Source organism: Mobula hypostoma, chromosome 7, assembly GCF_963921235.1.
Source record: "Mobula hypostoma chromosome 7, sMobHyp1.1, whole genome shotgun sequence".
Taxonomy (NCBI): domain Eukaryota; kingdom Metazoa; phylum Chordata; class Chondrichthyes; order Myliobatiformes; family Myliobatidae; genus Mobula; species Mobula hypostoma.
Genome location: NC_086103.1, coordinates 115,814,042 through 116,102,399, shown reverse-complemented (window position 1 = coordinate 116,102,399; position 288,358 = coordinate 115,814,042). Strand labels below are relative to the sequence as shown.

The following is a 288,358-nucleotide window of genomic DNA, read 5'->3' as shown; positions in this document are numbered from 1 at the left end:
GACCAATATCCTTGCAAGGAAATTTGTTAGTGCTTTTGGGGAGGGTTTAAACTAGATTTGCAAGGGGAAGGGAACCAGAGTGCCAGAGCAGATAGTGGAGCAGGGGTGAAAATAAATGATGTTAACAGTTCATGCAAAGTCACAAATAGAAGGGTTGTGTGTTGTGGTAATAATCTTCTGAGGTGTGTCTATTTCAATGCGAGGAGTATTACGGGGAAGGCTGACGAGCTGAGGGCGTGGATTGACACGTGGAATTACGACAGTATAGCTATTAGTGAAACTTGCCTACAGGAGGGGCAGGACTGGCAGCTTAATGTTCCAGAGTTCCAATGTTTCAGACGTGATAGAGGCAGAGGAATGAAGGGTGGGGTGGGGTGGGGTGGCATTTCTAGTCAGGGAAAATGTTACAGCAGTGCTCAGGCAGGACAGATTAGAGAGCTTGTCTACCGAGGTCATATGAGTGGAGCTGAGAAACAGGAAAGGTATGACCACATTAATGGGGTTGTATTATAGACCACCCAATAGTCAGCGAGAATTGGAGGAGCAAATCTGCAGAGAGATAGCAGACAATTGCTGTAAACAAAGTTGTGATAGTAGGGGATTTTAATTTTCCACATATTGATTGGGAATCCCATACTGTTAAAGGTCTAGAAGGGTTAGAATTTGTAAAATGTGTTCAGGAAGGTTTTCTAAATCAATATATAGAGGTACCAACTAGAGAGGATGCAATATTAGCTCTCCTATTAGGAAACGAGATAGGACAGGTGACGGAAGTGTGTGTAGGGGAACAGTTTGGTTCCAGTGATCATAACACCATTAGTTTCAACTTGATCATGGATAAAAATAGATCTGGTCCTAGGGTTGAGGTTCTAAACTGGAAAAAGGCCAAATTTAAAGAAATGAGAAAGGATCTCAAACGTATGGATTGGGACAGATTGTTCTCTAGCAAGGATGTGATCAGTAGGTGGGAGGCCTTCAAAGAAGAAATTTTGAGGGTGCAGAGTTTGTATGTTCCTGTCAGGATTAAAGGCAAAGTGAATAAGAATAAGGAACCTTGGTTCTCAAGGGATATTGGAACTCTGATAAAGAAGAAGAGAGAGATGTATGACATGTATAGGAAACAGGGAGTAAATAAGGTGCTTGAGGAGTATAAAAAGTGCAAAAAAAATACGTAAGAAAGAAATCAGGAGTGCTAAAAGAAGACTTGAAGTTGCTTTGGCAGTCAAGGTGAAGGATAATCTAAAGAGCTTTTCAGGTATATTAAGAGCAAAAGGATAGTAAGGGATAAAACTGGTCCTCTTGAAGATCAGAGTGGTCGGCTATGTATGGAACCAAAAGAAATGGGGGAGATCATAAACAGGTTTTTTGCGTCTGCATTTATTAAGGAAACTGGCATGGAGTCAATGGAAATAAAGCAAACAAGTAGTGAAGTCATGGAACCTACTACAGATTGAAGAGGAGGAGGTGCTTGCTATCTTGAGGCAAATCGGAGTAGATAAATCCCCAGGACCTGACAGGGTATTCCCTTGGACCTTGAAGGAGACTAGTGTTGAAATTGCAGGGGCCCTGGCAGATATATTTAAAATGTCAGTATCTACGGGTGAGGTGCCGATGGATTGGAGGATAGCTCATATTGTTCCATTGTTTAAAAAAGGCTCTAAAAGTAATCCTGGAAATTATAGGTTGGTAAGTTTGACGTTGGTAGTAGGTAAATTATTGGAAGGAGTACTAAGAGATAGAATCTACAAGTACTTGGATAGACATGGACTTATTAGGGAGAGTCAACATGGATTTGTGCATGGTAGGTCATGTTTAACCAATCTATTAGAGTTTTTCAAGAAGGTTACCAGGAAAGTGGATGAAGGGAAGGCAGTGGATGTTGTTTACATGGACTTCAGTAAAGCCTTTGACAAGGTCCCGCATGGGAGGTTAGTTAGGAAGTTTCAGTCGCTAGGTATACATGGAGAGGGAGTAAATTGGATTAGACATTGGCTTAATGGAAGAAACCAGAGAGTGGTAGTGGAGGATTGCTTCTCTGAGTGGAGGGCTGTGATTAGTGGTGTGCCAGAGGGATCAGTGCTGGGTCCATTGTTATTTGTCATCTATATCAATGATCTGGATGATAATGTGGTAAATTGGATCAGCAAATTTGCTGACGATACAAAGATTGGAGGTGTAGTGGACAGTGAGGAAGGTTTTCAAAGCTTGCAGAGGGATTTGGACCAGCTGGAAAAATGGGCTGAAAAATGGCAGATGGAGTTTAATACAGAGAAGTGTGAGGTATTGCACTTTGGAAGGACAACCCAAGGTAGAACATACAAGGTAAATGGTAGGGCACTGAGGTGTGCAATAGAACAGAGGGATCTGGGAATACAGATACAAAATTCCCTAAAAGTGGCATCACAGGTAGATAGGGTCATAAAGAGAGCTTTTGGTACTTTATAAATCAAAGTATTGAGTATAAGCGTTGGAATGTTATGGTGAAATTGTATAAGGCATTGGTGAGGCAGAATTTGGAGTATTGTGTTCAGTTTTGATTACCAAATTACAGGAAAGATATTGATAAGGTTGAAAGAATGCAGAGAAGGTTTACAAGGACGTTGCTGGGACTTTAGAAACTGAGTTAAGGGTCTCGGCCTGAAACGTCGATTGCACCTCTTCCTAGAGATGCTGCATGGCCTGCTGCGTTCACCAGCAACTTTTATGTGTGTTGCTTGAATTTCCAGCATCTGCAGAATTCCTGTTGTTTACAGAGAAATCTTGAACGGGTTCGGACTTTATTCCCTGGAGCAAAGAAGAATGAGGGGAGATTTGATAGAGGTATATAAAATTATGATGGGTATAGATAGAGTGAATGTAAGCAGGCTTTTTCCACTGAGGCTAGGGGGGAGAAAAGCCAGAGGACATGGGTTTAGGGTGAGGGGGGAAAACTTTAAAGGGAACATTGGGGGGGGGGCTTCTTCACACAGAGAGTGGTGGCAGTGTGGAATGAGCTGCCAGATGAAGTGGTAAATGCAGGCTCACTTTTAACATTTAAGAAAAACTTCGACAGATACATGGATGGGAGGTGTATGGAAGGATATGGTCCAGGTGCAGGTCAGTGGGACTAGGCAGAAAAGTGGTTCAACACAGTCAAGAAGGGCCAAAAGGCCTGTTTCTGTGCTGTAATATTCTATGGTTCTATGGTTCTAACAATCAATCATTCTCCAGTCAAAATCACTTAGGCCACATTTCTTGCCCATTCTGATGTTTGGTCTGAACAACAACTGAACCTCTTGGCCACGTCTGCGTGCTTTTATGTGTTGCTGCGAGATAATTCATTAGATATTTGCATTGATGAGCAGGTGTACAGGTGAACCAAATAAAATAGGCACTGCATTTATATTGAAATCCAATTGTATTTGCAATTGAATGACGGTGTTTTTTTGGGGTAATTTTAAAGATAAAACTCTGCACTTACAATCCTTGATAATGATTAATATTGACATTAACCAAGATGCACTTACAAAAGGGACGCATATTGGAATTGTGGCAAGCGTCAATGGCACAGTAACGAAGTAGATAGTTTAGTTTTATTTTAATAATTTCCAACTTTTTAGATAAATTTTTATAGAACTTTTAGAATACCAGCTATCAAAGAATGTTTTCCAAGATTTTTTGGAGCTTTCTTTGTTGGGACCTAGCTAATCTATTGTTGGTCTTCTACTGAGATTACATTTCACATTGTTGAGGGATCAGGGCTTGATAACCTAGAAATTTCTCCGTCCTTATCCTCTCAGAAGCTTGATGCATTTTCTGGAATTGGTATCCTGAAAAGAAAAAAGGACCTAGTGACCTGTGATCAGGAAATAAATAAGGTCCACTGTTGGAATCCAGCTTAAGCCGTAGCCTGGATCCTCAAAAAGGTAAGAATTTGATTTTTTTATTGTTCACATTAGTTCAGTTTTGAAGAAGCCAGGAATCATATGCAATCTTCTCTTTGGAAGGGGAAGAGCCTAAGTGAATCTGACAAGCTATGCCCTTATGCTTCAAGCAGATTGCAGCAAAGCTTCTCAAATACAGGTAATATATTTCTAATAATATGTGGTGCAGATTGTTGTGTAGCTTCTTCCCACAACTGGTTGGGGAGGAGAGGAAAAAATCCATCTCTGCACATATACAAGGCAAAACTGTGCCTCCCCTACAGCTGTAGGCCTCCTTGATGTAGCTGGAGCTACAATGTAAAAATAGCTCTATTTTGCCAATTTATGACTGTTCATCTGATGGTAGATTGGAATAGCAGTTGATGTCTTTCTGTAACTCCTGTGCACATTATACACATGAGAGAGGAAATTCATTCTCAGTGTGAGCCGCTTATAACTCCACCAAAAATATTTTCAGTTGGTTGCTCTTTGGCACTGAAAACTATTTTCCATTTCATTTTATGTGGCACAACTAAACTGATGCATTGTTCAAGCATTCAAAAGAGATTTAAAAATAATTTTTTGGATCAGTCTTACAATTTATCCATGTGATAATCAAAATACTTAAATGGATGGATTTCTCCAGAGATGGTTTTCTTGCTGTGTCTTCTAGCCTTCTAGAGTGGAAGTGGCTGATCACTTGAAAGTTTGCATGAAAGTTACTGATTTCCACTCTCTTTTATCTTGCTTAATCTGTTTAGGAATAAGCGTGTTTACAATGCTGCAATAAGAAGGTTAACTGGATGAGTGGGCCCAACGTTTAGGAGCTCAACTCCAGCCTTACAAATTGATGAAACTGAACTGGCAAGATCCAGTCATCTGTAGATTACAGCAAGTACCAGGTATGTTATGTCAGACTAGATGTTAACATCCCTTATTTGCACTCCTGAGACATGCTGCCTAGACTCTGTGGGGTGGCCAATTGAGTGGTGGCATCTTCTGGGTTAACAAGTGGGCGCCCTCTTTCCTCAGTGTTTCACTGATAGGCCCACGACACCTCCGGAGGGTTCAGCAGTGAATCCCGGCGTCCTGGGCTCACCCCCTAGATGCCTTTCACTCACTTGGGGGCCCAGATGGAATTCTTTCTCTTCATCCAGAGCCACTGACTACCCTTTTCAGCAGCTCTGGAGAGGTCTTTGACAGCTTGCCGGTGTGTCTTCCCTCGCACTCCCAACTCCCGGAGTAGCCTTGATGTCGATGTGGCTACAAATCCTCTGCAGCCTCCTTCGACCAGTCAGACCCTTTCTTTCCAGCCACGTTGTTGCGCATTGACTGCAAGCTCAGTGTACCTCAGCTTCTTGCTCCTGTGTAGGTCTGTAGTCTGGTGCAGTTTTTATGTTGTTTTACCTAGTCTAGTGTAGCCTTGTGCTGGCTCACATAGTCTAGTGTAGGTTTGTGTTGTTTCATGTAGCACCATGGTCCTGGAGGAACGTTGTTGCATTTTTACTGTGTCCTGTACCAGCAGCTTATGGTCGAAATGACAATAAACTTGACTTGACTTGACTTGCGCTCATAGGGCCTCCTCCACCGCACCCTCCCAGGGCACTGGAAGCTCGATGATGTAAACAAGATGGAGTGAGGTCGACCATAGCACAAGTTTTGGTCTGAGGTTGGAATTTAACAATGGGAATTTCTGGATGGTTGTAAACATAAGAAAAAATCAGCAAGGGAAACTTCCACTGTTGTCCTATATATTATTCATGATTTTTAATCATGAAATGGCATGGTTCAACACAGCAACCTTTCTCTCAGTGTCAAAAAAACAAAGAAATTAAATATTCCGTGGCCAATCCTGCATGATACATATAAAAAAAGTATTCAGGAAGTTTCTTCCCTTTGTGTTGTCCCTCACTTTCGGTAAATAATCTATAAAATAATATCTGATTGCTGCCAGGAGTCATACTTTTAATGAGGGCATTAAACGGTGCTTGGGAATCCAACTGTGGTGGATGCCTCCATTCCGGAGACGTGACAAAACAGAGGCCCTACTGCAATGGATATTGGTTTATAATTGTCACATGTGAAAAGCTTTTGTCTTCATGCTATCCAGACAGATCATGCCGTGCGTAGTGATACGGAGATAGCAAAAAAGAAAAGGGAATGCAATGTATGGTGATATGGTGACATGGGGACTTGAAGCTCCTGACCATGTCCACCTCAACACCATTGATACAGGCATCAGTATGTGCTCCATCCCACTTCCTGAGGTCAATGATCAGCTCCTTTGATTTGCCAACATTAAGGGAAAGGTTGTCTTGATACCATGCCCTGCTCCAGCTGCAGTGATACCTGGTTTTGTATCTTCTGTAAAACTTCATTTCTGAATGCAGTTTGCTTACTTTTATTATTTGCATGTGTTTTTCTGTCTCTGTCTGCACATTGGGTGTTTGACATTTTTTTTAAATGGGTTCTTTTGGGGTTTCTTTGTTTTGTGGCTGCCCGAATCTCAAAGTCGTACAATGTATACGTACTTCGATAATAAATGTACTTTGAACTCTGACATTCAGGTTCTCCAGTTCTTACTGTCTTTGATAGTTTATTACCATGAAAACTGTATTCACTGTTTTTAAATGCCTTTGTTATTCAAAAAATTTAAAAATAATGTATGGATTAAATAATCTAAAACATTCATTGTAAGCATAATTTAAACATTTTGAAAGGTTAAAATATGGCATATTACTGTTAATTAACTAGAAAACGGTGAAACAATGCACAATGAATAAGAGAACTGTACTGAAGCAGCATGAAATATATTTCAATGTATAGACCACATCCAAATGACTGCAGTAGGTGATGATACACCAGCCATAGCTTGGTGTAAATCTAAGGAGATGGATGTGCAGTGAAAAGCCGAGGCAAAACTAGATTAAGCTGTACTCTCTACTTCGTCATTTAGCTGGCTCCCTTGACAGTGCTTGACACTGATACTGAATTTCCAAACAATGTACAGCAGGGACACTTTGTACTGAATAAGGTATTCTATTCACCAGATTGAATAGCTCTTGACTTTAATCATAATGCAAATACAAACTGGCTGTTAACAATATATTTGCTCTTGTCAAACGCTCTTATTCAATGAAAAATGTAATTTCATGGCTCACATGATATTTTGTAGCTGCTTTACCTAAATGGTTGGAAAGGAATCATGATCTGCTGGGCTCTGTTGTGCTTTATCGTGATGGTGTAGGGGATGGGCAACAAATGATACAGCTAGACTATGAAGTGCCTCAAATATTCGACAGCTTCAAGGTAGTTAACTTAGATTATGGGTAAGGTTCAAATTCTTTCTTGAAAGAAGCCTCAAAGCGGCTTCTTAACTTGAAAAATGGACTCATTGGCTCTTACATAACATAGGTGTCAATAAAATATTTATAAATTCAGCACCTTGCATTGAAACCTTCCTTTCTCAAACTGAAGCAATGTGAAGCTACATCTGGACATTCCGGCAGAATGCCTCAATGCCATATCTCACCAACAGGCACCAAGACCTTGCCTGGCTGGTAGTGAGAGTGGCCCTCCCAGTCAGATCCTTCCCTGTATGACCGGCTCATCACTCCCACCACACGCTCCCCGCAGGATGAGTGTAGAGGATCGGCTGCTCGACGGAGGACTCTGATCTTCGCACACACGCACGGAGACAGCCATCAAGTGCTGCTGGCAGATTATCACCTCGGTGAAGGACGTCCTTTGGCCTGCCCAAAACTTGTTCATCTGCCAACACGCCGAGATGTCCGTGGGGGAACACTGCTGACTGGCACATTCCAGTCAGTCACATTGCAGGAGTACGTGCTCAGGGACGCACTGGAGCTTGGTGCATTATCCAAAAGGGCTTAGTGGGGAGGACCATAGCATAGGGTTCATCTGCTACTGGACAGGAAGAGCCACACTGAGCAAGGAAGCCCTTCAATTATTGCAATAGTGTACAGCCCCAAGGGAACAGCCCTGTTTGTTTTAATGAATGGAATAGAACACTACGTACTGAATCGACTATGAATGTAAGAATGAAAGACATTGCATTTTGTAAACATTTTTTATTATGAGTAAAGTTTATTTTGATGTATAATAAAATTATGATTGCAGTTTAAAATCTAGAATTTCCAGCTATTTACATCACTGTTTAACAGTTCTTCAATATTAACCTGCCTCAGCTGATGGCACCTCCACACAACGTGAGCCATTCTGTCACTCAGCTACCTGCCATTTCTTTAGAAGTTCTCTGACACAAGTTAGCACGGATTATGAGGATGACCTCAGCTATAATTCTACTTGGATAACTTTTAATTAATTCATCCTTTTATAAAGACATTATTTTAGCACCCAAGAAACTGTTATAAAGAAAACCTGGAAAATATTAACAGTATTAAACAAGGTCTGTATGGATTTCAAAAGGGAAATGACATTTGACAAACCTGCCCATAATTGACCTGTAAGCTGAATTACTAAATGGAATGATTTATTATTTTAGAGCTGTTTTTATGAGCTCATAATTTTTTGGTAATTATTTTATGATCAACTTTCGTCTGAACAGCAACTGAACCTCTTGACCATGCCTGCATACTGTTAGGCATTGAGTTGCTGATCGACGACCCCACCTCGCTCCTCCTGGGTTTCACTGCGGCTACCAGAACAAAAAACTGGTCAGCCGCAAATAGACTCAGAAGTCGACATGCCAAGACAACGCAAACAACATACCAATGGGGCGCCCGACGAACCCCAGGTTGCCCCTACCCAGGACGTTCTCCGCCTGGTCCAAACGTGCCCTCTTTGCCGTGGTCCATCGATGCGGCCGTGAGCTGGAGGCGTGGCTTGACAAAATCCGACTGGAAGTGTGAGGAGCAAAACAGCTGCCATACGACACAACAAAAGCAGAGCACTGCCCTTTAAAAGAAGCACCATTTCTCATCTATCACAGTATATAGAATTTTGGCAGTTCTATACATTACATTTTATACATTTTTTATTTTATTTTGCAGCACAGTACCAGGCCCTTCTGTCCCAATTACACCCATGTGACCAATTAACCTGCTAAGTGGTATGGCTTTGTAATGTGGAGGAAACCAGAGCACCGGCTGAAACCCACGCAGTCACGAAGAGGACATACAAACAGCTTACAGACAGCGTCAGGAACTGAAGTCAGGTCGCTGGTGCTCTAATAGGGTTAAGCTAATGGGATCTAAAGAATGGAATAAAGCTAGCCACCAGCTAACTCTCTGAATTGTTTCTAGTGTTACACCTTTTTAACATTAATTCCTTTTCTCTTTCAACTAATTGTTCCCATGGTTTATCAAAAACAAGCAGCATTTTTCTTTTCATTTGGAGAATAGTGAGTCATTGGAATGTTTTGCCTTGAGGACTGTGGAGACTCAGTTATTGTTTGTATTAAAATTGAGTTTGATAGATTCAGAAAATAGGGCCGTAAATTAGTAAAGATAGAAAACCAGTCATTCTGAATTGTGAAACAGGCTAGATGGGCCAAATGGCCCACACTTTATACAAAACGCCACAATGGGAAAGACTTTCATTGGATTTAGTCTTTTTCTTATGAAAACCTTAGTAAGCCTGATTAAAACAGAAAACTTCCAGATCCAATACTAAAGCCGATTGGATTTTAGTTTTGTAGTTTATGTCATGTAATCTAAAGATTTTTCTTTGTGGTGTCTTTTGAAATTTCCTTACCTAAAATTATTCGCTTTAAAAAGTGCCATTCCTCTTTAGTTTCACGAGAAATAGGTTCTTGAGATTGGTCTGGCATGTGAGGCATATTATAATAAGTTTTCTTCAAAGCTTGAATGCAATGTCCTGTCCGTGTCTTCAGAAAAGTCTTATCAGCTGATTAGGCACTCTGGTCACTTTATTAGGTACAGGAGGGTATTTCTCTATCTTTGTGGTCTTCTGCTGCTGTAGCTCATCCACTTCAGGGTTTGAGGTGTTGTGCATTCAGAGATGCTCTTCTGCGCACCACTGTTGTAATGCATGGTTATTTGAGTTACTGTTGCCTTCCTGTCAGCTTGAACCAGTCTGATCATTCTCCTCTGACCTCTCTCATTAACAAGGTGTTTTCAGCTACAGAACTGCACTCATTGTATGTTTTTTTTGTTTTTCACTGTAAACTTTCGAAACTTTTGTACATGAAAATCCCAGGAGATCAGCAGCTTCTGAAATACTCAAACCACCCTGTCTGGCACTAACTATCAATCCATGGTCAAAGTCACTTAGATCACATTTCACTTCTTTCCCATTTCGATGTTCGGTCTGAATAACAAATGAACCTCTTGACCATGCCGGCATGCTTTTATGCATTGAGTTGTTCCACTAGATTGGCTGATCAGATATTTGCATCGCTGAGCAGGTGTACAGATGTACCAAATAAAGTGGTGACTGAGTGTATTTTGAGCATCATAATTAAAGTTTTTTAAAGCAGTGTATGGTTTTACATGAAGAAGTCCATCACTACATTCAACTTATTTCTCACTAAAATTCATATTATTGACATCATTTCTGCCATTGCTGGATCACTTGGGAGCTACATAGATGGTTATTAACACTGACTCATTGTAGAGCAGGGCTTCCTGCTCTGGGGTCCATGGACCTCTTGCTGAATGGTTTTGGTCCATGACATTGAAAAGGTTGGGAATCCCTGTTACAGGAGTTTTCTTGTTTTGCTTTAAAATGGCTGTCACTCCTTCTTCAGCTTCCACTATAGTTGTTTTGCCTTTTTGCAGGATGTAACACATATTCTGGCTCCATGTCAATGCACGTGCAAACTTTCAGGTTTGGTGGCTCAGGATTTCACAGAGCGCTTGACTCACCTGGCTGATTAACTTGTCATCCTCTGAAACTTTACCATCCTGCAAGCAGCTGGTCAAATTTCTTCCTATTTCTCAAAAACTAGAACTCCACGTGTGCTAGTTGATTTTGAAAGCCGCAATAGTCCGTGCTTTGGTGACGTTAACTATTTTAGCAAATTTTCTTTTTGTTCTCATGAGTCATTTGCATATAAATGAAGAAGTGCTTGATTATTTTTATTGATCTTTTGTATAACATATCCAAAACAGGAAAGTCCTATATTGTACCTTTAAAACCGATGATGATAAGCCTTAACCATTACATAAAAGATGGCAAGCTATCTGCAAAGAAAAACACATTCTGTATTTTCTAATTCAGAGCACACAAGAAAGTATTGATTTATCTTGCTTTTTCTTTATTTAAGTCAACATTTTTCTGTATTTGGTTTGCATCTCTCTTGAAAGCAAATGAACACAGCTAATGTCTGTGTTGCTTTTGGATATCTTAATTTGAATTATAATAATCTTTTATAATGTAATCCACAAATTACTTGCCTAAAGTTTATGAGGCTACAGGACTCTCAGTCAATATTTTAAAGCATTTGATAGAGTACTAATCTGCTACTACATAAGGTCTTGTTAATTCCTTTACTTTCTACATTGTTCGTTTACTTGATATTGATATCTTTTACATTTTTGCATATTATGCTATTATGTATTTTGTTTCCAAATCACAGCAATTTAAAGCTATGATATTCACATTTTTGGTCATTAAACATTTACTTCAATAGTATAAGCATTTATTAATAAGGAGTCACTTATTTCATAAACTAAGTATCCTCTATTGATTTGGAGTTACGTTGGAAGAATCACCATATTTCTTGACGCAAGATCCCTGTACCACAAAAGGCTTCTGAATAAGTAAGACTCAAGGGGTCAAAGCATCTTCGCAGATAGACTGTGGTGAAAAAAGCATTTAGCTCACCAGCTTGCATCAGTGAGGGGATTGAGTACGGGAGCTGAGACTCTATGATGCTGTTGGATGAGTCATTGGTCTGGCTCCACTGAGAGTACTGTGTACTGTTTTGGTCACCCTGTTATAGGAAGGATGTGAATAAAGTGGAAAGATTTACCAAGCCACAACTAGGGCCCGAGTCATAAGGAGTGGTTGGCTAGGCTAAATCTTTAATCCTTGGAATGTGTGAGAATGAGGGGCAGCCCTATAAAAGTGTTTCAAATCATGAGAGGCACAGATAATGTGGAAGTTAACAGTCTTTTCCCAGGGATGGGTGAGTCCAAAACTAGGGGGCATAGATTTAGGATAAAAAAGGGGAAAATTTTAAATGCATTTGAGAGACATCGTTCTCACACAGAGTGTGGTGAGTATGGAACGAGCTGCTGGAGGAAGTGGTTCCGATGAAGAAGTGTGTGTAGCTACGCTCAAGCAAGTATAATAGTACCATTGAAGAAGCAAGGTCCTGGAGGGATATGGGCCAAACCCAGGAAATTGGGACTACCTGGGTGAACAGCATGGTCAGCATGGACTCGTTGGGCTGAATGGCCTGTATCCATACTGTATTGTTCAATGACTCCATGAGTATTTCACCTAGCAACACCCCACCAGCGGTGATGCATCATCCTGCACAGTCTGGCCCACAGTGCCCCAAATGTCTTAGGGCATAACATTTTAACTGGAATAGGGGTACATCTGCAGAACCTGTATCAGACTCCCAGACACAATCACATACCAGACCTCAGCACCGACATGCAGAAGCCCTGAGTAAGGGCAGTTGTGATAGAACGCACTGCTTACTCAGAACGAAGAGTGTTATGCTTACTCGACCCAACGAGTCCATGCTGACCATGTTGTGCACCCAGATAGACCCAGTTTCCTGGGTTTGGCCCATATCCCTCCAGGACCTTGCTTCTTAAATGATACTATTGTACTCGCTTGAGGGTAGCTATACCCACTTCTTCATTCAACCACTTCCTCCAGCAGCTCGTTCCTTACTCACCACGCTCTGTCTGAGAAGGATGTCTCCCAGATCCATTAAAAATTTCCCCCCTTTTCATCCTAAACTTACGCCCCCTAGTGGTAGTGAGTATTTGGAGAACATACTGCATTTACTGATCAAATATCAGAGATTTCCTTTTGACTTAGATCTAGCAGGTTATTCGAAAACCCGCAGAAGATTTCATGATCATTATCAACATTCATCACAAATAAAAGCTAAAAATTCATCAGTTGTAAAACAGGCAAAGCAATTGAAAATAGTTAACAACAGGAATTCTGCAGATGCTGGAAATTCAAGCAACACACATCAAAGTTGCTGGTGAACGCAGCAGGCCAGGCAGCATCTCTAGGAAGAGGTGTAGTCGACGTTTCAGGCTGAAACCCTTCGTCAGCACTAACTGAAGGAAGAGTGAGTAAGGGATTTGAAAGTTGGAGGGAGAGGGGGAGATCCAAAATGATAGGAGAAGACAGGAGGGGGAGGGATGGAGCCAAGAGCTGGACAGGTGATAGGGAAAAGGAATACAAGAGGATTATGGGATAGGAGGTCCGGGAAGAAAGACAAGGGGGGTGGGACCCAGAGGATGGGCAAGGGGTATATTCAGAGGGACAGAGGGAGAAAAAGGAGAGTGAGAGAAAGAATGTGTGTATAAAAATAAGTAACAGATGAGGTACGAGGGGGAGGTGGGGCATTAGCAGAAGTTAGAGAAGTCGATGTTCAGGCCATCAGGTTGGAGGCTACCCAGACGGAATATAAGGTGTTGTTCCTCCAACCTGAGTGTGGTTTCATCTTTACAGTAGAGGAGGCCGTGGATAGACATGTCAGAATGGGAATGGGATGTGGAATTAAAATGTGTGGCTACTGGGAGATCCTGCTTTCTCTGGCAGACAGAGCGTAGGTGTTCAGCAAAGCGGTCTCCCAGTCTGCGTCGGGTCTCGCCAATATATAAAAGGCCACAGCGGGAGCACCGGACGCAGTATATCACCCCAGCTGACTCACAGGTGAAGTGTTGCCTCACCTGGAAGGACTGTTTGGGGCCCTGAATGGTGGTAAGAGAGGAAGTGTAAGGGCATGTGTAGCACTTGTTCCGCTTACACGGATAAGTGCCAGGAGGGAGATCAGTGGGGAGGGATGGGGGGGACGAATGGACAAGGGAGTCGCGTAGGGAGCGATCCCTGCGAATGCAGAGAGAGGGGGGGAGGGAAAGATGTGCTTAGTGGTGGGATCCCGTTGGAGGTGGCGGAAGTTACGAAGAATAATATGTTGGACCCGGAGGCTGGTGGGGTGGTAGGTGAGGACCAGGAGAACCCTATTCCTAGTGGGGTGGCGGGAGGATGGAATGAGAGCAGATGTACGTGAAATGGGGGAGATACGTTTAAGAGCAGAGTTGATAGTGGAGGAAGGGAAGCCCCTTTCTTTAAAAAAGGAACACATCTCCCTCGTCCTAGAATGAAAAGCCTCATCCTGAGAGCAGATGCGGCGGAGACGGAGGAATTGTGAGAAGGGGATGACGTTTTTGCAAGAGACAGGGTGAGAAGAGGAATAGTCCAGATAACTGTGTTGTTCAATCCCTTCCTACCTATGTTCGTGACACTTCTCACGCTCTTGAACTTTTCGATGATTTAAAGTTCCCTGGCCCCCACCACTTTATTTTCACCATGGATGTCCAGTCCCTATATACTTCCATCCCCCATCAGGAAGGTCTCAAAGCTCTACGCTTCTTTTTGGATTCCAGACCTAATCAGTTCCCCTCTACCACCACTCTGCTCCATCTAGCGGAATTAGTCCTGTGACGAGAATACACATAAAATTAAGATGTTTGCTGGCCTGGGTTAGCATCAGTGACATCAGCAAGTGGTCTGCCACCTGCCCTCAGGGGAAGGAGAGATAAGGAACAATGGAGCAGCGTCTGGAGATGTGTAATGAAGGGATGTGGGAGAGAGAGCTGTCTGGAGCGGCTCCCCCCTTTGAACCTTGAACTGTTTGAAGTGATGGACAGGCGATACCCCAGCAGGGGGATAAAAAGGGACCGGTTCGCTAAGACACACACACGCCACCCGAGGTAACGAGACCCTGGAAGCGGTACGCCTCTCACGAGTGGTGAGAAGTATCGGACAACGGCCAGGGTGGAAAGGTACGATCAGCGGGAACCCGGTGTGTGTCCGCCCTTGCCTGGGTGCCGGGTTCACTGCAGAGGATCGACCGCATCTGGAGGAGGGGTCACAGTCGGTGACCTCAGGTGACATCACCAAGGACCCGCCCAAAAGCTGCTTGTGAGCAATCTCGCTGGTCTGTGAGTGAAGCCGTTCTGAATGATCAGTTGTTCCTGTTCTATCTCTCTCTTCCCCCACGTTGTCCATCACCATGGCAACGATTACTGTGAACTGAACTTTGAGTCACGTTAAATTTGGTCATTTACCCCTAGACAACGATAGAGCTTGATTGATGCTGTTATCTTAATTCTGTGCACATGTGTGGTTATCATTGCTGAACTGTTGCATTTATTATCCTTTCGATTACTGTGTTGCTTGTTTCTTTAATAAAACTTTCTTAGTTCTAGTACTCCAGACTCCAACTGAGTGATCCATTTCTGCTGGTTTGGCAACCCAGTTACGGGGTACGTAACAGTCCTTACTCTTAATAATTTCTCCTTTGGCTCCTCCCACTTCCTCCAAACTAAAGGTGTAGCTATGGGCACCCGTATGGGTCCTAGATATGCCTGCCTTTTTGTTGGCTTTGTGGAACAATCTATGTTCCGTGCCTATTCTGGTATCTGTCCCCCACTTTTCCTTCGCTACATCGATGACTGCATAGGCGCTGCTTCCTGCACACATGCAGAACTCGTTGACTTTATTAACTTTGCCTCCAACTTTCACCCTGCCCTCAAGTTTACCTGGTCCATTTCCGACACCTCCCTCCCCTTTCTAGATCTTTCTGTCTCTGTCTCTGGAGACAGCTTATCCACTGATGTCTACTATAAACCTACTGACTCTCACAGCTATCTGGACTATTCCTCTTCTCACCCTATCTCTTGCAAAAACGCCATCCCCTTCTCGCAATTCCTCCGTCTCCGCCGCATCTGCTCTCAGGATGAGGCTTTTCATTCTAGGACGAAGGAGATGTGTTCCTTTTTTAAAGAAAGGGGCTTCCCTTCCTCCACTATCAACTCTGCTCTTAAATGTATCTCCCCCATTTCACGTACATCTGCTCTCACTCCATCCTCCCACCACCCCACTAGGAATAGGGTTCCCCTGGTCCTCACCTACCACCCCACCAGCCTCCGGGTCCAACATATTATTCTCCGTAACTTCCGCCGCCTCCAACGGGATCCCACCACTAAGCACATCTTTCCCTCCCCCCCCTCTGCATTTACAGGGATCGCTCCCTACATGACTCCCTTGTCCATTCGTCCCCCGCATCCATCCCCACTGATCTCCCTCCTGGCACTTATCCGTGTAAGCGGAACAAGTGCTACACATGCCCTTACACTTCCTCCCTTACCACCATTCAGGGCCCCAAACAGTCCTTCCAGGTGAGGCAACACTTCACCTGTGAGTCGGCTGGGGTGATATACTGTGTCCGGTGCTCCCACTGTGGCCTTTTATATATTGGCGAGACCCGACGCAGCCTGGGAGTCCACTTTGCTGAACACCTACGCTCTGTCCGCCAGAGAAAGCAGGATCTCCCAGTGGTCACACATTTTAATTCCACATCCCATTCCCATTCTGACATGTCTATCCACGGCCTCCTCTACTGTAAAGATGAAGCCACACTCAGGTTGGAGGAACAACACCTTATATTCCGTCTGGGTAGCCTCCAACCTGATGGCTGAACATCGACTTCTCTAACTTCTGCTAATGCCCCACCTCCCCCTCGTACCCCATCTGTTACTTATTTTTATACACACATTCTTTCTCTCACTCTCCTTTTTCTCCTTCTGTCCCTCTGAATATACCCCTTGCCCATCCTCTGGGTCCCCCCCCCTTGTCTTTCTTCCCGGACCTCCCGTCCCATGATCCTCTCGTATCCCTTTTGCCAATCACCTGTCCAGTTCTTGGCTCCATCCCTCTCCTTCCTGTCTTCTCCTATCATTTTGGATCTCCCCCTCTCCCTCCAACTTTCAAATCCCTTACTCACTCTTCCTTCAGTTAGTGCTGACGAAGGGTCTCGGCCTGAAACGTCGACTGTACCTCTTCCTAGAGATGCTGCCTGGCCTGCTGCGTTCACCAGCAACTTTTATGTGTTTTGCTTGAAAATAGTTAATAAGTTGGCATCAAATTTATCAGCACTCTTGTGGAGCCATGTTTTAAAATGTAGTCTTGGTTCTAAGAAAGGAAAATTCATTACACTGGGAAGGTATATGATTACACCAGCTGGAGGTATGGGTATAATTGCAATTTCTTTCCACTGAACTCACCACATAAAACCTTCAGCATTGCTTTTAAAGTTTCTCATCTAATTTATTTTTGTCCAGAACTGATAGGCACTCAGAATTGAAAATACACTTGGACTAAGATGTTAACTGTCCTGCGCTATTACCAGTGGGATCATCAGTTGATCTCCCACCTGTCTTCAGGAGATTTGGCCCGCTTATGATCAAGACTCCCTCGAGGTGGTGGGCCAGCAGTGCTAAAGCACCACCTCCCACTGGTGAGTTTAAAAACTTGGCATCTGCCTCTATCAGAGTTGTTGGTCGCTTCCATCCAACAGACAGATTACTTGTCAGGTGTCTATGTAACTACTGAAGGGTTTGCAAGCTATGTATACACTGTTTGACTATCTGCCCCTCTGGACATACTTGGTCCACACCCATGCTGATCCTGTCTCTGCTGCCTCAGCTGCAGCCCTGCTGGTTGACTTGATCTCCCTTCTAGTGAAGCCAAGGTCACACAGCCACTTCTGGAGAGTGATCGCAATAAACCCACGGCAACCTACTTCGAATGGATAGCATGAGACCTTCCACCCTCTGTCTCTGCACTCTGATCTTATCTCTGCATATTTGGTTAACTTGCACTCGTGGGCTTCATCGATGTTGTCTTCCCGGGGGACTGTGAGTTTACAAATAATCTACTGGTGTCAGACCATACAATTATATCTGGATGCAATGTGCTGAAAGCTGTTTAATCCAGGAAACTGCCTTTCCCGTCCAGGTCGGCCTTGACACACCAGTCGTTGGCTGAAGAAAGTATGCTTGATCGTGAGCCTGTGCTGTACACCCTTGACTTGGAGCCTTCTTTCACAAATGATATGCGATGTTCTGTGCAGCATGGGGCATGAGATAAGTTGAGCTGCAGTCCTCTCTGCTCGGCTGCTTTTGTTACAACTTTGAAAACATTGTGATGTCTCCAAGTGTACATGCCGCTGGAAAGACTGACTCTGCATGCACTCAAGATATGTTGAAGTGTTCCCTTCTCGCCACAAGCAGCACACCTGTCTGTCTTATCTTCATACCAGGTGCTGAGGTTGGCAGGTGTTGGGAGCAGGTCGTACGCTGCTCTGCATAGAAAAGAAATGCGGAGCAGTTCCACCTGCCACAGAACATTCCAAGATAACTGTGCTCCTTTGGCACCTGTATGAATGTCGACTTGCACCAAGTTGAACACCCTAGCTCCTCTTCCTATAATTTTTTAAAATAACTTTTTCTGTAATCCTTATGAACCTGCAGAATAAGAATGAATATTAGGTAGTTTTCCCTTTCCAAAGGAAGAGTGAATGTGAATATTGACCTTTCAGGTATCCTGGCCCATAACATCAACTGTTTATTCCCCTCCATTGACACTGCCTGACCTGCTGAGTTCCCCTAGCAATTTAGTGTGTTACTCCGGATTTCCAGCATCTGCAGAACCTCTTGTGCTTATGTCACTCTGACGCATTTTCCTCTCTCTTGTGGAAAGTGCCACACAACTAGAGTGAGCAGGGATGGCCCAGAGAGGGAAGGGCACTTTAGTACATTCCAAGTTCCAAGAGGAGGAGGGTGCTGGCGTTGTGGGAAGGGCCTGCACGAGACTGTCAACTCTGACTGTGTGAAGTCATTGAAGGTGACTGTATCCTCATTCCTAATCCCCCTCATTTTTCATTCCCTCATCTCAAATTCTCTTTCAATTTTAAAGATTCGCTTACCTTCTGCTGTGTGCAAACCCCTGGTTTATTAAAACCCTTGATATTACCAGACACTCACACAGACTTTTGTAACTGTGAGCAAACATAGAATTGCAGTAACAGCCACGATGAGGAATCAACAAAGAACCTTCCAGCAAGTATTTAGGAGGCCAAAAGATTTGTTGGCCTTCACAGCAGGAAGATGTGTGTGGCAGTAAAAATGTCTGGCTGAAATTATACAAGGTCTCTAAGCGAGACCACGCTTGGTGTAACATGGACCATTTTGTTTTCCATACCTAAAACAGATTTAGTCACCATTGAAGCAGTGAGATGCATGTTTACCGGACTAATTTCCGGAATGGTGGGTCAGCCGTATGAGGGAAAATCAAGTGGATTGGGCTTGTATTTCCTGGAATTCAGAAGCATGAGAGAAGATAAAATTCTGACAGGCCAGGCAGAATGAATACAGAAGAATATGCAGACATCCCACCTGTCCCGGAAGTTCTGGGAGTCTCCCGCATATGAATAGTGGCTCCCTGATGCCCACAAATTATATACAATATCACGGAAACAAATTTTTTTGAGAGCAAGCGAGCGAGTGAGAGAAAGCAAGAGAGAGCACAAGAGCGACCACGAGAGAGAGAGCGCGCGTGCGAGAGAGAAAACAAGTGACAGCGCACGAGCGAGAGAGAGAGAGTGCGAGAGCAAGCAAGCAAGAGAGCGCGCGAGCGACCACGAGAGAGAGTGAGAGTGAGAGCACGCCATGGCAGAGTGTTCCAAAAAATATGTAAAACCTACGTCACCCCAGACTACACTAAAGTGTATCCCTGCCTAATAGGGGTCAAAATAATGACAGTGTTGCTCGCTGCACTGTTTGCAACAGTGACTTTTCTATTGCCCATGGTGGGTTAGGACTGTAAAAGACATGTTGAGGTGAGTTTAACAGGTGTCATTTGTTCATTAGCATAGCTAACGTTATTTAAACTAGCTGGCCAGCTGCTAAGGAGCTACTCTATTGCAGACATCCCACCTTTCCCGGAAGTTCCGGGAGTTTCCCGCAAATTGATGGTGCTACCTCCCTGATTGAGTTTTTGCAGAGTGGGATGTCTGAATATGTCCCCTTCCTGGGATCACAAAAGTAAGGTGTCTCAGGTTACATGGCAGCAGATTAAGGACAGAAATTAGAAGAATGTTCTTTTCACTCAGAGGATACTTTGAAATTGGGTGAAATTTCCAATTTGCTGTCACTAAGGGCAAGTCACTGAATATATTTAAGAACAAGATAGATGCATTTTTAGATACAAAATGCATGAAGGGGTATAGGAGAATGCAGGAAATGTAGTATTGAGGTAGGTAAGCAGCCAAAAATGGAGTAGGTTGAAAGGCTTAATGATCTACTGTGTTTCAATGTTTGTAAATGTGTAATTGACGAACTTTACTGTTAGCCCATTGTGCTGCTGACACCGCCACCCAGTGGCTAAAGCCTGAAAGTGCATATAAATTCACAGTGGTTTGATTTATCAGTTAAACATCTCTTTGGGAAATAAGAGAGGGTCAAATTTCTTCTACTATAAAGCTAATAAAAAGGTGAGGAAATGATTGTGATGGCAAAGAGCATAGAATCTCTTAGTTCCAACATACAAGGATGCATCAGAAACAAGAGAAAATCTGCAGATGCTGGAAATCTAAGCAATGCACACACAAAATGTTGGAGGAACTCAGTAAGTCAGGCAGCATCTATGGAAACGAGTAAACAGTTGACATTTCAGGCTGAGATCCTTCGTCAAATACAAGGATGCATTTTGCTGGTATTTACAGATCCAGTAAAGGTGAATTTTATCATTTGAGAGTACCATATTTGGAAAAGATGCATTTCTGACACAATTTTGCCAGCTGCAGGCAGAATTCATACAGAGACAAATGAGATCCAACTCTGCTTTCAAATGAGATCTCAATTCCATCTCTTATTAACTTGTTTTTAAACTGCAAGAATCAAAGTGGGAACATATTCTATTCCTTTTGACCGGCATCTTGTCATCTCGATTTGAGTAGTTTGCATCTGCACCATCCATACCCTCAGTAATAACCCACCAACAATGGTTGGCATCCGTCGGTCTCAAAGGACGATGGGTGATGCTGATCATCATCACAAGCCTGTGCGGAAGGTATGGAGATCCTGAGATGCCCAGTCGTCAAGATCCCCCTCTTGGCCTCACCAGTGTAGTCCAAAGGAAAGCTTATGAAAGCAATATGTTTGGCCCAGCTTGGCTGCAGAAGCTGCCAGAAGGATGTTCAATGACGTTCAGCCGTCTTGGGGGCTCCACTCTGGGTTTACTCCCGTAGCCTTCATCTCTCACAAGGCAGTGCGGCTATTCATCCACATCTAGGGATCCGGTTCATGAGAAACAAGGCATCTCCACATGCCAGTGAGCTTGTGTGTTAGTTGTGCAGGGCCAGACCTCCTTCCGTTCTCTGTAGTTCAGCCGAAAGTTTTCAGTCCGAAAGGAGCTCGGTTTCCTTCTGTTGACAGCGAGGAGGCATTCTGTGAGGCTTGCTGTTGGAGAGGCTATGTACTGGCAGGGAGCGACTTACACATGCAGCTCCCCTTTTCACAAGACTGCCAGCCAGCGGTGGAAGCTGAAAGCGAGAGCAACAAGCACTACCCACTACACTACCACACTAGATGCGTCACAACAACCATTCTGGCACCATCAACAATAACATGCATTTATATGAAACCTCCCTGGTTTCCTTGGCTGCGTAAGTCTAGCGAATACACACTCCGGTCCTGGCAAACCCACGAGACTGGGATGGCTCTCCCATCCCAAATCCCGGTTTGTGTGGATGCTGTGTAATTTGCAACCCTGTTACAACTCAGTGCCAAGAAATAACAGGCAGCACACTGCATATGATTAAAGGAATTATATTTATGAATCTTAACTAAAGGGTTAGTAAAGAAAAGAAAGAAAAAACAGTCAAATGTGTACAAGTTGGAAACATAGAAAACCTACAGTACAATACAGGCCCTTCGGCCCACAAAACTGTGCCGAACATATACTTACTTCAGAAATTACCTACGGTTACCCATAGCCCTCTATTTTTCTAAAATCCATGTACCCATCCAGGAGTCTCTTAAAAAACCCTAATGTATCCGCCTCCACCACCGTCACTGGCAGCCCATTCCACGCACTCACCACTCTCTGTGTAAAAAATTTACCCCTGACATCTCCTCTGTACCTACTTCCAAGCACCTTAAAAATGTGCCCTCTCATGTTAGCTATTCCAGCCCTGGGAAAAAACCTGACTATCCACACGATCAATGCTTCTCATCATCTTACACACCTCTATCAGGTCACCTCTCATCCTTCGTCGCTCCAAGGAGAAAAGGCCGAGTTCACTCAACCTATTCTCATAAGGCATGCTCCCCAATCCAGGCAACATCCTTGTAAGTCTCCTTTGCACCCTTTCTATGGTTTCCACATCCTTTCTGTAGTGAGGCAACCAGAACTGAGCACAGTACTCCAGGTGGGGTCTGACCAGGGTCCCATATAGCTGCAACATTACCTCTCGGCTCTTAAACTCAATCCCACTGTCGATGAATGCAAATGCACCGTATGCCTTCTTAACCATCGAGTTGACCTGTGCAGCAGCTTTGAGTGTCCTATGGACTCGGACCCCAAGATCCCTCTGATCCTCCACACTGCCAAGAGTCTACCATTAATACTATATTCTGCCATCATATTTGACATCAAAATGAACCACTTCACACTTATCTAGGTTGAACACTTCTCAGCCCAGTTTTGCATCCTATCGATGTCCCGCTGTAACCCCTGACAGCCCTCCACACTATCCACAACACCCCCCAACCTTTGTGTCATCAGCAGATTTACTAACCCATCCCTCCACTTCCTCATCCAGGTTATTTATAAAAATCACAGAGAGAAGGGTTTCCAGAACAGATCCCTGAGGCACACCACTGGTGACTGACCTCCGTGCAGAATATGACCTATCTACAGCTACTCTTTGCCTTCTGTGGACAAGCCAATTCTGGATCCACAGAGCAATGTCCCCGTGGATCCCATGCCTCCTTACTTTCTCAATAAGCCTTGTATGAGGTACCTTATCAAATGCCTTGCTGAAATCCATATACACTACATCTACGGCTCTACCTTCATCAATGTGTTTAGTCACATCCTCAAAAAATTCAATCAGGCTCATAAGGCACGACCTGCCTTTGATAAAGCCATGCTGACTATTCCTACTTGTATTACGCCTTTCCAAATGTTCATAAATCCTGTCTCTCGGGATCTTTTCCATCAACTTACCAACCACTGAAGCAAGACTCACTGGTCTATAATCTCCTGGGCTATCTCTACTCCCTTTCTTGAATAAGAGAACAATATCCGCAACCCTTTAATCCTCCAGAACCTCTCCCATCCCCATTAATGATGCAAACATCATCGTCAGAGGCTCAGCAATCTCCTCCCTTGCCTCCCACAGTAGCCTGGGGTACATCTCATCCAGTCCCGGTGACTTATCCAACTTGATGCTTTCCAAAAGCTCCAGCACATCCTCTTTCTTAATGTCTATATGCTCAAACTTTTCTGTCCACTGTAAGTCATCCATAAAATCGCCAAGATCCTTTTCTGTAATGAATACTGAAGCAAAGTATTCATTAAGTACCTCTGCTATCTCCTCTGGTCCCATACACACTTTTCCACTGTCACACTTGATTGGTCCTATTCTCTCAGGCCTTAACTTCTTGCTCTTCACATACTTGTAGAACACCTTGGGGTTTTCCTTAACCCTGTCCGCCAAGGCCTTCTCATGGCCCCTTCAGGTTCTCCTCATTTCATTCTTAAGCTCCATCCTGCTAGGCTTATAATCTTCTAGACCTCTATTATTACCTAGTTTCTTGAACCTTTCATAAGCTTTTCTTTTCTTCTTGACTAGACTTACAGCAGCCTTTGTACACCATGGTTCCTGTACCCTACCATCTTGTCTCTGTCTCATTGGAACGTACCTATGCAGAACTCCACGCAAATATTACCTGAATATCTGACACATTTCTTCCGTACATTTTCCTGAGAACATCTGTTCCCAATTTATGCTTCCAAGTTCCTGCCTCATATTTCCCCTCACTCCAGTTAAACACCTTCCTAACTTGTCTGTTCCTATCCCTATCCAATGCTATGGTAAAGGAGATAGAATTGTGAGCACTATCTCCAAAATATTCTCCCACTGAGAGATCTGATACCTGACCAGGTTCATGTCCCAGATCAAATACAGCCTCTCCTCTTGTAGGCTTATCTACATATTGTGTCTAGAAACCTTCTTGAACACACTTAACAAACTCCATCCCATCTGAACCCCTTGATCTAGGGAGATGCCAATCAATATTCAGGAAATTAAAGTCTCCCAACATGACAACCTGTTACTATTACACCTTTCCAGAATCTGTCTCCCTATCTGCTCCTCAATGTCCCTGTTACTATTGGGTCTTCTATAAAAAAACACCCAGTAGAGTTATTGACCCCTTCCTGCTCCTAACTTCCACCCAGAGAGACTCAGCAGACAATCCCTCCATGACTTCCTCCTTCTCTGCAGCCGTGACACTATCTCTGATCAGCAGTGCCACGCCCCCACCTCTTTTGCCTCCCTCCCTGTCCTTTCTGAAACATCTAAAGCCTGGCACTCTAAGTAACCATTCCTGACCCTGAACTATCCAAGTCTCTGTAATGGCCACAACATCATAGCTCCAAGTACTGATCCACACTGTAAGCTCACTCACTTTGTTCTTAATACTCCTTGTATTAAAATAGACACATCTTAAACCAGCGGTCTGAGCACATCCCTTCTCTATCATGTGTCTATCCTCCCTATTGCACTGTCTACAAGCTTTCTCTATTTGTGAGCCAACCGCCTCTTCCCCAGTCTCTTCAGTTCAGTTCCCCCCCCCCCCAACAATTTATATGCTCCCCAATAGCCTTAGCAAACCTCCCTGCCAGGATATTGGTCCCCCTCAGATTCAAGTGCAACCCATCCTTTTTGTACAGGTCACTCCTGCCCCAAAAGAGGTCCCAATGATCCAGAAATCTGAATCCCTGCTCCCTGTCCCCTGCTCCAATCCCTCAGCCACACACTTATCCTCCACCTCATTGTATTCCTGTACTCACTGTCATGTGGCACAGGCAGTAATCCCGAGATTACTACTCTTGTGGTCCTGCTTTTCAACTTCCTTCCTAACTTCCTGTGGTCTGTTTTCAGGACCTCCTCCCTTTTCCTGCCTATGTCGTTGGTATCAATATGTACCACAACCTCCGGCTGTTCTCCTTCCCACTTCAGGATATGGTGGACGTGGTCAGAAACATCCCGGACCCTGGCACCTGGGAGGGAAACTACCATCCGCATTTCTTTCCTGCATCAACAGAATCGCCAGTCTGACCCCCTAACCATAGGGTCCCCTATCTCTGCTGCCATTCTCTTCCTTTCCCTACCCTTCTGAACCACAGGGCCAGACTCTATGCCAGAGGCAAGGCCACTGTTACTTCCCCCAGGTAAGTCATCCCCCCCCCAACGGTACTCAAACAGGAGTACTTATTGTTAAGGGGGACAGCCACAGGGGTACTCTCTGGTATCTGACTCTTGCCCTTCCCTCTCCTGACTGTTACCCACTTACCTGTCTCCCAAGGCTCTGGAGTGACTACCTGCCTATAACTCCTCTCTATCACCTCCTCACTCTCCCTGACCAGACGAAGGTCATCGAGCTGCATCTCCAGTTCCCTAACACGGTCCCTAAAGAAATGCAACTTGACACACCTGGCGCAGATGTGACCGTCCGGGAGGCCGGGAGTCTCCCAGACATCCCACCTCTGATACCCAGTACAGTACACCAGCCTCATAAACATACTTCCTAATCCTATTTTTCACAAGTAACTTAACTCAGCTCTACCCGTTATCACCAAAGCCCTGTTGAACCAAAGCCCTCCTACTCTGACTCCCTCTACCCCAAAGCCCGCCCTATAAAGCTGTCTTCTTTTTAAACGCTTCGCACTGGTCTAACTTGCTGACATCCACGTGCCAGTTATGCCTTGATTGAACCACTAAATAAAAAACTGTCTCCTTTCAAACTCTTCTCGCTGTTCTAATTGGCTGGAGCTCAACTCTTCCCAAAATTCATATTCACCGATCCTCAGTCGATCTTGGCTCCTGGCTCCATCAAATCACAGTCCCCCACCAGGTCGAGTCCTACAACTGGTTCTCTCTCCATCTCCCGCTGAATAAATGACCCAGCTCACATTCGAAAGCACCCGTTATCTCTAACCATAACCCAAATACTGCTTCTACAGAAAGACCATTACGTTAGCAGTGAAACTTTTCCCAGGGTATTACATATATGATTCCCTTAATTTAGTGAAACAGTCCAAAATTTTGAAAGAGCTCAAATTTTCAGAGGTTGGGAGATGGAAGGCCTGAACCTTTCGAACAGCCACACTAGAGGGAAGAAAAGGATGCTTGATATCATTAGCCACAGATGAACCCTGTGAGGATGGAGGACACTGCTCCAGAGGAGGTGACCTAGGTGACAGAGGATAAATAGTTTGAAACTTCAGTTCTGGGTCAAATAGGATTCCTCCCACTTTTAAATCTCTTACTAACTCTTCCTTCAGTTAGTCCTGATGAAGGGTCTCGGCCTGAAACGTCGACTGTACCTCTTCCTAGAGATGCTGCCTGGCCTGCTGCGTTCACCAGCAACTTTGATGTGTGTTGCTTGAATTTCCAGCATCTGCAGAATTCCTGTTGTGTTCGAATTTATTGTCACTGACTTAGGTGATGGGAATTTTGTTGCTTTGCGGTAGCAGTACAGTGGAAGAACAGAAAAATCTGCAAATTACTAAATGCTCATGGGTTCATGGACTGTTCATAAATCTAACAGCGGATAGGAAGAAACTGTTCTTAAAAAGTTGGGTATGGATCTTCAGATTCTGTACCTCCTCCCCAGCAGTACTAACATGATGTGAGCATGTCCCAGATGATATTTAGCCTCCAATGCACAGGATTGCAAGAGGCCGCAGAGGGCTGTAGACTTAGACACACCCATCATGGGCAAAACCCTCCCGCTATTGTGAGCACCTTCAAGAGGTGGTATGGCCACGTCTATTATTAAGGACCCTCACCATCCAGGACATGCCCTCTTCTCCTTACTACTATTAGGGAGGAACCTGAAGACCCACACACAATTTCTTCCTCTCCCCATCATCAGATTTCTGAACAGTGCAGGAACCCATGAACATCTCTTGTTACTCCATTTTACACATTATTTATTTATTTAAGTGATTTACAGTCACTTTATATCTTTGCTGCAAAACAAAAAGAAATCACATCTTACAGTAAGACAGTGGTAATAAATCTGATTCTGATTCTAAATGCTGAGCAGTAATCAAAAGATAGTAACCTAATGCAAACACCTCATGCATTTTCTAGCTGCACCAAAGCTGGACGGAGAGAGCCTGTAAGAACGTGTCTGTTGTAGACCTGTTGTGGCAGTAGGAGAATCGCAGTGGCTCCAGGTCCTTGCTCAGTAGGAGTTATTTCTAGCCCCGACAACCTCTCAACACACTTCATTACAGTGTATAGGTGATGGTTATTGAGGCAGCCTGTAGGTTTTTGTAAATAAAATAGCAGAGGTGTTAATTTAAGAAGCTTAAGAGAAACCGTAGCAACTCCTTTTTTTTCAACCAAACACAGAACATAAAAGCACAGTTAAAAAAACTTCACATCATTACATCATCACATCAGACCAGCCTCTTAAAGTGAACCCCAACTCAATGGCGGTGGTTGTGAATTATGCATGCCTCATCCCTTACAGTAAACTACACAGGATCCCACAGAATTACCAAAACCGGCATTGAGAGCCTGTCCAGAGCTTGAATGAGCTGCCTGGCTCAGGTCCTATTGCCCATGGGTGGAGCAATAGCAGGTGCCCCTGGCTCACCCAGAGGTGTGATGACACACTCCTGGTCATGCGGTGATGCCGCGCGGCGTGGCAGTGGAATCCACCAAATCTTGGTGGGCCAGTTTAAGGTGACCTACCAAAATATGTTCAGGTTTACCTCTCCTCTCTACAATAACCAAAATGTAGAACAGGCCATCGTAAGGGGGACTAAAGGGATGTTGGAGTGCATCATGGCTAGGTGCAGAGGAACTGAGTTTACTGAGGGAGGGCGGAATGCTGCTGAGAGGCCGACCAGGCGTACGTGGCATAAGGAATAAAATCACCTGGCATTCGTAATGGCTGTCCATATATCAACAATCGCAGATGACTGCAGAACCCCCTTTGGAGCCATTATGAGCCCCAGCAGGACCCACGGGAGATGATCATGCCAACATTCATCTGTTAGGGAAGCCCTCAGAGGAGTAGTGAAACCACTCACATAGGCCATTGGATTGCGGGTGATATGCTGTGGTGAAAAGAAGCCTAATCTTGAGGTTCTGGGCCATCGCAGCCCAGAGGTCTGATGTGAATTGAGGACTGTTGTCAGAGGAAATATCAGATGGGGTGCCAAACCGAGCAACCCAGGTGCCGATGAATGCTGGAGCCATGTCTGTGACCATCATCGATGCTACAGGGACAACCTCTGGCCACCTGGTGGTACGGTCCACCATGGTAAAAGGTGCGTAGAACTGCAGGAGGATGGAAGAGGACCAACCAGGTCTACATTGACATGGTCAAACCGTTGCTCAGGGATCTCAAAAGGTGCCAGCGGTGTCTGAACATGATGGTTAATTTTTGCCCGCTGGCACTCCACACAAGCTGCAGTCCAATCACACAGGTTCTTTCTGAGGCTGTGCCACTCAAACGTTAGTGCAGCCAGTTTCTGTGAGGCCTTCCAGCCCAGATACGAGAGGCCATGTATAGAGTCGGAAACAGTCCATCGCTAGTTTGCAGGCACTATGGGGGCGAGGATGACTGGTTGAGACATCACACAGGACAGGGACTCTAGCTTACCTGAACTTAATGTCGGCCATCCGCAGGCCCATGACTGCTGTTTGGTAAGCCTGGAACTCTGGGTCAGTAACTTGTCAGCTGCCATGCCGGTATAGTCAACCCCTATGTGTTTGACCTCAATAGCTGGCCGTGAGAGGCAATCGGCCATGGTGTTGTTTTTCTCCTTGATATCTTGTATATCTGTTGTGAACTCGGATATGTAGGCCAGGTGGTGTTGCGGCCGTGAAGACCAAGGGTCTGATATTCTGGCCATCGTGTGCACGATGTCAACGATCGCTGTGAAATGGCAACCCTCTAGAAGAAAACAAAAATGGCCGACAGCTGGATGGAGACTGAGATGCTTGCGGTCAAACTTGCTGTACTTCGGGGGGAGGGAGGGGGGTTGAAGCTGCTGACTGAAGAAGGTGATTGGCTGCCACACGCCTCCAACCAACTGTTCGTGCACAGCACCCACAGTGTCGGTAGTAATGGCTATAGGTGCGTTGGGGAATAAGTGTGCCAGTAGGGTCACACTGGAAAGATCTCGTTTGGTGTCATCAAATAGTCTGGTCATGTCCACGGACCAGTCTAGCATGCGATTGGGGCATTACATTTAAGGGCACTATACAAGGGGAGCACAAGTTCAGCAGCCCACAGAATGCAGTGGTGACAGAAATTCACCATGACTAGAAATCTGTCGTTTTTCAGTTATGTGGGGCAGTGGGAAATTTATAATAGCAGTAGCTTTGATGGGAGGGATTTTGAGCATGCTGCAATGAGCATTGAGCGATGGCCAAGAAAGTCAATGATTGTCAACCCAAACTGGCATTTAGCAGGATTAATAATCAACCCGTGTTGTTTTTTTTTAAAGGCATCCATTAGTCTTGCAAGACCATGGATCTGCGCCTGGAAAGTTTTCACTCTCCAGGGTGCAGGCCTGGGCAAGGTTGTATGGAAGACCAGCAGTTGCCCATGCTGCAAGTCTCCCCTCTCCACAACACCAATGTTGTCCAAGGGAAGGGCATTAGGACCCATACAGTTTGGCACCAGTGTTGTCGCAGAGCAACGTGGGATTAAGTGCCTTGCTCAAGGACACAATACGTTGCCTCGGCTAGGGCTCGAACTCACGACCTTCAGGTTGCTAGTCCAATGCCTTAACCACTTGGCCACGTGTTGTTTTAAGCACTCAAAAAAAAAGTGTGTGGAGATGAGACATGTGTTCGGGTTTGGGTCCATTGGTGACAAGTATGTCATCCAGGTAAATAAAACGAAAATCTAAGTCTTTTAATACAAAGTCCATCAGCCATTGGAAAGTCTGTGCTGCATTTTTCAGCCCTAACAGCATGCGCAGAAACTCAAAGAGGGTTTATCACAGCCATTTTGGGAACGTCTTCCAAGCACGCAGGCAGTTGATGCTCACTAAGTCAACTAAGAAAAAATTAACTTTCCGGCTAAATGTGTCAAAAAGTCTTAGATGTGTGGAACCGGGTAATGATCAAGGGCGGTGACCTTGTTAGGGCGTTGGTGATCACCACATGGGCAACCACTTCTGGGCTTGACCTGTGTACAATGCCAAGCCCCTTCACATTAGCAAACTCAGTCTTTTCTGGGTCCAGTCCTACGCGTGCAGGCACGGACCAGCAGGCCAGCTGTGGGATGTGGTGCTCAACTCAAAGTTTTGAGACCGTAGTGGAGAATGTGGGCTTGGTGAGGTTTGGGAACTCGCCCAGACGCGGAGTAAACTCACATGCGGTGGTGCATGTGCTTGACAGAAATGTTGTGGGGAACTTACTTGCAGAGCAGGGTAACGAGCCAAAGTCCTTGACACCCACAAACCGGCAGTACTTAAGATCAATTAATAGTCCATGAGCACACCGGAAATCTGCACCAAACAGAGGTCTAGTCACTTTAGCCAGGATGAAGTCCCATGTGTAACGTTGCCCACTGAAACAGAGTGTCACCCGTCGTGTCCCGTAAGTCTGGATCCTCCAGCGAGGTTTCGCTGCTCTTTGGCTTCTGATCAATAGGTGACGCTGGCAGCACACTCACTTGAACACCCATGTCACCCCGGAAACGTCAGCCTGAATGGGTGTCTGTGGTGGACAGGAGACCACCCTGGCAGCTGGAAGCCCCGGTGCTCACAGACCTCTGATGTCCCGGTGTGCTGGTACTGTTGAAGCCGGAAGGTGGTCGGCACTTCCTGGGTCCATGCCAAAGCGAGCATGGTAAAAGCACAGACCCAGTGTAGTCTGCCTCGCAGCATGGGCGTGCATATGTTGGAGACTTATCGGGACAGGGAAAGGAGAAGGACCTATGCACCTCTGCCTGATTGAGTGCATTTTAGCCATTTTAGCAAGCTCCCTACAGTCATTCACAAGTGTATTACCAAGGGCTATGTGAACTGGCTAAAGTATTTGCTGCATGAGAAGTTCTTTAAAAATAAAACAATGATGGTGATTTCCCAGGAGAGACAGCACGTGGTCCATTAGCTCTGAAGGCCTAGATTCCCCAGACCTAGCTCCTAGCTGGGGGTGGGATCTGTTTGGTGCGCTCAAACTCCGATAGTCCAAAACTCAGTAATAGATAAATATTCAGCATGTCATATTTATTGTGTTCGAGCAGACTCACCACTCTCACTGCCATGGAACTACGAAGCAAAGCTACTATCTGGTAATATCTGGTGTTGTCCACAGAGTTCTCTTGCAGCACAAACCAAGCGATGGCATTTTGCACCCAAAGCTCTGGCAGTTTCAAAGCGACTGCATTGGCTGCTGTGTTGAATAACTCTGGAATCATCCTGGAGCATCGGGGTTTTCATAAATAAAACGGCAGAGTCGTTTTAAGTTTAAAGGAAAACGTAACAACTACTTTGTCATCCACCGAACATCATGTCAGACCAGCCTCTTAAAGTGAGCCGGCGCTCAATATCGGTGGTTGTGAATTATGTAATAGGTTTCAACTTCTTGTTACCCTACAAGCTCCCCCTGCTCTCCCTGGGAACCACAACAATTCTGCCCCTTCAAAACAGGTGGGAACCTTAGACTGCATCAGTGAGAGTTTGAGGATGTCCTTGACCACTACAGCCAGTGGTCACCACAGATTTTGTACGCTGCCAAGTACACCATTGGAGCCAAATGCTTTCCGAGGGTTCATCCTCCTGAAGGATATTCGGGTGTCAGCCTCTGAGACAGAGATCATATGGTTGCCAGATACTGTGGGGACTCACACAGGTGAAGTTTTAATGTCTCATTTGAAAGCAGGCATAAAAGGCACTCAGGTAATCTGTGAGTGAAGTACCTTCGCCACTTGTGCTGTCAGGGTTCACCTTATAGGAAGTAATTGCTTGCAAATCCTGCTACAGCTGTCTCACATCTGTCTGTGTCACTAACCTCCCATAGAAATGCCTTTTCACTCTCACAATGGCCTTCCACACGTCATATCTGGACTTCCTGTAGGGTTTTGGATCGCCAGCCTTGAACATCACAGATCTAGCCATCAGCGGACTGCAAATCCCCTGATTCATTCAGAGCTTCTGTTTTGGGAAGACGTGGTATGTTATTGAAGAGACACGGTCATTCACAGTCTTGGTGAAGTCAATGATGGCTGAGGCGCTCTTGTTCAGATCTGAAGGCGGATCCCCAAACATGGTCCAGTCCACTGATTCAAAACAGTCTTGGAAGAGTCCTCTGCCTCCCTTCACCACCCTCACCACTGGAGCTGTGGTCCTCAATCTCTGCCCATATGCTGGGAAGACAAGTACAGCCAGGTGATCAGTCTTGCCCAAGAGTGGACATGGGATGGGATGGCAAGGTAAGCATGACGATGGTATAAGAGTGATAGAGTGTGTGGGCTCCTCTAGTTCTGCAGGTGATTTTAGAGGTAGCTGGTCAGAGACTTCTTCAAGCTGGCCTGGTTGAAGTTCTCCATGATGATTAGGAAGACATCAGCATGCACCGTCTGATGGTTGTTCAGCTCCTCTTGACATCTGCCAGGGATGGAGCACACTCTGCAACAGGATGTCGGCGGAGAGCTCCCCTGGCAGGTAGAATGGATGACACTGGACCACCAGGTTGGGGAAACGTGACTGAGACAGAATTGTAACGTCTATTTAAAGATATGCCAATATGTTACAAGCATAGATGTGTCAAGGGTGAGATTTGAAGTGGAGGTTCAGGATGGTAGATGTAAAATGGAGAGGGACAATGCCAATATTAAGGAAGGCCAGCTAACATGGAGACAATGAAGGGAACTCAGGGAGTCAGGAAATTACTGTGGAACTAAGGGAAGAATGATGGAGCTCATGTAAAAATAAGCTCAATAAGAGCATGATGGGGAGGTAGGAGAGAATGAACCTCAGGTATAGGTGTTTGACTTTACATTATGAGGACACTCAGTCCTCAGTTATTGTCATTTAGAAAAGCATGCATGCATTAAGAAATGATACAATGTTCCTCCAAAGTGATATCGTAGAAAAACAGGACAAACCAAAGACTAACATTGACAGAACCACATAATTATAACATATAGTTACGGCATTGCAAGGCAATACCATAATTTGATAAAGAGCAGACCATGGGCATGGTTAAAAAAGTCTCAAAGTCTCAATCGACTCCTGATAGTCCCCGATAGCAGGCGGCAAAAGGAAGAAACTCCCTGCCATAAACTTCCAGGCACCAACAACTGCCGATGCATTGGAAGCACCTGACCACAGCCAACACTGAGGCTGTCTGTCCGAAAACTTTGAGCCTCCAACCAGCCCCTCCGATACAGTCTCCCAAGCGTCTTCGACCTCGCCCCAGCTGACAAAACAAGCAAAGCCGAGGAGTCAGGGCCTTCTCCTCCGGAGACTCCGGACCACACAGTAACAGCGGCAGCGAAGCGGGCATTTCATAAGTTTCTCCAGATGTTCCTCTGTACTCACATGTCTGTCTTCATCAAATCAGAATTGTGCACGGTATCCTACTTGACACATAACAGATATCATTCACCAGAGAGGCTGCGCGCGCTGCGTTGCGCGGCCATCTTCTCCTCCTCCATTATCACAATAAAAGAAGATGTTTAATTGAAATATCACAATGAAAGAAGATGTTTAATTGAAAGATCACAATGAAAAAAGATGTTTAATTCCCATGATTAATACATCTACTCATTGGATTTGTTAGAAGGGTGAGGGAAGGAAATAGATGTGAGGACTTGAAACTATTTGAATCATGAAAAGAGAAGCCAGGTGTTTTCTTTACATTGACCTTCAAGTTCCCTAATATTGATAAAAAGAGGATTAGATGGGGCAGAATGTGTTAGGTATGTCCATGAAGTATTCCTGGCCAACTAGAGGAGAGGCTATACCAGATCTAGTACTGGCAATGAACCTGGTCAGGTGACAGATCTCTCAGTGGGTGAGCATTTTGGAGACAGTGACACTACTCGCTAAAGTTTAGCATGCCCTTGGATAAGGACAGGAGCAGATGTTATAGGAAAGAATCCAAATGGGAAAGGGCTAATTATGATACTACTAGGCAGGAACTTGGGAAGTGTAAATGGGGAACAGATGTTCTCAGAGAAATGTACAATGGAAATGAGACAGCTGTTTAGGGAGCACTTACATGGGGATCTGGATATATTTGCCTCATTGAGACAGGGAAACGATGATTGGGTGAAGGAACCACGGTTGACAGGAGAGGTGGAACACTTAGTCAAGAGATAGAAAGAAGCATACTTAAGGTTTAGGTAGCAAAGATCAGACAGGGCTCTTGAGTTATAAGGCAGCCAGGAAAGAGCTTAGGAGAGTTAGAAAGGGACATGAGAAGACCTCAGCAAGTAGGATTAAGGAAAATCCAAAGGCATTCATACCGTCCCAACCGTTCAACAGACGACGCCATTGCCATCACCCTCAATCTGGCCCTAACCCACCTGGACAAAAAAGACACTATGCTGTTCATAGACTTCAGTTCAGCATTCAACACAATCATTCCTCAGAAACTGATTGGAAAGCTGAGCCTACTGGGCCTGAACACCTCCCTCTGCAACTGGATCCTGGACTTCCTGACTGGGAGACCTCAATCAGTCCGGATTGGAAGCAGTACCTCCATCACCATTGCACTGAGCACGGGGCCCCCCAGGGCTGTGTGCTCATTCCACTGCTGTTCACTCTGCTGACCTATGACTGTGCTGCAACACACAGCTCGAACCACATCATCAAGTTCGCCAATGACACGACTATGGTGGGTCTCATCAGCAAGAACGATGAGTCAGTATACAGAGAGGAGGTGCAGTGGCTAACGGACTGGTGCAGAGCCAACAACCTGTCTCTGAATGTGAACAAAACAAAAGAGATGGTTGTTGACTTTAGGAGGACACGGAACGACCACTCTCCGCTGAACATCGATGACTCCTCCGTAGAGATCGTTAAGAGCACCAAATTTCTTGGTGTTCACCCGGCAGAGAATCTCACCTGGTCCCTCAACACCAGCTCCATAGCCAAGAAAGCCCAGCAGCGTCTCTACTTTCTACGAAGGCTGAGAAAAGTCCATCTCCCACCCCCCATCCTCACCACATTCTACAGAGGTTGTATTGAGAGCATCCTGAACAGCTGCATCACTGCCTGGTTGGGAAATTGCACCATCTCGGATCGCAAGACCCTGCAGCGGATAGTGAAGTCAGCTGAGAAGATCATCGGGGTCTCTCTTCCCGCCATTACAGACATTTACACTAGATGCTGCATCCGTAAAGCAAACAGCATTGTGAAGGACCCCACGCACCCCTCACACAAACTCTTCTCCCACCTGCCATCTAGCAAAAGGCACCGAAGCATTTGGGCTTTCACAACCAGACTATATAACAGTTTCTTCCCTCAAGTCATCAGACTCCTCAATACCCAGATCCTGGACTGACACCAACCTACAGCCCTCTACTGTGCCTATTGTCTTGTTTATTATTTACTGTAATGCCTGCACTGTTTTGTGCACTTTATGCAGTCCTGGGTAGGTCTGAGTCTAGTGTAGTTTTGTGTTTTTTACGTAGTTCGGTGTAGTTTTTGTATTGTTCATGTAGAACCATGGTCCTGAAAAACATTGTCTCATTTTTACTGTGTACCGTACCAGCAGTTATCGTCGAAATGTGACTTGGTATGTGAAGAACAGGAGGATGATGAGAGTGAGTGTTGGACTGATCAGGAGTAAAAGAGGAAATGTTCCTGGAGTTGGAAGAGTAGGGGAGGTCCTTAATGAATACTTTGCTTCAGTATTCACCAGTGAGAGGGATCTTAACGAATATGAGGTCAGCATAGAACAGACTAATGTGCAGGAGCATGTCTTGATTAAGAAAGAGGATGTGTTGGAACTTTTGAAAAACATTAGTTTAGATGTCCCTAGGACTGGGTGTGATATATTGTCACAGCTTACTACAGTAAGTGTGGGAAGAGATTGTTGCACCATTGGCAGTGATCTTTGCAAATTTCATGATGTGAGTTAGTGATAATAAACCTGCGAATTATAGACCAGTGAGTCTTACATCAATGGTGGGCACAGATTCTTAGAGACAGAATTAGTGAGCACTTGGACAGCACAATCTAAATAGAGATACTTAGCATGGTTTTGTGAGGGGCAGGTCATGTCCCATGAACCTGATTGACTTTTTCCTGAAGTGACAAAAGTAATTGAGGAAAGCAGCGTGATGGATGTGGATTTTAGAAAGACATTCAAAAAAGTTCCCCATGGTAGACTCATTCAGAAAGTAATATGGATTTTAGAAAGTAGTGTGGTGGATGTGGATTTTAGCAAGGCATTTGAGAAAGTTTCCCATGGTAGGGTCATTCAGAAAGCAAGGAGGCATGGGACCCAGGGAAACTTTGCAGCATGGATTCAGGATTGACTTGCCCACAGAAAGCAGAGGGTGGTAGTAGATGGAGCATATTTGACCCGGGGATCCAAAACTAATCGTGTTCTGCAGGGATCTGTTCTCCGTCCCCTGCTCTTTGTGATTTTCATAAATGACTCAGATGAGGAAGTGGAAGGGTGGTGGTGTGTGGATGGTGTAGAATGTTGTCACAGGTGATTACAGGACATTGGTTGGATGCTGAGCTGGGCTGAGAAATGGCAGCTGGAGTTCAATTCAGAATTGTGTGAAGTGATACACTTTGGAAATCAAACTTAAAGATAGCATGCAGTGTTAATGGAAAGGTTCTTAGCAGAGTGGAGGAACAGAGCGATCTCGGGGTCCACATCCATAGATGCTTCAAAGTTGCCGTGCAAGTTGAGAGAGTGGTTAAGAAGGCGTATGCTGCACTGGCCTTCATTACTCGGAGGTTTGAGTTCAATTGCCATGAGGCAATGTTACAGCTCTACAAAACTCTGGTTAGACTACACTTGAAGCAGTGTGTTCAGCTCTGGTCAGCTCATTATAGGAAGAATGTTGATGCTTTACAGAGGGTGCGATGGAGATTAACCAGAATGCTGCCTGGATTACAGGGGAAGTCTTATGTGGGAAGCTAAGCAGGCTGGGACTTTTTCCTTTGGATTTTTTTTACAGAGAGAATAGTAAGTGCACGGAATGCACTGCCAGTGGTGGTGGTAGAGGCAGATACATTAGAGACATTTAAAAGACTCCTAGATAGGCACATGGATGAAAGAAAAATAGAGGGAAATATGGGAGAGAAGGGTTAGATTGATCTTGGAGGAGGTTAAGAGATTGACACAACATTGCAGGCCAAAGGGCCTGTATTGTTCTGTAATGTTCTATGATCTAGGAATGTGATTTCTCTTTTTTTAGCTGTCCAGGATTATCTTTGAATGTAAATAATAAATACTGTAGGACATTATGAGCGGTCCAGCTAGGGTTTACAATAAATGGCCAATATAAACATCCAGCATAAACACTCAAGTGAGGAGCAGGAAGGCAAAGGCAACATCAGAGCAAATGGCAACGGTGGTGTTGTGCTGCAGAAAGGAGGTAGAGATGTTGGAATAAAAGGTTAGCGCTTGAAGAAATAATGGCTGACTCATGTTACCTCTGGTCGACCATTTAAGTGGCGTTGTCTTCCTCAAAAACTAGCCCAGCGGCTGAGCACAAATGTAATCAGCAGAGAAGTCAGATACCCTCCACAGAGCTGGCATAAGGATTGAATCAACTGATACCGCAAATGGATTGTATATTTTTGTTTGGTATCAGAATCAGGTTTATTATCACTGGCATGTGTTGTGAGTTGTTAACTTAGCAGCAGCAGTTCAATGCAATACATGATCTAGAAGAAGAAGTAAATCAATTACAGTATATGCATATTGAATATATTAAAAATCATGCAAAAACAGAAATAATATATTAAAAAAGTGAGGTAGTGTTCATGGGTTCAATGTCCGTTTAGGAATTGGATGGCAGAGGGGAAGAAGCTGTTCCTGAATCGCTGAGTGTGTGCCTTCAGGCTTCTGTACCTCCTACCTGATGTTAACAGTGAGAAAAAGGCATGTCCTGGGTGCTGGAGGTCCTTAATAATGGACGCTGCCTTTCTGAGACACTGCTCCTTGAGGATATCCTGGGTACTTTGTAGGCTAATACCCAAGAAGATGGAACTTTATTTTATATCCTCAGTGTTTATAATGACCTTCATGAAATTAAAGATGTTTCTTGGTACATTTGTTAATTATTAACAACTTTAGTATTTACAGTGGTATGCAAAAGTTTGGGCACCCCTGGTCAAAATTTCTGTTACTGTGAATAGCTAAGCGAGTAAAGGATGAACTGATTTCCAAAAGGCATAAAGTTAAGGATGACACATTTCTTTAATATCTTAAGCAAGAAAACTTTTTTATTTCCATCTTTTACAGTTTCAAAATAACAAAAGGAAAAAGACCCGAAGCAAAAGTTTGGGCACCCTGCATGGTTAGTACTTAGTAACACCCACCTTGGCAAGTATCACAGCTTGTAAACGCTTTCTGTAGCCAGCTAAGAGTCTTTCAATTCTTGTTTGGGGGATTTTTGCCCATTCTTCCTTGCAAAAGACTTCTAGTTCTGTCAGATTCTTGGGCCGTCTTGCATGCACTGCTCTTTTGACGTCTATCCACATATTCTCGATGATGTTTAGGTCAGGGGACTGTGAGGACCATGGCAAAACCTTCAGCTTGCACCTCTTAAGGTAGTCTATTGTAGATTTTGAGGTGTGCTTAGGTTCATTATCCTGTTCTGGAAGCCATCTTCTTTTCATCTTCGGCTTCTTATACCGACGGTGTGATGTTTGCTTCCAGAATTTGCTGGTATTTAATTGAATTCATTCTACAACAGGATGATGAACTGTGAAAGATGGAAATAAAAAAGTTTTCTCACTTAAAATATTAAATAAATGTGTCATCTTTAACTGTATGCCTTTTGGAAATCAGTTCATCTTTTACTCGCTTAGCTATTCACAGTAACAGAAATTTTGACCGGGGTGCCCAAACTCTTGCATGCCACTATATATCTGTTTGAATTGTTTAAAGTTATTTGATTTTTTAATAAAATATTTGCAATCAACTTAAGTGTCTTTGACAACAAGCTATCAAAATGTCATCAGGACATTTGTGGGAGTTAGGGCCTCAGGATATGCTGCCCATATCCCAGTCACTGGCTGCTGACTGCTTTGCTTAAGGATTGCCATGGTAACAAGGCCTTATTTAAATGGTGCCACATAAAGTAAATGTAGCTGTAGGAAAAGAGTGGGAGGCAGTTGGATCAAAAGTGATTTGGTCCCCTGTGTTGAATGGAAGGCCAAAGACTGGACACTTGGGAATTTGAAAGTACAATCATAAGTGGCCTACTGAGAGATTTTCCTCCAGATAATGTGCAGAAGGACATGAGATTGTAAAGGGAAAGAATACTTACTGGGGGAAGGTCCCCAGGGTATATCAGACGTAACCTTGGCTGAAAACAAGATGACAATCAAGGATTTAGAAAAATGACTAACAGGACTAATTCATCTCTGAAGTCTCCCGTCATGGACAATCCCACAGGTTTGACAAAGTCTTGTTACCCTTCTCGAGCTCCATGGATTGCACGATATCTGTGTGAAGGCTTTTAGGATGCAGATGGACATTGCATACCATCTACCACCAAGGGTAAGATCTTAGCCCAATGGTGGACAGATGCAAAGTAACTGTAGAGCAGGTTCTGATGTGCAGGCTCAGCCCTCACCTACAAAACATACAGTACATACACTCTGACCACATATACACACATGCAGAGCAACTGGCTTTCAACTGCCTCAGCTAACAGCTGCAGTGTAATGTCTTACCAGTGAATTAAAATGGAAGCACAATATTGAACTTTGACTGAAAATGAACAAAAAAACAGATATCCCAAGGGATAATCCATTTTCATCTAATAAGCCTGGTAACCACACATATAAAATGATCAAAATAGTTTTCCTTCGCTGATCTTCGCAGGAATCCATAAACAACTGCTGAAATGCCGACAAGAGGTATTTTCTGACTCACACATTCTTGACAGTACTAGATTTACTGGTCTTGACACAGCTTGTGCAGTGATGCACAGTTAATTTCACAGGATTCTCTGCTTTATCCCTAACCCTCCACTTCAAACATACAGGTAACAAGAGCTTTTTAAATATATTAAACCTCCATATCAAATAGCAGCCTCAAGGACCACACAAAGCCACATGAAATGTCAGAACAATGAAGTTTTGTGAAACATCGTAACCAAATATTATAACTGTAATTATCTTCACGTGGAGAACGACATATCCCGAGAAGACGTTGTGGTGCTACATATAAATCTTTTTCTTCAGTTTTGAAATATTAATCTGTTGAAAACTTGATGGAAGCCTGCTCGCCAGGAATGCATCCCTATTGGCATTGCCTTTCCCTGAACAGTGGTGATATGAAAATTTGCATCGCAGACTCGAGATCTGCTGCTTGGAACGCCTTTTACTCTGGAGCACTGGGAGCACTGCTCCAGAAGGTTATCTATTGCCACTCTGTCAAGGGGAATAATTAACTAATGGTTCAGATGTGCAAATCCCATGGAACTAGCACGCCACCAATCACCAGCATTAAACCCGCAATACGGGTTGTACATAGAGCATCAGACTTGAGAATCACGCGGTAGGTTCTGGAAATCTAAATGGGAAACAAGACGAGAAGCCATAGGAAAATGAGTAGTCACATTAACTGCACTCCTCTTCCTGTTCCCCATTCAGTCACAGCCTGCCATAGATCTAGTTTGACATACTTGTCATTGACGACTTGGTGGTTCAGTCAATAGTGGTGCTTTTGGATCACTCTTGATCATCACCCAGAGTATATTCAGCACGGTTGATACCTTCAGTTTATAAGACCATAAGAACATAAGATATTGGAGCAGAAGTGGGTCATTTGGCCCATCAAGTCTGTTCCGCCATTCAATCATGGCTGATCCAATTCTTCCAGACATCCCCACTCCCCTGCCTCCCCATTCCCTTTGATGACCTGGCTAATCAAGAATCTATCTATCTCTGCCTTAAATTCACCCAATGATTTGGCCTCCACAGCCACTCGTGGCAACAGATTCCACAGATTGACCACCCTCTGACTAAAGTAATTTCTCCACATCTCTGTTCTAAATGGACATCCTTCAATGCTGAAGTCATACCTTCTTGTCCTAGACTCCCCTACCATGGGAAATAAGCTTATCTTCTTTAACACAGAGGTGCATTGATTCATCGGGTGGGAGGTGATCAACACCAGGTAGCCTTGTTCCTGATGGACCTGAGGCTAGGTTTAGACTGGATGTTGGGGATTCCCTTTGCCATTCTTTACTACCTGAGCCAGTTTCTTTTACTGCCAAATATGGGTGTTTTGCCCTTCTGGAGGAAGAGGACATACAGGAACAGGATTGTAGTGGAGTGGACAAAGGAGAGAAAGTGGATGTCATTTACTTGGATTTTCAGAAGGCATTTGATAAGGTGCCACACATGAGGCTGCTTAACAAGATAAAATCCTATGCTGTTACAGGAAAGATGCTGGCATGGATAGAGGAGTGGCTGACAGGCAGGCAGCAGCGAGTGGGAACAAAGGGGGCCTTTTCTGGATGGCTGCCAGTGACTACTGGTGTTCCTCAGGGGTCAGTATTGGGACCGCTACTTTTCACATTGCCTGTCAGTATTTGGATCATGAAATTGATGGCTTTGTGACAAAGTTTGTGGATGATACAAAGATAAGTGGAGGGGTAGGTAGTGTTGAGGAAGCAATGCAATTGCAGCAGGACTTAGACAAATTGGAAGATGGGCAAAAAAGTGGTAGATGGAATACAGTGCTGGAAAATGTATGATAATGCTTTTTGGTAAGAGGAACAATAATGCGGACTATTATCTAAATGGGGAGAAGGTTCAAACTTGTACAAGACTCCCAGAAGGTTAATTTATAGGTTGAGTCTGTGGTAAAGAAGGCAAATGAAATGTTGGCATTTATTTCAAGGGGAGTAGAATGTAAAAAGAGATAATGCTGAGCCTTCATAAGACACTGGTCAGGCCACACTTGGAGTATTGTCAACGGTTTTGGGCCCCATATCTCAGAAAGGATGTGTTGTCATTGAAGAGAGTCCAGAAGAGGTTCATGAGAACTACTCCAGGATTGAAGGGGTTAACATATGAGGAGTGTTCGGCAGCTTTGGATCTGTACTCACTGGAATTTAGAAGAATGTGGGGGATATCATTGAAACCAACCAAATGTTGTAAGGACTAGGTAGGGTGGACGTGGAGAGGATGTTTCCTGTGGTGGGGGTATCCAGAACTAGAGGATACAGCCTCAAAATTGAGGGGTGAGCTTTAAGAACAGAGGTCAGAAGGATTTTTTTTAGTCGGAGAGCAGTTAACCTGTGGAATGCTCTGCCACAGACTGCGGTGGAGGCCAAGTCCGTGGGTATGTTTAAGGTGGAGGTTGATCATTTCCTGATTGGTCAGGGCTTCAAAGGATATGGCAAAAAGGCAGGTGTATGTGGTTGAGTGGGATCCGGGATCTGCCATGATGGAATGGCAGAGCAGACTCGAAGGTCTGAATGGCCTAATTCTGCTCCTATGTCTTATGATCTTTTGGTCTAAGACTAGCATATTGACTGCGACATTACATTCTGTAAGGATGACTCTGACTAGTCTGTTGGACAGCAATCAGATGTGGCAAACACTTCACACTTAATTCAAAATATGAAAAAAAATCAGCATTTTCTACTGACGAGCTAGAACAATAATGCCATGGAGTAGTTACAACTCTTAAGGGAAAATTCAGAAGCCCTTTGAGACAGAAGAAAGTACTATCCTAACAATGGGTTAGCCAGAAATGCCACAAGTGCTGATATGATTCCACAATAAATGACCTCACTTTTCTTTATCTTGTGAGCAAATTGACAGAAAAGTAATCTTTTTATTTATCTTTTCTGTTACATCCCAAAGACATGCAGGTAGGTTAAATGACACGAAGCTGGGCCGCAGTGTTAGCTGTGAGGAGGATGCTAAGAGAACGCAGGGTGCCTTGGATAGGTTAAGTGAGTGGGCAAATTCATGGCAGATGCAATTTAATGTGGATAAATGTGAGGTTATCCACTTTGGTGGCAAAAACAGGAAAACAGATTATTATCTGAATGGTGGCCGATTAGGAAAAGGGGAGGTGCAACGAGACCTGTCATTGTACACCAGTCATTGAAAGTGGGCATGCAGGTACAGCAGGCGGTGAAAAAGGCGAATGGTATGCTGGCATTCATAGCAAGAGGATTCGAGTACAGGAGCAGGGAGGTACTACTGCAGTTGTACAAGGCCTTGGTGAGATCACCCCTGGAGTATTGTGCGCAGTTTTGGTCCCCTAATCTGAGGAAAGACATTCTTGCCATAGAGGGAGTACAAAGAAGGTTCACCAGATTGATTCCTGGGATGGCAGGACTTTCATATAATGAAAGATTGGATCGACTAGGCTTATACTCTCTGGAATTTAGAAGATTGAGGGGGTGATCTTATTGAAACATATAAAATTCTAAAGGGATTGGACAGGCTAGATGCAGGAAGATTGTTCCCGATGTTGGGGAAGTCCACAACGAGGGGTCACAGTTTAAGGATAAAAGGGAAGCCTTTTAGGACCGAGATGAGGAAAAACTTCTTCACACGGAGGGTGGTGAATCCGTGGAATTCTCTGCCACAGGAAACAGTTGAGGCCAGTTCATTGGCTATATTTAAGAGGGAGTTAGATGTGGTCCTTGTGGCTAAAGGGATCAGGGGGTATGGAGAGAAGGCAGGTACAGGGTTCTGAGTTGGATGATCAGCCATGATCATACTGAATGGCGGTGCCAGCTCGAAGGGCTGAATGGCCTACTCCTGCACCTATTTTCTATGTTTCTAAATGGCTACTGTATATTACTCATTAGTGTAAGAGAGTGACAGAAGACTGAAAGGGCACATGATGAGCATGTGGGAGAGAATAGGTTATAAACTGCAAAAAAATAACTGGGGGTGGAACTGCTGGGATTGCCTTACTCTGGGTTGATGGGCTGAATGTTTTCCTTCAGTGTCATAGTAAATAAGTAGTTAAGAGTGTGGGCCAATTTGAGTAAACTCTCTGCAGACCTACATACATCTTCACTGCTCACAGTGTAGGCTCCTGTTTACTGGGGAAAGTTTGCTGATCTCTTTGCTAAATATTTGCATCCTGTCTGTGAGAGAGATTCTGACCTTCCTGCAACCCGTTGGTTCAACTCCCCCTCACATTCCTACTTTGACATTTCTGTCTTTGACTTCCCACACTGGTCAAACCAAACTCTGTTCTAATTTTAGGAGCTGTATTTCATGTTTCTCGCTGACATTCTGCAACTCTTGTGCTTCCGAATGTTGATGAAACCTTTGCTCTTCCTTTTGCTTTCATGTTTCTCCAATTTGTTTCAATCATTTGGATCTTAGAGGTTATTTAAGTTGCTTCCCATGCCTTTTTGCAGGCTTTGTTATTTTTTATAGATAGTTAATGTTTGAATTGAAATGAAGCTTGATTCTCAAAGACTAATAATTGCCTCTGTCCCAATTTTAAAGCAGCAGCTTAGAAATTATTAACCCAGAATTGATTATAGTTGGACTCAACATGTTTGACCCATGGCTTTTACCAGCTTTTCCTCCCATTCACCCACTCCCTATTGCATTCAATCTAATGTCTCAATTTCTTTCTGATTTTTAAGAGCACCAAATTATATATAATGGAAGACAATACATACAAAGCATAATTTAGCAAACAGCGGCTTAAAATGTGTTACTGCTCCTCTTGTCATCTTTAAAGGTCCCTCTGCTGGACAGTCAGTAAGTCATTTTCACATGAAACAATCGGGATCCTGTGACAAGCGTAGAATCTTCAGCATAATTTTTACAATGGCTTAAGCAGGCAGTGTAAGAGAAGGAATGCCACACGAGTTGACTGCTCCCTTAGGTTTTACAGATATAATAATGGATTCTCCCTCCAAAACAGGAATGTGTTCTGCCCTGTTCAATCCATTGCCCCATTCATGCTTTCCTGTTGGACTACCAGTTGGCCATTTTTTTTAAACTGGTAAGCTTTAGAGGAGACATCTGTCCATAGCTGAAGTTTACTAGAGGGGTGGAATGCCATGCAGCCCCCATAGAGGGCTGTGCTTCCCACGGGCAAAATCAGACAGACAGCACCAGGAGTGGTGTAATGGTGTTCTCCCATACCTACAGGGACCTGGGTTCAGTCCTGACTGGTACAGAGTTTTCACCATCTTTCTGTGACCATATCTGTTTTCTTCCAGCTAATCTGATTTCCGTCCACATTCTGAAATATGTTGGGAAGTAAATTGGCTACTATAGATTAACCCTATGTGAATAAGTACAGCTCCAGCACCATATACAAGTTTGCTGATGACACCACTGTTGTGGGCTATGTCAAAGGAACTGATCAATCAGTTTACAGCAGGGTGATTGAACATTTGGCTGAGTGATGTCATAACAACACCCTCTCACTCAATGTCAATAAGACCAAGGGACTGATTGTAGACTTCAGGAGAAGGAAAGCAAAGGCCCATGAGCCAGCAATTAATGAAGGATCAGAGGTGGACAGGGTCAGTAACTTTAAATTGCTGGGGGCCACCGTCTCAGGGCCGCTACTTCCTCAGGAGTATGCAGAGATTTGACATGTTATCAAAAACCATGGCAAACTTCTCTGGATGTGTGGTGGAAAGTGTGATGACTGGCTGCATTATGGCTTGATACGGGAACACCAAAGCCTTTGAGTGGAAAATCCTACAAAAGGTAATGGATACGGCCCAGTACATCACGGGTAAAGCCCTCCCAACCATTGAGCACATCTACATGAAACATTGCTGTAGAAAAGCAGCATCCATCATCAAAGATCCTCACCACTTGGGACATGCTCTTTTCTCGCTGCTAGCATCAAGTAGAAGGTACAAGAACCTCAGGACTTGCACCACCAGGTTCAACAACAGTTCCAGCATGCTGGAGGAACTCAGCAGGTCAGGCAGCATCCATGGAAAAGATCAGACAATGTTTTAGGCCGGAACCCTTCGTCAAGACAGAAGGGTTCCGGCCCGAAACGTTGTCTGATCTTTTCCATGGATGCTGCCCAACCTGCTGAGTTCCTCCAGCGTGTTGTGACTGTTGCTTTGACCCCAGCATTCGCAGGGTATTTTGTGTTCAACAACAGTTCCTAACCCTCAACCATCAGGCTCTTGAACAAAAGGGGATAACTACACTCATTCTATTTCTGGTGTTCCCACAACTGATGGTCTCACTTTAAGGACTTTTTATCTTGTTATTTCATACTCAATATTTATTGCTATTTATTTATATTTGCATATGCACAGTTTTGTGTTCAAAGATCCTGTTTACAGTTACTATTCTATGGATTTGCTGAGTATGCCTGCAGGATAAAGAATCTTAAGTTTGTAAGTGGTGATATGTATGTACCCTGATAATAAAATTTACTTTGAATTTTTGAACATCTGAACTTTGAAATAAAGATGGATTTGATAGATATGTAGGACAGAACAGATGGCAGAAATTTATGGGAAGGGGTGCAGGAGAACTTCATGGGACTCATAATGGACTTGATAAGTCTTTTGCTTCATTATAAGCAGAAGTTCAGAATCAGATTTAATATCTCTGGCATATGTTGAAGGTATCCTTGATGCAGCAGAGGCTAGTGCCCATGATGGAGCCAGCTGAGTTTACAACTTTCTGCACCATACCAGATGGCGATGCAATAAGTTAGAATGTTCTCCAAAGTACATCTGTAGAAATTTGTGAGTGTCTTTGGTAACATACTAAGCCTCCTCTAACCCTGAATGAAATATAGCTGTTGTCAGACTGTCTTTGTAACTGCATCAATATGTTAGGCCCAGGATAACTCTTCAGAGATATTGACACCTCGACACTTGAAACTGCTCACACTTTCCACTGCTGATCCCTTGATGAGGACTAGTGGGTGTTCCCTCAACTTCCCCTTCCTGAAGTCCGCAATCAATTCCTTGGTCTTACTCATGTTGAATACAAGGTTGTTGTTCCAACACCACTCAACCAGCTGATCTAATAGTGAGATATGCCAACTAGTGGAGTGGTGCTGCAGCAACAACCTGGCACTCAATGTCAGTAAGACGAAAGAGCTGATTGTGGACTTCAGGAAGGGTAAGATGAAGGAACACATACCAATCCTCATAGAGAGATCAGAAGTGGAGAGAGTGAGCAGCTTCAAGTTCTTCGGTGTCAAGATCTCTGAGGGTCTAACCTGGTCCCAACATATCGATGTAGTTATAAAGACGGCAAGACAGCAGCTATACTTTATTAGGAGTTTGAAGAGATTTGGCATGTCAACAAGTACATTCAAAAACTTCTATAGTTGTACCGTGGAGAGCATTCTGACAGACAGCATCACTGTCAGGTAAGGAGGGGCTACTGCACTGGACCGTAAGAAGCTGCAGAAGGTTGTAAATCTAGTCAGCTCCATCTTGGGTACTAGCCTACAAAGTATTCAGGACATCTTCAAGGAGTGGTGTCTCAGAAAGGCAGCGTCCATTATTAAGGACTTCCAGCACGCAGGGCATGCCCTTTTCTCACTGTAACTATCAGGTAGGAGATACAAAAGCCTGAAGGCACACACTCAGTGATTCAGGAACAGCTTCTTCCCCTCTGCCATCCGATTCCTAAAGGGATATTGAATATTGATATTGTACACTACCTCACTCTTTTAAAAAATACAGTATTTCTATTTTTGCATTTTTTAAAAATCTTTTCAATATATGTGATTGATTTACTTGTTTATATATTATTATTTTTATTTTATTTATTATTTTTTTCCTCTGCTAGATTATGTATTGCATTGAACTGTTGCTGCTAAGTTAACAAATTTCACGTCACATGCCGGTGATAATAAACTAGATTCTGATTCTTCTGTACGCATTCTTATCATCTCCGGAAATTCTGCCAACCGTTGTTGTGTCATCAGCAAATTTATAGTTGAGGTTTGAGGTGTGCCTAGCCACACAGTTAGATTAGAGAAATGTACTAAGCATGCATCCTTGAAGTTTGCCAGTGTTGATTGTCAACGGGGAGATGTTATTTCTGATCTGCACTGACTATGGTCTTCCGGTAAGGAAATCAAGGATCCAGTTGCAGAGAGAGGTATAGAGGCTAGGTTTTGGAGCTTGTTGATTAGAATTGAGGGTATGATTGTGTTGAATGCTGAGCTATAATCAATAAACAGCAGCCTGGTGTGAGTGTTGCTGTTGTCCAGATGATCCAAGGCCGAGTGGGAGAGCCAGTGGATTGCATCTGCTGCAGACTATTGTGGTAATAGGCAAACTGCAGCAAGTCCAGGTCCTTGCTTAGGCAGGAGTTGATACTGGCCATGACCAACCTCTCAAAGCACTTCATTGCGGTAAATGTGAGTGCAACTAGGCCATAGTCATTAAGCCAGTTCACCAGCTCTTCCTGGGCATTTTTATAATGATCACCCTTTTCAAGCAGGTGAGAACCTCCGACTGCAGCAGTGTGAGATTGAAAATGTCCTTCTACACTCCCACCAGTTGGCTGGCACAGGTTTTCAGAGCCCTACCAGCTATACCATCAGGGGTTGACATCTTGTGAGGGTTCACGCTCTTGAAAGATATTCTGACGTTGGCCTCTGAGACAGAGATCACAGGGTTATCAGATACTGCAGGGACTTGCACAGGTGTAGTTTTCTCCCTTTCAAAGCACATGTAAAAGGTGTTGAGCTCATCTGGGAGTGAAGCATCACAGCCTTTCATGATGCTATGTTTTGCTTTGCAGAAAGTATTGGCCTGTAAACCCTGCTGGAGTTGACGTGCATCTGGTTCTGTCTTTAACTTCAACTGGAACTGTTTTTTCTTGTTCTTAAGATAGCACTCTGGAGATCGTAGCTGGTCTTGAATGCTCCAGAACTAGCCCTCAGCAGACCACAAAACTCCTGCTTCATCCATAACTTTTGGTTTGGATATGTCTGGTATGTTCTTGAAGGTCTTGATGAAGTCGGTGACAACTCTGATGCATTCATTCTGATTTCAAAGATGAATCCCTGAATATTGTCCAGTCCACTTACTCAAAACAGTCCTGTAAACACTCCTCTGCCTCCCTTGACCATACCTCCTTGGTCCTCACCATTGGTGCTGTGGTCTTTAGTCTCTGCCTATATGCTGGGAGTAGAAGTACAGCCAGATGATTGGGCTTTCCAAAGTGTGGGTGTGGGATGATATGGTAAGTATTCTTGATGGTGGGATAACAGTCTCAAGTGTGCTGGCTCCTCAAGTTCCAAAGGTGATATGTTGGATTACTTTTAAGTTATCCAGCATGATGTAGGAAAAGGAAAACTGTTTCCCTTTCAACCATAACTTACTTTTTCCCAACTTATTTCCGCTATCGAAGCAACCATTGAACTTACATTATTTTCATGGGCTTTCATAAAATAACTGTACAGGTTTCCCCCGCCATCCGAAGGTACAGCATTCCTATGAAACGGTTCGTAAGCCGAAATGTCGTAAAGCGAAGAAGCAACTACCATTTATTTATATGGGAAAATTTTATGAGCGTTCGCAGATCCAAAAATAACCTACCAAATCATGCCAAATAACACATATAACCTAAAACAACAGTAACATATAGTAAAAGCAGGAATGATATGATAAATACACAGCCTATATGAAGTAGAAATACTTTTCCACAATCATTACTGCACTGTTCTCCGTAGCAAAATTCTCACGCAAGCACTGTTGGCAAAAATACGGCACAAGCGCTCTCCAGTAACCTTTAAGCTATGAAGCTGCCAAATGATACCGAATAACACATAACAATACACAGACTATATAAAGTAGAAATAATGTATGTTCAGTGTAGTATCGCTTACGGGAATTGGGACAGCGCCGAGCACACTGATGATGATGTGTTAGACTGAGTCGTCGCAGGTTGGGGTGGTGCAGTGGCCCCCACCCTTCGGGCCACCAACCGATACCGATCCGCGAAGCATGCAGGGGTGAAGCGGTAGCCGGGAGACACACAGCACATCTTTAAGAAAAAAGCTGAAACAAACATGCTAATTAATTAGGTGCCACCTGGCACATAATTGTCGGCCCAGATCAGTGCCGATTTCCAATTGAATTCCATTGATTCGATTCGATTCAGATCTCTGATCTAGGCCGACAATTACGTGTCGGGCAGCACCTAATTAATTAGCATGCTTATTTCAGCTTTTTTCTTAAAGATGTGCTGCGTGCCTCCTGGCTACCGCTGCATTCTCCGCGAATCAGTATCTGTCCGTGGCCTGGGGGTTGGGGTGGTGGGACACTGGGGTGTCATCTCGTCATCATCTGTTTCCATTAGGGCAGGCAGGTCATCTTCTATCTCTGCCCACCTCGATGTCAAAGGTCAAGGTTCGTCGTCTGCTGTGGCTGATGTGGAAGGCTTGCTTGACTGCTGAGCCTCGCGCATTTTTCTATCACACAGTTCTTTGTAAGCACTCAAACCATCCTGCAAATATCCCCTAAACCGACGTACCCTTTCAAAATTAAAGTCGTACTTTATCATTGCAGTGAAAATCTCACGCAGTTGCTTCACGTTCAGTTCCTAGACGACTTCACTTTCGGTCCGCTCGCTACTGCATTCGGTTCTGATTGTTATCCTTTCCTCTTCCAATTGCATCCGCTGTTCATCTATCAGTTCTTGGTCATGGGATGCCAAAACCTCTTCAACATCATCTTCGTCAACTTCCACAAGCCAAACTCACTTTGTCCTTGCTTCATTCACCACGATCGAAATGCTTAATTATGTCTAGTTTTATGCTAAGTGTAACACCCTTACGAGCACTTTTAGGTTTTCCGGATACTATAGAACTCATCTTGCAAATGACTGCTCACAGGCACATGTTTAAACAATGCCGGCGAGAATGCCATTCCGAATCCGGGGGAGAACGGCTGCTTGGGGCGTGCCCTGCCTTTTATCGTGCGCTGATTTTTTAGCGCGCTGCTTTTTTTTCGTAACAGTGAAAACACCTTCTGAAAGCGAAAACAGGGTACTAATGTAGGTCTTTCGTAACAGTGAGGTTTCGTAAAGTGAACGTTCAAAAATTGGGGGACACCTGTACTAGAATATGAATAGAACCAGAGATAATAGAACTCACTGACACTGACACAGTGGAGCCATCTTTGCAGGTTTCTGCAGAAGCTGCCATTCTGCAGTCTTTCTGTAACATTTGGCTCTATTTAACAATGAAGAATCATAAATGTTTATCAATGCACTACCTGGAGTCCTGTGAAACACTGACAACTGTCTCAAAGTTCTTACAGTTACTGACTTCATGTACCATGACATAGGTCCAAAGGTAAAACTGAAAGTCTATGTGTAATTACCATCATGAAGCCTGTGTAATGTTAATACCCAAACCTCTTGCTCCGTTTGAGTGAAGAATCATGATGTCATGGTTTGTTTCTTCTGATTTTAGTCCTGTCTCAGGCATGGTGACACATGTATCCTGTAGCGAGCTAATCTGACAGTGAGCAACTGTCGGTGAGTGGAATTCCTGTGTGACTTACATATATGTAAAGTGTGCACTGGAAGGGAATGCAAGAGGGAATGACGAGAGAGTCAAGTGTTGGGTCGTAAGGAAAGAAATGCATTGGTATGCGATGTGAGGATAACCAAGGAAGTTGTGAATGTGCTTGCAATAAAAGTGAGAGACTCCCCTGTAATTGGTGATTTAGGTTGTGATGAAGGCAATTGTGTAAGTGAAAAAAGATGAAAAGTGTTCCAGATGATACTAAAATAGATGAAATGCTGTACTCATCTGTACTGTTTTGGGGTCAATTGTTGGTGAGGTTCCTGCATCTCCTCAGACCTGCTGGATTTGGCCCTGGGCATCGATGTTAGATTATTAGATTAGATTATGAGGATACGCAGTCCTCTTTTATTGTCATTTAGTAATGCATGCATTAAGAAATGATACAATGTTTCTCCAGAATGACATCACAGAAACACATGACAAACCGACTGAAAAACTGACAAAAATCACATAATTATAACATATAGTTACAACAGTGCAAAGCAATGCCGTAATTTGATAAAGAACAGACCATGGGCACGGTAAAAAGTCTCAGAGTCTCTCAAAAGTCCCATCATCTCACGCAGACGGTGAACCTCCAGTGCTGCAAACTTGTTGATGCAGCATCCTGGAAGCATTCAACCACAGTCCGACTCCGAGTCCGTCCGAAAACTCCGAGCCTCCGACCAGCTCTCCGACACCGAGCACCGAGCGCTTCGACCCCAGCCCCAGCAACAGACAACAGACAAAGCTGAGGATCTGGGGCCTTCCCCTCTGGAGATTCTCGATCGCACAGTAGCAGCGGCAGCAGCAGCGAAGCTGGCATTTCAGAAGTTTCTCCAGGTGTTCCTCCGTGCTTCTCACAGCTGTCCCGATCAAATCAGGATTGTGCACGGCATCCTAGTTAACACATACGATATCATTCAGAACGGCCGCGTGTGCTGCGTCGCGCTGCCATCTTCTCCTCTCTTCCCTCCAAAAATGTGTGCATTTTTGGAAGGAATATTCCCCTCTTTGGATTGTCCTTCCTCAACATTGCTCAGGGAGCTGCAAAAAATCCAGGAGCAGCCCACAGACTCATTCTGCTAATGATGTTCTTCCAACGGTCCAACAGATGTTGGAGGAGGAGTGGAATGAGAAATAGAAGTAATCTAGAACTGGAAGCTGACTTCCCCCTTGTGAACTGAACTGCATGCACTCCAAAGTAACCACAAAATTTGCATAGGAAGGCAATTTAAAAGCTTCATTATAATATTTATACATTATTCTTGTTGAGTGCCAGTGTCTGATAAGGAACAGTTAGATGGTGAGAACATAGACAAAAGAATGTAGAAGTTGCTAAGTGCAGAGCAGGAGGATGTTCCTGGAAGGTCAGGCTGGGGGTAGTAGGAATCAGATTATTTTAAGTTGTAAAATTTATTATAATGTCCAGAAGGTTACAGCATGCCCAAGCAGGAGATGAGGTGCTGTTCCATAAGATTTTGTTTGGACTCCTAGTAACAAACAAGGTCAGCCCAGAGAATGCAGTGCATCTGGATGCCCCCCTGACTCAGGAGGAGCTGTCCACTGCCCTTCAGCAACTCCGGAGGGGCAAGTCCCCTGGTCTGGATGGACTGAGTGTTGAGTTTTATCCGGCTTTTTGGAATGTCCTGGGGGATGATTGCAGCCTTGTCCTAGGGGAGAGCCTAGCCACCGGAGGAGTGCCCCTCTCATGGCGAAGAGCTGTTGTGGTCCTACTGCCCAAGAAGGGAGACCTCCGCCTACTAAAGAACTGGCGGCCGGTCTCCCTCTTGTGCGCGAACTACAAGATCTTCGCCCGGGCAATGGCCAACCGTCTGGGTTCGGTAATTGGACAGGTGGTCCATCCTGACCAATCTTACACAGTCCCGGGCCGCTCCATCCAGGACAATGTCCACCTAGTATGGGACCTGATCCACCTACTCCAGGAGACTGGGACCCTGGCAGCGTTTCTTTCTCTTGACCAGGAGAAGGCGTTTGACCGGGTGGACCACAGTTTCCTGCTGGGCACCCTGCAGGCTTTTGGGCTCGGACCACACTTTGTGGCCCGAGTTCGGCTCCTGTACTCTGCCGCAGAGTGCCTAGTTAAGATTAACGGATCATTGACAGGACCTATCCACTTCCGAAGAGGAGTGCGTCAAGGGTGCCCCATGTCCGGTCAACTGTATGTGATCTGTGTCGAGCCATTCCTCAGCCTTCTTCGGCGAAGGCTGACAGGTCTGGTTCTGCGCAAACCGGACATGGGGGTCGTCCTCTCGGCCTACGCCGATGACGTACTCCTCATGATGACAGACCCCTGTGACCTGCGGAGGATGCGCGAGTGCCAAGATGTTTTCTCGGCGGCATCCTCCGCCAGGATCAACTGGGAGAAATGTTCCGGACTCTTAGTAGGCCAGTGGCAGATGGACTCCCTGCCGGAGGAGATGAGAGCTTTTGAGTGGAGCACCAGACGTCTTCTCTATCTGGGAGTCTACCTGAGTCCTTCTGGGGAGACCTGGCTGGCGAACTGGCAGGACCTGGAGACAAAGGTCATGGCCCGGCTAGGGCGCTGGTTAGGCCTTCTCAGGGTGCTTTCCTATCGAGGCAGGGTGGTGGTCATAAACCAGCTGGTGGCCTCCATGTTGTGGTACCGGATGGTCACCTTGGCCCCCCCCGCCCCTTTTGTTGCGAGAATGCAGAGGAAGCTAGTGGACTTCTTCTGGGGAAACAGGAAACACTGGGTCTCTGCAGTGGTTCTGAGTCTCCCAGTAGGAGAGGGCGGACAGTCGCTGGTGTGTGTACGCACACGACTGGCGGCTCTCCACCTCAGGACTCTGCAGAGATTCCTGTACGCCGAGCACCCTCCCAGGTGGCACGTGTTGGCGACTTTCTTCCTCCGGAGGGGCTGCTGTCTTGCCGAAGATATGCAGCTACCACCGGCGGGTGTCAGCCGTGCTGCTTTGCAGAGGCTGCCAGGCTTCTATCAGGACCTACTGAGAGTCTGGAACATGGTTGCCTCAGGCCGGGAATCCCCTCCTCTGGCAGAGGGCGGGGTCCTGGCCAACCCTTGCTCTGCCTCAGCGGATGTCGGTGCGGCTCAGGTGTGTGGATCGACTCAAGCTGAGCTGCTCGTCGGGCCCAGGCCCCGCAGCCATACCCGAGAGACGTATCCACACAACTTGAGCCGTCTCTCATCGACACCCACAATCCCATTCAGGGATGCAGGCAGGAGGTACCTTTATGGGCTGTTACTCCACACCCTCCACTTCCTAGCCCTTGTCCACCGTCCCGACACGCCATGGCGGTCGGGCTTCCCACCTGGAGGTGAGGGGGGTCCCCAGTGGAAGTCCCTTTACAAGGGAGTCCTCCCCATGCACCTTGGGGATCTCGGCTGGAGGGTGCTGCACAAAGCGGTGCCCTGCAATAAGTTCTTTAGTCTGTACACGGATCTCCCAGCCACGTGTCACTTCTGCGGGCTGGAGGAGACCGTGTACCATATGTACGTGGAGTGTGTGAGGCTGCAGCCCCTTTTCGCGTATTTGCGTGGGCTGCTTCTCGCCTTCTGGTTGCATTTCAGTCCCACCCTATTCATATATGGTCATCCAGTAAGGAGGGGGGCACAGAGGGATGAGGATGTCCTTGTCAACTTGCTCCTGGGGCTGGCGAAAATTGCCATCCGTGGCTCCTGGAAAAGGGTGGCAGGAGGTTCTCCCCGGGCGGACTGTCTGGCTATGTTTAGGGGGTATGTTCGTGCCCGGGTGAACATTGAAAAGGAATACGCACAGTCCACGGCGACCGTAGAGATGTTCCGGGACCGTTGGGCTCCGTGGGGTGTAAATGCCATCATTGATGAGGATGGCAATATATTGGTTTAACATGTATTGTCTGTTTGTAGTGTAGTAAATATGTTAGTCACTGGTTTTGTAAATATTGTATAGCACCGACATTTGTAATAAAGAATTTTGTAAAAGAAGAAGTAACAAACATGCTGGAGACACCTTCCCACTCTGATTTTACAACCCCTGATATCCCCTGTCTATGTTCTCACCTTCCAACTGTTTCAATTCACTTTGTTTACAACCTATCCCCACGATCTCCCCAGTTTTACTCTGTCAGAAACATCTCTACTCCCCCATTCTCTCTGCAGTTTAAGGAGATTCCTTTCTCTCCTTCCCAGTTGAACCTGAAACACGAACTCTTCCTCTTCCCACAGGCCTGGCCTGGTGACTATTCCCTGGTTTTACTTTAAATAACCTTTGGTGTTTTATTTAAAGCATTTGGCCTGTGGAGAGTTTATCAGAGTTATTATCCCACTTGAACATTTGTAGAGCGCAATTGGCTTAATGTGCCTGTGCTGACCACCCAGCTAGTTCCAACTTCCTGCATTCGATCCTTATCCCTCCAAGCTCCACCTCTCCATGTAGCTATCCAAATGCTTCTTAAATGACACCACTATACCACCATAAGGCAGTGGATGTTGTCTACATGGACTTCAGCAAGACATTTAACAAAGTCCTGCATGGGAGGTTGGTCAATAAGGTTCATTTGCTCAGCATTCAAGATGAGGTAGTAAATCGGATTAGACATTGGTCTAATGGCAGTAGATGGTTGGCTCTGACTGGACAAGTGTGATGAATGGAGTGCTGCAGGGATCAGGCTGGGTCCGTTGTTGTTTGCCATCTATATCAATGATCTGGATGATGATGTGGTTAACTGGATCAGCAAATTTGCAGATGACTCCAGGATTGGGGGTGTATTGGACAGCGAGGAAGACTATCAGATTTTGCAGCAGGATTTGAACTAGCTAGTAAAATGAGCTAAAAAATAGTAGATGGAATTTAATGCAGACAGGTGTGGGGTGTTGCACTTCATTAGGACCAACTAAGATACATCTTATACAGTGAACGGAAGGGTATTGAGGAGTGTGTTAGAACAAAGGGATCTGGGAATACATGTCCATAATTAAATGAAAGTGGTGGCATAGGTAGATAGGGTCATAAGGAAAGCATTTGGCACATTGGCCTTCATTAATCAGAGTACTGAGTACAGGAGATGGAATGTAATGCTGAAGATGTATAAAATTTTGGTGAGGCCTAATTTAGAGTATTGTGTGCAGGTTTGGTCACCTACCAACAGGAAAGATGTAAATAAGGTTGAAAGAGTGCAGGGAAAATTTACTAGGACATTGCTGGGACTGGAGGACCTGAGTTATAAGGAAAGATTGTATAAATATCAAATCACAAGGGTCCCAACATTGATCCCCTAGGGCACACCACTAGTCATTGGCTCCCATTCCAAGAAACATCTTCAACCACCGCTCTCTGCTTCATACCTCTGAGCCAATTTTGAATATATCTAACTGGCTCTTCCTGGATTCCATGGGACCTAACCTTCCTGACCAGCCTACCATGTTGAAGGCCTTGCTAAAGTCCAAATAGACAACATTTATCACAAAGCCATGCTGGCTCCTCCTAATCAGACTTTGCCTATCCAAACGCTGGTAGATCCTGCCCCTTTGAATTCTCTCCAATAACTTCCCCAAAAATGATGTTAGGCTGACTGGTTTGTTGTGATTCTTTGGCTTGTTCTTGCTACCTTTTTTTTAATATTTCAATATATAGCATGGAATAGGCCTTTCTGGCCCTTCAAGTCACGTTGCCCAGCAACGCCCAACAACCTAATCACAGGGCAATTTACAATGACCAATTAACCTACTCGATAAGTCTTTGGGCTATGGAAAGAAACTGGAGCACCGAGAGAAAACCCACACATTCCACAAGGAGCACATACAGAGACTCCTTACAGAGGATGCTGGGATTGAACCCTGAACTTCCAACACCCCAAGCTGTAAAAGTGTTGGTCTAACTACTATGTTACCGTGGCACACTAACAACAGAACATTAACCACCTTCCAGTCTTCGAGAGTTTCACCAGTGGCTAATCCTGAAGTAAATATCCTTGCAAGGGCCTCTACAATTTCTTCTCTCGCCTCCCACAAAGTCAAAGGATGCACTGAGTCAAGCTCTGGGAATTTATCTACTGTAATGCAATTGAAGGTTTTAAATATCTGCTCCCTGGTAATATGAATGATCTCCTCATTTCCCTTATATCTTCAGCAACTATAATTTTCATGACAGTAAACATAGAAATGTTCATTACTGTTCTAACTTATGGAGACACAGATGGCCCTGCACATTAAAGGGATTTCCTCTCTTCCTAGTCTCCCTTTTACTCTTAATATAGCTATAGTTTAAATGGTACATGAATAAATAGCATAGAGGGCAATGGACTACACAGGCAAATGGGACAGCTCAGGTAGACATCTTAGTTGGCATGAGTGAGGCATGGGCAAAGACCTTATTTCCATGATCACAACTCTAAGATTCCATTACCTATAACCAGAATTGCATAAAATTAGAACTGAAACAAGTTCCAGGCACAATGGTTGTGTAGTGGCTAGCATAGCACTACTACAGTGCTAGTGACCCTGGTTCAATTCCCACACTCCATCTGCGTTCCAAAGATGTTACAAGTGTCCATTAAGACGTGAATTGCTGTTCCTTTAGCTTTGTTGTGAAGTGTGTACAGTGGTAGGGAGCAAAGGTAAAATGACAGGCATCTGAAACTCAGGACTACTCTCATGGACTGAATGAAAGTGCGCTGCAAAGAAGCCACCCAATCCAAGCATTATAGGGACCATATTGTGAACACCAAATACAGTAAACTAACTGGAGCAGGTACAAGTAAATTGCTGTTTCACTTGAATGGGTGTTTGGGTCCCTGCACAATGAAAAAAGAGGTGGCCAAAAAAAGCAAATGTTGCATCTATAACATAGAGAACATAGAAAAGTACAATGCAGGAAATGGCCCTTTGTCCCGTGATATTGTGCTGAGCTAACAAAATTAGTAATCATTTACCCAGCTAAACCTATCCCTACTGCCTATACAATGTCCATTTCCTTTCAGTACCTGCACATTAATGTGATTATCTAAGCCTTTTGACACCTCTTTTATATTTATCTCCACCTTCACCCCAGGCAGCTCATTCAGGGCACCTACAACTCTGTGTAAAAACCTTGCCTTGTACATCTTCCTCGGAATTTATCTCCTCTCACCTATAATGCATGTACTCTGGTATGAAACACTTCAATGCCCAGGGAAAAGATAATGGCTGTCTATCTATGCCTCTTGAAATCTTATAAACCTCAATCAGATTTCCATTCAGCCTTTGCTGCTTCAAAGGTAGACAAACCCAAGTTTGTCCACCCTCTCCTTATAGTGCATGTTATCTAACAAGGCTACATCCTACTGTCGCCAAAGCCTCCACATCTTCCTATAATGGGATGACCAGAATTGAAAGCAATACTCCAGATGTGGTCTAAATAGAGTTTTATAAAGCTGCAAGATCCATTTCTTTGACATATTTAGAATTAAAATGTGATCCGTCTTACCCATTCATTAAGTAGTTGCCTACTTTACATTCTTATGTCTATTTTGCCAGAACTTCCTTTAATTATTGTTGTTTTCCCCTGACATTGAAATCATAGTTTACAGTAGGTGCAGATGGTCATCCTGTGGCAGAGTCCTCCATGACCCAAATTTTTGTCACAAAACTCAAGCTTAGCCCAACCTAGCCTTTGGAATGGAAAAATTCATTCTTTAATATTGGTGCTTTTGTTGCAATGAGATGGGTAATAGATTACTCATTCCAGTGATTATTTTTCTCCTTGTGGCTTTGCATAAATATTAGTACAATCAAAATATTTTGACAGTTTGAAAGTGAGCAGGCAAACATAACCGGACAACCACAGCTGCACATTTAGACTTAAAAGAAGTTCTAAATGAATTTAGAATTTGTGGGTCGATCTGGCATGTCCACATCATGCCTTTTATCAGCATTTGGCCTTCAGAAGATAGAAGGGAGTTACTCTCTTAAACCACTGTAGTCCAAATAGTGACGTTCATATGTCCCAAAAGCATAAAAAATCCTTTTCTCAACTAATATATAATTTATCTGGCAAATGGAACAGAACACAAGGTTCAAGGTTTGATATTAAGGCAAGTGGCACGCTCTTAGTAGAATACCATTTTACTTCCAATGATTCTATTCCTAATGATGACACTTCTGACTCTATCCATAGGCAATCTCAAAAATATAAAGAATCTATTTGATTGATGCATCTGTGTCATTACCTTGATAGAGCAATCCAAAATTAACTCTGATACCTGAATTCACTCCTCCGGTCATTCTCTACTGTGGTACTGATCTATTTTTTTGCTTGAAAAATAATGAATGATTTTGGCTTAATAGCACTTTGTGAGGAAACTTCTCCTCTTGATATTAATATTAAGTTGCTGATCTTTCATTAATGATTCCCCTATCTCCTCCCCTAAGTGCACAAGCTCCATAAACTTATGATAAACAAAGCAGAGGTGAGAATCTGAGTGGCTACTTGTTTATGTCCGGTCTTCCCATTCGTAAATCCATTTGTAAAATGTCTTAAACTTAAAGAGGACATATGCCATGCCTACGATAGCACTCTAAACTATACAAAGCAAAGAAATTAGAGGTAATTTACATAGCTATTGTTAATGAATGCCCAGCTGGTCCAGCTGGAAGTGTGTCTACTGAAAACAATAGCCTGTTGCAAACAGCTGGCTGGAAGTACTCTGGAAATCATAGAACTTGAGCCTTTTTCTATGGCCCATTATTTGTATAGTACTTCCTGCAAACTCAGACTTTCTATATACTCACTCTATTGTCCAGCTACAACTCCTCCCACAACCTGCTATTGCTTGTGTTCCAGTCCCCAATGGCAGTCACCCTAATGTTTCATCTGTTCTCCAAAAATGGACAAAAATGTCTCTTATCAAAGGCTCACTCACAATGTGCTGGAGGAACTCAGCAGGTCAGTCAGCATGAATTGAAAAGATTAGTTGACGTTTCGGGCCGAAACACTTCGTCAGGACTGAAGGAAGAACTTTGGGGAGGGTTTGAAGAATGCTGGTAGTTGAAAAAAACAGTAGTTCGAAAGAGAAAGGGGTGGGGGAGGGGAAGCGGGGAGGTGATTGGCAGGAGAACAATGCGCAGTAGTAGAAGGAGGCGGAACTATGAGGGAGGTGATGTGAAATAGGGCTAGAGGAAGGGAGGGGGAGGGAATTACCGGAAGTTGGAGAATTCTATGTTCATACCAAGGGGCTGGAGACTACCTAGACGGTATATGAGGTGTTGCTCCTCCAACCTGAGTTTAGCCTCATCATGGCAGTAGAAGAGGCCATGTATGGACATATCTGAATGGGAATGGGAAGCAGAGTTGAAGTGGGTGGCTACCGGGAGATCCTGTCTGTTGTGGCAGACGGAGTGGAGGTGCTGGACAAAGCGGTCCCCCAGTCTGCGTCGGGTTTCACCGATGTAGAGGAGGCCGCACTGGGAGCACCGGATGCAATAGGTGACCACAACAGATTCGCAAGTGAAGTGTTGCCTCACCTGGAAGGACTGTTTGGGGCCCTGAATGGTGGCAAGAGAGGAGGAATAGGGATGGGTGTAGCACTTACGCTTACAGGGATAAGTGCTGGGTGGGAGATCCGTGGGGATGGACGTGCGGATAAGTGAGTCGCGGAGGGATCGATCCCCGCGGAAAGCGGAGTGGGGTGGAGAGGGAGAGATGTGCTTAGTGGTGGGGTCCTGTTGAAGGTGGCGGAAGTTGCAGAGGATAATGTGCTGGATCCGGAGGGTGGTGGGGTGGCAGGTGAGGACAAAGGGAACTCTGTCCCTGTTGTAGTGGCGGGAAGATGGGGTGAGGGTCGAAGTGCAGGAAATGGAGGAGATGCGGGTGAGGGCATCGTTGATCACCGTAGAAGGGAAACCACAATCCTTAAAGAAAGAGGACATTTGAGATGTCCTGGAATGGAAAGCCTCGTCCTGGGAGCAGATGCGGCGGAGACAGAGGAACTGGGAATAGGGAATGGCATTTTTGCATTTGGCGGGGTGGGAAGGGGTATAGTCGAGGTAGTTATGAGAGTCAGTGGGCTTGTAGAAGATGTCAGTGGACAGTCTGTCTCCAGAGATGGAGATCGAGTCATCGAGAAAGGGGAGAGAAGTGTTCGAGATAGACCAAGTGAATTTCAGGGCTGGGTGGAAGTTTGAAGTAAAGCCGATGAAATTGAGGAGCTCAGCATGGGTGCAGGAAGCAGCACCAATGTAGTCGTCAATGTACCGAAGGAAAAGTTGGGGAGCAGTACCAGAATAGGTTTGCAGCACAGACTGTTCCACATAACCAACGAAGAGGCAGGCATAGCTGGGTCCCATGCGAGTTCCCATAGCTACGCCCTTAGTCTGAAGAAAGTGGGAAGAGCCAAAAGAGAAGTTATTAAGTGTGAGAACCAGTTCCGCCAACCGGAGGAGGGTAGTGGTGGTGGGGAACTGGTGAGGTCTATTATCCAGGAAGTAGCAGAGGGTTTTGAGGCCTTCTTGATGGGGAATGGAGGTGTATAAGGATTGGACAACCATAGTAAAAATGAAGCGGCCAGGACCGAGGAACTGGAAGTTATTGAAGAGGTGGAGGGCATGGGATGTATCGCGGATGTAGGTGGGGAGGGATGGAACTATGGGTGACAAAATGGAGTCCAGGTAGGCAGATACAAGTTCGGTGGGACAGGAACAGGCAGAAACTGTGGGTCTACCGGGACAGTCAGGCTTGTGTATCTTTGGGAGGAGGTAAAACCGAGCGGTACAGGGTGTGGGAATTCTGAGTTTAGTGGCTGAGGATGGAAGGTCTCCGGAGTTGATACGGGCGGTGATGGTACAGGAGACAATGGTTTGATGTTTTTTGGTGGGGTCCTGTTCCAGGGGTAAGAAAGAGGTGGTGTCAGAGAGCTGCTGTTTGGCCTCAGTGAGGTAGAGGTCCATCGGCCAGACTACTACAGCACCACCTTTGTCAGCGAGTTTGATGGTGAGTTTGGGATTAGTGCGGAGAGAGTGGAGGGCAGTGCGTTCAGAGGGAGTGAGGTTGGAACAGGAGAGAGGAGTGGTGAAGTTGAGACGGTTGATGTCTCTGCGACAGTTCGAGATAAAAAGATCGAGTGCAGGTAGAAGGCCCGGGCGGGGTGTCCAGGTGGAGGATGAGGGTTGAAGACAGGAGAAGGGGTCATCAGTAGGGGGAGGGGAATCCTTGCCAAAGAAGTAGGCTCAGAGATGTAGGCGACAAAAGGAGAGTTCAGCGTCATGGCGGGCACGGAACTCACTGAGGTGTGGACGGAGGGGGACAAAAGTGAGGCCCTTGCTAAGAACAGAACGTTCTGCCTCAGAGAGGGGAAGGTCAGAGGGGATAGTGAAGACATGGCAATGGTTGGGGGGTGGGAATCAAATTAAAGAGACTAGGAGAGAAGAGGTTAGTTCACAAAAGGGGGAGGGGGGTACAGAGAGACAGACGGATGTAAAATAAGGGTAGAAGCAAAAAGTAGTAAGGTGAAAAGTAAAAGTGGCAGGCCGGCAAATTCAGGGCAAAAATCAAAAAGGGCCACTTTTCAACATAATTGTATAAGGGCTAAGAGTGTTGTAAAAGCGAGCCTGAAGGTTTTGTGTGTCAATGCAAGGAGCATTCGTAACAAGGTGGATGAATTAAAAATGCAGATTGTTATTAATGAATATGATATAGTTGGGATCACAGAGACATGGTTCCAGGGTGACCAAGGATGGGAGCTCAACATTCAGGGATATTCAATATTCAGGAGGGATAGACATGAAAGGAAAGGAGGCGGGGTAGTATTGCTGGTTAGAGAGGAGATTAACGCAATAGAAAGGAAGGACATTAGCCGTGAGGATGTGGAATCGATATGGGTAGAGCTGCATAACACTAAGGGGCAGAAAACGCTGGTGGGAGTTGTGTACAGGTCACCTAACAGTATTAGTGAGGTTTGGGATGGTATTAAACAGGAAATTAGAAATGTGTGCAATAAAGGAACAGCAGTTGTAATGGGTGACTTCAATCTACGTATAGATTGGGTAAACCGAATTGGTAAGGGTGCTGAGGAAGAGGATTTCTTGGAATGTATGCGGGATGGTTTTTTGAACCAACATGTCTAGGAACCAACTAGAGAGCAGACTATTCTAGACTGAGTATTGAGCAATGAGGAAGGGTTAATTAGCAATCTTGTTGTGAGGGGCCCCTTGGGTAAGAGTGACCATAATATGGTGGAATTCTTCATTAAGATGGAGAGTGACATAGTTAATTCAGAAACAAAGGTTCTGAACTTAAAGAAGGGTAACTTTGAAGGTATGAGACGTGAATTAGCTAAGATAGACTGGCAAATGGCGGGTACAGGAGGCGGTGAAAAAGGCGAATGGTATGCTGGCATTCATAGCAAGAGGATTCGAGTACAGGAGCAGGGAGGTACTACTGCAGTTGTACAAGGCCTTGTGAGACCACACCTGGAGTATTGTGTGCAGTTTTGGTCCCCTAATCTGAGGAAAGACATTCTTGCCATAGAGGGAGTACAAAGAAGGTTCACCAGATTGATTCCTGGGATGGCAGGAACCCAAACCTCCAAACTAGTTCGAAAGGAATACCAGTGCCATTTTCTTCTAGCTTGTTGTGACAATGTTATCTGATTGAAAAGTTGTATAATTGATGGGAAATAAACTTCAGTGGAAGCTGATAAAGAGATTTAAAGATCTTTATGTATGCTACAGATCCACAAGATATTAAAAGGAAGTTCTGAAAGTATCTTCCAATGACCATTCAAATATTCTTTGCCACAGGCAGCCGTGGAGGCCGTCTTCATATATATATCTCTGTGGTGAGGAAGTAAAATGTGATGTTTGCATTCATTTCAAGAGGACTAGAACATAAAAGCAAGGATGTAATGTTGAGACTCTATAAAGCACTGGTGAGGCCTCACTTGGGAGTATTGTGAGCAGGTTTGGGCCCCCGATCTTAGAAAGGATGTGCTGAAACCAGAGAAGGTTCTATGGAGGTTCACAAAAATGATTCCAGGATTGAATGGCTTGTCATATGAAGAACATCTGATGACTCTGGGCCTGTATTCACTGGAATTCAGAAGAATGAGGGGTGACTTCATTGAAACCTATCAAATGCTGAAAGGCCTCGATAGTGTGGATGTGGAGAGGATGTTTCCTATGGTGGGAGGGTCTAAGACCAGAGGACACAGCCTCAGGATAGAGAGGGGTCCTTTAGAAAGGAGATGCAGGGAAATTTCTTTAGCCAGAAAGAATACTTTGCACAGGCAGCTGTGGAGGCCAAAACTTTATGTATATTTAAGGCAGCGATTGATAGATTCTTGATTGGTCAGGGCACGAAGGGATATAGCGAGAAGGCAGGAGACTGGAGCTGAGAGGTAAATTGGACCAGCCATGATGAAATGGTGCAGCGGACTCGTTGGGCCAAATGCCCAAACTCTGCTCTTGTATCTTAGGATCTTATATGTTAAAGGTCAAAATTGCAATCATATAGTAGCTAATACATTACTTAATTATAATTACAAATGTATGACTGTAATTTTTATGATAATAATGTACTGCATTCGACAAGGGATGAATGGAGATGTCCAGGGAGAGGTAACTCCTCTCGTAAAGAGGCTTGTCGTGTCCATTATGGGGCACTTCACTCACCTTTGGTCTTGACTGGACACTTAGCTCTCACTTGTGGCTCCAAGTAGCTGTTTGTATGTAGTACTGACCATATCCCCGTACACTGCTTCAACAGGCAGGCTGAGCCAGGTGAGGGTAGCTGGCTAGTCTCATGCCCCGTGAGAGAGGGACATGCCTGTCCCCGCATGCTAATTCAGGCCCTGTAGACTGGGCAATTGAGATCCAACAGCCAGAAAGGCAATTCAGCAACACTTCACAAAGAATGAAGGGCATGACAAAGCACGGAAGTCATGGTCATCCACTGCGACCAGGGAAGATCCCAGGTGTGCCATCTGCTCGTACCACTGGACCCGGACTTCTGAGGTCAAGAGAATAGAATTGCCCCAGTGCAATGGCTTTTCCATTTTAAAAAAAAGGTTTCTTCATGCAATTCACATGATCTAAGCACAACAGAAGAACTGCACAAATCTAACTGTAATCGCAGATACGATGGACAACTAAATAAAATTCAATCAGTAGCCAATGTAAATAAGCTATTGGTTGATGCTCCAGTGTGAACCAGCCGTGCTATCAGAAGCACACAACATGTTGAGACACATGCATGTGAAGCGAGCTGTAGGTCCTGCAACAGTTTAACATAATTTTAATTTTGCTGTCAGTCTTTCATTAACATTCTTTGCTTATGATGCATTATTAAAATAACAAGGTTACATCAAATAACTGAAAACTTTCATGTTTTGGAGAAGACCAAAGCACAGATTTTTCTTGAAGACTGTTTTCAAAGTAAGTCTCATGCATCATACAATCCATTCATCACTTGAAAGAATATGTTTAGTGTAAGCGTGTTGTAAAGTTTCCAGCTAAAAGCAAGTTCAACCAACACACCTGATGCATACAAGCCCAGACATGGCTGCATTCCTCTCTCAGAAGGAACTAGTATTAGTTGACTCAATCTGTTCTACGAGCTGGGAGTTCAGTATTTTTAAATGATGTGGATTGCAAAGAAAACCCTGTAAAACTTCAGCACCCAAGGCTTTATATTTCTTTCTAACAAGGTAAGAAACTGAAAAGGGTATTTATTCCAAACAATACTGGGATGTTTGATAATGGTTGAGTTCTTGCTGTTCCATGAATCGAGAACAAAGAAAAGACTGAGTGTGTGAACTGTGGCCTCTGATTGTAAAAAAAACCTTTGTCTTTATTCTTGAGAGAAATTTATTGATTCTGATTCAAATAAAGGGAAGTCAAGTATATCCCTTAATAAGGTTGGATTTTTAAAATTATTTCCATTGGAATGTGGTTTTACTAAGCACAAGCTGCATGGGATCTGGTTCAGAAATTTTAAAATGCAGTCTGTAAATGCTTAATACTGTGTTGCAATGAATATTTGGATTTTTTAAAACATGGCTGTTCCTGTACAGAATGTTACAATTGCATGTTCTAATCATTTTTCACAATAATTTAACACTGCTTTGATTTTATTTTCATGTAAACTTAGAATTCAAGCTAAGTTTATAGCTTATACGAAGCATTCAATTATCTAAAATGCAATATTCTGAAAACATTCTATTAACCTTACTACATGAATTATCCTTACAAACTTGCTGTTTAATAACCACAGCTTTCTTTCTTTGTTGTGGGAATTTTGTTGCTCGTATTTTGGTTTAACAGTCTAACATGGCTTTAAAAACGTAGCATTGTAACTCAGTTACCTCTCTGGTGGCTAATCCCTTTCATAAGTGTGCCTGCAATAGTTTGATTTTTTTGATTTCTACTAATAAGTGATCAGCCAATTGTTACAAGAATTTAGCAACTGTGACTGTTAGCTGGTGAGACCTGTATGTGATTTACTCAATATTACGGTGAGCTAAATAGCTTTTTTACCTGTTTAGTTTACAAACCCTATAACATGAATCAATTGGGAGGAAAGAAATCCACTGGTATTCATTTCCTCTGCTATTTGGTGTCCTTGCAGTAAGCTACATCTCCATGAGATCTCAGATGATGCTCATAGAACCAACTGGGTAGAACGCAGTCTCTTGATTGATACATAAAGGCAGATTATGCTCAAGAAAGAGCAGAAGGCTGCTCAAGCCAGCATTGAAAATCCCTGTTCTTTCATTTCTATGCACCAACAATACCTGACCTGAAATCACACCTATCATTAGCACTGACCTTCACGAAGTAAGATTCAGTGGAAGAAGAATGAATAAATAGTAGTGATACCAGCAAAAATGCAACAAAATATGTATTTCATTGATTGTTATGGCTTTATAGCCAAGCTCCTTTAATTCCAGATAAAACTACTCAAAGTTAGCCTGCTATTGCTGAGCAAATTTGAGGGCCTAAAGTTAGACAAGTCCCCTAGTCCTAATGGAATGCATCCCAGGGTACTGAAAGAAATGGCAGAGGTTATAGTTGAGGCTTTGGTGATAGCTTAGTCAAAATTCTCTGGACTCTGGGCAGGTCCTGGCGGATTGGAAGAAGGAGAATGTCATGCCACTGTTCGAAAAAGGATGTAGGTAAAAGGCAGGTAATTATAGGCCAGTCAGATTAACATCTGTAGTAGGCAAAATACTTGAGCTATTATTAAAGAAGAAATAGCGAGGTATCTGGAAAGAAAGGAATCCATCAGATAGTCATAACATGGATTCAGAAAAGACAGGTCCTGTTTGACAAACTTACTGGAGTTCTTCTGAGGATATAACAAGTGCAGTGGATAGAGATGGGCATTGCTTATTTGGATTTCCAGAAGGCATTCAGAAAAGGTGCCACATAAAAGACTTATCCATAAGATAAGGATGCATAGAGTTGAGGGGTGATATATTAGCACGGATAGAGGATTGGTTAACTAATAGAAAGCAGAGAGTTGGGATATATGGGGGTTTCTCTGGTTGGCAACCAGTGGTGAGCGGTGTGCTGTAGGGGTCAGTGCTAGGCCCACACTGTTCACAATATACATTAACGACTTGGAAGAGGGGGCCGAGTGTAGTGTATCTAAGTTTGCTAATGGCACTAAATTGAGTGGAAAAGCAAATTGTGTAGAGGATATAGAGTCTGCAGAGAGATATAGGTAGGTTAAGAGAGTGGGCAGGGGTCTGGCAGATGGAGTACAATGTTGGTAAATGTGAGGACATCCACTTTGGAAGGAAAAATGGAAGATCAGGCTATTTCTTAAATGATAAAGATTGCAGCATGCTTCTGTGCAGAGGGACTTGGGAGTGCTTGCGCATGAAACGTAAAAGGTTGGTTTGCAGGTGCAGCAGCCTATCAAGCAGGCAAATGGAATGTTGGCCTTCATTGCTAGAGGGATTGAACTTAAGAGCAAACATATTAGAGCTCAAAAATAATTATGAAACAAAGTGAAATTATGCTCAATGCCTTATAAGTGTGGAAGGAAATACGGCTATAGATTTTCGTTACATTAATGCATAAAAAACAACAAAATTCTGGTCTTGATCACAAGGCGAGGAACGTGAAGGCAAATACATAGCAATGAAGATTAAACTGTAAAGGAAATCAGGGTACCGAGTGTTGCATTGGGGTGAGTATCAGGATTTGGAAGCTTTAGAGCCATAGAACACTACAGTACAGAAAGAGGACCTTCAGCCCTTCCAAGCCATGATGAACTATTTCTTCTATCTAGTTCCATTAACCTGCACCTGGACCATAGCCCCGATACCCCTTCCATCCATGTACCTGTCCAAATTTCTCTTAAATGTTGAAATCAAACCAGCATCCACCACGTGTGCTGGCAGCTCATTCCACACTCCCACCACCCTCTGAGAGAAGAAGTTCCTCCTTGTGTTCCCCTTAAATATTTCACCTTTCACCCTTAACCCATGACCTCTAATTGTAGTCTTATATAAGCTCAGTGGAAAAAAGCCTGTTTGCATTTACCCTATATATACCTCCCATAATTTCATATCGCACTATTAAGCATTTAGGCTCTATGGAGTTAAGTCCTAAACTTTTCAACCTTTCCAATAACTCAGTTCCTCAGGTCCTGGCAACATCCTTGGAAATTTTCACTGCACATTTTCCATCTTATTGACATTTTACCTGTAGGTCGGTGACCAGAACTGCACACAATACTCCAAATTAGACCTCACCAACATCTTATACAACTTCAATGTAACATCCCTATCCCTGTAATAAACACTCTAATTTGTGAGTCCAATGTGCCAAAAGCTCTCTTTATGATTCTATCCAACTGTGATGCCACTTTCAATGAATTGTGGATCTGTATTTCCAGATCCCTCTGATTTACCACACTCCTCAGTGCCCAACCACTCACCATGCAAGTCCTACCGTGGTTTGTCCTCCCAAATTGCAATATCTCACACTTGTCTGCATCAAATTACATCTGCCATTTTTCAGCTCATTCTTCCAGCTGGTCCATATCCACTGCAAGCTTCGATAGCCTTCCTTGCTGTGCATTACATACCCAGATTCACTGATTACCACATTATAATCCAGGGCATTGATATAAATAACAAAGAACAGACCCAGCACCAATTCCTGCAACACACCATTAGTCACAGGCCTGCAGGCGGAGAGGCAGGTTCTAATAGCACTGTCTGGCTTCTCCCACAAATTCTAGACCATAAAACATAGGAGCAGAATTAGGCCATTCAGCCACCTAGTCTGCTCAGCCAATCCATCATGGCTGATCCCGGATCCCACTCAACCACATACACCTGGCTTCTCACCATCTCCTCATAGAGGCCCACAGCTACCAAACACTCCTCATATGGTAACCCTTTCATTCCCAGAATCATCCTTGTGAACCTCCTCTGGACCCTCTCTAATAACAACACATCCTTTACTGAGCTAAGGGGCCAGAAACTGTTGACAATACTCCAAGTGCAGCCTGACTAGAGTCTTATAAAGACTCAGCATTATCTCCTTGCTTTTATATTCTACTCCCCTTGAAATAAATGTCAACATTGCATTTGCCTTCTTTACCACAGACACAACCTGTAAATTAACCTTCTGGGAGTTTGCACAAGGACTCCAAAGTCCCTCTACACCTCTGATGTTTGAATCTTCTCTCTATTTAGATAATAGTCTGCACTATTGTTCCTTTTACCAAATACATTATCATACATTTCCCAAGACTGTATTCCATCTGCCACTTTCTTGCCCATTCTTCCAATTTGTCTAAGTCCTGCTACAATCGCATTGCTTCCTCAGCACTACCTACCCCTTCATCTATCTTCATCCACAAACTTTGCCACAAAGTCATCAATACCATTATCCAAATCACTGGCAACCAACCAGAAAAAGGTCCCTTTTATTCTCACTCACTGCCTCCTGCCTGTCAGCCATTCCTCTATCCATGCCAGTTTTTGTCCTGTGACGCCATAGGCTTTTACCTTGTTAAGCAGCCTTCTTTATGGTACCTTATCAAATGCCTTCTGAAAATACAAGTAAATTGCATCCACTGCCTCTTCCTTGTCCACCCTGCTTGCTACTTCCTCAAAGAATTCTTAACAGATTTGTCAGGCAAGAGTTCCCTTTACAGATACCATGCTGACTTTGACTTACTTTATCATTAGCCTCCAAGTACCCCAAAACCTCATTCTTAGTAACAGATTCCATGACTACCCGGACTGGGTAGATGCCATGACTTCCACTTGGAAAGGCACAATGTTTTGGAAATGCACAACGTTTGGGTAACTTTGCCAATGACACCATATATCAAAAAAGGAATTTAAAAATTGACCCACTGTTGGAATGAAGCACTTGTAAAATATCTGTGATGGCCTAGACCCAAATCTTAGTTGCAATGTACGAACAAGATAATTGGATGGAAATCCAGAAAATGCAGGAAGCAATTCTGAAAAAAATGGTAGGACCGATCTTCACCAGAATGGTCCTTCTCCCTACTGATGTTACTTAATCTGTTGAGTGTTTCTATTTCCGTTTCAGATTTGATGATTGGCAATTGGTTTATTGCTGTCACATGCATTGAGGTACAATTAAAAAAAAATGTTGCTTTGCATGTCCAGGCTTTTTGCTTCAATTAGATAAAGCAGTGCTCAAAATAGATTCAAAAATTGATCGTGTGGATAGTCAGAGGCTTTTCCCCAGGGCTGAAATGACTAGCACGAGAGGGCATAGTTTTAAGGTGCTTGGAAGTAGGTACAGAGGAGATGTCAGGGGTAAGTTTTTTTTAGAAGGCAGAGAGTGGTGAGTGTGTGGAATGGGCTGCCGGTGGTGGTGGTGGCCTGTATTGTGCTGTATGTTTTCTATGTTCTATGTTCTATAAATTAGCAGCATTAAAATCCAAACAAGTGTTTCATTCCATTAGATACAACAATGCAAAAATAATCACATTTTCAGAATTGTGATAAATTGAAACAAACAAATAAATTCCAGTTACAATCAATGTACTTAAATCCTAGAGAATAATTTGTTTTAATTGAAACCTAATGTGAGGCTGTACTCTTTTGTATTAAAGAATAAGATTTAAATTACATTGTAATCAGAAGTCAAAATCAGGCAGGTTACTTACTGATCTAGTAATCCAAGTAGCTTGAATTCAACTTGATGCCGTTAGGAGTCTTTTTTATTGCTATGTTGCGACTAAATTGGCAACTACTTGCTCAGCACAGTTAATGTGTTAAACAGGAGTGTTATGGCAGCAGAATGTGAGAATGAATTCCCATTCAAATATTCTCACTTGCTTCCTGTCTCTTTAATCTGTGTTTCAATTTGATTAATTCAACTGCACCAAAGACAATAATATTAGAGCAGTTATTCGAGGAGGCAACATAGCTTTCTTAACGAGAAGAAAATACATAGATATAGTTTACAGCTCTGCAATTGAAAATAAGTCAGAGGAAGACTAGTAGTAATTAGCGAAATTGTAACTAATGGCAAAAATAAATGGGTTTTCTTTGGATAGAATGTAAAGTTGTAAAAATTCTCAAATCTGACCCCAGCCTTACTTGCACTAACCCTTTTCTGGGCTTAACAGAGAACAGGAACAATGTACCCAAAACAGGAAGCTGATCCCCACTTTGAGGTGGTGGCCATCACATTTTATACCTTCATCAGTTTTAACATTAACCCGTAGGGTTTCCTGGACCTTAGGAATGCGAGCAGCAAAAGGGAAGCATGAGCTGCTCTATGGAATGCCCCAGTGTTATTCAGTAGTGCTTGTGGGCCAGAAGGAGTAATTAAGTCTACCATCTCATAAACAATGATATCACGAGCTGACTGACATCCTCACAATGACACTTCCTCTCCCCAATTAAAGATCTCCCCCAATCACTAACACCTCAGCAATTACTGACCATCCCCACAAATATCTGTGCACCCTAACAATGACAGAGAACCTCAGTGACACTGACATCCTCTTACTGTGAATCTCCTGTGATCACTGATCCTGCCTGCACACATTGGTATCCTATTGATCACTGATCCTTCTCCCAGCAACACTGACACGTTCTGTAATTATCGGATAGACCACACAAAAAAAATGTCTGCTGTCAAGATCAGTGACCCTCTACGTTTTCTCTGACTTCACCCACCCCCTGTGAACATTGGCCTGTCTCACATTCATCGATTCGCCTGTGATTACTAATCCCCAACAAGCACTGGCAGTCCCTATACTGTATCATTGGCAATATCAACCATCCCTCCCTCATCAATATCACTCTGGAAACAATAACACCCCCTCCCACAATTATTAACCCTTAATCCCCATCGATTCGCTGATCTCACTTAGCCCCTACACAATGCCCCATGTTTCTTAAAACTATATATCATGTACTCCTTTCCCCACCACATCTCAAATTATCGAATCAAATCAGTAGAAAATCCAACTGCTTCTTGAATTGCTGAATGGAAATCAGATGGACTGAGAAAAAGATTCAAGGATGCACTCAAAGATTCCTTAAAAAGTTTAATATCCCCAGTAACTCCTGGGGACCTCTGACCTATGGCCACTCAGTGTGGAGATGGAGATGGGATGATATAGAGGACCTTGAGACCATTCAACAGGAGTACAAAAAGACCTCTAAGTGCAAAGAGTGGATCACCTCACAATCTAGTCACCTCCCACCCTGTCAACAACCTTCTGCTCTCCATCTCTCTGGTTACCACATTACCCTCATTGGCTACTTCAGAACCCACTGAACTGTAGGAGAAGCAAGTCATCCTCGATCAAGTGTGACTGCCAAGGAAGAAGAGAATGAAGAAAAAGAAACACTTGTGGCATATATATTTCTAGTACCTTCCAATTGGAACTTCCTTCGAAACAGTGAAGGTTTATACCATATCTACTTTGTAATTTGATTTTCAGAGAAAGTGAGAACACATTTATAATTTGTACCAATTCATGTCACTGCAGGTAGTACAACTATCTCACAGTGTTAGGTTTGACCTCATAGTTGTATTGTGCAGTTCACACATTTTCTCTGTAACAGTATTGGGTTCACCCAGGTGTTCTGGCTTCCACTAAGATCTAAAAGTGCTGTAGATTCATTGACTTTTGTAACTTAAGTAGGAGAATCCGGAGAGTTTTGTGGTTAATGATCATGTGAGAGTGAATAAGGAAACTTAAAGTAAGTGGGTGAATGGGAGTGTTAAGGATTGGCATAGACTCAACGAGTCAAGTTACAAGGAATTATGAGAAATGCTTCACTATCCCGATCCAAAAACTATTGGCCCTTGGCCTGAGAGCATCTTCTCTGATAATCACAAAAGAAGGAATCAAGATACATGCTTGATCATCAGCCATTTTCTCTGTAATGCACTGCATAGAATCCATTAGTTAATAACCAAATTATATATATATATTTTTTGAACCATAGAGAAAAGAGCCTTTGTTTTCACCCTGGGCTTGTCTAATGTTGCTGCTGCTTGTTAGGAATGAATGGAGTTTTTAAACATTAAATATTGCTGGTCATTGTACAAATATATCATAATGAATGCAGAATGGCAACTCCAGATATGCTGCCTTCCCCTACACAGTATTTTATATTTAATCTAATGAGAGGCCAGTAGTGGACAAAGGTAAAGGATATTAGCAATAGAGACGAGTTTCCAAATTGTATTTGCATTTGGAAAACTGTGGCCTAATTAGGGAGAGCCAGCATGGCTTTGTGCAGGGCAAATTATGTCTTACTAAATTGATTGAGTTTTTTTTTGGATGAGGTGATGAAGGTGGAGCTGTGGATGCTGTCCATATGGATTTTAGTAAGGCATTGAGAAGGATCGTCAGAGGAGGCTCATCCAGGAGATTAAGATGCATGGATCAATGGGGAATTAGCCATTTGGATTAAGAACTGGCTTGCTCATAGAAGATGATGGGTAGAGCTGCGTAACACTAAGGGGCAGAAAACGCTGGTGGGAGTTGTGTACAGGTCACCTAACAGTAGTAGTGCGGTCGGAGATGGTATTAAACAGGAAATTAGAAATGTGTGCAATAAAGGAACAGCAGTTATAATAGAAACATAGAAAATAGGTGCAGGAGTAGGCCATTCGGCCCTTCGAGCCTGCACCGCCATTTATTATGATCATGGCTGATCATCCAACTCAGAACCCCGCCCCAGCCTTCCCTCCATACCCCCTGACCCCCGTAGCCACAAGGGCCATATCTAACTCCCTCTTAAATATAGCCAATGAACTGGCCTCAACTGTTTCCTGTGGCAGAGAATTCCACAGATTCACCACTCTCTGTGTGAAGAAGTTTTTCCTAATCTCGGTCCTAAAAGGCTTCCCCTCTATCCTCAAACTGTGGCCCCTCGTTCTGGACTTCCCCAACATCGGGAACAATCTTCCTGCATCTAGCCTGTCCAATCCCTTTAGGATTTTATACGTTTCAATCAGATTCCCCCTCAATCTTCTAAATTCCAACGAGTACAAGCCCAGTTCATCCAGTCTTTCTTCATATGAAAGTCCTGCCATCCCAGGAATCAATCTGGTGAACCTTCTTTGTACTCCCTCTATGGCAAGGATGTCTTTCCTCAGATTAGGGGACCAAAACTGCACACAATACTCCAGGTGTGGTCTCACCAAGGCCTTGTACAACTGCAGTAGTACCTCCCTGCTCCTTTACTCGAATCCTCTTGCTATAAATTCCAGCATACCATTCGCCTTTTTCACCGCCTGCTGTACCTGCATGCCCACTTTCCCGATGTTGGGGAAGTCCAGAACGAGGGGTCACAGTTTGAGGATAAAGGGGAAGCCTTTTAGGACCGAGATTAGGAAAAACTTCTTCACGCAGAGAGTGGTGAATCTGTGGAATTCTCTGCCACAGGAAACAGTTGAGGCCAGTTCATTGGCTATATTTAAGAGGGAGTTAGATATGGCCCTTGTGGCTACGGGGATCAGGGGGTATGGAGGGAAGGCTGGGGCAGGGTTCTGAGTTGGATGATCAGCCATGATCATAATAAATGGCGGTGCAGGCTCGAAGGGCCGAATGGCCTACTCCTGCACCTATTTTCTATGTTTCTATGATGGTCGAAGGGGCTTATTCTAGCTGGAGGTCTGTGATTCGTGGTGTTCTGCAGGGATCAGTACTGGGATGCCTGCCGTTTGTGATGTATGTAAATGATCTGGATGAAAATTAAATAAGTAGTTCAGTAAGTTTGCAGATGCTATGAAGATTGGTGGTGTTGTGAATAGTGTAGATGACTGGCAAAGAATACAGCAGGATATACAATGCCTATAAAAAGTATTTCCCCCCCCCCGCCCCGAAAGTTTTCATGTTTTATTGTTTTACAACATTGAATCACAGTGGATTTCATTTGGCTTTTTTGACATTCAACAGAAAAAGACGCTTTCATGTCAAAGTGAAAACAAATCTCTACAAAGTGATCTAAATTAGTTACAAATATAAAACACAAAATAACTGATTGCGCAAGTATTCGCCCCCCTTTAATATGACACACCAAATCATCACTGGTGCAGACAACTGGTTTTAGAAGTCACATAATTAATTAAATAGAGATTTGCTTTCAGAGACCTGTGTGCAGTCAAGGTGTTTCGATTGATACAGGTGTAGGAAAAATACACCTGTATTTGGAAGGTCCACCTGTTGGTAAGTCAGTATCCTGGCAAAAACTAAACCATGAAGACAAAAGAACACACGAAGCAACTTCGTGAAAAGGTTATTGAAAAGCACAAGTCAGGAGATGGATACAAGAAGATTTCCAAGTCATTAAGTATCTTTTGGAGTGCAGTTAAGTCAATCAAGAAATGGAAAGAATATGGCACAGCTCAAAATCTGCCTGGAGCAGGTCATCCTCAAAAACTGAGTGAGCACACAAGGGAACTAGTGAGGGAGGCCACCAAGAGAGCTATGACAACTCTGGAGAAGTTACAAGCTTCAGTGACTGAGGCAGGAGAGACTGCACATACAACAACTGTTGCCTGGGTGCTTCACCAGTCACAGCTTTATGGGAGAATATAGAATTTTGGCTATCAGACTAAATGCTATGTTTGGCATAAGCCAGACACCACACATCATCGAAAACGCACCATCCCTACCGTGAAGCATGGTGGTGGCTGCATCATGCTGAGGGAATGTTTCACTGCAGCAGGCCCTGGAAGCCTAGTGAAGGTAGAGGGTAAACTAAATGCAGCAAAATACAGGGAAATCCTAGACGAAAACCTGATGCAGTCTGCGAGAGAAGATTTGTTTTCCAGCAAGACAATGAGCCCAAGTGTAAAGTCAAAGCTACACAGGAACGGCTTAAAAACAACAAAGCTATTGTCCTGGAGCAGTTCAGTCAGAGTCCAGACCTTGATCCAATTGAGAATTCATGGCTGGACTTGAAAAGGGCTGTTCATTCATGATCCCCATGCACTCTGACTGAGCTTGAGCAGTTTTGTAAAGATAAATGGGAAAAATTGAAGTGTCCAGATGTGCAAAGCTGAAAGAGACCTATCCACAGAGACTAAAGGCTGTAATTGCTGCCAAAGGTGCATCTACTAAATACTGGCTTGGAGGAGGTGAATACTTACGCAATCAATTATTTTGTGTTTTATATTTGTAATTAATTTAGATTACTTTGTAGAGATCTGTTTTAAGTTTGATACAAAAGAGTCTTTTTCTGTTGATCCGTGTCAAAAAGGGCAAATTAAATCCATTGTGGTTCAGTGTTGTAAAACAATAAAACAGAAAAATTTCCAAGGGGGAGGAATACTTTTTATAGATACTGTAGATCTGTTGCAGTTATGGGCAGAGAAATGCCAGATGAGTTTAGCCCAGCCAAGTGTGAAGTATTTTACCTTGGTAGGTCAAATATAAAGAGAAAGTAAACTGTTAAGGGCAAATCACTTCCAAGCATTTCAACAGGAACCAGGGCCCTGGCAGATGGGACCTCCACCAATGGCTCCTCCATGAGGAACAGTGGGGATTGGTAGCCATGAAGTACTCCAAAGGGTGACATAGCCGTGGCAGAGCGATGTATAGATTATAGGACATTTCAGTCCAGAGCATATAATTCTTCCATGTGGGAGGGTTAGAGGCAGTGAAGCATTACAGAAACTTCTCCATTTGCTGATTGTCTATTTCTTACTTCTGCCTTTCCCTGTCTCCTATGCCAGTGGTCCCCAACCATCAGGCCGCAAAGCATGTGCTACCGGGCCACGAGGAAATGACATGATTTGACGATATGAGCTGCACCTTTCCTCATTCCCTGTCACGCACTGTTGAACTTGAACATAGGGTTGCCAACTGTCCCATATTAGCCGGGACATCCCACATATTTGGCTAAATTGGTTTGTCCCATACGGGACTGCCCTTGTCCCGTATTTCCCACGTTAAGGTAGAGCGTTCCTATGAAACCGTTCGTAAGCCGAAATGGCGTAAAGCGAAGAAGCAATTACCATCAATTTATATGGGAAAAATTTTTGAGTGTTCCCAGACCCAAAAAAATAACCTACTAAATCATACCAAATAACACGTAAAACCTAAAATAATACTAACATATAGTAAAAGCAGGAATGATATGATAAATACACAGCCTATATAAAATAGAAATAATGTATGTACAGTGTAGTTTCACTTAACAGAATCGGGAAGATTAAGCCAAAACCGATTTGTAGAAAAAAATCGATACGTACACGCAGGTGCACACAGGTGCCCGTGCAAGGCTTCATGGTCATGGTAGTCTTTCTCGGGGTAAACACAAGTGTCCCGTGTTTGACTGCTACTTTTGTCCCTTATTTGGGAGTGAGAAAGTTGGCAACCCTACTTGAACACCCCCACCCCCAACCCGTCGGCCAGTCCGCAAGAATATTGTCAATATTAAACCGGCCCGCGGTGCAAAAAAGGTTGGGGTCCCCTGTCCTATGCCACAATGGTGCTGCGTGGAGTTGAACGTGTGCAAGAGTTCTCTGTCTGGTCCTCGCTGGGAAAGGATGGCCCTGACATCCACATCAAATGCATCCACCTGTACCACAGAAGTTCCGGAGGGACTCGGATGGTGGAGAATTGTAGTGGTAGTGAAATACCTCCAGATCCTTGAAAACAGGGTCCACAGCAGACCAGGTTATCCGTTAGGTAGATGTGAGGAGTGGTGATTTGGCTATAGTTTCTGACGAAACAGCAGTGGAAGTTGGAGAAGCCCAGAAAGCACTGTAGCTGTTTGATGGAGCAGGGTTGGGGGCATTCAACACACTTTCCCTGGATCTATGGTTATGTCCTGGGGTGAACCCAAGAAGGAAATAACTGTTGTGTGGACTGGCAGTTATCTAACCTGCAGTACAGTTTGTTTTTGAGGAGATGCTAAAGGACTGAAGGGTTGTGACAAACGTGGTCTTGGGTGTTCTTGAAGAAGATGAGGATGTTGTCGAGGTAGATGAATGCATACACTTCATAAATCCATGGAGATGGAGGTAACTCCTAACCTCACAAAACCCCCACACGCATGTCTCAGAGGATTTTGCTAATGAAGGCTTAGAAAATGGCTGGACTGTTGGAGAGCCCAAAAGGCATCACCAGTGGTTACTGTGAACACTGTTTTCTGCTCATCCCCCGGCAGGTGTGGATCCACAAGTCCAGTTTGGTGAAGATCTGGGTCCCTGGTAGTGTTTTGGATGTGCTATCCATCAATGGACATGGATAGCTGTTCATAATGGTGATTTTGTTGAGTCCACAATAGTCAATGCAGGAACGAAGACCCCAATCTTTCTGTTAGACCAGGAAGAATCCTGCACTGGCTGGGGAATGGGATGGTCAAATGAAGCCGTGGTGTAGCACTTTGGAAATGTAGTCATTCAGTAATTGGGCATCAGGAAGGGAGAGGGAAAACAGTCAAACTCAGGAAAGGGTGGTTTCTGGGAGGAAGTTAGCCACGCAGCTGTGTGGTCTGTGAGGTGGCTGGATGCTGACTTCCTTTTTAACTGAAGGCAATAGCTAAGTCATGATAGTCCTGTGTGGAATTTTGAGAGACTGGGTGTTTCCTTCCTCTCCATGGATTTACGTGGTGAAGTCAACTGAGGTCACAGGCAGGTGGCCTGGCAGGTGGATCTCCAACTCAGCAGTGCACCTTTTGACCAAGCGAACTGAGGGTCGTGAGTGGAGAGCCGGGAGTAACCCAGGATGAGAGGAGTGTTGGATGAGTCAGTCAGATGGAACTGAATGGACTTGCAGTGTTCTCCAACACTCGTGCACAGGCTGTGCGCGCACTCTGGCTGTCCCAGACTCCAAGGGATGTCCATCAATGACCATGATGTTGAAGGCATGCGAGATAGGTTTGGTAGAGAGTCCAAGCTGCATACACAGAGTCCGATCCAGAAAGTTGCCTGCTATGCCGGAATCCACCAGAGCCTCCTGTGCACGTAGAGCTGTCAGAATATGGAGGAGGACAGAGGGATATGGTACTGGAACAAAGGGCCAGCAGAGCTTACCAGGTTAGAGGGTCCTTTGTCTCTATCTGGTGGTGCTATTTTCCCGGATGCAGTGGGCATTTGATACATTGGGTGTTCAGCTGATCCACAATAGGTGCACATCTGGTTTTTCCACTGACTCTCGCATTCTTGGGCTGCTAAGGAAGGTCTCCTGAACTGCCTGGGTTCTGGAGATGTTGGTGATGAGGGTCCTGCAACCTGGGAGTCTGGATGATGATCTGGAGGATCATCCAATGAGGTGCTTGTCAATACAGAGAGCCAGAGTGATGATGTTTTTGAGGTCAGTGAGCATCTCCCAGATAGGCAGCTCATCTTTCAAAGCACTCCAGGAGACCATTATGATAATGGACAAGGTGCACTTCCACACTCCAGTGTAGGGGTCATAAATCGCACAGCGTATTCTAGCATGGAGCATAATCCTTCGTGCTGGACCAGTATCAGATTCATTACCTCCCTTCCACTTCCTGAATGGTGGAAAACCTGGCACACCTCAGCAGTGAAATCCTCCCATCTGTTGCAAATGTTGGCTTTATTGTCCCAGCTAGTGGTGGCTCAGGTCAGAACTCATCCCATCAAGAGAGAAACCCAGAGGTTATCTTGGTCTGGTTCATAGAATACAACATCAGCTGGAGCTCAAAGTGTACGCACTGGGACAGGACAGGACAGGAAGTTGTGGCATCGTGTTGAAGACCCATCGAAGCATTTGGACATGCGAATCCAGGGCTCAGAAGGAGGAGGTTGACTGATGTGGGGGAGGAATCAATCCATGGTTCACTCATCCAGAGGAGGCTTGCCCAAAAGGAAAGCAGAGGAGATGATTTACTAGTCAACTATAAAATAACAAATCATGAGGGGCCACGAAACAAGAGTGAACACAAACTAAATACAAAGCCAACAAGGTAAACGCTAGGCAGAGATGAAGAAGGCTAGGAGCAACTAGTTGAGGCCAGCTGGTTCAATGCGGCTGAGTGCTGGGTTTAAATAGGCTGCAGGTGATGAGTTGGAAACGAGTGGCAGGTGGCTCCTTTTGGCTGGGTGGAGACTGAGAGGTGCCTACCTGTGCAAGCCTGACAATTATGAGGGGCATAGATCAAGTAGACAGCCAGTATCTTTTTCCCCAAGGTTGAAATGTCTAATACCGGAGGATATGCATTTAAATTGAGAAGTGATGATTTTAAAGGAGGTGTGAGAGGCGATTTGTTTTTTTTTTAAAAAAACAGAGTGGTGGGTACCTGGAATGCATTGCCTGGGATGGTGGTAGAGGCAGATACATTAGGTGCTTTTAAGAGATGTTTAAATAGGCACATGAATGTGAGGAAAATGGACTGATATGAACATTGTGTAGGCAGAAGAGATTATTTTAGTTGGCCATTTGATTACTAATTTATTTGGTCTGGCACAACATTGTAGGCTGAAGTGCCTGTTCTTGTTCTGTACTCTTCTATGTTCTCTGAGTCAGAGCTTTGCAAGTCAGGGTCATACTTGCGTTTGGCACGGTGGTGATATGGGATGGGTTTGAACACGGAAGACTAAACACCAAGGTGGCAGTCTACAGATTATGTACAGGATTCATATATATCAGCATGACATCTTTTTTGCTTTAACTTCCATGGCTAAGTACTTCAAGTAAAGTTTTTTTTTTAAGCTGAACATGCAATAGCAGGGGACTCTTAAGCAATAGACTACACCAAGTTTCAAAGCATCACTCTGCTGGTAATGCTGAACATTGGAAGGTGCCAGTCTGAAAGATCGGTATGTTTCAGGCAGAGAAAGACAATATCTTTAATTGAATATTAATTTAATTAAGAAGGCATACAGTGTATTGGGCCTTCATCAATCATGGAATTGAATTTAGGAGCCGAGAGGTAATGTTGCAGCTATATAGGACCCTGGTCAGACCCCACTTGGAGTACTGTGCTCAGTTCTGTTCGCCTCACTATAGGAAGGATGTGGAAACCATAGAAAGGGTGCAGAAGAGATTTACAAGGATGTTTCCTGGATTGGGGAGCATGCCTTATGAAAACAGGTTGAGTGAACTCAGCCTTTGCTCCTTCTAGTGACAGAGGACGAGAGGTGACCTGATAGAGGTGTGTAAGATGATGAGAGGAATTGATCATGTGGATAGTGAGAGGCTTTTTCCCAGGGCTGAGATGGCTGCCACAAGAGGGTACAGGTTTAAGATGCTTGGGAGTAGATACAGAGGAGATGTCAGGGGTAAGTTTTTTTCTTCCACGCAGAGAGGTGGTGAGTGCATGGAATGGGCTGCCAGCAACGGTGGTGGAGGCGGATATGATAGGGTTTTTTAAGAGACTTTTGGATAGGTACGTGGAGCTTAGGAAAATAGAGGGCTATGGGTAACCCTAGTAATTTCTAAGGTAGGGACATGTTCGGCACAACTTTCTGGGCCGAAGGGCCTGTATTGTGCTGTAGGTTTTCTATGTTTCTATGAATTAACCACCTTTCAACAGCAGTTTATGTTTGAGACTGAATAGACTGTGGATGCTGGAAACTGGAACAATGAAACAAACAGCTGAAGGAACTCAGTGGGTCAGGTAGGACTTGTGGAGGGAAAAGGGATAACTAAGGTTTTGGGTTGAGACCTTGTATCAGGACTTAGAGTGCAAAAGAGAGATGGTCAGTCTGGAGGTAAGGGGAGGGATAGGGAAAGAGGTGATGAGCAAAATCTAATCCAGGTGATTGAGGATGATGGGCAGACGGAACTAGGTGAGGGAGGGGAGATGATAAATGGCACACAGCAGATGGGAGTCTGGAGAAGGACTTGGACAGATTAGGAGAATGGACAAAGAAATGGCAGATGAAATACAGTGTTGGGAAGTGTACAGTTATGCACTTTGGTGGAAGAAATAAAATCATAGACTGTTTTCTAAATGGGAAGAAAATTCAAAAATCCAAGATGCATTGAGACTTGGGGGTCCTTGTACGTGATTACTTAAATGTTAATTTGCATGTTGAGTTGGTAGTGAGGAAGGCAAACACAATGTTAACACTCATTTCAAGAGGACTAGAATATAAAAGCTAGGATGTAATGCTGAGGCTTTATAAGCCACTGCTGAGGCCTCACTTGGAGTATTGTGAACATTTTGGGCCCCTATCTAAGAAAGGATGTGCTAACATTAGAGAAGGTTCAGAAGAGGTTCAAGAGAATAATTCCTGGAATGCAAGGTTTATCATACGAGGAGCAATTGATGGCTCAGGGTCATTACTCAATGCAATTTAGAAGAATGAGGGGGGACCTCATTAAAACCTATTGAATGTTGGAAGGCCTAGATAGAGTGAAGGTGGATAGGATGTTTCTTATGGTGGGGGAGTCTAGGACCAGTTCACTCACTTTCAGAATAGAGGAATGTCCATTTAAAATGGAGATGAGGAGGAATTTCGTCAGTCAGAAGGTGGTGAACCTGTGGAATTCATTGCTACAGGTGGCTATGAAGGCCAGGTCATTAGGTGTATTTAAGGCAGAGGTTAAGAGGTTCTTGATTAGTCAGGGCATGAAAGGGTACAGGGGGAAGGCAGAAGAATGGGGTTGAGAGTGAAATGGATTATCACTGATAAAATGGCAGAGAGAACTCGATGGGCTGAATGGCCTAATTCTGCTCCTATGTGTTATGGTCTTATGTGGCGTACGTGAAATTACAGAATCCAATGTTTATGCCATTGGTGTATAACATAACCGGGTGGAATACGAGATGCTGATCTAGTTTATATTTGGACTCACCCTGGCAGTATATAAACCCAAGGACAGACAATTCTTGTTTACCACTTTGCTATTATAACATTTGTAGGATCTATCATCATTTGAGAACTTTGTTGAGCATCATGTATTTGTGAAATAACGTGCCTGCATATTATGCATAAGAGGTGACACTGCAATGTTTCTGCATCCAATAAAGCAAATGTGACATGGTTCCGGAGTAAAGGCATGGAAATAGAACCACCTTGGATTCTGATTCATCATTCGAATGAATTATAGTTGATTCATATCTCAGATCCATTTACTTGCCTTTGCTCCCCATCTCTCATCACCTTTATCTGACATAAAGGCATAATCTTGAGCTTCAAAAATTAATTGTATTTGTGCAAGCATCCAGTCTACTGGGAAGAAGTATCCCAAGTATTTATTATTCTTTATGTCACTCCTTGCTGGCCTACTCTTAATTTTACATAATTTTTTAAAAATTTGGGATCTCCCATTTAAACAAATAGTTTCTCAATATGTACTCTATTGTATCATTCTTATGATCTTCATGACCTTAGCCTCCACACCTCCCCGCCTCAATTCAACACACTAGATGTTTGCAAACCATCCTCATGAGTAAATTCTTTAATATACTTATTGTTCTGCTATTCAAAACTCTTTTGAAATTTGAAGTAAAGCAGAAATTGCAAGAATAAGGCAGGTTGGGTAGTATATGTGGAGAGAGAAATGGCTTCTGATGATCGATCTGAACTGTTAACTCTTTTTCTCCACACATGCAGTCTAATCAGCTGAGAATTTTTAGCAAGTTCTGTTTTACAGCATTCTAGAGAATCCTTATTATACTAACTCCTAGGACCATATATCCTTAAAAATATATGCAATGCAGGTTTCCCCCGCCATCCGAAGGTAGAGCGTGCCTATGAAATGGTTCATAAACCAGAATGTCATAAAGCGAAGAAGCAATTACCATTTATTTATATGGGAAAAATTTGTGAGCATTCGCAGACCCAAAAATAACCTACCAAATCATGCCGAATAACACATAAAACCTAAAATAACAGTAACATATAGTAAAAGCAGGAATGGTATGATGAATACATAGCCTATATAAAATAGAAATACTTTTCCACAATAATTGCCTGCACTGTTCTCCGTAGCGAAAATCTCACGCAAGTGCTGTCGGCAAAAACACGGCGCAAGCGCTCTCCAGTAACCTTTAAGCTATGAAACTGCCAAATCATACCAAATAACACGTAAAAATACACAGCCGATATAAAGTAGAAATAATGTATGTACAGTGTAGTATCACTTACCGGAATTGGGACAGCGTCGAGCACACTGATAATGGTGTGTTAGGCTGAGTCATTGGAGGTTGGAGTGGTGCAGTGGCCCCCACCCTCCGGGCCGCCGACCGATACCGATCCGTGAAGCATGCAGCAGTACAGCGGTAGCCAGACGCACCCAGCACATCTTTAAGAAAAAAGCCGAAACAAACAAGCTAATTAATTAGGTGCCACCCGGCACATAAACGTCATCCCAGATCAGAGGCGACGCAATCTGAAATCGTCTCTGATCTGGGCCGACATTTACGTGGCGGGCGGCACCTAATTAATTAGCTTGTTTGTTTTGGCTTTTTTCTTAAAGATGTGTTGGGTGCCTCCTGGCTACCGCTGCATTCTCCGCGGATCGGTATCTGTCCGCGGCCCGGGGTTTGGGGTGTCGGGAAACTGGGGTGTCATCTCGTCGTCTGTTTCCATAAGGATAGGCAGGTCATCTTCTTCTATGTCTGCCTGCTTCGATGTCGAAGGTCGAGGTTCGTCGTCTGCTGTGGCTGATGTGGAAGGCTTGCTTGACTGCTTAGCCTCACGCATTTTTAGACCATACAGTTCTTTGTAAGCACTCAAACCATCCTGCAAATATGCCCTAAACTGACGTACCCTTTCAAAATTAAAGTTGTACTTTATCATTGCAGTGAAAATCTCATGTAGTTGCCTCACGTTCAGTTTCTGAATGACTTCACTTTCGGTCCGTTCGCTACTGCATTCGGTTTTGATTGTTATCCTTTCCTCTTGCAATTGCATCAGCTCTTCATCTATCAGTTCTTGGTCATGAGATGCCAAAACCTCTTCAACATCATCTTCGTCAACTTCTGCAAGCCAAACTCACTTTGTCCTTACTTCGTTCACCTGATCGAAACGCTTAATTATGTCTAGTTTTACGCTAAGTGTAACACCCTTACGAGCTCTTTCAGGCTTTTCCGATACCTTAGAACTCATCTTGCAAATGGCTGCTCACAGGGACATGTTTAAACAATGCCAGCTAGAATGCAGTTCCGAATCCGGGGAGAGTGGCTGCTCGGGGCGCGTGCTGCCTTTTTTTCATAGCAGTGAAAACACCTCCTGAAAGCGAAAACAGGTAACTAATGTAGGTCTTTCGTAATAGTGAGGTTTCGTAAAGTGAACGTTCGAAAAGCAGGGGACCCCTGTTGTCATAAGGGCACGCCTGCGAACGGACCCAAGTGCCAGACACACCAAGTGCCAGACACAGACACTGAAGTACTAGGGACAGGACTAGGATACAAGGCGATGGCAAGGACATGGACAGGAAAACCGGAACCTGGAACAGGACTGGACAAAAGAGCTAGGAGCCTGGGCTTGGACTCCGAGCCAGAGACTGGACAAGGGCCCAGTACCTGGGTCTTGCCTCTGGCTCGGGCCCTAGAATTAGGCCAGGACGAGGCTTGGCAGGCAGGCAGGACGAGGCAGACATCTACAGGCTTGAAGCTTGAGGCTTGAGGCTAGAGACTAGAGCCTTGGCTTGGTAAGAGGCTAGAGGCTAGAGACTAGAGACTTGGTTTGGCTAGAGGCTAGAGACTAGAGACTAGAGACTAGAGACTTGGCTTGGCAAGAGGCTAGAGGCTAGAGACTAGAGACTAGAGACTTGGTTTGGCTAGAGGCTAGAGACTAGAGACTTGGCTTGGCAAGAGGCTAGAGGCTGGAGGCTGGAGGCTGGAGGCTCGAAGCTAGGCAAGAGACGAGGCGAGGCTTGGCTGGAGGCTGGAGACTCGAGGCGAGGCGAGGCTGGAGGCTGGAGACTTGAGGCGAGGCGAGGCTGGAGGCTGGAGGCTGGAGACTTGAGGTGAGGCGAGGCTGGAGGCTGGAGACTTGAGGCGAGGCGAGGCTTGGCTGGAGACTTGAGGCGAGGCGAGGCTGGAGGCAGGAGACTTGAGGCAAGGCGAGGCTGGAGGCAGGAGACTCGAGGCGAGGCTTGGCAGGCTCCTCCTGGGCAGGGCGCGGATCACCACCCGACAGAGGCAAGGGACAGGAAGGGACAGAACCAACCCCAGGTAACGGCAAGATGGCCTGGCTTACCTGGGCGGAGGCAAGGCTCAGGAAGGGACAGAACCAACCCCAGGTAACGGCAAGACGGCCTGGCTTACCTGGGCGGAGGCAAGGGACAGGAAGGAACAGAACCAACCCCAGGTAATGGCAACACGGCCTGGCTTACCTGGGCGGAGGCAAGGGACAGGAAGGGACAGAATCAACCCCAGGTAACGGCAAGATGGCCTGGCTTACCTGGGTGGAGGCAAGGGACAGGAAGCGAGCTAAGTACAGGGTGGCTCCAGGACCAGACAGCAAGACAAGGCAAGGCTACAGACAAGGCAAGGCAAGACAAGAACTTCAGGCGAGGCGAGAGTTACCGGCAAGACAGGGTAGGGCTTCTGGTAAAGCAAGGCGAGACAGAACTTCAGGCGAGACGAGAGTTACCGGCTAGACAAGGCAGGGCAGGGCAGGGCTTCAGGCGAGGAAACAGAAGGCAGAGGAAGGGATCCAAGGAGTAAGGACAAGAACAATCCAGCAACCGCACCCTGGTCTCTGAAGGTATTTATGCAGCCAGCTTCAATTAGCATCAGCTGCCTCGATTAGCTCAACAAGGACAGAAACAGGTAGAAAGGAAAACTTGCAGCAAGGGTTGATGGACCGGACCGTGAACCGGAATATGGACTTCACGGACCGGACTATGACACCTGTATTCCCAAATACTCAAATGCGAATACTGGATCTGACTGAGGCTCAGGACAACTAAAACAATTTTCTTACCTTTCAATTCTATTTCCTGAGTTAAAGGACAAGATTCTTTTGGCTGAGAAGTGGCAGATGGAGTTCAACCCAGATAAGTGTGATATGAGTCATTTTGGTAGGTCAAATATGATGGCAGAATATAGTATTAATGGAAGGTCTCTTGGCAGTGTGGAGGATCAGAGGGATCTTGGGGTCCGAATCCATAGGACACTCAAAGCTGCTGCGCAGGTTGACTCTGTGGTTAAGAAGGCAAACGGTGCATTGGCCTTCATCAATTGTGGGATTGAGTTTAGGAGCCGAGAGGTAATGTTACAGCTATATAGGACCACGGTCAGACCCCACTTGGAGCACTGTGCTCAGTTCTGGTTGCCTCACTATAGGAAGTATGTGGAAACTATAAAAAGGGTGCAGGGGAGATTTACAAGGATGTTGTCTGGATTGGGGAGCATGCCTTATGAGAATAGGTTGTGTGAACTCAGCCTTTTTTCCTTGGAATGACAGAGGATGAGAGGTGACCTAACAGAGTTATATAACATCATGAGAGGCATTGATCGTGTGGATAGTCAGAAGCTTTTTCCCAGGGCTGAAATGGCTAGCACGAGGGGGCTTGGAAGTAAGTATAGAGGAGATGTCAGGGGTAAGTTTTTTTTTATACACAGAGAGTGGTGAGTGCGTGGAATGGGCTGCCAGCGACGGTGGTGGAGGTGGATACGATAGGGTCTTTTAAGAGACTCCTGGATAGGTACATGGAGCTCAGAAAAGTAGAGGGATGTGGGTAATCCTAGGTGATTTCTAAAGTAAGGACATGTTCGGCACAGCTTTGTGGGCCGAAGGGCCTGTAATGTGCTGTAGGTTTTCTGTGTTACCTTGAAAATGGAGAGTCAAGCCTCATTACATTGCCAAAGTTCCTTGTATCTTATTATTTATAAAATGTACCAATTTATCTTCTTTACTGGTTCAATCTAGATAATCTGATACACTAACTAAATTATACGTACGTGCTATGACCATTCACTTAATATATCTGCATCCTTCACAGACTCCTGCTATTACATAAACTATGCTATAGAGTTCTCTGATCCTTCATCCAAGACAATAAAATACATGATGAAAAGCTGAAGCCCACCTTAGTTCCCTGGAGAGTGCAATTTGTCTCCTCTCACCAATCAGAAAATCACAAAATGACCCACACATACATCTGCATTTATTTTTGTTTATATTCTTAAGCAACACCTTAATACCACTAGGAATTCCAACTCTTAAGTTCATTGTTTTATTGACCCTCTAGATTTGCCCCAACTCTTTCACATACCAGTTCATTTTTATCAACTCTGTTGTGCTGAAGTACTCAGTCATTTTGGCCCTATTAGTAGACTTCAGTAATCTCCCCACAACCAATGCCAATATCACAAGTGCTGTAACTTCCATTCCTACTGTTGAATGATGTTAGAACAGTGTTGTGCATCACCTTAATACAGCTTTCAAAAGGACCACGTAGGCTGCAACATTCAATTGTGATATTCCAAGAAGATTGGTGTGGAATTCCTTGTCCAGCACCATACTGTGTCAACTACAGTAGCGCTATTCTATTGATCTATTGCCAGACCTTGCAGCTGCAACCTCAGAAGGCAGCCCTTAAAGTGACATACACACAACAGCAGCCACATTCCTGCAACTACTGGAGAATCTATAGAATGGAATGATGCAGTGATGGGAGAGAGGAACCGGGCAGTCTGGTGGAGAACAGTATTCACAGGCAGCGCACTCTGAGAACAGATGGTCATGGAAATTCTCTAGGGCTACAGGCAGGATTGCAGTTTATGAATGCCTGTACTTTTGGGAAGCTTTCAGTGCAGCAAAATCCCCACGCCCACACTGCCTGCTTCTGTAGGCTAAAGGAAAAAGTGGACAAAGTTTCTCCTTCTGTATGGAATCTGAGTAAACTGCAACAAGCTCAGAGAAGTAAGGTAGATGATGGCAGTGTCTGGAAAGATCCGGAAGGTGGGAAATTAAACTGATAACATTAACCTCGTCAGCCAAAGCAGTCCAGGCAAGTGCATAAGCCCGTATTCAGGGTAACACCAGTGCCAGGGTCTCAGAGAGGGTTACTTTCGTGAATTCAAGCCTATACAGTATATTGCTCCAGTGAAGTCTTCATCTACATGAGCGCGTAACATAGTAAGTTTGGGATAGTTAAATTGATGAGTCCTACTATGCCTCATTTGGTAAACAGAACGCAGTGTTGGGAAGTGCATGCTCACGCACTTTGGCAGAAAGAACAAAATTATATACTGATTTCTAAATGGGGAGAAAATACAAAAATTCACGGTGCAGAGGGATGTGACAGTTCTCGTGCAGGAGTCTAGGACGAGAGAGCACAGCCTCAGAACAGAGGGATGTCCATTTAGAACAGAGGTGAGGAGGAATTTCTTTAGCCAGACGATGGTGAATATGTAGAATTCATTGCTATAGGTGGCTGTGGAGGACAGGTCATTGGGTGTATTTAAGGCTGAGGCTGATAGGTTCTTGACTGGTTAAGGTATAGTTACAGAGAGAAGGCAGGCGAATGGGGTCAAGAGGGAAATGGATCAGCCATGATGAAATAGTGGAGAAGACTCGATGGGCTGATTGACCTGATTCTGCTCCTAGGTCTTATTGTGTTATGGTATTATTTGCGTGGCTCTCTGGAATATTTTTGATGTCCAGGGTCTATCTCCAGACAATCGAATAAGAAAAGTGTTAGGTATGAACAATTCACGTTGGAATTCATTTTGTAAGTGAGTGGAGTAAGCAACAAACCTACAGGAGACCAAAGACCATAAAACATGGGAGCAGAATTAGGCCATTCTTCTCATCAAGTCTGCTGCACCATTCTATCAAGGCTGATTTATTATCCCTCTCAATCCCATCCTCCCGCCTACTGGCTAAAGAAATTCCTCCTCCTCCCCATTCTAAATGGATGTCCCTCTATTCTGAGACTGTGCCCTCTGGTCCTAGACCCATCTACTATAGGAAGCACTCTTTCCACATCCACACTGATTCAATATTCAACAGGTTTCAATGAGATTCCCCGACATTCTTTTAAACTCCAACGAGTACAGGCCCAGAGCCAAAGGCTCCTCATACATTAACCCTTTCATTCCTTGGGATCATTCTTGTGAACCTCCTCTGGATCTTCTCCAATGCCAGCACATTCTTTCTTTATAAAGGAGTCCAAAACTGCTCACAATACTCCAAGTGCGGTCTGACTTACAAAGCTTCAGCATTGTATCCTTGCATTTAAATTCTAGGCCTCTCAAGATGAATGCTAACATTGCATTTACTTTCCTTACCACTGACTCAACCTGCAAATGAACCTTTAAGGAATCCTGCACAAGGATTCCTCTGCATCTCTGATTTTTGATGTTGCTCTGTTTAGAAAATAGTCTCTGCCTTTATTCCTTCTACCAAAGTGCATCACCATACACTTTCCAACACTGTATTCTATCTGCCACTTCTTTGCCCATTCTCCTAATCTGTCTAAGTCCTTCTGGAGTCTTCTGTTTCCTCAACACCTCCTGCCTCTCACTTATCTTTGCATCATCCATAAACTGGGCTACAAAGCCATCAATTCCGTCATCTAAACCATTGTGGGGTGGCGCTGGATATTTAACTAGCACTGCTTCAAGGGAAACAGATCCAGTAAAAGGTAGTTTTCTGGGCATCAACAACAGACGCTCTTTTGCAGAATAGTGGAGTTGAGTATTATTTTGCAGATACTGTAAATACGGGCCACTGCACTATTGTTGACATAATTTGATTGAATTTGTGCCATAACAATGTTCCTATGATGAAAATCCCTAGGCATATGTCAGGATGAAATTTTCTAGATGCACAGACCTTTGCCTGGAAGTGCATTATTCTTTGTGAAGTTTGTTTACAATTTGCAACACCATATTTTCAGTGTTGTGAAAAGGAATTTCAGCCTTCATTCTCTGCCTCCCCCCCCCCCCATTCTAAAGATAATTTTCTAAAACATTGACATAGTTCCTACATCTTTGGAAAGTTATAATTGTTTCTGCATTTTCTTTACTGAGACTCTTTAATAATCCAGGATTAAAATCATCCTGTTAAGGTAGATATATTTGCCACAAGTCTTATTTATTACTCTATTGCCATTTCTTAATATATTAAGCTTATGTTTTTCTGTTTGCTTTATTTTCTACTGAATCATGTGTTAACCAACTCTCTCTCGATTGTGAAAACAGATACAAACAACTTACTTCATTAGCCAATCATATTTCTGTCATCCTTTTGGATTATGCTTGTATACATTTTTAATAGTCTCAAATTTACCTCCAACAGTGGTATCATCAGTGACTTAGATGATATTGCCATCCCAATCCAAGAATCTAGAGGTTCGAACTCAACTCCAGTGTTTGAGAGTAATTAGAATAACTCTCCAGTGGATCAGTGGGGAAATGCTACACTGCCAGAAGTGCAAGATTTCATGTCAGTAATTATAACAAGGACCTGCCCATCCCCTTGAGGCACACATATTTAATTCCATGGAGGAGTGATATTCCCCAAGCCCTTCAATCACCATTACTAACGCAGATTAACCAGTCATTAACATATTACAATTTTGCCATCTTGTTGTGTACAACTTGGCTTTTGTGCTTCTCACTTTGCATCTGAAAAACTTCATTGGGATAAAATATTTGTGACATCCAGACAGGGATACATCTCTCTTTCTTCCTTTACAGATCGCCAAAGGTAAAAATAATATTTAATAAGATACAAAATAAAGACTAGCATACTAGCTATAATTTAAACTGTTACTCTATTCCCATTTTTGTTGACTTCATTAAAGAAGTGCATTGGATTGAGTGTTTTGGCTTGTTTTGAATTTTATTTTCTTCATATATTATTTTTAAGAATTCATTTATCTTTGAGGTTCCTTGTATTCTTTTTCTGTTCCATTTTTGGTCATCTTATAATTTCCTTTGTATCACTTTATAGTTAGTATTAGTTGGGTGTTATCACTTTTCCCTGATGTTGTAAGAGACTTTGTACTAATATTACTTAGATTAGATTATGAGAATACTCAGTCCTCTTTTATTGTCATTTAGAAATGCATACATGCATTAAGAAATGATACAATGTTCCTCCAGAGTGATATCACAGAAAACAGGACAAACCAAAGACTAACACTGACAGAACTGCATAATCATAACATATAGGTACAGCAGTGCCAAAACAATACCATAATTTGATAAAGAACAGACCACGGGCACGGTAAAAAAAAAAGTCTCAAGTCCCGATCGACTCCCGAGTCCCCAATAGCAGGTGGCAAAAGGGAGAAACTCCCTGCCATAAACCTCCAAGGCACCGACAACTGCTGATGCCTTGGAAGCAGCCGACCATAGCCGACACCGAGTCCGTCCATCCGAAAACTTCGAGCCTCCGACCAGCCCCTCCGATACAGACTTCCGAGCGCCATCCTCTGCTGAGCACCTTTGACTTCTCCCCGGCCACTGAAACATGCAAAGCCGAGGATTCGGGGCCTTCTGCTCCGGAGATTCCAGTTACCACCCAGTAGCAGCAGCAGCGAAGCGGGCATTTCAGAAGTTTCTCTGGATGTTCCTCCATACTCTTGTGTCTGTCTCCATCAAATCTGAATTGTGCACAGTCCCCTACTTGACAGATTACAGATATCATTCACCGGAGAGGCCGTGTGCCATCTTCTCCTCCTCCTCTATTTTAGTTTGATGAACCAAAATAGTCTTTGTCTTTTAGTCCTATGCACTGGATCAAAATGCATTGAATACTTCAGTCTGCTTGCCTGTAGTTTTACCCCTTAGTACTTTGTAGGTTTAATTTAACTTTTGAATGTTTGCTATACTTAAATGTAAAATCCTGACTCTACCTTTATCCCTGTCAAATTTCAATCACACAAAGTTTATGTAGAAAACTTTCCCTTACTAATTTCAATCCACAATTCATTACTAATCCTATTAATGTCTGTTTCCTAGTTGGACTTAGATCCTAGTGGGTGCATTTTTAAAACTCCAAAACACAATCTTGTTTTTGCTACGTGCAGTTGTCTATTATGTTAACTGAAATGTCCTGTGGTATCTTTCTCCCTTCTGTTACCCCGATTATTCAATTATCCTCTTCTGAATGTAGCAGAGCACATAAATTTTCCAAGCCAATCTAGCTGGTTGAATTACTCTTGCATTCTACAGCTTGCAGCTTTTGGCTCCTTAGTAAGTACACTGAAAGACACACTACAGGATGATATGTACCTGTTGCTGTTCCTGTAATGCCTCTCTACACTCATCATTTGATCAGGATTAGTTTCTGACATGATAGAGATGGAATGGTGAGCAATATGTTGTACTGTGAGATAGCTAGCTGTGGTTTAGAATTCTGCATTTACTGCTAATGACATACTGCCCAGGTTTTAGCTGCTAGATCTGTACCTATTCTATCCCACCAAGAACGTGAGTGTCATGTTACCCACTAGAGGTTGTCCTCATGGCACAGCTGTTAGCATTTTTGGCTGGAGTCACTTATCTTGCAAAAAAAATCTAGTTATCTTCCTTCAAAAAATGTCAGTGCACGATGTGCTTATATAAAAGTCCACAGCTGCCAGTGTCCTGATGATCCAAAATATTAAATATTATTTTAGCCCACATATACTTCTGGACCCACTGAATTCTCTTGGCAGATTATTGCTCTAGTTTCAAGTATCTGCAATCACTTTTGTCTTCACATCTTTCACTTGTTTTTCTAGGCACTGACAAATTAATTTATTATATTGATTTTTACAACTGAAAATGGTTGAGCTTTAACCCCCAATGGTTGTTAGCCCTGTACTGTTTCCATCACAATGATATCCCTGAAGTTCTACACTCTTGAAAGTGCTCTTCAGTAAATAGCAGCATTGATATTCAAGGTTTCTCATGAGAAGCAGTAAACTTTCCTCATCATAAATTTGGCAAGTCAGGTCATTTTGTAAAGTAAGTAAACAAATCTTCAATGAATCATCAATTGGGGTACTTCTGTAAGAAGTCTCTATATTTGAACATTACATTGATTATAATTTTAACTGAGATGAATGCCTCATTGTTTCTTAAATATGGTGAAAGGCATTGAAAGTATGAGGCCACATTATTGTAGAGAGCTGATATACATAAATTACATCTGTCTTAAATATGTTTATTGACCTGCTAGAATTATTTCCCAGATATGGATAGTTCCGGGGTGACACTTCAGCCAGTGTGAAGTAGTAATTTTTGCTTCTGCAGAATAGATCATATATACTATAAATCAGTAGTTATCTCTGCCACCAGGCAGTAAAGAATACCTGACCTGATGATCTCCATCTCACCATTCAAGTTGTCGTGTCTTCAAGAATAGCATCTTTTGTTTGCAGAATAACAACTTGTGTTAACCATGTTGAGCCTAATAGTTTTGTGGATGTTTGAACCGGATATTCCTGAAGTTTACAAAATATTCTGAGTGACTGAAGTTAACCAGAGATTCTATATGCATACATCATTTAAAAAAATCCAACAAAAGTGTTGGATATTATTTTTGAAAGAAAAATATACATAAAATAAATTAATTGATAAAGGAATACGGCAAGATCACTTAATCAGAGGATTAATGACAGTTTGTATTTAATATTGATTATTGTGTTGCAGTTTGGCTTTAAAACTTTAATTGCATGGATACCTGTGAAAACTGGGCTTCTGCAGCTTTGTCCAACTGGTTAACTCACATTGGAATCCATCACATTGCTGACATGCTGAAAAGTGAAGGTAAATAAAAACTTAAATAAGCTACAAAAGTTTAAGATATACATATAATATTTAAGACTTTAAGATGTACATTATTTGTTAATGATTATTTCAGTGCAGTGTTAATATAATACAAGCTAAAATTAAGCTACAATCATTGTTAATGATTCAATATATATTGAAACTGTTCTTGGGTCATTTGTTTTTTATAAAATTGTGCATAAATAGATAAACCCTATGATTTTACCATTTATATTCTTATGCAATAAATTACTCAATGCCAATCCCAAACTAGTTACCTTTCCTAATCCTTGTACTGGCACTAGGCAACTATACTCTGAGTTGTTCAATTGAAATGTGATCTATTATGTGCAGATTGAACCATACAGACCAAAAAGGCTCCTTGGTTCAACCAAGAATTTACGTTTTGGGTGAGAGTAGATACTTGCCTCTCAACTTCTACTCAAATAAGGAAAAGACCAACAATGATATGCACATATTCCAATAGTTGAAAGTCATCAGTTATAACACTGCACTAAAAAAAATTCAGACGTTAACTATTTTTCTGTCAAGTGACTGAAGACTAACAGTCTAGTTCTGAATTATTGTGCCTCTTTATAGCAATCTCCTACTTCTGCCACTGAAACCAATGCCTACGTCTTTGTTACCTGATTCAAATGTTCCAATGGACTCTAGGCTGAACTAAAGGGAAACTACATAACAGCCAATTTGCAGTGGTTAATTGATCTACAAACCCCCATATCTTTGGGACGTGGGAGAAAACTGGGGCCCCGGGAGAAAACCCACACGTTCACAGTGAGAACATGCAAACTCGACACAGACACCTTTGGAAGTCAGGAATTGAACCTAGTTTGCTGGAACCGTCAAGCATCTGTATGCTATATAACTGGCTACAGAAGCTTTGTGACTAATATTGAAATCTAACCATACTACCCTTTGGTCTTAACAGTCACATAATTACAGATAGTGATTACAACATTTCAACAGTAATCCTGAAAATCTTCCTCAGACGCAAGTTAGTCAAATGACAAGTCCCCCTAGAGACATCTCCATATATACCCTCTCGTGTGAGCAGGGCATGGGTGAGGCTTAATGCTTGATTCTGATTGGCTGGATCTGAATTGCCTATTCTTGATTGGTTAGTTTGAATTGGCCTTGTTCTGATTGGTCGATTTTTTTAGGCCAAACCCTTTTTTGGAATGCGTGTTCCCAGACTGAAGCTATCTCTACACTCTTAGATCCTACATTTACGTCTCCCACATACTCCATCTCTGGTGATTCCTTGATCTTTCTCTTGTAGGCATTCTCTTCCTTGCCAAGGATGTTGGCCTCATCAAACCTTGGTCTCATGAGCATGATAGGCAGTGTTCAGCAATCCCACTTCATTCTGCTCTCAAGTTTTTTAAGGCACTCTGATGTTCTGCTATCCTGGTCTTCCATGGTCTTCCAGTCTCACCAATATGTTCTTCTTGGCATAGTGATAGAGGTCTGGAGTACACAACTCCCTGACACAGTTCCTTAGGTCTTCTAGGTACCACTTTACTTGGCCTGTCTCTAATTATGTCCTCACTTTTTGCTTTCAACTGGACACCATATATTTGGCAAATTCGTCTCAGCTTTTCAATGAAGCTGCCACTGAATGGCACAATAATCATTATATCTGGAGGTTGTCTATGTTGTGATGTAGTGTTGCACTCCATTCCTTTCTCAATTATGACAATACTTCTGTATTATCAGAAGTAGGTAGTAGAACATTACTGCAATAAAGCTATGTGGTCCATGAACTTTAAGAATTGGCCAGATGAAGCATAAGCCATCTACCTTCCATTTTATCTACACAGAGGCGAGGATCAAGTTGACAGGGATGTGTGAGTTTAGAGTGAGAGGTGCTGAAAGGGAAGCAAAGCTGATTGTTCCAGATCAAGAATCTTAATTCATGGCCTGGAAGGTAGAACACTGGATAGGGAGAAATCAAGAGCTTAAGGAAACCATCTGAATTTGACTAACTTGATTGAATTAAAGATTTACTTAAAATGACAGCCACAAATGTTTCCAGCCTCTTTGAAGCAAAATATTCAACTCTATACAACTCAGATAATCAGAAAGCAAGATGGAAGTGAACAAAGAAACAAGAATCTGCATTCTAAAAGTCATCTGCAGAATTAGCAAAGGTGACTTTCCAGCCACATCAAAGTAAAGCCCAACAGTTAAATATAATCAGTCTTATTGCTTAATGTATGATTGTAGCCCAGGCTCAAACAAGGAATCACGGCAATGATGATGGCAAAGGACCATGTAACTCATTGGGTCTAAGCTGGCACTCTCTCCCCTGCAAGACCTATCTACTCTTGGCCCTTTTTGCCCCCTTTTTAACCATATTTATTTTTTTTAAATGTTTTTCCTCATGTTTATCCAATTCTCTAAAATATTAACAGATGTAAGGATAGACTGGATACTGGTGAACAGTTGATTTGGAAACACAAAATAACCTGCAGATGCTGGGTTCAAAGCAACACTCACAACACGCTGGAGGAACTCAGCGTGTCGGGCAGCATCTGTGGAAAAGATCAGTCGACGTTTCGGGCCGCAACCCTTCGTCAGTTGATTTGGAAAGTTCTTCTCACAGATCAGAAATTGCAAAAAAATAAGGAATAGAAATTATAGAAGGATGAACATTAATTCACAGATGACTTACTGTAAGATTAAGCACACCTCTGACTCCTTGTGTGGAATTGCAGAAGTTATGACAGGAATCCTTTCCCTTCCTGCTGCCAATGGCAACATATTTTGTTTATACGTGTTAGTATGGAGCCATGGAGTCCATCGTTCATTCCTCAGTGTTGAATCAAGCAGTGTTTAGGACCAAAAATACCAAGAATTTCTGTGCAACACACACGAAATGCTGGAGGAACTCAGCAGACCAGGCAGCATCTATGGAAAAGAGTACAGTCGACGTTTCAGGCCAAGACCCTTCAGCAGAACAAGAAACTCTGTGACAGGGTAGAGTCAAAAATTTCAATCACATGGCACAGGATTTTAAACACAACTGGACTTACTGTATTGTGCTGTAAATAGATCACCAAACATGATTGGTGCCTTACAACACATATAGCTCAGGTGGCAGCTTTGTGAGTGGACTCTGTGTGAGTGGCATTTACCTAAAGCAAAGCAGGAATCTGTTGTCCTGCAAACATGATTGACACTGTTGCTGGTATGTTGGTCCATGTCCATCAGGACTATGCAAAGGAGCATAGAAGTAACCCTCTCATGAAATTCTAAAAGGGACACACCATTATTTATTACTTATGATGGGTTCTGTTACTAAAGACTGACTGAATCAACTGAACTGCCAATATAAAATAGATTTGTTATCCCCGTCTAATTTGTGTGGACCCAAGTGAACTGAATCTCCACCCCCCGTATTTTAAAGTTATCACTGAAGAGGGGTGCTTATCTTATGATACAGGTATCATTTAATTATAACTACTAGAAGAGTTCAATCACAATTTCAAGTTGTGCACATTTATTCACTCCCTAAGCTATGTATGGTTGATATGTGAACTCATTGGAAGGATTATGAATTGCATTGGTTACTCGTAGGAAGGATTGCATGATGTGCCACGACAAAACACTGAGAACAAGCTGGCATGAGTGACCTATGCGGTACACTTTCGCATGGGTTTTCAAGTGTTTACATTCTTAAGTTTAGATTGAATCCATTTTTCATCTAAACTAAACAGTACATTGTCGAAAGATTCACCAAATTTGGACTCCCTGTATAAATCTTTAAGTGCAACCGGATAGGCTTGACTGTTATTTCTGATATTTCAGATGGCTGTGGCCTGAATCATTTTAACAAACCTCTGCATTTCTTCTGTGAATGGAATACCTTTGACTTTCTGTGCGTGTACTAGATTAGCAAGCGTGCAGTAATGTTCTGCAGCCTACTTCCAACAATGCAGCATTACAGATGCTTGACAGTCCCGGCAAGTCAGGTTTGAGTCCTGATCGCCAAAGGTGTCTGTGCAGAGCTTACATGTTCTCCCTGTCGACACGTGGGCTTTCTCCAGGTGTCCCAGTTTCCTCGCGCATCCCAAAGACATGCAAGTTCATTGATTAATCAACCACTGCAAACTGGCTGCTTTGCAGGTGAGGGGTAGAATTGTAGAAAATGTGGGGAGAACAGATTACAGGGGAAAATTATTGGGGGATGGGATTTCTCTGTGAGCTAGCATAAATTCAATAGGCTGAATGGTCTCCTACATCATAATGAAATATGGGCTGGGCTGAGCTGCAGTCTCAGAATAAAGGAATTGACTATTTAGGACTGTAATATGGAGAGATTTCTTCATTCATAGGGTGTTGAAACTGGAATTCTCCATCACAAAGGGCTGTAGAAGGCCAGTCACTGAATTTCTTCATATAGAGATGATTAAAAGATATCTGAATATTAAAGTAGTATAAGGATGCTCCAGGAAACTGGCACAGAGATCTGCCATGATCTTGAAAATGAGAGGAGGCTCAAAGAGCTAGATGCATTATTTCTTATATAATTAAGAGTGTCAGGTATCCTCCTTTAAAATATTCTTCAGAAGATAATATAGTGATATAAATTAAATGTTCACAATTTCATAAGATCTCATAACACTCAAAGATAAAGCGCACCACATTAGTGGAGCAGTTAACATGATGCTATTACAGCTCAGGGCATCAGATTTCAGAGTTCAATTCCCGCGTCCTCTGTAAGAAAGTTTGTAAGAAAGTTTGCATGTTCTTTCCCGTATGCGTGTGGGTTTTCTCTGGGTGCTCCAGTTTCATCCCACAGTCCAAACAGGTACTGGTTAGTAGGTTAATAAGTCATTTTAAATTGTCCTGTGATTAGGTTATGTTTAAATAGCTGGGTTGCTGGGGGTTGTGGCTCAATAGGCTGGACAGGCCTGTTCCTCACTGTATCTCTAAATAATGTTTTTGAATGTTGAGCTAATATTGGCAAAATCTCTTAAATCTATTTTCAAAGCATTATCAAATAACATGCTAAATGTCCACTAGCCACCTCCTTCCTCTGTCTAGAAGAGTCTCCAGTTCCCATTATGGCCTCATTAGCTGCCAGAATAAGTGAGTGGAAGCAAATTATCTTTGATCCTGAGAAAAAGAAAATCAGAATACAGCTGTTTATGGGGAAATGTTTATCTCAGATGGAATATAGTTTTTTGTTGTCTTGTCAGGTTAATGCAACATTTTAGGAAGAAAACTTATGAAATATTTCTGTCACACAGAAACTGCCCCAACAGAACTAATTCCTCCTCCAATGGATAGCAATCAAACAGGTAAGATGTTATCCAATCAGATTACATCACAAGTGCTAATGCTAGTAATCTGTTTCGATGTATGAATTCTCAGTCATGGACGTTCTAACTCAATCCTTAGTGACTGTTGCTTTGGGAATTAAATGAACTGCTAAACAATTAAAAATCAGTAATAATGTGCTTATTTACCTGAAAGAATATGAATGAAAGAATTTCATTTTATTGACACATAGTGAGGAATGGGCCCTTCCGGCCTTTCGAGCCACGCCACCCAATAAACCCAATTTTAATCCTAGCCTAATCACGGGACAATCTACAATGACCAATTAACCTATCAACTGGTACTTTCTTGGACTGTGGGAGGAAACCAGAGCACCCGAAGGAAACCCATGCGGTCATGGAGAGAACATACAAACTCCTTGCAGGCAGCTGCGGGAATTGAACCGAGGTCACTGGAACTGTAAAGCATTGTGCTAATCACTATGCTACCATGCTGCCCCAAGGTTTATGGAGGGTTTTTTTTGCATTTGACACACTCGAGATAGTAACATCAGAATTTTTTTATACGTACAAGTTTCTTACATTATAAACAAGAAACAACCAAAGGAAATGAAAAGCTGAGATGAAGAAAGTTGGGAGCAAAGGGTAAAGATAGCAATAGTGATGGAGTGGACGGGGAGAGCCAAAAGGAAAAGGAGGAGGGGACAGGGTTCAATGAGTTAGAGCTGTAATTGCAAAGCCAAATGCTGAATATTGGCGGGGGGGGGGAGTTATGCACATATTCTAAAATGAAAAGGTAATGCATCAGAATCAAAATACAGTACAGGTAAATGAATCTGTCATTGGGGTTGAACCATGATGAGACTTAGGCACAGGGGCCTATTGGAACCAAAGCTAAAGCCAATGAAGCACACTACGAGAAGCCCAGCAAATAAATGACCCTAAAGTTAGTGAGATTAGAATTTTTCAAACCAAATTAACAAAACAAATGATAAAAATTTAATATCTGTTATAGTAATCAGTGAGTTCAACACGACAGCTCTACAAAATGTTGCCACCCTTACCTGAAGAATTTTACAAATGATCATTGACAATACCGTGACAGCCAAGGCAAAGAAGCTGACGCAGAGTGCATGGCCTTCATACTATCTGTAGCACTTTAGCTCCTCCTAGTTTTAGAATTATCCGCATTGTCCTGCATCTCATTCTGGATAGTTTTGCATCACCTGCCTATCATTTGTGGTTTCAATTTTTACTCAAACACCGGTAGGTTAAGCAGCAATAAGAGCAGCCAGAAATGTAAGATCACAGATGAGAGAAAGCATTGTGAGGATCTGTCAACAAAAAATTGCCCAGTAAATCTACCATGGACAGGGATAATAGCTAATGAATTTATCATTTTCAAAATATCTTTATTAGATGCTATAACATGCTTGTAGAAACTGCTTTACCAACAATTTTATTGAATTATTTATCCTGGCTATAACATCTTTATCTATTGAACTTATGATCATCGCTAGGGTCTTCTGTTACATTCAATTGTTAAACTATAAAAGCAATTTGTTATTCATTGTATTTAAATATGTTCTTTCATTTAAATGCTGGCATTTGCCCTGCCAACAAAGACCTTGGTATTACTTACAAATATATGCAACTTAAACATTTTCATAAATTTTATAAACATCTTCATAAATATTGGCTTTATCAACTTACTTCAATTTTAAAATATTAAAATGACCCAACACATTGAAAGCATTCAGCCATTGAGAGAGCAAGTAAAAACTTAAAAAGGGTAGATATCTGCTAATAAACACTTATAATGATAATGAACACAGATAATGACACTGAATTGATATATGCCTTTCGATCTTGTGTTTTATATTCTGTGCTTTTGCTCCTTCTTGTTGCTGTTTGCATGATTGTTTTGTGTTTGTGGTTGGGGGTGTTTGATGTTTGATATTTTTCTTTGAATGGGTTGGTTTCATGGCCTTTTGTTTATTGGCTGACGGTGGGGAAGACGAATTTCAGGGTTGCATACTTTGATAATAAAAGTGCTTTGAATCTTTGTATAGGAAGTGACTACAGAATGTTTTGATTTGTCACGGAAACGCAGGCAAATTCAAGTTTTCAATGGAATGCTTGACCATGGCTTGTTACTATGACAGCCAAGGTTGCTGCCAAGATGGACACTACAGGCAGAGAACTACAACACAGCAACCCTGTTGAAAAGTTGTTCTGCTCCTCCCACTCCTCAGGAAGTAAAAGTAAAATTTTCACAGCCTCTGAGCATTTCCGCTACCTGCTACAGAGCTTAGATCAATCAAAAACATGCTTTAAACTCTGCATCCATAAATATCAGACAGTGCTGAGGCGTGATCATTTTCCTCTTTTCCACTTCACCTAGCTGGCTTCCAAGGCTGGGATTTACTGAATCTTTACTATATCCAATGCTCCCTCTTCTACGTCAGTGAGGCCCAACGTAGATTGGGGAGCACTTTGTCGAGCACTTTTACTCTGCATCAAGTAGGACAGGGAACCATTCCTAGTGGCCAACCATTTTAAGTCTCATTCCCATTCCGACATATCAGTCCATGGCCTTCTCTACTGCCAAGAGGAGGCCACTCTCAGGTTGGAGTAGTCTCATCTCATATCCCAGCTGGGTAGCCTCCAACCTGACGGCATGAACATCGATTTCTCTACCTTCTGGTAATTTCTTCCCACTCTCCCTTCTCTTATCTTTCACTTGTCATTCTGGCTGCCTCTCTCTTCATCTCTTCTTACCTGCTTATCACCTCCTTTGGTGTTCCTCCTCCTTCCCTTTCTCCCGTGATCCACTTTCCTCTCCTATCAGATTACTTTTGCCCTTTACCCTTTCCACCAGTCGCCTTCCAGCTTCTCACTTCAACCCCCTCCCCCATCCACCTACCTTCCCCCTCACATGGCTTCATCTATCACCTTCTAGCAATGGTTCCCAAAGTGTTTTGGGTTATGGCCCCCTGGGCTCCCAGAGCCTCCCTCTCCCTTTCTGGCCATTACATAAAAAATGTAAAGAATATTGATTTACAATGCACAGTGAAAGAAAATAGGAACTGCAAATTCAAATAATTGCAAAAATTATTCAAATCTATTTAAAGCTACAAATAAAATGTTATTCACTTTTTTCAGTTCTTTCATCTCCGCTGCATCTGTTCTCAGGATCCAGCTTTCCTTTCCAGGATGTTGGAGAGGTCCTCCTTCTTCAAAGAATGAGGTTTCCCTTCCTCCACTGTGGATGCTGCCCTCACCTAAATCTCCTCCATTGCCTGAACATCTGCGCTCACCTCATCGTCCCACCACCTTAACAGTGATAGAGTTTCTCTTGTCCTTACCTACCACCCATGAGCCTCTGCGTCTAACATATCATTCTGTGTAACTTGCACCAACTTCAACAGGACCCTACCACTAAACATATCTTTACCTCCCCCCCCCCCCACCGCAGGGATTGCTCCCTCCAAGAGTCTCTTGTCCATTCGTCTCTCCCCACGACTCTCCCTCCCAGCACTTTTCCCTGCAAGCAGCCAAACTGCTCCACCTGCCTGTTCACCTCCTCCCTCACCTCCATTCAGTGCCCCAAACAGTCCTCCTGGGTGAGACAACACTTCACCTGCAAATCTACCAGTGTCATCTATCATGTCCGGTGCTCCCGATACGGCCTCCTCTACACTGGTGAGACCCACTGTAAATTGGAGACAGCTTTGTAGAGCACCTCTGCTCCATCCACCAAAAGCAGAACTTCCCGGTGGCCAAACATTTTAACTCTGGTATGTCTGTACATGGCCTCCTCTTGTGCCACGATGAGGCCACCCTCGGGCGGTGGGGGGGGGGGTGGTGGGGAGAAGCTGCACCTTATATTCTGCCTGGGTAGCTTCCAACCCTCAATTCAAGTCATGTCGCGTCGCTTTTTATTGTCATTTGCTGGTACAGCACACAGTAAAAACGAAATAACATTCCTCCAGGACCATGGTGCTACATGAAACAACACAAAACTGCACTAGACTAAGTGAGACAACACAGGGCTACACTAGACTACATAAGACAACACTAAAACTACACTAGACTAAAGACCTACACATGACTACATAAAGTGCACAAAACAGTGCAGAGCAGTACAATAAATAATAAACAAGACAATAAGCACAGTAGAGGACAAATTACAATATGATAATAAATGATGTAGATGTCAGTCTAGTCTTTGGGCATTAAGGAGTCTGATGGCTTGGGGGAAGAAACTGTTGCACAGTCTGGTTGTGAGAGCCCGAATACTTCGGTGCCTTTTGCTACATGGCAGGGGGGAGAAGAGTTTGTGTGAGGGGGGCATGGGGTCCTTCACAATGCTGTTGGCTTTACGGGTGCAGCGTGTAGTGTAAATATCTGTAATGGCAGGAAGAGAGACCAAGATGATCTTCTCAGCTGACCTCACTATCCGCTGCAGGGTCTTGCGATCCGAGATGGTGCAATTTCCAAACCAGGCAGTGATGCAGCTGCTCAGGATGCTCTCAATACAACCTCTGTAGAATGTGGTGAGGATGAGGGGTGGGAGATGGACTTTTCTCAGCCTTTGCAGAAAGTAGAGACACTGCTGTGCATCCTTGGCTATGGAGCTGGTGTTGAGGGACCAGGTGAGATTCTCTGCCAGGTGAACACCAGGAAATTTGGTGCTCTTAATGATCTCTATGGAGGAGTCATCGATGTTCAGCGGAGAGTGGTCGTTCCATGCTCCCCTGAAGTCAACAACCATCTCTTTTGTTTTGTTCACATTCAGAGACAGGTTGTTGGCTCTGCACCAGTCTGTTAGCCGTTGCACCTCCTCTCTGTATGCAGACTCATCGTTCTTGCTGAAGAGACCCACCATGGTCGTGTCATCGGCAAACTTGATGATGTGATTCGAGCTGAGTGTTACAGTACAGTCGTGGGTCAGCAGAGTGAACAGCAGTGGACTGAGCACACAGCCCTGGGGGGCCCCCGTGCTCAGTGTGATGGTGTTGGAGATGCTGCTTCCAATCCGGACTGACTGAGGTCTCCCAGTCAGGAAGTCCAGGATCCAGTTGCAGAGGGAGGCGTTCAGGCCCAGCAATTTCAGCTTTCCAGTCAGGTGCTGAGGAATGATTGTGTTGAATGCTGAACTGAAGTCTATAAACAGCATTCGAATGTACGTGGCTTTTTTGTCCAGGTGAGTGAGGGCCAAGTGGAGGGTGCTGGTGATGGCATCATCTGTTGGGTGGTTGGGACGATACACGAACTGCAGGGGGTCCAGTGAGGGGGACAGCAGGGTCTTGATGTGCCTCATGATGAGCCTCTTGAAACACTTCATGATGATGGATGTGAGTGCAACGGGACAGTAGTCGTTGAGGCAGGACACCGAAGACTTCTTCGGCATGGGGACGATTGTGGCAGCCTTGAAGCACATTGGAATGACGGCGCTACTCGGGGAGGTGTTGAAAATGTCAGTGAGAACATCTGCGAGCTGGTCTGCACATCCTCTGAGCACTCTGCCAGGAATATTGTCTGGTCCAGCAGCCTTCCGTGGGTTGACCGGCTGGCATGAACATCGATCTCTCTTTCCAGCAAACATATCTCCCTCTAATCTCTTCTTCTATTCCCCACTCTGGCCTCTTACCCTTTTCACCTGCCAAACACCTCCCCTGGATACCCTCCTTCTTCCTTTTCTCCTATAGTCCACTCTTCTCTCCTATCAGATTCTTTTCTCTACAGCCCTTTGCTCTTCCTGCCCACTAGGCTTCACCTATCACCTTTTAGCTATCCTCCTTCCCATCCCCCTCCCTTTTTATTCTGGTGTCTTCCCCACTTCCTTTTCAGCCCTGAAGAAGGGTCCCAGCCTGAACTGTCACCTGTTTATTCATTTCCATAGATGCTGCTTGACTTGCTGAGTTCTTCCAGTAATTCACGTCTGTTGCTTTGCAGAATTTCTCATGTTTAAAATATTTCTTTACTTAATTACAGTAAAATCAATTTTCAACAATAATTTAGAGTGTACGTTAGTAGTCCAACTGTTCACTAATTCATTGCTTTTTCACCTTTCAATGGGTTTGGTGCAGTGATATCAGCTTCCCAACATCAGGCTGAATGTGTCTATGGAGTCTTAGTACCCCATGTTCAGTAATTTGCAGTCTGTTTCGTTGTTTTGAAAGAAGTTGGGCAACTGCACTGAAACGACACTCCACTAAATATATTTGGAAAAGCAATAAAGAAGATCCTGACCTTGTCCCACAGTGCATGATAGCGTTCAGAGAGTTCTTTCTGCTGCCAAAAGTCGTGATATAATTTTTTGAACCTCGGCTTCAGCTCAAAGTCATTTTTTAGCAAAATTAGTTCTTCCTCCATCCTTCCTGTTAATTCCTCATTACAAGCATTCAGGAATGGGTTTACTACCCAATCTGGAATTTAGATCAAGAGAAGCCCTGAGATCTCTCTGACATGTCACTCAGTATACTTGAAAATCATCATCTGGTATTCTTTCTTTCTCTTCCAACTCAGAGAGGGCCAGGAATTGGAAAAGGTCACAATGGCCAATGTTGCTCGTAAATAGGGTTAACGTGGAGATGACTGATTTAAACTTAATAACATTCACATCATTTTGATGTAATTGAAGATTAATTTCATTAAATTTTGCAAATAATTCTGACTAATAAGCGATGTCATGCCTAATATTCTTGAATTGATTACTAAATGAAGCCTTCGTGTCTTCAAAGAATTTTATTAAAGTTTCAAAATGTGCATAAAAGCATCTTAGACAGTTTCCTTTTGAGAGCCATCTGACTTCTGTGTGCAACAGCAAGTGTTCAAACTGTTCATAATTCTCAATACAAAGCTCTCAGAATAGTCGAGAATTGAGATCATGGGACTTGATTTTATTTACCCCTGGGATAAAAGTATTTAATGACTCGTGCAGTCAATCACAAGATGATGTATGTGAATTACATAGTGAACGGTAATTATGTTAGATACAGCTTTTTTTCCAAGAAAGTAATAACCCTACAATGACGTCCTGTTGTTGATGGTGCCCCATCTGTTGTACAAGCAAGAATGTTGGTGAGCAGAATACCATCTCTTTGAAAAATTGCTCAAGAACCTGAAATATTGACTTCCACTTCATATCTGTTTCTAGTCTCCTTGCCAACAACTCTTGAACCATAACTTCACCTTTTATGAAGGGAACATAACCAAGAAGCAAAGAGTCATGGCCTGGCAAAGTTGACTCATCCAACTACAGAGAAATTTCTATTGTCCTAAGTATGTTGCACAATGTGTCTTCCACCCTTTTAGACATTTCACCTATTTGTCTTTGAACAGCATTGTTGCTGAGCAGAATTACTTTAATTATTTGGTCTGGTGACTTAAGCAAAATTGTACTCAGAATCTCCCTTGCTGCTAGCAGAATCATTTCTTGTACAGTTTGTGGAGCTTCCTAGATTTACCAGTGAACAATGAAATGTTGTATGAAGCATGCAAACTATCACTGTTTCACTGTGAGGTGCTGGCAAACCTGTTTTGAAGTGTTTTCCGTTTCTGAAAGTTTTCACAAGGTGACTGAAAATAAACCAAGTTCTTGATTGCTTGATCAGAATGTGTTCTCTTCAAATGTTCAGGGAACACGGACAGTTTCATTGCTTCTGCCATTTTCATTATGGATTAATGGCCTAGTGTTTAAATCCAACCTCAAATGCTGCGATCAATAAAGGGGAAAGTTATGATATCATCATAGCTCAGGAAAAACTTGACTCTCTGCCTGAAGGTGCATAGAGTCAGTCAGCGATATCTTGGTTGGGCCATGAGCTGGAGAAATGTGGTCAAGGCCATTGGAGAGGGCAGATTCTGAGCTTTACCCAACTGAATGCCATACTCTAATTCACAGGAAATGCATCACTGTGTGACTGGAGTATGGGAATCGTACTAAATAACATAGTATTACATTAGTGATTGGCAACAATGCACAGGCCAGGCCTGGAAATAACACAATTTCTTCAATCCAGATTTCTCATGGTACAGGATGCCAAATACAGAAGTGTCACATTGTTTTTCAACAACTATAACACACTTTGAGCAAAGTATAAGAAAACAGTGGATTAGCAAGAGATGAGGCGATTACGTGATCATTGTAATCAATTATGAGGCACTGGGTGTCAAATGCTTATAATAAGTAATTCTGTTCCTAACTTAAGCCTGTAACCCCTAAACAGACCCGTTTGCCACCGAGGGCCTCCACCACCCCCTTTATCTATATTGCCCCCTTAGAACCTCCCACCATCCTTTCTTTCCAGTACTGATGAAGGGTGTTGCCCCTTAACATTGACTCTTCATTCCTTTCCATAGATGCTGCCTGATGTGCTGAGTTCCTCCAGCATTTTAAGTATGTTGCCCTGGATTTCCAGTATCTGTATTAAGGATGGGCTTTAACCAGTGTCTGCTTTACTTCAGAAGAATAGCTGAAGGAACTCTGGAAAATCAATTGCAGTTGTACATGTGGCTCTGCAATTGTACATAGCCGCTGTCTTGCCTTCTTTATAACTGCATGTTCCTCTTGTTCCAGAATACTGTAGATTTTGAATGACTACTAAATACAGGAGGGGAGGGAACGTTGACTCAGACCATGAGAGGCCTGTGTCGGGCATTTGCATGCCTTACTATGAGCAGATTGGAAGTCTGTGTGGGGTGCCACTCCTTGCACAGACACCAGAGCAATGTGTGGTTAAGTGCCTTGCTCAAGGACACAAACACTCTGCCACAGCTGAGGCTTGAACTAGCAACCTTCAGATCACTAGACGAATGCCTTAACCACTTGGCTACGTGCCCAACACCACTACTAAATACAACTATTCTTGAATACCCTTCTATGCTGATTTATCTGAATAAAATACATCATATTTAATAGACAATTACCTTACCCGTTTCAAACTTTTGTGATCAAATATGGATAAACCTTACTTACCTGGCCCTTAAGTCCAAAGTGGAGCATCGGCCATCGATGACCTCCAGTCTCCATCATCCTCTGGAGTCGATGGTATGGTTGGAGTTCATCAGCATTTCTGCAATCCATTGCATTCACTGTACAGGGGATTGGCCTGTACAGCTTCACTGGAGCCCTGCAGGCTGGCCTTACCCATTTCCTCCTCTCATGATGGGAACATAGGGTTGGACTTTGAGAGGCATGGATAGATGTACTGACACTTATTTTTCATTGTGCCTGTCATGGTAAATGAGGGGCACAGGTTTTCAACATTGGGTAAAGGGAGGTGTTCAGAAGCAACCTAAACTTCCTGAAAAAATAATTACAGTAATATTGTAAATGAAAATATGGAAATCACAGATCTGTCTAATAATTATTTGTCATTAGTATTTACTGTGAATGAAGAAGATAACATGCCAGACAGTCTAAGGAAAGTAACTGAATCAGGGATCATCTTACTGAAATTAATAGAAACATTATCACAGTAATAAACTCAACAAATACTGTGGGCCGGGGTTTTAAAGGAACTTGGCAGGAAACTTGCAGTTGCCCTCACCCTAATCCCTTTATTTTAGGAATCATTCCTTTACACTGCAAAACGCACATGCCATATTGTACTTTGGAAAATGTCAGAGGAGGGAAACAGGAAATTATAAACCACTGAACTATCATCCGTGATTGGAAAATTAGTGAGATCTGCAAACTAAGGTAGATTGACAGGACGCATTGACGACATAAGAGATCCAGCATGAATTTCTAAAGGGTGGGCAATGGCTGAAATGGCTAAAGGGTAGGTAACTGGATCAAATATTTTTAAGATGCAATTATTATTGAAGAGACCTAATAATAATAATAATAATAATAATAATAAAGGTCTTTTGGAAGATAATGCTAGTTAAGGTGGAAGATTGTGGAATTAAAAGTAAATTATTGACTTGGAAATTTGCTGAGCATCGAATAATAATAAGAGAACGAATAATAGATTTTATGCTCCAGCTCAGAGAATGTAATGAAAAATATTCTATCATTTTTTATAATAGATGAGAGGATACAGAGACAAATATCTGTGTGGGATAACACAAAAATTCGTAGCATTATAAAGGGTGAAGGTTTACATATGGAAGTATCAAATTACAAAGAGATTGAACAAGCAGGCACAACTGTGGCAAATGGATTTCTGTATTGGAAAGTTTGAGGTCATCTGATATAGAATGCAGCAAAGAGCTAGCAAATTCTGTACTCCAAGGACTAATTTCTGAGGAGTGATTTACACCAACTTATTCTGTATTCACTGGAATTTAGGTTAGGGGTAACTTCAAAGTTTTCAAGATATTAAGTAGAGCTGATAGGGTAGAACTTTACTATTTCTGTTGTTCCTGGATTCCAGGACAAAGAGATACAGGCTAAAATTTGGAACTTTTTCTGGCTGACTCTATGAATAAAGGGTTGTAGACGTTTGGACCCTTCTTCCACAAATAGCAGATCCCATGTTCATGGTTAATTAAACAGAATCTCCTTTTTAAAAAAAAGTTTTTACATCTTCCAAACAAATAATTTCCGAACACATTTTCATCAGAGAGCCAGATGTAAAATATAATTAAACAAGAATGTCAATAAAAGTGTATTTATTTAAAGAAAAGCACCTTTCAATGACTGATATTAGAGGGAATAAAACAAATCCCTTACAGATTGATAAACCTGCAGCAGTCAACTATATCTACAGTACTTGATCAAATTATGAACAACTAGATAGTGGGGATTCTAACCTTTTCATTCATTACTTCTTGCTTCTCAGTCATGACCCTGGCATTTTTTAATGATCATTTAAATCACCCTACTACATCCACAATATACTCTGGAGTGCCAGCCACAGACCACACAGAGAGCCCATTTCCAGACTTCCAGTTGTGCCTGTTGGGTGCATCTTTCATCAATCCTATTATAGTTACTGGATTTACTGAGAATGCCCACAAGGGAATGAATCTCAGGATTGTATATGGTGACATTTATGTACATTGGCAATAAATTTACTTTGAACTTTATATGTAATTTGACATACTGTTTTATGCATCTGAGATCTAGGTGAGAGCTGCCTCTGTCACCAATTCCTCTTCCTGTCTTTATCACTCCCCTTTCCTCTGAGCACCTTCCCTGCACACGTAACAAATTGCTTTACTTCATGGCTGACATGAAGGCGGCAGCAAAGTTATTTGGTAGTCCAGCTGAAAGTGCAGTACAATCTCTGGTGATCAAAGGTAGTTCTTTTCACGCTGGTTTTGTAGCCAACATGGGAATCAAAGACTCTTCCAAAAGGGTGTGCTCTGCAAATCTTGTGAGGTAATGCACTCCTCCTTTTAACCAAAAATATACTGTATTCATATAATTTACAATCAGGGCCTGCCTTTCTCTACATTCATTGCACTAGCAATCCAATATGTTCTCCCAAGCTACTATATGTCAACACCATCAATATTTCTTCCTATAATATTACATTGATGAAGTATCTCACATGCCTTGACACAGGCACCAACCCCTCAGTGTCTCGAAGTGACAGAACATTAGACTATGGTCGTTCCTCACAAAGCCCTTGTGGTGGCTTTACTAAGGTTTATTTCATCCCTCAGGGCATAGTCCAGCCCCCTGGAGTATGCCAACCAGCCACATTTGCTCATGAGCATCCTCTTATTGGAAGATAGAACAGTTTTCAGGCCAACTGAAATCCATCTTTCACCAAGCTGATCATCTCACTGCAGCAGATGATATTCGTCTAATCCCTGGATGTCTTTAATGCAGGGATTCTGTGTGCAACTGATGCATGAATTCAAGATTCTCAATACCATCCTGAGATCCCAATGGATGGGCAAGTGAGTTTAGTTATGCAAACAACAGGAATTCTGCAGATGCTGGAAATTCAAGCAACACACATCAATGTTGCTGGTGAACACAGCAGGCCAGGCAGCATCTCTAGGAAGAGGTACAGTTGACGTTTCAGGCCGAGACCCTTCGTCAGGACTAACTGAAGGAAGAGTTAGTAAGAGATTTGAAAGTGAGAGGGGGAGGGGGAGATGCAAATGATAGGAGAAGACAGGAGGGGGAGGGATGGAGCCAAGAGCTGGACAGGTGATTGGCAAAAGGGATATGAGAGGATCATGGGACAGGAGGTCCAGGGAGAAAGAAAAGGAGGGTGACCCAGAGGATGGGCAAGGGGTATAGTCAGAGGGACAGAGGGAGAAAAAGGAGAGTGAGAGAAAGAATGTGTGTATAAAAATAAATAACAGATGGGGTACAAGGGAGAGGTGGGGCATTAGCGGAAGTTAGAGAAGTCGATGTTCATTTATCCCCTTTTGTTCAAGAGCCTGATAGTTGCCAGGTAGTAACTGTTCTTGAACCTGGGTGTATGAGTCCTGAGGCTCAGAACTTAGACGCAGGACACAAACTGAGTAAAGAAGGCATCCTCACCTCTAGCCAACCAATACACAAGCCACTGTTGTACATCCACTGTGTCCATAGATGGAGCAGACTCCTTCTGCCACAGTGAGCACTAGCAACAACTCAAGCCAGTTGTGGAGAAGTGGCAGACTCCCATGTAGAGATGAAAACAAGAGGATGAAAACAAGAGGTTATACATAGGAATACCAACAGAGCGTCAATGGCACTCCACAAGATAAATCATTCTCCACACAAGGGCTCCATGAAGAGTACTTCTTCTTCCTTGAGTTTTTACGGCAGTTGGCATCCACACTGTTGCATTACTGCCATCTTCTGGATTTATTGTCCCTCATTGTCCATTCGCTTTAAAGCCCTCTTTCCAGTCCCGTCGCCCTTGAAAAACTAAACAACCATTTCCTCCCCGATCATTCTCCCCACATTCTAATAAACCTTTAAGACTGTTCTCTACCAGTCCTATTTTGCGTAATTGTTGTAACATTTGTTGTCTTTCCTGTGCAAATTTCCTGCATGAAATAAGGATATGCTCTACTGTTTCAGTCTCCTGACATAGATCACAAAAACCTGTTGGATGTTTATTTATGATGGCCGGAGTACCATTAAGGTTGCTGTGCCCAATTCTCAGTCTACTTATAATTACTTGCTTCTTCCACTTAACTCCCTACTTATTCCCATATCTACTCTGTTCTGAATTGAATGTGAATGTCTTCCTTTTATTGCTCTATCCCAATGCTGCTGCCACTGTTGATTTATCCTTCTCCACAACATACTCTTCCCCTCTGATTTTGATAGTTTAATATTGACCTCTTATAGATCCTTTTTTGACTGCTGCTTTTGCCAGCTTATCTACTGTTTCATTTCCCATAATGAATGTGCTGGAACCCACATGAATGCGATATTTTTGCCTTGTCTAGCCAGTCTTGAATTTGCAAACAGGATTTCATAAAGCAGATCCTGGTGACCTCTAGCTGTACCCATCTTAATGCTTGCAAGGGCCGATACAGAATTGCTACATATCACAATATTATTACAATCGACCTGCTCACTCCATTCTAGTGCTAACAATATGGCAAACATTTCAACCGCAGATACGCTCAAGCAATCAGGTCGCAAAGAGTACTAAACGAGAGTGTACTTTAAATAATCACAGGATGCAGAAAACCCGTGCCAGTCACAATTATCTTCACAAGATTAAACTGAAAGCACAAGGGCTTTACGACTCCAGTTAAGACAACAATTAGTAAATACAGGTACTCGAGAAACCTAGATGCCCAATGCTCTCTGGCTGGCCGCAAAGGCCCGCAGGGCTCATGACACTTCCCACTGCTGGTCTGATCCATGTTTATTTTATCCTGTTCTTTGCTTCTCTTCCTGTTATCATGCTAACTTCCGATCTCCGTTTCTGTACTGTAGCACCTAGAAACTGCCTTTGTTGATGAACTGCAGCATCTGGTGACCCTAAGATCTCGGTCTCGGAGGCCAACATCAGAACATCTGTCAAGAGGGTGAACCTTCACGAGGCGTCAGCCCCTGATGGTGTACCTGGTAGGGCACTGAAAATCTCTGCCAACTAACTGGCGGGAGTGTTCAAAGACATCTTTAGTTCCTTACTGCTGCAGTCAGAGGTTTCCACCTGCTTCAAAAGTGTGACAATCATACCAGTGCCATGAAGAGCTGGGTCAACTGCCTCAATGACTATTACCCAGTTGCACTCACATTTACAGTAATGAAATGCTTTGAGAGGTTGGTCATGGCCAGAATCAATTCCTGCCTAAGCAAGGACTTGGACCTGCTGCAATTTGCCCATCGCCACAATAGGTCTTCAGCAGATGCAATCTCACTGGCTCTCCACCTGGCCTTGGATCACCTGGATAATAGTAATATCTATGTCAGGCTGGTGTTTATTGATTACAGATTAGTGTTCAACAGAACCATACCCTCAGTTTTTATCAACAAACTCCAAAACCTGGGTCTCTTCAACTGGAGCCTTGACTTCCTAACTGGGAGACTAAAGTCAGTGCGGATCATAAATAACCTCTACTCCCCGCTGACAACCAACACAGGCACACCTCAAGGATGCGTATTTCCACATTGCTCTGCTCTCTCTAAACCCATGACTGTGTGGCTGAGCACTGCCCAAACGGCATCTATAAATTTGCCAAAGGCACAACTATCATTGGCAGAATTTCTGATGTGACGAGGACGAGGACGGGTACGGGGTGAGATAGATCAGCTAGACGGATGGCGTTGCAACAACAACCTTGTCAGTAGGACCAGGGAATTGATTGTGGACTTCAGGAAAGGGAAGTTGAGGGAATGCACATCAGTCCTCATCCAGGGCTCAGCAGTGAGCAGTTTCAAGTTCCTTAATATCAACATCTCTGAAGATCTATTCTGGGCCTAACATATTGATGCAATTACAGAGAAGGCACGAAAGCAGCTATATTTCATTAGGAGCTTGAGGAGATTTGGTTTGTCATCAAAGACTCTCGCAAATTTGTACAGATGTACCATGCAGAGCATTCTAACTAGTTGCATCACTGTCTAGTATAGTGTGGCCACTGCACAGATTGGAAAAAGCTGCAAAAAGTTGTAAACTCAGCCAGCTCCATCATGGGCACCAGCCTTCCCAAAATCAAGGACAGCTTCAAATGGTGATAACTCAATAAGGCAGCATTCACCATTAAGGACCCCCATCACCCAGGACATGCCCTCTTCTCATTGCCACCATCAAGGAGCCTGAAGACACACACTGAACTGTACCCCTCCGGTTCAGCTAGCGGCTTAATCTGGGGGAGGACAGCCCCCGGCCCGGCCAAACTTGAGAACTCTTGTTTGGGTGGATGCTGCGTGAAGTGCTCCCCCGTTACAAATCAGTACCACAGGATAACAAACAGCATACAATATGCAATTAAACTATTATAATTCTTAATTTGACTATAGGTTAGTAAAGAAACAAAAAAAGAAAAAGGGCCCATTCACATGAAACAGTCTAATGCACACGTTGGAGCTCACATTTCTGTCCATTTGTTCCCCATTGACCTCCTCCGAGCATCACGGACCCTCGCTCCAAGTCCACTCCATCCAGCAGTCTACCAGCTCTCTCCACTCGCGTCTTCCCTCTTCATCTCTCCCCAACAAAAGACTGTGAAATCCCTGCTCCCAGACCCACAAGAAAGAACAATATGCCTCTCATTGGATGGCGCACATTCCAAAGCCCCCGTTATCTCCAGTCATAACCCAAACGCTGCTGCTACAGAGAAACCATTACATTAGCGGTGAATCCTTACAACATTACACAACATTTCAGGAACAGCTTCTACCCCTCTGCCATCAGATCTCTGAATGGACAATGAGCCCATGAACACTACCTTACTGTTTTTCTTTTTGCACTATTTACTTAATTCATGCATTGCAATGTACTGCTACTGCAAAATAACAAATTTCATGACATGTGACAGTGGTATTAAACCAGATTCCTATTCTAAAACTGATCTAATCTAATCTAGTCCTTAGAATCTCACAGAAGATAAATATGACCCCTCGGCCCAACATGGCCATGCTGAGCAAGATGCCTGTCTATACAAATACCATTTGCCTGCACTTTGCCCATTTCTCTCTAAATCTTTCCTATCCATGTACCTGTTCAATGTCTTTTAAATATTGCAACTGTTCCTTCCACTATCACCTCCTCCAGCAGTTCATGCCATATATATACCCAATCTCTCAGTGTGGACGGGTTTGCCCCTCTGATCCCCTTTAAACCTTTCACCTCTCAACTTAAACCTAGAGTTAAGAAATAGAGTTTGTGCCAGTTGTTAAAGATAACGACTTCCCTGTGTTTAAACATTTGACTTTTGCAATCCTGTTTGTTGGACAAATACAACAACGCAGTGATACGATTGAGAGAGGTAACATTGAGGTAAACTTTGGGGTTTCTAGGCCAATAGAGCAACCCGTTCATATCACAATGCAAATCTAGACCAAACTTGGATCCATTATCCACAAAGAAATGATCAAAGATCATTGCTGGAACTCTCAAATGACAAAGTAGATGAGATATCAGATGGCAACCTATATTTTTGCAATTGTACATCAATACTGATAAATATCTGGGGCATGTAGTTTAAAATAAAAATGCTGAGTCAGTTATCTATTATTGAAACTACAACTTGTATAGAATTTCTTCTTAATGACAGCCAAGAATTTGGAACTTCTCCACTGTGCTGCCAAAATGTTAACAGAACCCTGAAGGGATTCTGTTTACATATGTCAGGTGTACAGAGATTTGGATCAGGTTGCAATCTCCTGTCATTTTACTGTCTTGTGGGGAAAGTGCTCCATAACGACAAACAGGACTAAACCTTTCACCCAGCTCACAGGAGCACATCTACTTCAAATACAGAGGGGTCCAAGCCACTCTTCCCCTTAGATGTTGTTTTATGCTTCGACCTTGGTTTTCTTTGCCTCTTCTGTTTTCCCATACCCAATATCTCCTTTCTTACCCCATTTACAGCCTTTAGAAAGTGTAACAAATGTTTAGAAACAATTTCAATCACATGAAGTTTGAAATAAGTTTCACCCACCCTATGGTTACTTAAATGGTCAGATTGTTTTTAGACATCTAATGCACCCTACTAGATAGGTTGCCTAGAACTCTCAGTGTTGTTCCCGCCAACACAAGTGTGTGGATTCATCTAAAGTCTCTGAACATTTCTAACACCTGAAATACACGTTTAAATAGTGATCAGGGTCCTATCAATCCACAAAGAAAGAGTATGCATGTTTCAAACTATCCTGATTTCAAAATATGTTTCTGGACCTTGATCACTTCTGGGTGTAAATCCTGGAACTTCCCACCTAACAGAATTACGGATGTACCTTCACCAGCAGAATAGCAGCCATTCAATAAGATGGCTCTTATAGGATATTAGACATTCTTATGGGATATTATAGGACATCCCTCTTCTTACGGGATATTAGAAATGCGCAATAAATGCAAATGACATATAGATTCCAGAAAAGGAATAAATAAAAGGGTAGTTCAGACCCAGTGCTCATTTACTAAGAACTACTCTACAAAATTTAATCCTATGGATTTACAGTCTATTACTGTGACCCAACAATTATTTGTCTGAAATAATATCAACATCAGATACTACCTGAGCTGTGGGAGGAATGATCGGGGTGGTATTTGTCCCATTCAAATTGTCAGTCTGTTTAACTATACCTGTATATGTAAATTAATCGAAATCAGATATTAGCAAGATTAACACTATTATTTTAATCAATATGCACATCAAGAATAAACAAGACAGCGAGAAAAATATTGCTAGACTCATAAATAATAGGAATCTGAAAATAACAAAGCAAGGACTGCAGGACTTTCATTCTTTCAGTGGTAGGAAATCTCCAGAAATCAAAGGAATTAGGGAATATGAAAGTTACAGCTGGGACTTTCTCTTGCAATTTCCATTATTTTGATGCTTTAATTGTTAAAGACCGACTAAATGTATACCTACAAAAATATGGATTTTATGCATGATATATTAAATCAAGAGAATTAAATTCCAAAACAATCTTTTCACCTTTCTTCACCATAAACCATCGTAATATATAAGCAATAGGGTTGAATTTGCTAATGCAGCACATCACATTTTTTATTGATTACTAAAAAAATGATATCAAACATGCCCCATAAAGAGAGGGCATGGATTACTGAGAATGAAAATTTACCCCAGGAGGGATGGTCTGGCCATCACCAGACTGTAACCAAGTCCCACTAGAATGCTGACCTTTACTACTTGAGAATCTTGAAGAATCATTTCTTTTCATGCCTTAGGTTTAAGAACACTTAAATTATATTGAAATGAAACAAAAATTACTACTCAGCTGAACTTTTACTTTAACATTGTGAAGGATTTCAGTGGTACTTCTGATGATTGAGGTCTGAATACTAATGTGATTACATCCACATATTCATATGGGTCAGACAATAGACCATAAGATAATAAGAGCAATTAGGCCATTCAGCCCATTGAGTTTGCTCCACCATTCAATCACGGCTGACTTTTCAACCCCATTCTCCTGCCTTCTCCCTATAATCCTCAACCCACTTACTAATCAAGAATCCATCAATCATTGCGGCAAGTACGCCCAGTCGTTTGTCCTCCACAGTCCTCTGTGACAACAAATTCACCACCAACTGGCTGAATAAGTTTCTCCTCATCTCAGTTCTAAAAGGACATCCCTGTATTCCGAGGCTGTCCCCTTACTTTCTAGAGTCTGGTGAGCAAAGAGGAAGATAGAAATGTAGTGATGTGCTCAAACTGGGTTAGCAATTTACAGTATGATTACAAAAGTTACTTCACTATTGCTAAGATCCAAAATTTCATCTGATTTGATAACGAATAAATTCCTCCTAGTAACATTGGATTTTCTCTTGGGCTATAATGTTAATGTGCCTGGTTCAAGAAATAATACATTTTATAACAGTAATGCTGATCTGTAAACAGACTGTCTAGAATACATTTCTACTCCACAGCAGGTATCCTGTGGAAACCAGTGTTATGGCAGGTGAAATCTTGCAGCCTTCGGGTACTGTACTTGGCGGTTGCACAGTGACGCTAGGACCCAGAGGGCCGGCGCTCTGCTGCATTAGGTGAAGCTATGTCATTCCTCTCATTCCGTTGTGAATGGGGCTGATTGTTGTTGGCTGGCGCTGCTCTCAAGCTGAAGCCTTTTCCCCTTCCATCAGCCCCTCGGCTCAATTCGGTTCGTTGGTCTTTCTCTCTCGGTTGGGAATGGGGGTTTGATACCCGCATCGATAGTTCCTGCAAACTTTTGAGAAGCTTGATTTTGGCCGAGGCAGCAGGGACACATCTGCAGACCGAACAAGAAGGTTTGAGGATTGCGCCGAAAGTTTCCATCGATTGCCGGTACCGCTGCTGTCTACGCCAACTTGTGCTGTGGAGGGAGGGAGGGTTGGCGGGGGCATGGAAGTCGAGGGAAGCTTTGCCCGTGTTCAGTTCCAGCCTGCCCGAGAGAGGGGACGCCCCGGGGGCGGCTGGGCGTTGCTCCGCTGGCGGCCGATGAATGGGAAGTGGGGAATGGGCTCGGCTCACCTGCCGACATATTGACTGTTGGCTTCTCATTCGCGGCTGAAGTTGTCTCCTGTCACTGGTTTCCCCCTCGGGGCGCGAGTGGTTAACGGGAGAGGTTACGCCCGAGGTGTGTGGAAAGTTTGGGGGTGGGGGTATTAATTTGTATTCACTTAACTTCATCGGCAGACTACAGAGTGGGCCCACAGTCAAGGTATAGTTTAACATTTAAAGTCGAGCTAGGCTTCAAATTGTGCGAGCCTCTCCGTGGCTGTTGCCCCAAGTACACTATATGTTTTATGGTAAATACTGTAGATTTAATCGGAGTAACTTGTCCATAAATGCCTGCTTTTTGTCCGACTGGTGAAAGTTTTGCAAAGCAATTCTCATTCATGACTGGCACATTAATGATGGGGTCAGTCCCTATCTCACCGCCGGCCAGTTTGGGCAGCTAAGGCCAGCTGTAGTCCGACTCTTCGCGCCCGCTCACCCACAACGGGTTCGACTTTCGGTGTGTGGACGTCGATCCTGGCAGCCAGAAACTGGCGGGAGCTTGTGCAAGGCAAATTCTCGACCGAACAGCCGCCTCCTTCCGCCCCTTAAACCGAAGGCAGTTTGTCGGCAGCATCCGTTTGGAGCTAAGTTAGAGGGACCCAGGTAGAATCGCCTGGAACATTTGCTAAATTTTATTTCGATTGTACCTCATTTTTTCTTTGAACCAAACTGGTTCACAAACTCAACATCAGTTGGCTTTTCTTCCCACCTTCTCACAAAAAAAAACAGATTTATCTGGTCTCTAACATCGCTGCCAATGGACTGGACAAAATCCCTCTTCGCACCCAACTATTCCAGTGGTCTTCTGGCCCACTTACGAAAGATTTGAACAATCAAAACTCACAGTAGGCTCCATACCATATACTGTACATGGCTGCAAATCGTCATTACAAAGTAGTTGAAATTCTCATACTTTCATCGGAACACGGGCTTGTCATGCTGTAGTTCAAATCTACATATCTGTAGGAAATCTGTTTTTCTCAGATTCTGGTCTTCTGCTTTTAACCTCAGCAACTAGATCCCAAACACTAGATCCCCTCCCAAAATCGGTTATAAAGCCCTTCCTCATACCCCCAAGATCCTTCTTAAATTCAGTCTCCAACATTCTTTAATCATCCAAATTTGAACATATACCAATTTTTGTCTGAATATACTTCTGTGAAGTGCCTTGAGGTATTTTTCTACATGTAGAAAAAGTATCAATGTAAGTCATAAACAGGGATTCTGTAGATGCTGGAAGTCCAGAGCAACTCACACAAAATGCTGGATGAACTCTGCAGGTGAGGCAACATCTATGGCAGTGAATGAACTTTTGATGTTTCAGGCTGAGACCCTTCATCAGGACTGGAAAGGAAGGGGGAAGAAGCCAGAATAAGAAGGTGGGTTGAGGGGAAGGAGTACAACTGGCAGTTGATGGGAGAAGTTTGGAGAAATGTTGATTGTTTATTCATTTCTATAGATGCTGCCTGACCAGCTGAGTTACTCCAGCATTCTGAGTGTTGCATCAAATGTAAACTGTTGTAATTTTTAGAAAATGTTTTTTGCTTGCTGCTCCATTGTGTTGACTCTGCCATTGTTAAAAATAACCCCCACCCCCAAGCTGCTGTGTGTCTTTGAGAAGTGGCCATATCACTCAATTTCCCATCTGCAGATTAGTAAACTTCCTTGATGTGGAGTTTAGTTTCATGCTTTTAGTTTGCATATCATCTGTTGATGAGAGCCACACACATTTTCCCCATGTTTTTACCAGATACTTAATGACTTTGTGGCCATTTCTCTTGTTCCCACTTAATACTTGTACAAAATAATTATGCTTGAAATAGTAAGTGGGTTATCAATTCAGATCCATTTAAGTAGAATTTGCTATACAGCAGTACTTTTAAAATTCTGATTCACTTTCACTACTAACTTTTACCCCTCCATTGTATTGCACTCATTTTCAATTGAGATGATACTCAAGTTGGTCATTTATAGGAGTTTCTATTCCTAAAAGTGTCATGTGTTACATCATAAATAGTACTGCTTCCATCTTTTTGTTCTTGTGTAGTTCAATGCAATTCACACGAGTTGTATTAGCCCACCACATCCCTTTACAGATGCAAATCATTGATGTACGACATGAAAATGGTCCTTTTAATGAAATAGTGATTTCACTGTACAGAGGTTATTTCCTGGGGTGTGGGGGTAAATTCCTGTTTGTTCATGTGAAATCATAACTTTGTCCACAAGCTACCAATGTAGACCATTACTAGCCGTTTGTAATCCTTTGCTAAACAGTAGTAACAAACTTGTAGAATTATATTCTGATTAGTTCCTATCAGTTGTTATCAGCATTTCTTAGAACACAATCTTTAAAAAGTCGAGATTGATTCAGGTCAGCTACTTGCCACAGGAGGTCACCCATTATGTGCATTCCAACTTCATTCTATCCCAATGATGTGCTGGTGCCAGACTTTAGCACTAATCCTACAGTATTAAATGGCATCACTGCACTTCTATAGTAACGGTGAAAACACTGTCATCTGTTTTTGGTTCTGATGTTATCTCCAAACTTGAATGGTTCACCATGTTAAGATTAAGCTTATTTTGTAAGTAAAATTTAAGGAAAAGAATGTTTTGCTCAGTGAACATGCTTGATTTTTAACAGCACTTCATAATTGTTTTTATTACTTCATTTCTGTTAGTAACTTTCTCATTCCCTAGAAAATGAACTCCTCATTTTTATTAGGTTCCATGGTAACCTTTAATCTTTAGTCCTCTAAACAAATTGTCAAGACTACTTCTTGATTTATCTTTTGATGAAACAGTTATCTGGAGAAAGTTCAAATGGATTTGATGCATTCCTGTGAGAACCAGTTTTCTAGATGTTGACTGTACATAAAGGATAATTAGTTTTACAAGAAATTATATCAAATTCTAATGGGTGAGGTGAATATGGAGTCAAAGAAGCCTCCCCTATAAACTACATATAATATCAAACTTTGCAAACTTAATATATCAAACCTGAGCCTGAGTATAGCATAGTTTCAGATATAACTGTATCCCTGTTGCAGAGTGTTTTTATTCCAGGGTTATGAGCAGTAGCATTTCCAACAGAATATAACAGACCTTTGTTTGTGGAAGTACTGAGGAGAGAGCAAGAGATTCTGGTAGAGGAACAGTGATCCAGCACTTGAGATTGGTTTTACAATTTGCAGCTGAGGGTTACATCAGTAGAGATTGAGTATGGATAAAACTTTGTGGATGTTGGAGAGATATGGTCAAACTGTCTGTGTTCAGCCTGTGCTGTATGAAAGTGAGAAGTTTCAAAATTGGTTATATGTTTTCTTTACATATGTAATTCAGGTATAAGGTTGTACCACAATGCCTAAATTGCACTGAGGTTTCTCAGCTGTTCTAGTAAGCTTTGAGAAGAAATCAGAACACAGTAATTCATAAGACTACTTAATACTTTTGCATTTCATTTGATTAGTCCCAAATATTACATGTTTTTATCTCCCTGCCAAAAATCTATTTAGGTTGTCGTAAGTATGATGGATTTTGTATCATGACTTCCAGAATCACCTTTGTTCAATACATTTACCGCCACACGTTAAATCTAAATTGAATCGAGTTCTGTTTAAATGTGACAGATAACCTATTCATCTGTATATAGTATATAGAGATATAGTTATTATGCATCTATTATGAAATGAGTGTATACAGATTAATTGATATTAAAGCATTACTACAATAGCTCCAGCTCCATCTGTCATCTGCAGAATCTCTTTTGTCCATCTATCATCTACCTATCTGTGTCATTGTAAATCACTGAATGAATATATACCCATGGGAACTGTTGAAGCCCTCCATTGGTCAGGATCAACCATTGTTGTTTACGCAAGCTAGGGCAGTATGATATAGAGAGAAAACCTGCCCATGCAACAGACTCCCCCTCTCCAAGCAGCTGAGGAATCCAAAGGAAGGGCAGACACCGATATGGAGTTGCAGGACTTGCCTGTCGGCATTGAACTCAACATAGAACTGCCTTAGGGACTCCAGGTCTGGATTTTCCCTCTGGGTTTGCTGCTGAAACCTTCCCCTTGAGTGGGTATAGTGGCAAGGCAGTGGAGGTTTGAGATCAGAGTTTCCTTCTGGATGAGCTCCCAACTGCCTGGAGCGACTGGCTTTAATGCACCAGTAACCCGCCTTTGCCTCTTCTCCTGTCAGTTGAAACAGTTCTGCTGGGCTTAGTAGCTAAGCCACACATGAAGGACAGGAGCTGGACTTAGTTATCAGAGGCTATTTGAGATACATACTACTGGGAGCATTTAATAGGTAGTGGAATTATCCTCACTCTCACCCTCTGGCTATGACAACCTTAGGAAATCATTGGAAACTAATAAAAATATACGTGGGATGGTTTAACCACTGAGTCCTAACTAATAAGTTACTTCGGGTGTTTTGGGGTGTAGTATTAGTCCATTAATGATCATGACAGTGAATCAATCAATATCAAAGGAGCTATAGTTCCTTTACAAAGACTGTGCAGGTTGCTTGAAGTATGGCCGTATTCTGTTCCATGCTGGTTGAAGAGCTAACTTTTCTACTTCTGTATTCTTATTACCGTTTAAAAAAAACTCATTGTAATTACTATCAACTATTGCATGGTATAGACCCAATATACAATACTCAGTCATCAGATTTCATAGCCATAGTATTATGTTAATCCAGTTCTCAGTAGGTGTGAAAATGTGGCACAAATTGCTGTTGCATTTCTGACAGAGGCATGATGATAACTGTAAATGCATTTTCTAAAGTTGCGGTCAGTGGATAGTTAACAGTTGTAAAGAATCTTTCTATTGTTTGTATCTGTAGCAAATGCTGATGAAAGGAGTACCTTGGTGATGGTTAGAAATGTATACTTATTATCTTCTTTTACACAGTATTATACTCCCTCCCTAATTTACATGTACTCACCATATCCCCCAATGAAAGACAGGTCATGCGGGAAGTCTGCGAAGGTGTTATGGTGATGTGATCAGTTGTTTATTATATTTAATACTTTTATTTTGATGGAAGTTTTGAGATGAGTGATTGTGTGCATTTACAGGTAAGGTAGAGAACGTTGAAGTTACATGACTCCCTTTTGTAACCTGGATTAACCCTGTGCCTTACAATTCTTGATATACTTTTTGAAATGTAGGCCAGATGAATAAAAGGAAACTTGTATTGGGTGATGCACACAAAATGCTGAAGGAACTCAGCAGGTGAGGCAGCATTTATAGAGAGGAATAACGAGCCAACGTTTCGTGCTGAGACCCTTCAACAGAGCTTGTGTGGAATTAAACACCAGCTTGAATCAGTTACACCAGAGGATTCAATGAATATAAGGCATTCTATTTTGCCACTTTGGGATATGCCTAACACCATTACATTATAATTTACTAATAAGTTTGTTTATTTTTCCTAAATGTAATCCTCCTCAAGATGATTTAGTTATTTAGAGGAACTTTCCTCTGAATTATTTGAATTAGTAGATTCCTCTTTTCTCCAACAATGACATCAGTCATTAAAGTGAGCGCAATAATTCATTGCAGATAAATAAATGGGACTTGTATCCAAATACCGAGTGTCTCACCGTTTTGCCAAGTTGGCCCTGGCTGCGATCAGGAATGTATCATGGATGAATTGTTAATGTGTGCTTCATCCAGGAGCACTAATATACTGCATTATTTTATTTGTCCCTAACATTATTGCAAAATGAGCATTTGTTGATAGGTTGGCATTGAAATTGACATCATTCAAGGTGTAGTTTCATATCTAGGAAATGTTACAGCTAAGTAACCAAGGGTGTACCCCTGATGTTATTTGAAATGTAAAGAAATGCAGAATGACTTTCCTTTAAAATTCACACACAAATTTAGACATGGATAAAGTTGAAAATAGGCATTTTCCAGGTTTAGGCTGCAGCGCTACCTGCTGCTTGTTGGAATAATTAAATATCGTGCAATCACAGCAGTGTCATTGAAGTCAATAGTGGAAACTACTAGTTAGCGACAAGTGGGGCTAATGTTTTGTTAAATTCATTTACTTAAGCTAAGAGTACATTGATGAGCGGAGAACTAAGCTCCCATGAACAGCTGCGTTCGGGTCCGTATGGTGGAGGTGGGCAGGTCAAAGCTCAAAGTGCATTTATTATCAAATATGTATAAATGATACAACTTTGTGATTCACCACAAAGCAAGAAACCCTAAGGAACCCAATCTTTTTTAAAAAGGGACCAACACCTAAGGCTGAGAGAAATGAAGAAAAGCACAAATCATGTAAGCAGTGAAAGCAAACAACAGCATTCAGAACCAGGTTGAATCCATAGACCCAAAGCAGCTGGCGTACGCCCTCAGCCTCAGTCTCAGTTCATCACACAGTAGGGCAAATCTCCGTGAAGCTCGCAGACACGAAGTGTTTTACAGTCTCCCAACCTCAGCACCGAGGAGAGAGGAGTGGACATCGTGGAATGTGAGCAGAATCGGCCCGATCCTCGCCTCTGGTCTTGTCACCCTGCCTTATTGGTGTATCTGGGGCAGTGCATGAATCATCTAAGTACCGGATCATTCCCCCACACTAGGACTCGGGCTGTGCCACAGTGATACGCTCTGGGCCTGTACCCCGCTGCCCAGCCCAAGGCCATTCTTGACCTTTCCAAATAGGCTTGGCACTTAGGTTGATCCAGCCTCGTTCCGGTTCAGGTGGATGAGCTATAAAACTCCTCAGCACCGACTCCTTTCTGATTCACTTGGTCCATCTCTGACTCTGTCTACGTCTGAACCATACCTTGACCTTGCTCTGGACACTTCTCCTCAAACATGCCATTCTCTGACTTTGCATCGCACCCTCACGGCTCAACGCTCAAGTCGGCCTCACCATCGCTTACCTCTTCATTGTTTGCGGTGGTAGTTTACCACAGAAACATTGTTATTAATAAAGTATTTAGTTGTCCAGGGATATGGTCAGCTGTCTCAGGACAGAAGAAAATTATTCTACAGGGATTAAGTTTCTTTATATTTAAATATAGGAACAAAATAATTATCTTTACTGCTGCTAATGAATACTTTTAAATGTTGCTAAGAAATGGTTTGTAATGTTCATCCTAAAAAGGAATATTGCCATTAATGCAACCACCTGAGTTTTGTTTTCTCCATTGAAGTTAATCAGATGTGGTGCATTAAGGTTGGTCCTCTGATTATTTGTTACCCTGAAAAAGTTGAAATTTTGCTCAGTGTTTTAAATTTTACATTGATGCACAAAACCAAGATGTGGTGTACCATTAACAATGCTTTCTTAAACTATAATGATAGTAAGCACTTAAGATGTTACAGTATTCCCAAAGATAGAAATGAGGACGGTGAACATCTCCTGGACATGAATTTAAAATACATTTTAAAGCTTTTTTTCCTTGAATGTTTTGTGCTATGGGCTTTGGAACTGGATTGATACATTTCAAAATGGCACTTCAGTTCCAGCAATATCATGTCCGTGGTTGCATTTATGCAGAATGTTCTTATATGCGCAGAAAAGAAACTCAAAGACTTAAGTGAATTGTAAAATACTGTTATGTTAATAACGACGACCAGTGATTAGACTCTTACAAACATCCTCCTGCATTTGATATTAGAACACCCTCAGAATCTGAAAATTTCCAGAAAGGTCAGTCTCATATTTCGAAGAGTGCAGATCAGCTCAACTTTAGTCAATCTGTTCATTTCAGGAATTGACCCTGTGAGCCATCCCTAAACAGCCTGCAAAAGAATATATCCTTCTATAACTTCCTCTTAATGCTATTGTCAACAAATATGGAATATTACACTTGTGCCCTTTCAACTGCTTAGGTCAAGACCCAAGCATTTATTCAAAGTTCAAAATAAATTTATTGTCAAACTACATATATGTCACCATATATAACTCAGAGATTAATTTTGGTTGCAGGTATAGTCAATAAATCCATAATAGAATAATAACCATAATAGAATCAATGAAAGACCACACCAGCTTGGGCATTGAACCAGTGTGTGGAAGACAACAAACTGTGCAAGGACAAAAAGAAAAAAATAATAAATAAATAAACAATAACTATCGAGAATATGACTAAAAGATTCCTTGAAAGTGAGTCCATAGGTTGTGGGAGCATCTCAGTGATGGGGCAAGTGAAGTTATCCCCTTTGGTTCAAGAGTCTGATGGTTGAGGGGTAATAACTGTTCCAGAACCTGGTGGTGCAAGTCGTAAGGCCCCTGTACCTTCTCTCTGATGGCAGCAGCATGAAGAGAGCATGTCTTGGGTGGTGGGGGTCCCTGATGATGTATGCTTTCCCACAACAACACCATGTAGATGTGTTCAATGGTGGGAGGGCTTTCCCCATGATGGACTGGGCCATATCCACTACTTTTTCTCGGCTTTTCCGTTCAAGGGAACTGGTGATTCCATACCAGGCTGTGATGCGGCCAGACAATATTCAAAGTTTAAAGTAAAATTTATTATCAAAGTACATACATGTCACCACATCCAACCCTGAGATTCTTTATCTGCAGGCATACTTAGCAAATCTATAGAACAGTAACTGTGAACATCAGGAACTGCTAACTGCAAAAAAACTGTGCAAGTGCAGATATAAATAAACAGCAATAAATAACCAGCATGAAATATCAATATAAGAGTCCTTAAATGAGAGTAGCCGTCCCTTATTGTTCAAGAGCCTGATGGTTGAGGGGTAGTAACTGCTCCTGAAGCTGGTGGTGCAAGTGCTGAGGTACCTGTACCTTCACCTGATGGCGGCGGTGAGAAAGGAGCGTCGCCTGAGTGGTGAGGATCTTTGATGGATGCTGCTTTTCTATGGCAACGTTTCAAGTAGATGTGCTCAATGGTTGGGAGGGTTTTACCAGTGATGTACTGGGCGGAATCCAATACCTTTTATAGGATTTTCCACTCAAAGGTATAGATGTTCCCATACCAGGCCATAATGCAGCCAGTCGGCATTCTTTCCACCACACATCGGTAGAAGTTTGCCAAAGTTTTTGATCACATGCCTAACCCCTGCAGACTCCTGAGGAAGTAGAGGTGCTGTCGTTCTTTATTCGCAATTATAATTATATGGTGGGTCTTCTGAGATAGTGACACCCAGGAATTTAAAGTTACTGACCCTCTCCACCTCTGATCCTCCGATGATTACTGGCTCATGGACCTCTGGTTTCCCTGTCCTGAAGTCTACAGTCAGTTTTTTGGCCTTATTGACAGTGAGTGAGAGGTTGTTGTTATGACACCACTCAGCCAAGTTTTCAGTCTCTCTCCTGTATGTTGAATCATCATACCCTTTGATACACCCCACAACAGTGGTGCCGTCAGGCAACTTGTCTATGGTGTTGGAGCTGTACTTGGCCACAAAGTCATAGGTGGAGAGCTGGGGGCTAAGTACACATCCCTGCGTTGCTCTTGTGCATGTGGAGATTGTGAACGAGTTGATATTGTCAATCCGAACTGAGTGGGGTCCACAAGTGAGGAAATCCAGGATCCAATTGCACAAAGGAGTATTGAGGCCCAGGTCTTAGAGTTTACTGATTAATTTAGAAGGGATGATGGTGTTAAATATTGAGCTGTAATCGATAAAGGTGTATGCATCTTTGCTGACCAGATGTTCCCGGGTTGTGTGAAGAGCCAATGAGATAAAATCTGCTGTGGACCTGTTGCTTTGGTAGACAAAGTAGAGCAGATCGAAGTCACCATTCAGACAGGAGCTTGATATGCTTCAACGCCAGCCTCTCAAAACTCTTCATCACTATAGATGTAAGTGCCACTGGCCAATAATCATTTAGACAGGTTACCACGCTCTTCTTGGGCACCGGTATGATTGAAGCCTGCTTGAATCAGGTGGGTACCACACACTGCTGGAGCGAGAGGTTGAAGGTATCCATGAATACACCAGCCAGTTGGTCGGCATAAGTTTTTAGTACTCGGCCAGGATCTCCATCTGGATCAGGTGCTTTCCTTCGATTCACTCCTTTGAAGGCAGCCTGCACGTCATCCTCAGAAACAGAGACTGAAGGATCATCTGGAGACATGGGGGTGTGCAATATACTCTCCGCTACACATGTATAGACGTTTGTCAAAGTTTTAAATGTCATGCTGAATCTTCACAAACTCCGAAGGAAGTAAAGGTGCTGCTGTGCTCTCTTTGTAATTGTAACTACGTGCTGGGCCCAGGAGAAGCCCTCAGAAATAATAGCGCCAAGGAATTTAAAGTTGCTGACCCTCACCAGCACTGATCCTCCGATGAGGACTGGCTCATGGACCTCTCATCTCCTCCTCCTGTCCCATGGGGCGGGGGGGGGTAGGGGGAGAGGGTGCGGCCTATTCTCCTTGTCGAAAGCTGCTCCCATCACGATTGGTTAGTTTAGAAACTGCAGCAGCTGCTCTTCTCACTGGGTGGCTACCTAGTGTCTGTCTCAAATATCCTGGATATAAAGAGTAGCACATGTGGGAGGTTATTTCCCTCTCCCATTGTTTAAGGCATGCTGTGTAGAAACCCTTGAAGGTCTGCTTCGCATGCACTTTTAATTAAGTATCTGTTGAATATTTAGTTTTGTAGTTCGTGTAACTTGGGGGAGCGTGAATATATGGTCCAATTTTTACTGTTTGCAAATAAATAATTAATGTACTTACTTGCAGTCACTCTTTTCTGCTTCACTCACCAAACCCGTGAACCTGCTTCAATGTTACACCTCCAGAATAATCAGCTCCTTGGTCTTGCTGACATTGAATAAGAGGTTGGCTTTATGGCACCACTTGGCCAGATTTTCATGCTCCCTCCTCTATGCTGATTTATCACCACCCACGATAGTGGTGTCATCAGCAAACGTGAATATGGCATTGGAACCGTGCTTATAGTGACATAGTCATAAGTGTAAAGTGAGTAAGGCAAGAGGTTTAAGCGCCCAGCCTAGTAGTCCACTTGTGCTAATGGAGATTGTGGTGAAGGTGTTGCCAATCCAAACTGACGGGGGTCTGCAAGTAAGGATCCAATTGCACAAAGAGGTATTGAGGCCAAGGTTCAAAGTAAATTGATTATCAAAGTCAGTATAAGTAAGTATATACTGTCTTGAAATTAATTTTCTTGCAGGCTTTTACTGGAAAAAGAAGAGATGCAATAGAATTTTAAGAAAAACTATACATAGACAAACAACCAATGTACTAAAGAAGCTAAACTGTGCAATTAAGAATAATACTGAGAACGGGGTGTAAAGCAGTCCTTGAAAATGAGTCTGTAGGCTGTAGAGTCAGTTCAGACTAGTGGTGAATGAAGTTATCCACTCTGGTTCCAGACCCTGCTGGTTGTAGGGTATTAACTATTCCTGTTGATCTGGAGAAGTTTGACAAAGTTTTTAGTGACACACAAAATCTATGCAAGCTTTTAAGAAAGTAGAGACGCTGCTGTCCCTCCTTTGTGATAACACTTATGTGCTGGTCCCTGGACAGATCTTCTGATATGTTAATGCCCAGGAATTTAAAGCCACCGACCCTCTCCATCTATACCCCTTATTCCTGTGGTATCCCACTTTGTTACAGCTTGCCAACTGTACATGAGCCTTGTGTCCAGTCTTTGCTTTTCTTTGATCACCTGTTAATTCTTTCTACATGCTAATAACTCATATTTCATCAGCTCTTCTGTTGGTACCTTGAAGTTGTCACCTCATTAGATGGCTTCTCAAAATTCAAATACAGCATTTATCTTTCCCCTTTATCCACCCAGCTAGTTAGATTCTTCAAGAACTGTAATCAGTTTGTAAGACACTTCCAATTCTTAAAAGCACGTTGAATCTACTTTATTTTACTTTGATTTTCTTTAACTACTTGTTTAGTAATGAGATACTGTACACACATACCTTAGAATTTTATAAAGGTCAGATTGTTTGCTAGATTGTTCACATTTAAAAACTTGGACTTTTTGCAACAAAGTGTAGCTTTACAGTAAATCATGCAGTGAGGTTTGTTTATAAGTAACTTAAATTCATTGCATACAAGGGATCCCTTGATTCCTTAAAGAGGCCTGTTAATCACAGACTGGAGGAGAGCTAAATCATTGACAATGTCAGGATTTGTATGTTTAAAGAATGCTTGTGTCAAGTCCCAAAGTTGCTGTTAACCTCATGGGATTAAGATGGTGAGCACTGATAAGTTTCACTGTTACTGCAGCCTAAAAGTCCAGGCCTCAATGTTTTCCTCAGTTTTTAAGCTAACTGGTCTGTAATATTCAGGGGCCTCATCAAGGTTTCTTGAAGATTTGTTACACATTCAGTTTTTCCTGTGTCCAAACACAGAATCATGAATGACCTTGTGCCTTTTTCTTAAACACTTTAATGTAATTACTGTCAATAATTTATTAATCTAAAATTATTTCCATTTACAGAATGGACTTGCTGCCATTTTCATGAGCTGAAATCATGGCTGCAAGCTGGAACGAAGGCTGTAATATAGAGGTCAATCTTCAGTTTAAATTCTGAGTGTACTTAACTGGACAGAAACTTGGTACTTCACCCACAGGCTGAAGTGTTGCTTTCCTCTCCAGTTAAGAGTCGCCCTGTGACACCTGCATCATTTCACTAGACTCTGTTTCCTCAAAATCCCATTTCATGGACTGGGAATCTGTCAGTTGAACTTTGAAATTAATAGTTAGATGTCTGATAGGGGAAAAGGTGCCTTAATGTTTTTAATTAATCTACTTGAGTATTATTTCTGAGTGTGTTTGGGTTACTGCAAATGTGTTTGTAACTATTTTAATGGTAGTTTCTTGCACTAGTGTTTCATTCACAAATGTTCAACCTCAGTATCAGCTTTAACAACAGGTATTCATGTGGGTGGGATTTTTTTCTTGACCAAAAATATCAGGTTAGATTTTAAAATTTGGTTTCTACATTTAAATAAGGTAATTAGATTTTATAAAATGTAGATCGAATGTTTTTATTTAATAATTGCATTTAATCTTCAAAATGGAAAAAGTGAAGCATTTAATGGAGGATTTCTAGCTGCGGGACTTTGTGTTCAAGTGTACCTTTGGGGTAGATCTCCAGAATTACAAATGCCTGTAAAGTTAAAAGCATGACAGTTTTCTATTTTTAAACATTTGAAAGCTTTACATTTCATTGTGAAACAGGGTTTCCAGATTATTTTATGTCACTCTTGAAATTCAGCGAGACAGACCTTTGTGGCCTAACTTGTTTCTGAGATGAGAGTAGTATTCCCCTACGCCTTGTCCCTCTTGGAGTGTTGCAAGAGAGTTTAGGTCAAATTGTCCAGAGAGCAATCATTGTTTGTCACCTTTGAGATGACTATATGTAACAAAGCATTGGATTGGGAATGCTGTAAAGTTAGTTATTTTACTTATTAATCCAGACTATTTACCTGGCCTCTTCCCAAATTATCTCCCAACCCTATTCTTTCTTGTGAAAATGTGCAATTGAAATTTAATCTGAAGGGTTCACCCATGCAGCAAGCACCAATGACACAGCAACACACACAAAATGCTGGAGGAACTTAGCAGGCCAGGCAGCATCTATGGAAAAGAGTGCAGTCAATGTTTTGGACCGAGACCCTTTGGCAGGACAGATTCTAGCATCTGAAGATTTTCTCTTGTTTGTGATTGGAACCATAGATGCTGCCTGGCCCACTGAGTTCCTCCAGCATTTTGTGTGTGTTGCTTTGGATTTCCAACATCTGCAGATTTTCTGTACCATTGACACAGGAGACTCTGCAGAAGCCGTAGATGTTGAGTTCCTCCAGCATTTTGTGTGTGTTGCTTAACAGTCATCAGTTGCCTGTTGCAACATCAGTTTAATTTATCAGAATTTCTAGCCAGTGGTCCACCATACAAAAATGGCCTGTTTTGTACTTGCGCTGTAACCAATCTTCATTCTGTCTTTTTCTGCTTTGCTTTTCTAATCTTCCCTAAAATGCTACCTGTGATAGCATGTTCAGCTTCTTTCTAGTCTTTAACTGCGTAAGATTTTCTTTTACTTCCTTATTGGGTTTATCAGTATTGACTGACATTTATGATTTTTAATGTTGGATTTTCCATAAATAAAAAGATTTGCCCAAAATTTCTTATCTGAATTGGATCATATCTTAGTATTCACTTCTTAATAGAAAATTGGTCTCCTGCTGCCTTAGACAGTCCTTTTTGGATGACGATTACTTGCTGTACCATTGTTTTGTGGGCTCTGAAATAGCTGAGGAAACCGCAGTAAAATCCAGAGATTCTAACTTAAAGGGGACAGAAATTAGTCAATAGGGTGACCTAGTGTTTTTTTTTGAGGTGGTTTGCTTCTTCTGATACTTAAAGAAGGCCCAATAGCCTTGAGGTTCTTGATAGCAAATGCTCTTTCCACACTTTTGGTGGTCATGAGCTAGAGTTCCTAGGAGTCATTTGGGATGTGACACTGCTTCAAAGAAGTTTTGAGTGCATCCTTGAATCAATCCTATCTATCTCTCTATCTCTCTATCTATCTCTCTATCTATCTATATCTCTCTCTCTCTCTCTCTCCTCCTCTCTCTCTCCTCCTCTCTCTCTCTCCTCTCTCTCTCTCTCTCTCTCTCCTCCTCTCTCTCTCCTCCTCTCTCTCTCCTCCTCTCTCTCTCTCCTCCTCCTCTCTCTCTCTCTCTCCTCCTCCTCTCTCTCCTCCTCCACTCTCTCCTCCTCTCTCTCTCCTCCTCCACTCTCTCCTCCTCTCTCTCTCCTCCTCCTCTCTCTCTCTCTCTCTCTCTCCTCCTCCTCTCTCTCTCTCTCTCTCTCTCCTCCTCCTCTCTCTCCTCCTCTCTCTCCTCCTCTCTCTCCTCCTCTCTCTCCTCCTCTCTCTCCTCCTCTCTCTCCTCCTCTCTCTCCTCCTCTCTCTCCTCCTCTCTCTCCTCCTCTCTCTCCTCCTCTCTCTCCTCCTCTCTCTCCTCCTCTCTCTCCTCCTCTCTCTCCTCTCTCTCCTCCTCTCTCTCCTCCTCTCTCTTCTCCTCTCTTCTCTCTCTCCCCCCCCCATGATGGGGCTCAGAATAGACTGTTTTAAGGGACAGTTGTCAGGCATATAAATGACTTGGACAGCTTAGCATAGCAGACTGAACATAAATAGGGCCTGAATGCCAGGGATGTCCTCTGTAAGAGGACACAGGTATTGTTTTGCTTTGCCTTTCAGTGAATTTGGAGGATTTTGATGACATGGGAACTGATTATTGACTTCGTGAGGAGGAAACCAGAGCCAGTTCTCATCACAGATCAGAGGTGGAGAGAGTCAGCAACTTTAAATTCCTTGGTGTTATCATTTCAGAAGACCTGTCCTGAGCCTAGCATATAAGTGCAACTACGAAGAAGAACTATGACAGCAGTGTCTCTACTTCCTAAGATGTTGGACAAGATACGGCATTATATCTAAAACTTTAACAAACTTCTGTAACTGTGTGGTGGCAAGTATAATGACTGGCTGGAAATACCACTGCTTTTGAATGGAAAATCCTGTTAGAAAGTAGTGGATACAGCTCAGTCCATTACGGGTAAAGCCCTCCCCACCATTGAGAGTGTCTGCATGGAGCATTGTTGCAGGAAAGCAGCATATATCATAAGAGACTCTCTCACCAGCGGGTCATGCTCTCTTCTCACTGCTGCCATCAGTAAGAAGGTACAGTAGCCTCAGGACTCTCACCACCAGGTTCAGGAACAGTTATTACTCAACCGTCAGGCTCCTGAACCAAATGGGGTAACTTCACTCACCCTGTCACTAAATGTTCCCACAACCTACGGACTCGCTTTCAAAGACTCTGCATTTCATGTTCTTGATATTTATTATCATTATTTATTTTTTCCTTGTTTATTTGCACATTTTGTTGTCTTTTGCACACGGATGGACCCCCCTGCTGGTGTGGTCTTTCATTGATTTTATTATGATTATTGGGTTTAATGAGTGTGTCTGCAAGAAAATGAAACTCAGGACTGTATATGGCGATATGTATGTACTTTGATAATAAATGTACTTTGAACACAATATTGGTGGTTTTCCTCCAGAGCCTTGAGCTAGCTGCTGTAGATAGTTCAGGTCTCAGAAGGATTTCGGAGGGTAGGGATCACTGCTGCAGAGGAGAATGAGTTTTCATCAGACCTGAGGCCCTGATCTTCAGGTGCATTTTTCCTTCCTCAACCAAGTGCTGTACTTTGGCATGAGGGAGCAGTGATTAATTGAACCATTGTCCAAAAAAAGACTCAAGTTATGGGAAGTAATGTAATTATTTTTTGATTATTGGGGTGGACCTTTATTGGTGGAGGGTAGTGGAGGCAGATAGTCTTTTGGGTGTTGAGTGTAAGGTCATCCTCTTGTGCTTTAGTGATTGAGCTGATAATGTCTTGAAACACAGCTTCTGAAGTTCACAAATGTAATCATTATTCACATATTGCAGCTTGACATTTGAGGTTTAGGTGAATCCAAATACAGCACATCTGCTCTTCCCCCTTCATTCACCCGGCTAATTAGATTCTCCAAGTGTAATCAGTTTGTAAGACATTTCCAATTCTTAACCATATTGACTCTACTTGAATTTACTTTGATTTTCTCTAACTACTTGTTTAGAAATGAGATTCATGCTTTAGAATTTTCTAAGTGTCAGAATGTTTGCCCAATTGTCCACATTTTAAAAACTAAGGCTTTCTGCAGCAAAGTGTAGCTTTACAGTAAATCATGCAGTGAGGTTTGTTTATAAATAACTTAAATTCATTGCATACAAGGGATCCCTTGATTCCTTAAAGAGGCCTGTTAATCACAGACTGGAGGAGAGCTAAATCATTGACAATGTCAGGATTTGTATGTTTAAAGAATGTTTGTGTCAAGTCCCATCGTTGCAGTTAACCTCATGGGATTAAGATGGTGAGCACTGATAGTTTCACTGTTACTGCAGCCTAAGAGTCCAGGCTTCAATATTTTCCTTATTTTTTTGAAGCTAACTGGTCTGTAATATTCAGAGGCATCATCAATGTTTCTTGAATATTTGTTAGTTCTGTAATATAGTCGCTGGAGGATATCTGACCTTTGAGTAATGTTAGTTATTCCATCTGCCATTTCTTTCCCATTCTACTAATCTGTCTGTCCTTATGCAGCCTCTCTACTTTCTCAAAGCTACCAGCCCCTCCACCTATCTTTATATTGTCTGCAAACTTTGCAACAAAGCCATCAATTCCATCATCCAAATCATTGACATACAACATAAAAAGCAGTCCCACACAGACTCCTGTGGAACACTGCTAGTAATCAGCAGCCAGTCAGAAAAGGCTCCCTTTATTCCCAGTCTTTGCCTCCTGCCAATCAACCACTGCTTTATCCATGCTAGAATCTTTCTTGTAATACCACGGGCTTGTAGCTTGTTAAGCAGCCTTACGTGTGGCACCTAGTCAAATACTTTCTGAAAATCCAAGTACACAACATTGACCAATTCTCCTTTGTCTATTCTGCTTGTTACTTCTTCAAAGAGCTTCAATAAATTTGTCAGGCAAAATTTTCTGTTGAGGAAACCATGCTGACTAGAGACGCGTTTATCATGTTCCTTCAAGTACCCTGTGACCTCATCCTTAATATCGATTCCAACATCTTCCCAACCACTGCGGTCAAACTAACTGGCCTATAGTTTCCTTTCTTCTGCCTCTCTCCCTTCTTGAAGGGTGGAGTGATATTTCCCAATTTCCAGTCTTCCAGAGCCATTCCAGAATGCCTCCATAATCTCTTCAGACATTCTTTCAGAACTCTGAGGTGCACACCATCTGCTCCAGGTGACTAATCTAACTTCAGACCTTTCAATTTCCCAAGAACCTTTTCTAATCATGGTAACTTCACACACTTCATGCCCCCTGACACCTGCAGCTTCTACTATTCTGTTAGTGTCTTCCATAGTGAAGACTGGTGCAAGAAACTTATTCAGTTCATCCACTATTTTGTTGTCCCCCATTACTACCACTCCAGCATCATTTTCCAGTGGTCTGATGTCCACTCTTGCCTCTCTTTTACACTTTATGTATCTGAAGAAACTTTTAGTATCCTCTTTAATATTATTGGCTAGCTTACTTTTGTATTCCATCGCTACCTTAATGACTTTTTTAGTTGCCTTCTGTTAGTTTTTAAAAGCTTCCCAATACTTTAACTTCCCTCTAATCATTGCTCTATTATATGCCTTCTCTTTGGCTTTTATGTAGGCTTTGACTTCTCTTGTTAGCTATGGTTGTGTCATCTTTCCTTTAGAATACTTCTTCCTCTTTGGGATGTATATATCCTGTGCCTTCCGAATTGCTTCCAGAAATTCCAGCTAATGCTCCTCTGCCGTCATCTCTGTTCTGTCCTCCTTCATCCTCTGGGATTTCTTCAGCACAAACATTTGAAGTCTGTGACTGATCATTATAACAGCTTCTATGTAAGCTTTAGCTTGTATTTTTCAGTTCAGATGTCTTTGAATTACTGCAGCCTTGCAGGGAGGAGAATAACTAACTCTGGATGGTTCTGTACTCTTCTATTTTCTATGGACTTTTCTTACCATCTATGATAGTGGCTAGTGGCTACATTGAAGCAGCAACCAGGAGTTGTCAATATAATCGCCCAAATTCATAACCCCAGCTCCAGCCAGAAACCAGCTCATAGAGTCTATACTGACCATGATGCTCAGTCATCTCCTGTTATTTTCACCTAAAAAGTGGGAATTTTAAAACAATCCGACTTATAAAATAATATTTTAGACCCTTGGAGCTTGTTAAGCTATTATTATATTTCACTGCACTATCAAACTTTGTTGCATCTTTTTACAAAGCATAATGTTTTATCATCAGAAGCATTTCCCAAACAGTTCAAATCCCAGGCATTTCACAGATTATGCTGGATAAATCTCTAACCGAGCGCTCCGCAAGGGAAAGCAGAAAATCTTTGTTAAGAACTTGTGGTTCTCCACATTTAGAAGAAGCTGTGTACTCCTGAGGTTGTATCATATTCTTTCTGTCATTAAGACAACTACTAATAGTGTCTCCTAGTTCTCCTCACTAATTTCTGGCCAGTGCTGGAAGACCTCTGAAATGAGTACTGTTCATATATTGCTGATTCCTAATGTCCCTGGCCTTAGTTCCAGCAATGCTGGATCTTGGCTCCAACTGTAAGTGCGCTAATCTTCTGATGCCTGATGTTCCTAACCCTGGCATTAGCCACACACCCAGATTACATTCTAGATTCTACCTCTGATAAATCTACCCATGTTTCGGATCCCAAGTGTTCCTAACTCGGCAAGGTGAAACAACATCAAATGCAATCTGCCTCATGGCAAATAGGATGCGCAAGCAAGGACTTTGAAGAAAAGTGGTATGTTACTATTGCTCTCTGTAATAGGTGGCCAATCTCGTAAGTGTATGGATCCATGGACAGCAAGTCAATGAATAATAAAGACTTTGTATGTAACAATTCAAATTAGGTAGGATTGCCATTAAAGTAACCCACAGACCTGCTTTCGCTTATTGAAGGCCTGGGGTGGCAACCAATTTGTGGTAACTGGCAACCAATTCCAGGGGAAAAAAATCAATGGAATAAGTTTACCCCATTAAGATCTACAAAGCGCTTAGACCCAGTCTTAGATAGATCAACCAAGGCTGTTATAAAATCGAAGGTAGTAAATTTAACTTTATCATTGATGAAGGATTTAAATCTGATTGATATATGGAGAAGAATCAATCCTAAAGAAAGAGACTATTCGTTCTACTCCCATAGACATAAAACTTTCTCGAGGATAGATTTGTTTCTATTATCAATGCATATTCAACACAGAGTGAAAAATATGGAATATAAAGCAAGAATATTATCAGATCATTCCCCTTTATTAATGACAATAATAATGGCTGATAAGGAAGAAGTGGCTTATAGATGGAGATTTAATTCAACATTATTAAAACGTCAAGATTTTTGTGATTTTATGAAAAAGCAGATTCAATTTTTTTTGGATACAAATTTTCATTCAGTGGATGATAAATTTATATTATGGGATGCGATGAAAGCATATCTTAGGGGCCAGATAATAAGTTATACGTCTAAAATTAAGAAAGAATATATGGCAGAACTAGATCAATTGGAAAAAGAGATTACAAAAATAGAAAAAGAATCTCAAAGATATATGTCAGAAGAAAAACGAAAACAACTTGTCAATAAGAAGTTACAATATAATACGCTTCAGACATATAGAACGGAAAAAGCAATTATAAGAACTAAACAAAGGTATTATGAGTTAGGTGAGACAGCACATAAAATTCTTGCCTGGCAGTTGAAAACTGAACAAGCTTCCAAAACAATAAATGCAACTAGAACAAGGGCAAATAAAATATCTTATAAACCTCTTGAAATAAATGAAACTTTTAAAAATTTCTATTCTGAATTATATCAATCAGAATCCCAAAATGATGTTAATGAGATGGAAAGGTTTTTATCACAAGTTTCTCTTCCAAAATTGAATTTGGAAGAACAGAAGGGAGTAGATATGCCTTTTACATTAAAAGAAGTTGAAGAAGCTTTAGGATCACTCCAAAGTAATAAATCTCCAGGAGAAGATGGTTTCCCACCTGAATTTTATAAAAAAATTTAAAGATTTATTATTTCCTCTTTTTATGGAACTAATATGTCAAGCAGAAAAAATACATAAACTTCCAGAATCTTTTTCAACAGCGATTGTAATAGTATTGCCAAAAAAAGCCAGAGATCCTATGAAACCAGCATCATATAGGCCTATTTCTTTATTGAATACAGATTATAAAATAATAGCAAAAATTTTATCGAATAGATTATCTAAATATTTACCAAAATTAATACATATGGATCAAACAGGATTTATTAAAAATAGACAATTGACAGATAATGTAACTCGGCTACTCAGTATAATTCATTTGGCACAAAAAAGGGATGAGAAGAGTATAGTAGTAGCTTTGGATGCAGAAAAAGCATTTGATAGATTAGAATGGGATTTTTTATTTAAAGTACTAGAAAAATATGGGTTAGGAACATCTTTTATAAATTGGATTAAAACTTTAAATTCTAACCCTAAAGCTAAAGTAGTGACAAACTCTCAAATTTCAACACCATTCCAGTTAAAAAGGTCAACTAGACAAGGTTGTCCACTATCACCTGCTTTATTTGTATTGGCGATAGAGCCATTAGCAGAACTAATTAGAATTGATCCAGATATTATGGGTTTTAGAGTTAATCAGGAGGAATATAAAATTAATCTTTTTGCCGATGATGTTTTGATCTATTTAACAAATCCACAGCATTCGTTACATAAATTATCTTCTAGATTGGATGAATATGGGAAGGTATCAGGTTACAAAATAAATTGGGATAAAAGTGAAATTTTACCTCTTACTAAAGGAGACTATAGTCAATGTCGATTAGTAACCCAATTTAGATGGCCGGTAAATGGTATAAAGTATTTAGGTATAAGACTTGATAATGATCTAAAGAATTTTTATAAATTTAATTATTTACCACTATTGAAAAAAATTCAAGAAGATCTTGACAAATGGATGATATTACCAATAACATTAGTAGGTAGAGTCAATGTTGTAAAAATGAATATATTTCCTAGATTACAGTATTTGTTTCAAACATTACCAATACAATTGCCACAGAAATTTTTTCAAGAGTTAAATAAATGTGTGAGAAAATTTCTTTGGAAAGGTAAAATGTCAAGAATATCATTGGAAAAATTGACATGTAAATTTGGGTTAGGAGGGTTACAACTTCCAAACTTTAAAAACTATTATAAAGCAAATCAACTTAGATTTATTGCATCTTTCTTCGATGATCGAAAACCAGCATGGATTAAAATAGAACTAGACAAGATAGGAGAAAATAGACCTGAAGATTTTATATATAAATGGGAATCTAAATCGATACGGGAAAAGAAAGAATCTCCTATATTAACACATTTGATTATCTATGGAATAAGATAAATGTTGATAATGAAACACAGAAACCTCTATTAGCAAGGAGACCTTTGTTCCAAAACAGACTTATTCCTTTTACAATGGACAATCAACTTTTATATAATTGGTACCAAAAAGGGATTAAATTTATAGGAGATTGTTTTGAACGAGGTATATTGATGTCATTTGAACAATTAAAGGATAAATATAAAATATCTAATAATACTTTCTTTTGTTACTTTCAATTAAGGGCTTACTTAAAAGGTAAGCTGGGTCAAACAATGTTTTTGCCAAAACCTAATGAAATTGAAATTTTAATTCAAAAAGGGAAAATTAAAAAATTTATTTCTTGTATGTATAATTTGATTCAAGAACAGACAATTAAACAAGGAACCCATAAGTCAAAGCAAAAATGGGAAACAGATCTGAATATTATTATTGATGAAACAAATTGGTCAAGACTTTGTCTTGACAGTATGACAAATACAATAAATGTTCGACTTAGATTAGTACAATATAATTTTTTACACCAATTATATATTACACCGCAAAAAATAAATAGATTAAATTCAAATCTATCTGATAAATGTTTTCGGTGTAATCAAGAAATTGGTACTTTTTTACATTCTACTTGGTCTTGTTTTAAAATTCAACCCTTTTGGATAAATTTAAGAATCTTATTGGAACAAATTACTGCAACTCAACTTCCACATAACCCTGTATTATTTTTATTAGGTGATATTGCAGGGATAAAACCGAAACTTAAATTGAATAAATATCAGAAAGAATTTATAAAAATTGCATTGGCAGTAGCTAAGAAATATAGCAGTTACTTGGAAATCTGATTCGTATTTAAGTATGGATCGTTGGAATAATGAAATGGCTAGTTCTATTCCACTTGAAAAAATTACTTATAATTTAAGAGATAAATATGTAACATTTTTGAATATTTGGCACCCTTATTTACAAAAGATAGGATGGCATATTTAAGTGCTCTGATAAAGACTTTGGTCACTTGGGGAAAGTAACGAATAATTATACCAAATTTATTTTGAATCCCATGGAGCGTGTGGAAACCTTCCAATACCCAGGCGGTTCTTTTCTTTTTTTTCTTTTTTTTCTTTTTCTTTCTTTTTAGGTAGGACTATATATGGGGGGGGAGGGTTAAGGGGAGGGGGGAGGGTAGATTCTATTTTTTCATGTATTTTTTGAAAATTCAATAAAAATTATATTACAAAGATCTGCAAAGCAAGAACATAAAAAATAGGAGCTGGAGTTGGCCATCTGGCCAGTCAAATCTGCTCTGCAACGAAGTTCAATAGTGCAGTGAAATATAATAATAGCTTAACAAGCTCCAAGGGTCTAAAAATTATTTTATAAGTCGGATTGTTTTAAAATTCCCACTTTTTAGGTGAAAATAACAGGAGATGAGTGAGCATCATGGTCAGTATAGACTCTATGAGCTAGTTTCTGGTTGAATCATGGTTGATCTGGCCGTGAACTCAGCTAGCTCCCTTTTTCCCATAAATCCTTAATTTCTCTGCTATGCAAAAATTTGTTTAACTGTGTTTTAAATATATTTAATGAGGTAGCCTTTAGTGCTTCCCTGGAAAAAGAATTCCACTGATTCACTGCTTGAAAAGATTATGTTGGTTCTGCTTCATAATTTTGCTTCAAATATGGTTATTTCTGTTTTCTGAAATTTGCTTTGATCTATTTTAACACTAGTCTTGGGAACTATTTTGCTCTTAATACTTCAATTTCTAAATGAAACTCTCCTCCTTTGCTTGAAAATCAAACATTTAGGGCTAAGCTCAACGACCCAGTCTTTAGTACCACAGTAGAACAGCCAGCCATGGCATTAGCATTATATCATAGTAGAAAACAGATACTTTGTCCTTTGTGTTCACATTCATTTCTCTACATTTTAAATAGAATTGAACTGGGAAACACTGATGGTTATGAAGTGGACAAACTGCCGTACTTCTCAACATTTGAGTACACTCAGCAACTTAGTTCATTGTACTTTATTTCCTGGCATTGTGTAGGGAAGAATATTGTTGGCTTTCATAGCTACCATCGAGAAGGAGGTACAGAAGCCTAAAGTCCCACAGCACCAGATTCAAGAACAGCTACTTTCCTTAAACCATTTGGTTTTTGAAGCATCCAACAAAAGCCAAATCACTAGATTTTAGCAACAATGTGACCAATTTGATCACATTGCATGAAAATGGACTTTTGTTGCAATTGTATTCTAGTCTGTAAAAATTGTGTATAATTTGTTAAATATGTTTTTCTTGTGAATGCTAAGTTCCCATGATGCTGTTGTAAGGTTTTCATTTCACCTGTGCGTATATGTCCTTGTGTGTACAACAATAAGCTCAACTTTAATCTTTTAAAACTTTAAAAGATAGAAAAAAGGAGAGGGAATTCTGCACATTGCACAGGAATTTGGGCTAATGTCTCTTAATGGTGGTATCTAGCAGTGCAGCAAGTAAGAAGGAAAATAGAAATCAAGGAACATTGATAGTTTGCACTAGATTGGTTTTAAAATACACTAAGAACTTAAGCAAGTAAAAATAAACTAAAATTACTGTCAAATTTTATTTTTTGTTATCTTTCCAATGTAGCAAAATTCATCAAATGATAGTACTTACAATGAAGAGCCCAAGGATGCCTGGTCTTTGTTGCAAACTAGGTGGATTGCTGCTGTTAATTGACATTTTCTTTTAATTTACAGATTCCTTTGATGCTTATTACCCTGGTACACCATTTTGTCTATTAGAACAAAATGGGTATCTATATGAACAGGGTTCTTATGAAGAGATTGAACTACGTCATGCACATTTTCCATTAAATAGAGAAGAAACTGATGCAAGTGAAGAAGGTACCCTTCTATCTGACTTTTCACTGATCGCAAGAGTTAAATGAAAATTGAGTTCTGGTCTGTATTGGGGGGTGTGGTCTGGGAAAATTACTTCTATTAATGAGAGATTCAAGATGTGTGCTTGAAATTGAAGTTCGGTTTATATCACTAACTTGCAAATGCTCTGTTTATTTCTTTTAAACTTTTAAATTTAGACAAACTGACAGCATAAATGAATGTTACTTTGAACTCACTGTTCTCTTGTGAACATAGATTTAAATCCCCAGTGCCTTACAGAACAGCACAGCAATACATTTCAAAGAAATCAGTGCATTACAGGTCTCCTTTGAGTACCTAAAGAAAGATCTTGCATTGTTCTCCTCTTTCTTGACACTTCCCAGACACTGAAATATTTTTGAAGTCCACTTAGCCTTTGTGTTACATTGCAAACACATAGAACAGTGGTGCTTAACAAAGTTAGAAAAATGTAAATAATCAGGTAATACGTTTTAAAGCAATATGAATGTAGGGAAACATGGTAGCGTGAAATTTTGAATTTTCAAATAGTGGCATGGACGGAAAGAAGACTGACTTAACATTTCAGTTGAAAGACATACTACAGTGCAAATGAAGATTCTGCCTAGATTTTGTGCTCAAGTTTCTACAACAGGATTTGTACTTGTGACTTTCTGACTTGTATGAAAATGTTGTCATTAAGCCAAGGCTGATATTTGCAACTACTTGTTACTGATTTCAATATATTGCAATATTTGGCTGTCCTGTGTAGGATGAAAATGCACTTTGTATTTGTGTCCAAATAATGCCACTGCCTATATTTTAAGTTAAACACATAAAAAATATAGCACTCTTTTTTTCTAGGTAAAGAGCTACTTTCCAGCCATCCTCCTCAGGAACTCATCAGGGCTCCGAAATTTGAAATGCGAGATTCAGAAGAGGTAGCAACAGGAAATGTTTTGCAGCGCTTAATTCAGGAGCATTTAAGGTATGGGAATCCAAATGAGAACATGAACTTACTGGCAATACAACAGCAAGCCACGGGGAGTGCAGGACCATCCAACAACATTGGGAGCACGCACTCTTCTACAGAAAACCTTGTGCAGGAAGATCTACAAATGGTCCACCAGTCAGCACGCCAAGAACCTCAAGGGCAAGAGCATCAGGTGGACAACACTGTGATGGAGAAGCAGGCTCAACTCACTATAGTGCAGCAGAATATTGATGAGCTACCAACCTATGAGGAAGCCAAAGCACAGTCTCAGTTCTTCAGAGGGCAGCAGCACACAACTATTGCTTCTGGTTTATATGTTACCGGAGCCACCAGTCAGAAAGCAAAGACTGAGGGGAGACCTACAGTCAACCGAGTAAGCTCTGGGCAGGTGCACAAAGATGAAGCACTAAAGGAACTTAAACAAGGTCATGTTCGTTCACTTAGTGAGAGGTTAATGCAACTTTCTCTGGAACGGAATGGTGTAAAGTCACATCCTGCTGTCTCAAGCAACAATATTCCTTCCCAACAAAGTAACAAAGTCTTCAAGAATGGGGGACAACCATCTTCACAGACCCCCACAAAAGGAGTAGATTCAAGAGGTCCACCTCCAGAATACCCTTTTAAAGTCAGGCAGATATTTTCAACACTTAATCAATCTCAAGAGCTTGGGCACTTCTACAATGATGCACCCTCAGGAATTCTTCAGGAATTGCCAAAACCATATACTGGCACTCTTGCCATTAGACAGGAAGCAACCATCCTACGCTACCAATCACCACCAGAATATGGATCGGCTAGGTAATAACAGTTCTGCTTGCACTTTTGGCAAAAATGTATGTTAAATAGAAGAAATTGTGGAAGTATAATGTTAGATTCCTTATGATGTGTACTGATTAGTTTTCTCTGGGATTGTTTTCTGTTTTTACTAACATTTCTAGAAATAGTATCAGATGTATGAGACTTTGATCCTAACCTTGTGCACACTTCACAAATTCAAAGATGTGTTTCATGAGAATTTTGGTCCATTTAAAATGCCAGCATTCATTTATAGAATTTTGACCTTTTAAGTTACTGTCATGCTTGTAAAGAAAATTTTGATTTACGTTCTGAATTCTCTGGTGGTGTATTCCCAGTGAAGACTGTGCTCTGAAAGGTTGGATCAAAGGATGGTTGGCAGCACCACTGTGCCACTTCATCAGTCTGCGGTGCCTACACGTGTCACGTGCGCACACTGTACCGATGGGGTTGTGAGACTTTTGAATTTGCGCTTGCAGAACATGGTGGATACATCTAGACTTTTAAAAAGATAAGCCGTAGGGAGAATGGCAGCGTGGCGGTTAGCATAATGCTATTACAGCGCCAGCAAAATGGGTTTAGTTCCACCACTGTAAGGAGTTTGTACCTTCTCTCAGTGACGGCATGGATTTCCTCTGGGTGGTCCAGTTCCCTCCCATATTCCAATGATGTAGGAGTTAGTAGATTAATTGGGCGGCACTGGCTCGTTGGGCATGTTACTGTGCCATATCTCCAAATAAAAAATAAATAAATAGAAGAACTCTACATTTCAAGTACTATTTGCGGAGGCAGATGCATAGGCACCTTTTCTGATATAGGGTTTCAACCTGAATCATCAACCATCCTTTGCCCCATATACAGTATGTTGCTTGCCCTATTGAGTTCTCCCAGTACTGTCACTGATGAAAATAGTGATGGATATAATTTGCAATGATAAAATCATCACACAAGAATAATTTTGTTTTTTTTCTCTCATTATAAGCCTGAAGTTAACATTAGTTTTCTCTGCAAACTATGTTGAATTAATTTTGGAGGTCACTTCTATCTCCATTTTCATTCAATGGTACAGTTTAGTTATATAGTACACTAGGTATAATATTTTCTGGCTTTTATACTGACTTTGGAAGTTAAAGTACTGGCATTTCAGCTCACCGGGTCTATTGGAGAAGATTCTACACTTCCAAAGCTCAGCAGATCCCTCCCCTTGGATAATCCTCTGATTTTTGCCATTAGCTGGGACAGGTGTGGCGAACCTATGGCACATGTGCCCTGCATGGCACAGCCAAAAATTTGTTGGCACATGGTATGCAGTACCACCCCTTGATTCTTTAAACCCCAGTCATATTAAAAAAGGTAACTAATGATTATCTTTTCTACCAAATTAAGCAGCAAGTGACTTTTTTATAACCTGAGATCAATGAGATGTCTTCACAAGAAAGATCTCACGCTAGTTTGACTGGATGGTTGTGAGACCACGTGAAGTTGGATAATACGTTTTGCTATCCTTGCAGACCTGGTCTACACATTGATATTTTGGATAGTTAACAGTTACGATGTCAATACTACTTAAAAGTGATGTTTTTTTTTCAATTGCCTTTTTAAAAGATTAATATTAATAACTTTTGACAAGTTTTCTAAAATGCTTCATGTATTTCAGTCTGTCTCTGTTATACTAGCATTAATACTAAAACAATGAATACACATATATAAGTAACAGGACTCCTCCCTTTTCCTTAAAAAAGCCATAAGTATTGTTACTAATTCATTAATCAATGATAATCTCTGCTCAAAATTACCATAACAGGTTAGAGAATTTTTTAGAAGATTATTGCCAATTTGGGCACACCTTCTCAAGATAGTTCACCACTCCCGATTTCTGGGATATCATCTTTATCTATACATCTCCATCATTGGCTCCAGCTAGCAGACAAGGCTTAGTTATAGCTGTAGAGATCAGGTGCTGTAAGAAGAATGTTGAGCTCCAGTGTTCTCAACTGCATTTGTCTGTGTCCTGCTGACCCCGTTGCTTACGTTTGGTAACATTCAGGAAATGGCTGCAGGGCAATATCAATTAGTTTCTAAGTTCATGTTCATAATAGTTTTGTCTGCCAGTGGCAACTTTGCTTAAACTTATGAAAAGTAGCAACTGTGTTTACATTAAGAGTTGGCATATTTTTAAATGAGCAAAGGGAGTTAATTGTGCTCTTCTTGTGAGTCCTAATGGTGAGAGAGGCATTTGTTGGAATGAGGGTAAGAGTGGGGAGAAAACTAGCACAAGAGGGAAGGTCAGAGGCATGGTGAAAGAGGTGAAAAGATTTGAAGGCGGGGGCAAGTAGCAGTTCAAAGTAACAATGTTCAATAATATTTCTCTGGAGAAAGTTAATGCTACATTTCATTGGTGTACCATTTACTTTAAAGTGGTGCTGGATTCTTTCATTCTTCATCCATTATGTTACTCACTTTATCTGATTACAGTAGAACTTATCAGTAAACTGGTCACGTTGCTGGTTTGAGTTCCACCAAGGCATTATGAGGAAAGACCATGGTCTATTGCCCACCCATCACTGGGCACTGAGAAGTTAGGTCCTGCATAATAACCTCTCAAAATTTATCACTGATCCCATGTTTAGGAAAGAAAAACTGGCATAAGGTAAATATTATGTTTACCTCAAATGAGCTTCCAATAGAAATGGTAGGGGCAGGTTTGATTTTGTCATTTAAAAAAAAATTAGATAAGTATATGGACAGGAAAGGAATGGAGGGTTATGGGCTGAGTGCAGGTAGATGGGACTAGGTGAGAGTAAGCATTCGGCATGGACTAGAAGGGCCGAGATGGCCTGTTTCTGTGCTGTAATTGTTATATGGTTATATAGTAAGAAGCAAATGTAAATGTAGGGTGCAGTGAATGGGTACAGAAGAATGCCCCATATTGCTCAATTGTAAATGTTATGAATAAAGTATTTTTTGTGGTGGGGGAAACTTAAGTTTGAATGGAGCCTCTACTTGTCAGGGGTACTAGTGATCTCAGGCTAAATGTGCAGACTTTGAAATCCAAGAGCAGGGCAATCCTAGTGGAACTCTGTACTGTTACATTGCAAATAATGAGGAGTCCAGATTAAAACTTGACTGTAAGGGAAGATTGTCCTTGAGAATCCTGTAAGGGAAGATTGTCCTTGAGAATCCAAGCTCCCACTGATAGTGGTGCATAAAGGTTGGCACTAGTAAATTTTATTATTTCACCAACAATAGGTTTCAGTAGGTACATTTAATGTCAGTGAAATGTATACAATATACATCCTGAAATTCTTTGTCTTTGCAGACATCCACAAAAACAGAGAAGTGCCCCAAAGAATGAATGACAGTTGAAACGTTAGAACCCCAAAGCCCAACCCCCAATTCACCCTCCCATCCGCAAGCAACAGCAAGGCAACACCCTCCCCACCCCCACCAGTAAAAAAACATCAGCACCCTCCACCGACCACTCAAGCCTGCAGCAAAGCATCAATAAAGACACAGACTTGCAGTACCTCAAAAACTACTTGTTCACTCAGTCATTCGACATACCACAGGCTCTCTATCTCTCCCCCTAATAAGGAAAAAGAGGTGTCCCTTATATTTTGTCTATTCATAATTTCTTAAGCATCTAAACCACAAAGATTCAGAAACGTTGTCAATATTTTTCAGTCTTGGTTTGTTAACTTCCAGACAGCATTTATAGCTGTGAAATCCTATATCTCAGAAGTATACGTTGAATTTCAGCCTGTAACAACAGCAAACAAGCTTATCTACCCACCAGTTGTATTCTCAGCCAGATATTTTTTGAAATTTTACAGTAAAACAATTACTAATCATATCAGTTTTATTGTATGCTTTGCCTAAGTTGTGTTAATTCGGTACTTGGAAATAGCCTGTTCGTGTCTACATGATTTTATGCCTCTTGTTGCAGAACTTTGGAAGACACTGCTGTGATTTCCCCATAATATGCCTTTCTATTCAAATAATATTGCATGACAATACAATGTTCAGCTTAAAAAGAGGTGCCAGCAAATTTATAAATCAACTAACTGATTTTGGAAAATAATTTGAAATCGCTCAAAAACAGAATAATGTCAATATTCAAAGTTAGTTTATAAAAATGTAGTACACCACTGTGTTACTGAGATATCAGTGAACATAAGCCCACAGAGTTTATGTTACAAAGGAACCACTATTTGGCGAATACTTATGTCATTTTAGCTGTGGAAATTTCCAGTAGATAGAGTGAAATGCAGTAGCAAGTCAAAATACTTTAGCAATGCTGGGACTAATGTGTTGCAAACTTAAAAATTTGGCATGGAGCCATAGTTTGCTGGGCTGACCATTCCAAACACTATCCTAAAGAAACAGAAAATGTTCTGTTCTCCCGTCTTTGTTCCTCAGTGCAAGTACAAATAATCCAATTGTTTAGTAGTTCTAAAGCAAAGTCTAATCAATGTTCTGGATAACTCCCTCAAGAAAAGGGGAAAAATCTTGCAATGAATTATTTGGCTTTCTAGTGATTCATTTTAAAAATGTCTCCCAGAAGATTTGCATTATATTTGAATTCTAAATAAGCTGCCTAAGTACTTTTTTTAAAAAAAAAACTAGCAATGTAGAATGAAAGACAAAGGAAATTTTGGAAAGACACAGTTAAGTTCGATATTGGTTGGCCCTTAAATAGAAGAATTTCTGAGATTTCAGGAGCAGCTGTTTGAATTATATGAAAACCAAATCCACAAGAGATTTAAAGATGCAAAGAACTTTTAAAGACCATTTGTATCTACAATTTTCTTTTTCTCCATTTTCATTTTTTGCAAAGATGTTTTTGCATTGAGTAAAAAAAATAAGCTTATACCAATGAAAAATACAGATTGAGAAATGAACTGAATAATGTATGGAATTGTGTGCCAGCAGGAACATAAACTATTGGTTCATATTGTTTAAAAAAAGTGTTTAAATGGCCAACTGAAGGGCTGGCAAGACTTGTTTTCAGAAAATTAATTTAGTAGCAGTGTTTACAAATGACAAGAAATTTCATGGGCTACAGCACAATGGCTTACATTGGGTCTGGCATGGTGCATCCTGTAGCATGAACTCACTAGTGACCCTAGTTGTAAACAACAGGAATTCTGCAGATGCTGGAAATTCAAGCAACACTCATCAAAGTTGCTGGTGAACACAGCAGGCCGGGCAGCATCTCTAAGAAGAGGTACAGTCAACGTTTCAGGTCGAGACCCTTGGTCCTGACAAAGGGTCTCGGCCTGAAGCATCGACTGTACCTCTTCCTAGAGATGCTGCCTGGCCTGCTGCATTCACCAGCAAATTTGATGTGTGTTGTTGACCCTAGTTGTAAGTTAGGTTTTGTACATACCGTGCCTATAAAAAGAATTCACCCATTTGGAAGTTTCCTTGTTTTATTGTTTTACAACATTGAATCACAGTGGATTTAATTTAGCTTTTTTGACGCTGATCAACAGAAAAAGACTCTTTCGTGTTAAAGTGAAAACAGATCTCTACGTAAGTGATCTAAATTAATTAAAATATAAAACACAAAATAATTGACTGCGTAAGAATTCACCCCCTTCAAGCCACTATTTAGTGATGAATTGGCTTGCTGTATTAAAGGGGGTGACTACTTAAATTAAATTAAATCTGCTGTGATTCAATGTTGTAAAACAATATAACATGAAAACTTTTGGGGACAGGGGTGGGGGGGGGTATACTTTTTATAGACACTGTAGTTGTGGAGCTATACAGCACAGATACAGGCTGTTCAGACCAGCGAATCCATATGCCGACCATTGTGCCCACCCAGTTAGTCCCACTGTCCTGTGCTTGATTCATTATTCCTCTAGTTCTGTCCCACCATGAACCTATCCAACTGCTTGTTAAATGTTACTATTGTACCTGCCTTAACCACTTCTGGCAGCTTGTTCCATATACTCACCACCTGCTGCATGAAAAAGTTGCCCCTCTGGTCCCTTTTAAGTCCTTCCCCTTAGCTGCTGGAATATAGAAGCATGGGGCATAGATTTAGAGAGACCTATGCGCCATGGTGGTATGTTTGAGCAATTGAGCTTGACTTGACTGGTATATTTGATCATTGAACCCCTCTTTCTGGGGATGGGTAGAGGGGTGGATTTAGTGGTTAAAATTTTTATAGGAATAGGCAGGAAAGGCAATTTTTTAAATAATGAATCCTGTCATATTACAGGGAACATTGAAGTCCCAATAAGGAATGAGGTGAAGAAGAGCTAGCAAACTGGACCTTATTGTGCTTTATGTGAATTGGTGAACGTAATAGTTAAGTTGTAGAATCTGGATTTTGTTGTCATTATGACTAATCTGAGAGTTTTTGAATCTGATGATACTACCAAGTGACATTTGCCAAATGGATTCAATAGACATCAAAATGTGATACCAGATCACAATGGGTCAAGTGGTCAAAAGTTGGTCAAAGTGGAGGTTTTAAGGAGCATCATACTGGAATAGTAGTGGAAAGCTATTGGAATGGAATTCCAGAGGTTCTTAGCCACGTAGACATTACCATCCAGATGTCCTGAGACCTTAAAGTATGGTACAGCTAGATGCAATATAAAGTGAGCCATTTCATGCACTTGTTTTAATTTTATCTTTATTGTGATGCTCTCTTTGTTTCACTAGGCAATGCCAGGCATTTTGTCAACCACAGCCATTGCAGCACCACAGCCCCATGTCTTCCCAGAGCTCACTGGAAAAAAATCAGTTTCAGCTTGCAACAATCCAGCCTGTTTCTCCCCAGCCACAGCCAGCATCTGCCTCAAACCAACAATTTTCCGTTGATGCTGTTTCAATTGTGGCACGTGCACAGCAGATGGTGGAGATGTTATCAGAGGAAAACCGAGCCCTGCGCCAGGAACTGGATGGTTTTTGTGAGAAAACTGCAAAGCTACAAAAGGTACTGTGGTTCCTTTGTTCTTTTGCATTAACAACCAGCCAAGTTTCAAAGGTAGTTCATTGTTAAGGTATTTGTGGCAGTTGCTAGCCATATGACTTAATCTGTTATATAGCCAATTTCTAAAAGCAACATAACTGCCTCCATTAGCCCGAAGGAACAGATAAATAAAAGCTGCATAACGAGAAACTAGAGCCTAAACATGTTATGATTTTAGGAATGTTTTCAAGAATAAACCATGTTACATCAAAATCTAATGAACGGAGCCCTGATGTTGAACACTGCTCAAGGGGAATAAGCATAACCATGTGTGACAGTACCTTGGCTGAGATGCTGTACTCAGTTTTTTTCAGTAACAACTGATGAGTCTATCCTATTACTTAATCCAATACTATTTCAAGGCTATTTGGCGCTTTCTCAGTATACCCAGTCATTTTTTTCACTCTGGTAGATGTACACATGTGGTTATCAAAAAAAACAATCTGCTAGCGGAACTCTGTGGGTCATCTGCGAAGGGAGATAGACAAGTTGATTGATGTTTTGGGCCAAGATCCTTCATCTGGGCTGAAAGTACAGGAGGGAGTTAGCATCCCACAGCTATCAAGGCTATACCACCTCCCACCCTTTCCTTAATAAGGAGGCCATTCCTTCTCATAGTTTCTCCATCTCTGCCGTACCTGCTTTTGAGGTAAGGCCTTCCACTCCAGTACATCTAAGATAACCTTTTTTTTTCCCCAGGAAGCATGCCTCTTCCCTGCACCTGTGGTTGATGGAGCCCACACCCACATCCCCTCCATTACCTACACTTCATTTATACTCTCGCCCCACCTCTACCCAGACAGGGAGAGAGTTTCCTTGGTCTTTGCCTTTCACTGCACTAGCCTCTCTAAGCAGTGCATCATTCTTGAAAATTTCCTCCAGTTGCAATGTGATACCACTTCCAGCTACATCCTTCCCTCGCCATTCCCTCCTGCTTTCTCTCCATGACTCCCTGGTTCAGTCATCCCTTACCTTCCCATAAACTTTCCCCTACAACCAGAGGAGTAACACATGTACTACACCTCTTTGCTCATCACCATTCAGGGATCTAACAGCCCTTGCAGGCATCTCCTCCTTGTCTGTTACATTCCGTGATCGTGATTTGGCCTCCTCTGTATCAGTGACACCAAGCATAGAATCGCCAAGCACTACAGTGGCCATCTGAAGTTGACTGTTGCAAGCCATTTTAATTTCATTCCCATGCTGGCTTGTCAGTCTTCAGCCTCCTGCATTACCGGTGTGAGGCCAGACACGAACTGGAATAACAGTGCCTTGTATTCCACCTGCGAGGTTTACAACGTTACAGTGGGAATATTGAATTCTGCAATTCCAGGTAACCTGCTTCGTCTCTGTCCTTTTATGTCTCCTTTCGATGAACTCAGGTCCTCTCACACACCCTTCTTTTCAAATACAGCCCCAGCCCCCATCAGCAGTTTCATTCCCCTCCCCTAGCTACTGCACCTTGTCATCACCCACACACTCTCGCCACTGTTCCCATTTGTTCACCTTCCCTTCTTTATTTAGTTCCACTCTTCAACTTCCTTTCTTATCACATTTCATGGTCTTCAGCCTAAAGGCTGATTTATACTTCTGTGTCAAATCGACGCCATAAACCCTACGCAGAGCCTACATGGATCCCTACGCCATAGCCTGACGTGCACCTCTTCCAAAATGTAACTACGTGTCGCGGCAATGCAGACTGCAACAACTGTGATTGGTCCGCTTGGTAGCATTGCATTTCCTCCTGTGCTGCAATAGCTTCCCATTGGGTGACTGAAGGGCAAGGAAGGAACTCTGACTGCAATGCTTTCCATCAAGCTTTACAGACCTCCAAAATTATGGAGGACACATTTGGCTTTTACGAAAACAGACGTTCGCCTTAAACTTGTTTACCCCGAGAAGGACTACGATGACCATGAAGCCTTGCACGGGCAGGTGTGTGCGCATGCACGACGTGCCCGAATTGCAGAGCGACGCAGGCACACCAACGCACAAGTATAAATGCTCACAACGCGTGTAGGCCACTTGCGTAGGTTACAGCGTTGATTTGACACAGAAGTATAAATCAGCCTTTATACCTTCACCTGCTACTTCCTTGCCTTCCCACTCCCATTGGACTCCATCTGTCAATCAAGCCCTTCCCCCTTGTTACACCTAGTACTTTCCAGCACTTACTGCACCCTTTCCCTTAACCTCGTTATACTGGCTATCTCCATTCTTCTGCTGTTTCAGGTGCAATGAAGGGTCTCAGCCCAAAACATCAACTGTTTCCCTCCAGAGGTGCTGCCTGACATGCTGAGTTCCTCTGTCAGCTTGCTTTATGTTCTCAATTTCATCATCTGCAGTTGCTTGAGTCTCCATGTGTTTATTGAGCCCAAGGACAAAATAGCATCAATTAGAAACCTCCAGTGTAGTTAAATCTTAAAAGGGGATCTCAACAAAAGGTTCCTGGTGCTAGTGGCCTTAGAAATATGGATTGTGGATCTCAAGCAGTGCGGTACTCAAACTGTATTGTGTGCTTACAGCTACTAAAGTTCTCTGTGTTTGCCATCACTCCTCTCAAATGTCTCCATGAATTGACACGGTCCATTACATGACTTTTCAGTAGGCTGGTCCTGGATGGCTCTTTGATGAGCTGCTGTTAAGACCCAACTTTTATTTAGTTTTTATTTAGCTTTATGCTATTAGGATTCCATTTGCATTTGCTTCTCTTCATCTGGAGTGCTGGCAGATTGAATTTAATCTCTACAAGTGTGAGGTGATGCAGTTTGGGATGTCAAATAGGAGTGTGACATGCACAGTAACTGGCAGGGTTCTGAGCAATGTTGATGAACAGAAACCTAGGGGTCCAAATCCATGGTTTCCTGAAAGTGGCAGCACTGCAATGGGCAGTGAAAGGCAATATAGCATACTTACCTTATATATTGCAACTTCACAAACCGCTAGTTTGGCCACAACTGGAATATCGTGTGTAAGGTCTGATCACCACCCTATGGGAAGCTAGTGAATGTGCTGGAGAAAATGCAGGAGATTCACCAGGCTGTTGCCTGGCTTGAAGTTTTAGCTATGGGGAGATAATGGATGGATAGGGTTTGCTCTTTTAAGAGCAGAATCAGAACCAGGTTTATTATCACTGACATATAGCATGAAGTTTGTTGTTTTGCGGTGGCGGGATAGTTCAGTGGTACTGGAAAGAGGCTGAGGAGTAAGTTGAGGTTTTAAGGTGAGTGGTAGGAGATTTAAAAGGACATCTAAGGCAAGTTTGTTTATACTGTTAATGGTTACTATCTGGAATATGGTTCCTGGGGAGGTGGTGGAGTCGGATGCAATTTTATAAATGTAAGATACATTTAGTCAGGTGGTTAACTAGATGAGGACTAGAAGGTTGCAGAACTAATGAGGACAAATGGGATTAAAGTAGCCAGGCATGTCCACGGAGAGCTGAAGGTTGCTATTCTGTGCTCTCTGACTCTGATCAACTTAGCAAAGAAAAATGTTAGCATTCGTTGATGTTTCCAATTGGAAACATCTATCAATGTGAGTCAGAAAAGGAGACAGATATTTGATAAAGAGAATTAGTTCCACATTGTCATCTTTCTTCGGAAAAGGAGGCAGACTGGGGTGAAACTGAAAGATCATAGATTGTGATGAAGTACATTTGTAAATTGTGTGTAAATGTTTTGATCTGGTATGTTTCGTTGTGAAGAATAATAACATTCCTGCGTTCTTTGAATTCTCTGCTTATATCTGTTTAATATAATACTAATAAATAGAATGTCAAGGTGCAAGAAAACTTCATGAAACCCATTACACAGTGTAATTTGTAACTGTCAGACATTTGAATATATGCCAGTCACCTCACCAAAAAACCAAAGCTGATCATTTTAAATGTAAACCAATCATTTAATCTGTCATTTGTCAATTACTACGAATTTATATAAAACTCCATCCTGCTCTGGCTACTGCATTAGTAATAAAACCTTTATCCATCAGTATTATGAAAATTTCTCCAACTTTAAAATTTGATTTAGCTTTTTCTTTCAGAAACCTGACTCTTCAGAATTCTTGCCTAGTATCTAAATTTCCTCTTTGTCCCTCCGTCTATGTCCTGTTACTCTCCTAGCTATCAGATACAGAATATTACTGCTATAATTTAGCATTTTTGATTATTTACTAAAAGGCTGTGTGCCAAAGAATGGATCTTTCCTCCCACTTCTCTGCTTAGGCTACATTAATTAACTGTAATTTCCATATACCTGTGTCAGTTTTGCTTTTGTATGTGCCAAACTATTACAGAACTGTAATCAATATATGGAAAACTTCTGGCTCTTGTAATAAATTAGTGAAAAATGCTTCTTGTACACACTCACAACTAAGTTCTATAGTTGTTTTCTAATCAAAAAGAAATGAGTCCTGAATTTTTTGTATGTTTATATTAGATTGTGAACCATGGTCAATCCAAAAAACATACAGTATATCAGAAGTGTATACAATTATGCGAGGCCTAGATGGGGTGAATTTGCACAGTCTTTTTCCCAGGGTTGAGGAAGCAAGAACTAAATGACGTATATTTGGGTGGACTTTTCAATGAGCTTCAATCATCACTCGCTTGTGGGAGAGGTGAAATGAGGTTGGAAAGGAGCTTGAGGCCTTTTGGAACTTTTCAACAGGCTTCAATCATAACTATCTATCAGGCACTTGGTAAAGGCCAGTATAAAAAAGCAAGGTGTAGGCGGAGCAGCCATTGTGTGAGTGAGCCAGTGTTAGAGTGGTCCAGGCTCAAGAGACAAAGGCTATAATTAAATTTCTAGTAAGTTTTTCTTTCTTCCTTTGTCTATTGCTACGTAGTTAATGAAGTGAGAATGGATCATGGGTTAGTGGTATGTTCTTCATGTGAGATGTGGGAACTCTAGGAGACCTCTAATTTCCCTGATAACTATGTACATTTGCACGAGGTTTATCAAACTGCATCTCCTTATAAATCATGTTAGGAAATTGAAACTTCAGCTGGATGACCTTCCACTCATATGGGAGAATGAGATGGCAATAGATAAGAGCTACAGGGAGGTAGTCACCCCTAAATTGCAGGAGGCAGGTATGTGTATGACTATCAAGAAAGGGAATAGGCACCCAGTGCAAAGTACCCCTGTGGCTGTTCCCCTCTGGTGTAAGTATACAGCTTGGATAATCTTGGGAGGGGACGATCTACGGCGGGGTGGGGGGGGGGGGGAAGCCACAGCATTCAGGTCTGTGGCACTGAGTCTGGCTCTGAGGCTCAGAAAGGAAGGGAGTGATAGGGATTTCTATAGTTAGAGAAGCAGACAGCAGATTCTGTGGATGTGAAAGCAACACTTGGATGGTATGATGTCTCCAAGGTGCCTGAATCGGGGGATGCGTCGGATCAGGTCTACAGCATTCTGAAGGGGAAGGGTAAACAGCTGGAAATCCCTTTTCCTACCTACTGACAGAGGTGGGAAAACAGATGAAATCCTGAAGAAAGAATATAAGGAATAAGGAAGAAAGTTGAAAACCAGGGCCTCAAAGGTAGTAATCTCCAAATTACTCCCTGTGCCACAGACTGGTGACGGCAGGGATAGGATGATTTGGCAGATGAATGTATGGCTGAGGAATTGGTACAGTGGGCAGATTTCTGGATTATTGGGATCTCTTCTGGGGAAGGTATAACCTGTACGAAAAGGGCAGGTTACATCTGAACTGGAGTAACCAGTATCCTTGTGGGTACGTTTGCTAGAACTGTTGGCAAGAGTTTGAACTAATTTGTCAGGGAGGTCAGAACAGGAGTGATAGCTCTGAGGATGGGGCATTTGGAATACAAGTAGAAGCAATGTGTAATGAGACTGTGAGGAAGGACAGGCTGGTAGATTATAGGACAAAATTGCTGTCAGTAGGGTGAGTTAAGTGGAACATGGGAGCAAAGTCGAAAAGGATAGTGAATACAGGACTGAAGAACTTATATTTGAACGTATGCAGTGTAGCGAATAAGATGACTGATCTTCTAGCACAGTTAGAGACTGGCAGGTATGACATGGGCATCGATGAGTCATGGCTGTAAAAGGATCATAGTTGGGAGTTTAATATCCAAGGATACACATTGTATCAAAAAGACTGGCAAGCAGGCAGCAGGGTGGAGTGACTCTGTTGGTTTAAAAACAAATGATGTCAAATCCTCAGAAAGAAATGACAGAGGATCAGTAAATATAGAATCCTTGTGGGCAGAGTTGAGAAACCGCTGATAAGATCCTGATGGGAGTTATATGTGGGGCTTCAAACAGTGGCCAGGATGTGGGGTACAAATTACAACAGGAGATATAGAGCATAGAAAAGTACAGCACAGTACAGGCCCTTCAGCCCACAATGTTGTGCCGACCCTCAAACCCTACCTCCCATATAAACCCCCACCTTAAATTCCTCCATATACCTGTCTAGTAGTCTCTTAAACTTCACTAGTGTATCTGCCTCCACCACTGACTCAGGCAGTGCATTCCACGCACCAACCAGTCTCTCAGTAAAAAACCTTCCTCTAATGTCCCCCTTGAACTTCCCGCCCCTTACCTTAAAGCCATGTCCTCTTGTATTGAGCAGTGGTGCCCTGGGGAAGAGGCGCTGGCTATCCACTCTATCTATTCCTCTTATTATTTTGTACACCTCTATCATGTCTCCTCTCTTCGTCCTTCTCTCCAAAGAGTAAAGCCCTAGCTCCCTTAATCTCTGATCATAATGCATACTCTCTAAACCAGGCAGTATCCTGGTAAATCTCCTCTGTACCCTTTCCAATGCTTCCACATCCTTCCTATAGTGAGGCGACCAGAACTGGACACAGTACTCCAAGTGTGGCCTAACCAGAGTTTTATAGAGCTGCATCATTACATCACGACTCTTAAACTCTATCCCTCGACTTATGAAAGCTAATACCCCATAAGCTTTCTTAACTACCCTATCCACCTGTAAGGCAACTTTCAGGGATCTGTGGACATGTACCCCCAGATCGCTCTGCTCCTCCACACTACCAAGTATCCTGCCATTTACTTAGATAGAGATAGAAAAGGCATGTAAAAAAGAGCAATGTTATAATAGTCATGGGGGATTTTAATCTGCAGGTATGTTGGGAAAATCAGGTTGGTGTTGGATCCCAAGAAAGGGAATTTTTAGAATGCCTACGAGATGGCTTTTTAGAGCAGCATGTAGTTAAGCTCAGTAGGGAAAGAGCAACTCTGAAATGGGTGTTGTGAAATGAGCCAGATTTGATTAGGGAATTTAAGGTAAAAGAACCCTTAGGAGACAGTGATCATAATATGATAGAATTCACTGTGCAATTTGAGGGGATGAAACTAAAATCAGATGTATCAGTTTGGAATAAAGAGAAGTACAGAAAGAGGACAGAGGGGCCAGCCAAAATTGACTGGAAGGGGACACTAGCAGGGATGATGGCAGAATAGCAATGGCTGGAGTTTCTAGGAGAAATTTGGAAGGCACAGGATAGATACATCCCAGAGAAGAAGTAGTATTCTAATTGGAGGATAAGGCAACAATGGCTGACGAGGGAAGTCAGAGGCAGCATAAAAGCAAATGGCACACACAAAATGCTGGAGGAACTCAGCAGGCCAGTCAACATCTATGGAAAAGAGTACTGTTGACATTTTGGGCTGAGACCCTTCAGCAGGACTGGAGAAAAAAAGATTTAGATTTAAAAGTTAGGGGGAGAGGCTCCTCATCCTTTTTTTCTCCAGTCCTGCTGAAGGGTCTTGGCCTGAAACGTTGACTGTACTCTTTTCCCATAGATGCTGTCTGGCCTGCTGAGTTCCTCCCATTTTGTGGGTGTTGTTTGGATTTCCAGCATCTGCAGATATTCTCTGGCTTGTGATTGGATAAAAGCAAATGAGAAGGCTTATAATATAGCAAAATTTAGGGGGAAGTTAGAGGATTGGAAAGCTTTTAAAAACCAACAGAAGACAACTAAAAAGCAATAAGGAGAGAAAAAAATGAAATATGCAGGTAAGCTAGTTAATAATATAATAAGGAATACCAGAAGTTTTTGTTTCAAATATATAAAGAGTAAAAGAGAGGTGAGAGTGTATATCTGACTGCTGGAACATTACACTAGAGAGGCAGCAATGGAGGACAAAGAAATGATGTATAAACTTTTAGTATTTTGCATTACTCTTCATTGTGGAAGATGTCAGCAGTATGGCAGAAATTGTGGAGGGTCAGAGAGAGAGGTCTATTACTATTACAAAGGACAAAGTGCTTGCGAAGCTAAAAATTCTGAAGGTAGATAAGTCACCTGGACCAGATGGGTTCTGAAAGAGATAACCGAAGAAACTGCAGAGGCATTAATAGTAGTCGTTCAAGAATTGCTAGATTCTGGATGGTTCAGGGGGACCTGGAAAATTGCAAATGTCACTCTACTCATTAAGAAGGGAGGGAGATAAAAGAAAGGAAATGAAAGACAAATAAGCCTGACAGTGCAGACAAAAATTATACCATTTTCATTTTTGCATTATTTATTGTTATTTATGGTAAAATAGTATAATGAGGTCATGTTCATGAACCATTCAGAAATCTGATTTTGGAGTGGGTGTTGTTCCTATATCAGTAAATGTGTGTCTTCATGCTCTCATAACTTCTCCCTGATGGTAGTAATGAGAGCATGACTAGATTGGTGAGGGTCATTAATGATGGATGCTGCCTTCTTGAGGCTCAGCTTCTGGAAGATGTTGATGGTGGTCAGGTTTCTGCCTGTGATGGAGCTGGTTGAGTCTACAGCCCTCTACAGCCTCTTGCATTCCTGTACATTGGAGCCTTCGTACCAGGCTATGAAGCCACCAGTCAGAATGCTTTACATCTTTAAAAAATTTGGAAGAGTCTTTGGTATTGTTCTAAATCTTACAAACTCCTCATGCAGTAGAACTACTGGTGAGCCTTCTTCATGATTACATCAGTGTGCTGGGCACAGGACAGATTTTTGGAGATATTGATCACAGGAACTTGAACGTTTGTTGCCATTTGCAAAATATTTGAAATGTACATCAGACTGCTGGTGTGATCTTGTGATTAGTACATTTTCAGCTTGTAGGTTTAACTATAGAAGTCTTCCATTGGTAATGACAGGAACAGAACAGTGCAAATGAAAATGCCAGATAATTGTATGAAAATAACATCAAACTACAGCTGTCCACCCATAACTGAGCTGTAGGTTTTGTATTTATTAGTAACCATGATGAATCATGGTTTCAACAATGTTTCATTAAAAAAAAGAATAAGTCGGTCGGGGTAGGATTAGAGTAAAAATGGGTGCTTGATGGTTGACATGTCTAGGTGGACTAATTGACCTGCTTCAGTAGCGTAAAGTATTAAATTATGCTTTGTTCTGCATTATGACATGAAGTCTGTATCCAAACACCAAACACCATTGCCAGTGCAACTGTCAACTTGTGAGCTTTTTTAAATTGAAACAAATATTAGGAAGACTTTCTTTCCTCAAAGAGACGATTGAAATGACCCGACAGGACAGTATGGCAGGGCCATTCAAAATGGTGTTAGATTCAAAGTTAGGTAAGTTGCTAAGAGTAGAAATGGGCTGTAATTGGCTGGTTGGTTATTTTTGCTCTCAGCAGTTGTCTGATGGTATATCCTATACTCTGATAACTGAGATAATAAATGCTCTGCACATATTTGGAAATAAATATTTGAATTTGTTACCCAAAAGTGTGATGTTTTTGCTTCATCTGCACATACTCATCGAGAGGATTGTGCTTGGTGTTCCTGGACCCTGGGCACAAGAGTGGGAGAATGATGAATAATTGGTTATGTTTTTCTTTGACTACTAGTATTTTTAAGGGGGAAAAACACATCCACTGGCAATCTATCCTGAAACCTTACAATTTCTTTCAAAGAAGAGCTGGAAGAGCTAGAAGCAGCATGTCACTTTCTGCATCTGAAACCTCAAAGAATTTGTGCCTTCATCACTATTTCCAGTGACAACAATGATGTAATCCATTTTCATATCAGGATCAGTATGCGTGACCAGGGAGTATTATGTTCTATTTATGGTCTGCAAGTTACTAGTTAAAGGACCAGCAGATAGATTGTTTACTATATTTTGGCTTGAAGGGAATGAAAACACTTACTTTTTTTTGGAAAATACAGGGAAGAATTAACTATAGGTTGCTGGCGTTTACTTATTTTACTAGTTCTCCCCTGACTTTATTTCCTACAATGATTGAAGGATCACAGTCAAGAGTTTCTGTGGCTGACGAGTATTGATTTGTGATGGATAGATCTAGTGTGGTGTTTGTTCTAGCGTAGGCATAATGATGAAAATGTCTTCCATCTGAGGCACTGCTGACTGCAGATGCTGAAGCCTGGAACAAAGGACCAACTGATGGGGGAGTAATCAATGTTGCAGATCAAGACTGATGCAGAGAACATGGGAGAATATGGCACACAAACTTTGGCCTACATTGCCTTTTGTTGACTATGGTGCCAGTCCAAACTAATCTCATCTGCCTGCACACAGTGTTTATCCCTCAATTCCATTCCTTTTAATGTGCCAGTCTATATGCTTCATATCTGTTTCCACAACTTCCTCTGTCAGCACGTTCCAGGCATCTATCCCACTGTGTTTAAAAACAAAAACATTTGTTTGAAAGATAGGTGTTGACCTAAAATGTTGACTACCCCTTTACCTCCGCAGATGCTGCTTGACCTGCTGAGTTTCTCCAACAACTTGATTTTTTTTTGTTTCCATCTGAGCGGAGATTACAATTTTTTATTCTGTAGAAATGAATGTGTTCGGAATTGTATGAGCTTCCTTTGTTTCATACTTTATGTCATATATAGTAGAGTACAGCATGTCTCAGCAGATATCATTACAGGTCAGGCTGAACTAGAAAGAATATTTGTTGGGCTCAGACAAAACCAAGTTAATTGCAAATCTGTTAGACCTTTTTGTTTTTGTCCAGAGATCTTGCCTGTCCAGCACAAGTTGGTCGATATAAATGATTGCCTGCCATTTTCAGAGATTTCAGTAAAAATAGCATTTTTTAATTAATTGTTTATTGGAATTTCTCCAAGTCATTTTCAAAGTCTACATTAAGAGCAGAGTTTTTAATGAAGTACTGTTTCTATTCTGGATCTAATAAGTAAATTGAAAATGCAGGAACGAAGTAAATTCAAATTATACAATAGAGTTTTGTTAATTAGATGTAATTCTGCACTGAAACTAATTTTAAAAAATGCACCCATTTGCATGTTTTTAACCTCACTTTAATGCAGCATACTGTTTCAACCATGCAAAACTATTGACAGTGCACAATATCTGATGGTTTCTCTTGTCCTTGACTAGAAGCACTCACTGCTACGATTGTTGGCACTGAAGTGTTTTTATGCATTATCAAACCTGTTTTTTTTCCAGTCAATTTAACATTGCTATACTGGTATTCCACCCATCCTCCTCTATTGTTTATGCACAAGATGTTTAAATAAGACATCTCTACTTCACAAATTGGGGGGTGTAGATTTACATTTTTAACGTATGAGAATATGGCTAGGTCAAGCTAGTGATATCTTATAACCATATAACAATTACAGCACGGAAACAGGCCATCTCGGCCCTTCTAGTTTGTGCCGAATGCTTACTCTCACTTAGTCCCACTGACCTGCACACAGCCCATAACCCGCCATTCTCTCCTGTCCACATAGCTATCCAATTTTACTTTAAATGACAATATCGAACCTGCCTCTACCACTTCTACTGGAAGCTCGTTCCACACAGCTACCACTCTCTGAGTAACGAAGTTCCCCCTCGTGTTACCCCTAAACTTTTGCCCCCAACTCTCAACTCATGTCCTCTTGTTTGAATCTCCCCTACTCTCAATGGAAAAAGCCTATCCACGTCAACTCTATCTATTCCCCCTCATAATTTTAAATACCTCTATCAAGTTCCCCCCTCAACCTTCTACACTGCAAAGAATAAAGACCCAACTTGTTCAACCTTTCTCTGTAACTTAGGTGCTGAAACCCAGGTAACATTCTAGTAATCTTCTCTGTACTCTTTCTATTTTGTTGACATCTTTCCTATAATTTGGTGACCAGAACTGTACAGAATACTCCAAATTTGGCCTTACCAATGCCTTGTACAATTTTAACATTACATCCCTACTCCTATACTCAATGCTCTGATTTATAAAGACCAGCATACCAAAACCTTTCTTCACCACCCTATCCACATAAGATTCCACCTTCAGTGAACTATGCACCATTATTCCTAGATCCCTCTGTTCTACTGCATTCTTCAATGCCCTACCATTTACCATGTATGTCCTATTTTGATTAGTCCTACCAAAATGTTGCACCTCACATTTATCAGCATTAAACTCCATATGCCATCTTTCAGCCCACTCTTCTAACTGGCCTTAATCTCTCTGCAAGCTTTGAAAACCTGCTTCATTATCCACAACGCCACCTATTTTAGTATCATCTGCATACTTACTAATCCAATTTACCACCCCATCATCCAGATCATTAATGTATATGACAAACAACATTGGACCCAGTACAGATCCCTGAGGCACTCCACTAGTCACCGGCCTCCAACCTGACAAACAGTTATCCACCACTACTCTCTGGTGTCTCCCATCCAGCCACTGTTGAATTCATTTTACTACTTCAATATTAATATCTAACGATTGAACCTTCCTAACCAACCTTCCATGTAGAACCTTGTCAATGCCTTACTGAAGTCCATATAGACAACATCTACTGCTTTACCCTCGTCAACTTTCCTAGTAACCTCTTCAAAAAATTCATTAAGATTTGTCAAGCATGACCTTCCACGCACAAATCCATGTTGACTGTTCCTAATCAGACTCTGTCTATCCAGATAATTATATATACCATCTCTAAGAATACTTTCCATTAATTTACCCACCACTGACGTCAAACTTGCAGGCGAATAATTGCTAGGTTTACTCTTAGAACCCTTGTTAAACAATGGAACAACATGAGCAATATGCCAATCCTCCAGCACCAACCCCATTTGTAATGACATTTGAAATATTTCTGTCAGAGCCCCTGCTATTTCCACACTAACTTCCCTCAAGGTCCTAGGGAATATCCTGTCAGGACCCGGAGACTTATCCACTTTTATATTCATTAAAAGCGCCAATACTTCCTCTTCTTTAATCACCATAGTTTCCATAACTTCCCTACCTGTTTCCCTTACCTTACACAATTCAATATCCATCTCCTTAGCGAATACCGAAGAAAATAAATTGTTCAAAATCTCCCCCATCTCTTTTGATTCCACAAATTGCTGTCCACTCTGATTCTCTAAGGGACCAATTTTATCCCTCACTATCCTTTTGCTATTAATATAACTGTAGAAACCCTTTGGATTTATTTTCACCTTATTTGCCAAAGCAACCTCGTATCTTTTAGCTTTTCTAATTTCTTTCTTAAGTTTCTTTTTGCATTCTTTATATTCCTCGAGCACCTCATTCACTCCATGCTGCCTATATTTATTGTAGATCTCTCTCTTTTTTCGAACCAAGTTTCCAATATCCCTTGAAAACCATGGCTCTCTCAAACTTTTAACCTTTCCTTTCAACCTAACAGGAACATAAAGATTCTGTACCCTCAAAATTTCACCTTTAAATGACCTCCATTTCTCTATTACATCCTTCACATAAAACAATTTGTCCCAATCCACTCCTTCTAAATCCTTTCGCATCTCCTTAAAGTTAGCCTTTCTCCAACCAAAAATCTCAACCCTGGGTCCAGACCTATCCTTCTCCATAATTATATTGAAATTAATGGCATTGTGATCACTGGACCCGAAGTGCTCCCTAGCACATACCTCCATCACCTGACCTGTCTTATTCCCTAACAGGAGATCCAACACTGCCCCTTCTCTAGTTGGTACCTCTATGTATTGCTGCAAAAAAAACTATCCTGCACACATTTTACAAACTCCAAACCACCTAGCCCTTTTACAGTATGGGCTTCCCAGTCTATGTGTGGATAATTAAAATCTCCCACAATGACAACCTTGTGCTTACTACAAATACCTGCTATCTCCTTACAATTTTGCTCCTCCAATTCTTGCTCTCCATCAGTTGGTCTATAATACACCCCTATAAGTGTTACTACATCTTTCCCATTCCTCAATTCCACCCAAATAGCCTCCCTAGACGAGCCCTCTAATCTATCCTGCCAGAGCACCGCTGTAATATTTTCTCTGACAAGCAATGCAACACCTCCCCCTCTTGTCCCTCTGATTTTATCACACCTGAACAATGAAATCCAGGAATATTTAGTTGCCAATCACACCCCTCCTGCAATCATGTTCACTAATAGCTGTAGCATCATACTTCCAGGTACCAATCCATACTCAAAGCTCATCCACCTTTCTTTCAATGCTCCTAGCATTGAAATAAATGCATTTAAGAAATTTTCCACCTCTTACTCTCTGTTTATCACTAACGGTGCAAACAACTTTACTATCTCCTTTTTCTTTCTTCTCCCCTACATCTGTTCCTACACTGTGGTTCCAATCCCCCCTTGTATCTAGTTTAAATCCACTGGAGCCTCTCTAGCAAACCTACCTGCAAGAATATTTGTCCCCCTCCAGTTCAGATATAAACCGTCGTGCCAGAACAGGTCCCACCTTCCCTGGAAAACTGCCCAATTATCTACAAAACTGAAGCCCTCCCTCCTGCACCATGTCCTCAGCCACGTGTTGATCTGCGCTATCTTACTATTTCTAAACCCGCCTGCATGTGGCACTGGTAGCAATCCTGAGATTGCTATCCTGGAGGTCCTGTCCTTTAACTTGGTGCCTAACTCCCTGAACTCACCTTTCAGGACCTCCTCACTCTTCCTACCCACGTCATTGGTCCCTACATGGACCACGACATCTGGCTGCTCACCCTCCCTCTTGAGAGTAGTGAGAACTCGAGCTGAGATGTCACGGACCTTGGCACCAGGGAGGCAGCAGACAATCTGGGATTCTCGATCTCTTCCACAGAACCGCTTATCTGTCCCCTTAACTATCGAATCCCCTATCACTACTGCTCTCCTCTTTTCCCTCCTTCCCTTCTGAGCTGAGGGTCCCGTCTTAGTGCCAGAGACGCAACCACTGCAACTTGTCCCTGGTAGGTCGTCCCCATCAACAGTATCCAAAATGATATATTTATTATTGGTGGGAACGGCCACAGGGGTGCTCTGCTCATTCAGTCTGTTCCCTTTCCCTCTCCTGACAGTCACCCAGCTTCCCGTCTACTGACTCTTAGGGGTGACTATCTCTCTGTAACTCCTGTTTATTTCTGCCTCTGTATCTTAAGCATACACACATACAAAATAGGAGGAGTTGAGTATCTTTAGTCTGCTCTGCTATCACAACAATTGCTCTTGAATGTAACCTCAATTCACATTGCCATCTATTCTTGAAATCTTCAGCCCTTCCTTATCAATAATCTGTTTACCTCTGCCTTAAAAATCGAGCTTTGTGCATTAAGTAATAACATTGAATGACAACTCCAAAACCTGATAGAAGTGAAAATATGGAGTAATAATCAAGCTCTCTGAAAGTCACTAAACTATATTTAGCTGATGCTGATGAGAATATAGAGTTATGTAATATTGAATGATATACAGCTTTGAAACAAGCCTTTTGCTTCAACCTATTCAGGCCGACCAAGTTGTCTACCTGAGCTAGTCCCGCTTATCTGCATTTGACCCATTTCACTCTGAACCTTTCCTAACTGTCTAAATGCCATTTAAACATTGTAATTGTACATAATTCTACCAGTTCTTGCAGCAGCTTCTTCATTAGACCCACGATCCTTTGTGAAAAAACTTGTTCCTTAGGCCCCATTTAAATTGTTTGCCTCCCACAATTTACCCAAGTCCTGTAGCTTTAAATCCCTTTACCCTGGGAAAAAGACTGATCTTATCTATGTCCTTTGTGCTGTTAAAGACCTCTGCAATGCTTCAGGGAAAACAGTCCCAGTATACCTAGTCTTGCCCTTGTAATTCGTACTGTCCAGCCCTTCTGAACATCCTTGTGAATATTTTCTACACCCTTTCTGGGTTAGTGACATCTTTCCTTTAGCTGGGCAACCAAAACTGCACACAGGTCCCCAGGTGTGGCCTCATTAACATCTTGTACAGCTGCAACTGACATCCCAACTCTTGTCAGTGCCCTGATCAATGAAGGCAAACATTCTAAGTGCCATTATCGCCATCCTCTGTATCTGCAGCACAACTTTGAGGGAGCTATGTATTTGTACCCCTCAGACTCTGTTCTGCAACACTCTTCAGGATGTTGTTATTTACTGTGTAAAATATAGCAGAACTACAAATGGATTAAACTTGTTTCATATTTATCTGGGAAATTAAGTGCTTGGATTATTCATATCATAGTAAAAGCAGTGCATGCGCAATATGTAGAAGAGTATTTCTCTATTCCCTATCTTTCCCTATGCAATATATTTAAAAAAATTAATTGGATTTAGTGCAATCTTGAAATGCATTAAATAGTCTGTATGACCCATTGATAAGCAATCCCAACAGAGGTTTATCCATTTCAAACCAGCAGTAAAATATCCTAAAGCACTTCAAAGATACAAGACAGAAATTGACACCAAGCCAAATGGAAATGATATCAGTCCAGAAATTGTTCGTAAGATTTGTGATCTTGGGTGTGCAGAAAAAAAATGCATCTGTTTGAATTAAAAAAGGGTTGTGATTCAGCTTAAATTGCTGGCCGATCTGTTAAGTCTAGCTTAATATGGAAAAGAGTCTCAGCATAAGTGTTTCCATTGCTAATTAATGTCCTAGCAACCATTTCATCCTGATAATAACCATTATACAGGCAACATTAATAAGGTAATTTATAGTTTCAATAAGCCATGTAATTGTCATACAATATTCAGATTCAGAATCTGGATATTGTATATAGGAACCCAACTGCTGAGTTACTTATGATGCTAGATGTAATGCCTCACTCTTATTTTTGATACATTTTTCTTCTTTTCCTCTCATTCCATGTACATTATGATTAATCAACCCTCTGACCACTTGGGTTGTGTCTCCAGCCTTAGATCCCAATAGGGGTTAAGTCACTGGTCATAACTTTCTGGAGCACTGGTTACCCATTGGGCACAATTGAGTCATTGACTTAGGATATTCCTGGCCCTAGCCTACCTACCAAGAATACTGTTTATCGTGCCTACCCCTCTGCTGTCAGATTTTTGAATGGACAATGAACCCATGAACACTACCACAGTATTTCCCTCTTTCTATGGCACTAATTTAATTTTGTTTTTTATATATACTTTTTATTATGTATTACGATGTACTGCTGCTGCAAAACAACAAATTTCTCAACACATGCCAGTGGTATTAAAACTGATTCAGATTCTGGTTCATTCCACACTAACCAATTCTACATTAAGAGGGCTGGATCAACCGAACCTGTTATTTAAAGCTATTAAGGGGAATGAGCTGCAAGCAAAAATCAATTCTCAGATGCCAGTGTCTAAAGCCTTAAAGTAATTTTAAAATGCTCTTGTGTTCAAGTAGACATAGAATTGAAAACTGAATTAGGAAATTAGCATCTCAAAGCACTAGAAATTAGGATCTAGTGCTTTCCCGAAGTATATGACTCATAAACCCTTCTTGGCTTTCAGCTGGGTCCAGGTGTCGATTTTAACTGGTGTTTTGGTGACAAACTCCATTGGAGAAACCCATTTAGTATAAACTCGTCATATTGTTGAGGGTACATTTCAGCACTGGTGAAAACAGAGAGCCAGGAGAGAGTTATAGAATCGTACAGGACAAAACCAGTCCTTGGGCCCACTACAGCCAGGTTGAACTCTTTGCTCATCTATATTAATCGCACTTGCCTGCATATCCTTCTCTGGCTTGCCAGTTCAAGTGCCTGAATAAGTACCTCTTGCAATCTCTTTGGTGCATCCCAATGCACTCAACAAGGAAAGTACACGAGGGCCTAATATGTTCATCTGCAAGGATGCCTTGAATATTGTTCCATCCGACCCAAGGAAACATTTTATAGATGATGCCAGCTATGGCCGGCACCTGTTCCAGCTATTCCACTTTGCGGCCAAGACTGCACAGAGTTATTCCCCATACTGACTTGCGTACCTCTCTGTATTTGGGGTGGTGACACTTTTACTTACAGATACTTTAACAGCATTGTTTCTCTCTAATGTGTTCCACGTAAGTCATTGAAAGAGCTGTTTACAGATTCCTGTTTTTAAAAAAATCTAATCATTGGCACATTGTTTGTTCAAATATTGTGTTTGGAAAGGAGGGAGGTGAAGTAAGGAATTGAAAGTTTGTCAAAACATTAGTTGTTTACGAATGGAGCCCACATGACCATTGAAAGCACAACAAACTAGCCTGCTTCTGAATGAATGTTTGTATTATTTTAACCATAAAGACATGGTCCTGCACATTACTCCTGGTTACAGTTGTGCTGTAATGTTGCAGCAGCCCTTGAAGTCTGTTATTTGAAGGCTGTTTACTTCCAAGGCTGATGTTGCAAATCACTCCCATTGGAGGAAAACAAGCAGTAAAACTCCTGCTGCCACCCAAACAACTTTGAGCATGAGAATGCTAAAGCGACGCTTCCATTTGAATTGCCCAGTGTGTTTCTGGATTCTGACGAGCCTAAAAAGTTAGCAGTATTTTCAAACCTATTGTCCAATGTTGTTGTCTAACAACAAACAGGGAATCAAGTGTTCAAAGTTCAAAGTAAATTTATTATCAAAGTACATATATGTCACCGTATACAACCATGGGATTCATTTTCTTGTAGGCATTCACAGTAAATACAGTAACATCAATGAAAGACTGCACCCAACAAGACAGACAAAGAACCATTGTGCAAAAGACAATAAGCTATGCAAATACAAAAGGAAAGACTTCTTTTTGGACATTGGGGGTCCTAGATGATGGATGTTGCTTTCCTGTGACAGCACTCCTTGTAGATGTACTCAATAGTGAAGTGGGTTTTACTCATAACGGATTGGGCTGCATCCACTATTTTGTGTAGGCTGTTTCATTCAAGGGCAATGGTGTATCCATACCAAGCTGTGTTGCACTAGTCAATATACTCTTCACCACAACTTTATAGAAGTTTGTCAAAGTATTAGATGACATACCGAATCTTGGCAAACTTCTAAGAAAGTAGAGGTGCTATCATGATTTCTTCGTAATAGCAGCTGTGTGCTGGACCTAGGACAAATCCTCTGTAATGATAACACCGAGGAATTTAAAGTTGCTGACTCTGTCCACCTCTGGTCCCCAGGTGAGCACTGGCTCATGGACCTCTGGTTTCCTACTCCTAAAGTCAATGATCAGTTCCTTGGTCTTGCTGACATTGAGCAAGAGATTGTTGTGACACCACTTAGTCAGATTTTGTGTTGGTAATCACACAGTTTTTCTTAATTAATTTAACAATATTTCTTTGGTTTCCAGTTCTCCTTAAAGTGTAGGTGCCTTAAAGTTTGATTTCTTTTTCATTTTTGGTGTCTCTTGTTCGTGATAAAGTTTCATATTTTTAAGATCAATTTATGTTTAAAATGATTTATCGATGCACTACCATTGGCATTTACTAGGTGATTCAGAGATGGTTGTAGAGTCTTGCAACAAATAGCAGGCCATGATTTTATTCCTGTTCAGTACTTGCATGGTTAATTTAACATTCCTTCAAACTGATTAGTTAAAAATTTACATGTCCGATTCACTCTAGTCTCAAACACTTCACCTACGAGGTTATCACTTTGTACTTTCATCAACATGTAGTGCAAAATACTGCAAACTGAAGGACAAGTATAAATGTTGCTTCCTGAATACTCATTCTTTGTTATTATCTATAACTTTGTCTTTGTTCTTTATTTTGTACAAATTAAGATATTTTGTCTATTGTGGCAGCTGTGCTGTCTTATTTTGCTTTTTGTATTTGTCTCAGTCATTTTATTTCTCTCTTCACTTCTGCATTCACTTTCTCCTTGTATCCTGTGAGAATGATGTCTATAGAGATGGTGGTTTAAATCTTCCAAAATTCTATAGATTCCGGAGTTGTTCCTGTGGTTTGGAGGTACCAATAGCCCACCTACCTAGTAAAAAATAAGAAATCACTAACCTGTTAACCGAAAGGCAGAAGGTACTGGAATCTATATTGAAGGATACAATAACCAAATATCTTAAAAAGAATAATGGAATTGAACAGAGTTTGTTCAGATTTATTAAAGCAAAATCCTGTCTGAATAATGTGTTAGCAATCTTTGAGGGGATTGGTTAGTAGAATTGGTAAGAGGGAGCCAATATTTGGAAGGCTTTTGTTAAGGTCCCACATAATTGGTTGGTCAACAAAGAGTGTGTAGAATTGTGGGTAATAAACAGATTAATATTTAGAATAGCTTACAGAGAGCAAAGAGTGGGAATAAACAGATACCTGTCAGGCTGAGAGGCTGTGAGAAGTGGCCATTGCAGGAATTGGTGCTGTGGCCCCCAACTATTCCTGATGTATATGTACAGTATGTTTTGCCTGAGGGACCAAATGTCATATTTCCAAGATTACTGATAGTATAAAATCAGAATGGAGTCTGAATATTGAGGAGGATGTAAAGAAGCGAAAGGGAATACTTACAAACCGAGTGAATAGGCCAGAAACAACAGGTACAATATTCCACGAAAATAGTCTCACTTTTGATACTGGGTTCACACTGATATTCTTCCTACAGTCACAGAGTAGGTTTTCTTACGCTGTCTTCATGCTGTGGTTTCTGTTTCTCCCACAACCAATGCAATTTAAAAAAACTTTAAGTAAATGGTTTTATGATTGGGTGTCTAGGGGAAACATTTCAATTAAAACTTTCCGTTGAGCTTCATGTGAACTTTGGAATGTGTGGCCTTCCTTTCATTATCTTGCCATTGCCTAATATGAAAGCAGGCTTTCCCTTTCATTCCAATTAAAACTACTAATGTAACTTTCTCTTTCAAACTTAATAGGTCTGCATATGTCTGCCTGACCTTCAAAAAATTTATTTTTGATTTCCGTTCACATTAATAAAATCACAGGTACATTGTTTTTCTAATCATGCACTTTCCACTCTCAGTAGCCCATTAAGAAGTGAAAATGAGTGCAAACGTTAACCGACAGTGCATTGTTTTGTTTTCTTTTACAGTTTGAAATGGAAATCCAGCGGATCTCAGAAGCCCATGAGAGTCTGGTAAAATCCAGCACCAAGCGGGAGACTCTGGATAAAGCCATGAGGAACAAACTGGAGGGAGAAATACGAAGATTACATGATTTCAACAGGGACCTTAGAGGTATTTATAATATCCAGTGAAATTAGTTGCTAAATATCTGTTTTTACCAGAAACGCATTCTATAACTGATTAATTTTGCAGAACAGGATAACATACAGTGTTTAGGATGACAAATGAAATCCAGCGTAATATTTCTGAACTTGCTATCATTTAACTAAGTTTAGTGTTTGATGTGCTTGCAATTTCCTTTCCAGCATCTGCATATATAAGATCTTTGTCATTCTTGTACTCATTGAAAGCGTTGGCTTGCAGATTTATGGTTATAGGATAAGTTTGGATAAAAATACTGGTTAGCTTGTTTGATGTTCTATTCCCAGAAAACATTCATCACATCTCCCTATTATGTCCAGGGCCCACACTTATGTAACACTGTCATGCATATAATGTTTTATTAGCTCTTTACACCCTCAATTATTTGATCTAAATTTGAAAAATCAATAGAAAGGCTGATTGTGTGGTGTGACACTCCCACTGAGAAAGTGCACCACTACGGACTATTTCTTAGGCTAGTTATTCATCCTCGAATTCAGTCCCTGTGAGTACCATTCCATATTCTGTCCATTCTCTTTAAGATCTCAAGACTTTCAGATGCATCTGAAGCAAATAAATATATTTGGAAACTCGTGTTGCTTATTTCAACTGTTGTTCTTTGCCCCTGTAAAAATCTCCTTTAAAATAAAATGCACACAAAGTGCATGAGATGCACTGCCAGCGGCAGTGGTGGAAGCGGATACAATAGGGCCCTTTTAAGAGCCTCTTAGATAGGTACATGGAGCTTAGAAAAATAGAGGGCTATATATAGCTTTATAACCATATAACAATTACAGCATGGAAACAGACCATCTCGGTCCTTCTAGTCCGTGCCGAACTCTTACTCTCACCTAGTCCCACTGACTTGCACTCAGCCCATAACCCTCCATTCCTTTCCTGTCCATATAGCTGTCCAACTTAACTTTAAATGACAACATCGGACCTGCCTCAACCACTTCTGCTGGAAACTCGTTCCACATAGCCACCACTCTCTGAGTAAAGAAGTTCCCCCACATGTTACGCGGTAGGGAAATTCTCGGCAGGCTCTAGAGTAGGTTACATGGTTGGCATAACATTGTGGGCTGAAGGGCCTGTTATATGCTGTAAATTTCTATGTTCTATATTCCATAAATGGACTGGTGGATCCCTTGTGGGCTCTAAGCCATCACAGAATCCAGTTCTAGTGCTAGAGAATCTCAGCAAACTCTTGCTTCACTGTCGAGTTTCAAATTAACAGGATTTCCTGTGGTTCAGAAGTTAATTTTGCATTGATTTTTATCTTCAGAGTATGTTCGCATGTCTTGTCTCATTATTGCAGTCATGCTTCTGGGTTTGAGTGCTGTGATTTTGTCTTTTAATTGAGATGATAAATCTGAAGTAACACAGATTTCCTGGCTGAAAGATATTGCTTAAATGATCCCAAAAATAAAGAAAATCCAGTCCTTATTTCACTGCTGTTTGTGAAAATTCATAGTTCACAAAATTGTTGTGGCACTGCCAATTTAAAAAGTTATTTGGAAACCAAAATTTGAGATAGTTTAAGGTTGAGAAAGGATGATAGTTGGGAAAGAATTCTGTGTCTGTTTTGGCTAGTGTTGGGAGACCACAAATGGGAATAGAAACAAGACTCTAGATATCTAGGTGAAATGAATGAGTGCTTGTCTGAAACACAGGGATAGTTAAGTGGTTTGAGAGCCAATTGGAATTTTTAGAAACTGTGCTAAAGTATTGGTCATAATCTGTGTGGCAGGACATTTGAGAAAATTGTAATAGAAGTAGCACAAGACTTGGTTTGCCTATTTTGCAACAACTTGTCATAAATAACATTTTAATATTTTTGAAGCAATATGTTTTATTTCTACTTAGATCGCCTAGAGACTGCTAACAGGCAGATAGCCAGCAGAGTGTACGATGAAGCTGAAGATGACATGGCAACAGAGGGTCATTACACCACTCAGAGTAAGTACTATGGACCAGAATTCCTAGAACAAGCTTTGGGATTCAGGTGGATGTTCTGTGTTAAAGATAAAATTCTTCTTTTGATGTGCAGAGAAAGTTGAACCTTAGTATGATGGACACATAGATTACAGCAAGGTGTAATAGTTTCCTCTTTTTTTTATAAAAAGTGAATTGCGAGTATAATTTCTGCATGTTGTTGAGATGTTGGGGTGAAATGGAATGGCAGAGCTGCATCAAAGTAAACAAGGAGGACAAAATCAGCATTACCCAAAAAAATAAAATCAAAACCCAAAGTTAAAATTCAATCCCGCTTTCTGTTAGATTCACATTCCTCCTCTTTGTTTTATTTTCTAGTTGGATTTGGGAGGCTTCTATTTTTTTGCCCAGTGTATGTCAAGACTGGGTGCTAACACAGATCAACTGCTTTGTCCTAATGGAATGAGAATTTTTGCAATTTGCTTTGTGTGGTTTACTAAGTGAAGCTTGAAGGGGAATGTTATTAGTAAAACAGTTGCCTGCTGCAAATAATTTGGATGAAACTATCTAGAGAGCCAGATTTTGAAGTTTAAAAACAACACAATAATATTACTGTATTTGCAATTTGGATTGCTGTCCAGGGATGAACCTCCAGTCAATCCAGTTATTTAGAACAAAACCATTAATACTTCAAACCAGGACTAATATCTGTAAAAATGTGTACAGTAATTGTTACTCATACCCATAGCAAGCATTTATATTTCTGAGCTAAAATGTTAATGCTCAGCCCGAAAGCTGGTTCTTCAGTTTGGGACCACTTGAACTATTATTTTGAAAGGAAATTTGCCTGAACCAAACCTAGCTCCTTTCAGCTAAATGAGTTAATCTCCATGCAACTCTTCAATAATGATCAGCAAAGCTACAAATATAGGTATCTTCCACAGAAATGATGGGAACTATTCACAACACATGAAAAAGGAAGATTGTTTTACAGGAAATTTGTTGTTTCCTTCTTTTTGGAGAGTTATGTATATGCTCAGTTGAAGTTATGCAGCAGTTGAATGCCAATTGCTTGCTTAGGGCTATACCACTGCTTGGCTTCTAATTAAATTACAGGCACTGACATGTTTTGTATGTTGTGACCCAAGGGTGCTTTTCTAAATGTAAAGGGAACATTAGGGGGGCTTCTTCACACAGAGAGTGGTGGGAGTATGGAATGAGCTGCCAGATGAGGTGGTAAATGCGGGTTCTTTTTTAACATTTAAGAATAAATTGGACAGATACATGGATGGGAGATGTATGGAGGGATATGGTCCGTGTGCAGGTCAGTGGGACTAGGCAGAAAATGGTTCGGCACAGCCAAGAAGGGCCAAAGGGCCTGTTTCTGTGCTGTAGTTTCTATGGTTCTATGGTTCTAATCATTAAGTACTAAGTAATTTGATGCTTTAGAAATTTCTAGAGACAGCTGTTTTAAGTCTTGTCTTAAACCACTGATTACACTAATTTTATTCCTCAAAATGCTAACCTGTTCTCTTGATCAACAAAAGTAGAGGAAAAAAGGGAGAACTGAAATTGTATAGCACCTTAATGCATACTTTCAAGTTGACCTAAAATGGTAGTGATATTTTGTTTCCCCCAATATTTTTGAAGGAATATGCCAGCCATGACAGAGCTACTGTACATTCTGGCTGCTTTCAAAATCAATTCTTTGTTAATTCACAAAAATAGGTCACTAAATGGGGGAATATGGCTTTATCTGTACACCTGGTATTTATTTTAAAGGGATATACATCTTTGAATTCAAATTATAATTATTTCAAATTGAAGGGACAAGTTTGTGCAGCCCAGTGGCACAAATTAGATTAGATTAGATGTAACTTTATTGTCATTGTGCCGAGTACAGATACAAAGCCAATGAAATGCAGTTAGCATCTGAACAGAAATGCAAAGAATAGTGTTATTTACAAAATAACTGCGAATAAAAAGTAAGTTCTACAGCACACAAATATAAAAGTACTGAGACAGTAGAATATGGGTGCAATACTGCTTAGCGCTGTGATGTGAGGTTCAGCAGGGTCACAGCCTCAGGGAAGAAGCTCTTCCTGTGCCTGCTGGTGCAGGAACGGAGGCTCCTGTAGTGCCTACCGGATAGGAGGAGAGTAAAAAGTCCATGGTTAGGGTGAGATGCATCTTTGATAATGCTTTTGGCCCTGCCCAGGCAGCATTTATGGTAGATGTTCTCAATGGTGGGCAATTGGGTGCTGATAATCCACTGGACAGTTTTCACCACACGTTGGAGTGCTTTGCGGTCCAATACGGGACAATTGCCATACCACACTGAGATGTAGTTGGTGATTATACTGTCAGTGGTACAGCGGTAAAAGTCTGTCAGTATCCTGGGTAGAGGTGAGTTTTCTTCATGCTCCACAGGAAATAAAGGCACTGTTGCGCCTTTTTGATCAGTGGTGTTGCACCTCACAACTCCACTAACTCAGGTTTAATCTTCACTTCCAATGCTCTATGTGAAATTTGTGTGGTTCTCGTGTGACCTTTGGTATCTCCTGTTTACCCTTGTGTGGAGGTGAGTGGGCACTGTAGGAAGTGATGGGAATCTGTGTAAGATTGGTGTAAAAATGGTTATTTGATGGGCAACTCCAATTCAGTGGGCTGAAGGCCTTGTTTCCACACTGACTCTGAGTAAGTTGAAGTAAATACAGTTTTAAAATTTAGTTGTATAACCATACAAAGCAGAATTAACCACGTAGCAATCATAACGTTATTAGACAAGATCAAAACTTTATTTTTGAAAGTGATGGTAGTTTGAACCTTAAAGTAGTAACCTCCCTAGTGTAAATATTCTGGTTAATTGTAGTAGTACTATTCTTTACACAAAAATATTAACTTTTTATGCATCAAAGCCATTAGTGGAAATGTGAAATATGTTAAAGTTGCATGCACTAATATCTACTGCTCAGGTAGCTTTTGTTTCCAAAATTTGAACTGTCGAGATTTGTTTTCCACCAGGACATGCTTTGGTGTTAGATTTTTTTTCTGACATCAAGTTCAAAGTTCAGTGTAAATTTATTATCTGAGCATGTACATGTCACCATGTGCTGTACAACCCTGAGATTCATTTTCTTGCAGGCACACTCAATAAATCCAATAACCATAATAAAATCAATGAAAGATCGCACCAACAGGGCAGATAACCTGTGTGCAAAAGACAACAAACTGTGCAAATACAAAAATAATAAAAAAAATACTAATAACAAATAAGCAACAAATATTGAGAACATGAGCTGAAGAGTCCTTGAAAGTTAGTCCATAGTTTGTGAGAACAGTTCAGTGATGGGGTGAATGAGGTTGTTCCCTTTCGTTCAAGAGCCTGATGGTTGAGGGGTAATAACTTCCTGAATCTGGTGGTGTGAGTCCTGAGGCTCCTGTACCTCCTTCCTGATAGCAGCAGCGAGAAACTTGATGCAAGCTGTCAGGAGGAGAAACTCTACATAAAATACACAGCATTTGAAAGGAAGCTGTGATGTTGACCTCGAGTAATTAAAAATAAACTACATATTATGAAACTAAGTTGTTGTCTGTTAGCCTAGACTCAGTTTACATATTGAACCAAATATAAACCAATGATGTAATGTCACATATGTGATCAAGTTGCTATAAAAATAAAGCAACTGTTTCATTAATATTTTTCTTTCATTTTAACCATTGATAATTTTGCGGAAAGTTGTACAGTAAGAGTTAGATTTTTTCATTTAAGCATATAGAACTCTTGAATCCATCAGTTAAAAAAAAATGGAAATGCACTATTGGGCTTGAAGTGTTGAGTAAAATGAGAATCTTGCACCATGTGATAGCAGTTTTATTTCCATAACTAAATGTGCAGAAATAGTATGTCCACTTCTATATTAGCACATTCCCTTGAATTAAGTTTGGATGGAGCACATATTGGGAATGCCAACAGCAGCTGCATTGCTGGTTAAAGGTCTACAGTTTCTCGTTGGATTACTCCTGCCAGGAGTTTTGCATACCCTAAATACGCAAAGCAAATAGCGAGCTTCAATCATCAGACTCTAACATGGACCACCAAGAAATACCATTCATTGCTGCTGGAAGATGCTCTTTCTTGGCTGTGTGCCAGCTCTGTTTTGCTATCCCATCTGCTGGCCTCTAAGCTAGTTTCCTTTACAGATACAGAATGTATCAGAAGGCTTGATATAAATACCAGCAGATTCACCTGTACTGTAGGTTTTGGGGATTGTGTTTCATTCATTAATTTTTTTTCAGAAAAGTGTTAAGCACTTCAAATTGCTTGCAATGGTGAATATAACTAATCTCAGGTTGGAAGTTTGCCATAACATTTTTTGAATGTCTGCATGGAATATAAAATGAATTATTGAGATTAGTTAAAGAAAAGATGTCATCTAAATTAAAACTAACAGTAATTTAGTTTAAATACATTATTGTAAGCGTCTTTGATCTAGCCATCCATTCTGATGTCAACTAGTAAGCCACATATCAGTTCATTAGATATTGAAGACCTGATGGTACCTACTGTTATTTCAATTCATTTTATTCTGACTGAACAATGTCCTTTTGATTTAAATTTATTTGGTGTTTAAGTACATTTATCCACTTTCTAAGCATATTTTCTGTTCAGAGCTAACCAGTGAAATTGAAGCCCTAGTCAGCACGTTACTCTAACCCAAGTGGCCGCTCCTTGTCTGTGGAGCTGAATGCTGAATAAGATGAAATAATGTTAAAAGGAAAGGAATAACAATATATATTGTATCGCTGTATCATTCAAAGTGTTGCAGAGTGCTGGCCAGAAACACCAAGCCACTATAATACCTTCTCGCTACAAAAGCAGTATAATTTCTCCATCAAATGGTGAGAGGGAAGGATAATTATATACACACAACTTATGTGCCAAAAGCAATCCACTAATTTACAGCAGAAATTTCCATTCTGGCTGGGAATATCACTTAAAACCACCCTCATTGTTATGTTTGCACAGATCTATTTACTACAAAGTGCTTCTACCATTCTTTGACCATTTCCTCTTAATCTATATCTTTATTTAAATTCAATTACATGTTGTTCCATCGTATATATTCCATTGAAAGTATAAATTAGTTCAAAAGTACTTAATAAAAGTTAGTTGATTGGAATGTGCTTAAAAAAAAAATGGGTTAGGCCAAGTCACAATTATGGTCTGTCCTTGCCAGCGTTTGCATCTTGCAGGACATAAAGGACTCATCTTGAGAGGATGGTAGCCTAGTCCTGATTCTGCAGTAAGTAGGTCCTGTCCCATAGCTAGCCTTGGCAGTTGGCAAAACAGGGAAAGGAGCATTGCAGAGTGCAAAAATTGTCAGTTTAAATATGTCCACAATTAAAAACATTTATAAAAACAGAAATATATATTTTTAAATATTAAGTTGATAAGAAACAATTATTTAGATATTGAAAACATTAAAGTATGTATTTTTGAAATGTCTTTTGCCTCCTGAATCCTTGCACTACAATCCCTATTGAAATTAGTGGTGTCTGGGATGCTGCAGGTCACGTTGGGGGCTGACCTGAGGGTGGAGCGAAGTGACAAATTTGCTGCTCTGAATCTGGCATTATGGCTCCAAACTGGCATTTCACTATTCATATACGCAAGTCTGAGGCCAGGTCTCACTTTCCAGGAGCTGTTGGAAACAGCAAGCATTGTACAACATTAAATCTGCACAATGTGGTATATGGGCTGATTTTGTATCCTTTGACATTCAGCTTTGAATTGTGATGTAGACAGTTGGTCATTAGGTATATACAAAATGGTCTTTCTGTGTTTTTTTATAACCGTTGTTAATTCTCTTAATTTCCAATGTAAGCATTAATCCTTTAGTGAGGCTTTATCTTCAATACCATTTTGGATTCCCCCTTTTTGGCCTTCTGTGCTTTTTCTTAACCACTTTCACTACTTCCCTGCAATTTAGTGTATTTCTAACTTCTACACTACCTCATTTGTTCTTGCCATTTAAGACATGTATTCCCTTGGTTCTAACCATCTCTCCCCTATCTTTGCTATTGAAAGTAAACCTGTATTCTCATTTCCCAGTTCTGATGAAAGGATTCAAACAAGAAACATCATCTAGTTTTCTTTCCTACAATGCTGCCTCACTTGCTGAGTAATGTTCCCTCTAAGGTGTGCATGTGTATATGCGCACGCATCTTTTGCTACTAACACACAAAGGAATTTAAACTGCACACGAAAGGTTGTCGCCCTCCACCTTGTTGGCATGTTAAGTATATTTCACGATCATACGCAATCACATTGCCTTTTCTGGTTTCTGATGCGGATGGTGTTGACAACGTGGGGTTTGCAATGATTTGTCTGCAGATTTTAGAACTGGCTTATTTATACTATTTTTATTGAAGAAATTATTGATTCACAATATCAAATTCCAAAGAAGAGCATGAAGTGCAAAAGAACTGCTTGTCCATTTAAAGTGGAATGGCTTAATAAAACAGTAGAAACTACTACACCGAAAGCTCATGAGGTCAGGAATGTGCAGGTACAAAAGATATTTATGTGTGATGCAGAAACTGTTGTTACCTGTGTGTATTACCACAATGCAGAAGTTACTGGAAACCTTGCAAGTGGGAAGAAGTGGAGTGATATTTGGAAACTTTACTTTTTAAAGCGTCACAAATCACATATGGACAGTGTGGAAAAGCTTCGCTGAGAAAATCCTTCATTACCCGCTACCGGCCTGCTACGTATGTTTTGTGAGAGTGCAGATGAATGAGAGTGAAAACGATTAAACCCAGAGGAGATCAAAGTTCTTATTGACAGTGTTTTGCTAGCTGTTAAAATGAATACCTCTATATATAAAATGCAATGGGCACATTTTGTCACGAGGCAAAAAATTGCACAGCTCAAGATTTGTGAGCTCACTGGTCAGTAGAAGTTAGAGGGACCATTGTTGCTGAGCAGTTCTAGCATTTTTTGTTTTTATTTCAGTTACAGTACAATTTTTTTTGGATTTACATTTTCACTACTTTGTGTTCCAGAAGGCAGCAGAATCTTGAATTAATCCAAGTTCAGAAAACCAAAATGCACAAACTTAAAATGCATACGTTTTATAAATGGCATTATGAAGATACTTACTTGGTTTTGTTCTCACAATTTTACTGTTCCTCATGTTGCATGACATGACTTCTACCACATATCTTGCTAAACATCCTTTATATTACTGTACAGAAGCCTATGGATCTTAATGCAGGGTCTCAACCTGAAATATCAACCATCCCTTTGCCTCCAATACTGAGTTCCTGTAGCTGTTTTATTTTTGCTCCATGTTCCAGTGTCTACAGTCACTGGTGTCTCCACATATTTTACCACCTTCTAACAAATCCATATTCACGTGGACGAACAAAATAATACTTCCTTGCACCAGTTTGATCAGCAGTTCTCAGTTCTCATTATTGTCACTAAAAATCTACTCTGAAAAGTTATTCTAATTCTTTTCGAGGTTACATCACAAAGAAACTGTTGCACTGTGTATTCTTTTTATTGGTTAAAACAATAAATTGAAATCTGTCAAAATAATGAACTGGCACTTTTAAAGCATAACATGAAGAAACAAATTGTAGCAGCAGAGATGTGGTTTTTGAGGAGGATGCAAAGAATTTCATGGACGAAATGAATATCTAAAGGGGAGGAGAAGACGGCAGTGCGTGCGGCCACTCCGAATTGATATCATATTTGTGAAGTAGGATGTTGTGCACAATCCTGATTTGATGGAGACAGCCGTGAGAAGCACGGAGGAACATCTGGAGAAACTTCTGAAATGCCTGCTTCGCTGTCGCTGTTACTGTGCGATCGAGAATCTCCGGAGGAGAATGCCCCAAACCCTCGGCTTTGCCTATTGCTGGGGCCGGGGTCAAAGCGCTCAGCAGAGATGGTGCTCGGCGTTGGAGAGCTGGTCGGAGGCTCGAAGTTTTCGGACAGACTCAGAGTCGGACTGTGGTTGGGTGCTTCCAGGGTGCTGCATTGGCAGGTTTGCGGCGCTGGAAGCTCATGGCAGGAAGAGTTTTCTTCCTTCAACCATCTGCGTGAGATGATGGGACTTTCGAGAGACTTTGAGATTTTTTTTTACCATGCCCATGGTCAGTTCTTCTATCAAATTACGGTATTGCTTGCACTGTTGTAACTATATGTTATAATTATGTGGTTTTTGTCAGTTTTTTTAAGACCTGGTTTGTCTTGTGTTTCTGTGATGTCATTCTGGAGGAACAAATTTTATCATTTCTTAATGCGTGTATTACTAAATGACAATAAAAGAGGACTGCGTGTCCTCATAATCTAATCTTAATCTAAATCTAAATCTAACGAGGATGTCATGAACAGAGCAAACACCAAAAGAGAAATAATGTATGAGATCATGAAAAGACAACGTAACTTCATTGGACATGTGATTAGGAAAGAGGAGTTAGAATGCACGGTAATTATGGGAAAGATTGAAGGGAAGAAAGCAAGAGGAAGACAAAGACAAATGATGATGGAGACAGCAGCCAGAGAACTGGAAATGAATACCAATGAATTAATCCACTTGACCTGAAACAGGAGTGTGTGGGCCATGGCAGTCAAAGAACCATGATTGTTCTTTGCATCCTACAAAAGCAGTTTGCCATTGCCACCTTCTGGACAGTGTCTTTACATGACCTTACCAGCCACTATCAATATACTTCAGAGATTGACTGCCTGGCGTCAGTGGTCGCATAACCAGGATTTGTGATGTGCACCGGCTGCACATAAGAACATTCATCACCTGCTGCCATGGCTTCACGTGACCCTGATCAGGGGCTTAGCAGGTGATACACCTTGCCCAAGGGTAATCTATAGGTTAGTGGAGGGAAGGAGCACCTTACACCTCCATCCTGCCACCCAACACACATTTTCTGAAAAATAATTGAATATGGATGATTTAAATATGTCATATTTGGTTCATTGCCTTCGAAGTCTTTTTACAACTCATGTATAGTTTTTCATACAATTCTATTGTATATTTCAAAACACACTCAAAAACTTCTATAGTTGTACTGTGGAGAGCATTCTGACAGGCTGCATTCACTGTCTGGTATGGAGGCACACACTGAAAGAAGCTGCAGAAGGTTGTAAATCTAACCAGCTCCATCTTAGGCACTAGCCTACAAAGTACCCAGGACATCTTTAGGGAGCGGTGTCTCAGGAAGGCAAGGTCCATTATTAAAGACCTCCAGCACCCAGGGCATGCCCTTTTCTCACTGTTACCATCAGGTAGGTGATACAGAAGCCTGAAGGCACACACTCAGCGATTCAGGAACAGCTTCTTCCCCTCTGCCATCCAATTCCTAAATGGATATTGAAGCTTTGGACACTACCTCACTTTTTTAATATACAGTATTTCTGTTTTTGCACATTTTTAATAATCTATTCAATGTACGTAATTGATTTACTTGTTTATTTATTATGTTTTATTTTATTTATTATTTTTTCTCTCTGCTAGATTATGTATTGCATTGAACTGCTGCTGCCAAGTTAACAAATTTCATGTCACATGCCGGTGATAATAAACCTGATTCTGATTCTGATTTGCCATTTCCCTGCAAATGCCTGGTGCAAAATTAATCTCAGGGTTGTATATGGTAACATATATGTTCTTTGATAATCTTACTTTGAACTTTGAGTTTGGTCCTTTCCTTCCTGGCGTATTTCAGCTCTAGTACTCTCTAAAACAGGGGTTCCCAACTTTTTTATGCCACAGACCCTTACTAATAACGGAGAGGCCCGTGGACCCCCAGTTGGGATCCCCTGATCTAGAATATTCACATAGATGTTTAAGCCCAGAGACCAAGTTGTTTCACAAACCTGTGTAGCACAATCATCACCAATATACAATGTGATTCTTTAACTGAGAAATTGCTGCGAATAAAAGCCTTGTTACTTTGCTTGTTCCATCACCACATGCTTTTGCTCTGTCCATAATCCCTTTGATCATTTCATCTGTTTTGCATTTCATTATATCAAAGAGCTTCTGTTTTGTGCTTTCTTCATCAGTTCCACCCCCGGTATGTCTTTTTATTTAAATTGTTTATCTTTAGATTGTTGAAAGATTATCAACCTGGACTTTTACTGCCTGATCTACTGAAAATTTCCAGCATTTCTTTTTTTCCATTTCTCTGTCTTTACAGCTCTCACAGTGTGATCTGTTTTCTGTCGTTTTCATAACTGACATGAAATTAATTGATCTCCTTTGTATCCTTTACTTGGTCTTTGACGTATGTTACTAAAGAAGGATTCAGAAGCTGCATTCAGTTTTCTAACTGTGGCTCAATCAATATTTTTATTTTCTTTTGATTCTGTGCTGCAATTAAAAATAGCTGAGGATCAAGAATTATTAATAAATCTCAATTGCATCTGATCTTCAGAAATGTTCTGCTCAATTCCTTTGAATTTTTTGCTCAAAATGGGTGCCCCACATTTTCTTTACTGTTAATGATTTGAAAGAGGGGAAGGACTATAACATACAGTATATATTTTCTATGTTTCTATGTTTCTATATCTACGTTTGCTGTAATACTAAATTGAATAGAAAAGCAAATTGCACAGAGTATGTGGTGAGTCTGCAGAGAGATATAGATGGGTTAAGTGACTGAACAAAGATACATAAGAACATAAGAGATAGGAGCAGGCATAGGCCATCTGGCCCATCGAGCCTGCTCCACCATTCAACAAGATCATGGCTGATCTGACCATGGACTCATCTCCACCTACCTGCCTTTTCCCCCATAACCTTTAATTCCCTACTATGCAAAAATCCATCCAACCTTGTCTAAAGTATATTTACTGTGGTAGCCTCCACTGCTTCATTGGGCAGAGAATTCCACAGATTCACCACTCTCTGGGAAAAGCAGTTCCTCCTTGTCTCCATCCGAAATCTATTGCCCCTAAACATGAGGCCCCTAGTCCTAGTCTCACCTGCCAGTGGAAACAACTTTCCCGCCTCTATCTTATCCCTTTCATAATTTTATATGTTTCTATAAGATCTCCTCTCATTCTTCTGAATTTCAGTGAGTACAGTCCCAGGTGACTTAATCTCTCCTCATAGTCTAACCCCCTCATCTCTGAAATCATCTTGGTGATCCTCTTCTGCACCGCTCCAAAGCCAGTATATCTTTCCTCGACGCAAACATGAGGAAATCTGTAGATGCTGGAATTTCAAGCAACACACACAAAAGTGTGTTCAGATCAACCATGAAGGGTCTCGGCCCGAAACGTCGACTTTCCCTCTTCCTAGAGATGCTGCCTGGCCTGCTACATTCACCAGCATCTTTTATATCTTTCCTAGAGTAAGGAGACCAGAACTGCGCACAGTACTCCAGTTGTGGCCTCACCAGTAGCTTGTACAGTTGCAGCATAACCTCCCTGCTCTTAAATTCAATCCGTCTAAATAATAATCTGCTCTTCCATTTTTCCTTTCAAAGTAGATGACTTCGCATTTACCAATATTGTACTCCATCTGCCAGACCCTTGTGCTCACTCACTTCACCTATCTATATCTCTTGGCAGACTCTCTGTATCTTCTGCACAACTTGCTTTTCCACTCAATTTAGTATCATCAGCAAACTTAGATACACTACACCCGGTCCCCTCTTCCAGATCGTTCATGTATATTGGGAACAGTTGCAGGACCAGCACCGACCCCTGTGGCACACCACTCACCACGGATTGCCAACGGGAGTAACACCCGTATATCCCAACTCTCTGCTTTCTATTAGTTAACCAATCTTCTATCCATGCTAATATATAATCCTCCAACTCTATGCATCCTTATTTATGGATAATTCTTTTATGTGGCACCTTATCGAATGCCTTCTGGAAATCCAAGTAAATAACATCCATCTGTTCCCCTCTATCCACTCTGCTCATTATATCCTCAAAGAACTCCAGTAAGTTTGTCAAATAGGACCTGCCTTTGCTGAATCCATATTGCGTCTGCCTGATGGATCCATTTCTTTCCAGATGCCTTGCTATTTCTTCCTTAATAATAGCTTCAAGCATTTTCCCAACGACAGATGTTAAACTAACTGGCCTAAGATGCTGGAGGAACTCAGCAGGTCGAGCAGCATCCGTGGAAATGAACAGTCAACATTTCAGGCCAAGACCCTTCAAAGGGTCTCGGCCTGAAATGTTGACTGTTCGTTTCCAGGAATGCTGCCAGACCTGCTGAATTCCTCCAGCGTTTTGTGCGTGTTGCTTTGACCCCAGCACCTGCAGAATATTTTGTGTTTAAAACTAACTGGCCTTTTGCCTACATCCTTTTTTGAATAGTGCCGTGACATTCTCCATTTTCCAATCGCCGGGACCTGTCCAGAATCCAGAGAATTTTAGATTATGAGAACCCTCAGTCCTCTTTTATTGTCATTTAGAATTTTGGTAAATTATCACCAAAGCCTCTACTATAACTTCTGCCATTTCTTTCAGCACCCTGGAATGCATTCCATCAAGACCAGTGGACCTAATAATCTTCAGGCCCACAACTTTGTTCTGCACTATCTCTTTAGTGATAGCTATTGTATTGAGATCCTCACCACCTATCACATCCATAACATCTCTCTTTGGCATGTTAGATGTGTTCTCCATCTTGAAGACTGACACAAAATAGTCATTCAAAGTCTTGGCCATTTCCTCATTACCCAATATCAATTCCCCCTTCTCATCCTCCAAGGGACCTATGTTCAATTTGACCACCCTCTTCTGCTTTATATAATTATGAAAACTTTTAGTATCCATTTTTATATTTTGTGCTAGTTTATTTTCGTAATCTAGTTTCCCTTTATTGCTCGCTTAGTGGTTCTCTGTTGCTTTTTAAAGTTTTCCCAGTCTACTCTTGGCGACTTTGTACGCACAAGCTTTTAGTTTGATGCCTTCTATTGTTTCCTTAGTTATCCAAGGCTGGCTCTCCCCCTCCTTACTGTCCATACTTTTAACTGGAACATACTTTTGTTGAGCACCATGAAAAATCTCTTTGAAAGTCTTCCAGTGTTTCTCAACCGTCCTACCATATAGTCTGTCACCATTAGCTAGTCTACATTAGCTAAATCCTCCCTCATTCCATTGTAGTCTCCATGGTTGAGGCATAATACACTGTGCCTGGTAGATTGAGTATAGTATTGCAGGATGTGAGGTCATCCACTTTGGAATGTTGAAAGGCTGCAGCATATGGTTGTGGTGATGGACTTGGGTGTGTTTGTGCTTGAATTACTAGAGGTTAGTTTACAGGTCCAATAGGTTATCAAGGGGAAATTGGAATGTTGGCCATTATTGGAGTAATTGAATTTCAGAACAGGGAGGTTATGCTGCAAATTTACAGGGTACCAGTGAGGCCTTGCCTGGTGTACTACATGCTGTTCTGGTCTGCTTACTTGAGGAACGATAGAGGCGGTGCAGAACTGGTTCACCAGGTTGATTCTAAATTTGAGAGGGTTAACCTTTGAGGAGAGATTAAATCGCCTGGGACTATAGGCGCTCGAATTGAGAAAAGTAAGAGGGAATCTTATGGAAACACAAAATTATGAAAGGGATAGATAAGATAGAGGCAGGAAAGTTGTTTCTACTGGTAGTTGAGACTAGAGCTAGGGGACGTTGCCTCAAGATTAGGGAGAATAAATTTAGGACAGTGGTGAGGAGAAACTGTTTTTCCCAGAGAATGGTGAATCTGTGGAATTCTCTGCTCAGGGAAGCAGCAGAGGCTATCTCATTAAATATATTCATGACACAGATAGATTTTTGAGGGGCAGGAACTTCAGGGTTATGGGGAAAAGACAGATAGATGGATCTGAGTTCACAGCCAGATCAACCATGATGTTAATGAATGGCAGAGCAGACTTGGCTGGCCAGATGTCCTATCCTGCTCATATTTCTTATGCTGTTAAACCGAAGTTGGATGAATCATGACTGGGGTCATTGTAAGCAGAATCATTACATGAATGTATGAGAATCTTGGAGATAAACCATGCTAAGATATATTTTCTAATTGTTGTAAAATAACACAATGCATTGATTGTAAAATGCATTGTCATGTCTGTTCTCAGATCCGTGAATATTTTTGAAGTGTTGCAATAATTGCCTTGTAACTGTTCCTCACCAACAACAGAAAGAGAGATGGAGTTGATTAACTATGTGAACTTCGTATCATCCTTCTGTTACACGGATAGAGAAGCCCCATCAACATGATGGCTGAAGCATTCTGCACTTACCTGTCATCATTTTCACATCTTTAACTAAAAGCATATGAACACAGACGCTGCCTGACCTGCTGAGTATTTCCAGCCCTGTCTGTTTAATGACTGATGAATAAAACCTCACCTTGTCAGGATTAATGTGTGGAGGTTTTCCAAATGAAATTCTGGATTGTTTTCAGAATTCTGATTGTTTCACGGATGAACTCTATAATTTTCATGCTGTAAATGTTACTGGTGGAAAGGAAATACTTGAGGTTGTAAACGATTGACAAATCCTGATTAGTTAGTTTTATCTACCATGATTTTTGCACTGCTGTGTACCTGAGCTGTTGAGTGAAAATGGCTTTTTAATTTCCAGATCGATGGAAGGTGGGATGAAAAGCAGGATGTAAAGCAGTGATTGTAAAATATGGAATGGATTTTGGATTTGATTCTTTTCGCGAGCTTTAGAGATATTCTCCTCATGTCATGAACGGGGTAGCCATCCTTGCAGTTGTCTCATGTAACATCAGCTCCATTTTAGTAGCGATCAATCAGACTGGGCTGTTGTATCGCTTGCTTGCCATTTATGAAAGATATTGATTGAATCAATAGTTGAAGGCTCTTTACTTTTGTTTGCTATTTATATAAGCAAAAAATCAACAATATACTGGTTGTTAGAAAGTTAAATCATAAAAGTCAATAAAATTTTATTAGGAAGTTGGAATTGTAAATAAACCTTTGAGGCCACAATCAAGTAATTTAATAGATTTCAAGCATTTTTCTGCATATTATAATCAGCATATAACACTACTCTCTAGGACAATGAAGGAATTCATTATAATTGCAAACATAGTGTCACGTTGGTGTCAGTAGCTGCACAGCTGATGTTTTTCCTTTATTTTGATCAACCAAAGTTAATGTGTGCCATGTTTATGTGGAAATGAGGGTGAATTCTACTATGCTTAGTAATTGGGTAGCACTGGTATCATAAGCCAAAGAGCTGTTGAAAAAATTGAGATATCAGATTGCTATTATACCAGTTTACTCTATTGTCCAGATTAGTCATACCTAAATATTTTGGGAGGCAAATATTTTGATTGCGATGGTATCATCTTATTCAGTTATAAAATTTGATGAAAAATTGCCCATTCTTGTTTTTACACCCCTGTGACCTTTTTCCACCCTAGTTTTGTTGGTCTCCTCCAACTCTGCAGTCCTCCAAAAGACCAGTAGTTTCCCATTCTGCCCTCTTGTTTGTAGTTAAATTTAATTGCTCCACAATATCTTCAGGACTCTAGGCCCTAACAGCTAGAATTCTGTCCTTTCCGGACCTTTTTTTGTTTGTTCTTTATAATTTGTTCTTCTCACAAGGTTCCTCTTATAAGCTACCTCTGTGACCAGTCTTTTCCTCATTTATACTGATAATTCCCTTGTGTGTCTGCCTTTTATTTTGTTTAGTAACAGTCCTGTAAGGTGCCTTTAGTCAGTTTGTAATATGAAGCCAGTATATATGTTCCTGATACTAAATGGAGAATAGGAAATACGTAGATGAAGCCCAAGACTATACTTTTTCCATAAAGCCTGCTGTGCCTCAGTCATTATCATTATCACGTAGCTCCTATTTAAAATTATTGCCTCGGCTCAGGTTATTTATAAAGTTGCTTCATTCATGTATAGTGGTTGCAATAATGGGTTGGTAGAGAGTTCTGTAAGGCCACATTTGAAGATCGTTACTTTTGGGTGTAAATGCTCTCAAACAAGAGACTGTGCATCTTTCAGTTCACAGGGTTGGTGGCCATTCAAGTGCCATAATCAATGTACATTTTCCAATGTCAGATAGTAAAAAGAAAGTGGAACATGAGGGTAATCTAGCAGTGAGTGTAAAGACTGTAAAACACTACAGATAAGTAAAAAACAAATAATTAGGAAAAGGGTCTCAGAATTATTTTTGGGGGATGAAGACAGCAGAAAATTAAACAAGCATGTTGTCCTACCTTCACAAAACAATATGTTAAGAAGCACATAAAGTAACAGGCGTAAAAGTGCATGAAGAATGAAAGTAATCATCTTTAGGCTTTTTGGCAGAAAAGTGAGTAAAACAGAGAGCCAGTAAATCCCCTGGACACAATGCCCTGTAATTTATTTATATATATACATATACACACACACACACACACGCATATACATACCCACCAGTTAACTTGGCATCAGTCACATGAGAAATGCCAGAACATATTGCCAAGGAAGTTGTAAAATGGTCTTTAGAAAAAAAAATAGAATTGGCAGGAAACAACAGGAATTCTGCAGATGCTGGAAATTCAAGCAACATACATCAAAGTTGCTGGTGAACGCAGCAGGCCAAGCAGCATCTATAGGAAGAGGTGCAGTCGACGTTTCAGGCCGAGACCCTTCGTCAGGACTAACTGAAGGAAGAGTGAGTAAGGGATTTGAAAGTTGGAGGGGGAGGGGGAGATCCAAAATGATAGGAGAAGACAGGAGGGGGAGGGATAGAGCCGAGAGCTGGACAGGTGATAGGCAAAAGGGGATACGAGAGGATCATGGGACAGGAGGTCCGGGAAGAAAGACAAGGGGGGGGGTGACCCAGAGGATGGGCAAGAGGTATATTCAGAGGGACAGAGGGAGAAAAAGGAGAGTGAGAGAAAGAATGTGTGCATAACAATGAGTAACAGATGGGGTACGAGGGGGAGGTGGGGCCTTAGCGGAAGTTAGAGAAGTCGATGTTCATGCCATCAGGTTGGAGGCCTTCCCCTACCACCACTCCGCAGCCCCGTCTTCCTCAGATCCCACCGTCAACTCCTGGGCCCTCAGAGACTCCATCTTCCTCTCAGCCCAACCCTCCCCTCTCCACTGACACCCCCAGTCTCCCCCCTCCCCCCTCTGATCCCAGCTCTCATCCGTGCCGGGTCTTTATCATCCCCTCCGACCTTCAACTGTCGGAGGCAGAACGCTCTGTTCTCAGTAAGGGCCTCACGTTTGTCCCCCTTCGCCCACACCTCAGCGAGTTCCGTGTTCGCCACGATGCGGAACTTTTCTTCCACCGTGTCCGTCTCCGAGCCTACTTCTTCGGCAAGGACTCTTCCACCCCCACCGATGACCCCTTCTCCCGTCTTCAACCCTCCTCTTCTCCATGGACACCCCGCTCTGGTCTTCTGCCTGCTCTGGATCTCTTTATTGCTAACTGCCGACAGGACATCAACCGTCTCGACTTCACCGCACCTTGTCCCCATTCCAACCTCACTCCTTCGGAACTCTCTGCTCTCCACTCCCTCCGCACTAATCCTAACCTTATTATTAAACCCGCCGATAAGGGGGGTGCTGTTGTAGTCTGGCGTACTGACCTCTACCTTGCCGAGGCACAGCGACAACTCGCGGATACCTCCTCTTATTTACCCCTCGATCGTGACCCCACTAAGGAGCACCAGGCCATTGTCTCCCACACCATCACCGACTTTATCCGCTCAGGGGATCTCCCATCCACTGCTACCAACCTTATAGTTCCCACACCCCGCACTTCCCGTTTCTACCTCCTACCCAAGATCCACAAACCTGCCTGTCCTGGCCGACCTATTGTCTCAGCTTGCTCCTGCCCCACCGAACTCATTTCTGCATACCTCGACACTGTTTTATCACCCCTTGTTCAATCCCTTCCGACCTATGTTCGTGACACTTCTCACGCTCTTAAACTTTTCGATGATTTTAAGTTCCCTGACCCCCACCGCTTTATTTTCACCATGAATGTCCAGTCCTTATATACTTCCATCCCCCATCAGGAAGGTCTCAAAGCTCTACGCTTCTTTTTGGATTCCAGACCTAATCAGTTCCCCTCTACCACCACTCTGCTCCGTCTAGCGGAATTAGTCCTTACTCTTAATAATTTCTCCTTTGGCTCCTCCCACTTCCTCCAAACTAAAGGTGTAGCTATGGGCACCCGTATGGGTCCTAGCTATGCCTGCCTTTTTGTTGGCTTTGTGGAACAATCTATGTTCCGTGCCTATTCTGGTATCTGTCCCCCACTTTTCCTTCGCTACATCGACGACTGCATTGGCGCTGCTTCCTGCACGCATGCAGAACTCGTTGACTTTATTAACTTTGCCTCCAACTTTCACCCTGCCCTCAAGTTTACCTGGTCCATTTCCGACACCTCCCTCCCCTTTCTAGATCTTTCTGTCTCTGTCTCTGGAGACAGCTTATCCACTGATGTCTACTATGAGCCTACTGACTCTCACAGCTATCTGGACTATTCCTCTTCTCACCTTGTCTCTTGCAAAAACGCCATCCCCTTCTGGCAATTCCTCCGTCTCTGCTGCATCTGCTCTCAGGATGAGGCTTTTCATTCTAGGACGAGGGAGATGTCTTCCTTTTTTAAAGAAAGGGGCTTCCCTTCCTCCACTATCAACTCTGCTCTTAAACGTATCTCCCCCATTTCACGTACATCTGCTCTCACTCCATCCTCCCACCACCCCACTAGGAATAGGGTTCCCCTGGTCCTCACCTACCACCCCACCAGCCTCCGGGTCCAACATATTATTCTCCGTAACTTCCGCCACCTCCAACGGGATCCCACCACTAAGCACATCTTTCCCTCCCCCCTCTCTCTGCATTCCGCAGGGATCACTCCCTACACAACTCCCTTGTCCATTCGTCTCCCCCATCCCTCCCCACTGATCTCCCTCCTGGCACTTATCCGTGTAAGCGGAACAAGTGCTACACATGCCCTTACACTTCCTCCCTTACCACCATTCAGGGCCCCAAACAGTCCTTCCAGGTGAGGCATCACTTCACCTGTGAGTCGACTGGGGTGATATACTGCATCCGGTGCTCCCGATGTGGCCTTTTATATATTGGTGAGACCCGACGCAGACTGGGAGACCGCTTTGCTGAACATCTACGCTCTGTCCGCCAGAGAAAGCAGGATCTCCCAGTGGCCACACATTTTAATTCCACATCCCATTCCCATTCTGACATGTCTATCCACGGCCTCCTCTACTGTAAAGATGAAGCCACACTCAGGTTGGAGGAACAACACCTTATATTCCGTCTGGGTAGCCTCCAACCTGATGGCATGAACATCGACTTCTCTAACTTCCGCTAAGGCCCCACCTCCCCCTCATACCCCATCTGTTACTTATTGTTATGCACACATTCTTTCTCTCACTCTCCTTTTTCTCCCTCTGTCCCTCTGAATATACCCCTTGCCCATCCTCTGGGTCACCCCCCCCCTTGTCTTTCTTCCCGGACCTCCTGTCCCATGATCCTCTCGTATCCCCTTTTGCCTATCACCTGTCCAGCTCTCGGCTCCATCCCTCCCCCTCCTGTCTTCTCCTATCATTTTGGATCTCCCCCCCCCCTCCAGCTTTCAAATCCCTTACTCACTCTTCCTTCAGTTAGTCCTGACGAAGGGTCTCGGCCTGAAACGTCGACTGCGCCTCTTCCTATAGATGCTGCTTGGCCTGCTGCGTTCACCAGCAACTTTGATGTATGTTGCTGGAATTGGCAGGAGTCAGCACGGATGTACAGTGGATTCTGGTTGGTTGGGACACATCAAAACCAGCACATTTTGGCCCAATTACGTGGCTCACCCCCAACTAGTCAAACGTGGCACAATTTGCACTATTATTTATAAGAAGAAACAGTATAATTATTTAAGTTATAAAACGAATACTGGAAATCTGAAATAGAACAGAAAATGCTGAGGTGCTGAGGAAATTAGGCAGTATCTGTGGGGAGAAGAAGGGGTGTAATGCTTTAGCTGCGTGACCTGAATTTTCTTATGAAGTGTTACTGTAATGAAATTTTGACGCTGCTTCTTTTTACACAGGTGCTGCATAGCATGCTAAGAATTTCTAATCTCTTTTTGTTGCTCAAGTTAAGTGGTACTTATCTTAAACCTGTTGCTGCATTTACCTAAACAGCATTAATCATTGCATTTTAAAGAGATTAGTTGTAGGTGAAGCTTTGATCTGTTTCTGAGAGATGCAGGTTATCGTGCAGATTTTTTTACTTTGATTACTCAATACAGGCAAATCAATAATCCATTTGGACTAATAAGAAAAGTGAGCAACAATGAATTTCACCAGCTTAATTGTTCCCATTAATTAGTGTTTTCCCCATCCATTATTAGTCCTAATTCCATAATATATGTGAACATCCATCATTGGAAATTACAAACATAACAGCATATGGATTTTCTTTGGCACTAAAAATTCAAGAATTACTTTTACAGACTAAATGCATTTTGCTTTCTTAAAAATTCTTGGTAATTTTTTTTCCTATTTGGTTGCTGATACAAACAAAATCAAGTGCCTCTAAATATTAAATGTCTACTACCTAATTCATTGAATATAGCTTTAACTGCAAAGATTTTCAAATGAGAAATATGAGCTACGGTAAATGACTAGCTTTCCTTTCTGCTTGAGTCTGTCTGGCTTGATCCCAGCTAACAGAAAACCTGCTTCACGGAGCTAACCTTGTTCTCCATTTTTAATGTAGACAAAGAGTATTTGAAGGAGAAGGAAAAGCTGGAAATGGAACTAGCCACAGTGCATTCAACCAATGAGGATCAGAGAAAACATATTGAAATCTTGGAACAGGCACTGAACAATGCCCAGGCCAAGGTGGTCAGATTGGAGGAGGAGGTGAGCTGATAATCACAATGTTGAGCATCATTTAGTTTGATTTGATTGTGCACCTTGGTGACAGCCAGATTCAACACAGTTGGTATTTGGTATACAGTAGGTCAAACAGATTTGCTACTTTTACAGATTAATTTAGTGCTGTGAAAATGGTGTGTCAAAACAAAACTGAGCACAAAAACATTAAATTTCAATTATCCGTATTCCTGGTTCTTTGTCAATGTATGTTAATTATCTTAGCTGATGCTCCTTTGTGTCCATTTTTGCTTAAGTCATTCCTTACAGAAAATAAAGCTGAAGTTCACTACATAGCAACTTTTGGAAAGCCCATTTACTTTTCCCTTGGGCATCAGAGATTGAACACAGTTGAAATGTATGGTTAAAATATTTTCAAAGGCAATCCCTTTTTTTAAAGATGTGTTTCTGTATGTCCATTAAAGTGTATAAAGTTTGTGTAAGAATTTAAACATTTTCATTTTTCATACGAAGCACAGAACCAAACTATAATCTGAATTCATATTAATTTCAACATCCAGAGAGTTTTGACACAAGAGTACGATTCATTTTACATCTCAGATAGCTTGTGATAGCTTGTGATTGTGTGGTAAGGAATATTTTACGGGAATAGTTCAATCTGGCAGTATCCTAGTCTTCGGCAACCCAAAGATGTGGGATGGACAGGGGCTTGGCTTCACACTGGAGGTGCCACAATGTTTCTGCCTTTCCCAATTTTCCATTTCCTGTTGCCATTGTGTGGTTTCAAAGTGCTGGCTGCTTGTAGCATATTCTTAGTCCATCTAGAGAAGTGCTGAGTGAGCTTCCAATAATTGAATTACTTTATCACTACATTACTTCATGCTTGCCTTGAGGTTGTCTTTGAAATACTTGCTGTGCCTCCTCTTGAGGCTGTGCCAGGACTGAGCTCATTCTAAACCTTGCGGTGTCTCTGAATGAGGCAACCATTTCAAATTTAGTGGTGCAAAATGCTGTGTTTTGATCAGTCCTACTGGGAACTAAGTTGAGACAATTTAAACTTTTGCCACCATATCCTGTTTACAAAATATAGCTGTTCTTACCATCCTAACTTCATAGTCTTTTAACAAGTAGCCCAGTTATAAATCAAAGAACTTCCTTAGCAAGGGGTAAAAAGCACAGATCAAAGCAAGTTGACCATTGCCAGCTTAACTGCTTGCCAGAACCTCCCAAGCCCCTCTGCTTTTCCCTGAAATACAGATAGTGCTTTAAGTGAGAGCACTTGCCATCATCCTAACTTTTTAATCCAGTAGTTTAACTTGGGAACGTTAAAAAGCCCATTGGAAATTTTCCTTTGAAGTTTGTGTCAGTCACCTTGGAAATGACCCCACATGTAAAGTACAAAGCAGAGCATGCTTGCATGAAATTATTGTCATACATACATTTTAGAAATATTTTCTGTGTTCCTTTTACGGCTGTTCACTTGGCCTTGGACCACCTGGACAACAGGCAGGCTGCTGTTTATTGATTATAGTCTAATCATTACTAATCAACAAGCTTCAAAACCTGGGTCTCTATACCTCTCTCTGTAACTGGTTCATTGACTTCCTCATTGGGAGACCACAATCAGAGCAGATTGGTAATAACGCCTGCTCGCTGACAATCAACATGGGTGCACCTCAAGGATTTGTGCTTAGCTCACTGCTCTACTTTCTCTACACTCATGATACCTGGCTAGGCACAGCACAAATACCATCTATAAATTTGCTAATGATAGGACTGTTGTTGGCAGAATCTCACATGGCAATGGGGTGGCGTAAAGGAATCAGCTGGTTGAATGGTGTTGCAACCACAACCTTGCACTCAACATTAGCAAGACCATGGAGTTGACTGTGGGCTTCAGGAGAACTCACAGCAGTCCTCATTGCACAGTCACCAGTAGAAAAGGGTGAGCAACTTCAGCTTCCTGGGCAGCAACATCACAGAGAATCTATCCTGGGCCCATCATGTTGATCCAATCATGTAAAAGTTACGCCAGTGGCTATACTTCATTAGTATGAAGAGAATTTATATATCACCAAAGACTTTAGCAAGTTTCTGCAGCTATATGGTGGAGAGTATTCTGGCTTGTTGCATGACTGGCTACTATGGTAGCTGCTATGCAGAGGACTGAAAAGAGCTGCAGAGGGTTGTCGACTCAGTCACCTCCATCATGGGCACTAGCCTCCTCACATCGAGGATATCTTCAAAAGGCAGTGCCTTAAGAAGGCGCCATTGATCGTTAAAGACCCTCACTATCCAGGAAATTCTTTCCTCTCATTACTTCCATCAGGGAGGAAATACAGGAGCCTGAGGGTTTGTGTTAGTTTGTGTGTGCATGATAAAGAACTTCAGTTCCCGGTGTGCAATGTAGGTGGTTCACCCAGAACCAAAAGTGGCGTTGGTGATCAGGACATACTTGGCATGCTGGAGTGTTGGAGTAAAATGTGGTCAAGCTGGAGCCATTCTGTAAATCTTTAGATAAAATAGTTATAGCATTCTTAATGGCACAAATTTAGATTTGTTTAAAGAACGAACGTAACATGGTGTCAGAAGTCAGCGTGAGGCCTAAATATGAAACATAACTGAGTACCACGAGTGACTAAGAAATGGACGCTAGGTTCTGATGGAGAGAAGCTGCTGGCAAGAGAGCACACCATCTCGAAATTCACCAAGAAATTGAGGTAAGAGCCTAAAAAACCCCTCAGTGGATAATCTGAGTCCTCCCACAGCTATGCAAGATTACTGGAAATATAGCTGGTAACTGGAAATGCTTCAAACAGCGATTCAAAAGGTATTTAGCAGTGAGTACAGCCAGAGGCACGGAGGATAAATTGAAAGCATCTATCTTTCTACATGTAATTGGTGAAGATGCTTTAGACATCTATAACAGCTTTCAAATTGATGAGATAGCCTTAAACACTCCAGTGACAAAGTTTGAGGAGTATTTTGTCTCAATTAAAAACGTTACGTTTGAGAGGTACATGTTCTTCTCCTGTGACCAGAAACAAGGTGCTAACTTTGATCAATACTAAACTAAGCTTCACACACTGTGTAAGTCCTGTGAGTTTGGAGATTTGAGAGACTCACTAGTAAGGGGCAAAATAGTTTGTGGAATACCAGGTATTGTGTTCAGAGAAGGCTTGCACCGTGAAGAAGATTTGATGCTAGAAAAGGCAGTGAATATGTGTAGGGCAGCGGAGACCACACAAGCACAAGCTAAGGAGCTACATAGAGCAGAAACAACAGTGCATGCTGTGAAAATGGGAGCAGAGCACAAAGCACTTCCCAAAGCAACAGCCTAGTAAAGAGGTAGGCTCAAACAGTAAATGTAGCAAATGTGGAGGTAGACACATCCTAAAGCTGTTGTCCTGCTTATGGAAAGTCCTGTAATAATTATGGTAAGAAGAATCATTTTGCAAGGTTCTGCAAAGCTGAGGTTACCAAGAGAAAAAGCACAAGTTTGTTGAGGAAATGGAGGAAGTCTTTGTAGGTTCTCTATAGACTGCTGGTGCTGATGAAATGGTAACTGTGAATGAAACAGTAATTCTATTCAAGCTTGACACCAGAGCCCAGGTAAATCAGTTATCCATGGTGGATTACAAGACTCTCAAAGTAAGGAGCAAGATTTATCATTTAATTAACAATGGCAGGCTGTACTGGAGAGAACATACCAGTTAAAGAACAAACATAACATGAAGTCCGAAGTGGTGTCACAAATAGAATGTATAAATGTCATACAGAAAATTGAAGTACCAACAGATTTCGTGAGCTCACTGGTCATTGTGCAAAAGAAAAATGGAGCATTGCGGATATGTCTACACCCAAGAGATGTCACTAAAGCCATCAAGAGAGAGTACTTTAAGTTGCCAACGTGGGAGGAAATCATGTCCTAGTTTGCAGGCATCAAGTGGTTTAGCAAACTCAACACATTGTCCAGGGTTTTGGCAGATAAAGGTTGATGAGGCAAGTTCGAGATTTTGTATTTTTAACACACCAGAGGGAAGATAACGCTTCCTTCAGTTACTGTTTGGAATCCTGTCCACACCAGAAGTCTGCCATAAAAAGATCTACATGATCTTTGAGGGCATACTTGGTGTCGAGATCAAGATGGATGATATCATCATTTGGGGTCCACCAAAGATGAACATAATGCATGACTGAGACAGATGCTTGACGTGCCACTTAATATAAATTAGAAATTAAATAAAGAGAAATATGAGTTTGGTGTTTATAGGAGATGTCATATTGGAAGAGGTAGTGAAGCCTGGCCCAAGAAATTTGCCAGCCATTGAGACGTCCTGGGGATGGTGACTTACCTGGTTAAGCTCATGCCTCGACTGTCAACTGTGTCAGCACCACTTGGGTCGCTCCTTCAGCAGCGAAATGAATGGATTTGGTCTCATGAGCAGGAAGAATGTTTCCAGAGGCTGAAATGAATCCTCACTGAAGAGCCTGTGCTGAAGTTTTATAATCCAGAAAGGTATACTAAGATCCTGGCTGATGCATCCCAGTACAGCCTTGGAGCAGTACTACTGCAGCAGTATGCTGACACGTGGCAACCTGTGACCTATGCATCAAGGGCTTTAACAAGTGAAGAAACCAACTATGCACAGATAGAGAAAGAGCATCTCACCAGCATGTATGCGTGCGAAAGGTTTCATCAGTATATCAATGGACAAGCTTTCAAAGTGGAAATAGACCATAAACCACTGGACTCTGTTATGTCCAAACCACTGAATGACTGTCCCATGAGGTTACCGTGCATGTTGATTAGGCTGCTGAAATATGACATGAATGTGATTTACATACCGGGAATATATATATTTGCTGCTGATGTATTGTCTTCAGCAGTCAACAAGAAAGAAAAGAGTGTCCAAGGGATTCATGTAGATATACAGACCTATGTTGACATGATTGACACCTGCATTTCAGTATCTCCTGATAGAAGAGAAGATTAGGACAGCAGCAGGGACGGATGAAACGATGAAAGTACTCTAAAGGACAATACAGAAAGGATGGCCAGCAACAAAGAACAATTGCCCAATGTGTATTCTGGAGTATTGTACATGTAGAGCCAAACCGTCAGTAGTGGAAATATGGTCTTCAAAGGGAACAGGTTTCTGATTCCAGTGTCACGACATAAGGAAATGCTCCAGAAGATAATGAAGGGCATCTGGGTGAGGAGAAATGTAAATGAGCGTTTATGAAGTGATGTACTGGCCAAGAATGAACCAAGACATCAGCCAGACCACTGCTTCATGCGAGGTATGTCTTTCCTACAGACCAAAGCAGCAAGCAGAGCAGCTTACACTACAACCTGTACTAGACAAGTTGACATTCAAATTTGAAATGCGTTAGTTTGAGTGTAATGGGAAGGGTCACAATGTTACAACAGAGTCATTTTCCAATTACCCGGAGTTTGTAACACTGCAATCAACATCCAGCAAAGCGGTCATCACCTTCCTGAAAACTGTGTTTGTGAGGCATGGTGTTCCATGAGAAGTGGTATCAGACAATGGTCAACAATGTTCTAGCTGTGAATGAGTCCTTGGCTAATGATTGGGGGAGGGGGGGCAGTGGTTTGACATACAACTTCAAGCCCACATCACCCAAATCTAATGGCCTAGCAGAGAGGTTGGTCAAGGTAGTGAAGGGCCTCATGAAAAAGGTGCAAGATGGACAAAGGGACTACCACAAATGTCTGATGATTTACAGATGTGTGTCACTGCAGAATGGCCTGTCACCAACCTAAATGCTGATGGGTCGACACATACACACTAACCTTCCAGTGCACAAAAACCTGTTGACACCTAAAGGACCCCCTACAAGTCAAATTGTTTAAGGAGAAAGAGAAAGACAAACTGAAACAGTATCATTACAGGACTGTGAAAAGCTTACCAATCCAAAACCTGGAGATCAAGTGCGAATCTGAGATGACCATTCCAGTGCATGGTCCGTACAAGGATATGTGCAAGAGGAAGTTGCTTCACATTCCTACCAGATCCAGGTGAAGCGAGGAACACCTTTGAGAAGGAACCGTGGGGATCTATGACCACAAGCTCCAACCCATAATTGTGACACGTCACCTGTCAGTACAGCAAAGTGGCCAGCAGATGTGAGAAATAAACTTGTTCAAAATTCTCAAAAAGACACTAGTATTTACACAGCAAGTGAAAGCAATACAACTGTGGAGACAAATAGCAGACAATAAAGATTCATCAAGCCATCTCGGAGACTGATTGAGAGCTGCTGAGTGAATAAGGGACTGTATTTGCTTATTACAATTAAAGTTAATGTAAATATCTTTGTGGGAAAGCATTATTGTGTTTTACAGGTTTATGGGGATATACTACTGTGTTTGTTTTCGTTAAAGGGGGAAGATGTGTTATTATGTCTATACATAATAAAGAACTTCAGTTCCAAGTGTGCAATGTGGGTGCTTCACCCGGATCAGGAAGTGACACTAGTATTTGGGACATAGACACATTCTTGGTGGGCTGAGTTCCGGAGTAAAATATGATTGAGCTGAATCCAATCTGTAATTAAAATAGTTCTAGTGTTTTTACTCACGCAAATTTGTCTTCATTAAAGAACAAACATAAAAGGGTATACACCCAATGTTTTGGGGACAGCTTCTTTGCCACTGCTATTATATTTCTGAGCAGTCCGTGAACACTACTTCACTACTCTTCTGCATTACTTATTTATTATAACACAATAATTCCTTGTGTCTTATATCTTGCATTGTACTGCTGCCACAAAACAACGAATCTAATGCCATATATCAGTGATAATAAACCTGGTTCTGATCTTGTTTCTGTTTATGATTCTAAATATTTTGAAATGTTACCTAGGAGCTTTATCACACTTTAAAGGCTGTGCCCAATTGGCCCCTTGTTCATGCGTGCTAAATGCTAATTCTTATCATCCACCTGAAAATCTGTCCAAGCCACTGTGTCAGTGCTCTAAGTTCCATGGACCTTCTCCTAAACTGTATTCCTTAACATTATGGGGTTCTTGGTGGAAATTTTGGCAAAATGGCATAAGCAGCTGGAAATGACTGATTGTCTCTATTCATCAAGGTTCTTCTGATCTGTCAAATTATGCCAAGGCTTCAAAACACTCACCCTCAAGAAAAATAACTGAGAACTTTTATGAGGGTTCATAACTTAATGGATGCAAAACCACTGTGTTCAGGACTCTGGGCAAGTGCCCTGACATAGCAAAAGCATCTTCAGACAAAGGCTAATTTGCAGTATGCGGACAAAAAGTAACTGAGTAAAAATCTGTGTTTAACGAAGTAAATAAAATATGTTAGGATATGTTGTTGATGAAACTCTTCAAAGGCTGTATTATCTGGTTTGTTCCTTGCTGTTTCTACCATGTTCTACCACATGGAGAATGCAATGTTTTAATTCTTCCAAGGTTGTAGTTTCTGAAGGGAGCATTTTATGTCTTGGGTAAGTTAAAATTATGTTAAGCTCTGTGATGTGTTTTGAAACAATAAGTAAACAATAAGTTCTGAATCAAGAAAACCTATAGAATAAATAGGCCTGTGCACAATAATTTGGTTGATGGAGCATCAGATGTATTTATTAACTCCTCGTATGCCAGATTTGAATTTGCACTGGGCTGACTGCATCTGTCATAGAATCAGAGGATATTCCAGTATTGGAAGTTCAACTTAATATGCCATACTTTGCAAATGTAATGAAATGAAATAATTAGTGTTTCTCGTAATTTTATAAGAAACTGAGAGTCTGTGAAATTGCATATACATAGTTTATCAGTGTGTATTTGGTGATTCACTGTTCCCACACTGTAATTACACTTCTGGCTGGTATTCACTAAAGCTTTCCACAAAGATCTAGTGAACTCTGTGGCACAAGATTCTCCCTTCTGGATACCAGTCAATGCCAGGCATAAGTTCCAAGGAAGTCCTTGCACCCAGTTGTTATGTCTTCAAGCAGGTTGAGCAGATAGTCATTGGTGAATTCACAAAGTTAACAAATGAAGCTAAGTATCCAATTTTTAATTAATATTTTAAGACTTCTATGGAATATACTATACACTGGATTAGGATAGCAGCTGAAATGCTTTTATTTTATAAAGTGCATCTTTAGTTAGCAAGGGAAATTCTAATATTTTAGGGCTCCCAGTAAACAATGTAAAAACTTCCCCTATCCCCACCTTCTTACTCTGGCTTCTACCCTTTTCTTTCTAGTCCTGATGAAGGCCCTCAACCTAAAACATCGACCCTGTTATTCCCCTCCATAGATGCTGCCGGACTCCTAGAGTTCCTTTTGTGTGTGTTGCTAAAAATTTCCTTCGACTCCTTGCCTCACTATATTTGATGTTCTTCTTAACAGTTAAATATTGAAATTTTAATCTTTTGAATCAAGGCTTTGAAATTTAGAGCTCCCTGTGGGCAGCAGCAGCTCTTGGGTGAATGTTCAAAGAAGAGAGGCAAAACAAACGGGAAAGGGGTACAAAGAGAAAAGGTGTAAAGTGGGAGAGTCAAATGGGACAAGGCACTCGTCAGGAAGAGATTCAGAAGTGACTGTCAGTTGTCCATGATTTTAATGTGGATCCTGCTACTGCAACTGCACATTCATAAAAGTACCTTTTTTTAACCAGCATTTTCTGTAAGTGCCTGCAGTGACAAACATCTCTTCACATAGAAAGCTGCAGTCAACAATTCAGCCCACGTGCTTGTTCTGCGATTTATAGAATTATTGTTCATCTTTGACCTGTTACGAGAATAAACATAAAATTAAGATGTTTGCTGGCCTGGGCTAGCATCAGTGGCATCAGCAGTTGGTCTGCCACCTGCCCTCAGGGGAAGGAGAGATAAGGAACAATGGAGCAGCGTCTGGAGATGTGTAATGAAGGGATGTGGGAGGAAGAGCTGTCTGGAGCGGCTCCCCCCTTTGAACCCTGAACTGTTTGAAGTGATGGACAGGCGATACCCCAGCAGGGGGATAAAAAGGGACAGGTTCGCTAAGACAGACACACACGCCACCCGAGGTAACGAGACCCTGGAAGCGGTGCGCTTCTCACGAGTGGGTGAGAAGTGCCAGACAACGACAAGGGTGGAAAGGTACGATCAGCGGGAACCCGGTGTGTGTCCGCCCTTGCCTGGGTGCCGGGTTCACTGCAGAGGATCGACCGCATCTGGAGGAGGGGTCACAGTCGGTGACCTCAGGTGACATCACCAAGGACCCGCCCAAATGCTGTTTGTGAGCCATCTCGCTGGTCTGTGAGTGAAGCTGTGCTGAATGATGAGTTGTTCCTATTCTATGTCTCTCTTCCCCACCTTGTCCATCGCCATGACAACGATTACTGCGAACTGAACTACAAACTGGACTGAACTTTGAGTCATTTTGAAATTGGTCATTTACCCCTAGACAACGATAGAGCTTGATTGATGCTGTTATCTTAATTCTGTGCACATGTGTGGTTATCATTGTTGAATTGTTGCATTTATTATCCTTTCGATTACTGTGTTGCTTGTTTCTTTAATAAAACTTTCTTAGTTCTAGTACTCCAGACTCCAACTGAGTGATCCATTTCTGCTGGTTTGGCAACCCAGTTACGGGGTACGTAACAGACCTCAGTACTGCTTTCCTGTATTAACACCCCATTCTTCTAATATTAAAACTCTGTCTAGAATGCACTCAGTTAGTGAGCATCCACAACCCACTTGGATACAGAATTATAAAGGTTCACTAGTCCTTGGGGAGAAAGATTTCTTATCTCCATTCTGAATGATTATCCCTTCATTTCAAGACCATGACCATTGGTTCCTGTATTTCCAGCCAGAGAAAACACCATCACAAGCCAAGTGGAATTGAGTGTGTTTAAGCAGCAATATGAGAACCCTTCCTTGGCTACATACTAATTTGCTTTTATTAAGTGTATTCCTTTAGGAGATGACTACATTGAAGGCAGCTTTATTTTTGCATAATCACTGTCTTAAAGTGTATCAGATTCTCATGAGCCAGTGTGAGAAGAGAAAATTTCTGCCTCATCTGATGCTTTGAGCATTATCCACAAGTCAAATAAACTGAAATACTACTTCTGTATTGTATATCTTTTCAGTGTTTCAACATCTGAACATTTTTATCTAGTTTCCTGAATACTGAAATAAACTCAATATTTGTGCACTTCAGATTGACCTTAGTACTAGAGATCGAAATTAAAACTTGGTCATATACACTGAATGCATGATCAAATACCTTCAGCAAGTTAAGCTGTTTTTGAAATTTAATTGGACTAAAATCAAACTTTGTTTTGGAAGTTCTATACACAGGGCTAACTTACCATGTTGTGCAAATAGATCAAACAGAGCTTAGGTCAGCAGGGATGAATATTTATCCTTGGGAGTTAATTCTTGGATATTGAGTATATTGAAAAGAAATACAGAAATGCACATTGTGAGGTTTGCTTATTGTTCACAATGTTTGAGAATTCGTAGATGTTGTCAGAGATGGAAAGATGGTGCTGAAAAATTGTATTCTTGACAGTTGAGGAAGAAACAGATGTACGTGGAGAGGGTGGAAAGGCTGCAACAGGCCTTGGCACAGCTGCAGGCTGCATGTGAAAAGCGGGAACAGATGGAACGAAGGCTGCGCACGCGGCTGGAGAGAGAGCTGGAATCTCTTCGAGTGCAACAGGTACTGCTGCTTTCACTCATCCTACTGTATTTGTCTCAGAAGGAACTCCACTGCCTTGTTGGATCAAAAGCAAAAGCATTGAATTATAGACACGACAAAGATAGGCATGTTAATAATTATTTAAGTTTAATAGGCGTTTAAATTGTCATTTTTCCTTGATTAATTAACTGTCAGTTGGAGAATTTTCTGTTCATTAAAACAGAATCTATATGCTTTGTGGTATATTTGGGTGATTTTTAGAATACAGGAGATACTCTAAATGGAGCAGATAGAAAATGTGAAGACAAAATTAATGCTTAAACTTAGGAACAAAACCAAATGTACCTTTTATTATTTATGATAGATCATAGTTTCTACCTGGGTTCCTTTACTTCCGCCAGGACTACCTACCTTTCAGTGTGGTAGGCCTCAAGTCCAGTGCTAGCATTGACTTAGGTTGGCATAGACCTTTTCCACTTTACCGTCCATAACACTGACGGTCACTATGCAGAGCCGGTGTGTTACCCCTGGACTTCATTGGAACAGCAACTTGGTGAGATTTAACAGCCTTTAAACCTCGCACCAACTCCAGGGGATCCATTGAAATAAATGGAATTAAACGAATATCCTGAGAAAACCATGACTTTTGTATTTGACTTAGTTGGTTTAAAGGCGCCTGTTTGTGAATTTCATCATTCTAACTTTGGTGAGCATTGACTCCAAGGGTTGGGAAGTGGTCCATGAGTCTGTTAGCGGAGAGCAGTGAGGTATAGCAGGGGCAGGTTGACAGATTTGTATTGGAATTTTATGAATGTCAGATGTATTTATTTAGTTCATGGGGGGGGCGTTGATAGTCGGTCAGCCAGATGCAGTCATTTTTCTCAGTAAAAGAGTGTTTATTGGCAAGGAGGTAAAGTGTAATATTCTATTTAAAAACTCACAGTTCATGCAACAAAACAAGAATCTATAGCAAATCTGTAAGGATGTACTTTAAATCTGTATCAATTCAAATGTTTCTGTTTGATTCTGTTAGCAAAAATTGCAAAAATTGTAAAGGAGGTATTGGGTATTTGTGTTAAACTCCTGTTAAATTGATGTCTGGTTTTACATCTTGACAGTGAAAATACAAAATCTAGGCCTATGTTTGTTTACTTATTTAAATTTGTAAATTTAATTTGCTGCTGAAAATTACCATAGCTTATTTAGATCAAAGTCTGTTTCTACAGCTAAAAATAATCTTGCATATCAAAATGAAATGTTATTTTTATGAAATCATGAACACTTGTATAATATTTTGCCACTGGAGGAACACATTGTGATCTAGATTATCTTACACTCACACGTCTAGCCCAAAACAAATTAACATTTGAAGATATTGCTACAGAATTCACTGAATACACAAGATTCTAAGAACCATTGTTCATGTCTATTGGTTATACATGTTAACAACTATGACTTTAAATTTTTTCTGTACCCTCTTGTACTTCATGTCTTCCTCCACGTAATTGGTCCTGAACCCTGATTTACTTTCTGTGTAATGTTATGCCACGTTTGTTAATAATTGACTCTGCCACTATAATCCTTAACCCAGTTGATCTTGCATCTAGTTTTTAACCCCGGCCTCATCTGCCTTCAATGTGTGGAATTTTGTTTAATAAAAATGGGAGTATATCAGTTACTTTTCATGATAAAAATCGATGAGTAATTTTGCTTCTGCTGTCAACAATAGTTAGATGATAGATCTGGTCTTCTGCTAACTGCTCATTTCAACCAAAGCTTCTCCTTGTGTCCAAACTCATCAGAAGTTATGGAATAAAGCTAAAGTAATTTATTCAAAGATAACCAAACAACACATAATAGAAAAAGATTCTTTCTAAATAACCAACAAAATCAGATGATATCAAGCTTCATTGTCATAGCACTTTTGGTTCTCCATTTCTTGCCAGCTAATATTATTTGCATGTCATTGCATTTGCTGCTAATGTATTTCTCTTGTACCTGTACAGCATGATAAGTATGGAATAGTAATGAGAGAAGTGGGATTGTAATTCAGGCTATGAAGTAATCAAAGATAGGAAGTTAGTGGTGATTTTTCTGGAGTCTGACAATGATCAACCTTCTTGTGTTTCCACAGCAGTATGATCATTCATGCCTTAAATAGAGATTTTAAAAAGCAGAAGTAAAAGTAGCATGCGTTAGGCATTATAATTGATTAATTGACAAAATTACTTCTCTTGATTTTGCCAGACTATATTTATGATCACTGTACAGAGCGGACAAATTGGTGCCAGATGCAGGAACCCTTCAGCTGTATCAGAAATGTCTGGAATTGAGTAATCAGATACCTTTGGAATCAGATTGATTTTAAAGTCCAATCTTTTATTTAATGTTGCAGCGACATGGTGGGCCCGTGATGGCCAACGTTCCTGAGTACGATACGCCAGCACTGATGGAGTCATTACGGGAAAAGGAGGAACGAATCCTGGCCCTGGAGGCTGACATGACCAAGTGGGAACAAAAGTATTTGGAAGAAAGAGCAATGCGACACTTTGCTATGGATGCTGCTGCTACAGCCGCTGCTCAGAGGTAGTGATAAAACACTGGGAGCACGGAGTTATGGGCAACATGAAACATATGGCTGACTGTCTAGTTGCACTGAGCTTTCATAGACAGCCCGTAATTTTCCACTTGCATTACGATATGTGAGTGCTTGGACTTCCTCAGATAATTTTTGTCTTCTGCCTGTTAAACTTCCAGAGCATTGTTCTTTTTTGAGAGGTGGTGTTTGCATTTGCTCTCTATTCCTCTAATTTTCTTTCCCTCTTTTTGAGCTGCAGGTAGCAACTTTAATTCTAAGATACCTAAAACTGGAAATTTATTGTGAAGTATATTTGTGAGCTCGTAGCTACTTAACTCTCATAACATGGAAAGTGTATTGGTATTCCTCCATACCTTCCCACAAAACCAACTGCTATACACAGTTCATGTGTAATACTAAAATCCAGCCAATGCAAGCCTGAGACCCCTTCTTTCGTTCTTGACTAACCGCAACACTCTAAGGGGGCATTTGCAGAATTTTGCACGAGGAGATGGGCACCAAATCAGATTTGAAATCTTTGGTTGAAAAGGCTCTTAATCTGGTTAAGATCCCTTATCCACCTTTGAGCGAACTTCACTGCTGAGCCGTGGCACAGAGGCAAACTTAAAGCAGCTGCCCTTATGCAATTTGGGCAATATTTGAGTGTGTTGCCTGGATTTCCAGGATCTGCAGATTTTCTCTTGTTTGGGTCAATATTTCCCTCCACTCCCATGCCAACTATCAAGTCCTGCTGTTGACAACAGGTCAAACAGGAAATCAGTATCTTATAATAATGCTCACATCATAAGACCCTCATATGCTTACTGACCAAGTCTGTAGCTAACAGTAACATAGAACATCTGCAGATGTTGGAAATCCAAATGCTGGGGGAAGCTCAGCAGGACAGGCAACACCTATGGAAAAGAGTAAACAGTCGACATTTAGGCCTAGACCCTTATTCAGGACTGGAAGGAACAAGTGAAGTCAGAGTAAGAAGGTGGGAGGAGGGGAGGAAGAAGTACAAGGTGGTAAGTGATAGGTGAAACTATGAGAGGAGATGAGGTGAGAGAGGGAAACCGGAATGAGGAATGGTGAAGTGGGAAAGCAGAAGTTTGAGAAATCGATGCTCATGCTATCAGGTTAGAGGCTATCCAGATGGAATATAAGGTGTTGCTCCTCCAACCTGAGTGTGGCCTTATCACGACAGTAGAGGAGGAGATGGACTAACATGTTGGAATGGGAATGGCAAGTGAAATTGAAATGGGTAACTACAGGGAGATCCCATTTTTCTAGTGGATGGAGCGTAGATGCTCAGCGCAGCAGTCTCCCAGTCTGCATCGGGTCTTAGCGATATACAGGAGGCCACACCAGGAGCGCCAGATACAGTAGTTGGCCCCAACAGACTCGCAAAAGAAGAATCACCTCACCTGGAAGAGCTTTTTGGGACCCTGAATGGTAGTGAGGGAGGAGGTGCCAGGGGCAAGTGTGGCACTTGTTCCGCTTGTAGGGATAAATGCCAGGAGGGAGATCGGTGAGGTGGGATGAGTGGACAAGGGAATTGTGTATGGAGCGATCCCTGCAGATAGTGGAAAGTGGGGGGTGGGTGGAGGGAGGGAAAGATGTGCTTGATGGTGGGATGCCTTTGGAGAAGGCAGATGCAGAGGCTTGTGGGGTGGCAGGTAAGGACAGGAGGAAGCCTGGTGTGGCGGCGGAAGCATGAGGTGAGGGCAGAGGTGCACAAAATGGAAGAGATACGGGTGAGAGGTGGAGGTGGTGGAGGAAGGAAATCCCCTTTCTTTGAAGGAGGACATCTCATTATATCTGGAATGAAAAGCCTCATCCTGAGAGCAGATGTGGCAGAGATGAAGAAACTGAGAGAAGGGGTTGGTATTTTTTTTTATAAGTGATTGGTTGGAAGATGTATAGTCCAGGTAGCAGTGAGAATCGGAGGTTTTATAAAAATATCAATAGATAGACTGTCTCCAGAGATGGAGACAGAAAAAGGGGAGGGAGGTGTTGGAAATGGACCAAGTAAATTTGAGGGCAGAGTGGAAGTTGGAAGTCTCTAACTAACACTGCTACCACTTTCTGACATGAAGACAAAATAGTCTAAATAAAGAACTGAGCTGACCATGATCCAAATGTTCTGGTTTCCCTTCTTTTGCACATCGGTTGCTTTTCAGTCTTTGTGCGGAGCTTTCCATTGATTTGAGTTGTATAGCGTAGTCCCATTTGATTTGCTTGTGTACACAGGAAGTATGACAGTGGCTTTGAAAAGAATGTTGGAGAAATTCCAAAGAAACTGTAATGTTTTGGACAGAAAAAGTGTGAATGTTTAAAGTAGCTAAAATAATGTAATGATTTGACTGTTAAGCATTTTCAAAAACAATATATAGACCCCTCATAATACTAGGTTTGGAACTTTACACTGATTTGACTGAACTAAGAAAGGAGAAATATAGGCCATGTTCAGGTTTTTCTGTGGCTTGGCTTCTGGATTACAGTTTGCGCTGTGATGCCGGGTGGAGAAATAAATTGCCTAGTCCAATCTTCCAGTTTGATCTTTCTCTTTATTTTTCTTTGTTTAATTTTAGTAATACATTCTGCTAATATCTATTATTTTACCATTGCAAAGTGTACTTCCAGAATCCACTAGAGCTAAATGATGTAAACAGTATAATTTGAAGTGATAAAGTCAGTATCAGAATAATACAGCACAGAAACAGGCCATTTGGTTCATCTGGTCACTGCTGATCACATCGTCCTCCCTGCTAGTTTCAATTGCCCACATTTGTTCCTTAATCCTCCAAACCTCTCCCGTTCATATAACTAACCAAATGCCTCTTGTGTGTTAGAGTTGTATCTGGCTCGAACATTTCCTCTGGCAGCTCATTCTAAGAACTTGCTATCTTCTCAGGTTACATCTCAGGTTTCTTTTAAATCTCTCCTCTCTTATTTTGCATCTGTGCTGTCTAGCTGTATATTTCCCAACCGTGGGGAAAAGACTATGACTGTCCACCTTACGCATAACCGTTATGATTTTATAAACTTTCATGTGGTCATCCCTCATTCTCCTGTGTTGCAGGAAATGAAGATCCAGCATGACCAATCTCTCACTGTAACTTGGACCCTCTTGTCCAGGTAGCATACTCAAATCTTTGCTGCACCCTCTCCAGCCTGACAATCTCTTTCCTATAACAGGGTGACCAAAACTATACACAGTATTCCAAGTGCAGCCTTGCCAACAACTTGTATAACTGCAACATAATGTCCCTATTCCTAAACTTGATGCCCTGACTAATGAAGACCAGCATGCTAAACACCCTTTCCACCACTGTCTCCTTTTGTGGCACTTTCACTCTTCAAGCATCAGGCTCCTGAACCAGTGTGGGTAACTTCACTCACCTCCACACTGAACTGATTCCACAACCTACGGACTCTCTTTCAGGGACTCTACAACTCATGTTCTCAGTGTTAGTTACTTACTGCAATTGCACATTTCTCTTCTTTTGCACATTGGTGTTTGTCAGTCTTTGAGTGTAGTTTTTCATTCATTCTATTTATTTGTTTTATTGTGAATACCTGTAAGAAAATGAATCTCAGGCTAGTATATGGTTACGTAAATGTATCTTGATGATAAATTTACTTGGAACTTTGAACTGTCAGACAACTGCATTTGTCCGTCTGTTCCACTACACTGGTCAGTGCACTGCCATTCACACTATTGATCCTGCTGTGGTTTGAATGTCCAAAATGCATCACTTACACTTCACTAAATTGAAATCTATTTGTCATTCCTCAGCCCATCTCCTTAACTGATCAAGGTCTCTTTGCAAGTGACTGTAACCTGCCTCACTATCAACAAACCCCCTAATTTAATATCATCAGCAAGCTTGCTGTTCATGCCATGTATATTCATATTCAAATCATTTACGTAAATAATTAATAAGAGGTCCCAGCACTGACCCCGAGGGCACCTCACTAGTCACAAGCCTTCAGTTGAACAATTGACCTTCAATCATCACTCCTGCTTCCTTTCATTGAGCGAAATATGAATCCACCTGGCTATTTCTTCCTAAATCTCATGCAAGCTAACCTTCCAGCTCAGCCTGCCACTGTGAGGCCTTGTCAAAGGCCTTATTAAAGTCTACTTAAGACAACATCCACTGCCCTGCCTACATTTATCCTGCTAGTTACCTCTTCCAAAACTCCAAAGGATACATCAGACGTGACCTCCAACACACAAAACCATGCTGGCTATTCATAATCAGGTCTTAGCCATCCAAATGATGGTGATCTTGTCCCTATAATTCCCTCTCTTAACTTCCCTACAACTGATGTCAGGTTCCCTGATCTGTCCTTGCTACCCTTCTTGAACAGCTTGAGCCACCTTCCTGTCTTCTGGAACTTTGCCAGTAGCTAATGCCATCTGATATAAAGTTTTGCACTCTTATGCCTGGTCTTAAACCTTTTATATTCATTGAGGGATTCATTCATACCCTGTTGCCAAAGGGCACTGTACTCTTCCTTAATATTCCTGACCAACCATGGTTCTCTGAACTTGGAATGTCTTTCCTTCACCCTAACGGGAAAATGCTGCTCTAGACTCTTGATATAACCCTTTTAAAAAGTCCCCTACTTGGCAACTGTTTCTTTGCCTTTAAATAGAGTCAGCTAGTAGACCCCAAATAAATGCTGCCTAGTGCCCTCAAAGTTGACCCTGTTCCAGTTCAGGACATTAACCTGTGGACCTGTTCTACCTTTTTTCCCTTAACCATTTTAAAACTGATAAGAGTTGTGGTCACTGGATCTTGCCACTTCAGTTACTAGGCCCACCTCATTCCCTAAGAGGAGGTCCACTATTGCTCCTTCCTGAGTAGGTTCCTCTATATATTATATTATTGAATGAGGAAACTGTCTTGGATGCATGGCACAGATTCCACCCCATCCAGGTTCTTCGCACTCTGGGTGGTCCAGTCAATATTGGGATACCTAGCACTACCCTGCTATTCTCATAACTATGTGCAATTTCTCAAGCTCCCACTGACTATTTGGAGTTCTGCATTAAAGCCCAAGCAAGGTGACCACTCGTATTTTTAAAGTTCCAGACAAATAGCCTTGCTAGATGATCCCTCAAGAATATCTTCTCTTAGCACCACTGTTATACCTCTTCTTATCAAAAAGGCAACAATCCTAATGCTCTTACCTGACATGCCTAAATAATCTGTATCCTGAATCACTGAGCTGCCAGTCCTGCCCTTCCTTCAGCCACGTTTCTGTAATGGCCACAATATCCTATTCCCTATACCCCAACCGCAATCCACACCCTTGGTTCATCCACTTTAGCTGTTAGTCTATGTGTATAACACTGCAAGCAATTTAAAGCAGTGGTTCTATCTGCTCTTTTGTGGGCATGTGGCCAAGTGGTTAAGGCATTGGACTAGTGACCTGAAGGCCGTGAGTTCGAGCCCCAGCCGAGGGAATGTGCCGTGTCCTTGAGCAAGGCACTTAATCACACATTGCTCTGTGACGACACTGGTGCCAAGCTGTATGGGTCCCAATGCCCTTCCCTTGGACAACATTGGTCTCGTGGAGAGGGGAGACTTGTAGCATGGGCAACTGCTGATCTTCCATACAACCTTGCCCAGGCCTGCACCCTGGAGAGTGAAGACTTTCCAGGCACAGATCCATGGTCTTGCAAGACTAACGGATGCCTTTACTTTATCTGCTGTTTTACTATCAATATGGTTATCCTGATTGCCAGGCTTGCTCTCTTTGGTTGCTGCATGTGCCCATCTTCTCACTGACTTTGTTGTTTGAGCCTCAGCCCCATGCCAATACAGTGTAAGCCCTTTCTGGTGGCAAAAGCAGATTTCCTCACTAGGGAATTCGGCCCTCCTCTGATCCAAATGCAACCTTTCCCTCTTGTAAAGGTTGCCTCTACCTCTTTTAAACTTCCACGCCTCTCATTCCTGTTTGCTATTATATCTGTGTGTCAGACAGTGTTGACTGCATTAAGATTACTGAATTGAATTTATTTAATGCATAAAAGGTTCTTGAACACTTGGAAGAACTGAAATTTCTCTTGTGTCACCAGGGACACCACTATAATAAATCACTCACCAAACAGCAGTTACAATGACAGCTCACTAGAAGCACGAAGCTGGAAGGAGGAGGAGGAGAGAATGCAATCAAATCAGAGATACCAAGACACAGAACACAGGTACATTTCATCTTCCCAACTAAGATCGAACTGCAAAATTTGCTGTTTCTTGTACAGATTGATCCTTGAGCTTTCCTTAATAGCCACAGTTATGAAAGAAAATACTATAACTTTATTCTCAGAATATTCCACCAGTAGAGATTTAAATTACTGTGGGGTACTTTTAACAGCAGTATAATTAAGATATCTATGATGGTTATAGGGATGATCAAGTGTAAAAGTAAGCAAGGAGACTAAAAATTCGAATTAGATGTCAAATTTAAGTAAGATTTTGGAGCATAGTAGTTATATGGATAAATGAGACAAGATGGATGGTATGAACTACCTCTTCCTCATTTATTTGATTGACAAACCTTGGAATGTAGATGAACAAATTCTGAACAACTGATTCATGGACACTTCTGTTCTGTTGGCTGGTGGTCTTTATGGCAGGTGAGGCACATGCTATACATGCATAGACAAACCAGCTTGTTTCCATGGCAACAACCCTTTGTGCATGCACAATAACTTTAACTGCATTTACTACAAACCAGGACTGGAACCCCAGACACTCCATGAAGAAACATTAAAGGGTAACAGATGTTAAAAATGTGGCTTTGCAAGTCAAATTTGCACTTGGAATATTCTAGAACAGATTATTTTTCACGAGTATATCGTTCTGTAATTACGTCTGGCAATTGAGTTACCTCCATTTTGAGTAGCATATTCACTGGATTAATGAGGATTGGATGGTTGGTGGTATTTGTAATGTTCCTGATTTTGAACTTGGATTTATCATAGGGGGAGGGAGGGATCGTCGACTCAGACCATGAGAGGTCTGCGTTGGGCATTTTCGTGCCTTACAAAGCACAGATTGGAAGTCTGTGTGGGGCACCACTCCTCGCACAGACACTAGAGCAATGTGTGGTTAAGTGACTTGCTCAAGGACACAAACATGCTGCCACAGCTGAGGCTCAAACAGCGACCTTCAGATCACCAGACGAACACCTTAACCACTTGGCCACATGCCCAACCTTATCATAGGTAGAGACTGATTAATTTAGATATTCAGTATTATATAAAGAGAACATTAAAGTGGTGGAAACTAACTGCAGATTGAAAATGTTGAACATAAACGGCAGTTAACTTGTGAAGAAAATCTGAAAACTGAGTAGATTGGGGAAAAATGGATTGAAGAGAGATGTCTAAGAGTTGCAACAATCACAGGGAAGGTTAAATAACCTGCAAACTCTTAATAAAATACGGGCAATGTAAAGATGCTGGCCAGCCGGTGGTGTATTGGCATCCTCACTGGACTTCAAGGCGAGTGGTCCCAGGTTCAAATCCTGCCGGCTCCTTGCGCACTTTCCATCTGTGTTGTGTTAAGCACCGAGCCAGCAACTCAGCCTTGTAAAACAAAAAAACCAATACAGACAAAAATGCAAAGAAATAGCAAGGAACAGCAACAATAGTGTCTAGATGCAGTGCTGTATACAGTCCAAAATAGTCAAGAGAGAGGCACATGGGAGAAGGTATAAATGGAAAATTTTCTTTAGCAGTGAAGGATAATAACATGAAATAATAATACATAAATGGCTCTGTGCCCATCAAACTAACTTTGCATTCTCAGGAGTGAAAAGGAATAATCAGCTTTAAAATGTACATAAAATCAGTGAGTACGAGTGACATTTTTTCCAGTGCTATGCAACTAATAATCAAAATGTTCTATTATTTCTACCAGGTTGGCAGAGATAACAGGATTCAACTGCATTTCTAACAGAATAAAAAACCTTCATGCACAGCTTATTGAGAAAGATGCCATGATAAAAGTGCTCCAGCAGCGATCTAGGAAAGACATAGTAAAACCGGAAACCGGATCTCTGAGGACTGGCAGGTCTATCTCCACTATATCTGGGCTGCATTCTCGCCAGACATCTCTGAGCAATTCTCAAATAGCAGATGGGAAAAAGGAGGAAAAGGGCTGGAATGGAAGTGTAGGTGAGTATCTGCTCTTCCCATTTCTGATGTACTCAAGCCATCTGAAGTCCAGCCGAATGGTGACCCTGACCTGCAATGGGTCCAGTGGCCCACACAACTCTCTCTCATAAGAACATTTCAGATACTCGCGCCCCCTTGAAAGCTTATTATATCAACCTGTTTAGGCTGCTTGCTTTTACCCGAATGCTTAAAATCTGTGAGCAAAACATGGATGGAGATGTATCTGTTGACATATGACTGGAATGAACACTTGCCAGGCAAAGAATAGAAATGCCCATTAAAATCGAGCCATTGAGTCATGGAGCATGGATTCAGGCCCTTCAGTCCAAGTCAGTGCTGATCAGGCACATATTTATACTAATCCCACTTCATTTTCCCCATACTTCTATCATATCTCCCAGATTCTACCACTCACCTGCAGACTTATGCTAGCTGTACCAGTCAATGCTCCTTGAGTTCTTTGCAGCAGAAAAATGTAGGTGATAAATAATTCAGTTAACATTGATTTTGACATTCATAAGAAATGGAATAATTTGATCATTATAATTCAGATACATTTATATGCTTTATTAGAGTGATTTTCCCAGTTTTTGGGACTATCCCTGAAGCAGTGAATCATAATAGGATACAGATGTACTGACGCTGGGGTCTCACCACCTCTTCTACCAAATGGCAGCACCAGTTCTGTGAGTCATAATTGTTGAATAGTAACAATTTGGCTAGTCCTGCCTATAGTGGACAATTAAGTCCATGTATTCTGCATGTCAGAAAAAGAATATTTGATCACCTGTCAGGAAAAACTAGCAGAATTAGAGCTCCCTCCCAAGCCACGATGTTACCTCAGCATAACCTTAGGATGGAGCTAGGAGCTTTGCTTGTCTAAATTGTTTTATACCACACAAAATCACTAGCATGGTTATTTTATGCAACTACTACAAAGTGAAAATTTGAATCATGTAAAGCTTCAGTGACAGATTATGCCAATTAAATGAATATAAATCTACATTCAAATCTTCAAAATACTATCCCATATTCACTATTTGTAACTAAATTATAGAAGCTTTCTCCACAATTGGATTTATATGGAGGAAACCTTTTCCTTAAGCTTTACAATATTATATTTTTATACCTAGCAATTTGCAGTGTTTTTTTTTTGGTGACTTGCTTATGATTTTTTACCTGTACATCTCTATAAAGGGCTTTTCATTGAAGCATCCTAATCTTTGGTTACATTTCCTTGAGCAGCAGTCAAATCTATAAAAGGGAAGTAATACAGATTTTCACTCACTAAGTGCATATTCCATATCTATTTTGTTTAATGCTCTAGCAGTGCCTGCGGCCAATTTGAGTGAATCAGAGTCAGAATCTCTTTATTGCCAGTGTGTGAAACATGCCAGAATTGATGCTGGTTCGGTGCCAAGCGTAAAACACAGGAGAATACCATAACAAACAACACAATAACAAGCAACAATTTACAAGACTATAGTGCTAACAGCCGTGAGTAATCAACAATTAGCAGAATAGTCACATGCACAGATGTTAATAATCAAACTTAAATAAATGTGAACATATGAACAGTCTCAATAATTATCAACAGAACAAGGAGAGCAAGAAGGACCATTTAACATGTGTTGTGCAGGGACTGTTAGGGTATCACACCTGAGCAAGTTTTGTTGAGAAGCTACAGGAAAGAAGTTTTGGAGATGTCCTGTAGTCCTAATAGTGATGGACTTGTAGCTTCTCCCTGATGGCAATTTGGTAAATAGGTGAGTGCCAGGTTGGGGGGAGTCAGCAGTAATTTTTTCAGCAACACACATCAAAGTTGCTGGCGTAGCCTCCAACCTGATTGCATTGACTTCTCAAACTTCCGCTAATGCCCTACCTCCCCCTCATACCCTATCCGTTATTTATTTATATACACACATTCTTTCTCTGTCTCCCTCTCCTTTTTCTCCCTCTGTCCCTCTCACTATACTCCTTGCCCATCCTCTGGGTTTCCCCCCCACCCCTTTTCCTTCTCCCTGGGCCTCCTGTCCCATGATCCTCTCATATCCCTTTTACCGTTCAACTGTCCAGCTCTTGGCTCCATCCCTCCCCCTCCTGTCTTCTCCTATCATTTTGGATCTCCCCCTCCCCCTCCCACTTTCAAATCTCTTACTAGCTTCATCATTTAGTCCTGACGAAGGGTCTCGGCCCGAAACCTCAACTGTACCTCTTCCTAAAGATGCTGCCTGGCCTGCTGCGTTCACCAGAAACTTTGATGTGTGTTGCTTGAATTTCCAGCATCTGCAGAATTCCTCATGTTTGCGTAATTTTTTTCAGCTCTGCTTTGCTCTGACAATGAGCAGGTGTTTTAATGTCGGTAGCTGAAAGCCAATAATCTTCTCCCCCGAGTGGACCATTCACTGCACCCTGGCCTTGGAGAGGGAGGAAGTGGCAGGAAACCAACCAGTGATAGAAGTGATCACAACACTCTCAATGCTGGCTGAGTAAAAATTAATCAGGATATACTCTGAAATGTATTTCCTAAGCTGGCATAGGAAGAACAAACTCTGCTGGGTTTTCCTAGTGATGGGTATCACATGCTTGTTCAACATATTGGTAACGTAGTCCCCAGAAATTTGACTCAACCACAGACACAGCCTGACCATTAATTTCCAAGGGGCATCATGTGGCAGGTTGTCACCAGAAGTCAATCCTCATTTCCACTGTCTTGATAGCATTAAGCTCCAAGTTGTTGCAAGCACACCATGGCAAGACAACATGAATAAAGTTCATGAATTGAGTGGCAACAAGAAGGAAGTTTTAACATGTAAGCACAGAAATGTCATACTATTAATTGTTCATCCATGAACACTGACTGAAAATTCTACCCATATGTGCAAATTGGTAAAGATTTTCCTATCAGGTAACTTTTAAACATAACCATATTTGTTGTATTTACTTATATTAAAACAATAAACTCTTCTCAGGCTTCCAGCTGGGTACAGGTATTAACTAATGTTTCAATGACAACTTCTGCCATCTTCATCAGGGATGATGCCTAGGCATGTCTGTTCTTCCTGATTGGATTAGTCCTTATCCAATCGGGTTTCTGCTCTCCCACCTTGTTTACAATTGAATTCCATTTCTTATGTGGAGCGAGATCTTTGTCTTTGTTAAAATTCTTTTTCTCCAGTTTTATTTCAATGGCTTCCTTCACCAGGTGGTCCCAAAAGTCATTGGCTTGGCACAGTAGTTTTGTGCCGTCGAAGTCAATCATATGGTTATTGCAAACGCCATGTTCTGCAACCAACAATTTCTCTGTTATCTTAAATAAGAACTGGAAATCGATTGTAAACAAGGTGGGACAGCGGAAACCTGATTGGATGAGGACTAACTAATCAGGGACGGACGGCGTGGGTATATATACAACTGGACTAGACATGACCAGACATCATCCCTGAAGAAGATGGCAGAGTTTGTCATCGAAACGTCAGTAAAAATCAATACCCTTACCTGGCTGGAAGCCCGAAAAGTGTTTATTCATCGTATACGCTGGGAAAGCACCAGATCTTTTTTTTTAAACATTAAACCGATTTTAAAAAGTGCAAACAAATAAAGCTGCTAGACAGCCAGATTATCAGGTTATATTTCACAGAGATGCTTAATATTAAAGATGGTTAAGAAAATCGTTTGTGTTCCCCACTTAAAAGCAAATGTGTTTTCAATTCCAGTAGTTTCCACACACAGTAAGACTGGCAGTAAGGACAACAGTACGCAGACAGATAAAAGTCCTGAATTGATCCGACCAAGCAGTGCTCCTATCCATGGAAGAAGGCGTCTCAACACAACCCCTGTCAGCAGCCCTGTTGTGAGACCTAAATCAGCACGAAGCAATGCTGAGAAATCAGGTAAAGAAGGGTGATCATTGTGGAAGTTGTAGTTAATAAAGTTCATCTAGCCCTCCTCCAAAACATTATACTTCTTCAGAATTTTAAGCTTTAACACAATGGGCTATCTAGAGATCACTTTTGGCACTATGTGCTCAACAGACTCCATTGCCATGTTTTCCATTGATTAGGAAACTGAAAGTGAGACTGGTTCATGATTTGGTATTTGGTGATAATTTGTTACATCTTTGAGTGCATTTTGGGTCAGGACAGCTTTCAAAGAAAAAGCCTGTTAGACATGTCTGAATAGCCTAGTGATGCTGCTTGTCGGTTATTTCACTTAAATAATGTCCACATAAGCAAGCCTGTGAAACAAATAATATCTGTAGGATGATATTCTGGATTGGAATTAATTATATTCAAGAGAATCTGAGTGAACAGAAACAGTAGTAGCAATAATTTTAATGATTGTCATTGATTTCAATGTTCTGGAAGACGTACATTAAATTCTGCCTATTAAAACATAAAAGTTTAAAAGTTGTTGAGAAAACCTCTTTTATTTTGGCTGGGAGAAATTATCAAGAATTTCCAAGGCATCATCAAAATATATAATGCCTTCAAGGTACTTTGACGCAATTGCATAATGTCTTCAAAACAATGTTTAATAAGACTTGCAAAACACTTTCAGATTGACAGTGCCTTTTAAGCTTGAGACTCAACAGAGGAATTATCCACCCCCAAGCACTGACTCGTCATAATATTTCCCTTCTCTCTAGCAGATGCTTCCAACTTGCATACCCGGTCACATGATACTAAAGGAAGAAGTAGCTGCTTTTCCTACAAACCTGACCTTGATGGTGATGTGGTAGAAATCCTCATTTAAAAACAGGATTTTGCCTACTACTGCTGCTGCTCAGTCTATGGATGTTTGAAGCTTGCACTAAAGACTCAAGAATCACAAATATATGGGTCTTCAGAAGTTGTGAAGAATTGTTTTCAAAGAAGATGGATACTGTATTGGAAACAGATTTACTTGTCTCTGGGAAATTGTGAAATTGTTTGCGTGTCTGCACATATGCCAGATGGAATACGGTGTAAATAAGTTTGAAGTGTAAAGAGCAAAGAGGAAGACAGAAGATGAAATGGAAAGTATGAGGGCACATATGTCGGAAGGAATGTGGTGTAAATAAGTTTGAAATTTAAAGAGCAAAGAGGAAGAAAGTAGATGAGATGGAAAGTATGGGGTGGGCGTTTTTTATTGTTGCAATGTATTTGATGGATCTGTTCAGCTCAAATGATATGAGCTAGGAATACAATATTCTGAGCAACATGTTTCGTTGTAGTATATCTATGCACTTCTCTTCCATTCATAGTGGATCAATGTTTTGTGGCTCTTTTGCACTTCTGAATACATGACCATGTGTACATGCTAGACAGTATAAAGTAGCACCTTTATTGCTTTTCAATAAACCATTCAATTGTACAAATATTGAGATATTAAAAAGACAATTGAAAAGGCACCATACCAGGCTGCACTGTTGCATTGTGTAAATCTGCATTTTGTCTACTTTATAATTTTTCTGTACTTTATCAAAAAATACAATGCGTTAGGTTTTAAATTTTAAGCTCAACATATCATGAACAAGGAGTGTTCACTATCAAAGCTCGCAACAGGATCTGCACCAGCTGGAAAATGGCAGATGGAATTGAATACAGACAGGTGTGAGGTGTTGCACTTTGGGAGGACAAAACAGGGTAGGAGTTATACAGTGAACTGTTGGGGATTGAGGAATGTGGTAGAACAGAGGGATCTGGGAATTAAGATCCATAATTCTTTGAAAGTGGTGTCACAGGTAGATAGGGTCGTTTAAGCAAAATGGCACATAGGCCTTCATAAATTAAATTGAGTACAGGAGTTAGGATGTTATATTGAAGTTGTTTAAGATGTTGGTGAGGCCTAATTTTTAAGTATTGGTCACCTAACTACAGGAAAGATGTCAATAAGGTCAAAAGAGTGCAGAAAAAATTACAAGGATATTGCCGGGACTTGAGGACCTGGGTTATGGGGAATGGCTTTATAGGTTAACACTTTATTCCCTAGAGGGTAGAAGAATAAGGGGAGATTTGATAGAGGTATACAAAATTAAGTGAAATTTGAATAGATACATGGTTGGGAAGGGTATGGAACTTGGCAGATTAATAGTTTGGTACAGACTGGATGGACTGAAGGTCTTGTTTCTGTGCTGTAGTGTTCTATGATTCTGTGACCTTACTGAAGCAGCTTTCCAATGTATATTTTAAGAATCGTAGAAAAATATCAGCATTAGTATCCATGTAATGCCATTCAAAGATGGGGGGGAAAAGGCAGAGTCCAGAAAGGTAACCATACCTTACCTTACTGATAAATAACTGAGTCATTGATATTGTTGACCATCACTATGCAACATAATGCTAATGCTTCGCATTTTACAACAGTGCTTACCTAACCTGATGATAGATTAACTAATTCCATACAAGTAAAACACGGAGAGATGGAAGAATTAATTTATCTCCAAACACTGCAATGCTTTAGCCATTATTTTACCATGATTATCATGATTAATCTAAATGTCAGTATAAATTAGCATATTATTTTCTATCTACCATGGAAAAAATGGATGTCGGCAGCATACAGTTTCCATGGGTCAATTTATTATGTTGTTTGAAAATAGATGATCATGTTTATTGTCAAAAGTGACCCACTCATTCTGCAGACATAAGGAAAAAGGTTACTTTGTTTTTCAGGGATAGGGTTTATCATAATTTAAAGATTGAGTGTATTAGCAGATCTTGTGATGATCTATAAAGTGTTACTGACCATGATTATTTTCAATACCCAGTGTTATTCTGAATGTGTGTGAAAATCCAAGCACACTGAAGACCCATTAGTCGCTACTATATCTTGAGCCTGCTTAAACATGTTACGAGAAGCTGGGGTAACACAAATTTCCAGACCTTATTTTGATGTGTCCATTTAAATAGCAACATCTCAAAATCTGAACTGTAAAATACCTACTATGATTACTGTTGGTAGAAACAGCTTCATCAGCAGAACTGTGCTTCATTAATCTTACTGTGTAAAGCTGTTATTTAAAAGTATCATACTTGATTTTAGCTCAATGATAAAAGCTCTTGCAAAATTAGGAAATGCAGAAGTCCTATATTCGCAGAAACAATGGTCAGGTGATATAATTTTCCCATGGATTTCCCAGATTGCTTGCCACACCTTAGAAGAAAATTGGTGGCCATCTCAAAGAAATGACATCAACAACTCATGTAGCAGCTTCTTGGGAGAATCTACAGATCTTCCACAGGAAAAACACTGGAAAAATTAAAGCTCTCTCATGGTAATTCCAGGTGATGGTATTAAAGATCAGTAAAATCATCCACTGGAAAACAGATAGATCATTTAGCAAAAAAACTGAATACTTATGATACTTGCAGCATTGGTGAACAGAGTAAAGCAAGTACACTGAAGATGCAAAGAGGCTATTATTCTAATTTAATAAATGGGGTTTCCTGGGCTGAACTGAGTGCTTTGAGGATTGAAAGGAAAGAGGGGAGTTTCACTTTAGTTCTGCTGATGGTAGGGTCAGAAATGGTAATAAAGTTTAAATAGAAAACTCATGAATCTAATCTGGTTAACTACTATTTTAAAAAACTAATGGCGGTTCGGAGAATTTACGATTCAAGTTAAATATCAAGGGAAACAAGGTTGTATAGTGCTGGAATGAATTTACAATTAATGTGATCAGTTGGCCATTGTTCTGTGTTGTAATCATAACCATTTTATCCAAACAGTACCAAATGGCTAGTTTACTGACTCATTGGTTATCTATAGGTTCCAATTTTGTAAGTGGCTACCACAGAGGTGTCTGTCACTGACTGGTTCCTCTGCACATTGCCTGGAATTGCTGGTAGAATTCATCCCATCAGTTTGAGAAGATTGGTGAAAACCATGTTAGAATACAATGTCCTATTCTTTCCAAAAGAGCTCTAATGCAATAGAGGGGACACTGTTAGAAGCGCTAGACATGGATCCAGTCCGCAAAATTACTAAGGACCCCTGCATAGTGCGTGCTGGTCATAAAATTTTATCTCAGTAACTGCATCAGTAGCTTCACACAGCATGCTACTCACCAGATATATCTGGTTGGAAGATGAGGTAGACCATATGATGCTAAAGAATAATCAGAGGAGGATTTCAATATGGTTGGAAGCAGATAAAAGCTTCTGGACCAAATAAATATGCTTCTTGAACATTGGTAAGTCTTCCCAAAAGTTCTTGGCTTGCACATTAGTTTATACAGGTCATAGAGCTCCTTTTGTTATGGCCACATACATTTGATATATAACTATTCAGATGACCAGGCAACAACTTTCAATTCAGCATCAGCAGACTGTGGAAGCTCTGACTTTTGACATGTAAATCAACATCCAGAAGCATGATGCCAGTTAGATCTGTGCAAAGGAGCTATGAAGGTATCACCTTTGGACAGCAATCACCTTTAATGCCCAAATCATGTATGGGTCTCTCTTTCTGGAAGTCTCATCACCATGAAACTGACTATGCCCCTGCTATTGCTGTCAGACAGCTAACCACAGTAGGATGATGTACTTGTGATGAGATGGTGCAGCTTTTAAAACATCTCATCCATGTCTGTAGCTACTCACTTTTGTCCTACAGAGCCACTGTGTTCCACTTGGCTGATTGTGTCCACTAGGAGAACATCTGTAAGTCTAGATAGATAGAGGGGAGAAAGCAAAAGATAAATCTGAAGGGTGGATGCAGCAATATTCTTAATCAATAGTGGGGTAGTTTTAGCTTGGATTGGATACATTTTGGAATGATTTATTTAATTTTTGTATTCATGACTTGGAAGCTAAGATGAGCAGTGACCCAGAAGGTAATATACACTTGAGTATTTTAGTTAAATTCCTGGGATGCAGATGTTACTGGCAGGAGAGTAATTAACTATCACTCCTCATTGCCCTTAACACGGTGTCAGGTACCACAACAAATCTTATAGTGCTGTTCCTTGGGGAATTCTATAATTTTGGACAGGAGGATGTGCTCCTGTATTTCCAAATCAGAATGGTGGATGAACTGGGAAGAACTTGCTGATAGCGGTGTTTTCATTTGTTTGCAATCTTTCTAATATAGCTGGTAGAACTTTTCATGTAACAGTGTGATTCTTATATGTGATTCCCCTCAGGTACACGGAGACATCATAGAACCTGACCAAATAGTGCATTGACCATCATTAACAAGCTGGACATTAATGGAGAAATAACATGAATACCTCAAAATAATGGGGTTGTGGTTAGTGTTGGTCAGATTAATAACTTACACTGCTGAGAGTCCTGCCCTTCTGGAAGATTCCCTATATTGCTCTGCTGGTTGCTGTACCCCAGAGAGAAAGGGAAGAATTAGTTTTCTTTGAGCAGGGGTTGTTGCTAGGTTGCCAACATGGACATATGACTTATGTTTCCAGCATCACCCTAAACATAAAGTCAGTATCAGTGTTACCTTGGCTAAAACCTGCTGAAATACTGTTAGCTGCGGATCTGCCAGCAACATGTGATAAACTTCCGTAAACTTCTTGCGGGAACAAAGACATGTCAAGTGTTGCTTCGGTCAATGTTTTCCCTAAGACCTACAGAATGGGTCCTCACAGGTCCGTACTATTCCCCCTCTTGCCTCACTCTCTCTTGTGTTCAGTTGTTCTGGCTTCTGGGCCCTTTCCACCCTGTCTTCCTTTTGACTTTTGTCTATCTTAAGGAAGTAGCCCAAGAAATAGTGGATGCATTAGTGATAATTTTTCAAAACTCGTTAGATTCTGGACTAGTTCCTGAGGATTGGAGGGTGGCTAATGTAACCCCACTTTTTAAAAAAGGAGGGAGAGAGAAACCGGGGAATTATAGGCCGGTTAGCCTAACGTCGGTGGTGGGGAAACTGCTGGAGTCAGTTATCAAGGATGTGATAACAGCACATTTGGAAAGCGGTGAAATGATCGGACAAAGTCAGCATGGATTTGTGAAAGGAAAATCATGTCTGACGAATCTCATAGAATTTTTGGAGGATGTAACTAGTAGAGTGGATAGGGGAGAACCAGTGGATGTGGTATATTTGGATTTTCAAAAGGCTTTTGACAAGGTCCCACACAGGAGATTAGTGTGCAAACTTAAAGCACACGGTATTGGGGGTAAGGTATTGGTGTGGGTGGAGAATTGGTTAGCAGACAGGAAGCAAAGAGTGGGAATAAACGGGACCTTTTCAGAATGGCAGGCGGTGACTAGTGGGGTACCGCAAGGCTCAGTGCTGGGACCCCAGTTGTTTACAATATATATTAATGACTTGGATGAGGGAATTAAATGCAGCATCTCCAAGTTTGCGGATGACACGAAGCTGGGTGGCAGTGTTAGCAGTGAGGAGGATGCTAAGAGGATGCAGGGTGACTTGGATAGGTTGGGTGAGTGGGCAAACTCATGGCAGATGCAATTTAATGTGGATAAATGTGAAGTTATCCACTTTGGTGGCAAAAATAGGAAAACAGATTATTATCTGAATGGTGGCCGATTAGGAAAAGGGGAGGTACAACGAGACCTGGGTGTCATTATACACCAGTCATTGAAAGTGGGTATGCAGGTACAGCAGGCGGTGAAAAAGGCGAACGGTATGCTGGCATTTATAGCGAGAGGATTCGAGTACAGGAGCAGGGAGGTACTACTGCAGTTGTACAAGGCCTTGGTGAGACCACACCTGGAGTATTGTGTGCAGTTTTGGTCCCCTAATCTGAGGAAAGACATCTTTGCCATAGAGGGAGTACAAAGAAGGTTCACCAGATTGATTCCTGGGATGGCAGGTCTTTCATATGAAGAAAGACTGGATGAACTGGGCTTGTACTCGTTGGAATTTAGAAGATTGAGGGGGGATCTGATTGAAACGTATAAGATCCTAAAGGGATTGGACAGGCTAGATGCGGGAAGATTGTTCCCGATGTTGGGGAGGTCCAGAACGAGGGGTCACAGTTTGAGGATAGAGGGGAAGCCTTTTAGGACCGAGATTAGGAAAAACTTCTTCACACAGAGAGTGGTGAATCTGTGGAATTCTCTGCCACAGCAAACTGTTGAGGCCAGTTCATTGGCTATGTTTAAGAGGGAGTTAGATATGGCCCTTGTGGCTACAGGGGTCAGGGGGTATGGAGGGAAGGCTGGGGCAGGGTTCTGAGTTGGATGATCAGCCATGATCATAATAAATGGCGATGCAGGCTCGAAGGGCCGAATGGCCTACTCCTGCACCTATTTTCTATGTTTCTATGTTTCTATCTTTGGACATTCCAAATTGCATCAACAATAAAAAGCATGCAAATGTACACAACTCATCAACCCAATTCCTCAAGTTTTTGGGCATCCTTTTAAACAGGGCTGTGGAGGGATTTCACCTCCTTTTCTATGTGTGGTTAAGTGATGGCATTATCTACGATGTTACATCCCAATTTGACACTGTTGGTATCAAATCAGTTTGGCATGAGAGTTGAGCTCATCAAAGCAAGCCTGAACTGTAAGCTTCTGATTCACGTATGGAATTGGAAGCAAATTAATAGTAAAACTGGTCAATTTCACAACCATAAAATAATATTCAGTGAGTGGACACATACATGTTCATATTGAGCTGTATCATTCAACAACATTGACCAAGTCCGTTTCCCAGAGTGTGTTTTAGAGTTATTTAAAGCTAAGTTACCTTAACGGTTTCTCCAGATATTTTAGATTGTCACAATCTAAGGGCTTAGGCGGAAGCGGGTGAGGCGAGGAAGGTTTGACATTCATTTTCTGTTGCTATTTGAGGAGAGGGGCATTATGACTGTGAGGGCAGTTTGCTGTTCTCGGTGTCGGATGTGGGAGGCCCTGGAGTCTCCAAGCCTCCCGGACGTCTACATCTGCGCCAAGTGCATCGAGATGCAGCTCCTAAGGGACCGCGTTACGGAACTGGAGCTGCAGCTCGATGACCTTCGTCTGGTCAGGGAGAGTGAGGAGGTGATAGAGAGGAGTGGAAGGCAGGTGGTCACGCCGGGGCCACGGGAGGCAGACAAGTGGGTCACGGTTAGGAGGGGGAAGGGGAAAAGGAAGGTGATGGGGAGTACCACGGCGGCTGTGCCCCTTAACAACAGGTACTCCTGTTTGAGTACTGTTGGGGGGGACAGCTTACCCGGGGGAAGCGACAGTGGCCCTGCCTCCGGCACAGAGTCTGGCCCTGTAGCTCAGAAGGGTAGGGCAAGGAAGAGGAGGGCAGTTGTGATAGGGGACTCGATAGTAAGGGGGTCAGATAGGCGATTCTGTGGACGCAGTCCAGAGACTCGGATGGTAGTTTGCCTCCCTGGTGCCAGGGTCCGGGATATTTCTGATCGTGTCCAAGATATCCTGAAGTGGGAGGGTGAAGAGCCAGAGGTCCTGGTACATATAGGTACCAATGACATAGGTAGGAAAAGGGATGAGGTCCTGAAAGAAGAATATAGGGAGCTAGGAAGGGAGTTGAGAAAAAGGACCGCAAAGGTAGTAATCTCGGGATTACTGCCTGTGCCACGCGACAGTGAGAGTAGGAATGCGATGAGGTGGAGGATAAATGCGTGGCTGAGGGATTGGAGCAGGGGGCAGGGATTCAAGTTTTTGGATCATTGGGACCTCTTTTGGCGCAGGTGTGACCTGTACAAAAAGGACGGGTTACACTTAAATCCTCGGGGGACCAATATCCTGGCAGGGAGATTAGCGAGGGCTACTGAGGTGACTTTAAACTAGAATGGTTGGGGGGTGGGAATCAAATTAAAGCGGCTAGGTGTGAGGAGGTTAGTTCACAACAGAGGGATGGGAACCAGTGCAGAGAGACAGAGGGGTGTAAAGTGAGCGTAGAAGCAAAAAGTACAAAGGGGAAAAGTAAAAGTGGCAGGCCGACAAATCCAGGGCAAGCATTAAAAAGGGCTAAGAGAGTTGTAAAAGAGTGCCTGAAGGCTTTATGTGTCAATGCAAGGAGCATTCGTAATAAGGTGGATGAATTGAAAGTGCAGATTGTTATTAATGATTATGATATAGTTGGGATCACAGAGACATGGCTCCAGGGTGACCAGGGATGGGAGCTCAACGTTCAGGGATATTCAATATTCAGGAGGGATAGACACGAAGGAAGGGGAGGTGGGGTGGCGTTGCTGGTTAAAAAAGAGATTAACGCAATAGAAAGGAAGGACATAAGCCGGGAAGATGTGGAATCGATATGGGTAGAGCTGCGTAACACTAAGGGGCAGAAGACGCTGGTGGGAGTTGTGTACAGGCCACCTAACAGTAGTAGTGAGGTCGGAGATGGTATTAAACAGGAAATTAGAAATGTGTGCAATAAAGGAACAGCAGTTATAATGGGTGACTTCAATCTACATGTAGACTGGGTGAACCAAATTGGTAAAGGTGCTGAGGAAGAGGATTTCTTGGAATGTATGCGGGATGGTTTTTTGAACCAACATGTCGAGGAACCGACTAGAGAGCAGGCTATTCTGGACTGGGTTTTGAGCAATGAGGAAGGGTTAATTAGCGATCTTGTCGTGAGAGGCCCCTTGGGTAAGAGTGACCATAATATGGTGGAATTCTTCATTAACATGGAGAGTGACGTAGTTAATTCAGAAACAAAGGTTCTGAACTTAAAGAGGGGTAACTTTGAAGGTATGAGACATGAATTAGCTAAGATAGACTGGCAAATGACACTTCAAGGATTGACGGTGGATATGCAATGGCAGGCATTTAAAGGTTGCATGGATGAACTACAACAATTGTTCATCCCAGTTTGGCAAAAGAATAAATCAAGGAAGGTAGTGCACCCGTGGCTGACAAGAGAAATTAGGGATAGTATCAATTCCAAAGAAGTAGCATACAAATTAGCCAGAGAAAGTGGCTCACCTGAGGACTGGGAGAAATTCAGAGTTCAGCAGAGGAGGACAAAGGGCTTAATTAGGAAGGGGAAAAAAGATTATGAGAGAAAACTGGCAGAGAACATAAAAACGGACTGTAAAAGCTTTTATAGATATGTAAAAAGGAAAAGACTGATAAAGACAAATGTAGGTCCCCTGCAAACAGAAACAGGTGAATTGATTATGGGGAGCAAGGACATGGCAGACCAATTGAATAATTACTTTGGTTCTGTCTTCACTAAGGAGGACATAAATAATCTTCCAGAAATAGTAAGGGACAGAGGGTCCAGTGAGATGGAGGAACTGAGCGAAATACATGTTAGTAGGGAAGTGGTGTTAGGTAAATTGAAGGGATTGAAGGCAGATAAATCCCCAGGGCCAGATGGTCTGCATCCCAGAGTGCTTAAGGAAGTGGCCCAAGAAATAGTGGATGCATTAGTGATAATTTTTCAAAACTCGTTAGATTCTGGACTAGTTCCTGAGGATTGGAGGGTGGCTAATGTAACCCCACTTTTTAAAAAAGGAGGGAGAGAGAAACCGGGGAATTATAGGCCGGTTAGCCTAACGTCGGTGGTGGGGAAACTGCTGGAGTCAGTTATCAAGGATGTGATAACAGCACATTTGGAAAGCGGTGAAATGATCGGACAAAGTCAGCATGGATTTGTGAAAGGAAAATCATGTCTGACGAATCTCATAGAATTTTTTGAGGATGTAACTAGTAGAGTGGATAGGGGAGAACCAGTGGATGTGGTATATTTGGATTTTCAAAAGGCTTTTGACAAGGTCCCACATAGGAGATTAGTGTGCAAACTTAAAGCACACGGTATTGGGGGTAAGGTATTGGTGTGGGTGGAGAATTGGTTAGCAGACAGGAAGCAAAGAGTGGGAATAAACGGGACCTTTTCAGAATGGCAGGCGGTGACTAGTGGGGTACCGCAAGGCTCAGTGCTGGGACCCCAGTTGTTTACAATATATATTAATGACTTGGATGAGGGAATTAAATGCAGCATCTCCAAGTTTGCGGATGACACGAAGCTGGGTGGCAGTGTTAGCAGTGAGGAGGATGCTAAGAGGATGCAGGGTGACTTGGATAGGTTGGGTGAGTGGGCAAACTCATGGCAGATGCAATTTAATGTGGATAAATGTGAAGTTATCCACTTTGGTGGCAAAAATAGGAAAACAGATTATTATCTGAATGGTGGCCGATTAGGAAAAGGGGAGGTGCAACGAGACCTGGGTGTCATTATACACCAGTCATTGAAAGTGGGCATGCAGGTACAGCAGGCGGTGAAAAAGGCGAACGGTATGCTGGCATTTATAGCGAGAGGATTCGAGTACAGGAGCAGGGAGGTACTACTGCAGTTGTACAAGGCCTTGGTGAGACCACACCTGGAGTATTGTGTGCAGTTTTGGTCCCCTAATCTGAGGAAAGACATCTTTGCCATAGAGGGAGTACAAAGAAGGTTCACCAGATTGATTCCTGGGATGGCAGGTCTTTCATATGAAGAAAGACTGGATGAACTGGGCTTGTACTCGTTGGAATTTAGAAGATTGAGGGGGGATCTGATTGAAACGTATAAGATCCTAAAGGGATTGGACAGGCTAGATGCGGGAAGATTGTTCCCGATGTTGGGGAGGTCTAGAACGAGGGGTCACAGTTTGAGGATAGAGGGGAAGCCTTTTAGGACCGAGGTTAGGAAAAACTTCTTCACACAGAGAGTGGTGAATCTGTGGAATTCTCTGCCACAGCAAACTGTTGAGGCCAGTTCATTAGCTATGTTTAAAAGGAAGTTAGATATGGCCCTTGTGGCTACAGGGGTCAGGGGGTATGGAGGGAAGGCTGGGTTCTGAGTTGGATGATCAGCCATGATCATAATAAATGGCGGTGCAGGCTCGAAGGGCCGAATGGCCTACTCCTGCACCTATTTTCTATGTTTCTATGTTTCTACAAGATCTTTTGACTATAAATATTCCAGGTGTGAAAAAGCAGAAATCTAATTTATTTGAAACAGATAAAATTCTCACCTCATTCATGGTGGTTAAACAGCATTTGCATGGCTACAGTTGAAAGCACTCAAATTTCCAGGGGAAGTTCATCATAATTATTTAGCTTCAAATGCTAAATAATTATGCTTGCCTGGAAGAAGATAATGGTGGTAGCAGAAAATTGTGTAAAATATGCTTTTGAGTTGATAACAAAATATTTGAGGCTTGTTACAAAATATTTCTGTCTTTACAATTGTAAGAAAAGCAGCTCAATATATCAGCTGGTGCACCTCATGAATGTGTGCTTAGCCCACTGCCATACCTCCAAGTAAGAGTCAGAACACGATGTGAAAAAGGTGCTAAGATAGTCTGATGTCCTCATGCAACCATCTCCACACATCACGAGGCTTGCAAAGAGATTGAGTCATGCTTTAATCCCCCCATTTCTTGTTACTGACTTCTTGATGCAGCATTCTTATTGTGCTCAATATCTTCAGGTCCCCTTACAATGGATGAAATTGTGTTGCTTCTGGTCATCTAATGATCTGAACTTGTGAAGAAGCTTTCCAAGATGGATATATTAAGGCCAGCAGGTTTGAGTTCTGGCATCATATTAGTTCATCCAAACAGTAAAAAGACTAACGTGTTGTTCCAGGAGGGCTTTGGGGAAATACCAGCATTACAGGTAATCATTTAGTGGTTCCAGAAGAGGAATGTTTGTGTCTACAGAAAGGAAAGATCACTTTGTCTGCTGGTTGTCTGGTACTCCTTCATGAATCTTTCAATTTGCTCAGACAGGTGGATTTCTACATCTAGAAACGCAAGAACAAAAAAAATCAATTAAATGTCTATAGCTCTTGGGACCTTTTCTGACTTATTTTCAAAACTTTCAAAACCTTCAATTTGTTGTTTAAATTCAGATGTTGGCTATTGTTAATTTTTATTATATGAGAAGGTATTTTACCTTTTTTTCTCCTTAATAAACAGTTTCGGTCTTGGTAGGGGATAGATTTTTTTTGTAATAAGTTAGTGTATTTCAATATAACTATTGATTAACTTACATGAATGTGGGGTAATGAGATTGTTATTATGAATAGATATAATGTAATTGGTAGTTTTTAAAAATATTTTTTGACCTTTTATATATACTTTTTGTACTCTGTATTCTTCTGTGTAGAAACTAATAAAAGTATTGGAAAAAGAAAAGCCTATCTCATAAGAAATTTAAATGGTGAAGAATTGGCTGAAGTATGCTTTCCTTTGCATAATGTTGTCATTCCCAAGGACCTACTGAAACACAGCAGAGCAGATACTTTGGAATAATAACAGGCCACCCACCAAATTACAACTTTAAAAATATCTCCCACCAATTAAACTGCTATTCCCCGCCCACAGAAATTAAATATTGCTTATGAAACCAAAAAGTGGAGGTTTAGTAACATATTTCTCCATTGACTCTTACTGATCAGGTTTTAAGTTTGTAACTTGGATGAATCTGATTTGGAAATCCAGGCAGGGTCATCATAAATAGATGACATTTAAAAAGTCAATGACAGCAATATATTAGAAATATGCCAAATAAGACTTTTATTAAGAGCATGTAAAGAATTGCCATTACAGTTCCAATAGTTCACAGATTTTCATAAATATATACTACTGGTTTTAAAAGAGAGGGTTATTTTAAGTACCTAGTAACCATGTTGACAGCAAAGCAAAATTTTCCAGAAGTATGATTTTGGCCATTATTTGCTAATGTTTTCTTTTTGGTTCTTTGCTGAGTTCATTCCAGACAGCACATGTTTTTGGCAGACTTGTGTAAAAATATTTCTGCTCACTGCTAGAATTATGAAAAAAATACTATTGTTACAGAGGGGAAGGCAATGGCTGGCCAGTACTTAACTGGTGATTGAGTCAATGAGCTATGTTTTACAAAGATGGTGTTTATTTTCTTTCATGCTAGATTTTTAATATTTGCTTTTGCACATAATAAAATATATATAATATTTCTATTTATTTTCTTAAAAACACTTGTGCCTTGAAAAGATCCCAATCCCAGTATATTAATTATCATCCACTATGAAATTTGTGCAGAACGGCATTCCAGATTATCATTGAAAGTTGTAAAAATTTGGAACTAGTCTATAACTGGCACTTGATACTGGATCTGTTGTTCATTTCTTGATGGCTTTTGGTTCCAATGTTAGAGATAGACACCGAGGAAACGTGGAGTTAGAACTCTGACCAACATACTTTCAGTGAATGGTGGGACAGACATGCAGACAACACTCTCCCAAAAAGTGATGTCTATTTGTGCTTTTAACAGCTGTCTGATGAGAGTTCAAGAAATTCAGATAGACCACCCACTGAAACTGAATGTGATCTGACTAAGCAGCTCAGTTAATCAAAATTAAATATTTATCTGTTCATTCTCTTCCCTTCCACCCTTGTACTGGGATGGCATTTTGCATTATTTTTCCTCCAATGGCATTCACAGGCTTACATTGATTGATCCCCTTCCCTCCCCAGTAAAAGTGTTGCTGTACTGTGTCCCTGTTCTTTTTGATCACCAAGAAACCCTGAGCTCTTAAATCCCATTGCGGCAATCATTTCCCTTGTTGTTGAATCCTCCTACTCTTGGTCTTTCTTTGTCCAGCAGATGGGAACTATGGGGTGGAGCATATAGGGATGTTGTACTATTTTACTATACCCTGCTTTAGGATAAGGCTCCTCCTTTCAAAAATCAATTTGTGTGACATGTGACTTGGCATATCTGGCAGCCAGTGAAGCATGGTAGGGAGAGCAGATCCACAACGGAGGCAAGTGACAGTGTTCGGAACTATGAGAAAGGGCAAAGTTGGAGATGAAAGAAAGGCTATGGGAAGTTGTGCAGTGCTGCTTTTACCAAGTTACTGAGATAAAGGAGGAAGGAGGAGGGTGCAGGGTAGAGCTGTAATTCATGGCCATAAGGAGTTGAGCTGAGCCCCATTCACACCTCGATAAATAGTTATTTTGAATTAAATGAATCTGGTAATTTATTTACCAGAATTGACGCCAGATAAACTTGCCATCAAACTTTTCAGATTGTCATTAAATCCTAACTGCTATGGTGATGTTATTAAAGAAAAAAAATGCACCTTTCTTGTTGGCTAACACCTTAGCGATTGAAGCATGTGGGGAAGAGGAAATTAGGCCCAAGTAAAAGGAAGTTATTTTGGTGCAAGGGTGAAAATCAGCCCTACGGGCATCCTGTGTAGAAAGGAGGTGTACCATTCATGAAGCGTTGCGAAACAGTATGAGCAACCACTTTCACACTGAGTATGGTGCTGTTTGTCTGAGGGAAAGAGAGTGGATATAAGTGTCCGAGTGGAGCGGGTCTGGATTCGGTGGATATGCTGCATTCACTGTCAGGGAAATGTCCTCTCTCCTACTCCCCCTGGTCTGGTACATGAATGAGCAAAGCCTTTCTATTGGTGACTCCATGGACCAAAAGTTCATGTCAGGAGGGCAATTAAGAAGGGTTCCTCACTCACCATTCTCTCTGGCGCCCCATGTCCCCAGCCACTGTTAGCAGCCAAGGATCTCAACGTTTCCCTTAGCGGAAAGCAAGATAACTGGTGGTCTTGTGAGATCCCTGGAAGAAATGGGTAGCTTAGCTCATGCTGGATGGGGGTGGGGGAGTGTTGGAGGGAAAGAGGGCAGAAAGCAATAGGTAGAAAAAGTTAACACATGTCTGCCATTCCATCATGGGTAATTTATTATCCCTCTCAACCCCATTCTCCTGCCTTCTCCCTGTAACCTTTGATGCCCTGACCAAATAAGAACTTTCAATCTCCACTTTAAATATTACCCAATAACTTAGCCTCCACAGCAATGAAATTCACAGATTCACTACCCTCTGATTAAAGAAATTTCTCCTTATCTCTGCTCTAAAGGTACATTCCTCTATTCTGAGGCTGTGCCCTCTAGTCCTAGACTCCCCCTCTGTAGGAAATATCCTCTACACATCCACTCAACCTCGGCCTTTCAATATCACTGGGCAAAAAATATTTTGCTTCCTCAATACTTTGTGGTGTGTCTAATGGATTTTGGGCTGCTGATCATCAAAATAACTATGAAATTTCCCTACTACACACCACTTTTCTAAAATCACCTATATTTGTTATTTCAATTCATAATTCGATGCAATTAAAATGTTGCGCAGAATGTAAGCTGAAAAGTGTTCTATCTTGTCCAGGCATGCTTAGGCAGGCAGATGCTGCATGACAGGACGGGTCTTAGAAAGGCTATAAATTTCCATGAGACAGATGTTTCCCAAAATAACTGATGCCAAGATTAAGGAAGACATTTTTGTTGGTCCACAATCAAACAAGTCATCAACGACAGAACTTTCAGTGGGACCAGAGAAAACTGTATGGAATAATATTCAAGGATGTTGTTGAAAATTTTCTTGTTAACTACAGAGCACCAAACTACATGCAGCTGGTTGACAACATGCATACCAGCATACAAAACTATGAAGTGCAACATGTCATTTAGACTTCTTCTCTGCAAATATTGTCACTGTCAATGACGAGCACGGTGATAGGTTTCACCAGGACATTTGTGGTTCTGTAGAAACTGTATCAAGGTAACTGGAATCCATCAATGCTGGCTGATTATTGTTAGACACTTAAGCAAGAAGCTTCAGGTACTGAGTACAAATGAAAATTATCAACAAAACATTTTAGCTGAGTTGAATGATTGCAAAGTATCAGCACTGTTATACAATTAAACGGATTATATTCAATGAAAGTTAATTTCTTGTTTCTCCAAATTCCTACGTGATACAAGTAGTCTGAAATTATATTTGTGTTCTACTTTAGCTGGTCAATCATAAACAACAAAAAAAATTCTGAGGAAGTAATACATTCAAAAAAATTTGTTGTCCAGTGTACTCTTTACCTCCTTCCATGCTAGTACCTTTCCTGCAATACCATCTTGTTTCGCAGCCTCCTGTGCATTACCTCGTCAAAGGCTTTCTGAAAATCCAAGTAAACAACAACCACCAATTCTCCTTTGTCTATCCTGCCTGATATTTCCTCAAAAAGTTCCAACACATTTGTCAGGCAAGAATTCCCCTTAAGGAAACCACGCTGACCTCGGCTTATTTTATTATGTGCCTCTAAGCACCCGGAATCTCATCCTTAATAATGGACTCCAATATCTTCCCACCCACTAAGGTCTGGCCAATTGGCCTATAGTTTCCTGTCTTTTGCCTCCCTCCCTTCTTAAAGGGTGGCATTTGCAATTTTCCAGTCCTCTGTAACCATTCCCGAATCTAACAATTCTTGAAAAACCACTACTAATGGCTCAACAATCAGTTCAGCTTCTTCTTTTAGAACTGTGGCGTGTGGTGCATGTGATCCAGGTGACATATCTACCTTCAGATCTTTCAGCTTCCCAAGCACCTTATCCTTAATAATCACTTCCTCCCCCGATACCCTCCAATTTCTGACATGCTGCTGAAGTCATCCAAAGTAAAGACTAACGTAAAATACTTATTAAGTTTATTCACCATTTCCTTGTCCCTCATTACTACCTCTCTACTGTCATTTTCAAGCAGTCTGATATCCACTCTCTCCTCTTTTACTCTTTACATATCTGGAAAAAACTTCTAGTCCCCTCTCTGATATTATTCACTTGCTTATCTTCATGTTCCATCTTTTTACTCCTTATTGCTTTTTTCAGTTGCCTTATGTTGGTTTATAAAAGCTTCACAATATTTTTTGCTATATTTTATGCCGCCTTTTACTTCTATGCTGTCTTTGACTTCCCTCGTCAGCCACAGTTGTGTCATCCTCCTGTTAGAATACATCTTCTTTGGGAACTGTCTATTGTGTCCCTTCTGAATTGCTCCCAGAAACTCCAGCCATTGCTCTGTTCTGCTGTCATCCCTGCTAATTTCCCCTTCCAATCAACTTCGGCCAGCTCTGCTCACATGCCTCTGTAATTCCCTTTCCTCCTCTATATACTGATACATCTGACTTTACCTTCTCCCTCTCAAACTGCAGGGAGAATTCTGTGATATTATGATCACTGCCTCATAAAGGTTCCTTTACCTTAAGTTCCCTAATCAAATATGATTCATTACATGGCACCCAATCCAGAATTGCTTTTCCCCTAGTGGGCTCAGTCATAAGCTGCTAAAAAGCCATCTCATAGGCATTCTACAAATACCTTCGCTTGGGATTCAGCACCAGCTTGATTTTCCCAACATACCTGCATATTGAAATCCCCCATGACTATTGTAATATTGCCCTTTTTACATGCATTTTCTATTTCCCATTATAATTTGTACTCCATACCTTGGCTGCTGATTGGAGGCCTGTACAGTATATTATCCCCATCAGTGCTTTTTCTTACCCTTGCAGTTTTCTTAACTCTACTCACAAGGATTCTACATCTTCTGATCGTAAAGTTAGTAATGTTCCTAATGTTTCTTTCAGTCTGTCCATGTCCGTTGAGCATTGTTGTGATTAAAGGTCAACAGTGGAAGCATTTCCTCTACACTAATATAAATTTTTAAAATCCAGCGCAAGTTATCAGTCTCCGCTTTTGCGATCAGGCACTTGGTAAAGTTGAAACGCACCATCAAGGCAACAGAGAACTGTTAAACTAGTACTTAGGAAGTTCTGATATACAAACCCTTTATTTTTGTGTTATCCCAGTTCAACAGTACTCTTATTACACAACCCTTAAATATTTTTATCAAGCCATACATTTTTTTTATAATTCTATAGGTGAATAGAGTTCAGTCATTAATGAAATGTGTACGTTACCTTGAACTTTCCACTGATGCAGAAGCCTCCATTTCAACAACAGCGGCAATTCCTCCCTGAAACTGCAGTAAATGACTTTTAATATCACAATGAGCATGTGTTTAGACTGCTTCAAATTGAAGCAAAAGCAAATTGTCTGCATCAAAATGTGTCTGCAAGTTGGTCGTTAATTGATTTTTACATTTGTTAAAATAAAAATATTCTATCAAAAATGGACCAGCTTCTTTAAGCATAAATTGAAATTTGTTGTTTATCTTGAGATGGTTGCCACAATTAATTTTTCTTTTGCAACTCAGCTAATGGTCCATGGACAGCCTCAGATAAGTTACTATGCCCTATTTACAGCTTCTCTAATTTTGCTTCTGCTTTTAGTTCAGTGCCAAAGACTAAAACTTTGGGATTACTTTCCACCTACATCTGCAACTCTCCAAAGCATTTAATCCAAGATGTTTCACTCTCCTTTGCATTTTCTCTTGTGTACAAAAAAAAGCCTGTTAGCTTTCAGGCATCAGATGCTGCCTGCAATGAAGCTGGAAAGGCCCTTTTTTTTCCATATGTCCTCTTGCCTGCACCCATAAGACCAACATTGTCAGGCACACACCAGAGCGGGGAGCTAGGTAGGACTGTTAACGTTAAGGTTTCGCTGAACAGTGGTGAGTGCAGACACTACCATCCTGCAGGAAGACAGGCACTCCAATCCCAATATACACCAAATGCTTCAAGGTCTATGGAGCTAGATGAGACTTCAAATGTTGAAATAATAAAAAAAGCAGCTGGCAGAATTCAACAGATTGAGCAGCATCTGTGAAAATAAAGGAATAATTTCCAATTCCAGCTGAGACCCTGCATTAGGGCTGAGGGTGCAGAGGGATATAGAAGCAGAAGGGAAGGGTGAGATGAAGGTTGGTAGGTGGAACCAGGTGGGGAAGGAGGGGGTTGTGTGGAGTGGAAAGAAATGATGAACAGATGGGGGAGGGAGGGGGGGAGCGCTGGGGCAGAGGCTGACTGATGTAAAATGGAAACGTAGGGAAAGATGGAAACATATGAAAGGATTCAAGGTCGATCTGGCAACTGGTGAATTGCGAAAGCTAACATTGCACTAGAACTTCCCAGTCATGACATGTTCATTCCTGTTCAGCTGGTCATTATTAGGAAAGACTGTTCATTGAAGCTACTAAGATGATGTACATTTGTTTTGGTGGGCTTTAGCAGGCACTTTCATTGCCAATCAGACACTTAACAGAAGCTGTTCCAAATCAATTCAAATCCTTTTCTAAAACAAAGTCTTGTACTAAAGATGGCCTAAACTGGGCCTTGAGATTCAAAACTCCACTTTGGACTTTCGTGTCCAAGGTTCGTGCATAAAATTAGTTTCCATCTCCAGCAATTATTCAAAATGTTTTACAACATTTCAAAATGCATGAGGTTAATCCATACAGGAAAATGCAGGCAGCAAGCTGTAGTCACTGCAGGTTGTCTGGATGATAGACTATGTCCTTGGCCTCAGCGGGTGAAGGATTTCAGCTTGCCTCCTATTTGCACTTCACAACATCGACCAGTGAGACCCCTACTGGAGATTGTGCAGACGTGCAGGTACCTTCTCTGGCATGGAGCCTGCTGCAAGGAATAATTCCCAACATAAACAGAGGCTGATGCCAGAATAATGGCTCCTTGCCTTTAGTGTCTGTGGGACTGACTCATAGCAAAGATTCAATTCCTTCAGAAAGTATTTACAATTCTCCATTCTTATGAATGTTACCCTTTCACAAGTCTGCAAGATTCACACCTCTGAGGAAAACATAGCAGAGCATGAAACTGCAACTCTACCTTCTACTCTTGAACATAAGAGTCATAATGTTATTTTGAAGCAGATAAAAAGCACTTCCCATGTGTCCCCAGCACAATATTAATGCCAACGCTTTTCATGTGGTTAAACAGTCACTCTATTAGCAAATTCTTGAAGTGGTTTCGACAGCTCCCAGAGTGTTCCATCTATGTCTGGTATGAATACCACGAGCATGCTTCACAAACTTCCCATGCGTTTCTTCCCTGCACCTGTTTGCAAAAAATCTGGAATTAACATGTGTCAGCAAAGACATTCAGATGACACAGATGCTTGTGAGGATGGCAAAAGCCAGTCATCCCATGAAGAGATCTGCTGTACATTCAGTGCACTGGTTGGACTCTAAGGGAGACGTTTTGACTTTGTAATTATGTAAGTGGATGTGAGCAATTAGCAGTGCGGAAAATAAAGCTTGGGAGACTTCTGAAAGGGGCTGCTTGTTTACAAAGAAAAATCATTGAAACTGCCAGATAGAACAGTCTACATCAGTGTTGGTCACCAGTGATAGAACAGTAGCAGGTTTACATTAGTCCATTTATATTCTGCGTCAATCAATAAGTTGTATTTGTTATCTGTTGCGCACTGTTTCATTTACAAGATGCAAGACTGCATAAAAACAGTAGGAATTCACAAATACTAGAAGAGAAAAGTACACAGTTGTGCACTATGCAGCTTCTTTTCCTAACAATCACAGATCATTCAGCCCATTCTGTTTGTCCCAACCTAACCCCACCTGCCAGTATAACACCATTGCCCTCTCGCTCATGACTTTTGAAACAAAAATTCAAGTTATTTTTTAAACATGGTAAAGATTTTTGACCCCAGCTTTACTTTTGACTCCACAGCTCAGGGAAGTAATTCCTCTTGATTTATTCTATCTAGAGTCATATTTTCTCAGTAAGTTGAAACTAAATTGGTCAGAATAATTTTTAAATAATGGATTAGCAAGCTCTGGGGTTTAACTATTGGGATAATCAGAATTCTAACTGGAGCAGCCTGTGAAAAACTAGCAGCAAGAATTGGGAGTCTAAAATTGAAAGGATACTTATTTTATTTCAGTAAATCAGAGAATTGGCAGCAATGAACTTGTTTGCACAATTCATTTATTTAGCATCTAAGATAACTACTTCAATTCCCACTTTCCCACATTTAAAATTTCTGTTTTTCAATCAACAAACTAATTTTCCCTTTGAAGAAAAATACAGTTTTTTAGTCAACAGCAACTTGTGCTGGAGTACTCCATGGGTACTCCGAGGAAAATCTGAATTTTGACCTTCCTCCCCTTTGCTCTTTTGTATTTACCTTAAATCTCTCCAATTGTACTCCTCCTCACTTTATCAGGTTGTCGTTAACTTTCTGAGCTTTATGTGTTTCTTTGAGACCACCAACTCTCAAAAAAAACAAAAAGTTTCTTAGCAGGTTATATTGTACATTAAAAAAATGGAAGATAGCTCCGAGTTTCCAGTGCTAGTTTACTTCCAGTCACAGGACACATTAGCAAATCTGAGCCATCAGAAAACCATGTAACTAACATGTCATCCATTTGCCCCAACATGAACAGGTAGCAAGTAAACTGACATTACTCAGCTATTTTTGGGAGTGGCTGTGTTTGAGTTGTATTGTGATGAATACAAGTGTTGTGGCTTTGGTTCAGAAGGTTTCTTAGAGAGGAGGCTGATCAGGTGTGGTTTGCCTTTGATGTACTGTTCCTGGGAGCTGGGATATCTGTTTGGGCCGTGGCAATGCTCCCACTACAGGAAGTGGGAGATCAGGGAGATGCGCAGTGCCCCTGATGACTTCATCAGTGGGAAGCGAGCCCAGCTGCAGCCCCTGATTGACCATGTGAAGCAAGGTTGTACGTACTTAGGATTGTCCGGGACACAGAGAACAAGAGGTTTAGTGAAGTGGTCTCACTTATGGGATGGGCTGCAGAATAGTTGAGTGACCACTACAATTGAACTGAATGATTTTATTTCTTACATCCTTCACATACATGAGGAGTAAAAATCTTTATGTTAAGTCTCTATCTAAATGTGCCACGTGCAATCATAGTAATTTATAATAAATAGAGCGGTCAATGTAATATAGAGTACACTCAAATCAGCGTGAGTTCATCAGTCTGATGGCCTGGTGGGAGAAGTTGTCCTGGAGCCTGTTGGTCCTGGCTTTTATGCTGCAGAACCGCTTTCCAGATGGTAGCAGCTGGAGTAGATTGTGGTTGGGATGGCTTGGGTCCCCAGTGATTCTACAGGCCCTTTTTACTCACCTGTCCTTGTAAATGTCCTGAATCATGGGAAGTTCGCAACTACAGATGTGCTGGGTTGTCTGCACCACTCTCTGCAGAGTCCTGTGATTAAGGCAGGTACAGTTCCCATACCAGGCAGTGATGCAGCCAGTCAGGATGCTCTCAATTGTATCCCTGTAGGAAGTTCTTAGGATTTGGGGGCCCATACCAAACCTCCTCAACCGTAAGAGGTGAAAGAGGTGCTGTTTGCCTTTGTCACCACTCAGCTGGTGTGTACAAACCATGTGAGACCCTCGATAATATTTATGTCAAGGAACTTAAGGCTGTTCACCCTCTCAACTCCAGATCCATTGATGTCAATAGGGGTTAGCCCGTCTCCATTCCTCCTGTAATCCACAACCAGCTCCTTTGTTTTTGTGACATTGAGGGAGAGGTTGTTATCTTGACAGCACTGTGTCAGAAAGATGACTTCTTCCCTGTAGGCCACCTTGTTATTGTTTGAGGTAAGGCTAATCAATGTAGTGTCATCGGGAAATTTAATTAGCAGATTGGAGCTGTGGGTGGCGATACAAGAGTGAAGGGGAAGAGCCAGACAATACAGAGTCCCCCTGCGGCCATTCCTCCCGGCAGCAAGCATAGCCCTTTGGATAGCGTTGGGGTAGCAATGACCTATTAGGGCACAGCAGCAGCAACTTTCAGGTCAGTGGCATGGTGGCCAGCTCTGAGGCTCAGCAGGGAACGATAAAGTCATAAACACAAGGAAGTCTACAGATGCTGGAAATCCAAAGCAACACACACAAAGTGCTGGGGGAACTCAGGAGGTCAGGCAGCACCTATGGAAATAAATAAACAGTCGACGTTTCAGGACGAGACCTCTCTCCAGGATTGAACAGGAAGGGGGAAGACATAAGAATAAAAAAGTGGGGGGGGGGGAAGGAGGCTAGCTGGAAAGTGACAGGGTGAAGTCAGGTGCGTGGGAAAGGTAAAGGGCTGCAGAGGAGGGAATCTGATAGGAGAGGAGAGTGGACCGTAGGAGAAAGGGAAGGAGGAGGGGACCCTGGAGAAAGTGAAAGGCTGGGAGAAGAGGTGAAATGCCAGAGTGGAGAATAGAAGAAGAGGGGAGGAGGGGAAAAAAACTTTTACCAGAAGGAAAAATCGATATTCATGTCATCAGGTTGGAGACTACCCAGACAGGATATAAGGTGTTGCTCCTCCACCCTGAGGGTGTCTCATCTTGGCACAAGAGGAGACCATGGGCCAGCATGTCAGAATGAGAACTGGAATAGGAATTAAAGTGTTTGGCCACCAGTAAGTTCCACTTCTGGCAGATGGAGCAGAGGTGCTCAACGAAGTGATCCCCCAATTTACGACAGGTCTCACCAGTGTAGAGGAGGCTGCATCAGCAGCCCTGAACATAATAGATGACTCCAACAGATCCACAGGTCAAGTGTTGTCTCACCTGGAAGGACTGTTTGGGGCCCTGAATAGAGGTGTGGGAGGAGGTGAATGAGCAGGTGTATCACTTTGGCCACTTGTAGGGATAAAGTCAGTATCCCTACCGACTATTGCTCTGAGAGATAGTCAGGAGGTCGCACGGCAGATTCTTTGGCCACGAAAGAGACGATGGGATGGTGTGTTGCCTCCCAGGTGCCTGGGTGGAGCATGTCTCAGGGTGGCTACTCTCCGGGAGAGGGGGAGTAGCTGGAGGTTATGCTGCCTATTGGCACCAATGACATCAGTAGAAAGGGGGGAGAGGTCCTGCACAGGGAGTTAAGAAACAGGCTGCAAAGCATGACCTTGAAGGTGGTCATCTCTGGATTACTCCTGGTGCCATGTACTAGTCAGGGCAGTAATAGAAAGACAGAACAGATAAATGTGTGGCGGAGGAAGTGATGAAGGGGGTGGGGTTTCAGGTTCTTGGATCACTGCAACCTTTTCTGAGGCAGGGGGTGACCTGCACAAATGAGTTGCACCTTAACTGCCTAGAAAGTTCGCTGGTGCTAATCGGAAGGGCTTGAACTAGCTTTGTCGGGAGATGGGAAACAGCACCAAGTTAGAAAGTGGAGGGATTTAGTGGAAGGTAGATGTCATGAGCAGTAAGGACAGGAAAGAACTGGGTAATAGACATACATAATGGGAATGTCATGTTAAAATATGTTAAGAGTATTACGGGTAAGGGCAATGAACTTAGAGCATGGATCAGCATGTGGAACTATGATGTTGTGGCCATAACAGAAACTTGATTGAGAAAGGGATAGGAATGGATGCTTAATGTTCCAGAGTCTTAGAAAAGAAAAAGAAGGTAAAAGAGTGGAGGTGTGGAGAGTTGCACTGTTAATCAGGGATAATATTTGATAATATTACAGCTATGCTCAGAGTGGACACAGTGGAGGGGCCATCCACTATTTGGATGAAACTAAGAAAGGTCCCCTATTGCAAGTGCTGGATGTCTTGAGCAACTCACACAATGCTGGAGGATCTCTGCATTCAGGCAGCATCTATGGAGGGGAATAAACAGTTGACGTTTTGGACCAAGACTCTTGCAATCACACCAATAGGGTTATACCACAGATCCCTCCAACAGCCAATGGGATATTGAAGTTCAGATATGCAGACAGATTAGGGAAAGGTGTAAGAACAACAGCGTGACTTCAACTTCCCTTATATAGAAGCTTTGACCAGGCTGAAGTTATTAGGTGCATCTAGGAGGGTTTCTTAAATCACCACGTAGAGAGTCCAACAAGAGGAGGGGCCATACTGGAGAAACCTGGCCTGGGAAGCGGAATTAAAATGGGAGGCCACTGGGATCCCACTTGTAGGGCTCCAAAGAGTCCTTCCAGGTGAGGTGACACTTCACCTGGTGGGGTCATATACTGTGTCTGGTGCACTCCGTGTGGCACCTTGTATATCGGTGATATCCAACATAGATTGAGAGACCACTTCGCCAAGCATCTACCTCCATCCACCAGAACAAGAGGGATCTCCTAGTGGCCACCCATTTTAATTCCACTTCCCATTCCCATTCTGATATGCCCATCCATGGCCTCCTCCACTGTCAGGATAAGCCACACTTAGGTTTGAGGAACAACGCCTTATATTCTGCTTGGGTAGCCTCCAACCTGATGGCAGGAACATCAATTTCTCAAATTTACAGTAATGTCTCCCTGCACCTTCACCGTTCCCCATCCCCTTGTCCCTCTCTCATGTTATCTCTTTGCCCACCCATCGCCTCCCTCTGGTGCTCCTTCCCCCCACCCCCGCCCTTTTTCTTTCTTCCATGGCCTTCTGTCTCTTTCACCGATCAACTTCCTAGCTCTTTGCTTCATCCCTCCCTCTCCAAGTTTCACCTATTGCCAGGCAATTCTCTCTCCCCTCCCCCCACCATTCAAATCTACTCCTCAGCTTTTTCTCTCCAGACCTGCTGAAGGGTTTTGGCCCAAAACATTGACTGTACTATTTTCCATTAATGCTGCCTGGCCTACTGAGTTCCTCCAGCATTTTGTGTGTGTGTTGCTAAAAAAGGCAAAATACCATTTAATTGAGTAACAAATTATGTATTTAAATGAATTTCAGAACAAATCAGAATACTACCAATACTACCACAGCACTATAAAACTGTAATTCCTAATAGTTATCAATGGAGGAATTCATCCAGTGTATGCTGGCATGTTCCTTTAATTGACTGTGAACATATCAGCACAGTGTAAATTCCTCCGAGATGCAGCACAAAGCGTCATAGGAAGTCATTCCTGCCCTGTGGCCATCAAACTTTACAACTCCTCCCTTGGAGGGTCAGACACCCTGAGTCAATAGGCTGGTCCTGGACTTATTTCATAATTCACTGGCATAATTTACATATTACTATTTAACTATTTATTACTTTTTTCTACTACTATTCTATTACTATTTATTATTTCTATGACTATTACTATTTACTATTTACTAATAGTAATATTACTATTACTATTTCTATTACTATTTATTATTTCTATGACTATTACTATTTACTATTTACTAATAGTAATATTACTATTACTATTTCTATTACTATTTATTATTTATGGTGCAACTGTAACGAAAACCTATTTCCCCCGGGATCAACAAAGTATGACTATGACTATGACTACATGCCCTACAAGTCCACTGGGAATGAATTGTCACTGGGGAAGGTGAAAGCCCTCTTTCTCCTTTCTCAGTACGGTTTTAGACAACAGTATCCCATCTCTGGTTGGCTTCTACTGGGTTTCAATCAATAACCAATCCCTTTGGAAACATTTGTTAAGAAACTACTTGGGACTGGAAATTCAGAAGAAAATGATAAATAATGAGACAGAGGTTATGTCCCTGTTTTCAGTGTTTCCATTCTTTGAATAAAGCACCAACCTGATGAATGTTTAAGATGTCCAAGTTAAATGTCAGTTATGAAGCTTTTTAAGCCAGCAATCCCTTGAGCTCTTAAACTCCAAGAGCTGGTGAATGGAAAAGTAAGCTCACGTTGTTGTTGGATATTTTGTTTTACAAATATTGTTTGAAGTTGATTCAAGTTATGTCCCAGTTCGATTTTACTTACTTTCAATAATAGATGCCACTTGCAGTTGTTTAGGGTCTTAATGTCTATTCTTTGCACTGAAAGATTTCATTTTATTTTCTGTATTGGTGAGGATGCTGAAGGTCAAAATGAAAATTGGGAAAAATAGATCAAATATTTGCATACTTGTTAACTGGTATTTCAAGAGCTTGAAAGCTGCTACGGCAACTAAGAATAGTTTCAGTTGGCAGCCTGGCAGCATGGATGGTGGTGTGTGTACGTTCCCTCCAGAGGGTGACGCATTCAATTTTGCTGCTGCTTTTTCAGAGCTGGGTGGAGAATTAGCTGATGTTAACGGGTCATCCTCACCAGTACGGGAACATTGTATATCATCTTCCCTCACCACAGCAGCACCTGCTGTTGAGTAATTGCTGATCAATGTCTTCAGAGTTTGTGGTTCACTTTGTCCTTGCCAAGAATTTCCATATTCAAGATCAATATATTTTACACTTACTCTGTATAACTTATCCATTATTTTATTTTCTTCTGTTATTTATTTCTATTAAATCACTGCCACGTCTCCTTTGGAGATAGGACATAAAAAGCACCAGAAATTAGATGACTATATCTAAGATACCCCTAGGTATGTTTATTTCAGACCAATTTGCATTAAGTGAATATTTGAATATATATATATATAAAATTCCCGCGCATCCTGAATCAAGCTTCTGGATAGCACCATGTTTTATGGTGAGTGGTCCATTACATAAAGAAGACAGATCTCCACAAAAAGGGACACTTTTTGTCAGGATCTCTGCCCCACAGGTGTAAACACTGATATGAAGATTACCCTGGCATACACTGAGAGATCGATGTTCATCTATGACGTGGTGGTTATTACTTCTGGAATCTATCCAGTGATCATTCCTGCCAGCTCTTCCCGTGATTTCTCTCTTTCTTTTTCCCAGAAAATGCACAAGATTGGCTAAAGTCCAGTCAAAAATACCGTGTCCAATTTTGGCACAAATCACTACTGTAAACCACCCCAACAGTGGTTCAATGTGGATTTTGTCAATTATACCTTTAAAACTTTTAAAATTTTCCTTTAAAACTGCATCAATTCTCTTAAGTACACAGTCAAGCAGTTTTATAAGAAAATTGGCTGGTAGGTTGTTCCAAGCATCTTGGAGAACTTGCCACAGTTCTTCAGATTTTGGCTGTCTCAATTGCTTCTGTCTCTCCAGGTAATCCCAGATCCCCTCGATGATGTTGAGATCAGGGCTCCGTGGGGGCCCTACCATCTTAAACCATATAAAAAATCCAGGGGGAAGGGGCACCGGAGGTAGTGATAGGCAGGTGAGGAAAAGAGGTGAAAGGGCAGAGTGGGAAATAAAATAGAGGGAAGGGGAGGGGAAGGGGAAAAAATTACCAGAAGTTGAGAAATTAATTTTCTTGCCATCAGTTTGGAGGCTACCCAGACAAAATATGAGGTGTTGCTCCACTTTCCTGAGAGTGGCCTCATCATGGCAGAAGATGAGTATTGAGGCCAGTCCTGAGTGGGGAAGTCTGACGTTAGGCATCAGCCCTGTTAACTTCCCTGAACTATCATTTATTTATCAAATAAAAATCATTTATTTTCCCGTCATCTGGACTCCTCAAAAGTTGCTACACTTCACTTAACTCTCCCTGCAGGAGATCCAAACCAGCAACCCAGGCTGTCTATTTCCACACAATTAAAATGGCGGATCAGCCTCAGGATAGAGGGGCGTCCATTTAAAACAGAGATGTGGGAAAATTTCTTTAGCCAGAGGGTGGTGAATTTGTGGAATTTGTTACCACAGGCAGCTGTGGGTGAATTTAAGGTGGAGATTGATAGCTTCTTGATTGGACATGGCATCAAAGTTTACGGGGAGAAGGCCGAGGAGTGGGGCTGAGGAGGGGAGAAAAGGATCAGCCAGTGATTGAATGGCAGAGTAGACTCAATGGGCCAAATGGCCCAATTCTGCTCCTATGTCTTGTGGAATAGGTTTATGGAATCTTAAGAGGAGGCCATTAACCAACATAACAGAACAGGATTGGGGATTGGAATTGAAATACAGTAGTTAACCACAAGGAAATTTCACATTTTGTAGGTGGAGCTAAAGTGCTCAATAAATCTAATCCTTCTTCATTCTTTAGGACCAGTCCCTCAGTAAAATCAATTCCTTTCTTTGAGGACGTAATGCCGGGTTAGACACTCTGATGCAACACATGAGTGGAGGAAGTTGAGGAGTGACTAATAGAGTATCTGATATTAGAAGAGGCATAGACAAGATTATATTGTCAAAACCTTTTTCCTATGGTCAGGGTATCAAAGCTTTAAGATGAGAGGAAAGGGAAGTGAGGGTTAACTTTATTTGCACAGATGGTTGATATCCGGAAAGCGCTGCTATAGGAGGGGGTGGAATCTGATATACTTACTATATTTCAAGAAGCATTTAAACAGACACTTAATTGGGTGAGGCATAGAAAGATACAGTTCCAATGCAGGGAAGTGGTATTAGTGCAGATAGGGAAAAAGGCTGGGATGGACGTGGTGGGCTGAAGTACTTCTGTGAAATACAACACTGCCGTTCTATGGCTCCAGTGAGCAGCCAAGTGGGCTGTCGCTGAAGTTTTTCTATCAGCTACCTCTTCAACGATGGATACGTCTTTTCCTGTTGCCCCCAGATCCATAACCCACCATGAGTGAACCATAACGATTCCTCCAATAGGAACGAGTTTACTCTGCCCAGTTGAATAAAGAGCCGCACAGGGCATAAGATAATCCCAACGTATGGTCTGTCAACATGTCAGATGTCTCAGATGATAAATGAAAGTATTCTTTTTTAAAAATATGATAATGCTTTTATGATCTGTGGCTGTGGACATGCTCCACACTTCTCAGTATCCTTTCCTCTATCCCCTTGTCTTGCTGTATTTCCCCAGATTCACTCACTCACATGTCTTTGGATTGAAATCCATTTGCCAGTTTACTACCTATCCGATTGAATTGTTTATATCTCCCTCCAGCTTCTTCACTGCCAATCACCCAGACAAAGTTTGAATTATCTACAAAACTCTTTATCATAACCCAATTGTTAAGTATAAAACAGTAATATATATTACAAAAAGCAAGGGACCAAGTACTCAAACTTCAGAACCTCACCCCTGACAACCTTCAAATCACAAAAACAATTATAAACACAAGAGGTTCTGCAGATGCTGGAAAGCTTGAGCAACACACACAAAATGCTGAAGAAACTCAGCAAGTCAGGCAAAATCTATGGAAGGAAATAAACAGTCGAAATAAACAGGTGAAGGAGGGGATAGGGAAAGACGTGCTTAGTGGTAGGATCCATTTGCAGAGGGCGGAAGTTATGAGAATGATGAGGCTTGTGGAATGGTAGGTAAGGACGAGGGGAATCTTATGGCGCTGGAAGGATGGGCTGATGGCATAAAGGCAGATGGGCAGGAAATGGAGGAGATTCAGGTGAGGGCAGCATCGATGATAATGGATGGGAGATCCTGTTCTTTGAAAAAAAGAGGACATGCTTCATCCACCCATGCTGAGTTCATCAATTTCATCAACTTTTTCTGCAACTTCCACCCTGCCCTCAAATTCACTTGTCCATTTTCAAAAGCTTCTCTGACTGGTAAAACAATATTGTTACTGAAACAGCGATGAAGAATCCTTCTACGTCTGAGTACAATGGTGTTCCTGAGTCTCCACCTGGGACTTGCATGACTGACAGTAGTGAAAACTGAGAGGAAGCTACTGACATGATGAAGGAAACCCTGAACACCACCTGAGATGGAGGCCCTTCATTGCTGCCCGAAATGCCAACTGTGTAACTGGCAGCAAGGTCTTATCAACAGATTCTAAGAGTATATGACCCATTCTCATCGTCACTTGCCTACAGATGTTCTTTGATTGGCGCAAACAACTATCTGCTGGAGTAATGACAGCCGATAGTGAGTTGAAACATAAAGCAGCACATAGGTTATATCCTTAGCACATTTGAAACATGAGGGTTTGAGTGACCATAAGACATAGGAGCAGAATTAGGCCATTCAACCTATTGAATCTGCTCCCTCATGAAATCATGGCTGGTTTATTTTCCCTCTCAACTCGATTCAACTGTCTTCTCCCTGTAACCTTTGATGCCCTTAATAGTCAAGAACCCATTAACCTCCACTTTAAATAAGCCCAAAGACTTGACCTCCACAGCTGTCTGTGGCAATGAATTCCACAGGTTCGCCATCCTCGAGAAAAAGAAATTCCTCCTTATCTCTGTTCTAAAGGGATGTCCTTGTATTCTAAGGCTGTGCCCCTCTGATCCTAGACTCTTCCACTACTGGAAACGTCCTCTCCCTGTCCGCTCCATCTGGGCCTTTTAATATTTTGTAGGTGTCAAAGAGATTCCCCGCCCCCCCCAATTCCTCTAAATTCAAGAGAGTACAACCCCAGTGCCATCAAACACGCTGCATACATTAACCCTTTCATTCCCAGAATCATTCTTATGAGCCTCCTCTGGACCCTCGTAAAATCCAGCACATATTTTCTTTGATATGGGGCCCAAAATGGCTCACAATACACCAAGTACAGTCTGACCAGTGCCTCATAAAGCCCCAGCAGTGCTTTGAGATCTGAATGAGTGTGGAACAAGGCACAGCTGTACTTCCTCCTAGGTTTTCTTCTCTCCTGGCAGCAGCCCAGCCCTCATCCTGAAAAGGCTCCTCTTCACGGTCGTGTCTTAATTTAAGTGATCTTGACAGCTGACAGTGAAGTCAGCTCTATGCTGAATTTAATATGTGCAGGAGACATATTGAAAAAATACACAATTCTGTATGGGTGCAATAATAAAGACCAAAGTAAATTTAACCAGCGAGCTATTCATGCAAGTTATATTTTTAACATTTCTGTTGCCTGTAGGGTTAATGTTCATCTAATCATCAATTGCCTGGTCAAGATATTAAGTTGTTAGAATCCTAATTCAGGTATTTGTGCTGTGACTTGGCTAAATCATAAAGGTCAGATATCCCAACTTAGAAACCACACCAGAAATAAATAAAATTCAGCCTTTAAATAACTGGATTGGGGTGAAGTAAGGGCAGTTCTACCAGTCCGCTTCACTATATTACCTAATACCTAGTTTATTTTAGATAACCTCATTGCCGAGCACTATGTGAACGTATTTTCTGGCTTAAGCTGTAATATATTGAATGAGCCAGACTGATCAATACCATGCAGCAGAATAGTTTAGTTGAATGATGATCATATTTGAGATCACTACAATGTTGCACATGAATTTTTGCCTGAGTTTAAATTTGATCCGAACAAGAAAAATGCACTGCCCTGATTAGTCATTTGCTTAAGTGATGGAACTCATAAAATAGAATTGAATAAAGTAGTATTTTGTTCCTTTCTGAATGCAACAGACTCACAATAATTTTTATCAAGTAAGAAGGAGAAAAGAAACTCAAAATACTTTACCCAAATATTTGTCATTTCAAATATCATTTTTCACCAGCCTCTATTCTTGTTTCTTAAGGAAGTGCCTGGGAACTTACCCACACCAATGTAAGTCTTCAGGTTTTGATGAAGCAATCAAAGGCAAAATTCTGTTTTTCACAATAATGCACAAAATTAAAATCACAGAAACTAATAAACACACGAGATCTTAATTTGGCAGTATTTTATTGTAAAACCGTGAAAGAACAATGTCCTGACCTGCAGTATGTTCTACTCAGTGGTGCTCCTTCAGCATGGAAACTGTACATCAGTTGCAAAGTTGTGGAAAAAGCGATGGCAGATGATGGCAGTGAGAATCATGGCTCTTCTATCGTCTATGATACAAGGAGCAGGAATTGTGTGTTTGTGCTTCTCACAAAGGAGAAAGCTCTTACCTTTGAAGAGGAAGGTATTGGGACCATACATAAAGGACTCTATGACTTCTTTCATCACTGCCAAACTTCTGAAGAGAGGATCAATAAACATCATACTTTAACTTGAGCATTGCTTTATCCTCCAATGACTGAATATACTATTATACTATTGGGCTGTATGGGGTGTCAGGGAGGGGTAGCACCTCTGGTGGGGGGAACATGTCGTGTCCTTTTCAGGGCAGTTAGTCCACCTTTGGTCCCCACCTGGCACTCAGCTCTCACCTGTGGCTCCCCGTAGCTGTTTGCATGCGACAGCGGCCACACCCCAGGCAACGGCTTTGACAAGCCGGCTAAACCAGGTGAGGGTAGCTGACGGGTCTCAAACCCTCGGTGAGATAGGGAGTTGTCTATCCCAGCATGTGAAGACAGACTCCAGCAGATTGAGCGGACAAGACCAATGAAAGGTCCAACGGTCAAGAAGGCGGTCTCTGCAAGCGTCGTGGAATGTGTAGAGCACGACAAGACACAGAAGACGTCCTAGTCATCCATTGCACCAGGTCCCATCTCCAGCCATCTAGACTCTGTCTTGCCACTGCATCCAGATGGGAATTGGGATGAGAGAGTGAGGCTGACGCTGCACAACTCTCCCTCACTTAAATCCAAATCAAGCGCTAGTCTCAACACCATCATCGCCGGCTGGTGGCGCAGTGACATCAGCGCCGGACTCTGGAGCGAAGGTTCCCGAGTTTGAATCCAGTTGGGCCGCTCCCGGGCAAGATTTCCATCTGTGCTGGGTTGAGTGTCCAGCTAGCAACTTGACCTCGTAAAAAGTATCAATGGTGTCCAGGTCTTCATCGATGACAATGGACGAACCTTATACTATTATTGTGGAAATATGTGATGATATCCATTCCTGGCCAGTAGGCCTCTTGATTGTTTGCTAATCCTGCTTTCTAAACACAGCAGCTGCCATTTCTAACATCACAAACCCAGGCCTAGGCATGACAATTACCAATCCGGGATGTGGTTTAACACCGGAATTTAGATAAAAAGTTGCTCAAGTTGGATATCGGAAGACCCTAAAAGCCTTACCGTGAACCCTAGGCCTACTGAATTATGCTAGAGCTTTCAGAATTGACTATGATCAGTTGTTAAAACCATTATATGACAGGCATACACTGAAAAATGCAAAGCTATTTGTCTTTAGCCCGGAGATTGTGAGGCACTAGAGAAATTGATGAATGCCGTTTATAGGGGAAATGACTCCTGGAGTAATTTGATGATTTTATTTATGTTTCATACCTCAAAATAAAATGCAAATCTGAGTTTGGATGGCACAAAGAATATTTTAGAAGGACTTGGTATTCGTCAGCAACGGCTTGAAGAAACTCAAAGTCAAATTAAAAGAATATTTCTCTATCATTCCAAGAGTCACTACACTGACTCAGTCAGACAAGTGAGGCACCTCCTTTCACAAGTTCTGTCCTTTTCAGATTCATGCTAAGCGCCCAACTGGCTGAACACTCCATCTGAAACAATAGTTAAGACCTTTGCAGCTGTTGCAAAGTTAGCATCTGCAGCAGCGAATGCCGTTTCTGAGTGGATTGGCACTACTTTAAATTGGGCTCAAGATTTATTTTTGCAGGTTCCCATAAGACATTTTCCATAGTTATTGGAATTATGGTTTTTGTGCTGCTCTTTCTGTTGAGACATCGAAGCCTGCGAGAATGGAAGTTTGAAGATTTCTGTTTTTTGTGTAATGGCTCCACTTCAAAAACTCTGCTCCCATACCCGGCCTGTGCTATTATGGGTTATGTCTCGTATGACTGTTTTGCTATCTCCTGCCTTTACTTGCCTCTTTACCTAAAGTATTCTTCTGTTTCATCTTTAACCTGGAAGAGCGAAAAGCAATGACTGCCCTGATCATGTTATTCTTGCTCCTCTCCTTTTCCCGTCCTGATCACTAACATTGCCTAAAGATATGCAGGTTTCTTGCCTCAGCTTGGGGTATGTTATACTCCTGATACTCTTTTAACCTATTTCATTGTGATTTCTTCGGAAATGGAAATGTAATCATAGGGCCTCCAAGGTCTACGAAGTGTTATATTGTCACAAGGTAGAACTGATTGAATGTGTTTTACTTATGTTGTATGTGGTAATCTTACAATGCAACAAGAAGGGCCACGAGGCCTATTAATACCACTATTCATGTTACAGAACAGACTGAGTAGCCTTGCCCAGTTGAAGTTGTCTGGGAAAACACAAAAGATGGGAAGATGTGTCAATTCTTCTCAGTTAGGCCGAATCCTTAACAAGTAAAGGGGGAAGATCTGAATAATTATACCCAGTGTCCATAATCACTAAAATGGGAAGAAAGTTATGCAGGCAGATGGTATTGGTGGTACCAGAATGTTAAGTTACAGTACGCCAGTGGATGTTCATTCACCTGGGAGGAACATAACCAAAACCCTTATGTTGTGACACCTTTTTTCTGGGAGTTTAGAATTAAAGGTATAGTGAGAATCCTCACAGAGGAACTGTTCTCTTCCTTACTTTTGTAAATGTTTCATTTTTATGTGTATTATTATATTGTGAAATCATGTAGCTGATGGATATAATGTTTTATGTTTAAATTGTGAGATTACTAAACGTTGGGCAAAAGAAGTTATTTGTTTATGAAACTCGTTTTCAGGAAACTTGAGTGAAGTCAGGCATCACATTGAAAGCAACGAGAACATGCCTGTAAAAAGAGCTGAACTCTCTTCAGCTTAGTGAGAGACATGGTCAGCGGACATGAAGAACTAACAATGACAGAGACAGTGACTTGCTTCCATCAAGGAAATAGCAAGAACTGCTTGTGGGGAAGAAGATCTTAAAAATGGACTAATATCGACTTGTAATACGGGCATTGATGCATTGTTGTCACTTGTTTATGGACAATTATAATGGTGGCATTCCTTTGAGGTTTGGGAAATATGTGCAGCTGAGTTTGAGGAACTGAATACTCTAAAGTGAAAATCACACAGAAACCCTTACTTTGGGAAATACCCGATGAGTTCTTTAAGTATTGGATTAAAGCTAGTCTTTCTAGCAACAGTAACCTACTGGAACAGATGAAGGAGTGACAGAATGTTCCCAAGTGAAGTCCCGGTAGGAGTCTTGATCTTGAAACTGATGATCATACAAAGAAGCTGAGTTAGAAATATTTGCTTAGCGGGGTGGGGGGGCAGGGTGATGGATATTCACACCTGGCCAGTTGGCCTCTGGGTTGTTTGATAATCTTGCTTTCTAAACACAGCAGTTGACACTTATAAGATCACAAACCATTGTAAGTAACTTCCAACTAACTGCTGTTTGCAAAGTCAGTTTTCAGTTCTTTAAATGTCAATTGAAGCAATTATCAGCTTGAAGTTAAAACAAGTAGTTCTATAGAACAGCTTTACAAACAAGCTCTAGTAGACACACTGTTAGAAGTAAGCTTTAGCTCAGTACACCTAGTTTACTGCTGCTTGAGATGCAGTATGAAACAATGAGTTGTTTAATTTGACATGTTTCAGACAAGCTGACCTAAAATTGTTTAGTTCAAGGAAGCTTGCAGAACCAGGTATCTAATATCATTGATCATATCAAATAACTGATGTGTTTATAGTTAGAAGGTTTATATATTCAAGGAAGTTAGCATTAATTGTGAACTGTGAATAATAAGCTGAGATCTATGTCTCCACAATGCACTTACACCATTTGTGTTAAGGGGTATCTGAGGAAATATCATATACACTTTGTACATGCGAAGTCTCCCAAGGGATAGAAAAGGGGTATAAATGCAGAGAGCAGTTTAGGGTTTTTAGGAGTGGCTGAGGAACATGCAGAAGAATGATAAGAAGATGATTATAATCCATTCCTCTGGCTTTGGGTTCCACGGCTGACAATTCATACGTTGCGCTATTGGTATTTTTTTTTTGTTCATAGGAATTGTTTTAGAAATTCTTTGTGTTTTAGAAATAGTATGTAATTTAGAAATGCTTTATAAGATAGAAATTCCCTATGAGTATTAAATGTGTTTAAAGAACATTGTTTGGATTAAAATGTGTATCACTGAAAATAAATGAACTGTGTCGCAACTACTTTGTTAGCTGGAAGTATCTCCTCTTTGGTATTGGCAGCTAAAACTCACTGTTGAGAAAAAAGAGAGAAATAAACTAGTGTTTGACGTTTAGGTAGTTATAGTATTCTCTCCCTTTACTGAGAGTATTCATGGCTATTTATATCCAATAGGGCTTAACATCTTCATGTGAGTTTAGAACTTCTCAATCAGCAAATCCAATACTATCACAATAATTGCCAGACCTGTACTGAAGGCTTGATCCCATAGCAGTGCTTATGCACTAGAATATTATAGGAGTGACACCAATCAGCACACCAGAGAGCAAGAGCAGGTAGAAGAGAGGTTGTGGAGAAACATATTAAGCCTACGTACAAAGTCAGGAATTGAAAGGTTGAGCATGGTGCTTCTGAGATGTGTGTATTTCAGTGCAAGGAGTATTGTCGGAAAGGTGGATGAGCTTAAGGCATGGATCAGCATGTGGAATTATGGCACTGTAGCCATTGGTGAGACTGGATTGCAGAAGGGACAGGACCAGCAGCTCAATGTTCTGAGGTTCTGTTGTTTTAGGCCTGATAGAGCGGAAGGGATTAAAGGGGATGGGGTGGCATTACTAGCCAGGAAAATGTCACAGCTGTGTTCCGACTAGAGAGCTCATAGACTGAAGCTATAGGGCTGAAACTGAGGAATAAGAGAAGGATGACCACAATAATGGGATTATATTACAGACCACCCAATAGTCTTTTAAAATCTTTTTATTAATTATTATTGAAAATCAACAACAGAGAAAAATACATAAAAATAATCAAGACAACATATCCACATGTAGAATAGGAGTTAAACTATCAACCAAGCTGAACAGTATATCAATAATAATAAAAAAAACAAAATGTTAAAACTTTTTTTATGGAAAAAAGAAAGAAAGAGAAAAAGAACCCCTGCTAACTAAAACAGAAAAAAAACCCTAATAACAAAAAAAAACAGGGGAAAAAACCCATTTGGAGCACAAACCCAGAGCTATGCGCCATACAAGCTTCCATAAAAAAAAGACATCAATCCACCAACCACATCCATTTACCCAAGCATCAGAAAAGGACCATCTTTATTAACTCAAATCAAATGATAATAACGGGCAAAAGAGCCCCACCTTTTCTCAAAGTCAAATCTAGGATCAAAAGTTCGACTTCTAATTTTTTCCAAACTAAGACATAACATCACCTGAGATAACCATTGTATCAAAGTGGGAGCAGAAGCATCTTTCCATTTTAATAAAATAGCCCTTCTGGCCAATAATGTGACAAATACAATTACGTATTGGTCTGATATAGAAATACCGTGAATATATTGAGGAATTATACCAAACAAAACTGTCAATTTATTAGGTTGTAAATTGATTTTTAAAGCTTTAGAAATTGTAGAAAAAACAGATTTCCAAAATTGTTTCAATACAGAACACGACCAAAACATATGTGTCAATATAGCTATCTCAGTTTTGCATCTATCACACTGACTATTTACATTAGGAAATATTTTAGACAATCTCTCCTTTGTTAAATAATAACGATGTACAATTTTAAATTGATTTAGAGAATGACTGGCACAAATCGAAGAAGAGTTAACCAGCTTCAAAATTCGCAACCAATCCTCTGTTATCAAGGTCATGTTAAGCTCTCTAACCACCTAATAGTCAGCAGGATTTAAAGGAGTAAATTTGTAGTGAGATCGTGAACTGTTGCAAGAAACATATGGTTGTAATAGTAGGTAATTTAAACTTTCTACATATTGATTGGAATCCCCATACTGTAAAAGGGCTGAACAGGATAGGAATTATCAAATACATTCAAGGAAGTTTACTTAAGCAATACACAAAGGTCCCAACAAGAGGGAGTGCGATATTAGATCTCCTATGAAGGAATGAGACAGGGCAGGTGACAAAGGTTTGTGTAGGAGAACGTTTTGTATCTAGTAATCATAATGCCACAGGTTTCAATATAAGTATGGAGAAGTCTAGTCCTCTGGTTGAGAATCTAAATTGGAGAAAGGCCAATTTTGATGGTATCAGAAAGGATCTGGTACGTATTGATTGGGACAGGTTGCTGTGTTTGGTAAGTAGGGGGCCTTCAAAAATGAAATTTTGAGAGGAAAGAGTTTGTATGTTCCTGCAGAGTAAAAGGTAAGGGTAATGGGAACCTTGGCTTTTGAGGGATATCGAGGCCTTGGTTAACAAGTAGAAGGAGGTACTGTTACAAGACCGCCCCAGATTCTGGGGGGGTTAAGATGCTCCAACTCTCCAGAATATGGATAGCTGGCACGGGCCTTTAAAGATCCATGTTTTGGTACCAGGATTTCAATCATTTTTTTACTACGGCAGCACGTTTGTTGCCATAGTAGTCTGGCAGACGAACCTCTACCTCACTGAGGCCAAACAGCAGCTTTCTGACACCACCTCTTACTTACCCCTGGAACAGGACCCCACCAAAAAACATCAAACCATTGTCTCCTGTACCATCACCGCCCTTATCAACTCCGGAGACGGTTTTACCTCCTCCCCAAGATCCACAAGCCTGACTGTCCCGGTAGACCCATAGTTTCTGCCTGCTCCTGTCCCACCGAACTTGCATCTGCCTACCTGGACTCCATTTTGTCACCCATAGTTCATCCCTTCCCTACCTACATCCGGGATACATCCCATGCCCTCCACCTCTTCAATAACTTCCAGTTCCCCGGTCCTGACCGCTTCATTTTCACTATGGATGTCCAATCCCTATACACCTCCATTCCCCATCAAGAAGTCCTCAAAGCCCTCTGCTACTTCGTGGATAATAGACCTCACCAGTTCCCCACCACCACTACCCTCCTCCGGTTGGCGGAACTGGTTCTCACACTTAATAACTTCTCTTTTGGCTCTTCCCACTTTCTTCAGACCAAGGGTGTAGCTATGGGAACTCGCATGGGCCCTAGCTATGCCTGCCTCTTTGTTGGTTATGTGGAACAGTCTATGATCCAAACCTATTCTGGTACTGCTCCCCAACTTTTCCTTTGCTACATTGACGACTACATTGGTGCTGCTTCCTGCACCATGCTGAGCTCCTCAATTTCATCGACTTTGCTTCAAACTTCCACCCAGCCCTCAGGCTCACTTGGTCCATCTCAGACACTTCTCTCCCCTATCTCTTTTTCTCAGTCTCCATTTCTGGAGACAGACTGTCCACTGACATCTTCTATAAGCCCACTGACTCTCATAGCTACCTCGACTGTACCTCTTCCCACCCCACCACATGCAAAAATGCCATTCCCTATTCCCAGTTCCTCTGTCACCGCTGCATCTGCTCCCAGGATGAGGTTTCCCGTTCCAGGACATCTCAAATGTCATCTTTCTTTAAGGATTGTGGTTTCCCTTCTGCCATCATCAATGATGCCCTCACCTGCATCTCCTCCATTTCCCACACTCCGGCCCTCACCCCATCCTCTCGTCACCACAACAGGGACAGAGTTCCCCTTGTCCTCACCTACCACCCTACCAGCCTCCGGATTCAGCACATTATCCTCCGCAAACTTCCGCCACCTTCAACAGGACCCCACCACTAAGCACATCTTTCCCTCTCCACCCCTCTCCGCTTTCCGCAGGGATCGATCCCTCTGCGACTCACTTATCCACACGTCCATCCTCACGGATCTCCCACCCGGCACTTATCCCTGTAAGCGTAAGTGCTACACCTGTCCCTACACCTCCTCTCTTGCCACCATTCAGAGCCCCAAACAGTCCTTCCAGGTGAGGCAACACTTCACTTGTGAGTCTGTTGGGGTCATCTATTGCATCCGGTGCTCCCAGTGCGGCCTCCTCTACATCAATGAAACCCGACGCAGATTGGGGGACCGCTTCGTCGAGCACCTCCACTCCGTCCGCCACAACAGACAGGATCTCCCAGTAGCCACCCACTTCAACTCTACTTCACATTCCCATTCAGATATGTCCATACATGGCCTCCTCTACTGCCATAATGAGGCGAAACTCAGGTTGGAGGTGCAACACCTCATATACCGTCTGGGTAGTCTCCAGCCCCTTGGTATGAACATTTGAATTCTCCAACTTCTGGTAATTTCCTCCGACTCCCTTCCCCCATCCCAGTTTCACTCTGCCCCTTCCTTCAGCTGCTTATCACCTCCCTCATGGTTCTGCCTCCTTCTACTACCCATTGTGCTTTCCCCTATTCCTTCTTCACCTTTCCTTCCTGTCCCCTCCCTGCTTCCCCTCCCCCACTCCTTGATCTTTCCCCTTACTGGTTTTTCACCTGGCACCTACCAGCCTTCTCCTTCCAACCCTCCCCCCACCTTCTTTATAGGGCCCCTGCCCCCTCCCTCTTCAGTCCTGACCAAGGGTCTCGGCCCAAAACGATGCTGCCTGACCTGCTGAGTGTCCTCCGGCGTGTTGCGTGTGTTGTTTCAATATTTCAAGAGCACCTGAACTGAGGTTCGGTGCTCAATCATCAGGTCTGCTTTGGATTCTCATCTAGCAACTCGTTTTGAACCCTGTCTTTGTCTTGTCTCGATTCATGTCTCAACTCTAGTCCCGGATACTCCAGCACTTGGGTCCTAACCATCCTCTCCTGGTTCTCTTGTCACAGGTCAATTGAACCTAACATGGACCCACTGGGGTATCAAGACTTTCGTCAGCTGTGGCCAGCCATTGCAAGAAAACTTCAAGGCAGAGCCTAGAGATACCCGGCCTCCAGGTCACTGTGTACCAGCTATTGCTAGAAGGAAGCTAGAGTCACTCAGGTGAGACTGTTGATCACTCTGTGGAACCAGTCCACCTTCCGACCCCGGAGACTCAGCAGTGACCCCGGCTCTTGACGAGGCTCCCTGACTCAGTGTTCATTGGTGTTCGAACTCGAGCTGTCCCAGTTCCCTGCGGAGTGCAGGAAGGTGTTCTTCATGATCTCACTCCCGACCAGGAGAGCCCTGGCCTGGGCCACCGCACATTGGGAGCAAAGGTCAGAGATTTTCTTGGATTTGGAGGAGCTCATGGCCGCCTTGAGAAGGGTGTTCTATCATCCTGCCGGAGTAAGCAGAGCCTCATCGAATTAAGGTGCGTCAGGGCAGTCGGTCAGCGGCCGACTACATTATTGAGTTTCAGACTTCGTCCAGAGAGAGTGGCTGGAACAGGGAGGTCTTGGCCACTCTGTACCGCCACAGACGCCGAGACAAACTAAAGGATGCCCTTGCCTTGGGAGAGCCGGAAGAGAACTTGGAGGCTCCGAATGACAGGTCCAACTACCTGCTGGAGTGGGAATGGGACTACATCGAGAAGGCAGAGAGGGCTAGCCCGAACCTGGCCTTAGTGCGTCGCAGTTCCATGACCAGCCTGCCTCCAGCCTGTTAGAGTGAGTTTTTGGGTAGATGATTCATTGACACTTAAGTGACTCTGGCCACCAGTCTTCTGTTTGACAAAGTACTGTGGATTGAGTTCACAACAATGCACTTCCTAAAAGCTGTGAATATCAGGATGCTAGCCAGACGCTGTGGATGGATGTGTGAAGTTTACAGGTAGTTTCAAAGACAGTATTACCTATACTTTATAAATAGGAATTGTCCTCTATGTTAGCATGTAAAATACCAAATAAATGTATTGTGGATTTGACTTGCACTCCTAAAGGCTGTGAGTACCAACATGTTGGCGTCGGGAGGAAAGGATGAAGTTAGGAGGTGTGATGTTTTGTATGTAGCTTCAAAAGGAAGCATTGTCCATGCATTGTCTATAACTTCATAAGTAGCGATTGCCTTTTGGGTTTAGCATATAAATATCGAGCCCACATCGGGCTAGCAGACCTTTCTACCGAAAGTGTCTCCGTCCGTATGATGCCTGCTTGTTGTGTCGAATAAAAAAAGCTGCTTTATATCTACCAGTGACTCTGTCTCTCCAGTGATTTCATCCATGCTACAACAGAGCCCATGCAAGTTGACTGCACAAGACCCTCCACCGATGAGAGGTTCTGGTGTTGGAGTCGAGGTTGCTGCTCCAAATGTCCAAAGCTGCAGCCATCGGGACAACTGTCAAGACTACCCAGTGTCAGGAGGATTGTGATGGAATCAGCTACTACTCCCAATCCCACTGATTCTGGTGTCACGCTGAAGGTGAAGATCTCCTGGGGTAAAAACTGATGAGAGGTGAGTGCCTTTGTGGACCCTGGGGCAGCTGGTAATTACCTGAATTTGTAGTTCGCTCATCGGCTACATCCCAGTGCAGGTGTTGAGCCAGCCCATGTCCGTGACCTTCCTCGATGGCCATCCACTTGGTTCCGGGCAGATGTAGCAGCAGACATTGGTCTTGTAGATAAGGATAGATGATCAGGTGGAGAACATTAGTTTCTATATTATCGAGTCTCCGCACGTACCCCTGATTCTTGGGTACCACTGGCTGTGAACCCCTCCGTGAACTGGAAGGAGGATCATTACCTGGTCCAGTTGTTATGAGGGCAAGTTTTCAGCTTGGTGTTCTGACCCCCAGCCTCTCCCGAGACCAGTGGCCAATGAGGGAGGCCAGACTTTTGTTTGGGGTAACCTGGAGCTTTCAGGAGACCCAGTCCTTCCTTCAAGTACAGTCAAGTCCGGCTCCAGCCAACAGGACTATGCAAGTCCCGACCCTGTCTATCAGGGGTGCACTGGAACTAGAGACAGAAGATCTCGAGTTCAGGAGCAAGCCAAGGAGGTGTCCAAGCAATCTGGAATTCTAGCAGCTAAGCCCAAGGGAGCCATCCGCTAGGTCCCAACTAAGGCAAAGGGTCCCAAACGTAGATCCTTGGAGCCGAGCCCCTGGAGCACAAAGACCATTTGTAGCGCCTCATTGTCATTGTCTGAGGACATGGATGAGGATTTGGACTCTGATTTAGCCTCTGTTTAACTAAAGACTCTAGTGAACTGATGGAGGAGACTGCCAAATCACCCCCACTCCTAAGGAGCCTCAGGAGTAGACCTCGGAAGGAGGTTCAGAGGTAGTTGCAATACCCAAGCCAGTCAAAATCTCCTACATCTACAAGAGTTTGGAAGGGTCTTCAACAACAGAAAGGTCTCAACTCTTCCACCACACCAACCTTACGACAGTGCTATAGATCTACTGTCCAATATCTATCCTCCACCTCACCAGCCAGTGTAGGCTTCTTTTTTGTACAGAAGAAGGACAGGAACGTGCAGCCATGCATTGATTATAGAGGGTTGAATCATATAATGGCCGAAAATTGTTACGCCCCTTCCACTTCCGAACACTGCCTTCAAGATTCTCCAATGGGCACGGGTCTCGAAGCTAGACTTGCAGATTGCATACAATTTCATCCGCATAAATGGAGGTGATAAGTGGAAGACAGCATTCAACACACCTACAACACACTACAAGTACCTGGTCGTGTCCTTCAGCCTTGTTAACACTCCATCAGTTTTCCAGGCCTTTATAAGCGATGTGCTCCAGGAAGTCTCCATAAGTCTGTCTTCATCTACTTGGATGACATCTTCTCGAAGTCCATGGAAGAGCACATCACTCACTTCAGGGATATCTTAAAGAAGCTTCTAGATCATGGACTTTATGTCAAGCTGGAGTAGCCCAAATTCCATGTGATGACCATTTCATTTTTCGGTTTTATCATCTCTAATGGCAATCTCAAGATGGACCCTGCTATGACCCACGCAGTAAAAGATTGGCCACAACCATCCAGAGTGAAACTTGTCCAGTGATCCCTGGGCTTTGCCAACTTTCATCAGGAACTTCAGCTCAGTGGCAGCTCTCCACAGGTTCTTTAGTTCGGACTACCAAAGCGGAGGCTACTTTTGCAGTGGTTGACGACAGCTCTCATTGTGGTTTCACCTAACCAGGACCTTCCCTTCTTTGTGGAGGTGGACGCCTCAGATGTTGAAGAGAGTTCAGTGTTGACTCAACAGGCAGCTTCGGACAGAAAACCACCTGTGTGCTTTCTTCTCCAGGCAGCTATCCCCGGCAGAGGTGAACTATGATATCGTGAATAGAGAGCTGCTCGCAATCAAGTCAGCTTTGGAGGGATCGAATTGAGGGGGCCAAGAACCCTCTTATCGTATGGTCAGTTCACAAGAACCTGGCTTATATTCAGCAAGCCAAGGGACTGAATTCCAAGCAAGCCAGGTGGTCTCTTTTCTTTAACAATTTTAATTTCATTTTTTTCAAAAAAACAGAAACCAGATACTTATCCCGTCAGTTTGATGAACCTAAACAATAGGAGCAGCCTAACACCATTTTGCCCCAAGCCAAGGTGACAACACCGATTCATTGGGGAATCGACGCACAAGGCCCAGGCACAAGGGGAGACTCCTAAAAAGGGTCCTCCTGGCTGGTAGTTCTCAGGTACTTCAATGGGGACATGCTTCGAGAATGACCACTCACCCAGGGATTGCCAGGACCCTCGAGTTCATCAAGAGAAGATACTGGTGGCCTGGAATGGCAAGAGAATTCTGACAACATGTTCAGGCATGCGAGGTGTGAGCCTGGAACAAAGAGCCCTGTACCCAACCTCAAGGGCTCCTTCACCCCCTACCTGCTCTGAACAGACCATGGGTGCACATCTCCAAAGACTTCTGACCATCATCATGGTAATAGTAGATTATTTTTTTGAAGGCCTATGAATTCATTGCCTTGGACAAACTACCATCTGTGGTGAAGATGGCTGAAATTGTCCTGCACCAGGTCTTCAGGATCCATAGATTTTTGGTGGACATTCTGTCAGATCGCAGTCCACAATTTGCATCTCATATTTGAAGGGCATTCTGTAAGCTCATCGAGGAAACAGCGAGTCTTTCCTCTGGGCTTCACCCACAGTCCAATACCCAGATGGAGTGGGTGAACCAAGATTTGGAACGAACCCTAAGATGCATCAGTGCACCAGACGAGTGGTGCAACCAGTTGATGTGGTTGCCCACAAGACTTTACAGCATTCAACTCATGGGATGTCCCCATTTGACTGCCAGTTTGGGTATTTTCCGCTACTCTTCCCTGAGCAGGAGGCTAAGGTCGGGGTTCCTGCAGCCGAAGGTCTCATCTGAAGCTGCAAGAGGAATGGTTTAGTGTAAGGAAGATTTTGTTGGCATCTACCGAGAGGGCTGAAGTAAAGGCGAACCACAAGGGAAGACAACAGGTCTGACTGTCTATTCAGGATTTGCCTCTCTGAGTGGAGTCTAGGAAATTGGAACCCAGGTTCATTGGACCCTTCAAGGTTCTCAAAAAAATAAACCCATTGACTTACACCTTGCAGCTCCCCAAGACCCTTAAAATCAATCTCACTTCCTACATTTTCAAAATAAAACCTGTGAACACCAGCCCTTTCACCCCATGACCATCAGTCCTGCCACCACCCAGGTTTGTTGATGAGGGGCGGGTCTTAACTATGAGAAAAAATTTTGGATTCATGAACGGTTCGGGGTGTTCAGCAGTTCCTCGTGGACTGGGTTGGATTCAGACCTGAGGAATGGTGCTGGACTCCTGAAAGGGACGTCTGGGATCTGGCTCTTATCCATGACTACCATTATCGTCTCTCCTTGCAGCCAGGGTCATCAGGAGTCAGCCATAGGGGAGGCCATGATACGCACCTAACCGTGCCAGCTTCCGAAGGTAAGATGCTCCGACTCTCTGGAACATGGATAGCTGGCATTTTAAGATCCAGGTCCACCCCGCTAATTGGCGGCCATTGTTTAGCTGCCAGGGTATCAATATTTAAAGAGCACCTGAACTGAGGTTCAGTGCTCAATCATCAGCTCAATTTTGGATTCTCCTCTATCATCTAGTTTTGAACCCTATCTTTGGTTAGTCTTGATTCTAGTCTCACATACTCCAGCGCTTGGGTCTTAACCATCCTCGTCTAGCTCTCTTATCACAAGTACATAGCAGGTATAGGTAGGAAGGAATAAATGAGGAATTTGAGTAATATAAGAATTGTAAGAGAACATGAAGAAAATTAGGAGGGCTAAAAGAAGGCATGAGGTTGCCCATGAGGAAAGAAAATCCCAAGGGCTTCCACAGATATATTAAGAGCTAAGGGATAGAAAGTGAGAAAATTGGTCCTCTTGAAGTTCAGAGTGGTCATCTATGCATGGAGCTGAAAAAGGTAGGGGAAATTTAAATGGATTTTTTAGCCCTTGTATTTACTCAGGAGATAGACTCTGATTCTATAGAAGAGAGGCAAAACAGCGGTGAGGTCATGGACCCCATACAGATTACAGAGGAAAAGGTGTTTGCTCTTTTGAGGCAAATTAGGGTGCATAATTCTCCAGGGCCTGACAAGGTATTCCTTTGGACCTTGTGGGAGGCAAGTGTAGAAATTGAAGGGGGCTAGCAGAGATATTTAACGCGTCCTTAGCAATGGGTCAGGTGCCAGAGGATTGACTAACATTGTTCCTTTTCATTTAGAAGGGCTCTAAAAATTAGCCAGGAAATCATAGGCTAGTGAGCCTGACATCAGTAGTGGGCAAGTTATTAGATGGCATTCTAAGGGACCAGATATATAAATATTTGGGTAGACAGGAACTGATTAAGGATAGTCAATATGGCTTTGAGTATGGTAGTTCATATCTAACCAGTCTTCTAGAGCTTTTTGAAGAAGTTACCAGGAAAGTTGATGAAGGCAAGACAGTGGATTTTGTCTACATGGACTTTAGCAAGGTCTTTGACAAGGTCCTGTATGGAAAGTTAGTCAAGCAGGTTCAGTCACTTGGAATTCAGGATGAGATTGTAAATTCGATTAGACATTGGCTTCACAGGAGAAGCTAGAGAGTGGTAGTAGGCCCTTAACAAGTACTGTTCCACAGGGATCGGTGTTACGCCCATTCATTGTTGTTTATCATCTATATCAATGATTTGAATGATAATGTAATAAATGGATCAACATACTTGCAGTTAACAGCAAAGATGGGGGGGGCATAGTGGACTGCGAGGAAGGCTAGCAAAGCTTGTAGCAAAATTTGGTCTGGTTGGAAATATGGGCTGAAAATGGCAAATGGAACTTAATGCAGCAAAGTGTGAGGTGTTACACTTTGGGTGGATAAACCAGGGTAGGTCTTACACAGTGAGCAGTAGAGGCCTAATTTGGAGTATTGTGTGCTGTTCTGATCCCCTACCTACAGGAAAGATATCAATAAGATTGAAAGAGTGCAGAGAAAATTTACAAGGATATTGCCAGGAGTTGAGGACCTATATTATAGGGAAAGTTTGAATAGATTAGGACTTCATTCGCTAGAGTATATAGAATGAGGGTAGATTTGATAATGGTATACAAAATTATGAGGGGTATAGATAGGGTAAATGCAAGCAGGCTTTTTCCACTGAGGTTGGGTGAAACTAGAACTAGAGATTATGGGTTAAGGGTGAAAGGTGAAATGTTTAAGGGGAACATGAGGTGGAATGTCACTCCAAGGGTGGTGAGAGAGTGGAATGAATAGACAGCCAAAGTGGTGGATTGAGGTTCAATTTCAGAATTTAAGTGAAATTTGGATAGGTACTTGGATCGAAGAGGTATGGTCTGGGTGCAGATTGAAGGAACTAAACAGAGTAATAATTCAGCATGGATTAGAGGGGCCAAAGGGCCTGTTTCCATTATGACTCTAAAATCTTGCCATACGTACCCAGTGGCTTCTACATATAAGCATAGCATTTCCACAGCTTGTTTAATGAACAGAGTTGCTGATCTTTTTCGTTATCAGCATTTATACTAAAAGATATATTGCAAAATTCACAAAAACACAACACAATGGAATAGAATTTTTAACACGGGGATATAAAATATGTTCCATGATTTGGAGGGAGGTATATAAATGATATCATTTAAATTCCCCAATTAAACTATGTCAAACAGTGAAGGATAATATTAGAAATTTCAAAGTAATGACAGAGTAGGTAGATAAACCATAGCTACAATTCAGTAAAGAAAATGCAAGGTACACTTGGGGACAAAAGGACTGTGGAAGTATATACAGTGGATTCCGGTTAATTGGGCCACATCAGGACCAGGACATTTTGGCTCAATTAAGCAACTGCCCCAATTAGCCGAAGTTTCATGGAAATATTTGAAAACGTATACAAAAAAATACTGAGTAACAAATTATGTATTTAAATGAAATACAGAACAAATTGAAACACTACCAATACTACTACAGTACTATAAAACTGTGTATAAGTTCCTAATACTTATTGATGAAGGAATTCATCCTCATCGCGTTCTTTTGAGCGCGAATGAACAAAATCATACAATGCTGTCAACCACTGCATCTTCCAAATCTTCATTTTAATTGTAACGTTCAAGATGATTGTTGATACCTTCAAATTCTTCGTAGCTTCTGACTTGTTGAAGTTGTGAAATCGTTTCATTTTCACTCCCACCCATTTCCTGCATCTCCAAGCCTGAATGCTTGAAGCCACAGAATGATTATTACATAATCATTATTATTACAACCAGGGATTTTGATCAATTTGACTGAGAACTTGTATTTATGAATCACATGCTCCTTTTTTCACAGTGGAGCCCAATAAACAGGGAAAATTGTAAGGCATGAAAACTAAAAGTTCAAAACCTGCCAGCAATTCAGAAGTACTCATTTCCCTTTGCTCAGTACTTAGTTGAAGGACCTCTTGCTGCTATTACAGCCAGTGGTCTTTTTGGATAAGCCGCTATTGGCTTTGCACAACATGATGGAGTAAAATTTGCCCATTCCTCCTTGAAAAATTGCTCAAGCTGTGCCAGGTTAGTTGGGGAGCGGCAGTGGACAGCAATCTTGAGGTCTTGCCAGAGATGTTTGATTGGGTTAAGGTCAGGGCTCTGACTGGGCCACTCAACGACATCAAGTTTACACTGCACCTACTGCTTAGTGTTAAAGCCAAAAGGTTCCATTTTAGATTCACCCGACCTCAAGATCTTCTTCCACATTTTGAATCTTCTGAGTGATGTTTTGCAAAGTCTTTACAGGTAAGGATATGCATTTATTTTTTAAATCAGGGCTTGCCATTCTTCCATAAATACCCATTTTGTGCAAGTCCCTAGAGATTGTGGAGCCATGAACCTCCTCTCCGGTTGCAGCCACTGACTTCTGCAGCTCATTCACAGTTGGCATCACGGTAGCCTCTCTTACAAGTGCCATTCTTCTCTGGTGACTAAGCTTAGAGGGGTGGCCTGACCTAGGCACTGTGGCTATAGTTTCATATTTCTTCCACTTTTTTTCACAATGGACTGCACTGAGTTCCAAGGTAAGTTCAGTGCCTTTGAGATGTACTCTTCATCAGAAATTACAGTACACTGGCTGCACCATTCACTGCTCTTACCTCATCGGCTGTCAGATCCCCTGCTGCTGAAAAAGCATCCTCTGACCTGAAGGAAAGTTTCACCTCTGCCCCCATCCTGATTCAACCCGAAACCGACCAGCAGTTCATTGTGGAGGTGGATGCGTCTGATGTTGGTGTAGGAGCTGTTCTCTCTCAGCGCTCGGCCAAATTTGAGAAGGTACACCCTGCACCTTCTTCTCTCACCACCTCACTCCCACAGAGTGGAATTACGAAGTCGGAAACCGGAAGCTGCTGGCTGTGAAGCTAGCTCTGGAGGGGTGGAGGCATTGGCTGGAGGGAGCAAAGGTGCCATTCTTAGTCTGGACTGGTCACAAGAATCTGGAATATATCCTTACTGCCAAGCGTCTCAACTCCCATCAAGCTCGTTAGTCCCTGTTTTTCTCAAGGTTCAATTTTACTCTGTCCTTCCGCCCTGGTTCCAAGAATGGAAAACCTAATGCCCTCTCCCAAAGATTTCCCTCCTCTGAGACCCGATGTTATCCTCCCTGCTCACTGTCTCATGGGTGCAGCGCAATGGGACATTGAATCCAAGCTGCTCAACAGAGCGAGGTAGCCCCTAGTCAATGCCCCCCGAACCGTGTTTATGTTCCCAACTCTGCTCACAGGTATTGAGGTGGGGTCATTCTTCCCAGTTATCCTGTCACCCCGGAACCAAGTGTACTCAGGCCTCCATCAGTCAGCGGTTCTGGTGGCCTTCCATGGGAGATGACATCCGCAACTTTGTCTCAGCCTGCTCGGTCTGTGCTCAAGGCAAGAACTCTAACCGGTCTCCCACTGGTCTGTTACAACCCCTGTCTATCCCCAAGAGACCCTGGTCCCACATTGCTCTGGATTTTGTCACCGGTCTTCCCCCATCAGATGGTAACACCACCATTCTCACAGTAGTTGATCGTTTCTCCAAATCTGTACACTTCATTCCTTTACCTAAACTCCCATCTGCCAAAGAAACAGCCGAATTACTAGTACTGCATGTTTTTAAATTATGTGGTTTACCTGTAGATGTTGTGTCAGACAGGGGCTCTCAATTCACATCCAACCTCTGGAGGGCATTCTGTGATCTTCTGGGTGCCTCCATGAGTCTGTCTTCAGGATTCCACCCACAGACCAATGGCCAGACTGAGCGGGCCCACCAACAGCTAGAGACAGTATTGCGGTGTCTGATCTCCCAGAACCTCCACGTGGAGTCAGCAGCTACCCTGGGCTGAGTACACCATAAACTCTCATCAGTCCTCATCCACCAGTCTGTCCCCCTTCGAGTGCTGCCTTGGCTACCAACCTCCACTGTTTCCCGCCCAGGAGGAGGAGGTTGGTGTTCTATCTGCTGAGGCATTCATCTGCCATTTTCAGCAGATTTGGAGGCGCACTCACTCTGCCCTTCTCCATGTCTCTGCTAGGATCAAGCGTCAAGCTGACCACCGTCGTTCCAAGGCCCCATGTTACCACCAGGGACAGTGTGTGTGGCGTTCAACCTGAGACCTGCCCCTCAAGGTGGATTCCCGCAAGCTCGCCCACCCCCCCCGCTTCATCGGCCCCTTTCCCATTGCTAAAGTCATCAGCCCTGCTGCTGTCCGTCTCAAGCTCTCCTCCACTCTCTGCCGCATTCATCCCACCTTCCACGTGTCCCACATCAACCCTTTCATGAGCCACCTCATGTGTCCTACCCCCAAAACCCCCCTCCCCCACGACTCATCAATGGGTCAGAGGCCTTCACAGTACATTGGCTGCTGGACATTCGTCGCCTGGGCCGTGACCTCCAGTACCTTGCAGACTGGGAGGGCTACGGTCCTGAGGAGAAGTACTGGGTCCCCTACCATAACAAACTGGACCCCTCTCTCATCAGGGCTTTCATCGCCAGCACCCAGCTCTACCTGTTGTGATGCCAGGAGGTATCCATAGAGGGGGATTGGTACTGTCAGCACCTCCAGTTGAACTCTGTCTTTCTGTGTGTTTTCCCCCTAGCTGTCAGTCTGTGGTTTCGTATTACCATGTGCTCCTGTCCTCGCTCCTGCTCTACTCCGGCCCCTGTATTACTGAGTACTCTGCCTCTCATCTGTTTCTCATTATTACCTGTATTGCTGCCACCTGGGTCTCATTGTGCTCCACCTATCATTTGCCTCTCTGTTTATCGCTCAGTGTATTTCAGTCCTGCGTTTTCAGTTGTTTGTTACTAGATTATACCAGTGAGTTTTCTTTAGCTTTTCCAGTATTTGTATCTGTACTCTATCTGTTTGAATATTGACTCTGCCTGTTTTCCAATTCTGTTTTTTGGATTTCTCTGGATGTTTTGATCTCTGCCTGAACTTTGACACTGACTTTTTTTGCACCTTACTCAATTAATATCATTGTGTGCTCAGTACTGGGTCAGCAATTGGATCCCTGTTCCAGTGTCTTGACACACTCTTCCATAAATACCCATTTTGTGCAGGGCCCTAGAGATTGTGGAGCCATGAACCTCCCTCCAGTTGCAGCCACTGACCTCTGCAGCTCAATCAGAGTTGATGTCACTATTGCCATCACAGTAGCCTCTCTTACAAGTGCCATTCTTCTCTAGTGACTAAGCTTAGAGGGGTGGCCTGACCTAGGCACTGTGGCTGTAGTTTCATATTTCTTCCACTTTTTTCACAATGGACTGCACTGAGTTCCAAGGTATGTTTGGAGCCTTTGAGATGTACTCTTCTCTAGACCCTTCTATATTATCATTTCCCTAACTTGTCTTGAAGGCTCTTTTGTCTTCACTACAGTTTGGTCTGTTGAAAATCTACTGCACCGTTGGACCTTGCAGAGGGAGGGGATATTTATTCTTTTGAATTCATTGAAAACAGGTGATCCTCCAATTTTCTACATCAGTAAACTGGGTGAGTTGGTAAGGCAACATTACACCTGAGGAAAGTTAGTGCAGTAATTACAAAAGGGTAAATACTTTTTCAGCCTCCCAGTTTTGATTTTTAATTTTTAATAAATTGACCAATTTTGGAGTTTTCTTTTGATTTGACATGATGCACAATGTTTTGCTGATTAGCTCAAAAATATATTTAATGAGACAGAAGTGTGGAAATAGTTGTGGGGGCTGAATACTTTATCAAGGTACCAACAGGTCAGTGAGTCATCGGCAGGTTCAGAACCAAAGTCCCGTGAAGGAAGGAGGCACAAGGGCTGGGGTCCCTCTAGGTCTGCAAGTTGGCACAACCAGCATTTGATACCTACTGTCCGGGGTTCCTGTACGCTTCGGCTGTATTGGATGTTATCACAAACGATGCATTCCACTGCATGTTTTGATGTACATGTGATCAATAAGTGTATATAAATCTGAAAACAAAATTAACTGAAAGCATGCAGATAAAAATTCAGCTCCTATTTTCAAGTAATGTATTTTATCTGCAGTTGCATATAATAACTTTCATTATTGTTTGTAATTAAATGAAAGCATAGAAAAAAGACATAAGAATAAGAATTGGGAAGGTGGTGTGGTTTGGATCAAGGAATTTCTTTGCATGAGGTGAAGAGAAGCTGAGAGATACCAAGCCAGTCACATCTTGAAATAAACACGGAGTTCTGCAGGCAGCCAACTTTGAGGAGGATATTCCACAGCCCCTCTCAGCTGATAGAGTCAAAGACTTTAATGAAGTTGATGCATTTTTCTCAGAGTTCTTGCATGATGAGGATCATGGCCATTGTGTTTCTAGATAGAGAAAATCTGTACTGCAATACTTTGCCCAGATGATGATTGAGAAAAACTCTGGTGATGACTTTCCATGTAACAGCCAACAGAGGACTCACCCTTAGTCACCAATCACCATAGTCAGATTTTTCTTTTTTCTTGCAGATGATCATGCTCACAACTTCTCTGAAGTCACCTGAGACTCCACACCGCTCCCACATGGCTTTGAATTGTGCTTTTAAGTTCCGCTCTGCACCAGACCTTTTCTTGACTTGACGTACGGTCTTTTTGACCTTTTTTTTTGCTAAGGCTGGCTTTGAGGGGATACTTTGCTATGAGTCAAAGACAGTAAATTCAAGGACATCAGGCTAAGTCTTTATTCATTAGGCCTTTATTCAGGAGAGTGAGGGGAAACTTTATAAAAGTGTTTAAAATTATAAACTTTTTCTGTAATACAAAAGGCACAGATAATGTGGATGCAACAGTCCCCAAGGTAGTGGAGCCAAAACTAGGGGCATAAGCTTAGGGTGAGAAGGGAAAGATTTAAAGTGGACCTGAGAGGCAACTTTTTCCACACAGAACATGGCAATCAGCTGTCAAAGAAAGTGGTTGAGGTAGTTTATTTAAGAACCACTTAGATAAGTACATCGAGGGATATTGCTCTGTGACGCTGTGACATGACAATAATTGTAAGGTTCTTTGAAATATTCCCTCCAGTGTCGTCTGATTGCATCTCTTGTCTTGTTATTATGCCTCAGTGGGTTGTTTTCAGCGAGTTGCTGTTCTCTCTTGTGTTTTCTGAATGCACCCATATTGTGCTCAGAACAGGGAGTGGATCCTAAAGCACTCCATGGGAGAAGAGAGCACCAGTCAGCAAAGCCAGGACTGAAGGTAAGTGAGAGGCTGAAACTCTCAATCAGGAGTGGTTGCTGCTGAGAGAAAGTATAGTCAAAGCTCCTCCTCAAAAATAAAAGTGTTCATTTTAAAATGATAAGGCTGGTTTACAAAAGAGCTCAGCTCCTCTAAACTTCATTGGTATTATGAGATTTCTTTGTATGCCATTGAAGCAACTTCCTTAATTTTTTTCAAAAATTTAACTAACAACACAGTGAAGGTAAAATATTTGAGGTATACTTTGTTTTATTTGGTAGCTCTAAAGGATTAAACTATAGCCTTCAACTCCTCTGCATTTCTCCAACACAAGAATAAGCAGAAGTTTTGGGTCAGTAACAAATAACTACATTACTGATACAGTAATTCTGGTCTACTTAACTAATTTATTACAAAAGTTTCTCAAACCATGCATCTTTTGACTTAATGCATATATAAATACTCGAGAAAAACAAAATATACCAAAGGACCAGCATACAGTATTTGATTTTTTAAAAATATACATAAAACAATACTCTTGCTGGTCAGGCTTTGTTTACTTAAACTACAACTCAGCTCTCCATCACGAGTCTGGGCACATTAATGAAAACCATATGTCTGGGACAGAGGCAATTTGTTAAACTTCAGTTTGTTACCACAGGGATACCTCAGTTAGGCCCGAATCACTGGAAGCAAGCCATATATAAAAAAAATCTCAAATCTCAGGGATATAGCTATGCTTGCCAACATCAGCAAATACACTGAAGGAATGTAGGAAAATAACGTAGGCACATGGAGAAATAAATAGACTGCTAATTTTAAAATAAAAAGTCTTCTACAACATAAATCACATCAGACCTTGAAGATTTTAGAAGCGACCAACCCAAAACATTGAAAGGCAATAAGTGGATCCCTTCAGAGAATTGCTTTACTTCAGATCAGTCTAAGCCAGGGGTAGGCGACCTACGGCCCACAGGCCAGATCCGGCCTGCGAGCAAATATCGGGATACTATGCTTATCCAGCCCGCGAGCGATTTTTCCTTATTCTGAGTGTTTCACGCGACCACACTGATGGACATGCATGGCGTCTTGTTACACTGGCCCCAGGTTCCATTTTGTTCCAAACCAAATGCTGGTATATACGAACAACGGGAAGGCAGACTACCTTATTAGTATGTATTAGATACTCTCCATGCATGTGCAGGTTTTCAGATGGGCTCGTTCAAATTTGTAAACAGAAACAGTGTCACTGTGTTTTAACAAGAAATTCACGCTAAGTATCCAGATATTTACATGTACTACGATACCTGTTAAATAACTTGCATTTCGAAATAAAATCGAAGAAAAAAAATTCCAATGGCAATGAACGCAAAACGCAGGAAGGTAGACACTGAATGCCGAAATTTCCAAGATACTTGGACACTAGTTTACTTCTTCATCGAGCAAGCTGGGAAACCAGTTTGTCTCATTTGCCTAGAAAATGTTGCTGTGAAGAAGGTGGCAAATATCAGGCGACATTACGAGACCTGCCTTAGTGGAAATTTTAACAAGTTTACTGGACAAGCAAGGAAAGATGAAGTTGAGTGAATGAAGGTTAGTTTCAGAAAACAAATGTCATTTTTTGCCAAGAAAAGCAGTGAAAATGAAGGAGATACCCGTGCCAGCTGCGAAGTCTCAAAACAACTTCAAGGAAAAAATCAGCTGATACATGAGATGTATGGTCATATTGTGGCCTTTGAAAGAAAGCTGCATTTGTGGGAGTACCAGCTTCAAAAGGAAATTGTGCATATTTTCCCACCTTTCAAAAAAGTAAAATACAAGATCCAGGCATTTTTGTGAATATGGTCCAAGAATTGAGAAAAGAGTTTTCATCTTGTTTTGCTGATTTTCACTTGCATGCAAATGAGTTCAGGCTGTTTGCTACTCCATTTGATGTAGACGTGGACATTGCATTAGAAATTTTACAAATGGAATTGATTGAGATGCAGTGTGACGACATATTGAGATCGAAATTTCATTCTGAAGATGCGTCAGTGCTTGACTTCTATGGAAAATATATTCATCCAAGTGGGAAGTATCCTAAATTAGTGGACCATGCAAAAAGATGGCATCATTGTTTGGCAGCACTTACCTGTGTGAGCAATTATTTTCAAAAATGAAGCACACCAAGAACCATTTGAGAACAAGATTGACCGATGCCCATCTGGATAATGTCTTGCTCTTGGCATCAACAAGTCTGACACCCAATATTGAGAAACTTTCAAGCAACAAACAGCATCATTTCACATTGATTTATCAACTGTTTGCATCAAAATTTTCTTAATTTACCACCATTCAATGCACCATGTTCATACATTTTATGTTTAAAGATTCCTTGTGTCCTTTTAATAGATACAAAAGATGCCTTGATTGAAATAAATTGCAACTAAACTGAGTTCTTTGATTACTAATTGGCATCCTTGGTTAAGCACAAATGATTTTCTAGCATGCGTTATTCATTAATTTGAGGCAAAACATAACTAGATGTATTTAAATGGATAATTCCCATATTTCAAGTTTTTTATGGCATTTATCTGGCCCACTGTCTGCTCATTAATACGCAATTAATACACAGAGGCAAAAAGGTTGCCGACCCCTGTGCTAAGCATTTGCTAATCTCCGCTTTTAAATCTGTTGGGGATGAAATAAAACTAAATTTTGGTAGTAGAGTGAACATGCAACCTGAGAATGTTGCACCAGAAGGGAATTAATCGGTAGAAAGTAAAATGCTGCAGATGCAGAAAATGGTGGAATTCAGTTGGTCAGGCAATATCGATGGAGTGAGATGTTACATCTCAAGTTAATCATTGTTTTGTGATTTTTATTTATTAATCTCGCCTTTGAGCCACACCACCCAACAATTGCTGATTAAACCCTAGCCTAATCATGGGATAATTTGCAATGACCAAGTACCATATGCCTGCTCATGACCCATATTCCTTCATTCCCTGTCCGCTCAATGCCTCCTAAACATTGCTATCATATCTGCCTCCTCCACTTTCATAGGAAGCTGTGTTTTTTTTTAAAAAACTTGCCTCTTAAATATCCCTTAATCTTTCCCTTGTCATCTTAAATCTATGCCCTCCAGAATTTGACATTTCCTGGGAAACAAACCTGTCTATCTACCCTATCTTTGCCCCCTCAGTGTCTGATGCTCCAGAGAAAACAATCCAAGTCTTTCTAATCTTAGAGCTGGTGTTCTGGAATCCAGGCAAAATCCAGGTGAACGATCTCCAAAAGTCTTCACGTCCTTCTGTAATGCGGTGACAAGAATTGAATGGAAAACTCTAAATGTGGCCTAACCAAAGTTTTATACACCTGCGAAATGACTTCCTGCCTTTGCTATTCAACATCCCAGCTGATGAAAGCAAGTAGACAGCACGGCTTCATCACCACCCTGTCAATTTTCAGGGAATGAAGAAGCTGCACCCCAAGATTCCTCTGAACATTGCTGCTCTTAAAGATCCTGCTATTTACTGTGTACAGCAGTAGGACAACTGCTCTATGATTAGATAAAGATGATTCCTTCATCTTCTCCTCTTCCACCTATCACCATAGGTCTATAAGTCATTTGGCCAACTGAGTCAAAGTGTACAGAGGTATTGAATTGTTAGAAAAACTTCCCTATTATGATTTTATCTAATACAAACCCTTTTCCCCCATTGAATCCCATGTTATAAGTGGAAAAATACTCCTACAGCAAGTTTTACTGTTAACAGTAATGTTCCCACAGGTGCTTAGGCTATAGGCAAAGGAATTCTGATTACCACGTAGGCAGTAAAACTGTTGTTCTTTTAATTCATTATCGATGAATGTTTGATAAAGTATTATTGTATAAGCATCAATAGAAGAGATTGCCTTGTAAGTTTCAAAGGCAAATCTCTTAAATGGCCTCCTGTTGTAAACCGGGAGCAAACACCATTGTCCTTAATAAACAAGTTCAGTTCTCAGCAACACACACAAAAAACGCTGGTAAATGCAGCAGGACAAAGGGTCTCGGCCCGAAACGTCAACTGTACCTCTTCCTATAGATGCTGCCTGGCCTGCTGCGTTCACCAGCAATTTTTGTGTGTGTTGCTTGAATTTCCAGCACCTGTAGATTTCCTCGTGTTTCAGTTCTGTGTATATTTTACAATTATCTATGTATTTTTCCACATAAAATTCATAAGAGCACATTTTTATTCAGTATCTCATTTTATTAGCAGTGATTCATGAATTCTGTAAGGATGGTTTTCTTGTTATGCGAACTTCTATTATGCAGGGATACACTGTAGTCTCCTGGAGGAAATTCCAGGGTTTGGATGTGTCAGTATGGAGGGAAGAATACATCTATCCATTCAAACCAAAGGCTGAAGCAGTGGGAGCACTGTGAAGGATATGGGTACTGTTTTGCAGTTTTAGGAAGTGGATGCCCAGTCCTTTCCAGTAGGTGTTTGAATGAATGGGCATCAGCTAAGTAGTCTTAGGGTAAGCAACATTGCTACCTGTCCCTAAGGAATATTTTAGAATAAAATCACAAATGAGCAGAGACTGTTGGAGCACTGGAGCAAAGATGTTGGAACAGGCGTGGTTATAAAAGCTGGAAGGTAAGCCTTGGGTATTTATAGAAGATAAAAAAAAGTCTTTGATAGATAAACAGTCATCAAAGAACTAGTAAAATGGAAAACATGATCTTTGCATCAGGTTCCATTTCCAGCTCTGTGCATTGTTAAAGCTCGAATGAGGAATTAAAAGAAGGATCTCAAACATACTGAACTTGTTTCTATGTTTTGAATCAAAACATCCAATTGCCATTGAACATTGATTTCTCTAACTTCCAGTAATTTCACCCCCTTCCCTGTTCTCTCTTTTTCCATTCATTGTCCTGATTCCACTCTTGCTCTTTCTCTTCTCCTCATCCTAGCATCATCTCTGACTGGTGCTACCCCTTCTTCCTTTTCTCCCATTGTCTACTGCCCTCTCCTATTAGATTCATCCTTCTTTGCCCTTCACCTTTTCCGCCTATCACCATAAGACTATAAGCCATTTGGCCCATCAGAACTACTCTGATATTCCATCACGCCTAATTAATTATCCCTCTCAACCTCATTCTCCTGCCTTCCCCACATAACTTTTGATGCCCTGACTAATCAAGAACTGCAGTGAACAGTGCACTAATGATGCCTCATCATATGGTGACAAAATGTTTGTAAGTGCATGGCCAAGATCGGAGAACAGCTCAACCTAACCATCAACCACCCAAGCTACACATTTTCCGAGTTACTTCCGATCAAGAACCTATCAACCTCTACTTTAAATATATCCAAATACTTGGCTTCCACAGCCGTCTGTAGTAATGAATTCCACAGATTCACTATAAGAAATTCCTCTTCATCTCGGTTCTAAATGGATGTCCCTCTACTCTGAGGCTGTGCCCTCTGGTCCTAAACACCCCACTATAGGAAACATCCTCTCCACACCCACTGTATCTAGGCATTTCAATATTTCATAGGTTTCAATAAGATTCCCTCTCATTCTTCAAAACTCCAGCGCATACATCCCAGAGCCACCAAGCACGCTTCATATGTTAATCCTTTCATTCCCAGAACCATTCTCATGAATCTCCTATGGACCCTCTCCAATACCAGCACATCTCATCCTAGATAAGGGGACCAAAACTGCTCACAATACTCTTAAATGTGGTCTGACAAATGCCTTATAAAGCCTCAGTATTACATCCTTGTTTTGATATTCTAGTCCTCTCGAAATGAATGCTAACATTACATTTGACTTCCTTACAACTGACTTAACCTGAAAGTTAAATTTAGAGAATCTTGCATGAGGATTCCCATGTCCCTTTCTACATGTAATTTTTGAAATTTTTCCCAGTTTAGGAAATAGTCTATGCCTTTATTTCTTCTAGCAAAGTACATGACCACACACTTCCCTATACTACGGTCCATCTGCCACTTCTTTGCCTATTCTCCCAATCTGTCTAATCCTTCTGCTGACTCCTGCTTCCTCAGCACTACCTGGCCTCCACCTGTCTTCATATTGTCCACAAGACTGGCCTCAAAGCCATCAATTTTGTCATTTAAATGATTAACATGCCACATGATGAGAAGTGATCCCTATTCAGACCCCTGTAGAACATCACTACTCACCGGAAGCCAACCAGAAAAGGCTCTCTTTATTCCAACTCTGCCTCCTGCCAGCCAGCCAATTTTCTATCTATGCTGTAATCTTTCCTGTAATACCATGGGCTCCTATCTTGCCAAGCAGCCTTATGTATGGCACCTTGTCAAAGGCCTTCTGAAAATCGAAGTAAGCAACATGCACTGACTCTCCTTTGTCTATCCTGCCTGTTATTTCCTCAAAGAATTCCAACAGATTTATCATGCAGGATTTTCCCATACTGACTTTGTTCTATTTTATCATGTGCCTCCAAGTACCCTGAAATCTCACCCTTAATAACGGAATTCAATGTTTTTCCAACCACTGAAGTCAGGCTTTCCAATCTTCTATCTACCCAATAATTTTTGCTATATTATATGCTCTCTTTTTTGCTTTTATGTTGTCTTTGATTTCCCTTGTCAGCCACACATGAGTTATCCTCCCTTAAGAATATTTCATCTTTGGGATGTATTTATCCTTTGGCTTCCTAATTGCTCCCAGAAACTCCAGCCATTGCTGTGCTGCCATCATCCCTGCTAATGTCCCCTTCCAATCAACCTTGACCAACTACTCTCTCGTGCTTCTGTAATTCCCTTTGCTCCACTGCAATATTGATATATCTGACTTCAGTTTCTCCCTCTTAAACTGCAGGGTGAATTCTATCATATTATGATCACTGTCTCATAAATGTTCCTCTACCTTAAGCTCCCTAATCAAATCTGGTTTATTACACAGCATCCAATCCAGAATTTCCCTTGTGGGATCAACCACAAGCCACTCTAAAAAGGCATCTTGTAGGCATTCTACAATTCCCTCACTTGGGATCCAGCACCAACCTGATTTTCCCAATCTACCTACATATTGAAATCCCCTATGACTATTGTAACATTGCTCTTTTTACATGAATTTCACGACATCACCTCCCAGCTTCTCACTTCATCTCCTCCTACCCTACCCACCTTCCCCCTCACCTGGTTTCACCCATCACCTGCCAGCTTGTGCTCCTCCCCCCTCCCCCCATCTATTATGGCTTCTTCCCTCTTCCTTTCCAGTCCTGATGAAGGGTTTTGCCATGAAACATCAGCTAATTATTCCTCTCCATAGATGCTGCCTGATCTACTGTGTTTATCCAACTGATGGTTACCTGAATTATTTTCACCCAAAGGTCTCAAAAATTTCCCACAACAGATAAAGGATACGGCGCAACCAGCCAGCATTTCTAACTATGAAATAAACCACATCAGGATTTCTCAATAAAATAATTCATACTTTAAAAATTAATTGAACAATATTAGGTACTTCAGATAATATTTAAGTGCCTAACTAGAGATGTAAGGTTTACGAAGGAATAAAACAAAGATAATAATGAACAAGAGATAAATGTCAACAAAGACCGTGGATAACTGCACTGTTCTTCAGAATGATTATAATAGATCTTAAGTAGGCACCAGAAAGTGTATTTGAAGTCTTGGCTTAATGTTTTATTGGAAAGATGCATCTCCAATTGTAAAATCTCCCTCAAGTAGGATTTGATGCATCAACATGCAGCCTTTAACATATTTAACATCTTTTTATTTCTGAGCCGCAGGCCTGTGAACCAGAGCATGAATTATATTTTAACAATAAATTCTGGTGGTTATAGTTATTTATTTGTGTTGTAACAAGTGCAAATGTCCAGACAAATTCTGGTTCCTATTTCCTGTAATGTAGATATAGTGGATGAGGTCATCCTACCTACAAACAACCCTGATGTATTAATTCAGGTGACCAGTGGTGTTCCACAGGGATCTGTTCTGGGACCCCTCCTCTTTGTGAGCTTATAAATGACCTGGATGATGAAGTAGTCGGTCAGTCAGTGGGTGCCGTCCTGAATCCAGGGTTGGCGGCTATGCACCTCTATCTTCTTTGATCTTGCGACAGCTTGTTCTCACTGGCCGCCTTGGCACCGCCCATCGCCGCCCCCGCCAAACTCGAGCCGGAGGCCGTGTCGGCCTCCAGCCGTGGCCGCTTCTTCAAGCTCGGCCCTTCCTTAGGCAGAGGCCTTGGGCAGGTCCAGGCACACGGTGCAGCACCCAAGTTCATCATGTCTCTTCTAACTAGATGCATAGCATACGATTCGTAGATACCTGGTGAGGTTTTAATCTCTTCCACAGAAAATGGCCATTGGCTCACAAGGAGCTCATCCGCCCCTTGTCAGGTCTTGTTTTTTTTAGTCCTGCTGGGTGACCTTACACCCTCCTCACCAGACTAAGTCCGGTGGGGGAGCCGGCCAAGCCGAAGAAGTAGAAGGTGGGTTAATAAGTTTGCTGATGACACAAAGGTTGAGGGTGTTGTGGATAGTCTGGAGGGTTGACAGAGGTTACAGTGGGATATTGATAGGATGCAGAACTGGGCTGAGAAGTGGCAGATGGATTTCAACCCAGGTAAGTGTGAAGTGGTTCATTTTAGAAGGTCAAATTTGAAGGCAGAATATATAATATTAATGGTAAGACTCATGGCAGTGTGGAGGATCAGAGAGATCTAGGGGTCCATGTCCATAGAACACTCAAAGCTACTGCGCAGGTTGACAGTGTTGTTAAAAAGCTGTATGGTGTGTTCGCATATATCAACTGTGGGACTGAGTTCAAGAGACAAGGTAAGGTTACAGCTATATAACACCTTAGTTAGTCCCCACTTGGAGTACTGTGTTCAGTTCTGGTCACCTCACTACAGGAAGGATGTGGATACTATAGCAAGAGTACA

General features: G+C 41.9%; 1 protein-coding gene and 1 long non-coding RNA gene across 8 annotated transcripts; one reads left to right on the top strand and one right to left on the bottom strand.

Annotated features, from left to right (window-relative positions):
- Positions 1–66,478: 66,478 nt before the first annotated feature.
- amotl1 (angiomotin like 1) lies at positions 66,479–226,029 on the top strand. Of its 7 annotated transcripts, none has more exons than XM_063053836.1 (14): positions 66,479–66,567; positions 95,878–95,994; positions 145,626–145,772; positions 146,631–147,558; positions 154,237–154,510; positions 175,783–175,927; positions 177,824–177,916; positions 198,671–198,816; positions 209,355–209,504; positions 211,879–212,069; positions 218,159–218,284; positions 220,005–220,261; positions 223,981–224,154; positions 224,910–226,029. In XM_063053836.1, exons 2-14 carry the CDS (start codon positions 95,901–95,903, stop codon positions 225,014–225,016), a joined length of 2,832 nt encoding a protein of 943 aa, XP_062909906.1. In that variant the 5' UTR covers positions 66,479–66,567; positions 95,878–95,900; the 3' UTR covers positions 225,017–226,029. The 7 variants fall into 7 exon arrangements, with proteins under 7 accessions (XP_062909906.1, XP_062909904.1, XP_062909905.1 ...); XM_063053834.1 differs by having other exon boundaries at positions 66,481–66,567; positions 223,978–224,154; positions 224,910–226,028; XM_063053835.1 differs by having other exon boundaries at positions 66,482–66,567; positions 223,978–224,154; positions 224,913–226,027.
- A 13,704-nt stretch (positions 226,030–239,733) lies between these two features.
- Positions 239,734–244,417, bottom strand: LOC134349112 (uncharacterized). The gene is made up of 3 exons (XR_010018589.1): positions 244,367–244,417; positions 242,930–242,991; positions 239,734–239,770 (listed from the first exon to the last, which is right to left on the bottom strand). It is a non-coding gene; the product is annotated as an uncharacterized LOC134349112 (long non-coding RNA).
- Positions 244,418–288,358: the final 43,941 nt, after the last annotated feature.

Coding starts and splice junctions, on each gene's coding strand:
- amotl1 (XM_063053834.1), top strand. CDS start 95,901: ATGGATACCTGTGAAAACTGGGCTTCTGCAGCTTTGTCCAACTGGTTA. Junction 154,511..175,782: donor AAACTGCAAAGCTACAAAAG/GTACTGTGGTTC, acceptor TTTCTTTTACAG/TTTGAAATGGAAATCCAGCG. Junction 220,262..223,977: donor GGGCTGGAATGGAAGTGTAG/GTGAGTATCTGC, acceptor TTTCAATTCCAG/TAGTTTCCACACACAGTAAG.